This window comes from Glandiceps talaboti, chromosome 7 (assembly GCF_964340395.1).
Source record: "Glandiceps talaboti chromosome 7, keGlaTala1.1, whole genome shotgun sequence".
Classification (NCBI taxonomy): Eukaryota; Metazoa; Hemichordata; class Enteropneusta; family Spengelidae; genus Glandiceps; species Glandiceps talaboti.
Window position 1 is genome coordinate 9,782,801 of NC_135555.1, and position 288,358 is coordinate 10,071,158.

A 288,358-nucleotide genomic window follows, 5' to 3' on the forward strand; every position below is an offset into this window, starting at 1 on the left:
AACAGGCCCTCCTGAGGTATATGCTAGGAGGGATTGCAGCAGGACACCTACATGCATAATGTGTGTATCAATATCTCATGTAAACTTCTAGATGTTACCATGTACATGTATGTAATGAAACAAATGTTCTATACAAATTGTATACAAAAAGCAAACAAGATCAGCCAATTATTTGAATTGTTCACATTACAGTATAGTGCTTACAATTGTTATGACAAAAATTTTCTTGTGAGACCTTTAAAAAAATTCATTTGCCAACTTCCCAAGAGTAAATGATAATTTTCAAGGACTTCAGCACAACGACTGAAATTCAATGATGTATTCATGATCCAGGTAGGATCATAGATACAGGATGCAAAATTCTTATCAGGATCATAAAATAATTACAATCGTAAGTCCTTCAGAGGAGTTGATAAATATATTTTAAGAGTTTGATTTTGTAGTAATATGTATATCTATTTTACTTTTTAGATTGAATATAATGAAATACATATAAAAACTATATCATTTTGGAGTATATGTATATATCTCATGGTTGCTTAAAATTCAAATGTTGATTATAAGGTTTCACTGTACAGTATTTATATACTATTGTAGCTACCAAAAACCAGAAACCTTGGTACCTTGAACTGAGTACGACCCACATTTTTAACACGGTAAGGAATACTATTAGTATTACTTGTGTGTGCATACTTGGCGATTCATGTAAATTATTCCACCCTGTTAGTAATCAGTCATCTTGGAAAAATTATGTCGTGTCTGACATGTCATGAAATCTTATTACCAATAATAGTATTTATACTAATGATGTTATTAACTGCTCCGAGTCTGTGCGTCAACTACATGTACACATCAAATGTCTACTCTGGAAAAATCTCCATCCTATCAAAATATATAATTGTTGCAAATGATGACAATAGCGTCACCATCATTTCAAATCCAAATTTCTTAAATTTAACAGTAAGCCTACGATGCATAGAGGGAACCCATTTTGCATGTATTGATAATTATCACTGGAATAGTGATTGAACATAAAATTGAAATAGCAAAAAAATATCTGACATCGCAGTCCCAACGATGTGTGCATGGGTTCTTTGTTGCATCGTGAGAGCTCGAACTGTGCAAATTCAATACCAGGAAGTAGTATACACTGTTTTACTTACACAATGGATCTATCAACTTCATGGATAGACGAACCAAGGGAAAGAATATTGACAAAATCCCCCACTAGAGAGTGATACAGCTGTCACCCTTTTCGCCACTCTCGAAAATACGGAAGTTGGTGATTACCACCTAGCTCTTTCAAATTTAGATGCAACAATTATCACCTTAGCTTTTTGGGGGGTTGATTGTTATCCATCAGATACAGAGGCTATCAAATTGAATAACCAATGTTTCAGTTTTATTGATTCCCAAGGTACACGCTTGATTTTATGACAAAGCATGTTGATCAACAACGGTGTCCTAAAAAAGAATGACATAAAATGAAAATACTAGGGGATCCCTAGACCAAGATGGCGTCTCGGTGTAAGCCAATCAGAACGTCGTATTCTGAAGCTTTGTAGTATTTTGCGATGTTGAGAAAGTGAATGTGAATGTGGGGTCTTCTGTCTTTCACCGCACACATTTTTCAGTAACATGTGAATACGGTTAATGTATGGAAAGATGAAGAACTAAGAGTAAGCTTTCCAACACAAAAAGGGGAAAATATTCTGGATTACGCGGAAATTGTGGCCGTAGTGCAGTTGTGGACAAGAAGTGTGTACTACGACCTGCTCTCGATCTTTATTTTTATAATAATACTAATTCTGAGTTCATTGTTATTGTGGTGAGTACTGCTCTTTCTTTACCATTCGCTGAGCGTGACTATGAATCGTCAATTCTTGTAGTGTAGTTTATGTAAGTCTACGTTGTTCGTTTTACCCGTAAACGACACGGCCATAGTACGACTATGTTGGTATCCAAAACAACACATGCTGGTTTGCCGACATGCCGGACATGCATTGGGAAAACCTTGATCATTGATGTGCGACATGAAAATCATGCTGATAGCTGTTAACCCCAACCCACGTTTTTTTCCTAGCCGTTTTCATTAAAAAAATATGTATGGAAATTTTGATAATTGGAATTATACTAGTTTTACACAGTCACAAGGATATTGCATGACTGAGGAAACGAAATTGACATAAATTAAGTGAATGGTAGTTTTTGAAGTGAGATGCATAGTAGGGTTCTCCAGATTGGATAGCAACAAACAATGATAAAGCCATATATGTACACATTTAGCGTTGTTTGGTAAAATTGCAACGGTCATGACATCGACAATGGGAAGAGTGTGGAAGCAACTACCAGTTTATCTAAACACACTGAATTGGTGAGAGTTATTGACTGAATGGTGAATATTCTGATACCAAAAGCTGAAATTGAAATAAAGTACAAATGTCTAAAAATTACTTCAATTAAAATTTTGCAGTAGATGAGTAAATTGATATCACTTATGCTCAATTCCTTGATTAGATTTCCTATGATACTCAGTGGGTGACAACCATTGTTGTTACATATATGAGAAGTCTAGACATCATGGATCGAAAGCCTCTTTCTACCAGAAGTTGACAAAAATCTCTACAAGTTGGGCAAAACAATATTTTGAATTTTCTTTCTAACTGGATAATCCTCTGTAACAGAGAAAATACTTGTCAGCATACTTACAATGAATGATATGTAATAGTTTAGTGTTGTTGAGAACCTTAAAATTATGTGATGCTGTTGCCATACCCTATGCTATGTCCGTAATATAGTATTTTACATCCCTCTATTTTTCCTATCATTTCATTTTCCTCCCAATTGTATGACATCCGTATAGTACTGAGGGAGAGAGAGGATAAATGCAAAACATTCTTTTTGTTATTTGTATTTTGTAGATTTGGAAAATATGGCTCTTTGAATTCCTACTGTGGATATACACACATTTTAAAAATATCATAAAAGCTCACACAGACAACAGACATTATGAAGAAGAAAAGGAGGTAGCAGTAATTTATTTCTGATGGGAGCACTCCCTGAGGGACTTTCCTCAATTTGGGATCAGAAACAATGCAACGTATGAAACTCAGAACTGTTTTATTTTTGATACTAAGCCTAGCATTAGTTACAAGCACAAGTGTTGATAGCATTGCAACCCAGAGACTCCTACCTCATTCCAGTAATAGCAATTGCCTGGATTCAGCTTCTAATACAACCAGACCAGCCCAAGTTTTGAAAGTTGATTTCTCAACGGAGGTGGTGAAAAATGGTAGGTACATTTATTACATTTGTACATTCTTTCAGATTTCTCATTGATTTCTAATTTGGATTCTAGTTAATTACAATGGTACTTCAAGGCTAAAAGTCTTCAGAACTAATGAGAATGATTACAAACACTACACTCGTATTTCCAGTGTTGTAAGTGGCAATAAATATATTGTATTGGGGTGGTATTACCAGCTTATAATTCCCCAGTTACGAATCTTAGATGTGGTGGCCATGATTAAACTTTTGACAGATTTTATTCGCAATTTTCTTTTTTTTCTTTGCACTCTTCATTGTTACCCATAGTTTTTTTTTTTTTTTTTTTTTTTTTTTTTTAAAGACTGGTGTAAAGTTTTCCTTAATTAAAATACAGTCCCTCCATCTGATTGAGAGACTGTGTTCATAACAAAGAACACACAACCCTTGATCCCTTCCTATTTTTAGGTGATCTATTACATGTATATTAAGAGTCCCTCCTTCAAACACGGTCACAAGTTCTCCAAATTGGTAAATCACTTTAGACCAGGAATCTATGTGCAACTTGATACATGAGTTATTTTAAGATTATTCTGTTATACGAACATATAACAAAAATGATAATTTGTACTTTGGCTTTGGTTTCATATCATATCACCATGGACACTTAGTTTTGTTGAGATTCTATCTCTTGATATGGAAACAGATTGTTCAATTGTAATATCAGCTACTTATAACAAGCCTCCACTGTCTATGGTTGTACATTATGCATTTTTCATAATTTTACAGCATCAGTTCTCTCCCACCAAACCCCACCCCTCTATACATTGTCTCGACCCCTATCTGTGCGCCCACAATCTAGATTATCCTGTGTTTAGCGTGCATGTGTAGGGCATTGGATTTATCAGGTCAAAGTTCATCAGATTGATGAGGTCACTCCAAAGTTACCACTGTAATAATTATATGTATCATTTGTATCACCTTACATGTGACAGCTTGTCTGGATGTAGATCTTTCACAAAATTTAATATATTTTGTGACAATACAAGCAGTTTTTGAAATGACTATCCAAATCTCTTTCATCAGTACAATCGGATATCCTTTTGAATTGATGCATCAATATTGGATTCGCATATTTTATAAATGAACTGCTTTTTTTAATGAAATGAAACAGACAGTGTACATTTATAGTACAATGAATCGTGACCTCAAACAAAAAAGGGGAGGGGGGGGGGGGAATAATAATCAACTGTGCCTGTATCCGTTAACAGTAAAACTATAAAGATATTTTCACTTTGTAATGCATAGATGTATTAACAGTATGAATGAGCAGAAGGGAAAGGGGATTTTTTTTAAATATTGAAATGAATAATACCCTCAACATTTCCATTATTTGCAAGATTTAGCATTTCTGTCTGTCAAACAATAAGATATATTTGTATATTTAGTATCAGGGTTCATATATACAGTATGGGTACTCATAAACCATAACTCCCTAGAGATGATAGAGCCAACACTCAATGGATGGTCATTATATCACCCACACATTTTTCATTTTGAAAATCATGTTTCAGCCCAGTCCTTATCATCGGTTTGATAAAAATTTAATTCAATTCTGATATAAGGAGTATATATTACGGATATTAATATTTTGGTTATTAAAAAATGTGAGAGAGACATACATGACTTGATGACATTTTATGATTACACTATATATGCTCATCATGGGAAATCTTATGATTAATGCACAAGTTCTCTTCCACTTCGGATTCTGATTCAGAAACTGTCCAAACTGACAGTTTTCAAACAAATCACATGTCCTTCTTCAGTGTCTAAACTGGAGACGACAGAATGATTCAAATTTAGTCATAAAAGAGCTTGATGTGTTGAACAAACTGAAGGTGTAAAAAGGTTTTAATATTTTATAATAGAAATATGGCTATCAAAGTAAAACGATGAATGGTGTCAGAATAAAGATATTCAAAAAGTAGGGCAGATATTGAGTTCATCCAATATTAAAATGTCATCTGATTTATCACACATGAAGATGGAAACTTCAAACAAACTTCATCGGAGTTGTAGTGTACAATGTTACTGGTACCTATCCCATTGCTGTTCTACTCATCAAAATTTATACGTGTAAACTTCCACACTTATTTCATACTCGGTAGTGTACTGATGTGCTGCTTATCAAAATATGCAGGACAGATCATGCATATAATTCCCACACTTATTCTGATACTGTGGTTATGTAAATATTATGTCTAGTTTTTCATTTAGTTTTGTTTTACCAGACCAGTGCTCATCAAATCACTACATGCTGTAGATCATTTCAATCTCCCATACTTGTTTATTATTTTGTGCTGATGTAATATTACATTAAGTTCAATTTTTTGAAATCCCTTCCGATTTCAGTTTTGATACAAAGTGTACTCCTCAAAGTATACATGCACAGATCATGCATATACATGTGTACTTCACACACTTACCATTTCATATTCTATGCTGTTGTAAAATGAAATTTAATTCAAAATTTGTTGATCAATGTCCCACCCCTGGCCTGGTGACTAATTTCAGTTTATGAAATATTATGCAGTATTGAAATTCACTGGCCTTGGCAACCAGTCAGCACGTCTAAGTCAGTGTACTTTTTAGTGCTGTTCCGTTTTAGTTGAATACAATCTTTATTCGTTTTGTAGTAGTTAATCCCAGAGAACCACAAGTATACCATAGTCACCATTATGTACAGTTTTCAAACACGTCAGTTGTGTTTGAAAAAATACCCAGAAGCTGAGAAGCACTATATGCAATCTCCATTTTAAGCTTAAATGTGCCAGCAGTTTTGGTTTTAGTAAACATGTGAATAAAGATATGATTTTTCAAAAAGCAAAACCTTTACCAGATACCATACACAAACAGTGTGCATTATATAGCAGTAAAATATGTACTTCCGATTATCTTACTCTTAGGCATCCTACTGTACAATTTACATACAAACACTTGCCATGTATATTCAGTATTTTTGCTTAGGTTTTTAAACCCAGGTAACAGCAGGGAGAAATCTGGTAAACCTACATTTGTATATAAATTCCATACTGTATACTATAATTTTTGTAGAGAATCCTAGTCAAATACCTAACTATTTAGGTAGATTTTATGTTGTTATCACCCAAGTTGATCATTACATATGACTTTGATTTAAAAATACTTATTAACCCATACAAAATTGAATTTTGCATGCATGGAACTACATATTGGATAAAGCAATACTTTCCAGCACTATCTGATTTTGGTCAGTAACTTGGTGAGCATTGTGTCTGGAACTTTATAATGATTGATATTACTATTTGTAATGTACACATGTTTATGTTGACTCTTGTCTGTATGTGTTTTGTGTGTCTCATGGCTGTCCATGTATGTGTTCACCTTTGGTCTGACAAATGAAATCAAGGGCATCCCTTTGTAAAACATTGAAAGGTTTCACAGAGGATTTTAAACAAATGTTTCAACATGTAAGTGTTCATCATCTTAATCTTTTAAAAGTTTAGGTTGATGTTATCTTTGGTTTTTGACAGTTTGACTTGAAATAACCCTCAAGCTGTTAGCTTGTTCATCAACAATAATACTATATGTATATAGAATTAGAAACCCATTTTGTCAGTTTTGATTTAGGATAGTATTAAATTTTTAATTCAATTTTTAAGAAACATTTATATTTGGGCCATTACCACCATAAATGTCCATCACTCCCAGAGTATATAACCACAACTGGCACGACTTGGAATACATGTAGATCACAGTGATTCTGTTGAGCTTTTGAAGCACTGGTAAATAGGAAGTAAACTGGCATAGTTTTGCAAACAATATTGTATCACATGGGAAAACCTTGGTTAAATGACGTGGTAACTCGGATAGATTTTACCTACTTTACGGTTTAATGCAACCCTTAACAAAAACACTTGACTTGGGAACTCGGATAGATTTTACCTACTTTAAAGTTTTATGCAACCCCTTTATCATTTTATATAAGATCTTAGATGTAACGTGTAAGATATACATTTTAAAAAACATCTAAAGAAAAGAAATTTAAAAAGAAAGATTAATTAAGAAGCAAAACAATATTATATGTTTTCAAAAATGACAGTTCAACTGTTGAACTAAATGTTAGTTACATTGCCACAAATCACAAACTTTAAAATACAAATGTAGTATCAAGTGAAAAACTAAAGCTGTATCAATATGAATAGCACATACATGCAACACAAATATAACGATCATGTTCTGAAACTCTAATGGATACTTAATACCGCATACTTGATAGGCCAGTTGAATTTCTGCAGGGAAAAAAGAGATCATTGTAGTCATTGTGAATACTTGCACAATCTTTGTTCGTTCATATACACATGTACCTCTGAGGCCGGCTTTAGCCTTTATGTTTGCCAGCTTGAACTAAAATCTAGGGTGATGAAAAAATATGTACTATTCAGTGCTTTCCCATATTTCATTTTCACTATATTTTATTGTGTGACCATCTTGTCTGCAATATGTCTGTTGGTATAATGTGTTTAACATACATGTATGTCAGAGATTTCTTCTATTTTCAAATGGCAACTCAAGTATTGTATTATTATTTATTAGGAGACATTGTACATGCAAGCTGATTTTATATGTGCTTGGGGGTAATACATTTGTATTTGCTGCATAAATCATTAAATGGGGCATAAGCCGAGTTTGTCTGTTTGGTGTAGCATTTACTACTAATGTTGTCTTGTAATTGATGGTTTTTAAAATTATGATGAATATATTTATGCATATGAATATTAATGCCTGGCCAGCACTCCCTTGAGGTTGAGGAGGACCTTGCTGTGAAGTCTACCACAGACAGATCATATACAGTAACATTCCTAGCATGTACATTGTACATGTGTATATTATTAGTATTTATTTATCCTACATTAAAGCTTGTCAGTAAGAACTGATACCCAGGGAATGATTTAACCGAAGTAGCTATTAAATATACATGTACATGTATGGTCTGAGGTCTGCCAAACCCCTGTTCACTCAAGTTAATATTTACAACCTGTAACACCCACAATACACACAAGTGATACCAAGACAAAATACAACTATAAAATTTGCTTTATTCATGAAGACCTAACATCATAAACATACTATGCTTAGTATCCAGAGCTACAAATGTACATGCAATCTGATAGAGTTGTCTTTCCATATACATACATGTAAATCATTACATGTAGTTTTTGTACAGTTTGGCTTACAAGTCTACATCACTGATCTGTGCCTATGACAGCTCTTGTCTACTCTGAGTAAGTACTATTCTAGTCACAGATCAGCGATGTATACAGGCTACATCTTCCACCTCAGGGCTTCGAGGTGGTTGTTCTAGTAAAATACACACATTATATTCAACATATATTTCCTGCTGTGGCCAGTGAAGTTTACTGAATCAGCCAGAAAAACATGTATGTACATGAAGGTTTAAAGGTTGAACACCACCTTAGAGAATCTCAGCCAGCATGTCATGTATTGAAAGAACATACATGTACATGTATACAATTTGCCCGACCCAAAATAGGAAAGTACACTTCTATGTACATTTACAATGTACTCTGTAATAGGTTTGGTTCAGACAGACCGGATAGGTGAACGGGGTCAATGTACTGGAAGGAATCATTATTGTATATGTCTGACATGTTTATCGTCAGAGCATTTAGTATACACACACAGTTAGTGAACACCATTTCCTGTTTTAAAGGGTTTACATTGGTACATTTTGTGTGTGGGTACCTAACATCACTGTAGTCTTGAATAGGCATAAAACATGAACTGTGTAGTCGTCACGAATACTATTTCAATTGTCAAGCATATAGTTGTTTCCTGATTTGAATTAAAACACTGATAGCAACAAAACAGATGGTACCATTTACTATTACTCACAAAAGATATTTTCAGAAAGTGTGAATACAGTAGCATATACATATAGAAAGAAGTGTTGAATGCATAAAAAAAAACATCACATGATACATGTATATATGAATTCAACCTGTTTCTATAAACATCAAAAGTCTTTTGAAACTGAAAATATGTTCTCTTTATACAATATACATGTCATCATTTGTAAAAGTATATGTACATGTACATGATGTAATAATTTATGTACTCAAATACTGTGATGTTTCAGAAGTTTGACTGGTGAAGGAGGAGATGAAGGGAACTAAATTTCACTTTTACTATATGTATGTTACATGTAACTTGAACGCCAAGGAGATTTGTATTGTTATTTCAGTCTCCTAAGAGTTGATACATGATGAACACACATGTACATGTAGCTATTTTCTAATGCTGGTAACCCTAATTATTTTGTATTTTTGAAATTGATGATGATCAGATCATTTGCACTTTGGGGGTTGTTTTAATTTAGTGTCAAAAAATTGCCAAAGAGAATCTGTGTGCAAGTTAGGAGGCGAATTACAATGTAACACTGGTAAATACATTTTGTACATGTACATGTGTGCATGTTTGACCAATAGACAGTTTATCTCACTTTATAGATGAACTTTAAACTTGGAAGAGTGCTACAATGTATTTCATATGTTATGAATACTTAAAAGGTCCAAAATACCATAGTGGGATGAGCATACTTTACAAAAAATGTACTATAGTCAGCATTTTTTGTAAATGATTCAGAAGCAAATAAAGAAGGGGAAATCAAGTAAAATGTACTTTGTTATTTAATATTATAATTTATCTCGATGGTAATCATTGAAAGAAAGCTACATGTGTGGAACAGTTTTATATAATAATTATGCACATACAAAATACTAGTCAGAAAAGTGTTTTGTAATCAGCTGGCTGCAACCTTGTCAGTAATTTATTGGTTTTTCCCTCCTTTTAACTGTGGTCTTTAACTACTACATGTACTTTATTTATAATGAGAACTATATCCATTACCTAGATTAAATGCATACATTATGTACAATGACACTCATAAAACCATCAGTGATCATTGCGTTTTTGCAGCAATGGTAGAACATGAAGAGTACATGTACTTTGCCTGATAAGTGGAAAAAATACTCAAGGTTAGATATCATACATGTAATGTATGTGGCTTGTGGCTAGAAACTTGTAGTTGGTTTTCAAATCAATGGAGGATCGCTAGGTTTGAACACCAACAACACTTCTTTTGGCTATGTCCTAAGATTCAAAGTTGAATACATGTACTTCAATAAATAAGATACATCAAAACACAACTTAAGCTGTAGTCCCAGCGATACAGACTACTGAATATCGTAGACATTGACTACCAAATGTATTAGGTGATAGTCAATCAATCAATAAACTTAACAGTTCACCTGACAGTTTAGTCTGGATGCCAACATGGTCTGAAATATATTCAATGAAGGATAGCACTCTGAAAGATTCGATGAAGGATAGCACTCCGAAAGATTCAATGAAGGATAGCACTGAAAGATTTGATGGAGGATAGCACTCTGAAAGATTCAATGAAGGATAGCACTCTGAAAGATTCAATGTAGGATAGCACTCTGAAAGATTCAATGAAGGATAGCACTGTGAAAGATTTGATGGAGGATAGCACTCTGAAAGATTCAATGAAGGATAGCACTCTGAAAGATTCAATGAAGGATAGCACTCTGAAAGATTCAATGAAGGATAGCACTCTGAAAGATTTGATGGAGGATAGCACTCTGAAAGATTTGATGGAGGATAGCACTCTGAAAGATTTAATGGGGAATAGCACTCAGAAAGATTTGATGGAGGATAGCACTCTGAAAGATTCGATGAAGGATAGCACTCTGAAAGATTTAATGAAGGATAGCACTCTGAAAGATTCGATGGAGGATAGCACTCTGAAAGATTCGATGGAGGATAGCACTCTGAAAGATTTGATGGAGGATAGCACTCTGAAAGATTTGATGGAGGATAGCACTCTGAAAGATTTGATGGAGGATAGCACTCTGAAAGATTCAATGAAGGATAGCACTCTGAAAGATTCAATGAAGGATAGCACACCAAAAGATTCAATGAAGGATAGCACTCTGAAAGATTTAATGAAGGATAGCACTCTGAAAGATTTAATGAAGGATAGCACTCTGAAAGATTCAATGAAGGATAGCACTCTGAAAGATTCAATGAAGGATAGCACTGTGAAAGATTTGATGGAGCATAGCACTCCGAAAGATTCAATGGAGGATAGCACTCTGAAAGATTCGATGGAGGATAGCACTCTGAAAGATTCCATGAAGGATAGCACTAGACTGCTGATGGTTTAAATCTGATTACCAAATGTAACTGTTACATTTCGGCCCTGATGTGCATGTCATCCTTTTCCCTCAAAACAAAAATAACATGTAGAAAAACATTTTAAAAATGAAAGTGCTGCTTTGTGTTACCATTTGTTAGTGTTCTGCTCTTCTATTGATTGTTCCACATATCTACACTCTAGATACATTTGTTCTTATAGCCACTTGAGATTAGATACATGTACATGTACACTATACAAATGTATATCTAATGACTTGGATAAAAGACATGTGAGATCATGATGAAATGAAATGTTTAAAGTCTGAAATCTGTCAACACTTTGAAGAAATACTGATAATGTGTGGAAGGATGCTATGTTGTATGAATTGAATAGATGAATAGAAACACCTCTCAAAGCTGCTGAGTTTAATCCAGTTTAACCCCCTCAGTCAGGTACTTAGTAAAGGTCACCAGTCTAGGTAACACCCATAGTAGAGACACACAATGTAACATGCACACGATACAATGTACAGCTTCAATTCATTAGTCTGTTCTTACAGGTGAAATGAATAGTCTGATGTGATACATACTGACGTATCATTTGTACAACATATATGGCACTACTGTGCACACACCCTCTAGAATTATAAGTTAGACCACATATATGGCGGTAATGCTATCCTAGGCAAACAAATGATAGAAAATATCTTCCTTAATACCATAACCTCACTCCCACACCCCACTTCCGTTCTTGCCCATCCTCCTTCCATTACTTCCTGTACTACATTGTATGTGTGGATAAAACAAGTTACAGATAATCAATTCCATTCCTCAATTTATCTCCTAAATCACCCTCTACCACCTTCCACACACACACACCCAACCCCCTTATCTCCATCTCTAAACAAGTTACAGAAAACTAATTCTACAATCTCACCCCAGCGCCTTCACCAGCCCTTCCTCCTCTCCTCATAAAAAAAAATAATAATATGATAAGTTCAAGTCCATAAATTGTAAGACATTGACAATACATGTATATACTATTTGTCATATTCACCATTTTACAATGTACACGTGTATACAGCTACATTGTATGGACAATGGACATTGACTTTTTCAAATATCTCATGCCATCATTTCACATATCGATACATACCGTAAATCTACAGGTACATGTGTAGATTTTGTATGTACTGACAAAGGGTCTATGTGTACATGCAAAAACACAATGGAAACACTGATTATATACTTGTATATATTTTATTTTCATATACATATATTTGTATGTTCTTTGCAAATGTAACTAGGTCTTATATCTGGCACATTAAATTTTCTTTCACTTACCACCTAGATATTTAACTTATTGAGACCTTGATTATTTTACACCAGCAACTACATGAAATGGAAATGTGAATTAAAGTCTAACTTATATCTTCTTTCTTTTTTCATTCTTTTCAGAATATATTGTAGCATTTAATGATTATTACTCAAGTAAAGCCAGAAGCAACTATTTAGAGTCAGCGTTAAAACATTCTGGTGTCATTTCGTGGCATATTCTAGCAAGAAATAACCCAGCTAGTGAATATCCCAGTGATTTTGAACTTGTACAGGTAAGTGTTGGTAGATTCTATAGAAGCCTACCCAGTTGTCTGTACCACTAGTAACTTGATGGTTCTTGGCTGTTACTTTGTTTCTTAATGAAGTCCAACATTAGACTTTTACTGAACTCCCAGCACTATATTTTTTAGCCTTTGTCTGTATTTTACGATACGAGTATGGGACATTCAGAAATTACAACCAATTTTTCACCTCCCAAATTGGAGGTCTACCTTCTGTACATAGTCCATTCATACATTTGTACCAAATGTTCATGTATCCATGTATATGGTATATGTGGACCAACAGAATCATTTGTACATTTATAATATGTACCTGTTGATTAAAATCCCATGTCAGCTATTTGTTGACTATTACCTTTAATTTTGGCTTGCATTGTTCTTTGTGTTGCATATTCACATTTCCGTCTTCGTTGCCACCACTACAGCAATGACCAAAACCAAAATGTAAACACATAGAACAAAGGACAATACAAGCAAAAACAAAAGGTACAAGATTGAGCTGAACAACTAGCCAATCACTGCAACAGATTTTAATTAGATTGGTTTGCAATGTATGTATAAGTTGTAGGGCATTGTCAACCTATCGTTACATCAGGCCAAGAATTTCAAATAAGTGTTGAGTCTTTCAGTGTGCTGTACATACAAGTAGACTTGTTTCTGATTCCAAAATACACCATATATTTCCCCATACAACACCATGTACCGGTACAATGTGTTCTGTACACACCAGAGTTTACATGCACATGGTTGTCACCTGATCATATACTCTGGGTGTACCAGTAAAATCCTTCTCTGTCATTGATGGCGTTTAATCTTTGTTCTATAAAATCCCTCCCAATTAAAGAGGTCAACATGTCTTTCCACTATTTCTTGATGAAAATGTTATTCCAAATGTAAGACAAAACAAATCTAAACATAACAGCATGTGATGTCACTTATATAACGCAATTCACCTTGGAACTGGAAAATTGACTAGTATATTCCCCAATGCTTCTGAGTGGATGTATAATATTACATGATTTATATTTGAATTTGAAATAAGGTGATAATATAGGAGATAATGCTAGTTGGAATTGAAATGTACAGTTGTGCCATGATTAATTACATGGCTAATTAGGTACATGTAGCGTGATGGTATTTATAAACCAAGATAAATTAGCTTGTTCAGATACTATTCTATGAATTTGATATATTAGTCTTTTTAATTTGTTTATATCACCGTACTGATGTCATTTCAAAGACCACCTTATCATTTGATCATCAACAAATGATATGTTTAAAAACGTGTCCCACAAGCCTAAAGAAACACATTCTCTTTGTTAAGGGTGATAAATAGGTATTAAAATCAAGCCAAGGCCTCAGGTATTTTACTGGGCTTTCCAGACGAGGTTATGGCACAAGGACTTAGGTATAGAATTTGAAATGTATGTTGATTTTGCATATAACACAGACACATGTGACATAGACACACACACATGCTCATGCATGCACACGCACGCACGCACGCACACACACACACACACACACACACACACACACACACACACACACACACACACACACACACACACACACACACACACACACACACACAAGTCTTGTTAATACTGGCCCAGTAAGGTTCTGAACCTTAGCAGTAACACTGAAACAAATGAGTCAATAATTGGTGTCTCTCCAGATATTAGCAGTCAGGAATAAGTATCACACAAGCTTTCAAATATGAGAATGCTACATATCAGAAACAAACAAAAAAGTATTGTAAAAGAGAAACTGTTGGCTTCATAAAAAATTAACTGGATGAACACAAGTTTAACTTGAATTTAAGAAATGGTAAAAATACTGAAAATACCAGAACACACCCATTAAACTATTAAAAGTCAAATACCAGTTTTGACAAATTTGTACATTTTCAGCATCTCAAAAAAGGATTTTGAAATTACTCACTCATGAATTTACTCAAGGGAATTGTAGTGCCAGTGTTTTGCTAAGGTTGGGGAACCTCAGTAACAGAGGGAGAAGTCGGGTATTACACATAAGATTTCCATATCTTGTACGTTGTAGTAGTGTCGTAATTTTGATGGAAGCCCCTATACTGTGACTGAGATGCATTTACCTACTTTTCTGCCCTTAGCAAAAACACTGCAATAGAAGCTATGAGTTGAATTATGACATGAACAATAACCATAAAATGGTTGTGAGCTAGGTGAATAAGCCCTACAGTAGGCAATCACTTAAACTTGTTTTAATGTTCATTTTGACATATCCTAAATTGCCATTAAAAACTCAAGTGTTGTACATGTGCTTCGGAGAGATTTTATCAGAAAACAGGTATGTATAACAGTGTTTACTTTGCATTTAAAGTAGATCAAGTTATGAGGTCATCACTTCTGTCAGTAAAAACAGTTCATCCCTTGAAGAGTGTTGATTTTAACCTCTTGATGATAGACATAAATATTAAATGTATATTACTAGACTGACAGATTCATTCGCGTGAACCCCTTGCATTATTCGTTAAATTGAAAAAGGTTATTAAAACAAAATACCAGCAAAAAGTATATTATGTAAAATATGCAATTCAACACAAATAGAAGACGAAAAACACTTTGTTCTACAATGTCCCGTTTATGATTTACACAGGCATGACCTATTTAATGAAGCTGATATATATATATATATTGATAATGTGCTCTACCCAACTACTAGTATGTTTATATAAACATGATGAAGTCGGCGTGTCCCCACATCCTGGTTTGGACATTTGCATATCAGTGCAGTCCGATGATGACAGCCTGTCAGTTTGTGATGGATTACTACTGACATGCACCCTTCACACTTCGTTCACTACAGGGGAGCACCACAATTTAACACCTTTCGTAACTGACGTGACTAGACTGGTAAAGTAATGAAGTTTTTAATACGTAATACTGTGCCAGTTTGGAACTAGACTAGGCCTCCTAGGCATTGGCATGCATTCTGTGTAGTCAACTGATCTTTGTTTATTTACTGGATTGTTTTAGCACCAAACACTTATTGCAGAAAATCCAATGCAATAAAGATTCTATTCTATTCCACAAACTCATACTATATGGATATACTTTATATACAACATGAAAAATCCTGCTTTCAAAACATGTGACCATGTGTTACAATAAATTGTTGAGTGAGAATGATCAATGTATGACTCATTCAATAAACAAACACAGAAATGTTTAAACTGTATATTTTCAAACATTACAATTAATGTATACTATTGAGTAAGTTTAATTATTTTTTGAATAGCTGTAGAATTATGAGTATTATATAATATGCTGACAGAGAGTTTGTAATTGTAATTTTTTGAGACAGTAATTAATCATTGTGATTAATTCAATCACTAAGGACATTTAATTTCATTCTGCTGTGATCGTAAGATTTAATTAACCACAAGGTAATTGTGGTTAATTTGTACTGACAAAATCAGCTCCGTACTGTAAATTACCATTGATCAAGTCCATGTCTTGCCATAGTGCAATTAAGTTTTGTTAATCCTAGTTGATTTATACAGAAATATACTAGTCTAAACACAAGGGGTTCTCTCTCTCTCTCTGTCTCTCTCTGTCTCTCTGTCTCTCGCTGTCTCTCTGTCTCTCGCTGTCTCTCTCTCTCTCTCTCTCTCTCTCTCTCTCTCTCTCTCTCTCTCTCTCTCTCTCTCTCTCTCTCTCTCTCTCTCTCTCTCTCTCTCTCTCTCTCTCTCTCTCTCTCTCTCTCTCTCTCTCTCTCTCTCTCTCTCTCTCTCTCTCTCTCTCTCTCTCTCTCTCTCTCTCTCTCTCTCTCTCTCTCTCTCTCTCTCTCTCTCTCTCTCTCTCTCTCTCCACATATCGTCAAAAGGACAAATTCTAGCTAATTTTCCTGCTGGAAAGAATGAACAGCGCATTATCAGTAGTAATCCATCACACACTGACAGGCAATTGTAATTGGTTATTATGTTCAGTTTACTACAAACTCACTTCCAATCTTAAAGTAAGTCATGTGAGAACGCGATGACGCCATCATGTTTATACCAATGTTCCAATAGCATTAAACTACCACTGTTGATGGTACAAATATAATTTTATGCTAGAGAAATCCATCCGACTATACATGTATTGTGGAGAGAAAGATTGTAGAAAATGAGCCCACACATAGTTCTAGACTAACAGAAATAGTATTCTCTGAAGACCAATATAGATATAGAAAGGTTCTACTCTGTGATATTGAAAGCAGAATAATAATATCATACAATGTATATGTGTATACAGATGGAAATTTCTACCAGATTGCCTTAAATACTGATATAACGGCAGTATGCAGTCCTATTTTAACGAAGCAGGGTGCTGTTTCAATCAGAGCTGTTCAGATTTCAATTTATTCACAGATGTTGGCAATAATATTTGCCTTGCATCACTAATGATATAAGTATACAAAAACAGACAGTGGCTTGTTCTCTATCTAATTTTAAGGGTCCTTAAGTAATTGTAAAATATTCCTGTTTTCAGTGTAATGATGGTATTGTCCCTAGCATTAACCACTTGATTTGTTCCAAGTAAATATTGTTATTGTGAAAATTTACAAATGGCAGAATGTTGTACCCCAAAGGGAATATCAACAAATAAGTGCTATTTTGAATTCATAATGACTTTTGTGCATTCATGTACTTGTACATGTACATGTACAGCTAAAACACCGAGGGATCACCGAACACACAGTTGTTCTGCGATTCCTCGATGTTTTAGTTGTAATTCAATGAAGTGAAAAGATTCATTCTGTTTCCTGTTCATCGAGAACTATATGTTGGGCCTATTTCTACGATTACTATTGATATACGCTGTTCTCCCTTTCCCCAGTAGGAGATTTAGCTAGATTTTCAGTAGAATTTGTCATTTGACTGTACAAGTATGTGGAGAGTGATGATCAGATCACAGAAAATGAGCCCATACATACACACATAGTTCTAGACTAGTTTTCTGTTCGACCATATTCCAAGAAGCTATCTGTTCAACCGTATTCCAAGAAGCTATAATAATAATGTATTAAAATTAGTTATTGTTTTCAAGGACACATTACTAGTAATGCCAATGATATACGTGACAGTGTACATGTGTAGATCACCTTGTTTCAACAATATATATATATATATATATATATATATATATATATATATATATATATATATATATATATATATATATATATATATATATATATATAAATAATATATAATCAAACACTTGAACAAAACCAAAGAATATCAAATGTCCATGTATATATTCTGTATATGAGTGGTTGAATTTATCTTAGCAACTCACAGTATGAAGCTACATGTATGTCATTGAGCTACATCATACATGCACATAGAATTGCCCCCATGTTGTGATCACTTTGTGTGCATTCATGCTGAAAATATTGCAGACTTTATAAATTATGATTTATGAGTTATAAATAAATTCACTAATCAGACTGTCACAACTCAAAAATTCAAAATTGAAATATATTCTTGGCTACGTGACAATGAATGAAACACCTGCGTATTCAGAAAAGAATGTTTTTGATGGCGGACTGAATTATGATTGCATTCTTGTCATTTTTGGAGAAACATGTGTAAATAGTGTCCAGCATTTTACAGCAGTGACTTTTGTCTTATGTCTTATTGACATGTGCGTTTTTCTGCTCGAGCCTTCCGGTTTCTCAATTATTGTATATTTACTTGTAAGATGTACACTATACATGTGGCATGGTATTTAGTCATATTAATATCTTAAGATTCGATTAAGGATAGCACTAGACTATATACATGTATACAATATGTATACTGCTGCAATGCATTATTGATTTATACCCCAATATATTTCTTCATTCAGCCAAAGATAATACAAATGGCATACATGTATTAAAGGGGCCTTGACACTAATAAGTTGATAGACAATAGACAAAACCATTAGGTTATCAGTATTTGCCTGCTGAATGAAGAAGCATTTTGGGGGAATAAATAATACTGTAATTATTCCTTCTTGAGCATAACGAAAAATCAGGAAGGACTATGGCGATTTGGAACAATTTGTTGTGTATTTCGAGCACTACAAAATTAATGATGTAGAAATGAGTTGATCTGACATATAGAACAACCAGGGTATAAAAACCATGTTTTTGTACAAATAGTGAAATACAGTGGTATACAATGTAAGTATATGTGTATGTTTATAATATCCACCTTATATACACTCAGAATTAGCCTCTCCACAGACATTGGCTTAGGTTTGGTATTCACCTTTCCCCGCTATACCTTTCATGCAACATCTGAGCCCAGTAGAGATGCAGATGAAGGATACACATGGCACATGTACAAAGCTGATGATTTTGTGAAGGAATGAACATGTAGCCGAGTCACAGATCAGACTGATCCGTGACTCAGCTACATTCATTCACTATGGTGAGTATGACAGAATCACAGAACCAGCAAATAGACAGGCCGCTACATATGCGAACTTGTGACAGTTGTTCCTTTTGAACACAGTAAAAATTACAAGTTGGTGTGAAATTAGGCTGGAGCTGTAACTAAATTTACACAAGTCAATAGTTCATTTTGTGTACCATCTATAATTGATATCCTGGACATATCAATTTACAAATGTTCCTTTTCATCACATCCTCCCCAATTAATCAGATACTTTACAACCCAGCATCGTTCAGCTTTCAATAAACTTCTTTTGATGAAATTTTCCATTTCATATCAAAAATAGTTCCTTTTGTATCCCAGAAAAGTCCTACAAAGCATGAAGTATGCAAATACTCTTTCATACATTCACCATCACAATGAAATACAGTGTAATCATCATGTAAAATCACCTACAGTTTAGACAGGGAAGTCGATTACTATATTTTACCTTTCGTAATGTGAAAGCTATATTTGGGAAATATGTCAAGTATTGTTGGCTTTAGGCAAAAAAGTCTAGCAATAGCATGTAAAAGTATGTTTAATACAACCCACAAAAAAATACTGGTGGGTTTGTTTCAATGGGCAAAATTATGTAAAAAACAAACAACTGATACAAAAACATCAGGGGTGCCTCTGAATCTGATGCAGGTTCAGACGATGCTTTTATCAATTTGTTGATATCTGTGGAAGTTATAATGTAACACTTAGATATTATGCCCCAACATTTTTCTTCGTTCAGCCCAGGAAAATATGAGTGACCTAAGGGGTCCTTGTCACTACAAATCACTGGACAAGTAGTGACAACCCATAGGTCATGAGTATTTTCTGACTGAATGAAGAAAAATATTGGGGAATAATATAATTATACCAGCGCCAGTAATACTTTATGAAAATCAGGGAAAGTAATAGTAATTTTGAGAGTTTTTTGAACACAACAGAAACAATGACGTAGACACACTTTGTCATGACGTACATGTAGAACGACCAGAGTATATATTCAATATATTTTGTTCAACTTGGCTTGTGCATGGTATAATAACAGTTGTACTGGACTGTTATGACATGTAGCATAGTAAATAGAGATATGGGATGCTGGCTCCTTTGATATTATTGCTTCAATAAGTTATCAAAGCTAATTACATTGTACATCTTCCAATAAAACTTATCTCATTCCTGCTTACCATGAGCAATCAAATTGCTCCAGTATGTGCACAGTTAGTGTCACTGACATGTAGCATTTCCTGTGATCATGTTCAGGTTCTGTCAAAGAATACTGAATGTATTGCTTGAAATTAAAGAATTTAGGTACATGAACTAATATCCTTTATTTTTTGAGTTTCCTGCTATCTTTCATTTTGTCCAGGTTCTGTATGCTTGAAATTGATAATGGAGAGAATACATACATGTACATGTACATACTTGTTCTCAAGGGTTTATGAATAGAGATGATCCTGAATAACAAAATTTGCTTTTAGAACATTGAGTCTGAGTATCTAAGGCCAAGGGTCTTCTCTTATCTCTGTTGAATTCCAAGGAGCATTCATGAATGCTGTGGCTTGTGTGTGATAACCATCAGATGATTCATTTGCCCCAGCAATAATAAAATAATACATGTACACAGTCAGCCATCACAAATGGTTTTTCCTGGTTGCAAAATGGCTGTCTTGAAATTCAACATGTAAAGATTGGGACAGATGGACCTAAAAGACACAACATTGCGGCACATCAAAGGGTTCCCAAGAGAGTGTTTGTTGACAAACAGACAGCCTCTGGGACAAAAATTAAATTATAGTGTGAATGTTTTTATTCACAACAGAAAACTTAGGACACTAAAATTAGAAGAGGAAGTAGAAACATGCTGACAACTTGATATTTTTGTGTTTATAAAACTTGACTTATGTGAATGAATTCATCAAAACAGAGTGTTCTAAAGAAACTAAGCCTCAGAGAGCAAAAGATGACAGCAAAAAAAATTGCATTTATGACAAAAAGCATGACTATGAATTGCCTGACCCAATTTACATGTCGACCTGAAATGCAAGATTCTCAACTAGAAAATATAAGTATAAAGTAATCCGTTGGTGTTTTCATTTATACATCGTAAGTAGGCAGCACATTAGTATTTAAGCATGCATGACTCATTCAGTTCACTTCGCAATAAAAACTGTCATTTGGATGGGGTCTCAGTCTGTCCAAAACAACGGAATTATGTTGTCATGTGTCAGTTTTTAGAATCAACAGTCTGTGCCAAGTGACCCTTGCATCATTGCAAGAGTGATTTCTTGGAACTTGTAGGAAATGAAACCCATGTACATGTACACTGTAACCTCTCTCCTGAATACGAAATTTGCAGTGTACTCTGGTTTACACTATATCAGCCTGTGTGGGAGAGTGTTTATATCCTTGCAAGGATGGTGATAGGTATTTAGCAGTTTGTTTATGAACGGTGTCGATAGTGTAAATAGAGATGTTAGATCTCATAGGAAGAGTTTGAAATGTTCTGATGCAAGCAGAAAAAGTTTGGCACTGATACAAAATGCTAACATGGCAGAAAACATTGAGTTACAAATAACATGTCATTCATTTAATACCACACACAAACCAAGTTGAACACATATAAATGTAGACAAAAAATATGGGATCCATCATGATGATGCACATCATCATCAAGAACATTTGATCTGCAGTACATGAAAGTTGAGTCAAAACATTCAAAGTTACAATCACTTGTCATGCTTTGCACTTGCTTAATTTATCCTCAATATTTTCCTTCATTCAGCTGGAAATTCTCATGACCTAAGGGTTTTCTTGTTTTCTTCGACACAAAATGAGAAGGACTGTTCCATGTAGGTCACTTGTGTATTCCCCAGCTGAACAAAGACAAATATTGGGGAATAATATCTAATTTTATACCCCAGTGAAGCAACTATTTGTGTAAGAGTGATTTCTCATGCAATGCAGGTGGTTGTACACATGTGCCTTGTTTGACCTAACCTTTGAACCCCAACAGTCTTTGCCATTTACTGTCAACATCAATCAGTTGATGTGTTCATTTCACACACTGATAGCACTCTGTCATCTTGTTAGCAACTCAAAACAAACCTGATACTAATACAACACAGTATCATGTAATAGAATATGTATATGTACCAAGTACAGACGTATACACAAGATTCAATAATACAGGTATTATCTCATCCTGCATACAGACGGAGTAAGGGGCTCGATTCTGACATTGTCAGAAGGGAAGGGACAACGCATTCTCGCAAACCAGATTTATTATTTCTACCAAGCTACATTTCCCAGTGGGAGGCTTGTTAAGAACGTTGCCGTAAAACAGGCGGTGGTTTGCGACGATGGGACAGCGGCTTATATCATGTACATGTAATATCTTCACTGGTTGATCTGTGACTACATAGTACATGTATGTCCTCTTACATGTACCGCTTGAGTTGAGAAGACATAATCAAAGATCAAGCAGTGAAGACAATATCCTGCTTGCAGATGGAGTATCAAGTCTGGATTGTATGGAGATTTTGACCCATACTTCTAAATCTGTATACACGACTTGACTGTAAACAGGACTACACACATGTAAACTATCAACCAACTGATAACACTTGATCCATTTTAAAGTGGCCATATGGGTGAGGATTGGATATTTATTTTGGATTTTTAATTTTAATACAATTTTATCATGGCTTCCTAGTTGAAAAATCAATGCGAAACAACATTGACAAAGTCTGTTTTAAATTCAGTACATTGCAAAAAGCTAAAAAATGTGTGAAAAGTTTGTTATTGTATGCACAATAACAAACATTTTAATATTTATTAATGTTTTGTACATTATTGAGTTACAAACCAAGGACTTGGTATATGTTGGCTTCACATTGATTTTTTTTATCTAGGAAATGATGATAAAATTGTTTTATAAATTAAAAATCCAAAATAAATATCCAATCCATTATCCATGTGGCTACTTTAAATAAATTGATGTGATTTTCATAAACTTGATCTTTTTTTTTCAATAAATATCCATGTCTTTTACTTTAAAAGGAACTGATCAAAATTTATGAAATAATTGAAAATGATGCATGTTTTTGTTAGGTGGGGTTCCCCATCAGTATTACAGTATAATGTATGGAAAAGTATGCCTGGTTCAGTTTTACCAGATTTATTCCTTCCTGTTAACCAGGAGGTTCCACCAGCCTGTAGCAAAAACACTGCAAGTCAGAGTCATTGAGGATTTTATTTATTTTTTGCCAACAAATACATTCATTTTGATATGAAAAACAAGTACCGTTAAAGTCGTATTATAAGCCGCATACATATTATAAGTCGCACCCCTACTTGGAGGCGCTGGCTTTGAGGGTACATCAAACAATTTGTGAATAATAGAAAGTATGTATTATAAGTCGCACCCCTACTTCACAGCTAGACATTTTGAACCTATACTTGAAACTACTCACCTTTCGCCGATCATTAAGTTCATATTTAATATTAGATTACATTAATCTTCTTGTGTGTGGGGGGGAGGGGGGGAGTATGTCCAAGAAACTCTAGGTTGAGAAAAAACAGGATTAAATGAGACATAATGTCCTGTATTTTACCAAACATTTACCATACCAGCATGGAAACACTCATGGGTAAAATTAATCATCTGACCCCAGCCTCCACCATGCCCTTCTTGTGTTCCCTAAATCCCATTGCTATCAGATGAAAATTTATTGATGTGTCCCATGAGTAACTCATCTCTTTCACAGACCCATGGAGAGCTTGAGAAAGTAGAAATTCATTTATTAGAAGAAATGTTAATATCCATTTTTGTTGACAGATAATATGCTTTGTTCTACTTTGTCTGTTTTTATCATTCCTTTTACTAATACTAGTACATATAGTACATTTAGACATTGGTAGGACTGTACACATAAAGGAGATTTTGATGATTATCTCATAATATGATAACATGTAGGGAATTGTTATTATCCTGTAGTAGAAGTCAACTGCGGTCATAGTCTGATGCTACAATCCCACATGGTGCATGAGTATCAATATAACTGTGCTTGGGGTACTGTGTTTGCACAAATATTTGTGCTCTATGCGGTCAACATTGAATAGTTTATTATTTTTTTAGCTGTTGGGTGATGTTGACAGGGTCATCTCACAGCAAGGGTAAGACAACTCTGTCAAGATCATCCATCAACTACATGTACTATTACAAAGCTGTTCAAGAAGGAAGTGAGCAAAAGTACAGCAGAAAACACTGCAAGCATGAATGCAAAATACTGTTTATATACCCACACATGTCATGCACTCATTTAATGAGTGTATGCCATGTGCAGGTATAGAGAAGCTGACCAGTCCCTTAGTAGGTTCCGTTATTATTACATGTAATAATAACAGAACCTACTAAGCGACTGGTCAGCTTCTTTATACCTGCACATGCATCACATTTTATAGCATACATGTATCTGTGTATTTCATGATTTTGTATACATGGAACTCTCATTTGCAGAATGAAATGCAATATTTTTTCAGAACAGTATTACATTCGCTCATGCAAATAAGCACTACATGTATAGTGCAAATACTGATTTTGTGTGTGTATTGTGGTGAAGAAAGTTAAGAAAAGTACAAATATACGTACAAGTATATAGTGCCTATATGTAATTGTATAGACTGTACTTCACATATATGAATGATTTATCCTTGTCCTTCAAAGCCCACAATGTGGTTTTCAGTATTTATAGGATATCAGACTACATCTCCTGTTTGGTTTTTACATGTATAGGAAATCACAACTGGGTTATAAATTATGGTAATACTGACCATATGATATGACCCTAGTAGAACTGAAAGCAATATGTCATGGTAAAAGAGGATTAAGACGTAGTCCTTCATTTCTATAATCACCACCTAAAGCTACGTCACGTATAGTTACAGATTATGGGGAGAAATAAATACATGAACTGATCCACCTATTTCATATACAAGTTGTTTTGTACATGTATGTACATGTCTGGTATAAACAGAACATTTGACTACTACTACTAGAAGTTTAATATATAAAATAACTTGATAAGTAATAGTCTTGAAGGAAGACTCAGAGGGTGCTAAATGAAAGCGAATGATGATAGAACCTCAGTCCTCTGGTGCACAGCTCCAGTCAGGGCAAGCCTTTGACGGCACCTGTGGTGCTTTTAAAATTCGCAGAATTGCCCAAGGGTCTAACAGCTAGACTAAAATAAGTAGGAGCTTACATTGGAATGAAACAAAGTGTAAATGTGTAGATTGTACCAATACAATCCTTTCAAATGTTAGTATCCAACTACAATAACATGTACTAGTAGTAGTGATTCCATGGTAATAATCTTGAACCACACAAGTGTTAAATTAGTTATAAGCCTATAATAATTTTGTTACCACTGCCAGTATTATTCTTTAAAAAGGAATTCTTCATCATTGCCGTAAACCACATTATGGCGCTGTCCAAAACTAAGGGAAAGGAGGACATCAAATTTTCAAATTTTGGTGTCACGTAAAATTGCTATTTATCAGTGGCATGTCATATTGGTGTAGAGGGCACACTTTGTAAAATGAAAAATACCACAAGTAGAAATGATTTATGAGGATTATGTAAAATTTGACATTTTCAATATAGAACACCTTGACCTGTGAATTGATGAGGATGACTTCTTCTTGTGTATATTACAGATCCAAGATGGAACAAGCCAGCAGGGATTAGAGGCTTTGAGAAGACATCCGTACGTGAAAGGAATAACACCACAGAGACGTGTTACTAGAACATTATCTGTTGTCTCAGGTGAGAGCCATGTGATTTCAATACAGATGTGAAAAAACAAGTGAATTCATTAATTTGAGTTGACCACTATGCTGTGAAAATAGATAACAAGAAAATGTTGTTGTAGGGAAGGAAAATTAATGATGTCTTGATAATGTTACATGAAATCTGGTTAACCAAATATGTCTTGTATAATCATAAGTGTCATGAAAAAATCAACATAAACTGTTATGAGTACTCTTTGATAAAGTATTATAGATGAGTAATGAACTAATGATGGGTGTACTCAACCTAAACAAGGCAAAACGTGAGCACAAAATTCAAATTTAAATATCCATATTCTTGTATATATTTACTATGTTATTAAACTTTCTAATCAAATGTTTGAAAACTTACAGATATCATTGAAAGCCCATTGAAAGCTCTGCTTGCAGAGATTAGGCACTCTATAAGTCTCCTTATTATTGTTATTGCCATACAGTATCTATTTTCGATTATGTTATATTTTCAAAATGCAAATTTCACATAAAATGGATGTCCACATGTAGGATAAGGAAACATGATACATTTCTTTGTTTGTTTTCTTTGCAGAGGATACATTTGAAGATCCACCTGAGCATTTCAAACCATGTAATAAAAGTAAAGATTGCTGGGAACAAAAATGGCAATCTTCCAGGCCCCTCAAACCACTCAAAAGAGCAAGCCTAGCACTGGTAAGATTTTAACATCTGTGAAGGGTAATATCATTGTGTGTGTGTGTGTGTGTGTGTGTGTGTGTGTGTCTGTGTCTGTGTCTGTGTCTGTGTCTGTGTCTGTGTGTCTGTCTGTGTGTGTGTGTGTGTGTGTGTGTGTGTGTGTGTGTGTGTGTGTGTGTGTGTATGTAAGTTTGTATTTGTAATTGTATTTGTGTATAACAGTGAATGTACATGTGTTGTGTTTTGAGTGTGTGAGCCATCATACTCTGTGGGTGCTGCGTTCAGGCATTCCACTACAATTTTGCTTGAAATATAACATTTTCTATTGTTCTCCAGGGTTCTGCATTTTGGCATTCCACTGGTCGCTATGCAAGCAGACGTTTACTCCGAGCCATTCCAAGACAAATTACCAATGCCCTGCAAGCTGACGTACTGTGGGAAATGGGGTATACAGGTAATTGCATTACATTTCTTTACATTTCTAATAAATGTTCAGAAACTGAAGAATCTGGGACTTGTTCTTCTGTGTGCAAAAATACTAAAAGTGATTTACACAGGTTACAACACACGGGTAGCATAAGCATTGCATTGAGCTTTCGATCTGTTGTGGTTGGCGGTCTTCATCAGGATGACAAATTCCATACTTACAACTGACCACTAGGTGGCAGTATGATCTGTCTTTGTCAATAGTCCGCTTCAGAATGACAAATTCCATAATAACAACTGACCACTAGATGGCAGTATGATCCATCTTTGTCGACAGTCCTCCTGAAAATGACAATTATCTTAGCTACAGCTGACCACTAGGTGGCAGTATGATCTGTCTTTGTCGACAGTGCTCATGAAAATGACAACTTTCTTAGCTACAGCTGACCACTAGAACAGCCAAAAGTTCTTAATAGTGATCCCCATTTGCTGATCAAGATTTTTGATAATTTACTATAATAGTGGTAGCAAAATTACTATAGTGTAGAAGTGGCCACTCCACTCAAAAAAGAAAACACAGATACAATTAAGGTTTTTAAACATTTTAATAAGACAACAATTTCAGTGTTGTTTCCAAACATAGGAGACAGACTTGATTAGCAAGTAGCTATTTTCTGGTCTCCTTTTACCTACCTCAAAAATGTATTATTTATTTTATCTACAAATGTAAATTTAATAAGTAGGTAATAAAGAAGATATATATATAGTTGTATTAGAAATATGCTGGTGACAGTAAGTTCACCACAGAGGGCGCACTACCACTGAAGGTTTGATGTACACTAAATACTTAGTCTCACTTGCCAGACCAGTTGCTATATGTCTTCCTAATATTTCAAGGTATGAAGTGCACTCGACTGATGAAACAGCTCTGGGGCGACATAAGTCATTTTTTTCCATCTGACACAATTCTACATATGGTACTCCTGGTCTGTATGAGCAAAATGTCACCGTCTTGCAGCAAGAATGTAACTAATACTGTAATTTGTAGGTTCTGGTATCAAAGTGGCAGTGTTTGACACTGGTCTCAATGAAAACCATTCACACTTCAAGAAGATCAAAGAGAGGACCAATTGGACAAATGAGAAAACTTTAGACGATGGCTTGGGCCATGGTACCTTTGTAGCTGGTGTTATTTCAAGTACTAAAGAATGTCTTGGCTTTGCTCCCGATGCAGATCTCTACATATTCAGGGTTTTCACCAACAATCAGGTTAGTCTGGACATGACATCAACAAAAGACATTCAAACTTTTTTTGAAACCCTACACACAGTTAATATTTACGGAAAGCAAAAACTGAATCTTTCATCCACACCTGTGAACTTGGCTAAACCATCTACCGATAGTTGCTAACACATTTTAATGACATGAGGTGTCAGTGCCAGTGCACTGATCTACCCCAAAGCTTTCTGATAACACTGGACTGTACTGTAGTACTTTCTAATATAGCCATAACTACAGTGCTACCTTATGCATATACAAGTCATGTACTAATCTGTCATACTTTGTGATAACAATAGTCAATGTGCTTTTATCCTAGGTATCTTATACATCCTGGTTCTTGGATGCCTTTAACTATGCTATTCTCAAGAAAATCAATGTTCTCAACCTCAGTATTGGTGGACCTGACTTCATGGACCATCCATTTGTGGATAAGGTAAAACAGCAATATATCATGTATTAATGATACAAATTGTATCCAATAGACTTAAGTGTGGAAAAAAGGCAGCATAAAGGCAATTACAAAAGTTAGAGTGCAAAGTGCATAAAGAGTGCATGAAGATTGAAAAAAACAAATGCACTAAAGGATCAAGTAACTTAATCACGTGCAGTTGACCACTTTCAGATACTTTGATTTTACGAATGTATACTTCATTGTTGATGAGATCATTACAACAACACCCACCATATCCCAAACATTGTTGAACTAATTCAGTGTATATAAATCCCCAATGATTCAATCCTAGGTTTTCACATTAGTGTTATCCTATCAGTTGAGCTATTACATAGTATTACATAGGATCATAATCAATCTCTCATGACTTAGATCAACCAGGGTATAAATCCCATATTTTCTGTTCAAACATGTACAACTTGGAATGGATGGTGGTATACTTAGATAATATTCCCCAATATTAACCTTCATTCAGCATATCATTGACCTAAGGGTTTTGTCACCACTCGTCGAGTGACTCATAAAGACAAAGTTCCTTAGGTCACACTGTCAAGTATTTTCCGACTGAATGGAGAAAAATATTGGGGATTAATGTATTTACACCTCCTCAAGCATATTTGATGAAAAACCTAGAAAAACAATGGTGAACCAGTTACATAGACACAGGTTGTTGTGATGTACGTAGAACAACCAGGGTGTATAATCCATATTTTCTGTTCACAGACTATAACTTGGCTTGTCCATGATATTATGATCTTCAGTCCTGCTATGTACTTTCTAAGCAAACTCTGTAATAATGTATGTTTCAGGTATGGGAGTTGACTGCAAATAAAGTCATTATGGTATCAGCTATTGGTAACGATGGACCATTGTATGGGTATGTTATAGTTATACACATTTAGCAATAATCTCACTGCAATGTGTTTTAACTGTCTATTGCTAACACACCTGTGTGTACTTTACTTCATCATGTCAGCATGCTGCTGCTAGACTATGTACACATAATTATAAAAATGTAAATACAAGCCTTGAGTAACCAGTTATGTGAATTACAAAGTCTAAAACTCACCAAATTATTTGAAATGTCTTTTGTTTTAGTTGCTTAACAGCATCATTGTAAATAAAAGGAAAAAAACTAATAATACATTTTTTTCACTGTCAAAATTGTTGATGTAAGTCAGATCTCTCTTTCTTTAGTACTCTGAATAATCCAGCAGATCAGATGGATGTAATTGGTGTTGGCGGTATTAACTTTGAAGATAACATTGCCAGGTTTTCCTCTAGAGGAATGACTACATGGGTGAGAATTTGACTATTTTAAAGCCTCTTCCAATGTCCAAATGCTTTCTTTTTTGAATTCTCATTATTTGCAATAAATTACTATACTTTGTTAAAGTGATAACAAAATGTAGCAATGTTTCAGCTTCATTTTTGTACCAGGATAGGGAAATTTGCTAACCATTTAAATCCTGAAATGCCACAAAAACTGTAAAGAAGGGACTACCAAAGTATCAACAAATCCTGAAGTGCTGGAGCTATTGGGGTATCAAAATGCACCAACCACAAAAAAAACTGTAATGCCATAGGTATCAGGGTAAAGAAATTTGTAAATTGCTGAAATCCTGTGGTGCAGGGACAGTCATGCAGAGTTATAGCAAAATTTGCCAACAACAAAAATACTATGATGTTAGTATAAATCACTCAGTGTGGTATCAAAATTTACAAATCACAGAAACCATGTTAAAATGCCTGGCTACCGAAATATTTAAAATTTGCCAGCCACAAAAAAAAACCCTGTAATGTAGAACTTTCAGAGTATCGGAATTTGGTGTCTTTGTTTACCTATTTAGGAATTACCAGGAGGTTATGGTAGAGTCAAACCAGATATTGTAACATATGGATCAGCTGTTAGAGGATCAGGTATAAAGAGTGGTTGTCGTACACTGTCAGGAACATCTGTGGCTTCTCCTGTGGTTGCTGGAGCTGTAACTCTTCTTGCAAGGTAGGATTTTTGTAAGGAAGTAAATGATGACAATGACAACAGCAAAGATGACAACGACGAGAACGGTGGCAGCGGCAACGACAACGACGACGACGACGACGACTAGGAGGAGGATGAAATTACCATTTAACACCAATAATTCAAGTAATATTGCTCAGAGGCACTGTACAATACTGAAAATGGTTGATAAAAACATACAAACATACACTTTATGATAAGAACAGTCAAACAATATATTTCAAAGTAAACTGGATAAAAAACGTACACAAACTAAGGCCTGACTAAAAAAAATTGTGTGGTTTTGATTACGCTCATTTTTAGAATAGGTGAGGTAGGTAGATTTTTTATTTTAATTTTTTTTATAATTTTTTCATATGTGAGTGTCTAATTCAGGTAGTTATGTTTGTCATTGTTGTCCATATGGTCTCTGTGTTATTGGGTTTCTTCTCATCAGATTTACAGCCATTACAGATTGGAAGGACACTTTTATATTCTCTTTTTAAGTTGATATCAGTTTCCGCAGCCACTATTGCTTGCGAGACTTCACAATTTTCGCAATTTTATTATATTTTTCTTGAATGCGTAAAAAAGTATAGGATTGGCGTGAAAAACAAATATTTTTTATTAGGCCTAAGGAATTGTTATACGTGTAAAATTTGCATAACTGTAATTTGATCTCAGTTTCATTCTTTTAATTGTCACAATATCAAATTTCACATAGGATAATGTACAGATTTAGATTTTAAAATGTAACATTAATATGATACTGGCTATAGTTTTTAATTTGAATGGCAATCTTATTAGGTTTTCTCGTGTATTACATGTACAATACCTTGTAGCATGACTGTGACATAGTTTTGTACAGTACAATACTTATTCAGTACCATGGCAGTGTGAGGGCAGTATTACACCATGTACCTTTCTTTAGTACCTGCATCTCCTAATATCAAAGTTTGAGGGCAGTATTCTATATATTGACATCGATGTTCTTCTCTTCACAGTGCCGTGTTACAGCGCCTCCATGTGGTGAACCCAGCTAGCATGAAACAAGCCTTGATGGCTTCAGCTCGCAGATTGCCAACAGTAAATATGTTTGAACAAGGTCATGGCAAGCTGGATCTTGTCAAAGCATATGGGATACTTAGCAGTTACAAACCACAAGCAAGGTAAAATTGTGAAAGAAAATAAAGAAAATCATTTCATAGGTTGCAACAAGCTGAGTGCTTTGTAACAGCTCTTTGCATTTGCTAGCATTTTTTGGAAAAGCTGGTTAATTTCCTTGGTGCAACAAAACTTGCAGAGATGTGATTTTCACCTAAAAGTATACTTTTTCAATTGGTTTATTTACAAGCCTAGCATGTGGCTGTTCTAATGTGGTCAATTAGCAAATGAAACAGTATACTGTACTTTTACATTTGATATGGATGCTATAAACTAGTGTAGTACGTACAGAAAATGCTTTACTTTGGTGTTATGGGTTGTAAATGGTATATCTGCCAGTATTGATTCCTACACTTTGGGAAATAACCAACTGTGTGAATAATGCAGTCAACTATTGTCATAACCGTTTTGATTTGAGGCAAGGAAGGTCACAGATAGTAAGTAATTCTTTCAAACTAGTTAAACCCCAGTTAGGTTTTTTTGTTAGTCCCCTAAGGAAGATACTCAGTAGTACACTATTTCGCTGACAGCCGATATCTTATATCATTCAAACCTTGCTCAAAGGTGACATATCGTCTGGCACATCACTTTGTTTATGAGATATGAAAATTTGACAAAATGACAGAATATATGTAGTTAGAAATCAATATATACTAACTGTAATACATAGAGACTGCATTTGAATGTTTACCCCCATATGATCACATGCATCCTTTCTTGTATCAAAATCAAGCCTTGCCTTGCATATTATAGACACTGTAGTTAAGGGTATATATTTGTTGCTGTAGTACCAATTTCTTTTTTAAATGATCATGTCATTCAGTCAGATAGAAGTGCAGTATTTGAGTGGGACTGTGTGTTGTACAAAGACTTGTGAAGTTATACATGGTTTATGTCGAGTATCAAAATGATGCATTTCTAAAAAAAAAAAAAAATACTTTCAGACCATCGTCGCAACCCACAGCCTGTTTTACGGCAACGTTCTTAACGAGCCTCCGACAAGTAAAACCTGTACTGAACATTATTACACAACTGTATATATTTGTGACTTAAGGGTTTTGTGATGTCAAGTCAAACCTTCTGAAGTCATTTGTACTTTTCATTGCTGGATGAAGGAATCATCAGTTCTGTTATATTATTTAGAGTTCCAAGCTATGATATGAAACTTATCCAAAATCTGTACGTAACAACTTTTCAATAATACTCTTAAAATGCTACTAGATACATAGGAATGACATTGGATACTTGCTATGGTACATCTTCACACAGATCACTGTACTTTCAAATCTACCGTCGATACACAAAATAATCCACTAAGAGTGCAACTGACCTTTTCTCCAAAATTCACCCAAGAAATGATGTGAGACTTCTCCAAAGTTTGCACATGTGTGTAATCACTGTACAATAATGAGTCACATGACTAATCACTGAAAAATTGTTAAAATATCAATAAATAAACACAACATATCAATTACAGGTCTATTTTATCCATAAACAGTATAGTTATAAGTTGAAAATGTGACTCATTGGGGCAGTGATTTTTGGGTGCGGACCCAAAAATCAATGTGATTGGTTATCATTGTACCATACTATGTGTACTGCTATACAAATCTATTTCCCCACATGTTATTCAATACTGTGCAGGGTGTACTATATTATGATGACAAAATAGTTTCAAAAAAATTGTTCCAATTACAGCTAGTACAGCTTTGACTGTGATGTTGGTTACATTCATAAGGACATTCTCAAACAGTACAGGTCACTTTCCTATCAAATGTATCATTGATGCACTAAATAAACTACAAAGCAAACAACCTGGTATCTAATATTGGTCCAAAGATAGTAACATATGGCCTCATTGTCTGTACAGAGTACAGCTGCACCTATTGTGTTTGCTTGTAATGCAGTCAAACAAGCTTTTTAAAACCTGAATTCATCCAATTTAACCATATGGAATTATTTCATAATATGTACTAAATACTGCAAAAGTTCACACAATCAATGAATTTTGTGTTTATACTCTTACCAAATAGTAATAATTGAAAATACGATTTTCATGATATAGTTTCAAGGGGGAATGTACTCTACTCTAGGAAATAGACACATTTTCATAAACTATGGGTTCTGGAGAGTCATTTCATTATTTTACTCAGCTTGTGATTTCAGAGAAACATCAAGTTGATATTGTGCATTTATAAGGTATTGTTGCTGTGAGCCAATGCATGATGGGAGTCAAAAAAAAATAATATAAGTGTTACTGCTCATATCACTTTTGACTGAATGGCAGCCATGTTTGTAATTAACTATCAATATTTACTACATAACTCACAAACTGTAATACATAGAGACTCCATTCAATGGGCTACCCCATATTATCAGGTTTAAACTTTCTGTTGCGACATTGAACTTTGACTTTGACCTTCAGCATCAGTTATCAAAATCCAGCCAGTTTCTGCATTATCAGATATTTTTATATTTGTTGCCACCAAATCTTTTTAAATCATGTCTCCGTTCAGTCACGCAAATTGTGTCTCCATTCAATAATATAGAAGTGTTGTATATGACGGGGAAGTAACATACTAACAGTGTGTTAAAAGTATAAAGACTGAAGACTTGTATAAAAGACAAATGTACAATAGTACATGTCTAGGTCACTGTACTTTTATCATTGAAATATCCTAAAGTAAACATAAACCTTGTATTCTGGATACCAGCAATACATTTTATATTATGATAGCAGGTCAAAATACAACAAGAAGGTCAACTTATTCTCACACGCTTACATATATCGGTAGTAAAGCATGTGTAGAGCGTTGTGTGGAAATCATGGTATCGACCAAGAAATCAGAAATCAAATGGTTGTTTTATATCACGCCTATATGTGATGCATTCTATTTCAGTTTGTGAGAATCAAACAAGATTCATCTAAAATGTAGTTGAATCAATCATATGGTAGCTTATTTGTTGAACATTAATAGTGCAGTTTTCTCTGTGATCAGCACAGTTCTTGTACACACCTTTGCATGCCAAATAGTAAAAGTCACAGTAAAAAACGTATTGTTAGTCAAACCAACTTGCATATCGATCTTGGAGTGTAATTGTCACTCCATATCACCCAGTATGTGTCAGCCAGCATTTATGTGGCAACAGTACATAAGATTAAACTTAAGTTAAATCAAGAAATGTTTTCAAGTTTCATACATTAAAGAAATGTATGTAAAATGTTGTTTTGTTTTTTTTATTTGACAGTTTGAGTCCCAGCTACATAGACCTGACGGAGTGTCCATACATGTGGCCATACTGTACTCAACCAATATACCATGGTGCAATGCCTACAGTGGTTAATGTAAGTACAATACATGTCACCAAATATAGCAAGCTGTCATTATCCAGCAATAAATTGACTGATCATGGAGTTCTTTTTAAACTGTCCATGTCTACTGTTTTTCCCAACATGGCTTCCTCTGACAGTGAAAGTGACTTCAAAATGGTGGAAAGGTGCTTTGACATAGAACCAGAAAGTGCTGACACAGTTTCAGAAGCTAAATTGAGCCAACATGCTTTTAGAACATGACAAAATTGACAAGGTATCAGCTTTGTTATCGTTAAAAGCTCATAGAGTTGTAAGTGTTTGAGGACAGACTGCTATATACAAGTTACAACTCTGGAGACAAACTATTTCAAAGTTTGATAACAAAAGATATTGCAGTAAGAAATCTTGATTATTCAAGATACAGTTGACTGTGATGTGTTTACATTCTCATTGTGTGTTTGTTCTTTTAGGTGACAATATTAAATGGTATGGGAGTAACAGGTCAAGTTGTTGATAAACCAATGTGGCAGCCATATACCCCACATAATGGAAACTACATAGAGGTTAGTGTATTTGAGTTCTTCAGTAAAAAAAAAAGGCCTGTGTGGGATTAGTCATTCACGCCAGTTGATTAGCAAAAATAAGTTGAATATTGATACTATGGAGTACATATATATAGCTAACGTTCCATTTCAGTTTATTGTTACATACAGTGATCATTGAGATATGAGATTGATAGCATTCACTCAATGCTGATCTTGAATATTGTTTTTGATAGGTGGCCATGTCCTTTTCACCAACACTGTGGCCATGGTCTGGCTACCTAGCAGTCTCTATAACAGCGTCTAAAGCTGCTGCTACATGGGAAGGGGTTGCACAGGGACAGGTTACACTGACAGTGGAGTCACCACCAGAGGTAAGTCAAATGGTGATTGATCAATTTAATAATGGTATGTTATGCCAAGGATTTTTCACACAAAGACTAGTCAGTGTTAAAAGCAATGTGGTATAATCTATCTCAGTACCTCAAGTGTTTTACTTGCGTTTGTCACCACAATTACCATGCAAGGTACGGAAATCTATGCAAATTCTTAACTTGATTTCCTCTCTGTTCAATATGGGAATGGTTCTAATCCGGTGGCAGAAACACCGATTCAAATTGAAAATTTTGAAATAGCAAAATTTCGAATTTAAATCGAGTCATTGTGAATCCTTTAAATGTAATTAAAATAATCTACATGTAAACTTGTACCTTGTTGTTCTTAGGAAGGGGAGATACAACCACGGAAGTCCATACTAAAATTACCCATCAAAGTCAAGGTCATTCCAACTCCAGCACGCAGTCGACGAATTCTCTGGGACCAATATCACAACCTACGCTACCCTCCTGGATACTTTCCACGGGACAATTTACGAATGAAAAATGATCCACTAGACTGGTAAGTCAGTATATGAAAGACTCAAAAATGAATTGACACATGATAAATTGGCTCATTTATTTTCATAACTTTGAGAGACAAAAGTAACCGTGAAAATTTGCTGTCTGCAGCTAGCTTATGAGTACTTGTTCAAACCTCTTTAGAATGACATTTTGTAATGAATTTGAGATGAAAGTAGTTGAGGTTGTCCTGTATACTATGAACATATTCATTTTAGCTTTCAAAAATTTTAGTGAAGATATAGTAACACCTTCTCACACTTTGCTGTACTTTTTTTAATATCTGTAGTTACTCAGAATTGACCCATCAAATTTATTCCAAGCTGATTTTGGCACAAACATTGTTTCAGCCAAGTAAGCTAAAATAAGTAAGAGTCAATATACAAACATTGATAGTCCAGTGGGTTTGTCATACATAGCAATTATCTGTGTATCTTGTAGTCTTGTGGTAAGACCTTGGATCTTTGCTTTGGGGTTGCCAAATAATGCTGAAAGGGGATGAGTACCTTCAGGCTAGCATCCTCAGTGGCAACCTTCAGTCTCTAGAGTAAGCAGACTAGCCCAATGAGTCTAGCAACTAGACTTGTTTATTTCAATTGTATTACAATACTTTCAGCAACTTCTCAATAGTTACAAATGATCCAGATTTGTGTAGCCTCAAATCCATGCAGATTGGGGATTTTAAATTCTGTTTTTTCCCAAAATGGGAAAAAGTAAATTTATGTTTAACACCCTATACCTATCAGATATAAACAAACAGCAACATCTTTCACTTAAAAGGGACAAGTGGATTGAAATACTGGTTGTATACAACACCCTCCTTCGGTCATATGACAAGTCTGTGTTATGGAATCATATACAATACCAGCTAAATGAAGACTGCAGTGAGTAATTTGGATGGGAAAACCAAAATTTATAATCCCCACCTTCATGGATTCCAGGCTAGAGTGTTTGTTTGTTCATAGTCCCAATATTTTTAGCTCCGCTGTCAGCGAAAGCTGAAAGCGTAGCTTTAGGTATAGGTGGGTATTGAGGTATAGAGAGTAGAGTGAATCATAGGTGTCCGTCAAACTTTTATATTTTTACTATCTACTCCGGAAGTGACAGTCGGAATTCTTCGATATTTGGTGTGCATGTTCCCTGGGGGGAGGCTATTCAGATTTGTTCATGCCAAGTTGATCTGTGCCATTTTCAATTTTTTATGATTTTTTTTCATAAAATGTCATTTTCATCAACTCCTTGAAAACCTCTTATTAGATTGCTTTGATATCTGGCGTGTTGATGCGCAGGGGGTAGCTTACTCAGATTTGTTAATTTCAAGTCAGCACATCCTCATTTTTATTTTTTATGGTTTTTTTTTTGTAATTTGAAAAAAAAATGAATATGTTAATGAGCATAATGACCGACGCCATATTGGAAATCAGTCGACGAGACTTTAAGTAAACTGCCACTTTTCAAAAGACACTATTGACGTCAAACAAGCAATGTAATATGTGCTATAGTCATAATTCTACGCATTGGGCGCCCAAATGACAAGCGTTTGTTCGAAACAGGGTTGTAAACTTCAAATCCAATTCTGCACCTTTCTACATAATCAGCCAGTCCGCAACATCCTCATTTGCATACTCTATCCTGATTCGACCAGAAGCTGAAGGTGACCGCATTTGACCGAGCGATTTTCCACAGCAAGTATCTTGAGTATCAACACAGGACGTTCTTGGTACTCACTAAAATCACACTTCAGACCCACTATAAAAGTGTGATGTTTTCAGATAACATGTAACTTGTGGTTAATTCTATATTGTCGTGCAATTTGGAATGACAGTGAACCAGAATTCAGACAACTTGCGTAAGGAAGGGCATGCCAGGCATGCGGTTGAAGTTATGGCCGACAGTTCACATGTAAAGTTAAACGACATGAACGTGTCTTGCCTTTCCAAAATGCAAATATTTGGCAAGTAAAAATAATTAAAATAATTACAACTTTAATTTGGCTTCAGACTTTGCATTATGTTTTGCGTATCTTTCCCCGTTTTACATGTAAATCCGAAAAGGTTCTCTCTCATCATGTCATCAGTGTCAGTGATCATACCGCGCGGGGCTGCTTTGAGTACGAGCGAAGTGAGGCATGTTGAGGTATTTTTGTTGAGAATTATAAATATTGCGAAATGTCAAGTACAAGGTTTAAATACAATGGAATGATGAAAAAAATGGCAGAGTCTGCTGACAGGCGCCGGTCACAAGAAACACTGTGAATTAAAATATCAGACGATGTATGTATTAATCGCCGACAATCCACCCGTATGCACGAGGGACTAACCCGGAAGCAAGTCGTTGTCAGCCATACGTTACAGTGGTAACATCGTCCGAGAAATCGCTGCGTTCAGAGTGTCATTATTCACAGAATTGTTGTTTTCGAGTGAAAACCCGTCTTGAATTGTATAACTCTAACAAATGAAGACATGTCAAGTTATATTTTGAAAGTTGTATCGCTAGTTTTGAGACGATTTCTCACGTACTATAGTACTATCGAGGCTTACTTGGAAGTAGTAGGACCTTACTCCAGTTCATCGGGAAGAATAGCCAGTCCGATAATTCTTTCTGGTTTAGTTTACAACACTTTTGATCACGCAGATTTTGTTGTTGTGATGAAAAGAAATAAAAAAAAAAGATCATTTCAACCATTTCGTTGTGTTTTCTTTGTGAAAGGTAACCGAACATGAACGAGTGTTACCACTGTAACGTATGGCTGAGAATGACTCTCTTCCGGGTACTTGAGATTGTCGCCGTACGGAAACTAAGATGGCGATTAATACATTTCTTCCCTATATATATCTACCACAACTAGTACAAGTTGAATGTTGTTGACTTTGTAAATTTGTTAGAAAATTGAAATTCAAATTGCCTCAAAATTATTTTAGATCCCTAGTTTATTTCATTCATCATTAAAATTTTCCAGGGTTACAGCTGTAAGACACTGGAATTATTTATAGCCAACCTCAAAATCCTCTTTTTTTCTTTTTCTTGTGTGCATTTCCCAGTCATTTTTTTCTGAGATTTTGTGCAATTTTTCATAACAGTAGATTTTTGTCATAAAATGGTGACTATGGTATAAAAGTACAATACATTACCAACTTTTGTGTAAAATGTGTTTTATAGTGAGACATCATATGAAACCACTAACCACTTTATTGCATCGCTAAAACAAAACTGCATAGTGAAGAGCTGAAGACCTGAACCACTTCTACATGTCACCAAAATAAAAAATTAAATTAAAAAAAAAAACAGCGGAGCTATTCTGACCGATAGGTCGCTTGTGTTAACTAAACATTTCTTCATCATTTGTATGTCTTTGTTTCTTTTTCTGTATTCCAGGAATGGAGATCACATACATACCAATTTCAAAGACATGTATCAGCATCTAAGAACAGCTGGTTTTTATGTTGAAGTCCTGGGTGCGCCATTGACATGCTTTGATGCTAAGCAGTATGGTAGGTCTCTTTTGGGATCAGATTACACATGTTAAAACACACACGTTAGGTTTTCTTGCAGTGTGCCCTGTAATGAAAGACAAATCTTGCTGTTTGTCATAAATTAGCGTGCATTTGAACTATTTAACCTTTTATCATTCGTGTGTGTGTGTGTGTGTGTGCGTATGTGCGTGTGTGTGTGTGTGTGTGTGTGTGTGTGTGTGTGTGTGTGTGTGTGCGCGCGCGTGTGTGTGTGTGTGTGTGGTATCAAAGTGAACATCTTTCTTGACACCCAGTTTGATCCTGACGTACATTTTACAGTTTTACTGCAGAGTCAGAAAAATGGAGAATTATTATGAACATTAAAAAAAAACCACTATATAAGAATTGATAAAACTCTCTCAAACCTAACAGATGTTTATTCTCTGGATTGCTTGCAGCCAGTGATTTGTGACTTTAATTTAAATAAAAGACTCATGTGGCCAGTAGCATAATCCTTTAAATGCCAAGGTTTTCGTAGAAAATTTGATCATGGTTAAAACTTCTTTTTTTTAAAATTAAAAGTAAGGGTGACTTTTTTCCCCTCTCTAGGCTCTTATCCTAATCTAGATGCTAAGCGTGGTATTGAGTCATCTCGTAAAGACTGATCTTGCAGTTGATGCATGGATAGATTACTCTCATCCAGGCACTGCAATAATGCTATAAGTTTTACTTTAAGGTGTATGTTCACTTTATATCTGGACTTTCATCCCATGATACATGTACTGTGTTACTGTACATTGATTATTCTAACATTATGTGGGAAAGAAAGTTATCTGTTAAGGGGAACGTCCCACACTAAACGCTCCATAATGACTCACTTTGGATTAGGCATACTCTCACTCGGAATAGAAACTGGCAGATTTTGTGGTCGTCCATCGTCGCAAACCATGACTGTTTTACAATACTGTTCTTAACGAACCGGTCCTTATTGGCCGTGGATGCATTCATACAATTTCAGTACTTGTGGCATAGCTAATTTATTCGTTTTGTACGTACGTAAACACTACAACCAATCAGATTGCCTCTTGTATACCACATGATATACAATGCTTTGGCAAGAGACTAGTACGTACACTGAAAACTGACTTGGCCAAGTTGCTGAAATTTTATTTTTGCCATCCTGCAGACAAGATTGGATTGATACATGTATGAACGTAAAATAATGATCTATAAGCCTCGAAGTGTCAAGCAGGGTTTGTGAGAGCATGGATTTGTTGTATCGTCAGACCGGGCGTCCGATACAATTGTGAGTTTGTAGCAAGTAGGTTACAACGTGGATTATCTCAATATTAGATCCATGGTTAAAACAAGCCAAGATTTGACTGATTCATGCGAGTTCACTCAATATAAACTTAATTCCATTCACAACCTGTAGTTATTGAAGTTTTGTTTACCATACTCTTGATTTTACAAGGAACTGAACCTGGGCTGAACGCTAATTAAGTACGACCTTTTAGCACAGTGTCTTCGGGCACACGAGTTAAGAACGCCGGGATGACTGCATTCATCACCCGTACTAGTATTAATACTCTGTACAGTACCCGTTTATCAGCCCTTAATGTAAATGTTTAAACAAATCTTTCCCCGTTCTTACTTTATACTCTTTAACCCCATCAAATATTGGTTATCCTAGTAGATTTAAATGAGACTAGTAACTTTTACTCGGGTCTTTTGAATCACCCATTCACATTCACTCCGTGCATGCATCTGTACAACATTTGCTGTTCACGCTAGCTAGCTGTGTTGGACTCAGTTGATTATCATTGCTAACCACGGCCTCTTTTACTGCAGCATCAAAAATGTGCTGTGTGAAAGTCCATAATTTCTGTTGTACTCCCCAATTATAGTTTTTAGGACTTCTTTTGGGAAAGTTGTATGTGTGAGTACCCTGTAGTTTTCCTGCATTGCGGCAGTTGCCATAATTCGCCATAACATGAGGCCATTGTTGTTATCTGAACGTATTCTTTGAGAGACACACTTTGATTGGTCAGATTATCATGATGTCATTGCTTATGACTATGTATTACGTATACGTGAGGTGCGGCTTTGGCAGCTGTAAGATGCCAGAGTTTTATTTTGAAGAGTTTTATTTTGAAGCGTCGCAGAAGAAATAACAGCTCTGGTTTGCGCGAATGGTGGTCTTCAAGTCGAAAACAGGAAATGTGTCTTTTGCCAAAATTCAACAGAAGATGAAGTACACTTTATATTTTATTTTAGACTATGCATGGACTTTAGGAAATTATAGATGAAATAACAACTTTAACAGCAAACTTTTATACATGATAAATTACAGTATTTAAAGTGCTAATGTTCAATCCTGGGTCAGGTCTCAACACTCAAGTGAACATTTTCATGAATACAATTCCCAAAACAACTATTTTCAAACCTACAATGATAGATTTCATTCCTGTATATTCATACTACTGTATTCCAACATTTGGAGATAAAAAAAATCTACTAATTATCTCTAAAATTGCAGTTTTTGCAGTTTCATTGGCACTCTGTGAGCTTGTTACATGGTCAAAGTCAACTAGCATAATGAGCGTCGTCTTAATCTGACCCCCAATTTATATACAGAATAGGCCTTTAAAATGTCTTTTGTACAATTATTGCAAAGTTTTAATCATTATGATTATGCTCAACTTTAGGTCAACATTCTTGGGCAACAATTCAAAAGTTTTGGATCTTTTGTTTAGTTTTGATAATAAAAAAAGTCAGTTTAGTAGTGTAGTTAAAAACCAATGCTCAAGGCTGTACGCATTATCAAAATGTTTGATTTGAGTATCAAGAAGTGTAATATTAGTAGAGTAGATATTAAGTTAATATAATATAGTGTCAGTGTTTCATTGTATAGGAAGGACATTGCCTTCACAGTGCTTTATTTTTCTCAGAAATGGAATTTCCACTTTTGCTAATGAACTAATAGATAATGTCTTTTGAATCTGACCTTAGCCTGTAGTATTAGTATATCACATAAGATGCTGCCCTCCAGGCTGGATAATTAACTGTCTAGATTGCATACAGTATTTGCATCCTTGTGATTATGTCATGAATGATCTGGCAGACATAGTAAGTAAGTAATTTGTTTATTATAGTGGCATGAGGTATTACATAAATGTACAATCACACAAGACAGTGAATATGAAACCTCTCAGCCCAATGGACTTATATCACTTTACTATTGACCAGCATCTTACGTGGAAAGACCACATAAACAAGGTATCAAGAAAAATAAGTACAAGTACTGCCCTACTGCGTAGAATACATTGTTACTTGCCGATTGAAACCTGTATAATGTTTTACAAAGCTTTCATTCAACCATACATTGACTACTGTAATACTGTCTGGGGTAATTCTTGCAATATTGTACGAATTACGGTTTTGCAAAAAATTGCTCTCAGATTGATTATGGATGCCCCCAGAGCTGCTCCATCTGCCCCACTTTTTAATGGTTGCAGAATTATGACCGCACAAGAAAGAGTTAAGTACAGAACCAGTTGCCGTGTTTACAAAGCAATTTGACACCTCAATATATTTCAGACATGTTTACTATGATCAATAATGCATCATCCCGCAATACCATACTCAGCAGCCAAAACAATGTCCTATATGTCCCCACAATCAAATTAATGACAACGTCCAGAGCATTAAGACATGCAGGTGCAATCACTTATAATAAACTAATACCGAAAAAGTTTGGATTTCACCGCCTTTAAGCACTTTTAAGACAAATTTTATATAGCATATTTTAAATAAGTTTTATTGATTCCTGCATATTGTATATTGTGTTTGTCTTATATTTGTATTTCTGTGTGTGTTTTAACTTATCCTATTTTGTTGTCTTTAGAGGACCCTGGGGAAGACTAGCTTTTAGCTAACCAGGTTATCTGTATGATTTTTAACCCTCTTTAAATAAAGTTTAAATTAAAAAAAATGTAAACTTAAAGAAAAAATACAGAATGTTAAATAAATAAATCCTACAAAACTAGCTAGGCCTGTACAACCTGGTTTTCCTCCTAAGGAAGGCCTTTTCTATACATTTCGTGTTTTTCACAAAATTATCTGTAGAAAGAAATTTCAACTGATCTTGGTCTGACAAAGCACTAAATCCTGACTCTGTTAAAGATGTTAAATACAAAATTCTAAGGTCGTCGTAGAAATCACATTGCATTAGGTAATGTACTTCGTCTTCTACGGGGACCCACTTTGACAATTCACACAGCCTACCCTCAATGGCCTCATGCCGAAATCTACCTGTTTTAATCCTAATAGACCAAACTCCAGAATGAAACTGTGCAAGCAAAGAACATTGACTGCAAGACAGATTCATAAGTACATATTTTTCAGCTTTATACAAATTTTTGAAAAGCACATATGTGGGTAATTTAGCTTTTTGTCTGACATTTTCCTGCCATTCTACTTCAAGGGTTGAGATCAACTGTCGATTTACAACAGTTGTGTCAATATACAATAGGTTCTCAATAACAAGATTCTGGTTATCAATAATTTGACATATCTCATAGGACCAGTTATAACTGTTCAAAGCAAAGTCTCAAAGGAAAGTTTTCTTTGTCAGTCTGTGTTCGTCTAGAGATACTAATCTGTTCCAATATCTGACCATATTAAAAAGTGTACGATTTGTACAAGAATTCCAACCAGTGTCACCAGAAAAAGCATGAGTGGGTGTGAACTTATGAACTCCTAGAAAAAAGCATAGCACACTATATAAATGTTTCAGAGACAACAGAAAAATCCAGAAAACAACACACAAGATATTTGTAGTTACCGATATATTCCAGTACATGTTCCCCAATGTGAAAATCAAAATTGCTTGTGTTACAATCTTTTTATTATATTGAGTACTTGTATACTGTATTTTGCTCAGGATCAGATAACTACATTTGGTATGGAATAAGTGTTTAATTTTTTTAGTTGACAACTATCTTTAAGACCGTTAAATAAGTTCTTCAGGTCAATAAAACATAGTATAGTAATAATTAGTTCTTGTATCAAGTAACTGTCAAGAAACTACAAGTAACTGTCTGTGTTTTTGCCTTACTCTCTTAGCTGTATGCTATTCTTGAAATTGGTGATATTTGGTACAAAATTACAATATTGTCTTTGTCATTGCTGGTTGACAGGTATTCTCATGTTTACCTAGGCTCCAAAAAATGGCATTCCCAAGTTTATTTTCAATGTTGATACCGGGTAGCTATAATCAGACATTTCTTGGTTCTTAGAATCATACTGGTCAAGTAGTTAGTGTGGCCTGCATATAATCTGTAGGTTGCCAATTCAAGCCTCACCACTGCCATTTTTGCCTGAAAAACTTCAGTGCTTGGGTAAGACTTGAGATGCAAAAGTACCCCAGCTGTGTGAATGGGCACCTATTAGGATAGAGGTTATTGTATGGAGGGTTAATTCCAATTCACTTTTAATGGGCAGCATTAAAGATTGTATGCTTCCCCCATGGATTGAAGGTCTGTATTTTGACTATAGTATCATTCTCGCAAACCAGAGCTGTTATTTCTTCCCCTACACTATGAAATGGGACAGCGCGTTCGTAAAACAGACCATGGTTTGCGACAATGCATAGTATTGGATAACACTATATAAGGAATTGCAGTATAACATGCATAGCATTATATTGTTGTGCAGTTTTAACCTTTCTTACCCAACGCATGTTGTTACTTGCAGGAACTCTACTTATGGTTGATGCTGAGGAAGAATATTTTCCTGAAGAGATAACCAAGTTGAAACGAGATGTAGAGAATGGCTTGTCAGTGATGGTCTTCAGCGACTGGTATAATGTACAGGTGATGAGAAAAGTGAAATTCTACGATGAAAACACAAGGTGAGTCAAATTTCAGATGATGAATCAAATGTATCCTACTGAGTAGTGGGTGTGGTCTGAGTCTTCCTCAGTTGTTTTCTATAGTTGTGCAAGATTCCATATGATGGACAGATTTGAAAGTATTTTCTGTATTGTTTTATGATTCACATTTATATACTCTTCTGCAATGTAACATGTTATCATGAAATTGTAGGAAAATATGTAGGCAAACCAAATATACAATATGTAACATTACTATTTTAGGTCAATTTTCCTACCTACCATATTACTAAGTATGTGTTGTCCCATGGAGTCATGATGGTGGAATGGTTAGAGTGGCTGGCTTGGAATCCATTGTCAGTTCAAGCCTTGCTAGCTGCTATTTATTCCTGAATGGCTAAGTCCATGGACAAGATTTGAACTATGGGTATGACTGTGCCCCAGTCAACCCAAATGTATTAATTACTGGGGACCTGATAGAATAGACATTGTAATGTAATGCACCTACAATATTACAGATTATATGCTCCCCTGGGAGTTGATGTATAAAGGCCTGTCATAGGTCAGTGCCTAGGGGTAATAACTGTAAAATGCTTTACTAACACTAAACATTACGTATTATTATCATTACGTCATACACATTGATTGTTTTTCCATTCAACTTACAGACAATGGTGGATGCCAGATACTGGTGGTGCAAATGTTCCTGCACTCAATGACCTTCTTGCTCCATTTAGTATGGCTTTCAGTGATCAAGTCTATGAAGGAGATTTCTCATTAGGAGGCCATGACAGTAAGTCATTTTAGATTGTATCCCAACTGTCTTTTTAGTAACTGTTTCTATATATTTCCTCACTAAGTAATAATTTGGTGGCAATTTTTTCCTAGATCAGAAAAAATCAGCTTTCTAACCGATTGTATGTAATCATGTACTTAGTTTGTAATCAGTGGACAACAGAAGCAAATTTTAGTGAGGACCATTAACAATAAAAGTCAGTTGAGCTTGAAACAAATTAGCTAGAAACAAAACTCTCTCACTCAAAAATCTTATTATTGGTAATACTAATACTTACTAATACTGCTACGTTTCATTGTCTGGTGCAACAACTATCTCATGAACATTGCAATATTTCATCATCTGGCTTGGCAAAACTCTATACTGCTATGTTTCATTGTCTGGTATGTCAAAAAATATCTTTCTGTGAGCTACCATTCATTGTCTTAGCAGATCATGGCCAAGTGATATACAGTGTATCGAATAACAGCATTTACTTGTTTCAGAATTCTATTTTCAATGACCGGCTTTTAGATAACGGTAACTCATGCACCAAATAGTGAGCAGTGTTGGGAAGATTTCAGTTGCACAAGACAATGAAATGTAGCTGTTTTTTATAGTAAGACTTATGTCGCCCCAGGTGATGTTCTGTTTCAAATGAACTGACTTCTGTTGTAGTATGCATTCTGTATATTGAAAAAAAAGTGTGAAGATGGATTCTCACTTGTAAGCAATTGTATGTTGGTAAAATTTATACAGTAATATAACTTATAAGCAAACATGTTTACTCACTCTATACTTCATTATCATTTTTAAGATACAACTGTGTTAATAGTCTAACTAACTATGTAAGTGTGTATAAAATGTAAAAGGAACAAAACTAAAATGCAAAAATATGTGATATGTTACAGACAGTTCACATCGTGTTTTGTGTGTGCAAAGACATGCACTTTCATATTTTTGCTTTTGGGCCAAGTGAATTTGATGAATACTCAAAAGACCTCATCAAGTACTGTGTATCATCATTTATTATAAGGTCTGTGTACCCTCCTGGTCATAACATTTCAGAGTTTAACACCCACACATATTTTGTCAACTGAAGATGTTACTGAAATACAGATTACATCAAAGAATCCTTCAATTATTGATGTTGGTCTATGTTGCAATAAAAGATTACATAATTCAATCATTACATTTGTCTGTTTGTCTACCTCTGTCTGTCCGTCTGTCGGTCTGCCTGCCTGCCTGCCTACCTGCCTGTCTTCTGTCTGTCAGTCTGTCTGTCTATTTGTTTGTAATAAAGTCTAAAATAAGTGAAGAAGTATTATTTCCTAACAGCAAATACAAAATAGCATGTCTTTATGAGAACTCTGTGTGCTCAGATAATCCTGTGTGATTTACCATTGCTTTTTGTTATATTTCAGTGTACTATGCATCTGGTGGTAGCATTGCCAAGTTTCCATTTGATGGTGTATTAGTGAGACAGACACTAAAAGACCAGGGCCATGAAGTTCTCAAAGGAGAAACAGTCAGTACAGAAGAAGTTCCTATATTAGGACTACATCAAGTGTCAACAAGTGGAGGACGTATTGTTCTATATGGAGATTCCAACTGTTTAGACAGCAGTCACTTACAAAAAGGTATTTCAACTTAGTTGTCCAGGTACACACCCAGCCCCCCCCCCCCCCACACACACACACACACACACATACACACACACACCCGTGAGCCCTCTCCCTCATCAAGTGAAAGACACTGTTCTGTAAGGGAGATCCAGCTAATTAAAGAGTAGTCACTTACACTTGTTAAAGACCTAGTATTCAATCCCTCGTTCTCACTCTCTTATCAGCAGAGCCCTAAGGATTATAAAATTAGGATCATTCTTTTGATTATAGCTCAGTCAGACAACTGTTTTTCTCAGCCAAGTTTTAGTCCTGGGTCTTCCTGACACACGTCTTACGCAGCATGTAAATCTAGGCTAATTGAGGATTTAGTATATGCTTTAAAACACACATCATATAAAGCATATTACATCTGCGAGAATTACATCTGGTGCATAAATCTGGGCCTAAGGAGCAAAATATAGTATGCTTGCAATCAAAGCCATTGTCAGGCTGCCCGCAGTGGTCATTTGCTGTCAGGTAGTGACCTAATTTCAAATGCAGTGACATATATGAATATAATAGTACTCTTTGACAAAGATGTTGTTTTTTACTGGTGAATACTAAATTCCTTATCATACATTTTACATAATACATATTATCTAGTGTACATTTTATTATGAAGAGAATAAAGTCAACACTGCCACGATGTATATACACCGTGTCCAAGACCCCAGAGTTGCAACAAAGAAAGTATCTATTGCCATTGCCCTATTCAGAGTTGCAAGCTTTCAGTATAATGTGAGGCTAAAACTAATCACTAAACCATTACTACTCATGTGGCTAAATTCTTACGGTACACACATATTTTTATCGACCGAATATGACTTTTTACAGACCAAGGTTTTACAACCCTAGGGCCCAATTGACTACTGAGGTCTGCAAAACCCATATCTGGACCATCAAGGTATTATCATATACCCTTAGTACCCCATGGAACATTAAAATACACATTAGGAAACAATATTGTGCTTTTTTTTGGAGAAAATATCAGTTACACAATCGCACAACTGACCTTATTTGGGCAGTGTGCATGGGTGCAATATGGCAAGTTATTGCATAAATGTGAGGGCGCTGTCCCCTATTGAATTACAATGGAAGCTATATGGTTATATGATAAAAAGGGCCAAATAGTGTTGAAATAGATGTTGACTATAGGAAATTCATGACCCACAACTTCAGTTACTTTCAACTTATGCTATATTTTTGCTATATTTTTTGGCTTTGTTACAGATTGCTTTTGGTTATTAGAAGCCCTTTTACAGTTTACAGCATATGGAAACATGGCACCAATGTTGACAGAGCAAATTAATATACCATTACCAAAAGATGCAGATTTACCTGAAAGAATGGAAGGTAAGATTCTTTTTTTCAGGTTATTCACCTATACAGGAGAAGTGAAGTTTCCTTGGTGTTTTACTCATGAGACATGATGTTTTTAAGTCATAGAAAACTGAAAATGCAAAGGAAACAGTTTTATAGAGGTGCCATGCACAGTAGGGGTGTAGAAGCAGACAAGTTACCATGTTGACTATCAGTTGGAAAGAAAACAATTGAAGTCATTAAAATTATCAAGTCAGAGTAAAAAAAATTCAGCAGAAGCTTGTTGTTTCTACTACACTGTAAACAAATCACAATGCTTATCACCTTTCAATGTGATTGGGTAAAGGATCCTGCTGTGTGTGGTTGTGTCTCTGTTTGTTATTGTTAGTCTTGAGTTGAAATGTGTCTATCTTTGTCTTCAAAACATCTTGTCCCATAAATGAAACACCAATGTAACTTCTTTTCTCCTGTACCTTTTTTTTGCTTGACAAATAAAGATTGTCAGGACAATTGGTGTATTGGTGATATCATCACAAGGGGTTGCCCCTTAAATCCTTGCAGGAAATGCCCAAAATGTTAGGGTATCTTGACACATTTCAAAGCTGGTTAAGTTACCAAGGTGCTATTTTATCACCCCAAATCATGAGTAAGTTGTTCGCAGTAATCAATACAAGTATAGTAAAGGCAGGAATTAGCCATTCATATCTACGGTGACTACCCTGGGGACAACTCTGATTTTGCCTGACTGGATATTTTTTCTCTTATTTTTTTCACCATTCAGGTAATCATCTATATCGCTATTCCAAAGTTTTAGAGTCTCACCTATCAAGTCCTCAAGCACAGCCACTTCCAGCATGTCCACACCTAGCGTGGGCCAAAGGAGAGCCACTTAATATATCAGCACCAACGTAAGTATATATGTACCCATATGTCAATTCATGTTAACATGTCATAATGATTAAATAATGTAACATAGTAATTTTAATAATAGTGATAATGATAATAACTTTAGTTTTATACAGCGCTTTCCTACACTCTGCTCAAAAGGACAATATTCACTGAAAACTGTTCAAATACCAATAATTAGACTCTGTATATGTTAATTAAAAAGTTGATTTTATCCATAATTAGTACAGTAACAGGTTGATATCATGATTCTGTTGGGACCATTGATTTTAAGATTCAGACCCAAATATCAATATGGTTTGATTTTTTGTACCCTATCATGTGTACAACTACACAACATTACTTTACACAGGTGATTCAATAGTGTTCAGGGTGTACGATATTACAATGAAGTCATTGTATTTTTTACAAAACAAAAGCGTTTTCAAAAAAACAAAGAGTTTAAAAAAACCTTCCAGTTGCAACTAGTGCAGCTTGAATATGACTATGACCCTTTCAGGATTGGATGTAATTTTATTCTTTGAAAATTCAAAGTACATAATAATATATAATACCTCCACCATAATGTTTTCTTTAATATACCTGTCACCAGGTAACAGGTAGGCCTCCGGCTCACCATTATTTCCGGAAAGATGACCTCTCACAGCAAAATATGGAACTGTATTTGGCAAATAACATATTATTATACATATCTTAATCTGCTCTCTACTGAGGGCGGGGAGGGGATATTTTTCATGTACAAATAACTACAAGTTGAACAAAAAGGATTAATTAACCAGTAAAGTACGGGCAATATTTGAAGAAGAAAAATTTACATACTGGTTTTTAATACATTCTGTGCAGAGTTAGTGAAGGTCATTACAACTAGGTAATAAATGGAGGTGAATGTACGAGCAGACCATATTGTTTTTTCCTGGAATTGGGTTCAACTGTGGGTTACAAATAGATTATATGTATCCCACACATGATAGGTTTCAATGCATTCACACAGTTTAATAATAGTTTGTAATTCATGCCAGCTAGCCAGCACGACATGCTGAACAACATGGTGTATCTTACTTACAGTCTAACAGTTTAAATGCCATGTCTGCAGTATGTATGTACCTTTGACGATATACTCATATACTCAACACTGATTATACGTCACTTTACAACAAGGTACTTGCCAAGTTGTAGTCTAGTTCCTATACAGTGTCGTTACCATTTACACCTCCACTCACAGTATAGTAACTGTACGGTATCGTTACCATTTACACCTCCACTCACACTTAGTTAGAAACCACATTGGTAGCCAGACTAGTAATTCTACTTCTTTGAGCATGTGCATTCTTTCATAGTTATAATTTGCAGGTATTTACAAGGACTCATTCAAACACAAAATTGATGAGCATATACCTCTGGAAAAGAAAACAAATTTAGTCAAGGGACAACTACTGTTAAAGTTGTCTATTCAGTCAGCATTGACTGCTTATCAGTATCCAACTGTGATAAGATGGTAAAATCTTCAAGTAGTTTACTGTACACTTCCACCATAGACCTCCATTGGTGGACGGTCTATGCTTCCACAAGTAAAGTAAACTTGGAGACTAACTTTGAAACCAATACTAGTAATCTATCAACATCTATGTAAACATTTTCATTTCTTTATTTTGTCTAATTGTTTCGTTAAAATGGTTGCCTGAGTACAAAACTACAGGAGGTAGTCAGATATTGAATCTTTTTGGTATTAAAATATGAGAGATGTATGTAAATTTTACTGGTCACCTTGTCACCTTTATAGTTGGAACAACTCCAGTGTAAGTTTCATATATTAATTATTCAACATGCCCATGTATTCCAGCATGTGATACAAACATTTGCCTATTAAAATAAAGTCTACTGTCATAATCACTATAAACACAAATTTATATTAAAAAAATTTAAAAAATAACAGATAAATGGTACTGTCACTACACAGTCACACATGGATTGTTACATAACACAGAAAACACCAAAAACATGTTCACACTTTTCAGTGAAGTTGTTAAGTCTACTGCATAGGTGTGTGTGTGTGTGTGTGTGTGTGTACTGTGATAATGATATGTCTAGTAATCTAGCTAGCCAACTATGCTTGAAAATCCTTGAGCAGCCTACATTACAAAGCCATAGAAAAGCTGCTACACTTCCGAATCTATATAAAATCAGAAAAGGTGAACTGTGTGTCACTGCAGCTAACAAACATCTTTTACCAACTAAGAGTACATGACTCTCTCAGCCAGATATAAACACCTTGGTTCAAAAATTGTAATTTTCAAGAACTCATTTTTCAGCAGAACAATCGTTGACTGGAATGCACTACCCTCTTCTGTCATCAAATCACCTTCTACATAGTCATTCAAGACAAGACTTAGAGATCAGTAGTATATCATATCTTAACCCTTGACCCCACCAGTTTTAGCACAGCTTGAGACAGGCTAACTTTGTAACTTGGTCAAATTTAGTTGTAATACCAAAATGATACAAATATTTAATTAGTTTTTGAAGTTTATTATGTTTCATTGTATCTTTACAGAAACTTATACAAGCACCAGAAACTGCTGTCTATTGCTGAACCAGTTATGCCTGTTATCAGCAGACGAGAACCTCAAGTAATACCCCATGCCATACAGGAACGACCTGGTTGGGAGGTTGGACCTGGGGGAATCATTACTCAACAACAAGACAATACTCACACTCTGCCAGTCCTAGCTTTCCTGGGACTGGCTGTAGTTTTAATATTTTTTGCCCTTCAAGTGCACAAAACAAAAACAAAACCCAGGAGGAGATATCGACCCCCTCGCCTGAAGCGTCTACAACAGCTAGTTCACGCCCGAATGCCAAATGTGTAAAAAATAAGATTTTACTTAAAAACAAATCACAACCTTTAACATGCAATATTCAGATTTGGGATAAAAATTCATTTGTATGTCAACCCTAAAATATGGCCAGTCTCGCATCAGAGTTGCGCACACACAAAAAAAAACTATGTTGCAGTTTGGCACTTGTATTTTTTTATAAATGTTTGATGACAAGTTCTTGTCTTTTGCGTTTTCTATAAGTAAGCGATACACAAACAGAAAGGTAGAGTCATGAGGTAAAGACATACCATTTGCTATACAGAATCTATATGCCATTTTAATAGACTGCCCCAATTTTCTAAATTTACATGTATACGGAATATATGGAACAGATATTTGCCCCAGAAATAAAGAGACATTTTTTGTTGAGAATTTTGTTATTTTTTGGTGTACAAGAAGCAGTCATGATAAAGTTATATATACTTTCTGATTTATCTGGAGTGCTACTTTTTTTATAAGTTAGTATTGTTATGTATTTTTATTGTGAAGACAGAGAATGAATGGCGAGTGATTTGCCGAACAGGGCAACACTATTGTCAGCAGACATTGTGATGCTATAAGTATGATTTTAGTTGTCTCTTCAAGTTTTACCTCAACCATAGATGTTGTACTTTCTTTTCAGTGTGTGGACATTTTTTTTACATATGAAATGAAAAAAAAAATAAGAAAAATAAAGTGAATATAAGATACAAATATATGTAATATGTCCTTTGTGAATATTTTAATATCTTAAGTTCCCATATGGGAGGCTAGTGTTATACCGATGTGTTTGTCAGTTTGTCTGTCTGTCTGTCTGTCTGTCTGTGTGTATGTTTGTCTGCCTGTGTACTGATTATCTCAAAAACAAAACTAAATGTGATGATTTGTCAGACTGTTAGATATGTCATTCAGGCTTGTTTTTCAAGTGATGTATCTGACATGAAACACTGCTCTGTACAACATACATACATACATACATACATACATACATACATACATACATACATACATACATACATACATACACTATATGTATCAAAATGTACATTTTTATTGTAACTCTATTCCACTTTGATGTAGCACCAGAACACAAAAAAAAATCTTATTTAAAATCTGATTTAGGAATGGTCCATTTTTCTTTTTTAATATACCTTTACTTCCTTCCCTTATTGTCGTTTGCTTTTGATGTTTTCATTAGTTCATTTCCTCTTTTGTAGAAAGAGGTGATAACTCAAGTTAATAAAAGGAAACTTAGCCGATTACTATATCAGATTTGAATCAGATTGATCGAAAACCATACAAAAAATATATTGGCACACTGTACACAGATGTTTACAAGTGGTTGTTTGCTGTCAAACACATACCATCAGAAAAGTAATCCATGCTATAAATATATATGGACAAAGTGTACCATAGACAGAGACAAAGGCTTTAAGTGGGTTATATTTAGATCAACAAATTGTGTGGGTGGGTATTAACCATCAAACATATGTTACAATCATATTAAATGAATCTTCAACAAAAGGGTTTCATATAGCTGTAGGTTAATGAAAAGTTATCAGTTGTAACACGTTTTTTCAACTTTTGATTAGCTCCGCTGTAAAAGACAGTCAGTGGAGCTTTAGAGGTAGGTTGATGTCTGACCTTTGACTGTCGCCTGTCTGTCAACTTTTTGTATTTCAATCTTCTCCAAAACTAATGGGCCTATTGAGCTGAAATTTAGTGTGAAGGTGTCTTGAAATACCAATATCTGATTTTGTTCAAGAGAATTTGGCTGAGTCATAAATATGCAAATTAGGTCTAAAATAGGACTTTTAGTATAAAAATCTTCTCTGAAACTACTTGGCCAATTGAGCTGAAATTTGGTGTGAAGGTGGCTTAACATGCCCAGATCTAGTTGTGTTCAAGAGAATTTGACCGAGTCATAGATATGCAAATTAGGTCTATAAAAGTACAGGTTTTTGGTGAAAATACTTCAAAAATCTTCTCCTCCAAAACTACTGGGCCTATCAAGGAGTTCTTCCCCTAGAGAATAGTATGTCAAGAACTTTACACAATGTTTCTGAAAGGGCTTTGAAATGTGCGCAAAATTGTCAAAAAACAGGAGCTCTTTCGATTGATAGATCGCTTGTTTTACATACATGTATATAGGTCAGTATCATTTGTGATAGTTGAAATCATGGTAATTCAGTATGCATGTTTAAGAGAGTATCTGTTTGACAGTCTGTCTATGTATGTATATATATGTATGTATGTATGTATGTATGTATGTATATATATGTATGTATGTATGTATGTATGTATGTATGTATATATATGTATGTATGTTTATATATGTATGTATGTATGTATGTATGTGTGTGTGTATGTATGTATGCCTATGTATGTGTGTGTATGTATATATGTATGTATGTATGTATATATGTATGTGTGTATGCCAATGTATGTGTATGTATGTATGTATGTATGTATATATGTATGTGTGTATGCCAATGTATGTGTATGTATGTATGTATGTATGTGTGTGTGCACGTGTGTATATGTGTGTGTGTGTGTGTGTGTGTGTGTGTGTGTGTGTGTGTGTGTAAACGACTTAAACTTAGATCATTGCCTTGGTATTTGGTGGGGACATTAATTAGGGCATGAAGATTATTCAAATGAAAATGATTGCATCAGAGATGTGTATTTTGAGGTCAAAAAAATGTTATTTTTGGTCAAGAAACTTAATCACCGAAACTACTTGGCAGATTGGCCTGAAATTTGTTGGAAATGTTCTTTGAGGTGTTTGGTTTAAGAATTGTTCATAACATGATGATCCCATCAGTGATATGCAAATTAGGGCTAAAAATGTATCTTTTTGGTCAAAAGTCTATAATTCCAAAATTACTGCAGATGCGACTGAGAAATGCGATGAGAACGTTCTAAGGGGTGGTGTTTGGATTAAGATGTATTCTTGATATGATGATCTCAGCAGTGATATGCAAATTAGGGCTAAAAGTGTGTCTTTTTGGTCAAAAATCTATAATTCCAAAACTACAGAGCTGATTTGACTTAAATTTGGTGGGAGCATTCTGTAGGGTGTTTAGTTTAAGAATTCTTCATGGCTTGGTCCCATCAGTGATATGCAAATTTGGGTTAAAACATGTCTTTTTGGTCAAAAATCTGTCATTCAAAACTACTGAGTAGATTGGGATGAAATTTAATGGGGATGCCTATAGGAATGTGTACATAAAGATGTAGTCACAGTGTGATCATCCCATCAATAATATGCAAATTAGGAATTAGGTCTACAAATCTCATTTTTTTAGCACAACGGATTTGGGATGGGTCTCATTTTATGCCACAGACCAGGCTTGATTTTCCCTGGCCCTTCCCCCATTCTAATTACTGAAGGCTCCCTAAATTTGAATATTTCATCGTGCACAATCTTGTTAAACCTGATGACGTCTAATCTCAAATACATGCGCATCTGGAGTCCCCTGTATCGCTATAACATACCGCGTTGCCCTTGACAACTTATGTCAGCTCGCAAGCATAACACCCTGGGTGGTGTAATCTGTACTTCGACGATAACAGTCGTCAGCTAGCGACTAAAATACCCAGTGTATAAAGACCGTCCAATAGCAGCATAATTAATTTTATCAGTACCCATTTTACGTAAATTATTTGCTTTATGTCGCCAATAAAGTCACGATATCGTTTTTTGTACCTTTTATCTCAACTTTCTGTTTCGTCTGTGGGAGGAGAACCTAGCCAAAGCCCGTCACGATACCACTTTAATTCCATTGATAAGGTTACGCCTCAAGACTATACATCATTTTTAAATTGCATTCGTGATTTCCTTTCGATAAAAGACAACCACATTACGTAACTTGTATATTGTTCGTATTACTCGATGGAAAATATTTGCAGGAAAAGGAAAAACGTTTAATGAAACGGGTGGTCACAGTCATGTTTTGTGATGATTGACGTCATATTAACAACTGTGTGCGTATATCATCAAGAGTGGTGGGTACATGGGTGTGGTGTATGATAAAAGTCGTGTACTTATAAGTCTACTAATATTATGACACGTCAAAGTGAAGCGGAACGGAACCGATGATTTCCGGAGATGACAATAAGATATATTTTAATTTATTTTCCAGTTACCTTCACGATCTTCGCGAACACTTTAATTATGTGTATGGTATCTTTTTTTTTTAAATTGTCAAAGTCCATCATTCATCATCTGAAACTTTGCAATATTATCTACCCCACACAGTTAGTACCAGTTGGAATTTCGCCTCTGTGAAGTGAAGGGTTAATAACGAAGCGTCGGCTATTTTCTACATTTTTTTTGGGATTGAGGAAATTTTATCGGGGAGGGGTTCAGCTGGGGGTTGGCTTAATAGCATAACAGTTTTCGCAAACTTTGTGCTCTTTCGGGGTATACATGTATACGACTATTTTCTATCTTCGTCTCTAACTCTCCATCTTTGATAATACCTAGCTAGTTGACACATACACAACTAGAATGTTATGATAATGAAAGTTTTGAATAGAAATCTGCTGTATACGATATAGCCAATTGAACAGTGCTACTAATACGAGTTTTGGCAGGCATATCTTTTCCGTCAATGTAATATACAAAATAGTGGAACCAGAATTGCCGTTGCTATAGCTATAGTGTCATTTAGTGGGATAGTACTTTACGACGATGTTGTATCTGTATGTCATAGACATCGCCATAAATTAGTCTCTTTTACGACAGACCGAAATGTTAGACACTTGGATGCTGTAGGAACAATAACAATATGATTTTCCCTGGTAGTAACACCGTGTACAGCTTAAAGCTATAACATTTAAAAGGTCGTCACACTTTCGATATCTACTTTATCTATTGAACATGTGACAGCCTCTGTCGAGGAACACCATAGTATGGCCTTGTACACAGGGGCGTGTAGTATTTCTTAGATTGTTGGTCTCCTTGTCTACAGGCTAAATATAACAAGGTTTTTACTATAATTTCCTACCTGTGAGGAAATAACGATAATAAAATAGTGATAAATATGTGTCTATAGGTATAGAGATACATTTATTTATGATATTTATGATACATTCGTAACTGCAGGAATCGTATGATAGTTTCCTAATCTAAGTAATAGTGCGTGCCCCTGTGGCCTTGGACTAGGCGTCTCATGCAGATTTAGTTAGTTATGTTTACGAAAAACAAAATTAACAAACAAACACACAAACAAACAAACAATACCAACATATAAACACTGACAAACATGAACAACATGGTAAATACAAATAAATATCAACAATGTTTCTATACAACAAGAATTATAATATGTTTTCCTGTACTTGAAATAGTCACTACTGTCAAATCCCTATAAGAGATGTGATTTATCTCTACCAAATGCGAATATCCTATTTACGAAATAATAAAAAAAAATAGCCAATTTGACTTTGATCAGTAAAAACCCATCTTTGCTAGAGAACAAACATGCTTAGATTGTAAATATAACTAACTAAGCCTGGGTCCTCCGTGGGTGAATTCAGGTGATGGAAAAGCCATAACACACTTGTTGTCATAGTAATAAGAAGTCGTGAGTTTATTTCTTTGTATCCGATGGGAATTCTTTGAAGTCCTTGGTTGAGAAGAAAACGGACTGGGTGACGTCTGTCTCAATCTGCATATGCATGTTCCCAACTTTTACGACAAACTCAAACGACAAACTCGCAAGGTGATTGGTAATATATAGAGAGTAGCTGGTCCGATCGTGACTCGTTGAAATTACTTTCTCGTGTGGACGGTGATTTGTGAAGTGTTTAAAAACCTGAATCGGCAAAACATCAAAGGTGTTTTCTCGGAAGACGGTCCGGGTGTGAACGGTTTTCCCCTTATTAGGATCGACAAAACACAACCGCATCACTATTATGTATATATTGTAACTTATTGCAGCTACGAGCACTAACCATCATGCCCGGTCACTTTGTTTCCCGACAGTGTGCAGTATAGAAAGTGAGAGATAATTCTAAGAAAGAAAGCCGATTAGACTTGTTTATGTATTCATTATATTCGACAATAGTGATATTGAAGATCTTTAATAAACGGCTATTAAAATTAATTTATTTCCAATTGTCGACTTTGTTATCGTCTGAACGACGATCTCTGGGGCCCTCTAGGAGGTTTCAACATTCGCATCATGTCACGGAGCAGGGTGAGACATACGAAATTGATAATAGGTAGGAGGAGGAGGAGGGAGAGAAGGGAGGAAGGAAACATTGTCATATTTATAAATGTATATTATTGACTTTGACAAAATAACGTCATTGATATAAGCATATTGCCTCCCATGTTTTTGAACTTGTCAACATGTTTTGCTCGTAGCGTGAAAAGAACAAATATGCCTCAGGATGTTGACGCGAATGTGTTGGCAATGATACACACTTGGGGAAGACAGACGTCATTTACATCATTAGCAAGTATTTAGTGTTTGGAGTGAGTATTTTTAAACAAAGAAGGGGTGCTTCTCTCCACTTTATGTGGTATCCTTGTAGTGACTCTCTATTACGATGTACGTCAATTGAAGGAAGCTCTGGGTGGCCAACATTCACATATATAGAGACGTGGGTAGTTGGCCGAAATGTACATGTAATCTGAAATGTAGTCTTACTAGTTCCTGAAGGACATATTCCCTACTACATTATTTTCATACTATACACGACGACGTCATCGTGTTTATATGAACGCTCGAGGGGGGGGGGAGCACAGGATTCTGTGCAAGAGTAATGGGATTGACTAGACATTATAGTATGAAGATAACGTAGTGCGGAATACGGTCCGTCAGGAACTAGACTATCCGAAATGTGTCCTTGGTGAATGTCAAGAAATTTTCACCAAAGGGAATATATTACCCCCAAAACTTCCCCGAGATTAGACAGGATGATGGGAATTTTGTTATGTACTGTTTGATGTGTCAAGTCAAGTTCTGGCGTTACTATCACACGAGTAGCCTTACTTTACAGAGCGATACATGCACCGGCATATACCCTACACGTGTGTTGGGTCTATGGTACCAGGTATGCATACACAATTATAGGCTGTACTGACATTATTGATTGTAAAAATTGTGTATGATCGGTAAAGTGAACACGTACTTTGGTAGTTAGCCACTGTCGACGTCATCAACTGATATCGGTTCATGTAAGAGGGGGCCTAAATTAGACTAGACTAGAGTAATGGTGGCCGAAACAACAGTAACAGTTACTTCAAAGTGTCTAAGGGGGAGATCCCATTTGATCTGTTTCAAAAAGTATAGACGAGGAAAGAGATGGCTTTCAAGCCCAAAAGGAGTAGAGTGACCAGTTATTTTCATTGCTGATGTGGGATAAGCTACTTCTTTCATGCGCCAATAACAGATCTTTACCTTGACCAATTCTTTCCTTCAACTTTACCAACTTTACAAAGTAAGGTACCCATTCGTTGACAAAATTCAATCAACATCAATAAATATTTATAACCATTAGCTGTCAAAATGTTAGTACAGTGTTTGACATGTACAGGATTAGTAACCCTCTACCGGAGCTGATCTTGACAATGTTTTAAAGTTTGCGCTGCACATTGGGTGATAACCAACTCCTTGCGACTGAAGTATCACATTTTATGTTGCTGAAGTAATAGTGTATCAATAACGGATAGGGTAAGGCGAACAGGAATTCAAAAGGTCTACATTGGGTTGACCTTAGCTTTGTAGTTCAAATAAAACCATAGACCCGCTCGGCTCCGCCTCAGAAAAATAATAGTGGCGTAGGGGCCTGGGTGTAAAACTCATATTATGTGTTCGAACGTATGGCTTGTGTGCTGTAAAATACGTACTCAGACTATAAATTATTAAAGTTTTGTGCGATTTTGAAAGAGAAGGAGCTGACTGGTGGAGTTCAGATAGTTTTGTGATTATTGAATAAATAATATTGCTGCCACCCCGGCCATAAAAACTGGACTCTCCCTTATCTAGGCCACCATGGTACAAATCTATACATATCATCCATACCTCGCAAACAAGTGAGTGTATATTGAAACTGTGACTAAAGGCTCTTTTTTTTTGACAAACTAAATGTACTTTGTGTACTTTTTTTACAACTCCATGACTTAAAGCTAATCATGAATTAATGCCAGGCTGACTTTTCCATCTATTGCATGGTATTGTATTTCACGTCTTTGTGGATCATGATTCCATTGAATGAGATCAAATCTTACGAGCCATAGAATGAATACAATCGTAAAGCGTTTCTAACAATTGTGTTCTATGAAAAAGAGCGATGCACAATAGTGGTGTCATGAAATCATTATATGCATATACTCAGAACTATAGTTCTATGTCACGAGTGGTAAGGTATTATCTCTGTGGTACAATCTAGTGCCCCCCCCCTCATCAAGTATGTCATCATACAGATAGACAGGCGGGGGGGGGGGGGCAGACAAACAGACAGATAGGTAATTCATATCTGTTTCTACAAGAAATAATTTATATTTGAACCCATGAAAATGGGTATTCAGAAACTTATCAGTGACAACGGTACGATTCGAAAGTGACAACATTTTTTTTTCAGGAAACCTAGGTATGTTGTACACTGGTGAGATTTGTTGGATTTGAAGAAGCTATGTGTGAGAGAACAAATCAGAGGGAGTTATGGGTAAAATACTACACTGTCGGGATAAGTTGCGGACATGTGTTATGGTCTAATGGCTAGATTTATAATACTACTCGTGGCTACAATAAGTTACAATGCTTATAATGACGCGGCTGTGTTTGTTGATCCTAAGGGGAAAACTGTTCACCCGTGTACTCTTTTCTATAAAAGTTTATAATCTTAGGAGGTGATGTTTGGTATGTTTGCCTATGTGTAGTGTGGTGTATTGGGATTTATCTAACCATGGAAATCCCAGGTCTGGAACATCCGTGAAGTATAGCGTAGTTTATTAAATTAAACATACCCAAAATATCACCCAGCTAGCTATCACACTCTGTCAGAGGCTTACTGGTGATCTCTGTGACCTCATGGTCACTCTACTCACCAGTGATCACGATATAAAAGAACAAAATCTACTTACAAAAAAGAATTCTACTGCATTAATAGGAGACAGTTGATGCAAAAATGATTCTACCGACACGTATATAGGGCAATAGATAAACCGAGGGGTCGTGGGAAAATTTGTCTTCAGTATCAGCAAACTTTGTTAGCTTTTGGTATCAGCACACTTCATTCAGCTTTTAGACTTGGTTAACATTCCGTCCGGTTCCCTCATTTTTATCAGTGACGTCGGCAATGAGCAAACATCTCTGTAACGAATTCGTGACAAAACACACGTGTGTGTTAAAAACATGACAACTTGGTACCGGAGCATTGGGCCAATGATTGTCTTTTGTAACTTATGACGTATACACCTCAGACCACCAAACAGATTACACATATACCTGGTGTACAGTACAGTTAGAACCAAGTATTTTGGACACATTTTTGTAATTTTTTAAATTTAGACTAAAATATCATGATAAAAATTTGATCGAAAAGAGTACAAGTGTTTGTTTGTTTTTTCAAGTATATTGTTGTGCCTTACTGGTAATAACATTGGTAGAGTGAACATTTCATGATGTAAGGCAAGTACACGTGTACTTGCCGATGGGTATATCGCAGGTTGATGTCAAGTAGATCACCTCAAACACAGACTGGTATGTTACGGTTTATGTGTCAACATATCTGTGCACTTTATAGGTTTCGACAAGATTACCGAGGGGTGGGGTGGGGGTGGGGGAGAGGGTGGGTAGGGGCTTGCGAAAATGTGGAAATTTTACAATTTTTGTTAGCTCTCAATTATCAATTGATATTATAAAATCTATGATTCAGGTATTTTAAAATCCGCAATCATTGTTTCGTCAATCATCGTCGCAAACCACCGCCCCTTTTACGGCACCGTCGAAACGTACTGGTCTTTATTTCGAAGTGAAGCGGAAGAAATAACAGCTCTGGTTTACGAGAATATGCATCAATACGTTGAACCTAATATATATTGCTTTTTATATCAGGCATTCACATTCCATCTTTATCAGTGTTTCATATCATTGTTTGGCTTACTATTTTGTCTGGGCTGGACCATTCCACACAAAACATTCTTTCAAACCATTCAGTATTTCGATGTTTCTTTTGTACTGTGAGTTTCTTGTAACATTTAACATTTATCTTCTATCTGTTAAGGAGTTAAATAATTTTCTCTGTCCAAAACCTATTAAATTAGACTTGTAATTTTGATATTGAATACCATGGGGTGTCATTTACATACTTTCCTCCATTTACGCTGTTCATTTTGCAAAATTGTAGCCCATTTTTTTCAAATAAATAACAATGAATAAAAATAAACAAAAACAAAACAGAACAAAACAAAGCAAAACAAAACAAAACAAAATAAAACAAAACTAGGCATAAAAGACAACCACAAATCTAAGTTTGACAATGTCCCTGCCCAGTCACGTATATGTGCACACACATCATTGTTTACATTGTCAAGTTCTTTATAAATGTAATGTTTGATACAATTGTAGACATATCAGATTTGTAGATTCAATGTTCACGTTCTGTAATCCGTCCTCCACAATACCGCTGCAATCGACAAACAGTATTCCATTGTTGGTAAAGCCTCACCTCACCGTATGTCCCTTGTCACATGCTTCTTGCACACTTCACGTGAACTTTCCTATGTACTACAGCAAATAACATCTCAACATAAAAGGCGAATTCTAGGGAAACGATATCAGCTTTATGCTACCTAACTCTTTGTATACCACATCATCAAAGGTTTGTAAATGTGAATCAATGTGCTTGTCAGTATAGCGTATTTTAACACTCGAAACTCAGCGTTCATAAGCTATAAACTGTAAGTAATAAATCTGTACTCCACTCGTTCAACCCAAAGTTGTTTTCCCTTTCATACTGGACGTGTATATTTGTGATTTTGTACGACTTTGTGCTGAATTTGTACTTCGCTAAAATTCTTCATATAGATATTTTAGTATCCATTGCAAAGTAGTAGAAAAAACAAAGAAATCGTCATAAATTTAATAAACAAACATGTAACGAGCACGAACAAATAAGCTTAAAAATGATGTCCCACTTTAGGACTATCTTAGGCCTTCACGTACTACTTTTAAATAAATATTTGCTGTCATTGGCATCTATTGTGATGTCACTGTCAACTGGACAAATTTTTGCTCTTGATTTTTTTTCGTTGTGTACTCAGGTTTTTGAGATCACCGTTGACAATTTCTGAATACTATCATATTTCTCCGTCTTTTTCAACTTTTTATTTCCCGGTTCAGACTTCGAGAGAACATTTCCATGTGCATGGCACTCAAAAGTGGTTTCGTATCTAGTCACCAACTAATGATTGTAAACGTTATCTGTCCTGCATTTTCTGTATTTTCATACGGAACATTTTCTTTGGATATCTACTTTACTCTTAGTTCTTCCTTGTCGTACCAGGAGCGAGCACTGTATGTTCCCTTTGTGAAAAAATACAAGTGCTGCTGCCAGAAGAGAGCTGGTATTCTGGTAAAAAATGGCTTATCCTATCATTTTATCTTATTACACCACAGTTCTGTTAAACATAAAAGAATTCGTCTCGGCGTAACCCCGGAAGTAACCATGAGTATTTAGTAACGCCCAAACTTTGAAACGCCCAAGGCGAAAGAAATACAATAGTGTATATACGCATTTGAGTAAGTGGATTTCAACTTTGGATTGTACGTCACTATAGTATATAAAGCGCAGTGCAGGAATAGACCAGTATATAAATAGGGATGGGTCAAGATAAAAGGGTCGACAAAGTGTGTAATTGACTATTGTTTTGTTGTGATACAAAGAAAAACAAAAGAAGGAAAAGTTGACCAAGGACACAGTGTTCAGGAGGTTGATGTGTTGTGTGTTATTTGTTTGGGGCGGGTTAGAATTCATCCACGTCTTGGTACATGTGTTCTATTTGGCTACTGTGGAAAGGTATTTTTCTAAAGGTCGACATATTTAATATTCGACTTTTAAATGGTAACATTTCAATTCCCCAAGATTGTAACTGAGAAGGACTCACATCCACCCACCCCTGTAGGAAGAATCTTGCAGCCTTCGCCGGCCGCTTGACGTCATATATAATCACGTGACTTAAGTGCGACGAGCGTACACAGCAACATTATTTGCAGGTCACGATTGGCATTATTAAGGCGAAAATACTTGGTTAAATTATTGGAGAAAGGCGACAGAAAAAAAGATAGGCAAACAAGGAGAACTCGAGGAAATTTTAACTGTGCCGGGTGAGGTTACAATTCTTTCGTGGAAGAAATTGGATGAACTGTGTGGCGACTGTTCTGGTAAATTGCTGAATGCATTGCTGAGCTGTATACAGTGTTGCGAGAGCAATGGCGGATAGTGGCGAAACGGGAGGCGAACACGAGCATGAAAACGCCAGTGCTTCTCCCTCTCCCACAACAACGACTCCTCCTTCGAGACCATACTCTGGCGGTACTTTAAAATACAAACTGATTCACGAGGGAGATATTCAAGTGTGCCATTTGAACCATGCTAGGACTGTCATTAGCAAAATTCTGAGCTCTAAATTTTTGCGACGTTGGGAGCCGCACCATTTAGTCTTGGCGGATAGTTTGATATACTCCACAACGGTAAGGCATCGCAAAGAAATGGCTGTATTGTTGTTTCTTTGTCAAGTCCAGTTTCTTTATTAGAGAAATTTCGGAGTCGTCAAGTAATGAATTATTTTACAGAGAGGTGAAAATGAACACTTGTAGCCATACGTGTAGAGTAGATGTGCGTTCACGTACCTGTCATCATATATTGTTGTGCTGGTAGTGTACTATGTGTCTGTCTCTGTTAACAGTAGTGCATGTCAGATGCCGATAAATTTTCACACATAAGTTGAAATAATGCATATCTAAGAACAATCTAATGAATAAAATTAGAAAGAAAGATATAATACTCAAAATTTAAACAAAATAAAGTCGTCGGCATAAGATTTTTTTTTACTTTTACTCGATTTACGCGACATAGCTACTACATGCGTGTGAATCGATCTCGTACTTCGCGTGTGATAACGTATGGGAGTGGGGTACAGAAGAGCTGTCATAATGAAATGCTGCAATGCCGACATTTTGTGTATTTTTCTCGAATTTTTCGCCATTTTTTCCTCGGAAATTTCTCTTTACTTTTATACATAATACTGGTTCCTGCGGGTTCAAACATAATGAAATTATTTGAACAACTTTGTTTTTGAAACTAATCGACTTTTTTCTTTTGTGGACATTTAAAATCCATTTGATTTTGGATTAATTTTCCCACGTCTTGTGTTACGTCTGTGTTACCGTCTGTCAAAAGTATGTGTTTGAAGATGATGATTTCAAATCGTGGTCTGTGATTTAAGGTGAATTGTTTATGGTGACTCTTGTTTGTATACAATGGTCATTTGCGAAATTGTTAAAATAAGTTAATTGATTTTATTTCCGCGTAAACGATAATGGGTGAAAATGGAGAAAAGTGACTTTTCTAAGGCAATATTTCTTATATGTGAATGATGGCGGCGAATGAACCGGGATTTCGTCGTGACTGAACATCACAGCACGTTCGTATTACAGGATTTCTGTGACATGACAATTAATTGCTCATCGTGAATTTTTAATAAGTTTTTTTTTTTGGGTTTATGAATGTTGTGTATGTAAGCGTGGGGAGTGTTTTGCATGTCCTGAAATTTTATCGAGGACGACCTTTTTTTGTAAACCTTTTGAATGGAGTCTAGACTCGGCTGGAATTATCAAATATTATAGATAATAATGTCTCGAGTTTGTATCGTCATAGCGATGCACGACCCAATTGCATGGGCCTTGTGTTGGAAATTAACTATGCACAATCAGTATCACTACATTATATTTTCATTTTTTGTTCATAAAATTATTTCAATTGTGGTCCTCAAGTTTAAATTTTGAAATTATTCTAATTTTATTGACCCTATATTTTGTAGACATTTTAAGGATTTTTTTGTTAGACTTTTGAATAACTTATGTCAAGGAAAAATATTTTTCTTCTTTATAATTTGTAGAAACAAAAATGTTGAGATTACACTGAAAGGTGTCTGACAATTACATCACGTTTTATTTTTTATTTTTTTGCTTTTTTTTTTTTCATTTTCGCGATATGAAGTTTTCCATTTTGAGTAAAGTAAAGTGTAACATACATTGTACAATGTACATGTATATGATGAAATAGTAGCTATGTTTTCCAATGGCAACAAGTGTTGCCAGAGACCAGTGCAGCACAACAGAATAATATAAGGGAAATTATTATGAAACTTCATTGTCTGCTCGTCTGTATGCTAGTTATGTAATTAATCCATTGATTTTGTAGTCTAGCTATACAAACATTTGCAAGTATAGGCCACTGCTGTGTATCAAATCATACATCCAGTAACCTCCTTTTTCTGTTAGTTGATATCTTTGTTAAAAGAGGATTTGTGAGCTTTCAATCTGATAATAAAAACTAGATTTATTATTTGCTTGGATTGTCATATGGTATGGGGCAAAAGTGTAGACACAATTTATAAAATATACAATAGACTATAAATAATTTTTTGGGGGTTGTCACACTTTGGATATATTTAAGTATTTCTTTCAATAAAAGTGATCATCATAAATATTGTTTATGACTCAATGTTACTTATGTGTCACTTTCAGTATTTTCCTCCCCTACCTGGTATTTGCATTGATTCCAAAATAGTGATCTGGTAGGTACAAATGGACCACAAGGCACACAAATGACCAGTTTTGACAATCAGCTATTAGCTTAAACTACATAAAACACTAAAGCAAAGGCTGACATAGTTATTTTTTGATAAAAGAGAAAAAAAAATATTCTTTTAGAAAATACCGTGACAATCAACCATACTGTGAAAAAGTAACATTTATAACTTCTAGAGTTACATTCAGTGAAGTGCCTGAAGTAATATGTTCTGTAATTGTCCATGAATTATGTTTGGTGTTACACATATTATTGACTAGGTACATGTATATGTATAACACTTGAACAATATTGGTTTCAGAACTAACATTTTTTAAAGGGTAATAATAGCAGTAATATTTATCATCATTTTCAGTGGTTTTCCAAAGCTTTTGGAAATCTTGAGGAGGAAGACAGATGAAAATATTCAACTGCATCTTCATTTCCCCTTTTTTTTGATGGGGGAAGGGGGTGCTATGTGTAGAGTATTGGCAATTTGCGTAGATTTTTATTTGTTTTATTCATCACGATTAAACAATTTTGAAACTAAAATTTCGCTTTTTTTCATGAAAATAATCACAAGTTATTATGTGGCAATAGGTAATTAAAGCCTACACTTTCTCAAATGAACATTGAATATTTGCTGTTTTTTTTGCATTAGTTCATATTTGAGTATGTCTCAGTATGTAACCGAATTTATTGCTTTACATTTTAAAATGTACAATAATGTGCCTATCAAGTTTCTGTTAGTCAATTCAGTAATACAGTACTTCCCAATTTTCAGTCTGTATATGGTTTCCTGTTTGATATTTGGGGTGTAGTATTGGAAAATGAAGTCAGATTTTTGAAAGACCTGTCAAATGATATGTCTTGTATGTACATATAGTTGATAACTGGGGAGATTCTAAGGAACGTTTCAGGGTGGTGCTGTTGCATGATATCAAAGATGTTCTTTTTTATACATACATGTAACCATAGGTGTGGATCTTTTGGTAAACCTCTGTAGGACAGTATACTAAAAGTTAATCATGATTTTGATATAATTTAAATGAAAAGATAGAGAGAATGTGTGTGTGTGTGTGTATCATATGTAGATCTGCATGTGATAATGTGTACTGGTTTAATTATGTGGAAGTACATGTACAAAAATGTTGTCGCCTCATATTTTTTTTCATTATTTTCTAAGAAGCAGCTACAATTTGAAAAATATTATCTCCAAAGGAAGTTATTGTTGCCTGACATTTGTCAGATGAACACCCACACGAATAGGCTAGAATCTGTTTACTTGTTCTGGATTCATATATACTTGATAACATCTCCCGGTGAAGGTTCTAATTTCATTGGATGATTAGGCTAAAAGCACTCTAAACATGTCGATGGAAGTCAATACCATAACCTTATTTTTTTTACACCAATTTAATCATTGTTTTTTTTTTAGTGGAAGGAAAGAAGGTAAAGTCTACTGAATAATGTCACACAATTTAGCAGGGCCCCACCAAAATTCGGAAAATATATCAGTATCCGCAGTATTAGTGCTTTACCTCAAGCTAGGGTGTTAAAGTAGAACAAGGAGATATGTCTTATTCGCTTTTGCATGTATATAGCATACATATGATATGATATAGGAAGAGAGGGCGTTGACAGAGAAATTGAACTATTTTTATTTTTATTTTTATTATGTGCCAATTTGATAAAATTCTATTTTCGGTAATGAGAATTGTGCCGGGTTTCTTTTCCTGTTTGAACCAGGGTTGGAAAATTTTCTACGAAATTAACAAGGGACCAGATGTGTCTGTTGGCATTATTAATTAACTCAGGTACCACAGTACATGTATTTATGTTTGGCTGGTAGCATATTAAATTTTCAAGCAGGCTTTACTACATGTATGTGTATTTTTGTCAGCTTTTGAATTATACGTCACCAATAGTTAGAAAACATATCATGACTTGTGTCTCTTACATGTAACAAATGTCTCAAAGTATTTACATAAACATGTGGATGTTTTATCCATGTAAATTTGAAAAATGGGAAACAAATGTAAAAAATTTCTCATTTATAATTAGATGATAGTACATGTATACATACCGATATCTGCTGTGACAAGATTCATTACACAGCGTCACTATTATGTCAGGCTTTGCAATCATTTGTCTGTATGCTATAATTCAACTTTGTATGTTCTAACCTGTACTTTATAGAGAACAACAAATTACATAACTGGCGGTTTTGTATTAGAAATTCTTAATATGGTATTCAAGTAATATTTCAAAAAGTTTGAATCATTGCATATGTATTGAATCAGTATTTGTAATGTGTTGAACTGAGTTACTTATATTATGCTTTTGTTTGCATCTGGACTTGTGCTGGATAGGTACTGTATTATTTCAGTATCCCCTTAGTTCTCCTGCTGTAAGTTGATTGAAGGAATGAAAAAAATATTTTTGTGCTAATTATTGTGTAAATTAAATATTGGCCTTACAATTTTTTAAGATTAATTTTTGTGTCTTAGAATACGGACTGCATTTCATTTGTGGGAAATAACACAAACCATTGTCGTAGATTCCTATAGTGATTTCAGTCACTTATTTCAATTCTGCTGTCATGTCTGTCTGTCTGCCTGCCTGTCTGTCTGTCTGTCTGTCTGTCTGTCTTTTTCCAGGCTCTTTCTCATTTAAAAAGAGGAATTGTCTACTGTATAATAAACAAAACAAAAACGTTCAAAGTTTTGTAATAAACAAAACAAAAACGTTCAAAGTTTTGGAAGTGTAATTGTATCAAGAAATTGTTTGAATTGCAGAAGTTGTTTTTGACGTGGAGTAAAATTCCAAAATGTGTGCACATCCTCAATTTCATAGGGTTGTACAGATTGTTAATTATCAATGCACAGAGCTTGTATTACACAAAATAAATGTGATGCCACAAAAAACAGATTTCCAAAGACATGTATGTAGTACAAATGCATAAGTCTAATAATTTCCACTTTATTATAATAGTGTACTTTCAAGAATTTCTAAGTGAAGCAATCAATACTATTTAACATTTCAAAAATATATATCTCTGTCCTGGGCCCTTCCTCTTTTATTCATCAACAATAGAGTCTAAGAAATGCATTCTTTTTTTCAGTAATTATAGCTCTGTATAGTTTTATGTATATACAAAATGTATCTGATAAATATTGGAAGTTTTAAATATGCAGTATAGGGGTTGATGCGTCAAAATATACATGTACAGCTTTTATCCCTAGCATTATACAATGGTTCATTTGTACTAGCTGTAATAGATCTAGGATTATAGGATTGCGAGAATTGTTGAGTTTAACTTGAGTACCAAAAGAAGTCTCGTAGAAAGAATTCTGGCAAGAAAATGGTTGTTTGCATGACAGAGGTAATAAATCAAAAGATAATGTACAAAATATATATCCATTCAAAACTAACAGCTGTGATAGAAAATATGAGTGACGATTACTTTTAGATACATGTGGTATATCCTTCCATCCTTTGTTTTCATTTATCATTAGAAGGAAAACATGACAGGGAAGTTTCGTGTTCCTGTTTCTCAAAGGATGTTGATTACAAAAGAGACTTATCTGATTCAAATAACATATGGTCCAATTTCGTGTTAGATAATTTAAAAATCATTGAACCACACATTTTCCATCATGAAAATATGGTATTTATGAGTAGCAATAGGAAGGTTTTATTCAATCATACCAACTTAAGAATGTGACAATCCAAGCCTCAAATTAAGGTTTGGCTAGTTGCATAGTCATATTAAATTCATCAGCTAGAAACTCATGACGTGGAATCATTGTATTATGCAACATTAGAATGAATGTAACAGATATTTATATTAAATACATTAAATAAGCTTACTAGAGTACGGTAAATATGATACACAGTATAATATTTTATCCACAGCTCTCTTTTTTTAATTCCTGGATTTTTTTTTTTTTGTGTGTGTGTAATTTCTTCTGTTAGTAGTGTTGGACTATTTTTAAACATTTTAACATCACATTTGAATATTATAGAACAAAAGTACACTTGAGAATTTCAAAGAAAATTACAAATTTAATATATGTACCAACTAAATATTACACATGCTTTGGAATATCCTTTGTGGTGTGCTTACAGGTTCAAGCATTTTCCTTTTCAAATAGTCTGTTTGACTCTCAAGAAAGCCAATTCAAAATTTCATACAAATTGCTATTGCCTGCCACCAAAAATCACTGATGGAACTGTTGAAAATGGGGTATTCAGAAACTTATCGGTGTCAATTTTCCTTTTTTTAAAACGTCGATATGTTTTCTCAAAACTCTGCACACTGGTAAAATTTGCATGAATTTGAAGAGCTTATATCAGAGTCTGAGATTAGAAATCAGAGAGAATTGTGTATGGTATACTCCTCAGGTACATGTAGTTGAGGAAGTAAAAGGGCCGTTATGCTGGTATAGGTCTGTGGGAAAGCCCTGTATAAATACATGTACAGTACCGTACTAACACCGTTATAGTCTGCTTACTGTGAGTTACACCTACTTACATGTAAATATCCTAGTTTCTTTCAACCCCAATACTTGACTCCACAATCAAATCTGTAATTATACTTCAAAATGTAAGCAAGACTATTGACCCCCATCTCTTTCAGTGGGGTTTGTGGAATGCAATATTGGAAAAGTTTCTGTTCGTACGTTGTAGGATTATTTGCAGTAAACCATTGGTTGCATTCAAAAACATTTGTGAGAGAGTTCCAAAATCATGGTGCTTTCAAAGTCTTGGACATGGTGAACTGTGACTGTATTACTATTATGTATGAATACTGTAAACGATTGGCGTCCATCTTTTAGGTCATGGCCTCTGTTGCCATCACAAACTGTCATATCTGTGGAGATTATGCAAAGGGGAAGCTTTTGATGATATGAGTTTCATTTCCAAACACGAAACCATATGTATCTGGTTTAATGCAAATGTATAGTATTCCTAGAATCACTTCCTCTTTTAATTTGTATTGTTAGAATCTAGTGAATATTCTTGTTAGTGACCACTCCCAGTCAATCATAACAACAGTGTTATAGTTACTAGTATTTGTTTAAACATGTCTGCAACTGGCTGTGAATAATATACATGTATGCAGTGAGTGAATTGTTGAAATTATTAGTAGTATTCGCTCATTGAAAAGACTTTATGAATTCAGTTTTCAAGGCAAAAAATGTAAAACATTAGTATGAATGTAGTTGAATTTGACTAGGTTTTTATGAGATATTCGTGGAGAGACTAGGCTAGAATCCAGGTGAAGGGGGATTTTGAATTTTGATTTCCCTACTATATTACTGTATTACTAGGGAAATATCGACTTCAAAACCCCATTTGCATGGATTCCAGGCTTTTGAGAGATGTGTACTCTAGCTTCACACATTTGATGACGATAGATTCACCTCCAAATAATGGAGAAAAACTAAGTAACCGACTAAAAATATGCAATGAAAAAATAAAAGTGACGCAGGAAAATATGCAAGTCTGGAAACAATGACTGATACACATGGATCTCAAGAATGTATACTCATAAGGTGGTGCTGTGTAGTAGTGCAAATCTTTCTAGTTTTTTTTACAGCTGCAATAAAACATGAAGATATACATCTATATTGCCACCCTTTCCCTCACTGTTTAAATCATGTCTTTGTAATTCATTGAATGCAAAGTGGTGAAGGGATGTAATTAAAGTATTATGCTACCCCCATGTCACATTTGCACCAAATGCTCTGGCAGCTTACAGTGTTGATTTGTTGATTTATAAGGTCAGATTGGGTCATTCTGTGTGCAGTGAATAGGAAAAGTTGAGCTGTACATGTACTTGCGTTACTTGACTTCAAATTGAGATGCAGATCTTGTGAAAGCCTGTCATTCAGGCTGTCAACGTTTTTTTGTGTGACTCAATGTGATTTTCTTGTAATATAACTTCATTTTCTATAACTTGCAATGAAGCAAATGAACAGATGTACTGCTTATATTGATAAGCTCTCAATGTAATATAGTGACTGTGTTTGTTTATTGATCAAATTTACTTACTCAATCACGCTATAGTATGGGTTTATCTGGTCGTTATTTTATACAGGATAAAGTAATACTAATTTTTTGTTACATTTTATCATCACATGTAGGGTGCGGTCTTAATCACGATGAAGTTTGTTTGACTGAAAGAAAGAATGAATGGCAGCACAAATAAATATATATATATATATGTGGAGGTTTAGATTAGATTAGATTAGGTTAGATTTCACAGTCTAGAATTTGCTGGTCTAAGGAATGAGGGTAACCCAGTTAGAAAATTTCAGACAACATTTTGCTTTTGAACTAGAATGAAAGAGGGTACTAAAATCAGGCAACCACATGCTAGAAATTGAAAATCGTGAGATTTCATGAATTTGAATTTGGTGTTCTAAGGAAAGGGGATACTAAAATCTGAGACTGGTGAAATTTCACGAACTTGAATTTGGTGTTTTAAGGAGAAAATGTACTAAACTTTGAAAATGGTGAAATTTTTATAAACTACATTTTGTACTAGTCTAATATTTGGTGTTCTAAGGATGGAGGGTAGTAAACTCTGAAAATGGTTGCATTTCACATACTAGAATTTGGTATTCTTTATAGAGGACAGAGCCTGAGTGTACTAAAATCTGAAAATAGTTAGATTTCACACACACACTGCTACTAAAATTACAAAAGTATTATCCTACTGATTCAGTGAAGTTAGAGTTCATTTTGTGTTATTTTCTTGAATAAGTGAATTGAAATAAATTAAGTTACATGTTGCCAATTAGTTACATTTGATCCGTCAGTGTGTATATGTGGTAATAAATCTTGTATTGCAGTAGCGTATTCCAGTCAGGTTTTGTGAAGAATTAAATCCAAGACTACTTTGACATTTAGAAAGTGAGTAATGTAGCTTTAAATAGACTTGTAGGTCATCAAGAGAAGTAACAGGGCAATACAAGTGCCGACATTCCACAACACTGTATAAGGCAGAAAACCAAGAATCTAGGCTTTTTATAAATAAAAAACATGATAAAGCTTAAAATAGAAACATGCTGGGCACAAAAATAGCAAACCATGTAATTTTAGTGAACAAATGCAATAAGACGACATGATGTTGTATTACCAACGGAAATAAGCAAGAAAATTGACATACTTAGTGCTGTTATTACCCACAATGCATTGATGTCCATCATGTGCTTGTAGGTTGACATGGATAGAGTGTAGGTTTCAGTTTACCTGGCAGCGATTATATTTATACATGTAGTTACCTATTTATACATGGACATATAGCTACATGTGATGTTGACAAACAGAAACAATGAAATTACCATCTGCTTGCTAGGCTTTTTAACAGAAGTGAAGATTTTGAAAAAAAAGGCATGTGTTTGCATTGGGCCTATTTTGTATGTTGTTATGTTTTAATTCAATATACTAAAACACAATATGTTTTATTTATTGGAAATATAGCAAAGAATTTGGATAGTCAGAAGGTTAAATGATCAGATACTGGATTTCAATATTTTGACAATGTGCCTTTTACTGATAAAATAGTTTCCTACTGTCAACCTGAACTCGTCGAATCTTTGTCGGACTCTATGTAGTCATTGTTGTGCTTGGATGTAAAGTGACAGAATGCACTGTGTTCATAGAATTATAACAAGTAATAGTGTAAATTATTTCTCCATGTACCTTAAAAAATGCGTTGCTCTTCATCTTGGTGCTTTGTATGTGTATACAAATGTATATACGTGGCTGAAATAAGGATAACAATGACAACATTTACATGAACACAACATAAAAGTGTTGATCCACAACTGTACCTTCTCTCTGACATGTGTGCTAGAGTCTTTCAATACGTGCAGTAGATATCTTGGTACCATTTGGTGATTGCTATATACATGTACAATGTATGTTGTACTGGTATTATCAATCATAAAACAATACATTTCTAGTGTGAAATATCTAGCTTAAAGCTTGGGATTTTATGGGATAGTTTATTTATTCATCTGTTTTAGAATTTTAGTGCTAGGGTTAATTTTGGTGGTAATAGAAGCCAGTTGATCTGAAATACAATGTTGTCTGACTTGACAAAAATCATACTTAGATTGTGATATTCTATTAATTAGGTTTTTAAGCATGATTGATGCATTTTAGTCCTTCCAAGGGTGGCAGGGGATCACTTAAAGGGCAGTGGATACAAAGAAAATATAGCAATGACTACTGTTACTAAGAGTGTTGTTGTGGCAAACAATGAAATGTAGCAGTCTTCCTTAAATTTCTGTTGAGCCAGGTGACATTATGGCTTTTATTGTTATGAACTAAAAAATTACAAACTTGAAAAACACAAATGAAAGACCAAAACATGAAAAAAACACAATCAGTATCTTGTTCCCAGTGGTATTTACAAGATAGATACGATAGGTCCATTTGTTGTATTCCAATTCATTTGCCTACAAGAACTGTCTGTGTAACCTGGGTTGAAGCCTACTCATTGATTTGCCATGCCTGTAAGGTACATGGAGTTTGTTATTCAGTTGGACCGTATGTGTAGGTTGAAGCAGGTTTTCAGTGGGTACATCTGTGCACATTAGTTGAATTAATTGAAGAATTGTGTAGTATAAATTAAGGTCACTTTATTATTAAATGTTTCTCAGGATTTTTCCCAGATTCCTAGAAACCTACAGTAAATTCAATTGAAATACTTATACTCAAACTTATAGTACAAAAAGGCCGAGAATAACAGTTCCCCTTCCTGTTTGCATTCCTAAATGTTCTGGAAAAATTATCAATGACATTGATAATAAATAGCATTGATTGTACATACAATGTTTAAAAATTATATATTTTATAAAACAGCATGCAGAGTAAAGTAAGTTCAGGAAACTCATGAAAGTGGAGATGATCCAGTTCATTCAAAATGTCTGACTCACTGAGTACAGGAAACCCCATGAAATCAGCAATGATGGGATCCATGCAAGACCTGTGACATACTGAACCTTGTGACTAAGACTTTGGAATCTATAAGCAATAACTGATACTTAATTCAGTAATTTCTATTTGTCTATAGATGGCAAGCTCTGATGTAGTCTAGTGCTGTCCGTGGCATCAAATCTCAAGATCTTTCTTTACGAAGAGATAATTCTATACCCCTGTGTAGCATCTAGACTAGTTCTGATGCAATGACTTGTTTTCCTATTAGAGATTTAAACACTGATGAAAATAAAAGTGAATTAGTTGAAAAACAAGAAAATGAGAGTGTACTGGAATCCTGATGATTATCCTTTCCCCTAACCCCTCACAGTTCACTTGGCCAAAGTATAAATAGTAAAGTGTTACTTTAGTTACATGTATGATAGAAAGGCATTAGTCAACACGTAGATGTGAGTGATTGTAAATGGACTTATTAAACTAGAAATGATACAAGGTACATATAGTGTCTATATTTATGACTACTAGCACAAAGTGATGGTCATTGTTGTTGTTGCAATTTTTGTGCATATAAATTATGAATTCAGTTTAATACATTTGACCATAGACCTTCCACCCATGGTGGAGGGTCTATGATTTGACCTTGTTTAGTCCCCAGAGGGGACTTATGCATTGGGTTGCATCCGTGTGTCAGTCCGTGCATGCATGCATGCATTCACCCTCATACATGTATCTCTGGCAGGCACCAACTGATTTCAACCAAACCTGGCACAAAGTTAACATGCCACGTTAGACATATGCATGTCACTTTGTTTTATGTCCGAATCAAGTATGGCCTACTGGCAGCCATGTTTGTTGTTAAATTTCGCAATATACATCTTAACTTTGGAGGTACATGTATAATATGTAATAACTCCATTCAAGTGCCTACACCCATTTTAAGATATGAGCTTTCTAATAAGACCCTTGATCTTGAAAGTCTTCTTCAAGGTCAAATAGTCAAATTTTGGGTAGCCTCATAGCTTTTTGACTCAAACATTTCAAGTGATGATGATAGTTTAATGACTTGGATTTATTGACTTAATTTTGTGACCTTGACCTGTATAGCAAAATGGTGGCCATATTTGTGATAAAAAAGTGCATTTTGCCAGTTATCTCCAAATGTTTGATGCATACAATGTATGAACACCACTCAGGTATCTACCCTTGCATTATCAATGATGAGCTTTCTAATGAGACATTGACTTTTGACCTTGACAAACATTTTCATGGTGAAATGACCAAAAATGTTCTGTTAACTCAAGTTGAATAAACAAATATCCATTTAAATGTGTATACCCCAAGGTAAGCCTTCTTTTTATATCTTGACCTTTGACTTTGACCCCCATGTGCAAGGTCAAATGTTAAATTGGTCAATATAAAGTGTTGTATCTAGAGATACCATTCAAATTTGCACTATTGCTTTGCCATATAACAAACCATTTGGGGAACTATGTGTTCATGAAGGCTTATTTTTAACCTGAATGATTCAGTAATTGCGTGAATAATGTTGGTTTTTAATTCCAGTGCTTTAATTGTCTCCCAGGTCGGCCTCCACCCCTATCCCATGGAAGATATATGTATGACATATGATTTCTTCTGTAGCCCAGAAATTTGGCTATTCAGCTTGACACTCTCACTTGCAAGAACAGCTAGTCTTATCTGCTGTCAGGTAGTCGAGTCTTTGTGATAGTTTCTTCTCCGTGTGTAGATGACATGGAAATATAAATCTGTATATCCCATTAGTTAGAACTTTATGTAATGAAAATGTATAATTAATCATTCTTGGTGTTCTTCATGTACATCGTAACAAGGGTGCCAAGCCCTCTTCTAATTTTTTAGTGTGGCTTCTTGAGATAATGAAAATTCATATTCAAAACCAGTATGTTTCATGCACACACGCAGTAAAACCTGCCAGCAGATCCAAATGGACTCTCCCTGATCTCAAACTACAAGGTGTAACAGGTCCTCTGAGCTCTCATTTGAACAAATTGTATAGCGAACACGGCATTCTAAAAATTAATGCAATAATATCATCTGACATCTGTCCATCTTTCTAAACAAAAGATTATCTTTTATTTTCCCAAGTCATGGTACTAAGATAATTTGTCTGTTTTGTCTAGCAATTCATTATCCATTGTCATATATATATATCATTTATGTATATCTCTTGACAGTTAAAAGCATTCCAACAATTTGGCTTATATGAGGCCTAACAAAAAAAAAGTTTGGTTCCAGTTTCCCACACCCACCTAGTTTTTTCACTGTTGATCCTAAACTTTGTTTTACATATTCGAGAAAAAAATAATGAAATCGCGAACATTGTGAAGTCTCGCCAGAAATAGCGGATGCAGAAACTGACATCAACTTAAAAAGACAATATAAAAATGTTCTTCCAATCTGTAATGGCTGTACATCTGATGAGAAGAAACAGACCATTTGAAAAGCAAAGGAAAATACAAGTACCTGAATTTGACACTCACACATGAAAAAAAAAGTATAATAAAATAAAATAAAGAAATCTACCTACTCCCACCTATTCTAAAATTGAAGGTAATCGGAACCACACAATATTTTTCATTAGGCCTGATCGAAACCAGTTTATAGGAATAGCAATTTTTTCTAACAGATAAAAATATGGCTGAATTCAAATTTCACTCCTGACAACTGGATATGGTATGATTAATGGGACATTAAAAAAAATTAATGTCAGAAAATGTTTTATGGCCTGTAATGGAGTTAAAGGAATATTAAGGGATATGTTTCTTAGTATGATTGAAATGTTAAACAGATTGGGTTGTGGATAGGGAGTGGGCGTTTATGTATGTATGCCATGTTAGCACGTTTGTATTCTCTGTATGTAATGATATTATCCAAATAGCGTTCTTTGCAAGCTGTTAGATATTTTACAATTCAGATAGATAGTAGATCAGTAACGCATTTATTTTCTGTGTAGAAAGGTTTTGATCAATGCAATTAATTTTGAACAACGAGGAATTAGTCAGCAATGGCAGTTGTTGATATTCAAGGAAATGAAATTTGATGATCTATGAAAAATTTAAAGAAAGCACTATTTCAGCTTAATAGGGAAAGCATGTATGATATGATTAAGAATTAATTTATCAGCTTAATAAGAAATAAGTATGTATGGAATTTTGGAGTTTTATGTGGTTGTTGATCATGCACATATGTGAAATACATACATTTTTCTTGATAAATATTAATTTATAAATATACTCAAAGCCATTTCGCATTTGGCTTGTTTTTTGAGAAAGGAAACCCTTAAGCATTGAATCATGCCAGATTTAAGGATATGTAACTTGAGTTAGATAGATCTTTAATCCTTCAGAAAAAGACAGGTTTAAATTTCAAAGTCACTGATCCATTTTCAGCAAACAAGAATTCATGACTGTTATTCGGCACACAAGTTGGTATGTCATTTGTATACATTTGAATTGAAAGTTGAGACTGTGTGTGAAAGGATGTCACATTTATACATGTAAACATTTGTCAAAGTTCATTCCTAATAGTATATGTATGAAACTCGGTCAAGAGAACACATATGTTTATGTTCACTTTAATAATCTCATCTGATGTGACAATTTTTATCACGTGCCAGCCAGGTTGTATGTATTCAAACAAAGAATATGAGCTTTATACCCAGGTTGTTCCACATGGTGATGGTGTTATCTACATCTGGCTTTACAGTGTTTGAAATATGTGTCAAAATGTCCAGAATCACCATTATTTAAGCTTGTGCATTCAATAGTTTTCTTCTTTCAGATGGAAAATAGTATAGATCCTTCATGTATACAGGTATAATAGTGTTATCTCTTCTCATCTTTGATTTGTAGTGATAAGGGTCCTTACTTCATTGTAAATGTATCTTGAATGACAGACAGACAGACCAAGACAGAGAGAGACAGAGACAGATGACAGAGATTTAACCAAAATATGATATGTAACAATAACATTTTGTATTGTTTAATTAAAAAGAATAATGTTATTTTTTTATCACAAAAAAGTATGGAAATACGTACATTACACATTAAAGAATGCACTGCAATATTTTTTAGATGATAAATACTGAATGGGCAGTAAGAGTTGATGTGTAAAGTGTGTATGATTGGAAGCTGGAAAATTTGGATACAGTGCTAGTGACAGCTACCACAATAATGTTAAATTGTTACAGAATGTGAAGAGCCAAATATAAACCATAACACTTACCAAAGAGTATTGAAGATATCTAGTTAAAAGGAGACATCATTGTTCAGCTAGTGACAGGTACTATTATGATGTACAAGTTTATAGAGAGTGCTAAGAGTCATATAAACTCAGAAGTTATCAAAAAGTATATTGTAAAGTAGAGATATCTTGTCGAAATATTGACGTCAGTAGTTCAGTTAGTGGCAGGTACCACAAAGATGTACAAGTTTATGGAGAGTGCTAAGGGTCATATAACATCAGAAGTTATCAGAAAGTAGATATGTCCAGTCGAAATATTGACGTCAGTAGTTCAGTTAGTGGCAGGTACCACAATGATGTACTAGTTCATAGAGAGTGCTGAGGGTCAAATAAACTCAGAAGTTATCAGAAAGTATATGTCTCGTCGAAATATTGACGTCAGTAGTTCAGCTAGTGGCAGGTACCACAATGATGTACAAGTTTATGGAGAGTGCTAAGAGCCAAATATAAACTCTGAAGTTATCAAAAAGTATATACTGTAGAGTAGAGTTATCTCAGTTGAAATGTTGACGTCAGTAGTTCAGCTAGTATAGTAGTAACAGCTACAATGATGATTAAAGTTTATGAAGAGTGCAAAGACCGAAATGTAAACTCCGCAGTTGTCAAAAAGTATATTGAAGAGTAGAGATATCTTGTTGAAATATTGACATCAGCAGTTCAGCAAGTGGCAGGTACCGCGATGATGCACAAGTTTATGGAGAGTGCAAAGAGCCAAATATAAACAAAAACAGTCATCAGAAAGTAAGAGTGAAGATATCTAGTTGAAAGGTTCACGTCACGAGTTCAGCTCGTGACTGCTTAGTCCACAACCCTGGATATTACATGCAGTTAGTGCTAAAAGACCAAGGTTGCTGACATAAACTAATATGGGAGCTGTCTTTGTCTTGTGGCACTCAGTGTGTGGCCTATGTACAATAAAATACAATCTTATATCAAATGAGACAAGTAGTGAGTAACAAATCGACTCATTAATGTTGTATGAAATTGCTTTGTGTGGTTTATGACCATCAAAGACCTTGAGTTGAAGGAGACCTAGATCTAGGGGTTAAAATTATTAAATTTGAAGGACGTCAGCTATGCACCATAATGTAGCACTGCTGTTTAAATTGAATTTTTAATTCTGCAGTCATTGCTATTTAGTATTAGCCATGAACCAGTATTTTTCAATGTTTCAGTGTATTATTATCATAGCACAGACCTTGTGCTATTAATGAATAAGTGTAAACAACTGCTAGAACAAGGCATATTTATATACATTTATACGTGTATATACGTGTATATTATTTATTCCATGCAGTCATAGTCAAATTTAAACAAATATTGTACAGAAATGTTACCTTGAAAGTTGAATGTATGCATGTAAGAAGCCTTCCTGTACTCAGTCATAAGCTACTTTCTTTGTATGAAAATGGAAATTCATAAGCTGTTTTCAATGTCAACTGAACTGATAAGCCATCTGCTATATAGAGTTTAGACAACTAACTGGATGTTATGTACAATGAATATGCAGATAGATTTGATGCATACATATATGATAACATGGACTACTAAGAATTGAATAACATTGAAGGTAAGAAAACAACGTTATACATGTGTAAATAAATAAATAACATTACTTCATAGTTACGTTGTGAAAAAACAGTAGCAATAAAAACAATAAATAACAATAAAACAATAGCATTTACAACTGACAGTAAAGGCAAATATTATACTTTATTGTATCAACTACAAAACAAAATGATACCAACAATGACAGCATACATGTACATGTACACAATCCAAACTGTTTTTGTTAATTGGGTATAAACCCTGGTAATAGAGGGTGGGAAATCTTGTAAAACTTATACGATAAATTTGGTTGGACACCTTTGTAAACCTTTTTGATTAACTGGTAGATTTTTCCCACATTAATACCACTGTCAAATAAATGAAATGTTACAGTGGAAGAAGAAGAAGAATGAATCGAATGGGAAGAGTTCCTAGACCTGTCACCATTCTGTTGTAGTATTGATATTCACGACCACCCAGTGTAATCAATATAAGCATAATATAAGCAAGGATATTATATAGAACAAGATAGTGCAGATATGCCCTGGAGATTATGGCAGGCTAGATTTTCAGGTAGAATGCATAAAAAAGGAGCATTACCTAACGTCATGTAATTACAGTGTCAGAAGTTTATTGGAACATTGCTGCAGAGCTATGATGTAGATCTGCATTTTAATTTAAAGAACCCAACCCTTGATAATGAGTAGATTTGACGGATAGTCATATAATGTGTGCACTTCTGAAGTGGATGTTTGAAGTGTAAACATGGTTACACAAGGCAGAAAAAAGTTACTGATAGCATGTGTATAAATCTATCAATAAATGTACTGATTGATTGATCATGATTTCCTATCATTAGATAAAAATATTCTGCAACAAAGAAAAGTAAATGATAAACACTATTAGAAGTTTATGTCTATGCATTGATTATGAGAGAGAAAAATAGTTTGGAAAAGAACTGAAAAAAGTGGAATAAATGAAACAAGCGTAATGAACATAAAGTAGCTAAATACAAGTATATCGCTGAATATGTGGCACAGAAGTATATGTGTAGAAGATTTGAACATTACACCCGGCATATTAGTACGGGATAGTGGCTCTATCATAAACTACAGGACAGAGACAAAAATAAACTTTGAGGTAACATTTCACCAATTCACTGGGTAGCAAAAAAATCAAAAAAATCTATGGTGATGTTCATGACTAGTTATGTGAAGGAAGCAAGCTCTTAGGGGTCATGAATATTTAGTGTGCATCTAATTAATAATCATGTCTGCTAAGACCCATCATGCAATGGTGTTCCACTGAAAGAACAATAGAGGTGAAAAAGAGTTTCAATTTGGTGTTGCTTGGCAACTGAGTGAAAATTATATGATGTCAAATGTACGACTCTCCAGAACTCAAAGTTTATGATAATATGTTTATTTCCTGGAGTGGCTGGCATTCTTCTTTAAAAGAGACATATTTATTCCAGGTAAAGGAGTAGTAGTCATGGTTCATCCTGTTTCATGACGTGTTTATGCCACGTTAATCTAATGGTGTGTGGTTATCGTTCCGTCCTTTAGTTTAAGTTAATCCATGTATGCGTAGAACTTCAGCAACAGCCATTTCAAGGACACTTGCGTTGCTTCTAGTCCAAAGCTAAGCTTGTAATTCTGTGCCATATTATTAGGTGATGAACTTCTAGTATTACATGTATCTATATGCTTCATCTGATTGACAAGCCTGTTTGTTTATTTCAGTTCTTGTTTTTATTGGTCAATATATAACAGAATAGTTACAAACTATTCTGCTAGGATGTACTGGTAGAATGAAAGGGCGCATGACATTTGAAAAATAATATAATGTATATAATTAATTTTTCAGTATTAATTACTATTATCTATGTGTACGTGCAGTGGAAGGGATAATTAGATATTATTCCCCAGTGTTTTTTAGCACAACTGAACTGATAAGGTTCAGTAGTGCTATAGGCATTGCAAAGTGTCTGTCTGTCTATCTGTCTGTCTGTGTAAACAACTTAGTCAAAAACTGCTGAATGGATTACCACGATATTTTTATGGGTATATTACCTTGGGTGTCTAGTTGGGAAATTGTTCAAATCTAAATGATCTTATTACCGGTGTGTGATTGGGTAAAAAATGTGATTTTTGGTCAAAAAAATTTAAATGAGGTTGCTTGGAAACATTCTCTACCTAACTGTAACATTGAACTACAGGTTGGTTCAAGGTAAAATGCCTGTCCGTCTGTCTTGTAGATTATGCAAGTGATTTTGGTAAGAGCTTTACCTCTCAAACCTCTCAAATGAAATTTGGTTATGATTAAGTGTTAATCTACAAATTGCAAATGTGTCATACTTACGTAATTGGTCCTAGCAACCATGACCATACCCTTAACAACAGCCAAATGTCAACAGGCAAAGTTTTTTATCAATGACAATTGTAACAACTGGGATGGGTAGGCAATTTTTATTTCAAAATATGTAAATGCCCTTAGCAACAAGACCACACCCATAGAAACATGTAAACAATGATGTATAATGCCAAAATATCACCGGTGATGGGAAGGTAAATGAATAAACATTGCAAAATTGTATGTAGATATGCCTAGCAACAAGACCATGCCCATAGCAACATAAAATGATGGTGTGTATATAGCAGATATAACACCATGGGTTAGGCATGGGACTAAATCTTCAAAAATGTATGCAAATATGTCTAACAACAAGACCACATAATGATCATTACAGAAAATTAAAGTATGCTGTCAACAGTTGTGCTAAAACGCCGTTGGCGCTTTTATTCTTCTTTCAGTAACAGACCTTTAGATTATGAGTATTTTCTGGTTGAATGAAGAAAAATAATTGGGAATAGTACAATTATATACCTCTTCAAACATAATTTATGAAAAATTTGGAAAAAATAATAGCAATTTTGAAAGTCTTGACTAGCATTGCAGAAGAAATGGTGTTAAGTTGTCGTGACGTAGAATGATGGGGTATCATATCTGATCATCCATATTTTCTGTTCAATGACATGATTTGTACAGCACTGCAGGGTACATTGTATAATCAGTAATGTGTATTATGTAGTATTCAGTAATTGAAGTTTTTCTACTAACTTGTTGGTTGTCTCTCACCCCTCTCCTTTATATTTATATGTAATCCCATGAAATCAATGTTTGATTTATGTCATAATGCTTTGAGTATGATTCTGCGGACTAATACAAATTCGAGCTGGTAGGTGAGAATTTGTCGTCTGAGAAATCATACAAGGAGCATTATGGCGTAAAACTAACATTGATTTCATGGGATTATACATTTATCACATAATTAAGACAATCCAGATATTTTTCTACAATTTTTAATCAAAATTTTACGAATACTGCATCGTTTATTTGCACTTTATTTTCCATCATGTATTAAAAAATGGCGTCCAATGGCTATGCACATTACATAATTGCGTGACCTGTTGCGAGGTCAAGCTTACTTACAGGTCACGCTTATCGGTTGTAACCTTACGATGTACATGTAATATCAAATTTAGTTTTAAAACATAAGTAAACCTTGTTTGAATGTGACTTTTATTGTCATTTTAATTACATTTGTTATATTCGTTCGGGATGTGTAAGTTCGGAACTCTGAGCTCTGAGAGCCACGAAAAGTCAGAAGTAAGCTTAATGGCAGCTACATACAAATTGTCATCGATAATCAACAATATTTTTAGTTCGAATAAAATTGTATTTAATAAAAATAAAAGTACCTCCACGTATCAGACTCATGCCACCCAGCTATGTATGTAAAGTAATGTGTGCATGTACCAGTTTTGAAATTACATAATTATTACGATAACTTGATTGTAGCGTAGGATTAGAAACAGTTGAGAGAAAAAAGTTTGGTAGAACATGGGTGATTTGGGTTTTAGATCTGCCCTGTTTGACATCACACAGGTGAAGATTTGCGAGTGTTTACATGTATGTGATAAAATAAGTAATTACATATGTAAGTGATACATGTAGCATGTTTGATGCAAAATATGTATCTATATTGACTTCTGAATTTGATGAATACCCTTTGAAGTTTGGGGGAGGTAGAGTCATTGATGAATGTATCATAAACCCAAGATAATTAATTAAACAGAGAACACAGTTACGAAACTACTAATTTCAGGGATTTTACATTTTACTCCATATAATATTAAGAGGATATTGTGGAAATTTTTCCTGTACATTTCATAACATGATGATCAAACATTATAATTGTAAATTTCATGGATTTTTGTAATTTTGCTTCATCTCAGGAATATTTTTCCTACACATTTCACTATCATTTTGAGAGGTAACCATTTCCAAGGGAAGATGGGGACACTTTTCCCACTTACCACCTGCATAAAATGTACTGTTTGCTCAAAATTATTTGAACCTATGGGTATATACAGAGACAAGAAATTAGAATGAGTTTCCCATACAGTTAACCATCTCTTGGGTGGTAACTTGGCAAAAAGCCTACAGATGATAGATGTTACACACTTTGTTAAAACATAGCAATTAATAATTATACATTGTTCTCCCCAAGGTTGATTGTAAGGATGGTGGGTAATTTGCATATGATTTATATACCTATGGCATGGTAATTGGCATAATGATAAGGATATAATATGCATGTCTTCACAGTGAAGATTTACTTTGACATGTTTTTAAGTTGACTCCATACACATATCGTCATTTGGATTGACTGTTTCTTCATGTGAAATAATTACTATAGAAGTATAATATTGTTATTTAAAAAATTATTAAAACCCAAGGATAATAGAACACTTTTGAAACACGACAGAAACCTGCTAAGCCTGGCAGCCACAGTGGCAAGGATGATGTTAGCACCATAAATTCTCTATAATGGAAAGAACACGGCAATAAATGAGAACACTGTATCTTCTATATTTAGCTTGTCGATTTCTTTCTGATTGGTGCATTGTAATTGCCTGAAGATTGGGTGTAGCCTTTTGCATATAAAAAAAAAATGTATTTCTAGCCACATCAGTTGATTCCATTGATCTGTACCTGTACTTTTCATTGTAAGTTTCTTTTGCAAAAAGTGTAGATTAAGAAGGTGGAAATGACAAATTATAACTTGAGAAATAAGTAACATGATATGTATATTTAATACATAAGATTGTCTTTTTGTTTCTGATTGGTCCAATAATGCCTTAAGATTGGGTGTACTCTTTCATGTATATTTCAAGTCACATCAGTTGATTCTGTGCATGGTAACTATATATTAACAATTGCCAAGGTTCATTATTTCAACAATGTTAACGACAAAGCTTAATATACACCGTCACATAGGTTTAGAAACTCAGTAATCTTATAATACACATACTCACATTATACATATGTACATACATGATACATACTACATATATGTATATAAGTTATGTACTTACAATACATCCATACTGTCCATACATACATACATACATACATATGTATATACACATATATACACACGCATATGTTAATTTAGTCAGGTGATGACCAACTAATTTGTTCATCAGGATCTTTCTACTCATTGCTTTTACATATGTCCATCGTCTGTCCGTCCGTCCATCCATCCATCCATCCATCCATCCATCCATCCACCCCCCACCCACCCACCCACACACACACACATACATACATACATACACACACATACATACATACATACATACATACATACATACATACATACATACACAATCATTAGTAATGTCATTTCATGCAGATTAATATACCCAATATTTGTTAGTCACCAAAGAGCTGCATACATTGTAGGTATACTGGTACATCGTGTACTTTATCTTGATTAAGGGACAAAGTCCCCAGAACTATACCTGTATATCTGCAATGTCACATAAATCCATAAAAGCCTTTCCATGCATCATTCCTTAATACCAGGGACATAAAACACAAGAAATAGGTGACAGCTAGTGATCCTTCTATTTCTATCTAGCTTACTTTAAAGTGCAGTGGACATTCAGTGACTCCACCAGGGTTCCATGTTTATTTATAGCAATCTATCTTGCAAATCCACAGCCCAGAGAAGTTGTATCTTCTTCTAAGTATGATATAGGAGTACCTTGTACCTTGAACTTGATCAATGCCATGTCATTTGAACTAGCACCATATCTGCAGACATCAGGATGCAGTCGATCGAACTCTGCTCTGTACCCTTGAGCTTGTTCACAGTGAATTCAAAATTGGTGGGAGTGCCTACATTGTACACAGCTTATTAAAGGTAATCGGTCAAAGAGAGAACTATGTTACATGAACATCATAGTCTGAGTGGGTTTACATTTTTTTCATTAAAACTCAATTTCTTGTAATATAGTATATTTATTACACTAACAGTTCAATCTGAGAAGCTAGATGCATTAAACTCAATTTCGACATTTTGAATTATTTATATCACTGGATATGAAAAGTCAAGAAAAGTGTGTACATTTCAAAGAGAGATATTATATTATGGATATAGAGTTATCTTTGTTAGAATAATTACTAGACTTAATAGCGTAATCATCTTCTGTGAAACTGATTGTTTTTCATTTGGTTTTGGTGGTTTGAACCCCTTCTATGCACCCATGGTTTCCTTACAAATTTTCTGTCGCCATCACATAAAGCTTCCCCCTCGCCATGCCATGTATTCTGTACACATATAGATGGTTGTGTGTGCACTACTTAGAGGATAGTTGTCACTTGACCGCACCCTGGATTCATAAGTAAAACTGTTTGACATTGAAGGCATATGGCATACAAGCCGTTAGCTAGCCTGTCCATGGCACTGGATGTGTGACTGCGCTAGCTTTCTTCTAGGATGAATTCGCATAGTCACAGATCTAATGTTGTGGACAGGTTTTAGCTAACCGATCACTGACAGTTTTTAGCTTGAATTTGCCTATGGATTCGCCCATTCACCCATGTTTGTTCTAAAAAACTAATTCACATAACAAGATTAATATGTCTTTCCTTAGTTTAATAATGAAATTGTTATTTGGAATGTAATAAAAAAAAAACCAAGTATTTAAACCACAGACTAAAGTGGTATTGTCTCACACAATGCATCTTGGAACTGGAAAATTGACCATTAGAACTGGACAATAAGATAAAACTATGTTTTCTAGATATTGCTGATAACTGTTCACTGTCAGTGCTACAAATAGGTTATGATGAACAGACGGATAGAGTTGCTGTATTTTTTTAATTGCCTATCATGTACTGTCATGCATATGATGTATAAGTTACCCTAATTGGACATTAGGATGGACAGATGAATGAACGAAATTGTTCAAAATTCACTAAGCTAGTTTTTAAGTGTGTTTGATACTTGTTGTAATGATGATGATGATGACGATGACATTGATGATGATGATGATAACAATAATGATATTGATGATGATATTGACGGTGATGATGATAATGACGATGATGATAATTATGACGATGATGATGAATCGACCCTTGATCTTTACCATTTTTGTATATATCGTAGTATTTTGTGTACATAGGACAAATACACATTAAAGTTCTTTTGAAAGATGATGATGAAGAATAAATCATCATCATCATCTTTAAGAAGATGAAGAAGATGATGATGATGATAATGATAATAGTGAAAATAAGGTAGTAAATGTGTGGTTATTATAAATTTGATAATTAAGCAATCATGATCAGTGTACTCAGGCAACATTAGAACCTTCACCAAATGAATGGTTTGATAACACAATACACTTGTTTTTTCTGGTCAGTTCAACTCCAATGTCTATGGTCAGGTCTTATTTAAGTTAAATTCACATTTTTTGAACGTTTGTCACAGTGCCTACATGTAGTGAACATTTTTGTAATCATGAGGAATTTTTAAAATCATCATGTGAAATGTAATACGCGTAATTGTACAATTACAACATAGACATATGTTCTTTTTTCGGGTTGCCAGGATATGCTCAGCTGGATGTTCAAAGTATTAGTCAGTTCAGTTGTATGTACATTTGTAATGTATTTATGTTGTCCACCTGTTAACTAATATACATGTATATTATTTTCACCCAATGGCCCTGTGTGGGCTATTGATATACAATGTAGGCCTCCCTTACATGACTCAATAGTTCTTCTGATTTCTGATGTACATGTATTGCCCCCTGCCCTCTTCTTCTCCCTCCCACCCTCATTTGGCCATTAATATTATTTTGGAGAACACATTCTTGTATTTGTGTATTGATATATTATTCCGGTATGCATTCAACTTTCCCGGAGAAATCAGATCGTGTGTACCTGTATTGTTTATATTTATATTCATTGTTTTTACTGTTTTTATTTCTTCAGTGTTACAAATTTTCTTTTTATCCATGAACTAAAATGAAATCACTGTGCAATATATTTGTTACAAAATCTAAAATAAATTATTCAAGGAACATCATGTCGTAAATGTGATATGGTAAACATGGCAGGACTTTCTTTTCATCGTCCAAAAATGTGAAATATCCAGTCAAATTTGATAATGTCGTTTTAATATTTTTAATGTTAAGTCTTAGTAAATTGATTTTCATCTCATGCAGATGTATACATCATGCTAATTATACCAGAAGAAAAAATTTTCCAGTACATTACTCTTCAATTCTCATATTTCAATAGGATTTCAAATGCTAAAATTTGTTTACATTGTCACAAGCTGAAAATTCATCTAGACAATTAATCATGCCATGGTGATCATAACTAGTATAATGTTAAATAGCAGTAATAAAATTTAACAGGAGATGAACATATGCATACACATGTACATTATTGTTGACACATATGGACCTTTGTTATGTTTTCCAGGAAATTGGTCGTATGTCAAGACCCTGTAATGCAAAGGTCAGCAATTGCAATATAAAGTTTGAATTGTTTACTTGTGGCAAGGGGTAGGAAATGATGTGTGACCCATTGGTTCTGTTGGGTCACTGAGTATCTTGTCGATGTCTGTGATAAAACGTGATGAGGAATTTGTATCTCTGTGGCTTGATAATAAAATATGATAGATCGTTAAAATCAAGAGTAATATCAACTTTATGTTACGTGTCAAAAGATATGTAATAACTGTGTATAAATGATATGGTTCTTAAAATTTGGTTAATCTGTAAAACGGTAATTTTATAAAGCATGGGTTCAACATCGGTTGAATAATGTAATTGTATTTAATACTGGTAATATTAGATAAATTTGCATGATGTCGCTTTGTATCAAATCATATCTGCAGCTGTGAATTCAACTGTCATTGTGAACCTGAGTGTTATTTCACAGTAATGGATGTTCACAACAAATATTGATCTGTATTCAAAATGTCTTCTGTTTATTGAAACATATATCACAATTATAACTTGGTAGAAGGCTAGTTGCAAACAAATTAAGATATAAAATCATGGACAGAAAGATTTGAAATGTTTACAAAAGTCCTAAAGAAAAGTAAAAATCAGGATCAGGCATATGTGCAGTGCCATCCAATGTTTATGCTAAGGTTTGGTAACCTTGGTAACAGAAAGAGGTAAATCAGTTAACAGTTTCCCATACAATGACAACAATTTGGGGGGGGGGGGAGAGCGCAGGTTAACTTAGTGGGGAACTGTTGTAGATTTTACCTATTTACTGCCCTTAGCACAATTTCTCCCCACTCCCCCCCCCCCCCCAAAAAAAAAAAAAAAAAAAAAAAAAAAAAAAAAAAAAAAATAACAAAAAAAGAAGGAAAAAGAAAACTTTCAAAAACCTGATATTATTTGATGGGTTTGAAATACTAAGTATCCTAAATGTTCAATTTTCATGGATGGATGAATTTGTTTTTCCATAGTCTGGACTAAACTGAATATTTAAAAGTTAGAAATAAATCAAAGATCCCAAAAATGTTGATTAAAAGATTTGATAGAATTGTGAGGACTAATGGTTATGTGAACTGGTCGAAAAATCTCTATTAATATTAAACTAATGGGTTCACTTGGGTCAAATAAAAGTTTCTTCATTCTGGCGTAACAGCTTTTATGTGTGATGTGTAATGTGATGTGATGGGCATTGCATGACACATCAGTTGAGAGATTGGGTGTGTTATATACAGCAACCTTATCCAGCACAAGCAGGCTATGTGTATAGTACTTGTGGATAATTTATTATCACTGCAGACTAGCCTCTGACGTAAATGCACAGGCTGAGTGTGAAACACAACATGAACTCTGGCCTATGAGTTGAACTGAATTGAATAAAAACCTTGGCACATACCACTTTACAAAAACTACTTAACCTCAGCTGTTGTAAATATACCTTGACAGATACAGATTCTGATAGAAATTATCCACTTCTATTTATAGCTACTCGTAACCTTGAGATCATTGCTAAGTCAACGCACTTGGGAATAAATGCACCATATACTTTTAAAAAACAAGAAGTGGCTTAGTTAGAGAATGAAAGCTGGCATGAAAAGAAATGGCAAAATGCTTGGGGAAGTAGATACTACTAGTATTAGGCCATACGTAAACAATTTGGTGAATTCATTTATACTCTACATAGTCGTTAATTGAGATACTAAAATGAATGGAGAAATGTTAACCTTTCATGATGAGAAAATAAAATGAATGTTATTAACCTGGATTCTTGAATCAATATTAAAATGTGAAGTAATACTAAATACATTGTGTTTCATATAATGATATTACAGTGTTAGTGTAGACTTAATTTGATAGCCATTATAAATAACATTTGTCAGTATTCAATAAAGTGGTCATAATTGTTTTTACAAAGTATAGAATAGGTAATCTAATTTAGTATTATTTGATAAGTTTCCTTTCTGACCTTAGTTGTCTAGTATAATCATAAATGGTATGTTTGATTTTGAAATACACACATAAATTAAAATATGTAAATCAATATATGTAATAGTGATATTGAATACATTAAGTGTTTTTGGGTCTCCTGCTGAGCTATTATGATTATAGTGATAAAGAGTGGGGATATGTCTCTCTTTACATTTTCTGTTGTTCGGGCATGGAAAATAAAAAAAAATAATGAGGGAATGGATGAACAAATGAGTGGATTGGTGTTACAAAAAATTGAATATGACAATAGCTAGCCCATAGAATTGTCTTGGTGTTTGATACTATCTCAAACTATCCAAATATCCATGAATGTGGTTTGGATATCGTGCGATAGTAAAACCATGACTTGTCTCAGAACTAGACAATAACAACATGTCCACAAGTTTGTTCCTTTTGAATGGAGACAAAATTTGGGAATAGGCAATTGAATTGTAATTATTAGGCTGCAAACCATGGTTTGTGAAACATGAAGGAATTGAATACATAAGTTATTAGTGTATAGTTAGTTTTAGTAAGTAGATAGGTGGACATGGGTTATTATATTACTATATGATAGTTTTTAGTTTAAAATACATCTTTAAATTTGTATAGTGTTGAACAATAGAGCAAGTATTGTATAAAAGTTACCTTTATTTTGTTTATCATAACAGGATCTCATAAGGAATGAACTGTCACTCAGAAAAAAAAAGAAACTAACATTAGATTTTCACCTGATTACACAAATACTTGAAAAAGTATGATGTAAAGCACACCTTTAAAACAACATTTCATTGACAGCTACGTATTGTGTCGTCTCTTGTTTTGATTTGTAAATTGTTATTGGCACACATGTAAAATTAAATTTTGTTTGAATGTTCCTCAGTAAAGAAATAGATGCATTCAGGGGTAAGTAGCAAATATTAGTTAAGAGCCCGATCGATATAGTAACGAGTAGGAAAATACTAGTTGCAAGGATATTCTACATAATACCAGGTGTCAGGAGGTTAGTTATGTTAAAAATCTACATAGCTATGGACACAAGTCCTGATTTTCCCAGCGTCCATTGTGTATTCAACATGGCAGAAGGTTTGAGTAAGGCTCGCCAAGGTAAGAATTAATCAATTTTTGCTTCCAAAACTCGAAAATACGTATTCATATAGTGTGCGTTCTGGAAAGAATGAGTTGCTAGATCAACATTGAAAATCTCATTGATCAATTCCGCCGTTTGTTGAGAGGAGTTAGTGAAAAACTTTTTCAACCGTGGGTATGTCCTAAACACACGAACAATCCCCATATGAATGCATACATGTACATGTTACCCATGTACATGAAGTAACTCCTTCCATTAGCATATCATAATGTAAGAATCAGATAAAAAATGAGTAGTGTCAGCTGGCTTGCTTTAAATATTGTATGTTGTAGTTTGTACAGAATATGCTAATGTGTAGGCATTCACATTGGGATCATTCGTGTGTTTATTATAGGACATCTCCATGGTAGAAAAAGTTTTTCGCTAACTCCTCTCAAAAACAGTAGAATTGGTCAATGAAATTTTCCACATGGGTCCATCAACTCATTCCTCCTAAAATGTACACTATATGAATACGTATTTTCGAGTTTTGGAAGCAGAAATTGATTAATTCTTAACTTGGTGAGCCTCACTCAAACTTGCCGCCATGTTGAATACACACTGGATGCTGGGAAAATCATGACATGTGTCCATCGCTGTGTCGATTTTTTCCACAGCTAACCTCCTGATACCTGGTACTATGTAGAATTTCCTCACAACTTGTACTTTTGTACTCGTTACTATATCGAACAGGCTCTTAACTAATATTTGTTACCTACCCCTGACATTGTTTGCATGATAATTGATAATCCCTACTCCCCCCAACTGAATGTTAATGTGGTGTTCTTTCCTTTCCTGTATGTAACTTGTTAGCGTTTCTTGGGTCTTTCATCTTAAGGTGCATATTATGCTCATGCAGTGGGAATTTTTCAACCAATGTAAATGATTCTGACCTACTAATATCAAGATTGTTTCTTTGTTGATGTCATAATCAGAATTTATTTCAATACTTGTTCAATCACTTTAAAAGACTAGGTTGAGATCTCATGCTTTTCTTGCAATGTATTTTGCAAAGTTTTACTTGGTTTTTAGAGATTGTTACCCAGGTTGCACAAAACAATCACCTACTGAATATAAATTTCTACTCGCAGGGTCAAGAACTATTTGGGAGCGAATTCCCAATTTTTGCTGACATCTTATCAGCATTGTCATTAATGTATTATAATGTGCTGTCGGCCATTCTAGTACATTTCTTTACCCCTAATAATACTGACGAGATATTTCCAAAGTTTTGGGCTCTGAATTCAAATCATTTATATATAACTATGAACCCAGAGGCCATGAACATTCATTCTTGAACCACCTATCTGCTACAGTGTAGGTATTACATATTCTTTCTAGGTTTCGATAAAAGGGTTTCTTTATCAACAAATGGATTAATGTATGTCATGGACTATAAGCTTTATCAGTCACATGTTTTCTGTTTGCTTACATTACTCATTCCGGTTTCCTTCTTTCTAATCTTTACAGCCAGCAGGTTTTATGGAATGCCCAATTCCGTACAGTAGTATAGAAGATGTCTATATTGTCTCCAGATGGGATGCTGGACAAAAATTCTGTGTTCGTATCTTGTTACCCACAGGATCAGTTTTGCTTCAGGTACGTATTCATCTGAGCACATGCTATGATAAAGGGTGTTTATGAAAAAATATGGCTCAGGTATATTTTGGTTGCAAATATTTTATGTCAAGAAAACAAATAAAATGTTCTTGTAGGTGTGTGATATTCGGAAAAAAATTGAAATGTAGATTGGTATTTGTGTATGTGTACTGAAACTAGAAATGTTTTTGAAAAAAAATGACACATTTATACATTTTGCCGCCAAAGAAGAAAAAGTTTTCTTGCAAATGAATACCCAGTACTGTAAATCTACAAAATATAGAATTTTTCTGCAGTTGTAAAATGAAAAGAAGTAATGTTGCAATCATTTTCAGGTGTAGTATTCTGATTTAAAATGTGAATCTCTTGCTAATCACAATTCAGGGCTCATAATTACTCGTAGTCTAGTTATGTAGATGACATAGACTACTAAACATCATGTCTAGACTACCAAATTTAGCAGTAGTCCAGAACACATAAACTACTAAACATTGTGTCTAGACTACCAAATTTAGCAGTAGTCCAGGGCACATAGACAACTAAACATCAAATCTAGACTACCAAATTTAGCAGTAGTCCAGAATACATAGACTACAAACATCATGTCTAGACTACCAAATTTAGCAGAACACATAAACTACTAAACACTGTGTCTAGACTACCAAATTTAACAGTAGTCCAGAATACATAGACTGCTAAACACTGTGTCTAGACTACCAAATTTAGCAGTAGTCCAGAATACATAGACTACTAATCTAAAGACTGTGTCTAGACTACCAAATTTAGCAGTAGTCCAGAACACATAGACTACTATACATCATGTCTAGACTACCAAATTTATAGGTATAGCAAATAGAAAATAGGACCACGGTAGCTGAAACATCACTTGGCTGTGAATCTAGAAAATACTGAAGCAATTCACTGGACTAAATGTGGCCATCAAGCATAGAACTTAAATTTGAACCCTGGAATTTTAATGACACATAGTGTAATTTTTGTGATATTAGAATATACCACTATTGTCTACTAATGGAAAAGATGAGTTGTATGTGTATGTGTCTATTACTGTTAGCTCTCTCCATGTTACACTTTCATGTGCACTTGATGAGATGAAAACAAAGGCCTGACAGCCACTGTGTGGTTTCTATGGTATGTTCATGTGTGTGAAAGAAGTAAATGCTGTATTTCCTTGCTTTTTCATCACCATGGTAACTTTGATGGCGATGGAGCTTTACTGTATTGAATATGGTTCATGATTGTGAAATAATTTTCTACTGGAGGGAGGTTCTCTTAATAGGTTAAGTTCTTGTAAATGATAATGACTGGCAGGATTAAACTTTAATACAAGGATTGATGAAAAGTGTGTATTTGGAATTTTAAATAAAGTCTTGACAATTTCAATTTGTACATGATTATCGAAATCTCTCAGCAAAGATGTATAACTATCGAGCCTCAAAATTTCATGTCAGATATTGGATGGGATTATATTTTACTAATATATTTAGCACTGATTGACAAAGTTATTGTCAAAAGAAACTGTCATTCAGAGAATACAGTCAGTGATTGCTGTATTTGTAGGGTGTGGTCATTTTGGCATTCAAAGAATACAGACCTAAATCAGTCAAATGACAACAGTGATGGCCACATTTCGGTATTTCTAGGGTGTACAATAGTATTGGCATTCAAAGAATACAGACCTGAATCAGTCACATGACAACAGTGATGGCCACATTTCGGTATTTCTAGGGTGTACGATAGTATTGGCATTCAAAGAATACAGACATGAATCAGTCACATGACAACAGTGATGGCCACATTTCGGTATTTCTAGGGTGTACGATAGTATTGGCATTCAAAGAATACAGACCTGAATCAGTCACATGACAACAGTGATGGCCACATTTCGGTATTTCTAGGGTGTACGATAGTATTGGCATTCAAAGAATACAGACATGAATCAGTCACATGACAACAGTGATGGCCACATTTCGGTATTTCTAGGGTGTACGATAGTATTGGCATTCAAAGAATACAGACCTGAATCGGTCAAATGACAACAGTGATGGCCACATTTCGGTATTTCTAGGGTGTTCGATAGTATTGGCATTCAAAGAATACAGACCTGAATCGGTCAAATGACAACAGTCCACATCTTAGTAATTCTAGGGTGTGGGATAGTCCTAGTATTCAAAGAGCACCACAGACCTGGTTGGTTATGGTACTTCTCCACATTGCATTAACACTAATAACAGGGTGTCTTTGCATGGGGTGTGTTGAAATTCTGAAGAGAATTTTGATTTAGGAAAGATACAATTTATAGAAAATATCACATGTTATGATATTAACTGTGTGAATTTTATACACTGTATTTACTTTATGTCTAGAATTATCATAAACAAGTTGGTGGTTTTCCATCTGATGCAAAATGGTAATTCGGTCATACATGTATTAACTTCCAGTTCATTTAATTAGAAAACATAGAACATTTTTGTAATCTCAAACCCAATTCTTGATATTATAAATCTATAATTATGTAACCTATTGGAAAACTGTAAAGACAACTAACACATGGTTTGCATAGTTCATACTTTGTAAAAAAAAAAAAACCCACAAAACTGTATTTTCCGAAAGGTTGTTTGTTTGTTGAAAGGCTGTTACTTGAATTTGCCATCTGTTGTTTTAACTTGCAGTGAAAGCTATCAGATGCAGAGGTCTAGCACCAAATGTCCAAACAATATTTTGAACTCCAATGTTTTTCAAATCGTATGCTAGACATTTAAATAATGATATTCAGAAAATTATTGCTTTGTGTACTCTTCAACTGTTTCAGTTATTTTGAATTGATGTCATTTTGTCTGAAAATGGTGATAATATTTGATACAAAGAAGCATAAAATTATTTATAATGTCTGCTTTAAAATTGAAGATCTAATAGAACATCTGTATATACTAGGATATGTAGAGATTCCTCCTACCTCAATGATTGAGTTTTTGTAATTTCAACAATGTATCCAGGAAAGAAGGCAAGAAAAAATTTGGAAGCATTTAAATATAAACACTGAGTTGTAATGAACAATTTTGTTTTCAATCAGAAAAAGGATATTAGCATCATTACTGAGGTATATCTGTCTAATACATAATGGCAAAAAACCCCACAGGGAGTGATAGGTGTCGGGGTTACCTAGCAACTGTACTATGTCAGAAGTTACCCTGACAACAGAATTGTGAGCTAATGAACTTGAACAACATGACAGGAAGACTTATAATCTTAAACAGTGTTCAATTCCATATGTGGTGTTTAATTGACATTTTCAGAGGTGTTGAAGAGAACCTTCATTCAGTATAAGGTGTCTTTCTAATAACATTCACAACTGAGCTACAGAATAGATTGTCATCACCTTGACATAATATTACTATCTATAACCCAGGTGATCGTAGTTGTATTCTGAAATGAAGACGTAGGCTGTAGCTGTAAGTCTAAATAAGTGCTATTTGAATACTAGTAACACTTCATAAACTTGTGATGGAAATTAGATGACTTAATTAGTTTGAGTTTGTGATCTTAAGATTTGGTATCTCTAAAATATTGAAGATGGCAGTTAATGAATTTGATATCACCATAGCAATGATTGCTAGGCACAGTTGAAACTCTGACAGAAAGTCACTTTATTGTTAGCTAGCAGTGTGTGTGTGTGTGTGTGTGTGTGTGTGTGTGTGTGTGTGTGTGTGTGTGTGTGTGTGTGTGTGTGTGTGTATGTATGCGTGTGTGTATGTAGGTGGGTAGGTAGATAGGTAGGTATCAGTGTGTCTCCCCCCCCCCCCCCCCCCCCTAATTTGATATCACCTTGATTTGTGTAGCAATGAATGCTAGGCACAGTTGAAACTCTCTGACAGAAAGTCACTTTATTGTTAGCAGTGTGTGTGTGTGTGTGTGTGTGTGTGTGTGTGTGTGTGTGTGTGTGTGTGTGTGTGTGTGTGTGTGTGTGTGTGTGTGTGTGTGTGTGCGTGTGTGTATGTGGGTGTGTATGTATGTATGTATGTATGTATGTATGTATGTATGTATGTATGTATGTATGCATGTGTGTGTGTAGGTGGTTAGGTAGATAGGTAGGTAGGTATCATTGTGCCCCCTAAACCAATTTGACATGCTACTGGCATACGCAGTTTCTATAGTGACGCACCAAAATGTGATGTTCCCCTATTTCTTACCATGTGGTGACTCACAAGAGATCGCAGTTTTTTTCATTTTGACTCGCAACAAAATTTGGCTATTATGGTATTAGAGAGTACACTGGTACATGTAGGTATGTTTGTATGTAGGTAGGTGTGATATGATATGTACATGTATGTAGGTGCGTGGGTGTCTTCTTGCATGTACCATATGGTATGTATGAATTAATTGATTAATTTTGTTTATTTATTGATCATATTTTTTGATGCGTCTTGTATTTGTAGAAAGTGTTGTCTAGACTGATCTACAGATGGCATAGCACTAAGATCCAATATGTATGTTAATTTTCTCAACTCTTTCTAGAAATCAGACAAGAAGGAATGTGATATCAAGGTTAAAAATAGTATTGTACAGGTCAAGGTTAACTACAGTAATAAACTGGTTATTTTTGTCGTTATCCAATGCAAAAACTGATTGCTTGAAAGATGGGCACAATTACAATATAACCTCAGGTTTGATAAAAAATTGGATGCACAAAAATCCAACATTGTACTTTGTATTGAAGCAAAATAAAATGCATTGAAATTAATTACACTTTAATGTACATACACAAGATGGGAAAGTAAAATTATTTTGCAAAGCTTTTCTAAAAGCACTGTTTGAAATGAGATTACTCTATGCAAGATTAGTGTTTTCCATAATGATGAGTATATACTATTGTACATTAGAGAATACATTTGACAGTTTATTGGTATGAAGAGCAGGTATTTACTGATCTCCATCGATTTTGATACCAGTGATTGACAAGTCAAATCAGCCCTTAGTTAATTTCAATGTACATTCAACAGGTTATCTTTAGAAATATGTTATGAGGAAAAAAATGAAACAGCTGTGAAATTGTAAGTATGGGAAAACAAATATGAAAGTAAAACCTTTGCCCACGTATATGATTACTATTGCAAATTCGGGACATGAAAGTAATGGTGGCCTGTCCTGTTTGCCTGTAAATGTTGCAGATTTGAGTATAAATATCAGAGTTAGAATTAAGGTTACATTATGTTAATGTTAATGTTATTACAAGGTTATTTTATGTTAATGTGAAGCATCTCAACGATTTGGATAAAAAATTGAGCTGTCAGCGTAACCTATTGTATTTCATGATTTACGATCATTTTAGTCAACCTAAACACATATAATGAGTAGAGAAACCACATTTCTAAGGGGTTTATCTGAAGTTAATTCAGAAAATGAAAAGAAATTGGACAAATATTTGAACTTCTGAGATGAAAAGCTTGGCTGGCAGGCGACATTGTTGATGACAAGACAATGTAATATATGTATCGGGGTGTAGATACCCGTATGTAAAAAAAAGATGAAGGCCATTTGTATTGGTTTTAAGATTGTCAAGATTAAATGCTTTTAATGGTGTTCTTATTCCAATTAGTACAGTAGGATATCAGCAGTTAGAATTGATTGTAGATATTGATGTGGATGACCATGAACTTTTTGATGTGATATATGTTTTATGGTCAGGGTGGTCATCTGTAAGTGGTGCATTGCTTTCAAGTTTGATGCTGATAATGATATGCAAACATACCTACCCCGCAACTCCAAGGCTATGTTTTTGTACTAAAGGTGCCAAGGTGCACTGAAGTAACAATGGTTCTGAGTTAGGGTAGAATGTGCCTTGGGGACAAATTTTACTGGCTTGCCTAGGTGCTGAAATTCTATTTTGGATACTATGAGAATAACTATTACCTTTGAACTCATAATTATATTTCGATCCAATTATTATTATTAAGATTGTCCAATTAAATCTGTTTATTGCTGCCTGTTCTTCTTATAGTATCACAGTATGCATATTAAGTCTTCATTGCTGTTTATTAGTGTTTGAAGGAAATAGTGTATTTTAGCATCTTGTTGTACAGATGGGTTTCCTTACTAATAGTGAATTAAAAGTTTAAAGCAGCCTGGCTGCAGAAATGCAGTAATATTGAGGATTGTTTGATGGACAAAATAACAACAAAAATGAAATTCCAAAACCACAAACCACCACCACCACCACCACCACCACCACAAGTCACCACTACCACTACCACCACAAACACAAACACCACGAACACCAACATTATCGCCACCACCACCACCACCACCACCAACAACAACAACAACAACAACAACAACAACTGAGTAACAAAACAAACCAAACAAAATCTCAAACATTACAGCCACTTTTCTGTTTTCAAACTTATTGTTTGTTGCCAAGGACAGTGATTTATCTGAATCTTACTGTAAGCTTACAAGTCAATGTTAATATCCAATTGTTCACAGCTTGTCATTTTTTTTGTGTGTAGAGATCAAATACCCCCTGGTAGAAAGCGGATTAAGATGAATAATTATCATTCAAATGAATTATTGAAGCCATTAATAATGACAAGAGCTTGGAACATATGATGGTGATACTGCTGCCTTCTTTTTTGTTTTTCAAACTGACGTTTTGATGAAATAGTGATTTATTTGAATTTTATTGTAAGCTTACACATAGGTATTCAAGGAGACAGTCATGAATGATTAGCATTCAAATGAATATTGTAAAGCCATTAATAAGGACAAGAGCTTGCAACATATGATGATGATGATGATGATGATGACAACCACAGTAAATGCCCAGGTTACTAAATGTACGTGTACATTCTAGAAGTACATATACCATTACTGCACTATCTCAGTATCTGATCCTTCATTTTAATTATGTATGTTATAATGGATCGTGTATTTTATCATGACATGAATTGGAACAGATGGTGATAGCAGTGAATAGATGAACCCCAACCCTTTTATTCTGTCAAGACCATTAAAGATAAAAAGTGTCAAACCATATTTTTAATGCAAACATAGTACCGAAGTTATAGATGTTCAAATAATAATTGATTTTTATTTCCACTAAAAAGCATACACAAAGAGGATACATTATTCAAAGCTCCATCCTGTGCAGTTGCCGAGTACATATTGAATAAATGTTCACTTCTCAGCGGTGTCCATGCTTTTTTAAATGCATAGTTGCCATGGATTTATCTGCTTGTAATGAAACACCTCTACAGTCATGGTAGCGATTTGAAATCACTAATACAGTCATTATCTTTAAATTGACAAATCTCATCATGTTCTGGTTCAGTAGACACTTGGCTAAATCGCAGGTGATGAGTTCATGCAAAAGCCATGACAATATGGTGGTCTTGATTTTGAAAAACACAGTCGGTTTTTTTATGGGAAAATACTGAAGGGATGGTATTTGAGGTGTCTGTTTAGTAACAGGTTGTTCCTTATTACTCTCTATGCCACTGGCATACTTATTTGCCCAAAGAGCTGTGATGTGGGATTCTTACTTTAAGGAAATAAAAATAATAATTATGTAAATCTGTTGGTGTGTATGCAAACCTGAGCAACAATTGAAAGAAATGTCAAACCACTATGTGACTCATACGTAAGACTAGAAGCTTGATATCATTATCACATAAATCTGTTGATTAGTGTTGATGCAAACCCTGAACAATCAAATTTTTTGAGAAAAAAAAAAGGCAGAGACATAAACCAAGAACAATAGAATCATGCAAGAGTCATATTGTTACTCATGACTTTAATAGCCAAAATTGTGGCAAACATGTTAAAGATTTAACTGTAGGGAGCTAACAGTGACACTGACAGAGACCCTTTGTTGGTTTCTAGAAATACTGCACATCTACCATACACAATGTATTATGAATGCATGGATGTGTACATACATGTACATTTGTTCCTTGAGAAGAGTTGTTTCATAATCAAAATCTAGCTGTATGCATACAAAAAGAGATCAGGTATTCATGATGGTTAGTATTCCATTAAATTTACAGAAAATATTAAATTTTTAAATGATCCTTTTGTTTGAACTTTAAATGATGAAAATTCAATTCTAATTGTCTTTTGTTTGTTCTTTTTTCCCTCGTCAGGCAAGCAACATCTATTTACGTGACCAATGGCTGCATTCAATACAGTGGAAAAGGACTATCAATAAATATAAGAAATTGCTTAGAAATACAAAAAAGCCAGAGGTACTTATTCGAGAAATTAAGGTGAGTAATATCAGTTGTCATGGAAACATGAAAATTGCTTCATTTTTGTGACACCGTCATATATACGTTTTCACAACTTGGCAGCACCGCTGTAATTAAATTGCTTCAACATGCACGACACATTTTTTTTGTATATTGCTTCGTGATAGACAATTTTATCATTGTATAGCCAAAGTGACAAACAATCCTAAGTACATATATATATATATGTATATATATAACTTGGTGAGTATCAATCTGCTAAGACAGTGCTCTATACCGCAGTGGCAGAGCGTAATAGTTTTGGTAGTACTGGAACTCTTTCTTGGTTGTAACTCGGAGTTTCACGCATAGTGCGATCATCAGACAATTCAGAATTGTCTGATGATCGCACTATGCGTGAAACTCTGAGTTACAACCAAGAAAGAGTTCCAGTACTACCAAAACTATATATATATATATATATATATATATATATATATATATATATATATATATATATATATATATATATATATATATATATATATATATATATATATATATATATATATATATATATATATATATATATATATATATATATATATATATATATACATACACACATCTCTTCTCATTTTTGTTGAAACTGGCTCAGCTATAGCTATGGAATATTAATAGTTCTAAAATATATGAAAATATACACGTTTCAATACAAAGTGACAACAGCACCATTAAGGGTTCTTCTTGCTGACAGGATGAATGCTACTACCCCATTATCATTATCTTACTGATGAACTGACAGTGGCACTTTCACTTTTATTGGTTCTTTCCTTTATATAGTTTTGACTGGCATGTGAACACAAATAGCTGTGCTGTTCTATACATATCGGTAGATAAGCATTTTGTTCACACCTGAGTCTGGGACAGGTGATTAACTTCGTCTCACAGAACTCTGTTCATTGTTCCTTGACACTTACTTAGATATACATGTATGATTACAGCTTTCTGTAATTATAAACCTGTCCTTAGAATTATGGCAAGGTCACAGACGCTTTTAATATTCAGCATAAGTACATGAAAATGGCAAGGACGCTTTTGATAATCAATAGCCCTGTCCCCATATGAATCGATTTCAAATCGAATCAAATTGAATCGATTCAGTTAAACCGGTTCGAATTCAGTTTATGTCCCGACATGAAATGTTAGAAATGGATTTGAATCGATTCAGTTTGGTGTACTGTCCCGACACGCTAAATTTGATCATAGCCACAGTGCATTACTATGACGACACGCAATCAACATGGAGGATTTCGCGGGTAATAACCTCGTTGAGTTGTTGTCAAAGTTATCCGTCAAAGTGAGGGCTGCCAGAGCTCAACAGTTATTTGACTTGATGAAGGAACATTTGGATGTTGACTGCTATATTATGGGTGAAGCAATGCACGAGCGACGTAATGTTGGCCCTAATTTTACATAAATATAATTGAAGTTTAGGATGATCGAGAATAGCTGACAAGTGTATACGGACTTTGATCGATACTTTACACCTTTGCCAACACCTTCGCCACCTCTTACTGCCCATAAGAAACGTAATTCATTTGTTTTAGTTACTGTTTGTAATAGGAAATGGGAACATGGACTATTTGTCCTATTGCAACGCTTACTATTTCATGCACCCATTTACATCGTCATCGGTATGCAAACTAACTAGCAAAATTCATTCAAAGTTTAAAACATTTTATTATCTCTGCAAAACATTCTTTCAACGGGAAATTGTATTTACCAGTCCTCATGCTTTTTATAGAATCTTCATGCTGTTTCTGTGGTTTTATTCTCCCGTTTCTGCATACCGACCATCGACACTTGGTTATTAAAACAGGCACTGCACAATGACGGCGATGAGCATTGACCTTGATGGCTTTCACGTGTTTCAAATATCACGTGAAAAAATGTACAAATCTCTCCAAAATAACTACTAGTAAAACCATTGCTGAATAGTTGTTTTTGACGATCGGTCTTTTTGTTTTCATCTCAATAAACGGATCTAATAATGCTGAACAACGATGTCTTTGAGACTTGAGAGTTGACCTCAAATGCGTGACATTGCATCAGTAATTTCCGGATTGTCGTTTGTGTAAGTTTCCCGATGTCGGGCCTATCCCAACGTGACATGCAGCACGGCCTAGCTCTGAACCATTTGGACGTCTTTTCCACATAAATTCTGTAAAAATCAATTAGGGTGACAACCATATAAAATGTGGCTGGTACGATCGAATGATCGGCTCTTCTCGTTATCTTTCGTTAACAAGAGTCACATGACATGTCGTACACACAGTGTTGTTTATCTCTCTGTTGTTCGATGTGTCACAAGAGCGAACCCGTCTTGACTTTGGATTCAAATGATCCTTAAAACTGTATCGGATGTTATAAACCCGAGAAATTATAGGTACATATGAGGAATTTTAGTAATGTAACAAGTAGAAAGTCGTGCCCAGGCCGTTGGGTTAACCTTAATCGATGCCAGTTCGTCAAATACTACACTATCATTTCTGGTTGTGACAACTACCGCCAAATTGGAAAGAAATCTCTATCAATTTGAGAAATTTTGCGATCGACAAAAAGATTTCTTTTTAGGTGTTGATGAATCCATAATAAAATAAGGTTTTTATAGCAATCAAGTGGTTGTTTTTGTCACTCATTTATTAACATTCCATGCTCAGGCGATGCCATCTTGTGCTGGATAATACTTCACGTACTCCAGTTGTGTTCCAAAGTGAAGGTGTTGGCGTACATTTGTAAGTTGCAAAATTTAACCTGGAGGTTAAAGTGCGCAGCTGTGGGAAATGGACATTGAACTGATTCAAGTTAAATCGGTCCTTAGCTGGGTTTTCCTGTCCTAACAAGGACAAGTTAAATCTGTTCTGAACAGATTTACTTTGAACCGAATCGAAACCACCCCTTAGGTAGTTTCGAATCGGTTCAACTAAATCGATTTACAACCGCTTTAAGGGCATATGGGGACAGGAGAACTGAATTCGATTCAAATCGAAACAGGTTCAGAATTTAGGTTGTGACAGGGTTAATATACCACACACAAGATAAGTTGACCACCACATCGTTAGAAATACCACACACAAGATAAGTTGACCACCACATCGTTAGAAATACCACACACAAAATAAGTTGACCACCACATCGTTAGAAATACCACACACAAGATTTGTTGACCACCACATCGTTAGAAATACCACACACAAGATAAGTTGACCACCACATCGTTAGAACAAACATTCTGGTTTGTAGTACCCGGGTTGTTCTACATCATAATAACTTGTTCTGTGGGGCTCTAAACAAGGCAGTTGAATAAAAAAAAAATACCAATTACAATACAAAATTAAAAAAAAATAGGAATATTAGATTGCAACAATATTAGATGATTTAAGTATTAAAAGACAAAGTTTTTAATATTTAAGAAAGAAAAGACAGTTTACTTTTGATAGAACAATTTTGCTTATTTTCACAAGGGACATACACACAATCGAATTTATAGTAGAGGTCAAAGGTTAGAGGTAAAGAAAGGTTTAATATGTGTCCTACATTAGGTTTTATTTGTGCAGCAAAAAGGACTAGGATTTATCTGGAAGACTTTAAATTATAGTGATTTATCATTTCTTGGCATGTAACTTGAATAAACATTTGCAGACAGACTCATCAGGGTGGGCCTTTTTATTTTTATGTTTCTCTTGACCTGGTGAACTCTTTATTTCTTTGATTCAACAAAATGATTTTTCGATAAAAAAGACACCCTCTATGGCCAAATCAGAATTCAGTTATAATATCACTGATGGTAAAATGTTGAATTCGAGTACTTATTTGGCCAAAAATCATCATTTATTGCTGAAATTTAGGATCTGTAATATAACAAATAGTTCATAGTTTCCTTCTGACTCTTTATTGTCACTTCTAAAACATCTAGAATTATGAAATGTGAATTAAAAGCATTTCCAACACGGACACGCACACCTATGTGTTCCCTTTATTTATTTTTTTTTAACCAACTGACCACCCATCATTTTCTAGATGTTATGATGAGAAGCATAAATATGAAAAGGTTGCTCATAACATGTTTACAATGAAAAGCAAACACTGCATAGACATTGAAAACAAACCCCAGTTGTCATTCTTCTTATCAGGCGGAAGACATAATTCTTTCTTCTTGAGTGAAACATGGTGGTACTGTTTCGATGTTTGTGACATTTGGTTATCTGTTGTTTTCAAAGTTGTCCCAACTCTACAGCTGTTCAACCTACATGAACATATTCTCATAAACAATAAAGAAAAGACCATGTGTGTCTGTATGTATGTATGTCTGTCTGTCTGTGTTTGTTTGTCTGTCTGTCTGTGGAGTGTATCTGTATCTGTATCTGTATCTGTATCTGTATCTGTATCTGTATCTGTATCTGTATCTGTGTGTGTGCCTGTCCTGTCTGTCTATCTGTCTGTCTGTCTGTCTGTCTGTCTGTCTGTCTGTCTGTCTGTCTGTCTGTGTCTGTCTGTGTCTGTCTGTCTGTATTATGTGACCATGTTTGTGTATGTATATGTGTATATGTATGTGTGTGTGTGTCTATGTATGTATGTATGTATGTATGTATGTATGTATGTATGTATGTATGTATGTATGTATGTGACCATGTTTCTGTCTGTAGTAAGTCTGTCTTTCTATTAGTCTACGTGCCCATTTATCCATAAGCAACAAATCATTATGACCATGTGTTTGTGTGCAGCTGTTTCTCTCAGTCAGAATTCATTCAAGGCAAGTACAGAGACAAGGAATCACTAAGAACCTCAGGGAATATAACTATTTCAACATCAAATCAAGTTTAACTATATTACGGTAATTTAGTGTTAAAAAAAATATGAAATATTTCAAGTCACTTTGAACATGTAAATCAGAAGTTTAGACACATGTTAAGGAAATAACACAATACTTTACAGTGCAGAAAATGGGATTTGACAAAGTGTTTAAAATTTCAGGTTGATCTTATATGTACAACCTTGAATCTGAGCAACAAATGTAGTGGAAATGGAAAAATTACTCATAATACTTGTCACAGCACAAAATGTCCATATCACTTCAACATACTCTGATCTTGTCTCCACAACATTGATTTAACATACAAAATGTACTTATGCCATGGATTGTATATACCCCATTCATTGGATGTCACAACAACCCATCATGTCTATGTCACTGGTTATGCAGTATTTAAAATGCACGTCAAAACATTCCAAATTGCTGTTATTTCTCATGATTGTTCATAAATGATGCTTGAGAAGGTACTATTATATTATTCCCCTATATTTTTCTTCTTTCAGCTGCAAAATACCTAAAGGTTTGTCACTACTCGTCGCTAAGGTCATTCTCATTTTCCTTCGCTAAATGAAGACAAATGTTGGGGAATACTATCAAATATCTTAGTTTTTCAGCAAACAAAAAGCCCTTCATCTGAACATGCGTATCCAATGACCACTGAACTTATTAAACAAAATGTGTATAACTTTCAACTTAAATCGATCTCGTCCCGACAACTTAGGTTGTAACATAGCTAATGGAAAGTTGGCTGTGGGATTTGGAATGATTAGATTTGGTGCCATAAGTTGAATAACCATGTGTGTTCTGTCTACAGAGTCTAATAGAGATGACGATATGTACACATGTTCAAGATGAGGATGTCTATCAAGTGCCTTTGGAGATTGTGTCTGACATACTTTCACAGGTAAAATGCAAATGTGTTTGTAGAATTTTGTACCTGTAGTTATTGAATTCTAAATGCAAGGAGAGGAATCCTTTGAAGAGCTACATGTATGTCTTTGTGTTTTGATTTGAAACAGCTAAGAGTATATGAAAGAGTAAACCAGATACGTGCAGTACCTTGATTGACTATTTGTAAAGCATTTAGAAATCTATAAATGACGTATTGATTATGTTTTAGTTGAGCATGTTTTCCTGATAAAAACTCTGTAGTGAATGCAAAATCAACTGTTGTGGAGAATTCAATGATGCATTTATTTAGTGCATGTATTTTGATTTTCTACTCTGTACAATTTAGGTTCATGTACTTTGAAATTCAAATGAATCTAGTATGATTGGTAGCATCAGTATATTGTTGGTTTTTTTAGAGACATGAATAAAGTTAGGTTTTGGTCAATTAACCAAGATTGCATACATGTACTAGTCACAAAAATGTGTGTTGGATGTATGTTTTATGTTCATTTTTGCTTTGTAAGGAATTCCAAGTCACTGGAATTTGATGTCATTTGGTCATCTTTTCTATTTAAGTTTTTTTACAGATCACAGAGTTACCATGAATTGTCATATTAAGAATTAGAGATGTCAGATATGACTTATTGAAATACAACTGAACAAAAAAGTGTGTGTGTGTGTGTGTGTGTGTGTGTGTGTGTGTGTGTGTGTGTGTGTGTGTGTGTGTGTGCGTGTGTGTGCGTGTGCGTGTGCATGGGTGCCTGCGTGCGTGTGCGAGTGTATAAAACTGTGCATATCTAGTTTGCAAAATGTGTGTTCCTTTTGTAAGTTGCTATTTCTAGAGATGAATTTCTCTAATTGTATTTCTCAACAGAATACAGATGTTTTGAATAGTGTCGCACATGAAAATGTAATTGTGGCATTGGCACCGTTACTAGAAAACAACCAACCCTCACCAGAAATTTGTGCATTTTTTAGTAAACACTGCAAGAACTCTCCAAGGTCAAATGTGGTTATTGAAATGTTCACGCCAGTGGTACAAAGGATCCTTAAGCATAATATGGTAAGATACATATTAATTACATGATAGATGAGAAATTTAAGATAGATTTATTCTTTCTTTCTACAGTGAATTTATCCATATTCTGTCTATGGATACAGCCACTAACCTATGCTAATTGATGTTTACCCCTGTTTGATTTCAAGATACATTTACATTGTAAACTGGTCTGAACTCTTGTCCATTTGTAAACATGAAGGATAGGTAGTAGTGAGACAAAAGTGTTCAATCCTAGAAACATCATATACATGTGATTATGTACATATAAGTTTTAAAGGCCAGAGTTTCAATCCCAGGTTCCCACATTAGTGTTATCTCATTGATGATTCCATAAAAAAAAAGATTACATAGGATGATTCTTCTTTCTGAATCAATTTTTGTATAGCTCTGTCAGATGATTCTTTTTCACATCTTAATTCTAACGCTTCTCCTACTCCAAACCTGGCCTTTAACCCTTTCATGACTAGAGACGAGTTTTAAATAATATGGGGACCCAATTTATATGAATATTTTCATACTTACAATAATATTACTTTCTTAGGAAGTAACATTTCTTTAATTCCAGTCTAAAATGAAGTTAATATATGCCAAAAACTTACACAAAACAAGAATTTTGTCCAAACAATTTTGGCGGGAATGTTTTCAGTATTGAAGGGGTTAAAGGACCATATTTCAATCCTGGGTCATAACATTAGTGTTATCTTATTAAGGATTCTTCTGTTCTGAACCAGCTTTTTCTATAGCGCTGTCAAACAACCTATTTTCACGCCTAGATATTAATACTAATCCAAAGTGGGCCTTCATAAGTAAATTTAGTGGTTGCTTCCAATGTATGTAATACAATAGGGTTAATATAGCTAGTTGTTGTTGCTTTGGCATAGGTACCATTGGATGTTTGATTTCCTGGACACACTGTCACTGGTACCGGTAAATCTATTTGACACTTCTCAATTAGTTAAAGATACAATAAACACATCAACAACTGAACAATATGATCCCTAAATCATTGCATGACACTATGCTGTGTTTAATGTTGCCAAGGTTTGATAGAACCCATGTATATGTATGTATGGTATCACTCGACACATTTGAGCTGATATGAAAAACTTGGCACATTTGTTTTGTTAACAGTCTCAGAGTTACATGTATAGTATCAGAGGGTCAATTTAATTGAAGAAATGTGCAGTAATACGACAGAACCCCATGACATGCGACCATAAATGCTGCATACTTGCACGTGTGTTTGCAATGTGTTCTGCATAGCAAATGAAGGTCCAGCAGAGAATACAACAAACACACATGCAAATACTCAGGACTGTATATCATGGGGTTCTGGTATTATTACACATGTTTATCCAAAACAGCAAATTTCGCAAAAAAAAAATGCTTTTGAGCGTTCACTTGATTTCATTTACGTTGACCGAGCACATGCTGGTATGCATACAGGTATGCAATAATGTTTTCTATATACAGTATACTTCAGCTTGATACTAGTTTGTATGAGCACGAATGCAAGTACTCACCAGTACATATGTAATGATGTGATTTCAATTACTTACAAAACAAAGTAGTGATCTGAGTGTAATACTGGTTGCTGAGGATATATCAAATTGTATTTATGACAGGATACATCTTCATTTAGCAGTGTTCTCCTCTTTAATTCATTCCTAAGCAAATGAATTAAAGGACGAACACTGTCAACTGATACGATGGCAATAATGTGAGAACATGGAATTGAATCCCATGTTGAAGAAGAGTTGCCAGTAGAGGCGAGGAAGGTTGAATCTTAAGTTTGGTAACTTTTTTCATACTTTTCTTACATGAAATAATAAAAGTGAAATGTCTCTTAGTAAGAAATTGACTTTGTGTGACAATTTGCATCATGGAAGAGAGTAGCTTATAAGTTATATAACATGTAGGGTAGCAGTGGTTACATAGGCAAACCAACAACTAGAACTTTCAGACTAGGAAGAGAGCATACAGAAATTACAAGAGGGTGTGACGCCTCTTGCTACTTTGTGAAGGGCAAACACTGTTCGATTTCACTCAACACATTTGAGCTGATATGACAAGATTCGCAATCTACAAAGCTGTCAACGATCTTACAAGATCAAATAGATAAAACTATAATATGATACCCATCATATGGTATATTGATACATAGTCTTTAACTTGTTGCTGTCCTATATCCCAGAACTTGGATTAGATTTTCCATGGATGACGACAGTTGAAACTATTGGCTATATAAGTTACAGACTTCTGTATCTCAAAAAAAAAAACCGACTGATGTAAACTTTGCCAGGAATCAAACTTTTACTGCAGAACATATGTCATCTTATATGTGAAACTGGAACCCATGAATCCAGGCTAGTGGTCAAAGGGCTATGCTTCACTCCTAGGTTATTGCATTATATTAGTGTTTTCTTAATAACGATTAGGTAGCATGCTTTTGTTGTGGACCCAGTTTTTCTATAACTCTACCAAACAAAAATGCGACTATATTTTAAGCCTAATCTGCAGTTGTAAATTTAAAGGCCAGGGTTTCAATCCCATTTTCTCACATTATTGCCATCGTATCAGTGGAGCCGTAAGGATTACATAGGATTATTCTTTTGTTGTGGACCAAGTTTTTTATCTATCGGACTGCCAGGTATAACTGTTTTTTGGTTTCAAGAACAATGTACATGTACAAATTTGCAGTTTATCAAAATGATGCTGGGCAGCCTTGTAATATTTTGTTCAAGGAGAGCAGTGGGATATACTGGCTGGTATCAGTTGAATCACACTCACAGTTCAAATATTGACTATATTGACAGTTTACTTGTTTTAATTCTATTCTAAACCATAATAGTTCCGATTGATAACACAATTCAAAAACATTCATACATCATTTCATATTGTATGAACACATCTGTTTCCTTTATTAAATGCTGTATGCTTGTAGAAAACCCGTGATATAGTCTGATATATTTCAGAAAATAAACTATGCAAACCCAGATTCTTGCACTAGTGTAATCTTATCAGTGGAGCCATAAGGATTACCTAAGAACATTCTTTATAATTCAGCTAGACAACTATTTCCATTCTTATTTATCTGAAGGTAATAAGCACTTAGGGGTCATGAATATTAATTGTACATCTAACACATATGTATGCCTGCTAAGTTCCATCATGTGGCAACAGTGAACCATGGGGCTTTGGTGAAGGTTTATGTGAGAGAGGAAAATTCAATGAAAAAAATGTACAACTTCAGACATTGGACAGTGGACAGATGGAAGCTGTTGCAAACAAGGAATTGGATGAATAACTATTGGCACAGCATGTTCAAAGTACAGAAACTTCTTTTACATTCCAGCTTTTGATAAGAACAGTTTTATGGCCACTTTACATATTAATTCATGTTCACAAAGAAATTTCCAGTTCCCCTGACATTTCACGTAAAACTGTTCTTATCAAACCACGGTGTGTACAAGTCTTTGCTGTTGCAACATGCTGTGCCAAGTGTTATTGATCCAATTCTTTTGATTACTTTTGCCAGTTTGTATTGTAGCAGGTTCCATTCGTCCATGGTCTTGTGTCTGCAGTTGTAGTAGGGAGTAAGTTTAGTGTGGGCTTTGTGTCTATCCAGCACGCGATTGTGAATATTCAAATATTCGCTATATTGCATTGGAACGCATGCATTCGTGAACAAATCCTAGAACAGTGAACTTGAAGGTGAAATAGAGTTTCAAGTTGGTGTTCCTTGGTAACTGCACAAACTTTCTGTAGTGTGAAATCAGGAGATGAATCTTCAGAAGTTTATGAAAATACCTTTATTTCCTGAAGTTGTGTTCCCCTTGAATCGTGTTAGATCTGAATTGAAATGTCACAAAGTGGGCCAGGCCAACATTACTTCCTCTGGTAACCTTGTACTAATTTTGTGTTGAGTCTGTTAAGTTCTAATCTGATATCTATCTAATATCATGCATATCACTGCGTATCAGCTGTGGTATATTATTATAATAAATTAACAGTGTGAACAGGTAGACAGGAGTTTGTTGACATGGAAGTGTTTGGTATCTTATCAGCTACATATATCAATAAACCATAGATAGGAGTGCCAAACTGGATGTTTTTCTTGTCATTTTGAGTGAATGTTTACACAATAGTTATTCATCTATTCTTAATTCATCCTCCCCCCCCCCCCCCAAAAAAAAAAAGAAAAAAAGAAAAAAAAAAAAGAAAAAAAGAAAGAAAAACACTACGTTACAGTTGAGTTGACCTAAATTCTGGTCACTCTTTTTCTGTATGTTATGTATTTCAATAGGTAGTAATGTACAGGTTGTTTGTTATTGTACTCAAAAAAGTGAACTGACAAATTCAGTGTTTGAATAGGTATTATTTCAATGGGCAGGTATATTAAGTTTCTGTAATATACTGGCACCCAGTGTTATTGTTATATTTAGAATGAACTTCATTCCTTTATACATTTATTTTTGTAACTAAGCAGGTGTATGAAGTCTTTGTAAATAATTGTACAACATTACCGTTGCACGCTGCATGAACTATGCAATATTATAGGGCTTTCTCTTTCTCTTCTTCGAATTTTAAATTCAGTGTACATGTAAGCTTTCCCAAAAGGGTAGATTTGTCTGGTTAGATGTACTTTAGTGATTAATATTGCTTTTAGAGGGCACGGAAAACATGTCACATCCTGCTTTTTTTTAAACAACAAAACATGGCAAATTTCCGCATCTAGCAGAGGAAGTCACACCGATAACTTAAAAGAGACAGTAGGGTGTCCATCTGTTAGTTTGTTTTGGCAGAGATGACATAGCATTTAGACTGGTCATTGTCAGCCGACGAATGGATACAAAGGAATTATCATGAATAAAATTTGAAAAGCTAATATGAATGGAATGATACTTGAAATGTTTATGACATCTAAGCTGTTAGAGATATTGACAAAGCGATGAGTTATCGTATAAGCCATAATATGTTGAATAGTACTGATGTTCATGTAAACATGTTTGTTGAATTTCAAATGTGTATTGTTCAATGTGACTTGCTGTTACAGTAGGTAAACTAATAATGTAATTATATAAATAGTCTTTGTACAGCATGTCATCTGTCTGTCTGTCTGTCTGTCTGTCTGTCTGTCTGTCTGTGTCTGCCTGTGTCTGCACTTATGACTACTTGTATTATTTATGCAAAGTAAAATGTAGTGTCCTGCCTGCCTGTCTGTCCATCTCTGTCTCTATGTCTGTCCATCCAATTCATCCATCCGTCCATCTGTCTGCCTGCCTGTCTGTCTGGCTGTCTGTCTGTCTGTCTGTCTGTCTGTCTGTCTGTCTGTCTGTCTGTCTGTCTGTCTGTCTGTCTGTCTGTCTGTCTGTCTGTGCACTTACAACTATATTGTATATGCAAAGCAAAACATAATATCCAGTCTGTCTGTCTGTCCATCCATCTCTGTCTATCCATCTGTCTCTGTCTCTGTCTCTGTCTCTGTCTGTCTCTCTCTCTCTCTCTCTCTCTCTGTCTCTCTCTCTCTCTCTCTCTCTCTCTCTCTGTGTCTCTGTTGAATTTCTACATATGGTATTAAGATGTTGCTGGCATTCTAACTTTGTCAATATGTCTGTCTTTTACTGTAGGAATATATACAGTAGGATGTAGTCTCCTCTTTCTGTCATGTTTATCGGCTTATGATTGTCTAGTATGTACAGTAAGATTCCAAGCTGTTTTAAATGTCAAGGACGCTAAGCAGTAGGAAATTTGACAAGCTTAGTACTCACAATGTGTTCTTTTAATAGATATAAAAGATTAAAACCAAAAGCGTGCGACTAAAAAGTTGTCTATTACCTTCTACATCTGTAAGCAGTGTGTGTAGGCTGTAGTGTAGTCAATCTGATTAAAATCTGATGTATTGTACACTTTGCGATTTCTTTTTGGCTGTTACGTTTACTGTCGTTTGTTCTTTTGTGGCCGCTTGTTACATACATCTGACACAACACCATAGGCATTCCCATACCAAATCTAAGCACTGAGTGAATTCACTGAACGAATAAGAACGCGATATGCGCCAAAACATACGGGTACAGTTCTTCAGAGTGCTCTGTTCGAAAATAGCTTGTGCATAGAGCGTAGGCAACGATGTTATCATTATTGTTTGGTGTTTCTTTTTGAATGTTGAGTGTACATATTGTAAGACGGATTCTGATTGGCTACTCGTAAGTACGAGATTTGGTACTGGAACGACTATGGTGTTGTGTCAGATGTATTGAACAAGCGCTCACACTATGATAGAACCTTTTCATTATTATCTCGATATGGATTTTGAGGACCAAAGTAGAACGGCTTACAAGCCCTTCTAAAGTCAGGTCCTTCCACCATACAACCTCAATGCATGCACTTCATTGGGTAACATTTGAAGTGATACTGTACTTTATGATAAATACACCACAGTGTTACCCTGAATATCACTGAAAGTAACAATAACATTGATGAGTTCACATTGCTTTTTCTTTTTCACTGTATACAGGATTTTGGAAAGTATCCTCGCATGAGAATGTTTGTACAAGACTATATTCTAGCACTGAATTTTAAAAGTGAAGGAATATCTGTGGTCAAAGACTTCGTCCAACGGTAAGTTATAACCAAAGTATGTTTAGGAGATGGTGTTTTTGTTCAGGGTGGTAAGTAGATAAAATGTAGAAGTTCCCAAGGGGGTTTACCAAAGCTCACCATCAATGATGATATGGAAATCTATGCAAATTTCAGAATGGAATGTGATAGATGGAAAAATGATGGAAAAATGATCATTATCTGTCATATTCTCCTGATAAGGAAGAAGCACACTATTACAGTTTCAGATATTTAACTGTAGGGATGTGCACCTGAAACTGATATTAAAAAACAAGTCATTTATCATATGTGAGAAAGTGTGACGTGTGTTATTGGTAGGTTGACTAGTTGTAGGTTCATGGCTGTTGTCACTTTAGATTACATAGAACACAATAGATATGGCTTTTATAGCTACCAGCAACATTTATAGTGTGAAAAAGGTTAACTCATATAATGTATGACCTTGATGGATTGCTAAATAGAATTCATCGATTCATTCAGATGACATGTGGATGTTTCCATTGCTGATGACAGACATAAATTGATGATAAAAGGTTTGGCAACGTAGAGCCGTGTATTGTGTAAATTAGGTTCAAGTTGGACGATGTATTGATATTACATGATTGTATGTATTGGAAATACTTCTGTGATGTGAAATTTGTTTGCAGTCACACACTTGGCATATATTGCTGTGATAATCACTTCTGTTTCTGTTCTCATAATTCATTCATTTATTGACACATGTATGTGGATGCTTGTTCTTTCATTTTACTGTACAATATTCTTTGTTCGCTCGCTCGCTTGCTCACTCACGCACACACGCACGCACACACGCATGCACACATGCACTCACCCACTCACTCACTCACTCACTCACTCGCTCAAACTCACCCACTTGCTCTCTCATTCACCCATCCCTCCTTCTGTCCTCCTGTCTGTCTGTCCGTCCATGTCTGTCCATCCATCAATCCTATCAACCCACCCACCTACCCAACCGTCCAAGTAAGCAAGCAAGCAGCAAGCAACTACACAACCAACTAAACACAAACTCCTCAGCTAGCGACTCCCACATTTGTAAGTCCTTCACAAACTTGTTCATTTGTCCATCAAACCTCCCACTAACCCATTCTCTGGCTTGCCCATTGCCTCACTCCCAGAATCCCTTAGTCCATATTCAATCAGAACTGTGTAGAGAGGAGCCTATTAGTGTACATTGATGTTGATCGTAAAAAGAGTTCACTTTCCTCTTGTTCTGGAAACTGAAGAAAAAAAAAATCATGTGAATGATGTAGACCACCTTGAGTGATAACATTTACAGTTCAGGAAAATGATTCCTCACAAATAATTTTTTTTTGTTAATAATGGAAATTGATACAATGTTAGGACAAACATATGTCCACAAGGATGTTTTGTTTTCATAAACAATACAAATTTTTTATGGTAAATTCATATTAATAACCTGTCCTTATCAATGTCAAAAAGAATTTGTCCGTGGCAAGTCATGTTCACCTTTAGTGAAGCCTTGTCTCTCCTGTTTTGTAATTTCCTGGATAACAGAGAATTGTCTGCAGCAAGTTCCCATTTATAATTTGTTGCAAGCAACATCCCATTTTTAAGTAGAACAATTTGTGTGTAGCAAATATATATATGATATTGTTACAGGCAAGGTCAGTTATATCAGGATGTACATCATACAGAAATAAAACACAGGGTGCCGTTCTTCCGGCCATTAGTACTGCTATTCATAGACCAAAATATGTTTGAGTTGTACGTGTATGTTCTGTTAAAGTGCTCTATAGTTATACCATGCTCAAACTTCTATCTTACTGTGATGGAAATTCTATCATTTTAGTTTGTTGCATATCTTGCTATTTAATGATATTTTCATTCACTTTCTTAAACCCACAATGACATGTACAAATCTAATGTACTCTGTTAAAAAGCTATAGCATATTGCCCCTAACAACAGACCACTGTGATTTAGTTTGAAATGCGAATTCCAGTGTGTGTCACTATATGTAAAAATAAGAGATGAGACTGTAGTGATCAAGACATCACCACAAAGGAGGCATGGTATTATCGTAGGAGACACAACTCGATACTGGCAAGCTTCGTGTGTTTCATTCAATTTTACCATGATTAAAATTCTATCTGATTATTTTATTTTGCTACATATATCTTGCTGTTTGATGTTATTTTCATCCTCTTTCTCAAACACACATGTGTGACTCAATGTATTCTGACAAACAAGTATTCTCCCATAATCACAATTCTATCATCTCCAGTTTTTGTTTATCTCTTGCTGTTTGATGTCATTTTCATCCCCATTCTTAGAGTTTTATTTGGTAAGGGTGTATAGCATGATAATTTCCTACAGTACATGCATGACATAAAATAAACATCCCCCCCCCCCCCCCCCCCAATCTGCTCTACTTTACTTTACATGTAGATGTGTATGTCAGGATAGGAAGTGCTCTTTATTAATTCATTGGTGATGAAGTTAAACGGAAATGTCAATTCCTTATAGTTATTAAAAATGTGGACAAAGCTTGATAAATGGTACTTATTCAAAGACCACCGCACACTATCAATACATAAATAGGGGTTATGCATGTTTGCTCTATAAATTGCATTTTTTCAGTGTCTTTTCCCAGGAATATAACAATAGTAATAATCAGTTTATTTACCTAAATAATGATAAACCTCTAACAATGGGTAATTGGGGAGTCAGGAAATAGCTTACAGCTAGTCTGGGCCTGTCCCCTCACACATTAATATACAGAAATTCACAGCAAGGTACAAACATGAATCAAAATAATATATAATGCATTATGTAGACACAATTAAAAGCACAAATATATAGTTGATAAGTCACACTGCTCCAGTAGGTGCTGCATGAAAGTTTGTTTGAAACGGTGTAAAGATAGATTTTACATTAACCGGGATGTCATTCCAAATTTTTGCACCAGAAAAAGGAATAGAAAATTGACCTGAATATTATATAGTCATGGTACTTACATTACAAATGAGCACTATGTTAATATATCTAGGGGTTTCAGATATTGGGAGGAAACCAAGTGTTAATACCTAATCTGCATATAAATGAGTCGGATTAAGATGACGCTCATTATGGTAGATGACTTTCACCATGTAACACGTTCACAGATCACATACAGCACCTATGTATGAAATTGCCATTTTAGAGTATTACAGATTTGTTGTCTCCTGATGTTGGACTACGGTATTATGAATATACAGGAAAGAATCTGTCATTGTGTTTTTGAAAATAGTTGCATTTTGGGACTATATTCGTGAAAATGTTGGTTTGATACACGTGTCAAAACACTCACCTGGGATTGGAAAGCTCATATTAGAAATTTGAGATTAATTTCTAGGAGGTTCAGTGATACTTTATGATTATAAAGATAGATGTGTTATTTCTGTCATGCAATCAATTTAGAAATGATATGAATATATTATCAAATTTATCGTTAAAAATATTGTGTTGTGAAAGCTTTCACAAAATTTCTTCTCCTGATTGTTTAAATATGATTCACGTTTTACTTGGAAGCAAAGACTTCTTTTTAATATAATTGTTATTAGAAAAAGTAAGAAAATGAACTACTTTATAGGGACCGCAATAACAAATAAGTACAAAGAGAGTGTGTTGACCTTTTAAATTGTCATTTCCTTGCATGAAAGTGTGATGACATCAATCCATGAAAAAGACCTTAATCCAGCAGCTGTGATAATTATTGTAGTAATAATAACTATTTCAAAATTTTCATAACTAAAACATGATAAAGGTGATAATTTTAGGGGACTCTGAGATACAAAAAGGTTGTTCAGTGTTGAAATGTTGTGAAAATACGTCATGCAGAAAAGCCCGTAGATATAGCAGAAAATTGTATGACGATGCTAAGGAGTCTTCTGGGACTACTTAGGATAGGTATAAGAATTAATATGTCCCCTACGCATTGTGGTAATGAGGCATGAGGTGAAAATAGGACATTTTGAAATGATTGGAAAATAAAAGAACATATAGCCTTGAATACCAATAAAGAATTGGCTATTTTCAGAACTAAAAAGGGGGATTTTTTGAAATTTTCCCCTAAGGAAGTGAATGCTGTCTGATTTAAGATGCATGAAAGTAATATTAACATGTTACATCAACATAGAATATCACAGTTTTTATTTTCATTCAGTGTATAGTTTCTAAAATTAATGATATGTTGTGAAGTAAATTTTTACTATTTTTGTTTCTGTGTCTTGCCCCGTCATATTTTTTACTCATTGTTATGAGTACCTTCTATAATCAGTTAGCATTAGTTCTGAGCAAAAGAATCAGTTTCTTTCTTTAGTGACAAGTAAAGTTATTGAAAATATTGTATGCCACAGTAAATATAAAAGTTACTGGTCCAGGTTCTACAAAGAAAAATTGAAAAATAATGTATCATTCCATTTCTTGATTTCAGAAACACACTGAAGCAAACTTCACATGTATTGAACCCAGTGTTCTTCAGACTCGTCACTAATCCTTCACCTTACATAGAGAAGTACTGCAGTCACCATGTAATATGTAAAATGCATTAATATGATGTTTCCAATGTTTTATTTCAGAATGCATGGGCCGGCCAGTACATGCCCTCACCCACGTGTGTTGCCAAACCTAGTTTCTGTCTGTTTGGCATCAGTCTATTCATACTTTGAAGACCGGGATAGGTAAGTTTTATAGAAATGCTTTAGGCAGTGTTTTTGATAAGTTCAAGGGTTCCCCAGTCATTTTTCCACAGGGTTCCAAAACAAAATTATGGTTCAAAGTATGAAATATGTGTAAGGTTCACTTCTGTCACTGGGGTTTCCAAACCTTAGCAGAAACATTGTCATGGTTACAGGTTATGAGTAATGCTAAAATGTAGGACATCTTACTTCAACTGAATTGTGAGTGAATATATTCACAGGACATATTCTTTGGATTGAAGTACATGTAGTATGTGCCTCAGAAATGAAAGTCTCAAAATGTTTCTGTTACTGTGTTCAAGAGATCTCTAACATGTTTCAAGTTAAAATCAAGAAGAAAAAAAGTAGGATCAATATGGAAATTTTTGAAATTGAGGTGTTTTAAAATGAACCCATTTAGAATCCAATATGGCTGATGAATACTGGGTTTATAACTGGATGGGAAAGTAAAAGATAGTCAATTTCCTTGAAAACAAGATGGTAAGCCCCAAATTTCTTTATTAATTCAAAGGGCCAGAGAGAAGATTTCAAATGGCAAAGTGTAGGGAGAGTTTGATAAAACTTTGATTTTCAGCGAATTGTGATTGAGAATAACTTTTGTATTTTCGGTATTCCCAGGGTAAGGTTAAAGAATGTTTGAACATTTAAATAAAAGTCATTGTATTGTAAACAGTAGTAAAGAGCTTTTACAGTATGAATATCACCAAAATAAACACACTGTCAAAATCTCTGACCATATTCCACTGTGTTGTTGCAAACATTCAATATGAATATTTAAAGGCCCATGTGAGATTTAAAAAATGAAACTTATGTGGAAAACACTTGTTCGGCAGAGCTGTGTGGAAAAGTTGGACCTGGATTAAGAATGATCCTATCCGATCTTATGGCTCCACTGATGATAAGATAACACAAATATGAGAATGTGAGATTCAAACAGTGTGTGGAAAAACATTTTCAAAACTAAAGGAGGGAGGAGAGATTTACATAATTGCTATGGCAACACTATATGAAGGTAGTGCATCGCTTAACACACAGCTGATTCAGAAAATGAATGCCTACTGCATTTTAATAGTGGTAAAAATTATGTAATTCATATACAACAATATAGTGTCTACCATTCTGTATAAATCTTTATATGAAGCATAATGGTATATCAATAAATCGTACAATGCACAAAAACAAGTTTTTGTATTCAAATAAAATATATTGGATTCATTATTTGCCACTCTACATAACTGTAAACACGTATTGATATCGTTTTTGTTGGAACATTATAAACTAAATTACTTTAAAAATAGTACCCTGACTGTAAAAATCATTATCCTTTCTGTGAATTTCATAAATTTGATCGTCACATGGTGTAAAGATATTGAGGTATTCACTAATTATGTAGTCTCATCAATCAGAAAATACTCGTGACATTGGGATGTTGTTATGATTTATTTTTAGACTATTTACGGATACAGTAGTGTGTTTTTGATTCTGACACCTGTCAGTGTTTTTCTCTCTTGGCATAAAAAACCTGATTCTGTCGGCTAAAGGCTGGGCAGGAGATTAACCTTGAACCCAAACCTATTTATAGACATTTTCATGACTTGCTGTTCATAAAACAGGAAAGGAATGAATCTAGTTTGATACTAGTATCAATAAAAGAAAAAATTCATCCTGTTTTTCTCAACTTGTATTTCCAAATTTCATTTGGAAATATATTTTTCACTACTTTCAATTCTTTTCCTCCATGTAAATTAAATCCCAGTGTAAATATTTTTCTTTCATCATTACCATGAATGTCTTTCTAACTTAGTGAAAATATTATGTAGGCAAAATTTCTCTTTTCAGTAAAAAATTAAGTCTCTTGAATTATGTAGCATTCTCCCAGTAAGCAATTACTGACAAAGCACCATGTATATGTAACCTTGGCTGAATAAAAAGTGTGCAGAAATAGCATATAATGTGCTACGCAAGTTTAAGCTGCAATCGTATCCAACCGTTGTGGTATAGGTGGGTGTGACAAGTACTGAAATGAGAAATAAACTTATGAATCAAACTCAGGCTGGTATTATAAATTGATACATTATTCATATATCTAATATTTTAAAGATGTTTGGAGAGAAAAAATGTGAATTATTAGCTGAACATGGTTTCTCAATTATTGAAATTGAGTTTATAAATATTAACACCAGTAGCGTTTCACTCAGGTATATGATTCAACAACACATGTATTATTAATATTGTTATCAACCAAAGACACATATTGTTTAGTTTAGTTTAGTTCATGACACCTTGGTGCTTGCAAACAGTTTGAAGCAATACTTGTAGACATTCAAACAATTAAAATAAGACTAAAATCATAATAGAATGATATATTGAATTAAGATTATATCCTTCAATGTGTAAAAAATCCCATAAAACCTTTATGTTTACAAAAACCTTGTAATGCTTATACAAGTGTTTACTTTGATTATTTGATATTGACAATAGGTAGTAACCCTGAACAATTTTAGCAATCTTTATTAGCCTACCTGTAGTTGTGAGAGACAACTGGTATTATTTCAGATATGTTTGCTGTCCTCAGGACTATGAACAGAGTAGTAAGCACTCAGTGTTTGTATGAAATCCCTACTAGGTAGAACCTGATTGGTCAAAAACATAATGAGGACTATGAACAGAGTATTAAGCACTCAGTGTTTGTATGAAATCCCTAGGTAAAACCTGATTGGTCAAATACATAATGAGGACTATGAACAGAGTATTAAGCACTCAGTGTTTGTATGAAATCCCTAGGTAAAACCTGATTGGTCAAATACATAATGAGGACTATGAACAGAGTATTAAGCACTCAGTGTTTGTATGAAATCCCTAGGTAAAACCTGATTGGTCAAATACATAATGAGGACTGTGAACAGAGTATTTAAGCACTCAGTGTTTGTATGAAATCCGTAGGTATAACCTGATTGGTCAAATACATAATGAGGACTGTGAACAGAGTATTAAGCACTCAGTGTTTGTATGAAATCCCTAGGTAAAACCTGATTGGTCAAATACATAATGAGGACTGTGAACAGAGTATTTAAAGTGGCCATATGGATGAGAATTTGGTATTTATTTTGGATTTTTATTTGATAAAACAGCTTCGCTATGTTTTTCTACTTGAAAAAATGATGTGAAATAACATATACCAAGTTCATGTTCACATCTCAATAAACGGCAAAACATTAAACAACGTGTAAAATGTTTGTTATTGTACGTACAATAACAAACATTTTACAATATTTGCATCTTTTTGCAATGTATTGAGTTGCGAACATGGACTTGGTATATGTTCTTTCGCTTTATTTTTTCAAGTAGAAACACATAGTGAAGCTGTTTTATCAAATAAAAATCCAAAATAAATACCAAATTCTCATCCATATGGCCACTTTAAGCACTCAGTGTTTGTATGAAATCCGTAGGTAAAACCTGATTGGTCAAATACATAATGAGGACTATGAACAGAGTATTTAAGCACTCAGTGTTTGTATGAAATCCCTACTAGGTAAAACCTGATTGGTCAAATACATAATGAGGACTGTGAACAGAGTATTAAGCACTCAGTGTTTGTATGAAATCCCTAGGTAAAACCTGATTGGTCAAATACATAATGAGGACTGTGAACAGAGTATTAAGCACTCAGTGTTTGTATGAAATCCCTACTAGGTAGAACCTGATTGGTCAAATACATAATTGGATATTTATAAATCACAATCAGGTCACATGATGAAGCCATAATTTAGATCTTTGTAGTGAAAGGTTTTATGTGCAGGACAAAACCCTTTCGCTGGCTACTTCTTCAGGAATTTGTTTAAAAACCCTTTCTTTCAACCAGCATATTGCCATCGTTGGGCAGATTTATGGATGTCGTTCCTAGATATTACTGCCTATATTTCATGTTTAATAACTTTTTAAAATTAGCTATCCTGCTGTCTAACAATTTATTCTGAGATTTAAAATTTTATAAATGTAAATGTGTAAAAACACTGACCTATCTGCAAGTATATATATATATCTCTTTTATGTCAGTGTGACCTTCAAAGCCAATTTGGTCTGCTATTGATGCACAGTAATTATAGTGACAAGTTAATTAGAAAAACAAAGACTAGGTTATGAAAATAATAATTTCCAAATTAAGGATATTGTTTTTGTGTATTCCATGTATTTTAGTGAAAATTTAGGTTTGCAGGAATGTATAAACCGATGTGACATTATCTAACAATAGAATATGTAGCCTGAATTAGCAGTACCATTATTTATTATTTTTTCAATCATCATTTTACATGGGAACATACCCACCAGCTTATTGAATCCCAAAATAGATATGAGAGTCACGCATACAAATCAACAGTCTTGCTGTATTAACGCCCCTCGTAAATTTCATGCAGGCTGTATTGTTTAAGTATTTGCTATTTCATTATTCAGCCACAATGTATTCTGTACAACATAATTTATTCCGTATGTCAAATTCAAAAGTATATATATTATGTGTATAGTCAAGTGAATAGTAGAATCTGTCATTGAAGTACAATATTCATTTGGACAGAAGCGTACATGTTTTATACCGGGATATTTACTTTTGAGTCATCGCAGTACAGAAAGACTAGAGGACATTTTGATGAGGCTGCCATTATTTCTGGCATTCCTGAAAAATGTTCGGTACTAATATAGTTTATTGTCTACCAGCAAGACTTAATTTTCCTCCAGTTGACAAAAAAAAAGAAGTGAAAATAGGAGAATAATAATTTTATGATGCATTCTCTGTATGCAGGATCACGCATACATACAAGTATCAGATGGCATAGGATTGAGTAGATGCCTTAAAATAGAAATATTATTGTTAGCATCTTTTTATGTCAAGGTACGTGAACAATCTCTCAGGTAAAATACTTCTACCAGGCTCTGAATGCAGAGCATCCAAAAATAGATGCAGCAGTCATGCATACAAATAAACCCCTCACGTAGTATTAATGGGTCCACATGCAAGCTGGGTACATTTTAAATGTTAGCTGCATGGTTCAGGGTAACCTCATTAATCTATTAGTATTAAACAGGTGAATTCTGTCAAGGATGTGATTGATTGTCATATTGATCCCTGCATATTAAAGTAAACTCTGTTTGACATCTAAAGTAAAAGTACTTGTGTAAATACAAGAGAGTCAGTCAGAGTTTAAGTGTGTCACTTTTTAACATGTATGTTATAAATTCAGGTGATGCTTTACACCATGCAAACAAATAGATGTACCATGTGCTGCTGTCAGATCGGAAAGGATTAGTAGAGGTTTTCAAATTTTGACAAAGTAAAAATACTAGTATGCTTCCTATGCAATGTATGGACAGGAAGCAGCGTGTGGACGGTAATTAAAAAAAGTTGTCATTCTCCTTAATCGTAAACACCAGAAAGTTGTTGGTGGTGGTGGTGGTGCCATAACAAATAGTTTCATTCACAGCTGGTCAGAATTCACAAAGTTGATGTAACAGTCCTGTTGGCTGTAAAATGAAGCAAAATCCAACAATGTTTTGAATAAAAAAATATCAATGACTCAATTTTTTCCAGGAAAATTGTTAATTGCCATTTTGGGAACGTAAGGAAAATTGTTTTTAAAAATCAATCCCGTTTGAGTGAGATAGCGTGCACACAACACTACATCAGTATTGATAAAACTGAAATACAAAAAATTATTGCAGGGCATAACAAGGTAGTATATTTAGACGCTTTCTTTGTTGTTATTTATGAAATTTATTGGCCACACAAAGACTACTATTATGTTTTGTGCAAATATGACATTTATTTTTAGACATTTAGTCATGTCATACCTTTGTAAAGACATGTTGTTAAATCTGTTGTTATTGTTCAGTTCTCCTCTCCTGCCCCAACACATACGAAAATAAACAATTGTCTTCATAAACCAGCTAAAGTCCAATCTGATGGGTGTGATGAGTAAAATGGCAAAAGATGTATTTTCATACAGTAGGCGTGTTTGAATGAATGAATGAATGAATGAATGAATGAATGAATGAATGAATGAATGAATGGATGGATGAATGGATGGATAGATGGATGAATAAATAAATGAATGAATGAATGACTGGATGAATGGGTGGATGGATGGATGGAAGGAGGCAGGCTGGGGAAAATGGACAGATGGGTGGACGAATAGACCTGGGAATGGAGTGGATCTATGAGTGAATGAATAATGAATGGAGTTAATGAGAATGAGTGAGTGAGTGAGTGAGTGAGTGAGTGAGTGAGTGAGTGAGTGAGTGAGTGAGTGAGTGAGTGAGTGAGTGAGTGAGTGAGTGGGTGAGTGAGTGAGTGAGTGAGTGAGTGAGTGAGTGAGTGAGTGAGTGAATGAATGCAGTTTATTTTCACCAAACTACAATTGGCTAGCAGAAAAGTAAATAATAAATGTGAAAAACACATTTTTAAGGAGTGGGTGGGAGATGAAGAAGATAAAATATTTATGTTGTAGATATACATGTAGTTTCAGAACAGGCATGCATATACCTGGACCTATAAGACATTTTATACCCAAAAGGATTCAAATTCAAAGCTACTGTTCATATATCTCTATCTTGAAGAGTAATTTCTCTTAGTTTTGTCTGTGTATTAAACGAGGATTTATTTTAGATTTGAGTCCAAAATAACAGTCTGAGCTTTATTTTATGTAACTTATATTATAAGTCAAGCTTCATATCATATTTGGTGATATTTACAGAGCTTATCGTGTACAGTTGTGTTTCATCATCCCTCACTTCTTGTACTATTAATGCTATAACCAAATTTTTCGAATTTCCATTTTACAAAAATGTTGGCATTTTCATAGATCTTGGAGTGGGCCCAGATCTATGGAACCAATAAACTTTTCCCAATTTTAAAAAAATATATTATTCATTCATAAGTTCTCTTGTCAGTTGCCTTTTTAAATTTCCTTTCTATGAAACTATAGGAATCGTCAAATTTTTATGAACAATGTTTTACTTTGCTAAGGAAGTATTCCAATGATGAATACAAAATGTAAAATGTAATCTGATACATGTATTCCTTTAGGCAGTTCTTGTACCATATTGCGATGTTTTTGATGGAAAGTCATGTACAAACATGATTTGCATGTTATTTGTTTTAATAATAACATTTATATGAAATCATCCATATCTATGTGAACAACAAAAAGTATAATCATACTGTGTAGCTAGAACAAAGTCTGTGAAGGTCTAAAAGTTTTGAATGATTTTGGTTTTTAAAAATAAGTTAATTTTTTTAATTTTTATTCTATGCTTTAAAATAGGCCACCAGCCCAAATATACACAATTTTAAAATTTGTTAAATGTATTAAGTCATATAAAGTTACTGAATTCACATATTCCTGCCAGTAATTTTTTAAAATAGATTTTCCTTTATATGTACAATTGGAAATCAGTCATTGAATATTCAATGGACCAAACCAGCAAATACTTACATTGATATTGTTTTCTTTAGTTCTAAAAAAATATTTCTTTTGAAAACTTTAACAGGTGCAATACTAGAGATGGCTCAAGAGGAGTTAGTTTACGTGGAATTAGGATGGAAGGATTATTAGTTGAAGAAGAAACTGAAATCAGAGATGAAGAACTCATGATGTGTTTTGTTACAATCCTCAAATATATGTAAGTAGAAGTGTATGTGTGTGTGTGTGTGTGTGTGTGTGTGTGTGTGTGTGTGTGTGTGTGTGTGTTTGTGCACTATGCATGCACATTTCAGTATATTTGCATCTTTAGTGTGTATCCATGTGAGCACATTTTTTGTGTGTAAACTGACATGAGCAGTGTTGAGTTATAACCTTGTGCATTTAAAAAGCATGCAGGCATGTACAGAAGATATGTTATTGAGGTGATTCAGACACAATGTATACTCAGTACATAAGTTCATCATCGAAAAGTACATGTACCGTACCTTTTAGTTAAATATACAAAATGAAGTCACAGATCTGCAGGCTGAAATGTACACACAAAAGTACAGTGGCTCTATCTATCCCACACAATCTGGCTAGTCTTCTACAGTTCATATATTTTCTTAAACATACACATACACATTGTCCAAAAAAAAGCATTAGCTAAAATATTAAATGCTAGGTGTAATATCATAATTTATAGTAAAACTTGGGTTGGTGAGATTTCAGATTTTCTATTTCATACATGCTGCCACACTGTACTTTAATATTGACATAATTTGAACCCCACTTTGTACTTTTACTTGAATAATGCCACAGATGGCCTGAGCATTACAATGTGTGTTCAAACCACTCATAGAAATTAACATAATACAAAATGATTCAAATTACTACCTGGCTTTCAAAGTACAATTGTAATGAGCAACTACCTGAAAAAGATTGGAAGTAAAATACAGCCATTGATATTTTTATTTATAGTATATACAGTTATCTGAAATCACCAAGGCAACGTATGAGCTATTTAAATGTGATGAATGTGAATTATATATTATTTGAACACTTTCTTGGCATGGTTGATAGCATTGAGTACAAAAGTAGAATAAATGGCCTTAAAGTCTGGTCATATAATCGACATGTCTTTCTGAAAAAAGTGCTATTTTTCTCTCGTTCTTAGTGGATTCCATACACAATGCTGACTAATGCGCGTTTCTTAGAAAATGTCAATTTCTCTTCATTTATGTGTAGCTAAAGGATTTATTGTTTGATTTGCTACCACAGGGCAGAGTACGATGATTGGCTACCCAATCTGGCTAGTCTTCTGCAGCCCATACCTTTCCCTAAAGAGTGAGTAATTCATTACGTTGTTTTATTCATGCCTTTCACAGGAGATCACAAGTTGGGACTATAATTCAGAGATGGCGATTAAAAGGAGCGATTTATGCATTTATAATATGTCTGTCGCTAAGCCTTATGTCAGAAAGACTTTGATGGAATAGCTATGAAGCCAACTATGTCTACATATCAGCCCATTATAGTGGGATTAATTGAACCAAGGCATTTAAAGAAAACAGAGATGTGATTGAAACAGCAGTCATTGCCTACCGTATGACACTGCTTGCATGTTAAATTCTATGCAGGCCATTATGGCTCGTATATTACAAATGTATGCATGAGAACGATCCTATTACGGTAGACTTGAAGTACTATAACTGTAGGGGAAATGCAAATCATGCTGCTGACGTGACTTTCCTTCACAATTGGGTAATTTGCTATTCAGAGGCACCGATAGTCCTAGTGTTTGTATGATACCTAGCAAAGGTGTGAACTTGATCAACTGCCAGCAGGTAGCGGCTAATCAATTTTGTAATCATAACGAGATTTCTATTAAAAACACAACAAGGATAGTGATTATTAAATTATATGTGTGACCTGACCTACTTTAATCAAGTCACGATTCCTTGCCTGAGCTATTAACTTGTATGCATCAAGGAAATGTATCACCTGAAATCTGATCAAATAAAATGGGAGATGACAATTAATCATACTTTGGGTTTCATGTCAAATTCAATGTAGCCATAATATGATGTTAGATTGATCTCTGTGTGTAGCTGAAGATGTATCAAATGACTGTAAATTATGTATGCCAGATTTGTACCCAAATGAGGCAGGATTTTAAAATGGAAAAATCCATCCATCCATCCACACTCCTCCCCTGGCAAAAAAAAATGGATTTAAAATGGAATAATCCATCCATCTACACCCCACCCCTGGCAAGAAATGGATTGAGCTCAATGCCTCAATATCAGTCGCATTGCAGCCATGATAATGTTACAAACATAATTTGTTATATCATTATGGCATATTTCAAGTTAAAGAGTCTGAAAAGGAATATTTTGTAATTCAGGGATTTAAAGAGCTTTCACCAGGAATTTGTATACCATCTAATATGAAAATGTCGTGACAATTTTTTGGTCACCAATAAATTCTATAAACACCACAGTATCAAGTAATGTATAAAATTTGGATAATTTAAGATTAATTGCATTATTACAAACCATTTTTCTTAGCAATTTAGTTTGTGGTTTGATTTCTGTATAGTCAAAAATTTGTTGCTTCTGTATAAAGTAGCTACTCAGGTACCCAAGTAATTACAAAAAGTGGAAAGAATGGCAGATCGTTCAGTCGTACCCTGGTACGGAAATGGTTAAAAAGAGAGACAAAAGTAAAAGAAATATAACTACTATGTAACAGGATATTATGTTGATAAGGGGCAGTGTTCCCTCTAAGTTTTTTGAGACTGAGCAAGTATAAAAAATGGAAAGGGTGACGTGGCAGCCATGCTTGCAGGACCGTTGGGGAATGGTCCGGAGGGGGTGTATCATATGTTTATTTGCAATATGAAGTGAACACTTTTTACCTGCCCTTGGATGCTGAATAGCAAGAAATAAAAGTCTATGACGATATTTCATTTAATCATTAATTATACTTCATTTGTATATATTTTCTGTTTCATTCTTGATGCTTGGATATAAGGTTGCGCTAAACATGAAATTTGACTGCAACAAATAGCTCGCAAATAAACCTTAGTGGGAACACTGATAAGGGGCTTGTGCTCCATCTAGTTATAATGCATGTATAATTGCTTATACAAAACTGTTTTTTGGCTGTAATACACTTTGACAAATATGACAAATATAACTTGTACCTAGCATAAACAAGGAAAACAACAACAAAAACATGTCATAACTTCCATAGGAATCAGGAATAGCTGAGGTCAGACAACGATGTATAATCCTAACTTATACAGCTATACAGAAATCAAACTGATACTAGTATTTTACAACACTTTACAAAAATAACAATAGCAGTATTATTCTAATACTGGCAAGCCTCTATAGAATGGTTAATATCCCAATGGACTATTCAAATGTAGCTATATTTGGGAACTTTCGTGGCCTGTATGCTGGTACATGATTCCTTACTGATACAATTTGAAAATTATTTTGGGAAGATTGACTAGCATCTCTAAATAGGAAAGTTTAGGAAATATACAGGTCTGTAGCAGTCCAGTTACTTCTGTTAGTATTTGACATTCTACTGGCCTGTTTTTTTTCATTCTTTTGTGTTCTAATATTGATATATTTTCTATTTTTGTCTGCATCTAGGGCTTTAGTTCATGAGAGGTTTACTGTGTAAGTATTCATTTCCTTTTCACTGTCTTTGTCAATGATATATCATGTCTGCTGACTGAAGAGGATTCACAAAGTTACTGGAGCATGAAATTATCATCGTGGTAAATTCTAGATAGTATGATTTGTATCTGGATGAACATAGCAACAAGAGATAGATCTAGATTATCCTTGGCTGATGAAAATCATTATGTGTTATAGTGAGAAGTAGTGTTTAGAAAGTAAGGTGTGTCAAGCCATGTCAAAGAATGTAAGTATGTGTGTGTGTGTGTGTGTGTGTGTGTGTGTGTGTGTGTGTGTGTGTGTGTGTGTGTGTGTGTGTGTGTGTGTGTGTATGTGTGTGTGTGTGTATGTCTTTGTATGTGTAATGCTCTGTGTGTATGTGGGGGGGGGGTGTTGTATGTATCCATATTATATATATATACACACATCCAAATGGTAGGATATGTACATGCACACACAAATGCATTTGCAGATATTAGCATATTGATTGTTGCAAAGGGGTATTTTTGGAATGTAGCATACAATTAATAAATATTTAAAAAAAATTAAATTGGGGCCGGAAATCATTAATAATTTATTAACTGTAGTAATTTCAGTGTGGAAATTATTCATTTGATAATCTCCAGTCATTAAAATTGTGAATTTTGATGTATTTAATGAGATACGGTTTCTAATTTATTGCTTGAATAAGCAGTGATAAATGCCAGTAACATAAGGGGTCCAGTTAATACAATGTAGTTGCAACAAGTTAGAGATAAGATGTGACAAGAAATGTATCACATGTAGAAGAAGAAATATTTTTATACGATGAATTAATACCTGCAAGGCTAGATTGTTTGTCAGCCTCAACCCTATAGGGTGCCATTTCCTATGAGTAGAAAAGACGAAAATGATAATATTTGGAATATTTTGGAAGCAGGGGTTGAAGAAAATATTTTTTGCCAAATTGACTGAAATTTACCTCATTTAGTGTGTACAGAAGTCTCAATGTACTGTGATGTAATATCAATATACTGTGATGTATTATGAGTATCAATATACTGTGATGTACAATCAATATACTGTGATGTACTATGAGTATCAATATACTGTGATGTACAATGAGTATCAATATACTGTGATGTAGTCAATATACTGTGATGTACGATCAGTATACTGTGATGTACTATAAGTATCAATATACTGTGATGTAGTCAATATACTGTGATGTCAATATACTGAGATGTACGATCAATATACTGTGATGTACTATGAGTATCAATATACTGTGATGTACCGGGGTAGTCAATATACTGTGATGTACTATGAGTATCAATATACTGTGATGTACTCTCTATTTATTTGTAACTCTGGTATCAGAGTAAAGTGTGATGAAAGTGACATGTCACAATTTTGTTGTAAGAAATGTTAAAACGAGGACCAACTATGCATTGATCTCTCTCCTTTCTTCTTCAATGTAGACATTTGAAGTTTGTGGTTAGAAGATTTGCCGATGATAACAGATGTGAGGTGAGGTGTCAACTCATTGACAAATTATCAAATGCATACATTTATTTAAGGGCTAAAGTTTTAGTCTCAGATCATTGCACCTAGTGTTATCTTATTGGTGACGCCATAAGGATTATATTGGGATCATTCTTTTGTTCTGGATCAACATTTTCTACAGCTCTGTCAGACAACTGTGTTGAGAACTAAATTTTAATCTTAATCTAAAGTGCTTCTTAAATATAATTTCACTTTCTGTATGTGTTGACAGGACAAAATATGTAAGAAAATGTTTTATGTTGGCAATATCTCCTTCTATTCTTGCGATGCAATATGTACTGTAAGTATGACAGGGGGGGAGGTAAATGGGGGGGGGGGATAGGATGGAGATTGGCTTGCATTAAAAGGTCAATGGTTTGGTGTTGTGGGAGGGGTGAGGGGAGGCCACAGGTTGGTAGTCAGTTTACTTTGATGTGTGTATAGGGACAGGCTGCAGAGGTTAGTGGTCAGTAGATGTTGTTTGATACGTGGCGAGAGGCAGAGGTTGGTGGTAATTAGGTTATGTATGTGTGTGTGTGTGTGGGGGGGGGTTAATGGTTGACATGTGAGGTGCTAAATGAAGGAGGTATGTAGAGGGAAAGAGTAGACCACACTTTATAATCTGTGTGTTATAATTAATCCAAATGATGGTTTTGCTATCACCAGGTGCATACAGCTGTGTGTGGCGTCCGTGACGGTAAAGATGGCTGGTTCAATATCTACTGTCCTGGAGGATTGGCCTGTGATGATGATGGAGAGCTCTTCTCACTCATGGTAAGTTTCTATGCCACTAGATTGTAATTATGAATGGTGATTTACAAAATTATGAGTCTTGCTTTTACTGGTATGATGGTGTGAAAACAATGACTAACAATGCATTACACAGGTTATAACACACAAGCAGCTCAAAGTTTTAGCATTGAGACTTTTGATCTGTCTTGGTCAACAATCCACATCAGAATTACAAATGTCACATTTACAGGATGATGACTGTCAACCAAAGCAGATCAAAACCTCAATACTCAATATAAAGAAGTTTGAACTCTTGTGTGTTATAACCTGTGTAAGGGAAGCCATCGAAATCAAGTGCACCGTAATTACGCGTAGTCACGAGTAGCGACGAGTAGCTCCGCGTAGCTCCGATATACTACGTGAAACAGGAGATAATGAGGTGTTTAAGTTCATGAATAACTGACAATAGATAATCAGTTCACCTTTCTTTGTGTCCCTTAACGATGTCGTCTTTGAGCGTAGATACGCGTAGTTGTGGTCGCCACGCAATCCAGCCAGTAATGTGCTGATGAAACTAGTTCTGTACTTTTCTTATGAGTACAAGTGTTCACATGTTCATGGTAGATATTCACCAAACACATTTCAATACGCAAGAAATCCAAGTTTCAACACTAAATAAATCTTTTACAAGCGTACTGGTAGAAATGTCGATTCGAAGTTTGTGATTGATGCATATCACGGACGTAACATTGTAAGATTATCGTAACATTGTAACGAGTATCGCCAACCATGATTTTTACAACTCGACAAAAGAGAATCAAATACGAATTTGTTGTGAAAATAAAATTATGCCATCACAAAGTTAGTTTGCCGCGAACTTGAAGCAGGCTCTGATCAATGGATTAGTATTAAAACACACACTGTTTCGCTTCGTTCACGGACACTATTGTGACACTTTAAATTACGTCATGATAAAACCAGTACGACGAGATGTCACTACAATGAAAAAATGGTTAATTTCCGACTAATGAATTCTATTCGAAATGAAAATAACCAAAAATGTTCGTACCCATCGAACTTCGATTGATCGTGTGATAAAGGGCTTGCGCGTTCTCTCCATGATTTGTGGGCGAGTCCGTTGTTCAGGATGGGTCCGTGACAAAATCTCAAACGTAGAGCGCTCCATCTTTACCTCTACATGTACTCCAAAATCTATGAATTTCAAATTCGCCGTATCTATGATTTGATGCTTTTAAGAAAAGGTACGGAAGTGTGGCTACATCGATATAAAATATTAAGTTGCTCTCCCTCTATCCCTTCCCTTTACTAATTTGACTAATTTGTAACCATTCACTCGATCCGAGACAAAACACGTAACCCCACCTAGTACCTGCACACAGATCCGACGACCGGTGTCGCCGACTAAAGTAAAAGTAGCGAGATCCGTTCACGTCTGAGCAGCAGACCTAATTTGTTTTAGAAATCACGGCAAGGCAAAAATTCGAGCAAATATTTTATATGTTACAGTAGACGATAAAGTCATGGAGGTAAAACAGCCGTGGTCTGCAGTTGAAAAGATCATCGGACAAAAACAATGAAACTGCGTGTTGGAGATTATGAAATAAAAACCCGGGAATTTCTCTGAAAACTGCACGAGAATAATAAGATAAGATGGGAAAAATATCGACAGATTATTTTTATTTTTATTTTGTAAAATAATCGATCTTATTTTATTGTCATTCTTTCAATGCCCTCCAACACATCACCAAGCTATCGTCGGAACTCTGGGCATGTACTTTGTGTGGCGACTATACATCGCAGTTGTTGTTCATGTTCCGGATCGGGGGGAGGAGACATTCACGTAGGATGGTCTCCAAAAACCCCGTTCTAACAAAACTAGGCCGATCGGAATTTAAAACTAAAAACTCATCGATGGATTGCTGAAAACGAGAACTCCAAACAGTCACCGTATCAATCGAAATTGCGCAATTTGCAATGATGCGAAAGTTGAAATCTCCATGCATACTGAGCTGATCAATATTCATGATATGCCATGACATCATGCATGTCCCGCTTCGAATACGTCACTATTTTTCCCATATAAGGGTAGTGCAATGCAAATTTCAGATACATATATAGGTCATGAATGACAGCGCTGACTTCAGCTGGAGATCGACGATTATGAACATGGAAGTGTTCCACGCTCCTACCACGTAATTTTACCGAATAAACGTTGATTTTTATGGTAACCACATATTGAAAAATGATATAAAATAAAATCAGACTGTTGTACAGGTTGGTTGGGGCTCGTGGATTTTAATTTGCGCGAGCGGTAGGCGAGCGGAGCGATCGCTCGCCTCAAAAGGCATGCCCTGGATCGAGACTACGCGTAAATGGTCGTAGTTTGGACTCTTGAATGACGGACAATAGGTGTTTACTTTCTATTGTCTACAACGTAAAGTTCATGAATATGCGTCAAAACTCATGAATATTCACCGTAGTACATCGGAGCTACGCGGAGCTACTCGTCGCTACTCGTGACTACGCGTAATTACGGTGCACTTGGTTTCGATGCCTTCCCTAAGTCATTTAATCTACCAAGCTAATGAACATTTTTGGTCAATGACTAGCAAGTATCTAACTAATTGAATGTGTATGTTGTATTTTACCGTAGTTTTAGCCCGGTAGCCAAATTGATAATACATTTTTATAAAAAGGCGATAAATAACATGTGTAGTAAGTTTGATAGCAAAAGCAGAAATAGGAAAGAATGAAAATCATAAGCAAATTCAACATAGTTATGTTTAGAAACAGCTTTGCAAAAGACTCCAGCATGATTCATAATTATGCTGTTGTTGTTAACCTATGAATGACAGTGGGTTTGCATCCAGAACACAACTACATTCATATTGCATTTGTGTAACCTATTCTCCAACTGGTGACCCTAGCTGTTGATACCAAGTTTGATAGTTGACATACTGCTGTAGGTTAGAATCATGAATTATGACATGATTACTTGCACTGGTGCATATGCATACTAATGCTATTTGCAATGCAGTGCACTACTGAAAACATTAGTATTGTATACCTGATTTCAAATGATAATCAAATGAGTACATGATCATTCCTTCCACATGAAATTGTGGGATCGCTATTCTTATGAAAAGTTGCTGTTTCTGATAAACATTTGTAATAATAACAACCCCATGACATGTGAGTGGTGTGATAATTTGGGGGTGGGGGACTATTTGCACTCGTACTTGAGGTGTTTTCAACTTTGTGAATATATGGTCAAAGAGAGCCCATGCAAATACTCAAAGTATGCCACTCTTGCTGTCTTTCATCTTTGGTTTCTGTCATATCATGAATTATGTAATATCATGAATTATTTGGGTTGTCGGTGGCTTGGCGGTTAGCTCATTCGCCTCTTACCTCTGCAGTCTGGGTTCAAACCCCCCAAGCATCCACTATGTTTAATTAAAATTTAACCAGGTCTGTGTGTATTAAAGTAAGGTGATGCTCAGGTACTCTGGTTTCCACCTGCTTCTTCAACACTAGGGCACTGCTCCTGTAGTGACCACTCAACAAATTTTGAATTTATTTGGACGAATAAAGATATTGTTGTTAATATGTTAATATTATCATTCACATTGAATATTTATTTGTGCTAATCCGGAAGAAATGTTTCTTGGAAAACGTTATCTCATAATATATTTAAGAGAGTGGTAGACAAACTTAACATAATCATGGATAAGTAGTGTTTAGTAGAAGAGTAATATATGGTTCCTAGCCAGAATATATTTCTAAGCCAGGGTATTAACCCAGTAAGAAAGATTTGGCAAACCAAGCAAATGCACTTTCCAACCTACTACTCGAAACTACATGTACAGGAACAAAAAAAAGGACTGGTTTGATCATAAAATACATGCCAGACCAAGAGATTTCTCTTTCCAAAATCTGTCTCCTCCTACATATTAGCAATAATCGTGAGTGATTTTGATATGGATGGTTATGAAATACATGTATGTACATTTTACAGTGTGTCACTGCAGGCTTTATACGTGCTTTGCCAACAAATTCATTAATAAATGTAAATGAAAGTATATTATATATTACAATCCTTTTCTCCTTGCTGTATTAAAAAACATGTAATGATAATACTATTGTAGTGTAAGGTGTGTCTAACCCTACCTAGCTGACTGTAAGTGTGTGCAATAGGGAACTTGCAATCCAAACTGAGCATGCTCAGACGCAAAGGACTATGGGATTATCTGTGGTTATCGTAATACCTAATCTGGAGCTACCAATGAAAAAAACCCTTTCACAATGTTCAGGGTAACTATGAATTGATCATTCGTGGTTGCAAACAATGTAACAGTATTGTTTACAATACCAGTTCATTAGTATTTATTATCACATTTCCCATGATGCAACATTCAACATGTCTGGTTTGCAAGGTCCCTATTGCAATCCCAAAAGGAGGGCTTCATCCTTTAAAGGGTTAGTTGATTGATGTAAATAGAGAGATAGATAGTTGGGGATGGAGGTGTTTGACATGCTACTGCTGTTCACGTCATCTTATGTATCAAGTTGAACATAAGCATATCAGCACCTGTAGGAACCCTCTGGTAGCATCAGGGTGAATTTCACCTTAGTTTCATGCATGTAGAGGATTTGAGTTTCCATAGTAATGGCAGTGTTTTTTTTTTGCTAAGGTTGGGGAACCGCAGTAAAAGAAAGGGAGAAAGGGGTAGAAATGACAGTTTTTTCCCTATTGAATCCATGGTAATTTTGTTTGAGAACCCGGTAAAATGACATAGGAACCTTGTAGATTTTACCTACTAATTACCACCCTTAGCAAAAACTCTGAATGGGTCACATGATTCAAGGAGGTGTGACGTAATTTGGATATTTTGTTTGACCTGTTCAGTCCGGTTTTATATCTCAATGTAACATATGACGTAAGATAAACAGACTAAGTACGTCTGATTCTGTATATACGGTGTAGATAGCCTCATGGCCAACTCATAATTCAAACGGCCTTCAAGATTTAATCCTAACTGCTGTATGCCCCAGTTTGAAGGAGGAGAAATACATATGAGCAATGCTATCAAAGTCTTTAGGTAACTTGCTAGCCTTGTGATGTCTAATCTCTTTTCACTTTACTGTAGGTAATAATATATATAATATATATTCAGAACATAACAGGAAGAAGGCAAGGACACAGTAGAATAAATCTTTTAAAATTCATGAATATTTTGTATTAAATTAGGAATGAAGTTAATAGTATTATCCTGTAATAATGAGATTTAGATTAGTATACTGTCATTTTAATAGATTTATGAATTTCAATAAAGAAGAAGTGAAAATGATCAGTCAGAGAAATAAATCAGCATAGCACATCTTTGAGGGATAGAATTTTTGATGAGTGTAGGCTTATAATAGTCTTTGTGTTTGGTTGTAATGTAACAAAGCCCCATGCTACACGAGTGTGAGTGTAGCATACTTGGGTATATTGCATGAAAATTTAAAGCTTTTACAGCAATGTTCTCTGTGGCCATGCTTTCACAAGCATAGTGAGTGAAAATGAAGCGGAAAACATTTCAAGCATAAGTGCAAATAATGCTTTGAGTATATGCACTGGAAGCTACAAATCATGTGATTCTCTGAATACGATCTATGTTGATCCAAAACAGCAAATTTCGTTTTAAAAATTTGATTTGATTCCATGTACATGGAACGACAGCCTGCTTATTTGTGTCCTGGTATGAAATAATGTCTTCATTTGCATTGCAATGCAAACACCACTAGTATGCATAATTTTGTACATTTCAAGTTCAACTAGCTGTAACTGGACTATTTTTTTTTCCAGGCAAACAAAAATTGTTAAAACAACAATAATTAGACATTGCACATCTTTACTAGAGGTCAGTTGTGTCCATAGGTATCACAGTAATAGATTGAAATTGTGATCTCGTTGAGGGCGCTAATTTTAGGGTGGGGACTTTAAAGACCAGTTTTATTGGATCATATTATGTGTACAGCTACACAAATACATTTACCCATAGGTGATTCATTACCATTCTGGGTGTAGGATTTCATGAGTAAGTCATTATAATTAAGAAAAAAGTTTGAAAATACATTCCGGTTCCAGCTAGTTGTGCTTTAGTGCATATCTTGAAATACATCAATGTAATTACATTGACTTTTACATGTAGACAAATTGCTTCAATGTATATACTTGCAATGATTGCCCCTGACCTCTATATATAAACATACATTTATGTTTACAATTATGAAAATCTGTAAAATGCTATATAATACACCTTATATTTTCTGTCTGTTATCATAGATGCGACGGTTAGTTGGTTGCTGCTGCAAAAGGAAAAGATTCCTGCAAATGGTGGCTCGGAAATTACTGGGTCCCTGTATGCTGATGGCACTGAGGAGAGACAGTGTTATGATGGAGGTGGGTACTATACGCTTAGATTACCAGTGTGCCCTTTAAAGGGGAAGCGTACCTGGTGAATTCATGATATTTGATAAAAAACATGGATGCTGTACGAGATAAAATGCGTTGGTTTCATTCACCTTCACTTAGCTGTACAGAGTTGGCATCAATCAGAATTAGGTGGAAGTGATGTAGTGGCCTTGCCTTGGCATTTCCGGTAAATACTGTAAATATGTTGTTGACTGTTTCTGATGTTACTGTAATAAGCAGTCAACACTGTTTTAACAGAAGTTCCAAAGCAACACCTGTATGTTACTGCAATGATGCCAACTCTGTACTGAAATGAATGATAATGAGACATTTGTGCTGGCGGTCAAATTGATGAAACTAGGGTTCTTGCGAGCCACCACATAATAAGGGATGGGATAAAATCAGAGTCTGATGGGCCAAAAGATATATCTGTCAGTGGCACATTAACTTTTTATAGAAGACACACCCTACTCTGCCATGTGGAAAACAGATTTTGTAAATATGTTAGCATGCTGTTTATATTCACTGTGTTTGCCATCAGTTGGCAGAAGACAACCTATATTTCAACAAAATGAGATCTTTGTTTTCATTTGCTTTGATGTGATGACTTTCTATTTGAATTATGAGGCCCTAAAACAATTTTATCACATAAGGCCATTATAGTTTATATACTTCTTACAATTATAAAAATATGGAAAGTCAATAAACATAATTTATATGACTCTGTTGGTATATTGTCAATTCCGTCATTAGTTCAGTTGTAAGTTGGGGGAAGCCTCAACTTCAACTTCAAGTTTGACCTGTGAGATAGATAATGACAGATTTATATGTTGAGTTTGGAAATAGGATGGCAGCGAGCAAACAAGTGACATGTACTTTCATACGTGGACTCTGTTGTACTACAATGTCCACTTAGCACCAACCTAATCAATTGTCAATGCTTGATTTTCTGTACTCTTTCCATTGATATTTTATATGTACACAGCTGCCAATGGTTGTAGTTTTCATCCTCACACCTAATTTTTGATGACGGAAATACAATATGTCAGTACTAGTGTGAGCTCATTCCCCTAGCTATCGCATCATAAGAGGAATCAGATTTCATTTCTGGTTGACAGCTAATTCTGAAAATGAATGAAGTACTGATTTGTCCATCCATTAAACCTCACCCCCACCCCCACCCCCACCTTCACCCCACCCCACCCCACCCTTGCATTCAGACTATTTGATTTTGTTTCAAATATGAAATATTTCATACTTGAAACATTCCATGAAAATCTCTACAGTAAATTACAAAACACTGTAATATAGAATCAACCCCTTGAAGCTATTTGTCCAATCTTTATACATTATGATGTAAATATGCCATGAAAATGTCCAACACTAAATCTATAGCTAACCAGTATGTAGAAACCTCCATGTGTGTGTTTACATTATAGGGTAATTTATCTATTGTAGAGTATGTGTTGGAAGTATGCATGTACTGAACTTGTGAATTGGAAATATTTGAATGTGTACTGACCATGCAGGGCATATTGTTGACGTTTTTGGGAACTAGTAAAAGGAGCTCTGCTTTATGTTCAGACCATTTTTCAGCTGTATATTTAGATCCCCTTATTACTTTCTCTTAAATTCATAGTTACAGATTCTCTACTTTAACATTATACTGTTTATGAGTATATTGCATCTTGCTTAAAAATGCATATTTATATAATACCATTAATTCTCCTATACTCTACCTCTCCATTCCCTCCCTTTATTTCCTTAAAATCCCCCCCCTGTTTTAGCTCTTCCCTCCTTTCTCCCATTTTCTATCCTTCAGTTTCCTTCCTGCCCATCTCCTTCACTTTTGCATCAAGATGTCGTGACCGAACGCTTTTAAATGACTAAATATAGATCTTGCTGCTCACATTTCCAGGAACTAGTTGAGCATAATGTCACGTGATTGCATACTGATATATGCTTATTTAGTGCTGACAGCAACAAATACAAATAAAGTATTCGTGACTGAGTGTGTTTGATTTTCCATGCATTTCCTAGAACTATATATATAGTTTTGTATCAAATGTCAGTGCAGGCAATTTACATTATATGTTGTGTTGGTAGTGAAGTTTTTGAATACAAACCAAAGTTCTCAAAACTTAGCTTGTGTTTTTTTTTGTGCACTTCCAGGATAGTTCAGTGTCAAATGTGAGTGCAATTACATGTAGACATGTGGTAGATACACCGAGTTCATAATAACGTAATCAGATACAAACTGATGCTAACTGTAGTAACATTCTGGACTTTACTCTGCATCGTATGTCAGTGCAAGCGATTACATATTACACACAGTGTTGACAATGAAGTAATCAGATACAATCCAAAGTAGTCATGACTGAGCCCATACAATATTCAATGCATTTCCAGGAACTAGTTCAGTATCAAATGTCAATGCAGACAATAGGGAACTCGCAAACCCACCATCTTGAATGTTGCATCATGGGAAATGTGATAATATATACTGATGAATTGGTATTGTAAACAATAATGTTACATTGTTTGCAACCACGAATGATCAATTCAGTTACCCTGACAGTTGTGGGAAGTTAATTTTATCGGTAGCTCCAGATTAGGTATTAAAATAACCACAGATAATCCCACAGTCCTTTGTGTCTGAGCATGCTCAGTCTGGATTGCAAGTCCCCTATTGCAGAAATTATATACATATGTGGCAGATACACAGTGCTCACAATAACGTAGTCAGATACAAGCTGATGCAAACTGTTACAGTAGTATTCTTGACTTAGCCTGTAGCAGGTTGATCATTATTGAGTTGACATGAAAGGTGATTTGATTCATGCAAGAGGGATTATGTCATTAGTTGGCAATATTAATCTGATGATGTTCAAAATTTACACCTATCAAAACTCCAGCATAATTTTTCATTTGTTTTAAAGCTGCATGAGCTGAAACTCAAGTATTATTATTTTTGTGATCAGACAACCAACAATATATTCACTGAAAATTGTTAAAAATATACCATTTCTCAGATGTTATACATATAGATTAGAGGTTGATTGTATCTAGTTCAGCAACAGGTTGAAATCATGATTGCATGGGAGTTGTTGATGTTAGGGTGTGGACCCAAACATCAATTTGATTGGATTTATTGTACCATAATATTATGTGTACAGCTCTACAAAAATGTTTACCTGCAGGTGATTCACTACAGTGCAGGGTGTACGATACTACTACTAAGTCACTATATCTAACAAAAAGGGTTTCAACAGCTAGTGTAGCTGTAATCTACACCCTTCCAAACCTTACCCCACATTACATGCTATCAGCTACTCACCATACCCCATCAACCCATACAACAGTTACCACTGTGAGGCCAGTCATCATTTTCCCCATCAAAAAAATCCCAGGAAAGTAATTAGTATTGGTAGTGTCATGTAATGACTATGTATTACTTTTATCGTACCAGGTGCTATGTACATTACTGGAGATGGAACTATTGGATAATCATGATGACAGGTTACAAGTTATAACAACTCTAGAAAGTACTCCCGAAGGACGCAAGATGTATGCTGATCTTTGCGAAAGACAAATTGCACTGAAAGAACTGGTATGTGTCTCTTGATAGACTTGCTTACATTCAAACAACCAGGCTTTCTTGTTAGTCTGCCTGGTATGGCTATTACATAACACACACACACACACACACACACACACACACACACACACACACACACACAAACATACACACACACACACACTACAAAACAAAGTTGCTATCTTGAATGATACACTGTGGGGTAGTCCTAATAAAGTCACCATCTTGAATGGTGTATTGTGGGAAATGTGGTATTATTCTCACCATTTATAAACATGAGTGAATGACTGTCACATTGATTGTAACCACAATGCAATCCAGACTTGATACCAAGACCCTGGGAAGAAGGCAACCTTCCTATCAACCCAGATTTAATAGGTAGAATGGTATCTCAGAATTAGTCTTTGCACCTGAGTATGCTGCACTTTGGATTGCAAATTGGCTGTTTGCCAACAGATTGACTTCACAAATTGTAATGTATTTGTTAACTATGATTAAATTTAACTGGTAATTCAGAATGTTTTGTGCATATACACAACATTTACGAATATTATGATTTCCGAATTTGATCATGTTCTTGGCCTTGAGATGAGTCATTATCTGTTATAGTTAGATCACAGTCCATTGCTATTTTTGCAGACAGTAGTCAGTCTATAAGATACAACATCATCATCATATTATCATCATATTCTACATATGTTGTAGGTCCATGTGTGCCATGCTATCAGCTACCACAAGCCTTATATAGGGCTGAACAACTCAATGTATCTTTTAGTCTAGAAGCCTGATAGGGCTGAACAACATCACATATCTTACAATCCTACAAGACAGGGGAATTTCAGTCAATTCATTTGCTCTTACCAACAGCAGTCAAAGGGCGGTCCTAAGACATTATCGCTACCACCAAAATCTACTGATGCCGATGTCCATCAGCTTCTCAATTCAGGGTCTTTTGGCAACTTAGAATGTCTGAATCTTGCCTTTACGCATGTTACCAGTGCCTGTGCTGATACCATCATCCGACTGCCAAATTTGAAATATCTCAATCTGTGGTCAACTAATGTAAGTACCACATTTATGATTTATGGTTGGATTTGCAGAGTGATTAGCTCTATAATACTGTACTTGCCATGATATAGGCTTTCAAGATATGTGTGTGTGTGTGTGTGTGTGTGTGTGTGTGTGTGTGTGTGTGTGTGTGTGTCTGTGTGTGTGTTTGTGTCTGTCTCTGTGTCTGTGTGTGTCTGTGTCTGTCTGTGTGTCTGTGTGTATGCGTGTGTGTGTCTGTGTGTGTGCACGTGTGTCTGTCTCTGTCTGTCTGTCTCTGTCTGTCTGTCTCTGACTGTCTTAGATTCTTGTCCTCATTTTTTTCAATGCCGTGTTTTAAGCTAGTTTAGTAATAATTGCCTTGACTTCAATTTGAACATTAGAGATTGACAGGTCCAGTGGTACTTATATTACAAACTGTGATATAGTATTTGTATACTCACCAAAGGTTTCGGATTTGGTCTGCTCGAACAGCTAAATTTGGGCAGACTAGACGCCATATCATAAAACCATTGACAGTGACCGGCCGCTGAGGGCAGCCTTCCAAGTTTACTCAAATTAATATAGCGTAATTATATTAATTCATATTGTCTTAACACTTTAAAGTACATCAACAAATTTTATAGGACAAATGTATTTTCTTATGTTTGATGAATATACTAATTTTTATTGAAATTGAAGTATGGAGGCTTAAGATATTGTTTAATTATTTGATTTCATTAATATGCAAATTTCTCTAATTAAACATTAACCTATCTGGCTCAAAACCTAATCAGGTCTAGCTATTACCCTAAAGATTATATATTCCAAATTCCATTACAATTGAGCCAGCCGATTTTTAGAAAATGATGACACAGACACACACACGGACAGACAGACAGACGGACAGATAGACAGACACACAGACAGACATTCCCCTTTTAATACCTCCCGTACCCTTACGGGAGGTAATAACAAAATTATGTTGAGATTAAAACAGTCATAGTTGATGACAGCCAGTGATAATAAGAAATTATATGACCTAAATGTTGGGAAATGAATTACCATTAAACATCCAAAGACCAGCCGTCTCTATTGGGAACAAAGACTCATATTTAGGCAATAATGTATGTATTTGTGAAATCATTGAGTCTTTATGCCACAAGCTGGCTCCATAGGACAAATAAATGTATGAAATTTTCTGTGAATTCTTTTATTTCTGATCAAAAATAGTGGTCTTTATTAACTTCATTTTGCGTAACAGCTATTCGAGACATCATATATTGTACACAATAACCTAAAGTATGTTTCTCAGCACCCGAAATGGAATCTTACCACCAAGGAACATCATAAAAATAATGATCAGTTGATTTCCCGGTCAGCACCATGACTTGTCGCTCTACATATTCATAAGTATAGTCATACCAGGATATTCAACCTTCATGCTCTATTGTGACCCTCAAGCGTGGGGTATAATGGTATTACAGGTTCTGAGAATTGAAAGCCAGTCTGGAGTCAATAGTTCACTGCAGGGCATTACTATTAGCGTTTTAAAAGTATGCCTACTTGTATGGTTTTGCAGATGCTCTGATGTGTGTATGATCAAATAAAAGCATTGACAAGTCTATTGAATTTTACTCCTCACAAACAAAATAAGCATGACATAGTGGATGGAATAAAAGGCAGGCTAATAAAGTTAACTGCATATAGTGTGAGGCTATACATATTGTAGACAGATTGCTTTATATGAATGCATCACAGGCATAGTATGTAATAAAATCATTGTAATGTATGGTGTAGGGCTAGTGAGGAAGGCTGTATTTGCAAATAGATCAGGTAGAAACTAGGCAATATTGACAAAAAGGTGCAGTAAAAAAGTTAAATAGTTACGCGACATAGGGCTTAAAGTTAGTGGTTTAACTTCAGACACAGCTTTGTATATAAAACACATCTGGTGTTGCCTTCATGTCTATTTGTGTCCTGAAGTGTGTACATATCATTGTCCAGCAAGCATTTACACATGTGCTATTTCACTTCTATGCTAATGACAAAGGCAGTGGTAATGCAGTGCTGCACATCTCTCTGGTTACTTTTGGTCAGTAGTAATGATAATCAGATCTGTTTGCGTATTAAAGTAGAATAACAAATTAAAAGTCATACTATATAGGGAAATGGACAAAAATGTGGAGATGTAGATTTTAAACAGGCAAAGTAGGCTATTACAACCCATCAGGTCAGACAGGTTGTATAATATTCTCACAGACAATTCCATGATACAAAACTTGTAAGTCCTCGGTCAAACAAAGGTAACAGTGGTGCAGGGAGAGTAGACTGCACTTTTATGAGTTCAAGCAAGACCAACCTACTAGTACTAATAGTCCATGTAAGTGAGACAAAGTGAGAGCCATGTAAATACAATTGTTTTTAATACTTGAGACATTTTGTCAGTGTACTGATGTTGACAAAAGAACCGCTTCAAGATGGATTTCCTAGTCTGATTAATACTTAGTGTTGTCAAGTAGTTATTCAGTTCAACTCTACACATTTACCTGTACTTTGTTAGTCTCTGTTACCCAGACCCTCTGTCTATGAGACCACCCCAAGTGAGAGTCTGGGGAAATGAGATTCCAACTACCCCCATTACGGAAGTCACAGTACATTTTTTCTAAGAATAAAAAATGGGCTTACGAGGCCTTTTTGTTGTAATTAATATATTTATCAGTCACTTGAGAAGTGATAATCTGTAGCGAAGGTACCCAAATCGTTCAGCCTGCAATGTTGGCTGTGAAGTACACCCATGATGCACTGCTTCAGAGGCTACTTCCTGCGTGGGCGAGTTGAAATCTCGTTTCTCATTTGGTCTCGTAGGCAGAGCCCCCAGTGGTGAGAGGCTGGGTAACTGAGACTTGTCCTTGGTATGGCAACTCCTCACTGCTTGTAATAAATTCTTGAAGTGGGAGTCTTTATATATCATAAAGTCAGTGTGGAAAATGTTTTTTCAAGCAATAACTCAGTCAATCTTGAAGAAATTGTACTCACAAGCCTATAGTTGTAAAGTTTGAAGAGAAGATATGATATTAATTGTTATTGCTACTGGGCATATCGATACCTTTAATTGTGGTGACTCTAAAACATACAGAGAGATACAAAGTCTTCATATTTGACTCGTATTTAGCTCTGTGTGTGTATGTGTGTGGGGTGCGTGCGTGTGTGTGTGTGTGTGTGTGTGTGTGCGTGTATAGGTGCGTGTATGTGTAAATGTGAATGTGTGGATATGCATGTACACTACACATGTGGTTATAGGATGTTTAATGCCATGTGTTCTCCATGAGACTGAACCTTAAGATAGTCTCCAAATAATTTACCATTATATGTTGTAACAACAATTTACCCAGGGATAAGATAACAAGAATGATTTGAGATGGGGATCAAGATGACCGAGATCAAAATGGGGTGGGGGTGGGGGGGTGGGGTGGGGGGGGGGGTGAGATGACTAGAAACCCCCACAGATAATCTTCATTAATATTATGCAACTATTAATAGATAATGAGAATAACAAGACTTGGTGTAAATCCAATTAAGTTCCCTCACCAGATGTATAACCTGATAATTTGAAGTACATATTTTGTCCTTTTACAGTTTGGTGACCCAGGCCTGCAGCTGATCTCAGAACATCTGTTGAAACTGCAAGTATTGAATCTGTGTGAAACACCAGTTACTGATGCAGGCCTTAACTGTTTAACCCAGATAAAAAGTTTAAGACGACTTAATTTAAACAGTACTCAGCTGTCAGCACTGACATTTGTTAAACTCAAGGTAAGTACAACCAAACAGTCTTTTCCTGCTACATCTGACCCATATTGCTGCTTGCAGGGACCAAGTACATGTTTAATTTTAGTGGGGTTTAATATAAAGACTAATCAATATATTTTTTTCTTGAGAACAGACATTATAACTTTAGTACTGTAGTGACGATAGTTAAATGTTCAATCTCCCTACTAGCCACCTGGTCATGCTCATAGCAAATGCACACTTACGTACTTATTGATACTGATCGGCTGTGTCTTAGAAGTCAATGTGCCTGAGTATTGAGTTACTGAAATGTCTCAAAACTTTGCCTTGATATGAAAGAAAACTTGTTTCTGGTTAATATGAAATAAGAAAAAAACTGTTGGGAGAGTTCACCGTCTTGTTTTCAAGGAAATCAACAAATGGTTTATCCTTCTAACTCTTCTAATTCTCTTTTCTTGCAGTCTCATTTGCCATCTCTAGAGGAGTGTGATGTGCGTTACACCGATGCATGGTGAAGTGGTTAACATTCTGTATCACATACCATGGTGTGTTTTTAGATAATTACAGTATTACGATACACACAGAACCAAATGGTGTAATTACCTGTCTTTTAGTCCAATGAGGGGACACGTCTGCTAGCAGACTTTAACCCTGAACTTGATTGTGTGTAGACAGTCTACAGTTATCATGCTGTCAGTAAAAAAAAAAGTAAAACACCAATCTTTAAATGATGTGACCACCATGCAACGGTGCTAGAATCAAAAAAATTATCCATCAACTAGTCTGTATTCATAGAGAGCTAGAGTCAGCTTATGTTGACAACAACTAAAAAAAAAAAAAAAAAGATTTGAAAAAAAGAATGAAAAGATTTTAATCTTATTTTAGACACCCATCAACTGTAAAACTGGTTTTGTTTTATAACTATTTATTATTGCTTTTACCAGTCTGTTGACCCGCGACATAAAGCCAGTGGTTTAAAGACAGACTATAAGAGTTGATTTTTTTTGTGTTACGTGTCATCGCTGGTAATTCATTTTTGTGAGTCATGTAACATGCACATTGCTGGTCAAAGTGCATTTATTTACTTATCATCATCATCTATCTTAATACTTGTATTATTCAGAAAGAGATAGGTTTTTTTTTGTCTAGTTTCATGATCTTTTAGCCATGTCAGGTCTGCACTCGTGCATTTTATTTGAGTGAAAACCAATGGTATGGTACGTACAATTTTTAGTCTACATTGTGTATAGTGTTGTGTGATATTGTGAACAAGTTGATCAAGTGTACATGTAAGACTGTTAGATGTCTTTAGTATATTACATATATATATAAAGTATATATATATATATATATATATATGTCACAGTTATTATATACATGTACCTAGTGGCTGAATTAATACCGTTTAAAATACTTGAATATTCAAAGAAACAGGACAGCTTTCTGTTTACGGACACAGTCATGCTGGAGAAAGTTTTTATTTACATACATGAAGCTCTTGTATTTAATGTATGAACTTCAGACTATTTAAATACAGGAGGTTACACTTATCGGGTTACAGCTTACAAATCAAATCATCAAATTCACGTGGACAGTCTATGTTGCGACAGGTAAAATCCTGAAGGTAAACTCGAAAACCACAGGGTGCAATTTTCTCATCTTCGAGGAGAAAGGTCCATCACTGTGAAGGGTATGAAGTAGACCTAACTGCAGTGAAGGGAGAGAGAGAAGTGAGAAACGGCATCGGGTACACCAAGTCATCAACATATCTCGGACCGTCTTTAAATTTGTTGTTGATAGTGGACATATACCGCCCTCTTGTAAGGATTTGCATAATGTAGCGGAGGGTATAAGTTCAGAAGGTTGGAGAACTCAATCTCAAGGTTAACAATCAAATACAGATCAGTTTTGATTCTTCAGTATTCAGGTACCTCGATGCAGTAATGCAATCATCACAAAGGTAATCATCAGCCAGTCAAGATTTGATGATAACAGTGTATAAAATCACAGAATCTATGATGTAACCAGTCTGTTACATAGACAGACAGACAGACAGACAGACAGACAAACAGAGGGACTATTTTTGAGTTAAATCAGCCAACCCCGTGTCCTTTGTTATATACATGTAATATCAACTCTGAGTAATCCTATTATAAGACTCCTTTATGCTAAAACAATGGGTCTAAAGTTGTGATATTTTTTACAAAAACATACAAATATATCAAACGGTGAAAAAAAAATATATATGTAGAAATCCATTTCCTTACTGTTATACTGGCAGCTTTTGTTCAGTCTGTTAGATCATTTATGGAAAATGAACTTATGAGTCATTCTTTTTGAGAGGTTTTAAAAAAAAGCAGCAAGTATAATCAGCCGTGTATAGTTAGTATCGTCAAAAGGTTAGCAAAAGTTAACATCACAATGCCTGTAGGAGCACACAACTTAAATTATCGCCACACTCTGTCATACATACTAACAAAAGAACTATCATGCTGCTAGATGCTTGGACTCGCTGGGTAAATCCAAGTGATCAAAAGTGGTGACCCAGGGGGCTTACCATTTGATTTTCATTTGATTTTGTAAGATTTTGAAGTTATACAACAATGTATGTGATTCAAGGTCTTGTATAGCAGCACATACATATTGGAACTCACTGCTAATATAGTTATATCTGGAGCCACATGCCTGTGGCCTCCTCACATCGTCTAACATGTGTCCATGCACTCACCGCACAGTGCTAGTCTGGAGTGATTTTTTGTTTTGATGAAGAAACTATTTTTGTGAAGAAAACATGAGAACCCAAATTTTTTATACTGTCTATTTTCAACTGTAGGCCTGTGTATATGTAAAGGCTAAGAGTTTGGTCATTGTGTTCATGAAATACAAATTACAACTTTCAGTTTTTAGTATAGCAGGAACTCCGTACAGGTTTCGTCGATTTTTCCAGAGGGACAGGGATTCCCATTGTTACCATAGAAATACTCCCCATTTCCTGCAAATATGTGGAATAGTCCAGTGATTTGCCATACAGGATCAAACCATTGTATAGGAAATTAGGGGGTAAAAATAGACCATTGTAGTATTTCAGTGAGACTTGTCTGTCATGAATGCAGCAATGTGTAGATCACATATGGCCAAAGGTTCGTTATATGTCCTCTCAGATTAAATCTGGTTTCATAATCTTTCACTTAGTCTGTAATCAATAGTAATGCTATTATTCCCCAATATTTGTCTTGATTTCAGCCCTATGAATTAACAGTGACATAGGGGTCCTTGTTAGTATGAGTTTGATACAAATACCAACATGGACCCCTTATGACACCAGTATTTTTACCACTGAATATAGGAAATATTTGGGGAATAAAAACGTCGTACTTTGTCCAAGCCAAGTGAAATGTTGCAGAATGTAACTTTTGTTATGCAGCATCGGTAGTACAGAAGAGAAATGTTGATGTAAATTGAAAGATAATGGCAAGACTGAAGAACATCGGGCTCAAAGTATGTGTTGTGCACCATTAGGTCGTTTTAGAACGCACTTGCAAAATGAAGGAGACAGTGATATTAGAGATAGGGATGTTTTAGAGTACATGATAAAGTTTTCAAAAATGGTTGTTAGAGGCTTTATCTGGTGTAATATTGTTATCAACATTGAAGGCTGGTCCCAATGTTCTTGAGGTGTGCCAAGAAAACCATACAATCAGTTAATAGTCTAGATTAGATTATGTCATTGAACTTGGCTTGTACATTTTATGATGCACTTCAACTGTATCATGCAATGTCAGTGATTTGAAAAGCTTTGAATCATCTTACAATTATCTTTGAACAAAAATAAAAGTTCTGTAGAAATTTGAAATGTGCATGAAAAAAATATGAACTTTTAACTTGAGTTTAATATGAGCCAGAATTTTGAGGGTCAATTGTGCTTGTCCTGCTAAAAGCTGTGATTTTTTATACAGCATTGGTAGACAACAATGACCGTGTTTAGTCACACGTAGGCATCCCACACACCCCATACAGGCCAGCGATCTTTCATGTCACTTCATCCTATGGTTTCCTAACTGTGCCAAGTGAATTTATGGAACAATGGACAAATTTTATCTTGTGATGAAAAAAAAAAGATGAAGAAAAAAGATGAGGAACGAAAACTTAACCTTTCAAGTGTCTTTCACCAGGAAGCCCACTAGATATCTAGGGTGAGTTGCCGAAAACAAAAAGAGAGAAAAAAAAAAGCTGCAAGTACTTCAAAGTACTGCTGCAGCTTTCAAAGATATAAGAATGGAACTAGAGTATTTTTTTTATTTTTTATGCTTGTATGGTATGTAAACATTGTGTTGCCATTCTTGTCGCTGTCCATTTCATGTATTGAAAAGAATTTTTAAAAAAAGAGAACCATTTAGACTACGTGTATTTAAACAGAATGTATTTGTAACTTTGTGCCCTTTATTACTGTCCAGCTTGTGAAAACTTGAAAAAAAAATGCTATTATTGTTGTACATGTTGTAGGGTTTTGTATTCTAGTTATTAATGAGATGGGTGCAGTATGAAATGAAGGAATTTTAGTCTAGTTTTGAGAAATATAGCTAAAAAAACTACAGTCATAATATGTTCTTGTCGCGTTAAGAGCTGCAAAATATAGATAATATTCATAACTCATTTCTGTATTATGGTTGATTTTACAAAGCTACATCATATAAACACTGATGTTATACTAGCTACAGAGCTGTATCATTTGCATGTTCTGAATTACATCGCAGCAGCTTAATGTAGATCCATAACTCATTTGTATATTCAGACCATAGTCAAATGAATAGCTGTAATCATTTGCATATACTCATTGATACATCAGAGTTGCTACATGTCAATCAAGTTATTTGCATATTTTACTAAAGCTCAGTGTTGTCAAATAACAAGCTGTTGTCATTTGCATATTTGGATGATGTCACAGTTGCTAAATTTAGATCCTTTACTCATTTGCATATTCTGTCTAGGTGCACTGTTAGTACTGGTAAGTGTTACTAAATAAAAAAAATAATTTGCATAATTGGGATAATATCACAGTTTAATACTACATATAGATCAAGTCATTTAAATAAACATTTGCATATTCTGGATAATGTCATAGTTGGTGAATATAGATAATAGTTTTACTACATAATAGATCAAGTCATTTGAATAAGCATTATCATTTGCATCTTCATGATGCCACATAGTTGTTGAATATAGATCATTAATTCCTAAATGATTTCAGATATTAACTGATCAATATTTATGATTGATTTTTTGTGTATGCCTTCAACTCGGTATACGATGGTTGATTTATGTTTCAATTTTTTTTTTGTGACGGACAATTAACAAAACAAATGTTCAAATGAATAACAGTTTCAAATTCTGTTTTGCCATCATTATGTATTTCATGAGATTGCACCAATTATTCTGTGAGCTAAATCCGTTTCTTGCCAAGCAAGTTTTCTCTGAGAATTTTTTGAAAGTTTTATGAAGCCCCGTCTATTTGCTGGATCTGTGATGCCGCTGTCACTATCTCTCGTGAACGAGTATAGCGAGATCAGACATCTGGTGAAGAGACAGTTTAACTTTTGTGTGACTTGGTGAACTACAATATGATAGCTCTGCAGAATAATAATCAAAGTTTGACTCGTTTAAAACAAAAAAGATTATAATAAAGTCAAATTTTGGAGCCAAAATTGTTTTCGTTATTTATCGATATCATACCTGAAATGAAAAATGAATGAAATGCTGCACTCATCTTGTTAAACTCTCAGACTTAGTTCCATTGTAAACATTTATCGTACAGAAAATGAGAATCATATAAAAAATGAATGGTTCACCGCTTCTTTTATCAGCTGTGCATAGTTGTACTTGGTCCACCGTCTGGTCCAGTTTTCACTGTTTTGAATGTACAATGCAATAAACTATTCGTGTAAGCTGTTTGTATTTGGATTATTATTCTAATATCTTTATATTTTAACCTTCTACATGAAGATACAAAATAAATGTAAATATATCTTGGCAATTCCTGATGTCTCGTTTCTTTATTTCGTTTGGAAAAAAATGTAGTGTGATAGGAGCATGGTTCAGAGTTTATTATATTTAGTGGGTTGCAGAGACATAGGCTGACAAGTACATATTTTAGTGGATTCATGGTAATTTTATTGTATATTAAAAGTACCAGATCACTTCCCAGTGACCTTAAACTCAAACCTGGTATTCAGGTATAATACAATACGATGATACAATGACATGTTTTGAGTGTACTAGCAATACCTGAAGACAATTTAAGTATCATCGAAAGAAGATATCCATTAACATTAAAACAATTCTGTATAATGAATGATTATCAAAAATCTTCATGTACAAGTACTTTTAAAAAACGCAAACTTTGTTGTAGCATTGTAAATTGTACACACTCAAGTTACAATGTGCAAATTTGAGAATATTGACAAGATAAAAGATTACTGAAGTGAGCTATTCTACCATACATGCTGCAAGTCATTTTCTATAAGAAATTCCTTAAAATATGCTGTCATTCTTAAATGTTATGATAGCAATCACCAATAAATGCTGCCATTAATACCTCTTCACCCACTTCCTGGTCATCTCCCCCTTCCCTCAAATCCACCCATCTTCCTGTTCACCCCTCCCCTCGTTTCCACCCACCCTCCCTCAGACCTGTTCACCCCTCCCATTCACCTCTCCCCTCATTTCTTCCACAGTACTGATTCTTCATCGATCAATTCAAAATGTTCCTCTACTTGTTTTCTTCCCAGTGTACTCCTTGTAGCTGAACTTTTGAGGTAGTGTAGACCTAAATCTTATAAAAACAACATGCTGTGGAGACAATATTCCCAGTATAAAACGTAAGTTTACACTCCCAACTACCACACCAACCACTGAGATACTCTATTAAGTGTTAGATGACACAGTGTTCTGCCCAGTGTCGGGCAAAGAGCCTTGGAGCCATCCTTGTTTTTTGTCTCACCATGTTTATATAGTCAGATTTGTCGTTCTTCCATGTTTCATATTTGCTGTATTGGTCTTATTAAATAAATATCTGACTAGGTTTACCACTGAACAACTAGTTCATTCGCTTGTTTCCTTTCGCATTGATTCATGGAATTCATTGTTACAATAGGTACTCTGTAAATTGCAACATGTACAAAATGTTGCAGCCAGAATTATTACACGTTCAAAGTGTCATGTTCATATCACTCCACTTCTACAGGAATTACATTGGTTACCTGTACGTCAACATATTATTTTAAATTGTAAGATTTTATTCATCACTTTTAAATGTCTTCAAAGTTCTGGTCCTAGTGAGTTGGTCTGTCTATGTCCCGGGGCGTAGTCGATGTTCCGCTGATCATTTTAAACTTAGTACTGTTACAGCTAGGACAAAAAAAAAACATGATGACAGGGCTTTGTGTTGCTTCCCCAGTTTTATGGAATGCTCTCCCTCTCCAAATCCATTGTTGTGATAATTTCAATGTTTTTAAACATATGCTGAAACTGCATCTTTTTAATCTTGCCTTCTCTTAGATCTGGAAATTAGTTTTTATTTGCACAACTGAACTGATAAGGTTCAGTAGTGCTATAGGCATGGCAAAGTGTCTGTCTGTCTGTCTGTCTGTCTGTCTGTGTGTGTGTGTGTATGTGTGTAAACAACTTAAAGTCAAAAACTGCTGGACAGATTGCTTTGATATTTGGTGGTCATGTTACTTCTGGTGTCTAGTTGGGAAATTGTTCAAATGAAAGTGATTGCATCAGGGATGTGGGTTTTGGGTCAAAAAATGTGATTTTTGGTCAAAAAACTTAAACTCAGAAACTACTGGGCAGATTGGTGCGAAATTTGGTGGGAACATTCTTAAGGGGGTGTAAAGTAAGATTTGTTCATGACGTGATGATTCCATCAGTGATATGCAAATTAGGGCTGAAAATGTGTCTTTTTGGTTAAAAATCTATAATTCCAAAATCACTGAGCAGATTGGGCTGAAATTTAATGGAAATGCATTTAGGGATGTATGGACGAAGATATGTTAAGCATACCATGATTCCATGAGTGATATGGAATTAAGGTGTAAAAATGTGAATTTTGGTCAAAAACTTATATCTCAAAAAATACTAAGTGAATGAGTTTGAAACTTGGTGAGATGTTTCTAGAAGTGTTATTCTTTGTCATTGCTTTTCCTCAAAAATCTTCAACTCTGAAATTACCCAGTAGATTGAGCTTACATGTAACTTTGTTGAGAATGTGTAGATTTGTCCTCATTAGTAGCTGACACAGTGAGAACAGTACATTGTTAATTAACTATAATGTTTACTTTACTATTTCCTCTGGTGGTAAAGCCTGTAGCATGGCCAGTTTGGTTTATGACTGGATTATGTAATATATTGTAAGACAGCTGTTTCATCACCTACCCATATAAACTGAATGTAGCTGGCTTTTACAATATTACAATAAGACAACCAAGAAAGATAAACCTGTTACATTGGTATGACTTGGTTCCAAATTGGTTTTAAAAAATAAAGAAGTACAAAACCTTGTAGACACATCCCTTTAAAGTTTGATTAGGATGTTGCTATACTTGTCTTGTACACTTCCAACATAGGATGGCTGGATTATGATGATGGAAATTAAGTATGAAAATTTTGTTTTGGTTACAACTTTAAATCTTCAGAAAATTATATATCTATCATTGCCCTGAACATGAAGTTGTGCGGCAACGCAATATTTGCGCTATTTTACTTTTTATGCTCGTTTTGTATTTTTTAAGCAGTTCTGATCACTGTCTGTGGATTTTAGTCGCTATATAAATTTATGATGGCTACAAAATCTCCATGTAAACAGGAAGACTGATGTTGGGTTCAGTGTGTCATATTTTTTGAAATCCTAGCCCAGGAAGATACATGTATGACACAGTGTTTTCTCATCCTCGTGTCGACACCTGAGGCTGGATTCACCACCTTCAGTTAACTTTCCATGTTCATAAAACCATACAGCCTGAGGTGTCAACGCAGGATGAAGTAGAACAGTTCAACTTTGATATAAGATACTCCAAGGATATCAAATACCTGAACAAGAACAATAGTACAAATATGGCACATTCTACAACCAGCAACAGACAAGCATTTGCAAGAAGAATTTATTACAAACTAGGCCGAGAAAGTAAACAAATGAATTGGATTAATAACACTTGGCACTGCGTGTTGGAAGTACAGAGACGTGTATGGTCTCTACATTTTCATGAAATGTCGGGGAACTGGAAATTTGTTTCTGAGTGAGTGTGTGTTTGTAAAGAGGCCATACAACTGTTCTTATGTGATGTAATAGTCTCGTTACTTCAACATGCTGTGCCAAGTGATGTTTTAATTTGTTCGCTTTTTTCCTGTTTGTAATAAGTTCCATTTGTAAATGCTTGTCTGTCACTGGTTGTAGATGGTTTTGAAATGTTACTGAACATGCACTGTAAATTCGTAGAAGAAAATTTCACCTGTCAGTATTGTTTTCTGGTAAATTGATCTCCAGCACACACACACACACACTCACTCACTCACTCACACACACACACATACATACATACACACACACACACACAAGATTTTGCAATTTATAAAAACAATTACTTTAATCAGGACTTAATTTTATCATACAATCACAAATGTACAATTTGTAAAGAACCATATGTTATAAATATCATTCTTTAGAAAATAACTCGTAATTTGATGCAAATATGGGTAATACAATCATCAGAAAATAAGTAATAATATAGATAATTATATGGAATGAGATTGGCACAATCATTGTATATTTAAATATTGCCTCTAAATGAAGATTAGTATAGTTCAATACCTTCTTACATTCTTTATTCGCAATAACACAAATTAATAAATAAAAATGAAATGAAAATAATGAAAATGACAAATGTGACTGGGTGCTGGAAGATAGCTAATGAGATTGAGTTAGTGTTGCAGTTATTCTAGTGTGCAAAGGGGCACTATAAAATAAAAAGGACCTTTCTTGCATGTCTTGTATATAAAGAATGCAATCTTACAATTGTTTTTAATATAGGAACTTGTGGGATGGCTGTCTGGCAAGTGAAACTTATACTGCCCACGAGCACTATACAAGAAAAAGTAGTACTTTGTGAAATTGCTTTTTATGTTTTATTCATCAAAATGTGTTCAAGATTGGAGATATTTCCATATATTGGCAACCTAACTGGGTGGAAATCCTAATTATAATATATATTTCCCATCAGTCATCTGGCTTGTAATAAAAAGTATGACACCCCCACCCCCCATATTTGTGCTTTCAGATCATGAAGTTGTCTGCTTCTCATGATGAAATTACAATCTGATCTCCAGATGCAATTGTCCATATTTGGGTAATTAAAACTGTACTTGTAATATGCTTTGATGAGAAATGGAAATAGTCTATTGATGTTCAAGTAGGATAGACCTAGAAGTGCACAGGAAAGAGACTGGGTAAAAAGAACTTTCTCCAGACTAAACCATTCTTGCAAGGAGGTATGGTGATTCCCTCAGTAGTGGTGAACCTACACCCCCCGTCTGGTAAAAACACTGTCCATTGTCAGTGAGACTACCCTATATAAATATGGTGGGTACTGCTAATTAATTCCCATTTGTAGATGACATAACAGAATGTGACAGAAATAGTTTTAATTTAATGTGTACTACTACGAGTTCATTTGTAGTCTTTCAAAAACAGTAAAAGTACATGTCATTCAGTTTTTCCTGAAATACAGTGATATTTCTGTACCATCATTTGTTGTTCTTCTACACACAGACTGCAGCAAGCCGAATGGTGTCATTGTACATTTGTTGTATGGTACTTTCATGAAAATGGATGAATTAATTATTAACAATACACCTGTTGCAAAACTGGATAAAGTCAACAAAATAGATATCACATCACAGTTGACTGTACTTCTTGCTCACGACATTGGTATGGATTTCAAAGTGCATACAGCAAGATTTACTTGAGGACTTGACAACATATATATTTCATTGCATCATTGATATGTAAATCAACCACTCGTCTGTCAGTGTAGTACAGAGGCCATTGTGGCTTTGTATCTGAAGATATCTTTAACCACATCTAGAGGAACGGGTAGCTGAGAAGAAATTTCAAATTCAAACGAAGCCATCCACAGTCATTACTTAACATAATGTCTTTCTTAATCAATCACAGAATTCTGTCCAATAATAAGTCAGTGTATATTGGGGGCATTTACATAATATGCAAATAAGGTACATTTGCCATTATCAGGATGTTACTTATACACTAGTATTTACATCATTCTAACAGTTTGGGGTGGTGGTAGGGGTGGGGGTGGGGGGTGGGGTGTGTTTACTCATTTGCATAAACATGTTTTTGGTTCATGATTTCTCATTACTCTAGACATGGTGAACAGATTCAAAGCCATGGATAACCTCTAGACTACTGTCACTGCAGAGAATTGTGTCATCATTACAAAATGTCCAGTCCTCTAAAATGAAGATAAAACTTGAAAATATATTATTAAAGTAATCATATGGATGATAATTGGGTATTTATTTTGGATTTTCAAATCATGAAACAAATTTACCGATGTTTTCCAACTTGTTGAAAAAACTAAAATGTCTAAAGAATTTTAAGTGTTATTCTGCATAGAACTGGCAAAAACTTTGAAAGTATCAATCTATATGGCAAGTAATGGGCTCGTATCTTGCCATGCCTTTCATTATTCCCCAAATAAGGAGTGACATAAGGGGTTTTGTCACTACGAGAACACATGAAAATCAAGTGACACAAGGGGCCTTGTTACTTAGTACCACATAAAAATCAAGTGACAGGGTCTTGTCACTATGAGTAACATAATTATGAAAATCAAGTGACATAAGGGGCCTTATCACTTAGTATTACATGAAAATCAAGTGACATATAGGGTCCTTATTACTTAGTAACACATGAAAATCAAGTGACACAAGGGGCCTTGTTACTTAGTACCACATAAAAATCAAGTGACAGGGTCTTGTCACTATGAGTAACATAATTATGAAAATCAAGTGACATAAGGGGCCTTATCACTTAGTATTACATGAAAATCAAGTGACATATAGGGTCCTTATTACTTAGTAACACATGAAAATCAAGTGACATACGGGTCCTTGTCATAACAAGTGACATATGAAAATCCTTATCTCACTAATATTTTCCTTAGCTGAATGATAAAGTCTCAGGTATTTAGGATACTGTTATAATTACACCAGTGCAAACTTGATTATAGAAAATGGGGAAAATAAAAACCCTTTTTGAATATTTTGACTTGGATTTTGAGCATTGTAGTCATGATGTAGAAAGACCTCGAAATTTCTCTTTTTTTTATAGAAATATAATTTGGCCTGGGTGTTGTATAATATACATGTATACTACTGTCAATGAAACAAGATGGAAGACAAGACTTGTTTGTTTGTGTGTTTGTTTGTTTGGTTGCACCAAATCATGAGGTCCTTCCTCAAAGAATGGATTTGTATTTACAGGCAAACATGACCCACACAGCACAAGCTGATTCTGGATATGTGAAGACTCGTACACGGACTGCAATACGGACATGGTCACCTCGACAATTTATTATCTCTTCACAAACTGGTGACCTGTAAAACAAAATAAAAGTTGTTCAATGTTGATGTCTGAAACAAAGTACTCGGTCATTGTAATGTACATCAGTTAAGTAGTTGCCAAAACCATAGACCCTCCATCCAGGGTGGAGGGTCTATGCCAAAACATATTAAACCACACATCAACTACATTTCACAAGTTCAACATCAAAGATAAACCTGGACACTACCTTAACACTGACCTGAGACAAGTAGCAAAGGCTCTTCTGGCATTTCTGTGTAGGAACTGTATAGGAAATCCTTTGAATGTGTGTCCATCAGGAACAGCCCGTCGTATAGCTTGTTGAAATTCCTCATTACCAGCTGTCAGTCCAGTGGTACGTTCCAACTCATACGCTGCCAATGCAGGTGATAGTAGATAACACAACTCATCATCCCACACACATGTCAAACCCATGTCCTGATGTGAAAACAAACAATAATATCAGTATCGATTGAGTAATCTAGTGGCAAGAGAAGGCCAGGGAGACCAAATCTAACTTGAATACCAGGCACTGTAAACTGCTTACCTTTTGAACGTGGGATAACTGATGCAGGATAGACATAATCATATTGAGAACAGCTGCTATGGGACCCTAGCCTAGTGTGGGGGATTTTGACTACCTTCTCCCTTCAACCTAACATTTCACTAACGAAATTCAAGTTTATCACTGTAATGAAATGTTAATTATCTTACCCTTCTGTGTTCTGTTGTGAGTGCTCTGAGTTGTAGTTCAAGTTCATTACTGACCAAAGCAGAGTCCAGTGAGGATGGTATAAGTGGTATCACATTAGGCCAACTTGGCTATTGAGAAAAGAGACAGGGAAACATAAATTGTTACAAAGTAATTGTAAGATATCATTTTCACATATTTATTTATGAAACTACAATGCACCAATGGTAGAATATACGTCCACCAATACTGAGTAGTCGGAGCAGTTTTTCTAATACGACAGTTACACTATTCATTTAAATATTACTAGTATCTCATTAGTAATCTTTCCACAAAAGTTTCACTGAAATCCATCCATTTTTGGGGGGAGATATCTTGTTTTTCTTCAGAAGCATACAGTCAACTCCTGTCGGTGGATATATACATTAACATAAACATGGTCCCAAGTTACTACACGCCTACACATATGAATTGTGAGGGTTGAAATTGAGGGAAGAAGTTGAGGGTTGAAATACTGGAGAGGAAACAGTTCAACTTTAATGGATATTTGAAGGGAAGTCAGATGTGTGAATGGTGGCTTGTTGATCCTATTATTACAAACACAAGATATCTGTTGTGAGTTTAGACATAAATGGATTACATACCTGATTCCCTAGAGCACATACTGAATGGATAGCATCTGTACTCATTGCTTTCCATAATGATTCATCGTAGAAGTCAAAACGACACAGTTCAACAGCATCTGATGGCTGAAATAGATAGACACACAACTATTAGTGATAAAATGATTAAATAAACATTATGCTATCAATTTCATAATATAGAGATGACAAATATAGCCATATACACACGTACAAATACAAGACAAACTAAGACATACATTGTACACAGACATACCCGGTATACGGTACATACTTTAATACATACATATATATATACACACACACACACACACACACACACACACACACACACACACACACACACACACACACACACACACACACACACACACACATACATACATACATACATGCATACATACATATATACATACATATATACATACATACATACATACACACATACATACATACATACAACATACATACATACATACATGCATACATACATACATACATACATACATACATACATACATACATACATACATTTATATGCATGCACATGCACACCCACGCACGCATGCATACATACATACATACATACATACATACATACATACATACATACATAGAAGTACATAAGTAATGAGTAAACCAGTCCTGGTCAATAAGAACAATACTGACATTTCGAAAAAATATTCAATTTTTTCAATCATGAGTTAAAATACTACACATTTCTCCCGAATTCATAAATGGTACAATAAAAATAGAATTTCATTTTTTAATCTGATCAAGCAATATTTTCAATTTCTTGCAATTTGTTCACCATTGACTCTTTTCTATAGTGAGACCACTCATTTGGTACAAGTTATGAGAGATGAATTATAAATGTATACACCTAGTCACGATTAGTTTGTTTTTGTTTGAACACCTAGTCACAATTAGTTTCTATTTTGGTTTCAATGCCTAGTCACGATTAATTTCTATTTTGGTTTGTCAAATATAGATTTGGTTATTTCCAACACTACTATTTGAATTCCTTTGTACATCATATTGGTATCACCTTTCCGGAAGTTATTCACAAATATAAGAGTTAGTGTAGGATTTGCATTATAAATGAAGGGAGTATGTGAATAGAGTCAGTATGAGTTTCAACTCATATTTCATTCACTAAATTAATATAATTGTGATAAAATATCAATTTTTTATGCGAATTAAAAAAACTGACAACAGTATATAGTATATCTTTTAATAGTAACATTTAATACTTGAATTACAATTTCTAAGTTGAAACCATGCAGGATGTCTCAAATTGCTGATAAATTATTTCTAAATTTAATTTTTTTGTTACATAATTCGCAATTCTCTTTTTATCACCATGATTATCATTCTTTGTGAAGAGATGTCGCAACTATGAATATTTGATGCAATTATATGGAATTTATTATTAATATTGTGAAGTGATAAACACTTGATAATGACTTTAAAATTACACCATAGAAAGTCATTTAAAAGAGGAACCGCCTCTCCAGGAAATAAAGGTAAAGTTTGGGTACTGCAGAGTTATTTCATGATAATAATATCGCATACATTAAGCACGATTTTAGAGTAATACCACATTGAAATTGTGCCTCATTTGGGGATTTTTGTTGTGGGCCACACTTCCTCATGGGAGTCTGTATAAATGCATAAACAATAGGTGAACGATGAATATTCATGAATATTTTTCATTTAAAAAGCATTTAGGAGTCGTGCATATATTCAATGCATAGGTTTCAGAAAATGTCCTAATTTCCTCGAGTGACATTCCCCTCAAATGTGTGGGTTCTATTAAAGAGAGGTTCACTTTTCTTTTCATACCAAGAAATATGTCTTTCTGTGGAATTTTCAAGCAAAAACTACAATGTACTACAATAGTATATTCATTCATATGTCTAATATTAGACCTACTAGGCAGTAAGATGTGAGATGATGACTCATGGAGTCAGACACTGACAATACTAATCCTGTTGATTCAGATGAAAAAAAATAGCGACAATGGCGTTGTAGCACAACTGTATTTGGTTGTTGCAATGGGCGTGGTCTTGAATTGCTTACATTTTTGGAATCTTTTTTTCATGTTCCTACTCATGCCTGTTATCTTTGAAATATACATCATTTGGCTGTAGCTACATGTATGGGCATGGTCTTGTTGTCAGGTATATTTGCATACATGTTGTGAATGTTCATTCGCTTGCCTATTAATCCCTGTTATTATTTTTATGATATACACCATCATTTGGCCAGTTTCTGACAAAAATTTTTGAACAATAACTGCAGAATAACACCTCCAGAAACATCCCCATCAAGTTTCAGCCCCATTCATCTTTTTTTTTTTTCTCAAGAGATAAGTTTTCAACCAAAATTGAGATTTTTAGACCTAATTTGCATATCACTGATGGAATGATCATGTTGTGAATACACCTTCATGTACACATCTGTATAGCCATCCCCAAGAAATTTCATTCCAATCTGCCCAGTGGTTTTGGAATTATAGATTTTTGACCAAAAAGACATTTTTAGACCTAATCTGCATATCACTGATGGGATCATCATGTCATGAATAATTCTTAATCTAAACACCCCTAAGAATATTCCCACCAAATTTCAGCCCAATCTGCCCAGTCGTTTTTGTGTTTAAGTTTTTTTGACCAAAAAAAAATATTTTTTGACCCAAATCATACATCTGCAGTAAGATCATTTTGATTTGAACAATTTCCCAACTAGACACCCAAGGTAATATACCCATAAAATATAATGGCAATTGGTCTAGCAGTTTTTGACTTTAAGACAGACAGACAGATAGTGGCTTTGACATGCCTAAAGCACTATTGAACCTTATCAGTTCAGTTGTGCTAAAAAAAAACGACAATCGTGCACAATGGAAGCTATATATAGAAGTGCTATTGTCAAGTAGAAGTGTTGTGATATTTAAATAGCACGACACAGCAATTGTGAGTGCAATACTTTGTACGTCATGACTTACAATCCATGCCATTGGATACTATAAATATTACGGACTAGAAATATCACAAATTGTTCAAACAATGCAGTGCACTAAAGTGGGGTTCCTATCCTCTCTTTCTTTCAGTATAAAAATAGCCATTCTCCAGTTCATTTATACAAAAAAGAGCTTAATACATAATGTACTAAGCTATTATTAAAAATACAATTGGTGAACAGATGGAGAGAGAGATTGTTTACATATAAATCATCTATATATAGATCGGAGTTCTTTTCATAGAATGACAATAAAAGACTGGTAGTTTTATCCGATGAAAATAACCATACTTTTTCATTGAATTCCAAAAACATGTGAGTTAACATAACAGTTGCTTTTACAAAATTATATATATAGGTGGGTAGGAAAACCAACATACTGTAATTGAATCTTTTCAACACTCGATTTATTTTTAACTGAATATTCACAAAAGCTTTTTCTGGTTAAATAAGTACCTCCAACATACTTTATGAGTTCCCATATTTCAGATTCAGCTGTCGTGACAAATGTCAACAGCAGTTGCACTGAAACTGAATGCGGCTAGCCCGACAGAATTAGTTATTAATAAGTATTGTCTACTTTCTCCCTTTCACTGTCCACCAAATCCAAAGTGGACCTTTAAAAAAGTAATCCCAATAATGAGTATTATAAATTATATCTATATAAAGCAAAATAACATCAACTATTAAGTTTTTGTATTTAAACATCAGATTATTATTAAAATCTAGGCGTGAATAATAGTTGTCTGGCAGAACTAGAGAGAAATTGGGTTTTGAACAGAAGAATAATCCTATGTAATCCTTGTGGTGCCTGTGATAAGATAACACTAATGTGAGAACCTGAGAATGAAACCCTGGCCTTTATACAGGCCCTTGTCAGATTACGAGTACAGAATCAGTTGGTTAGAACAAAAAAATAAACACTAATGTGAGAATCTGAAATTTAAAACCCTTGCTATTATAATTTCCTTTTTTTTATTCACCAAAATATTGTCTTTCTGTGCGAGTTTCCAAAACTCCTAATCACATCAGGGTCTATCTGTTATTTAGACTTGGAATGGAGTGAGTTTATACAGTCTAGTACTAGAAAAAAACAGCAGTCGTCAAAATACAGAGCAGTTTGACATCGGTACTTACTGTATATCTGATGCTATTTGTGGTTGACAAACTGAGAATGACAACATGATTAACTTGTGGCTAATGCACTGAGTCTATTAGAATAGTGTCGTATTTCTAACAACTGCTATTTTTAGCTAACGTATTTCTATATATAGACAAAAAGACAGACGCGGTCACTTTGTTTTATATCCTCTTCGAAATAAATCTGCAACTTTTACGACAGACGAAACCAACCTATTACTTTTTTAACGACCGTCGATGACGATGTATGCGAGTCTCGTGGTTGGTCATGAATTTTATTCCTAGTTTCACCTTTTGTTCAGATGTACTAGTAGCAGACTACAGGCTCTTCTTTTAATCTTACATCCCCCCTCTATAGTGAGTCATCGAAGTCTGCAGTATTTACAGACAGAAAATCCCAGGTTGATAGGATGCATGAAAGTAAACGTAGAATTTGTTGATCATAATTTGGGTGTGTAAAATAAAAAGCAAACAATTCATTATTTTGCGTTTTGGTTAATTATAAAATACAACTGAATGAAATATTTGTAATTCACCGACTGCATGATGGCCATGAATTTGGTACAATATTATATGAAACAAAACAGCGTAAAAAAAAACCCCACAACTATATATTCACATGCTTCCATGTACATAATATAATTGCAATATTCATTTGCATACAGGTATGGTAATAATGTTGGGGAAATTGCATGAGTGCTTGCAGTGTTCTTTGCATTTGCACTTTCAGGAGCAAACTGAGTGAAATTGCAGTAGAAAACACTGCAAACACAGGTGCAAATACTCCTGTGTACCTACACTGCCACTTATGCAGAATGAGCTTCTGTTATTATCGCAAACAGCAAAATTCTGTAAAAATAACACAATGCGATCGTGCACTTTTGTGTGCAACTAATGGTTATACCCTCATTTGCATATCATATACATACAGGTATGCAATTATGATTTCGGTATTGCACTGCAGTGCAAATACCACTAGTAAAGTAACAGTAGTATGCGCACACACCATCGTAGTAAGTAATCTCTGGTACATATATAATACTCTTCCAGGGGTCACAGTGTTATTAATATGTTGATATACAATGGTGCTTCCAGGTGTTCAGGTTGGAGTAAACAAACTCTCAATTGGTTAAAAATAACATTTTTTTTCTATATTTGGATTATTTTTATGAGTTTTTATTACCATAACAATGTAGAGATAAACGGCAGTAGCTACACACATTGAAACTTTGACAGGATGGTTAATGTGTGTACAGGCACCCCTTTATAGGTATCCATTGCATTGTAGACTAGCATTACTAGTGTTTGGACTGGATCACAGACACAAATTTCATCTGTGAATGATTTGGCGTTTTCTTAAACAAATCAACAGCAAAAATACACAAAAACTACAAGTTGGAGAAAGCAGGAATAACTAACATCTGTATTTTCATTTCTGAGGCATATACTCTGTTAACGGGACAACCTGAATCAAGTGTACCCTTATACTGTTTTACACAGAAAGGATAACGCCATTTGCACAGCTCTATATAGCTGTAGCCTGTAATGTTATTTCAGTTGTCAGTGTAGAGTTCATATTGAATTACAATATCATCAATACATTGAGGTCTATTTTAAGGATGAAAGTAACTACATGGATACACTTGTAATGTGATTATAGAAATGAAAAATTTCAATCTGGTGGTATTATTAGAAAGCCAGATGAAATTCAATCATGGCTTTACAAGCCATCAATAACGTACAAAACCTAGTTTTTGTTAAATACCATATTTTGGTTATGGATTGCAGTCAAATTGACTACAATGAGATTATAGATTGCAAAGGGATGTGACAGATGTTGTAATAAAAATAGCGATTTATGTTCAGTTAAAGTGAGGTGTTTTAATATGTTAATTCTCTTTCTAACATGGGGGGGGGGTATTTGTTTGTACCCCAAAAAAGTATTAAACTAGTCTAAAGGCTATACGTGGCTTTGAATCCTTCACTACGTCTAGTGGAATGTGAAGCTGAGATGAATGTCAAATTCAAACAAAGCCGCCCACAAACACACACACACGCACGCATACACACGTACACACACACACACACACACACACACACACACACACACACACACTGCAATTAACATCATGCTTGTGTTCAATCAAAGAACTCTGCCCAATAATAAGATAATTTTCATCGTGGGTAGTTACAAAATGTCCACATATTGTGCATTTATTAGAAGTGACTTAAGACACTTTTTATGTCACTATTGGGTTTACTCATTTGCATGTTCATGACTTCTGATTCCTCTAGATGTGGAATAGGATTTCAAGGCACAGATAACCTTTATACTAATGGTAAACTGACTAACAGAAGCCTGGAGTTGGTGAAATCTTTCAACAAATGAGTCAATGTGAAAAGTAGGCTGGGAAATAAAATTCAGAAAGATAACCCTTGTACAACAATGTACTTCTGAAGAATTTAAAACCTGCAATGTTGTCAAGGGTACCATTTACAGAACTGTATAATTATGTAGATTACAAAGGAAACAGTAGATATAAGACACCAACCCAAGGTGAATTCACTCAAATACTAACTAACTTCTCTGCTTGCTCACTAACTCTCTCCTGCTTGTCTCTGTGTGTTCCCTCCCTCCCTCCCTCCCTCTCCCCTCCCTCCCTCTTCAGCTCTGTCTGTCTGTCTATCCCTCCCCTTTCCCTGTCCTGTCTGTATGTCTGTCTGTCTGTCTGTCCTAATATGTGGGGAGGATGGTGGGTGTAATTAGGGGTAAGGAGTGGTTGATAGTTAACATCTTTGTAGTATGTTATCATAATATTACTTGTTCTGCAAAGTTACAACTGCAAACTGGGCACAGGAGGATATGAATAATATGAATGTATTGGATGATAAAACATATCTACTATACTTGTAGTTATTAAAACCAAATCCCATATGGCCTGCCCTAGATAATACTACACTACCGAAAATGAAATCACATTCAGAGAAAAAAAATTAATTTTCCATTAAATAGAGATTACAAGAAATATGTTATTATATGCGATGTTAGTTAGATACAGAATGTAGGTCAATCTAGTGATTAATTGTCAATGACATATCTAGATCTGGAATTAATTACTGATGTACAACTGACTGTTAGGATAATTTACAAAACAAACATCAATTTGTAGCCTGGCTATGTTATTAATTTATGAGAAGAAACGTGTCAACTGCATCACAGTACAACACAAACTAGGCTATTATGATGTGGATGACATCATGGAATTAATGTTAACGAACCGTGACGACATACAACACATAGTAATAATACTAAGATATATGTATATATACAGTCATAATGTTGAAATGTTAAACAAGGTAGTTTAGTTTAACATCAGTATTTGACATCCACCACCATATAAAGGATGATTGCACAATGTTACACAAGCTCAATAAACGAACTTCAATCATATAGGGGGAGGGGGTCTGGCATTTAATGCGACTGCTGAACTGCAATTTTGCACTTCTAACCAAATTTTGAAAACTTTCACGCCTTCAACAACAAAAAGTACTGTATTTACTACCAAAATTTTGATAAGGGAAGGGTCTTTAATCAAGTGGCCGTCCCGCCAGGGTCATGACCACAGCCGGACAAAGCGTTCTTTGTCTGACCATAGAATATTCATGAATTAACAATACCTTGATCGAGTCTTTACCATATCCAGTTTGAAGCTGTGGCCGCCACAAACTGTCGCAAACCTCTAACCCAGTGGGGGCAAAGATATTAAGGAGGTGTGAAGTTGATTACAATTGATTGCTAATGTGATATACAGTGCTGGGTTTCCAATTATTATTTTACATTGTATCGATCATAGTGGTTTGACTGCTACAATTTTAACCATATTTGTACACCATATATAAATGTGTTGATGTTGCACTTGTGAACGTTTCTATAGGGGGAGGTGAAGGGTGTTTTTTTTTTTTTGTTGCTTCATTGAGCTTGTGTGACATTGTGCAATTGTCTCTAAGGTGACTTATCTTTTTGTCTAGTTTCTCATCACTTGACGAACCCTTCATCTATTTTTAATAATCTGACAACATCAAAAATAACACCTTTATGGCCTTATTTTTCGTGGTTTCTCATGACCCAATCGATACATTTTGTTTAATCTCAAAATTTCTTTTAAAATACCATCATCTGTGGGTAGCTAAATCTCCGATGGTAAGATGGCAATTATTATAGTGTATTTGGGTGAAACCTATCATTTAATCTTATCAACTCGATATGTCTACACCACCAGGTTCTGAGGTGTTACCAATGACAACCAATTTAATTATCACTTCATATTTAATATATTACTACTCTTTGAATCAAATTACAACATCAACACTGTTCTGTAATGAGTATCAAATAATCATAGGATATAAAATATGTTTTACAAACAGAACACATTTTTCTTTCTTTCTTTTCTTTGTTGAAAAAAACAAACACTGTATTCGAAGTTAATAGGGTGTATTGTGGTAACATATGGTTTAGATATGGTAAAATTCTTTGTTGTGAAAAGTAAAAAAACCGAGTACAATATGTTTGAATCTATTGATAGACTCAATTTGTTAAAGATGTGTATTTAAAGGGACACTGTATGTAACTGACGTCCACTTTTGATTTGTGATTCTTTGTACAAAATAGACTGACAATACACATACTAAAACTCAATTGCAAGTAGATTTATGTCAACACAATGGCATAGAAATGGTGAAATATGTGTACAGAGGCTTAGAAACCAATTCCGTTGTGTTTTTTGAATATATTGGTAACTAAAATATTATGTCAGACTGATATTTTCATTTCATATTATGAATTCCAGGTTAGAGCTATATAAATGACTAGATATGATTAAGCATGCTTAGTAGTTGACATAAACTAAGTATTTTTCACTATGTAACAAACGTTCTATAGGGGTACTGACTGTGATTGGGGTTTGTGTTACATCTGGTGTAATTTAATATCTGACTGTTGCCACAGAAACACTGATGGTTGAAGGCACTGCCTATGGTTCTATGAGGGTACTGTGGTTATAGGGCTGTGCTACAGTTGGCGTACTTACCTGGCTGTTGCCATAGAAACACTGATGGTTGAAAACACAACCTATGGTTCTATAAGGGTACTGTGGTTGGGGTTGTGCTATGGCTGGAGGGTCATCTGGGTTTATTGGCTGGTGAATATATCTGGGGGGAAAAAGAGAGAGAGAGAAATGGACTTTCTTATTTCATGAACTTTATCTTGGGTAAGTGATACGATCAAAGCAGAATACTACGGTTCCCTGTATTGCTCATAGGACAGGTATTAGGAGTCTGAATGTTTGAATGGTTTGAGCGGCGAGCTGAAAATCTACTACAAGTTGATGGTTTGAGCCTTGTCACTGTTTTATATTCTGAACTGCTAAATCAGTGTTCAAGATTTGAATGACCAGCAAGTGATCCACTCAACTCAGCTGTCAATGGGGATCTGGTAGGATAGAGGTTGCTATGTGAATGATATACCCTAATATGCATAATGGTAGCAGGGAAGACATGCTCCTGATTTCAAGGGCATTGAGGGAGACTATGTCGACCTGTCAGAGGTAATAATTGTAATACTGTTTTGAGCACAATGTAGTTAAGTGTTATATACAGTAGTACATTATCATTTTTCTCATTAATGTTATAAAATTCATTTTCTAGACTGCACAAAAGCTGTTGTAAAATAAGTTAACATACCTTTGACCAGTAAGACTTTCCCAAAACATGACTAATCCATCAGTTGATAGCGTCATTACCCAGGCATGCGCTGTTCCTTTAGTTTTAGTACCCACACATACATAGGCATTTAATCCAAAACCCAGTAATAAACTACATAGCAGGACTGCATGGTCTTCACAATCCTGTCAACAAAGAAAAGAGGTTGTCAAAATACCCAGTAGCTGTGATTTTTCACTATTTTTGTCGATAATTTATTTACTGTTACACTAAACTTTCCCTGGAAAGTTAAATATTTCTGATTAGCTAGATTACCTGTCTTTAGTAATCTTTGTTACATAACACATTTGTTTTCATACAACCTTCAGTGATTGGCTTAGGCTGTGTCACGTGGTATGGACAAGTGACCCATAGTGACCTCAATTTGCATAAAGAGGGCAATATTCATTTTTTATATTCCTAGGGCACTACTACAGTAGCACAAGACTAGTCCTACCAGAGATTTTCTTTCACTCTTGAAAGAAAATGTGCCTGGGAATGTCATGTGACATGAAATGCTTATCGCCTGACCTTATTCGGGCACTAGTAGATGTCATATTACCCTTTGTGCTGTGTATAGCAACTATTTCTCTTGGCTTTCAGCTTTGGTTAATAGTTGCTGCATAACAGCCCTTGAGGTAATAGATATCTACTAGCGCCCTCATAGCCAGGCACTAAGTGTATAATGGTACTGTGTACACTGGCTTGATGTCCACGTGTACAGAATCGTCACTCGGTACAGAAAACCATAAATTGTAAAGCTGTGGGATAATGATAGGGGTTGATCACTAGGTGATCATACATACTTCAGTGAGTACAACAACATAGGTCTATACTAAGAACAAAAAAAATAGGACTGCTGGGGCTTTACAATAATTTATAAATGTATATGCATATTTCATATTTCCACTCATTTTTCTGTCACTGTTCTGACAGCTTCTATACAGCCACCCTACAGGCCCACTGTAATGGAAAACATATACATTATCTATTAATATATGTCTACCTTGTTGTGTAGTACATATCTACTTTCTGTGACATATCCACAGTTATATCAATTCTGAAAAATAGTAACTGAAGTCAAATTGAAATACCATGAAAATTGAAGTCGCATACATCAAAGGGTTGAGAAGCTTGGAAAGGAACAATACATATTATCCTAAAAACAAAATTATTTTTTAAGACTGCCACTTGGTGGCGACCTTCTCAACTGGAGTACCATAATTCAAATTTTGCACGCAAAATCAATGTAACCTGACTTTGCACCTCAAACAGGGTCCTGACCTACCCCAGACATATAGAACAGTCCACAAGGAAGTCCAGAAATCAAACACTTGTGCACAGTCTGTGACAGAGGGATTGCATCTTATTCTAGAGAGTGCCCTTAACTAGCTTACCCCTTTATTTTTACACAGGAATGCATGCATAGAAGACCACAATTCAGCCTTAGCACCACCACTACCAACAGTAGATGTCCTTTCATAGCCAATAGCACTGATAAATCTAGCTGACTCTCTTGGTGTGTCTAGCAGTCTCCCTGCACGTAGTGGTCTCACATAACTACATACAGGCCGATTTGTACCATTCTCATCCTGCAAGAAAATTAGGGTTTTTTTTTATTACAATCTAGTGTAATTTGATTTTGTCTATATAAAATAATCAAGCACTTTTTGAAATCATTAGTTGTAGATATTTTCAATCCATTTCATTCTATACAAAGTGAGAGAGGGAGAGAGGGAGGGAGGGGAGGGGGAGGGAGAGAAAGAGAGAACCAGAGATAGAGAGAGACAGAGACAGACAGACAGACAGACAGACAGAGAGAGAGAGACAGAGACAGACAGACAGACAGACAGACAGAGAGAGAGAGAGAGAGAGAGAGAGAGAGAGAGAGAGAGAGAGAGAGAGAGAGAGAGAGAGAGAGAGAGAGAGAGAGAGAGAGAGAGAGAGAGAGAGAGAGAGAGAGAGAGAGAGAGAGAGAGAGAGAGAGAGAGAGTGCACATGGGAGGGAGGGGGGAGAGAGAAAGAGAGCATCATTCTCTTTCTACACATCATGATTCTATCACACCATTTGTGCTTACAATTCAGATTCATAAACCCTTTTGAGATTTAAAGTTCTGTGAAGAAAACTGCTTACAACTTACCTGTGCAAATATTTTAACAAGTCTGTTGTTATGTGAATTTCTTATTTGTAAGTATTCTCTCCACCACTGTTTAGCATACACCAGAAACAGTCTCTCTCTTTCTGCTGTTCTGTTTCTTTCAAGAGCAACCTGGGAAGAGCATATAAACAATTATCAATAATGATATTAGTTTTTATGCTGAAACAACTTTATAATTATTGCCATTTATATTGTGTCAAAAATTATATTGATTTTTTGTAATTAAGAAATTAAAGTGGTTAGATTACAAAATATGAGAATATCTTGTATAAAGTATTTGATGAGGCACTCCTATTTCCTGCATATTGTTGGTGGATGATATGAACCTCGTCTCCTGGCAAGTATTCGAGATGTTCCTATCTGAAATAATGGCAAGATTGTATGTGTGTATTGTGACATGAAATAAAATGATCTTCTCGCTAAAAAATAAGAGTGAAATTTGTGACATGTATGATGTGAAGCACTGGAAGTATGGAGACTAACTCACCTGTGCTGTGATAATGTCTTCTTTTAACATCTGTGTTGGTGTTGGTATCAATTCTAATCTTAGTTCTAGTACTCCAACAGGAACTTTAGACTCTGTGCCTGAAATTCAATCAAGATCTTGTCATTTTCAAGACTTAGTACAATGTGATACAAACTCACAAACAAACAAACAAACAAACAAACAAACAAACACACACACACATACACACACACACACACACACACACACACACACACATAATTAATACACCCCTTCCCTTAATGAACATATCATAAATCAATTCAATTTATTTACATTTTATATTGTTCAAATAAAAGTGTATGCATTGGCAGATTATGTTATTTATTTGTTGCCATTACTGTCAAGTATACACTTTGTAACATATCAGTAAATGAATACAAAAAATAGACTTGAATCTTGATTTTCACTAGTTTGCACCTCAGTGAGCTTTTTAAAGTTATCAACACTTGCTAACATGTTTGGGTGAATATGGGATTTTTTCACTTTCGTTATAATTTACTCATAAATATCACAGTGAACTATTTGAATGTAAAACTAAATGTGACTGGCAGTATGCAGGGCTCCTCTATTCAATGTTAACATGCTTACACCTTACCTACCATTGAAAAATGCATCCATAGTTGAAATTTGAATTGAATTTTTTTTTTCTGGACAGTTCTGACTTGGTGCAGTAGACACTATTAAAGTACACTATTGACTTCATTGAATAGCGCCCTCAGTGGTCGAAACACTCTTCTTGCATCATTGCTTCCCAACATGAGTCTCATTGCACAAGAAGTGTTTCTGACCACTGAGGGTGCTATTCAAAGAAGTCAAACGTCAATTACCATGAAAATGCCAAGCAATGTTAATGAGGTATATATTCTACTATAAACTCATATAACCTGGATAAGACTGGAAAAATGAGGAATGAGTGCACTTACCAACACCCATGAGTTCTATGGGTATATTCATACGACCACTAGCTGATGCTAATACTGATCTCCATTCCAAGGAGTGTGATGATACTAGAGTTGTATCACCTGAGATGTCAGCTTTAATAAGAACCATGTGAACTGGATCACATATAGACAACATAGCAGTACTGTCAGCCATACTTGCTGCATCACCTACATCAAGACACACAAAAATCAAAATCAGAATATATTAAAAAGTTACATTTTGAACACAGAAAACAACATAATAGTACTGTCAGCCATACTTGCTGTACACACAAATCAAAATCAGAATATATTGAAAAGTTACAAAAATGAAAATACATTGTTGAACACAAACGATAAAATGGTAGCATTGTTGCCTTGACAGCCATACTTGTTACATCACCTACATTATGACACATGCAAGTCAAAATCAGAGAATATTGAGAAAAAAATTGCAAAAGTAAAAGCACATTTTTGAAATGGAGAAAACAAAGACATGGACATAATGAAACAAAAAAATAATGAAATTGTAAAATAAAAATAAAATAATTAATATAATGTATTTCAATGAAAAAAATCTTCTGGTAAAACTTAACTTTTATAGATACACCAGGACCCAGAGACTTTTTGTAGTAATGAAATTATAACTCGGGTGATCCTAAATATATGGAAGTATGAAGCCAGGCTGAAATATATCTATTCTATAGTGTTCACCCCTATCTCATCATCATATTGATAAGCCCTTCTGTGTGAAACACATTTGGATCATTCAATAGATGTACAATAATAGGGGTGAGAATTTAAACATACCTGCGCTATCTTTGTGTAATTCTAATAGAAATCCTTCCTGTATGTCAGGTTCACAGGCACAAGCAGTAGGTCTGGATTTAAATCGTTGCCCTCTAAAATTGATGTGTAAAGTGAATGTAGCATTAGCCTGGCCTGGTAACGGTTCTGGTTCCTGCAGATGTTCTAGGAAGGCTTTACCACCCAGTATTTGGAGATACAGGTATCTTCTGGTTGGATCAATGTTTGCTGTACATAAAAACAAAAGTTGTTAGTAAACCTGTCACTATACTGCTAGATTTTTAGACTTTTATTGATATATTAGGGTCTATATCATGGATTGCTAACTATGAAAGTCCTTCCAAATTTGATTAACTACAACAGAATACATTTGTTCAAAATACAATTTACATACAAACAGCAATCATATCATTCAATTTTACTATATCATATCAGATAATACAAGTACAATAGCAGCTAATACTAAGTGTGTACATATACACCCAGGACTGAGGTGTTTATAGCTTATAGTCTTACACTCAGATCACCAGGGTTGTCGGTGGCCAAGTGGCTAAACCACCCGCCTCTTACCACTTCGGTCAGGGTTCAAATTTACCACGTTGTAAGTAAGAAGAGTGTCATTCAGTTTGACTCTACCGAACACTCAGGTTTTCCCTGGGTACTCCGATTTCCTCCTGCATTAACACTGAACCCATGAGGGATGGGCCCTCACTGGACTTCTTGTGAGACAAGTGTTTATATACTTAAAGAACTATCATCGACATCTATACTAGTATGTTTTGGAAACCGAAACAAATAATTAAATAAATAAATAAATGAATGAATGAATGAATGAATGAATGAATGAAAGAATACTTTTTTTAAAAGTCTAAGTATTTTTTGTTTAATAATTATCTAAAGCACTATATTCACTATTTCATTTTCCAGTATAACATGTACCTTTTTGTAATGGTATTTTTTTCACCCTGTCATCTTTATCTCTAAAATGAGCTGCTGGTCTTCCTCTTTCAGCTTTTTCAGGAACACTGTCAAACTGTAGTTGTCTCATCACATCATCAACAAGTCCACGCTGTCTAAGTGCTTCCATCAATTCTTGCTCTGACATAGGTTCTTTAGATCTGTGTAACTGTTCTTCATTTCTAATTGTCTCAAGGAGAACCTCTCTGACTCTGGATTGGATGTCCATCTACAGGGTATGTGTACAAAATGGTTGTTTATTCTTGGATGAATATTCAAGTTGTTCATTTTAGGATACAAATAGAACTCTTGTTGGAAATGATACAAATGCACTTTAATACATTAATATTAGTAAGTAGGATCTGTTAGACTCTCTCACAGTCCTCGGAGCATCGCAATGCTAAAAGGGTTATTTTGTATGTACCGATATCTACTGCATAATTGTACTATGGGCCCTCATCGACTACATAGGGCAAATGATTTGTTGACATGTAACTGCAATGCTTGGGGTGTCAAAATAACATGGAGTCGCAGTAACATGTCAACAAATGATTAGCCCTAATATGTAGTTGAATGATGAGGACCCACAGCAGAAGGATATTCTAGTACAATTATTTGGTAGATATTGGTACATACAAAACAGCTAATAGTGATGCTCCCGAGGACTGGTTAGAGAATTTAGTGTAATAATTGCATATACGGTTGGTATTGACACTGCAGCGTAAACTATCACTGCAAATGCTACTTGATACATGTACCTGTATGCATATGATCATATAAACAGTCCAATCCATATGGGTACAGGTATACAAAATCATATGAATGAGCATTTGTATTTTTACAAAATTTGGCCCACGGTGGCAATGAGTTTGCGATATAACATGGGTTGATGTTCAGGACACCTGACTTGTAAAATAATTTTTTATCACTATTTTAGTATTACAACTGCTGAGATAAAAAAAACTTCAGCGACTATGCTTGGAATGTTGATTTTTTCACAAGTTATAGAAAATATTAATATGACAATTTATTTTCATTTTTTGCTTGTTTGCTAAATCAGGTAAAGGTTAAAAAAGAATACAGGATAATTATTATATTATTTGTTCTAAGTTCTACACTTTTAGAATCAACCAGAAACTACATCAACAACATTGCTACTACGTAAACGGCGGCAGCAATACACCATTCAGGTGAAATCTATTGTGGTCGCTGGTAATTACTTCATCTTACAAACATAAAAAGCAAGCAGGTCCTGTAGTCAACAAATATTTGTTGATGTCATACTCGTTCAAGAATTAACAAAATATATCTGAGTCTCAACACTGGACGTCACGATGATGCCTTCGTAGGCCAAATTGATGGGTTGAAAATAGTACTTAGTACTACAAGTACTTCCGGGATTATACATAGTTACGCGATATTACACGTTTAACACCATAATTTGACAAATTTTGGAATACAAACTGCTAAAAATGGTACAAGTGATTCAAGGATTTAAAAAAACAAAATGGATTTTCAACGATTTAGCTGATTGTCAATTATTTCACCACAGACGGTGTTGTCAAAACATGAACCTCGCGCATAGCGTGGTGGCTTGCAAGTTCGTACCTGTGTCAGTTGAGAGTGAATTATCTGTTTCAACTCCGAAATCTTCTCCGGCGGTAGTGTCATTTTGTCAGCAGGTTACTATAAACTACTTCTGTCTTCGTGTGAAAATAGAAGTCGTAAACTTCTTTAACGACTGAAAAATATCTGAAATGTTCTCCGCGGACAACTTTACGTTCATTCAAAAAATGGCGGAAAGTTTATTTACGAACTTGGAGGTGTGAAGTAACAAATGTTCAACTACTTCCGGGTTTACACTTCCGGTTTCCGAAAAAGTACAAGATGTGTTTTGATGCAGTGAGTTCTTTGCCCACTGTTACTTGCCTTCGCGTATAACTGTGTGTATATATTGTAACTTCATGTTTTAATTGTCACATGGCACAACTGTAAAGTTTGAGTAATAGTGAAGGCCGAGGACGAAGAGTCTACGTACGTAACACTTTGGCAGGTAACGTAACTGACAACGTGGCGATACGACGGCAATGTATGTGTTATCATCATTGACATGTTCATGAATGAGAAGGGACGTAACGGTAAACACACATTGACGGCAGTACGGGAAGCATCGAAGCGAAGCAATCTACCGCCCCGAAGAGTGGAAAACATCTCATCAGAATTACACATGTATTCTTGGAGCGAATGTTTCATTTTGAAGTTGAAGTAGAAGAATTTTCTTGCGTAATGAACTCAACACAAACTTTAAATGTTGCAATGTTCATGTAAAAATCAGAACCATAGCCTAAAACTCAGCTTTAACTACAAACACAAATGTACGCAACAGGGACGTGTTTTCTGACTGCACCTGGACCCAACACCCTGTCAACCAATCGTTGTAGACGGAACATATTAATTTGAATATTCAGAATGAATGCACCTGGTCGAAGTCAACGGATCTTTGAGGCCCGTGTTCGGAAAGTGACACCACAGAGACTTCAGAGATCTGTCTATTATAATTTTTTTGTTTTAGGAGTGAAAACTTTGTCGCTTGTACTCTTTTATTATTGTTTTTCAATTACATTAACTTTCTACAACAAATGGATGTTTTCGGTAAGTTTTACATTTTAATTCATTTACTTGTAGTATGGGGAGCTGGGAGGGAGGGGAGGGGTATTCTAGTACTAGTAGTATGGGGAGCTGGGAGGGAGGGGTATTCTAGTAGTATGGGGAACTGGTCATTTTGGCATCTGAACGTTTTGGTCCTGGTAGATGTTTCAGTCTCACCCCTAGCCTTATCAGCACCACTACCCAAGACATTTTGGCACTGTACCCAAGATGGTTAGTGGTTAGGCGTTAGTAAATGAAAGGATATGAAGTCAAAATTTTAATGTGATTCTCAGTCTGTATGTGCTATATGAACTTGCAGTGTTGTTAATAGCCCTGCTTGCAGACGGTGCACGGGTCTATATTACTGACAGTGACAGGACCCTCAACACCCTCAAGGGAGGGACAATTGTCAGAATTGAGTCCAGAATGACTCCGTATGCAAGCAGGACTATAGTATGTTGTTACTAACTAATCAGTGATTATATTTTGACAAGTTAGGATTATGCTCAGACCATATCATTCAAGATTCAACACTATCGGTCTAGAGTCTGGCACTATGATCAGGGACTGTGATGGCTTGCTTATTTGATTGATCAATTTAATTGATTGATTGGTTGATAGAGGCGTTATCAGATCACTATACCTTGACAGTGAATTCACAATGTGTACCATATTGCTTAGTCTGTAAGTTACGCCATAACAGGGCGGACGGCCTCACACGTTGGTGAGAGTGCAATGACAACGTATCTTGCACCCTACATATTGCTAACTCTGCTTTTTACTCTCTCTTCTAGAATTTCCACTTTCCGTTAACAGTCACTATATATCACTTGGTACTGAAGTTTATCCTAGCATACATAGTAAGACTAATTACATGGTGTATTACAAAGAAGAAACCCCTAACATTAGGCTGGTCTATTTACCTGAAACGGGTAGCACCAACAGGTAAGACACGATTTATCTTCAGTGTATATAAATATCCACAGCATACATGTACGTGTTTGGCTGTAATGTTGAAATCTGTGTTGTCAAGGAGTATTATTAAATTTTACCATGGTAGTGATTTTTTTTCATTTGTTAAAAAACCATATCATGTAATGCTTGACACAGGAGGTGGATGGATGGATGGATGCAATACAAACCATATGTTATTTTATGGAGAGTGACTCTATGAGTAACCTAATTTTCATATTCCTAGCATGTTATAGTCTTGCTACTACATGTAGACACCACAGGCTATAATAATAATAATAATAATCTTCATTGTCCATTTGTTAAAAACATATGGAAAATTTCCTTTTGGCACTATTCTGCTCACTGTGAAGGCAACCGGAGCATAATGCAGCTATCACGAAACAACTGGTTACTGAAAATGACAAGGAATAGATAGATAGGCCACGGACCAAACGTGTTTGTACACGTACATGTATGTGAAAGTATCAAAATCTTAAAATAGTTCAATAAAAAATGACGAAATGGTTCATTTATATTATATGTTACATGAAACTTGCTGATAATGCAATGTAAGCTTTCATATGTTGGCTTACTGAAGTGTCTGTTTTGTCTCTGGGAGTCCTTTTGTCATATGTATGTATACTATACATAGCTTCTAGCCATTTACTTTTGAACAGGCGCATGTTGTAATATGTACTGGTACAGTGGTAGCAATTCACTGATATATACTGGCAGCACAGTCTGTACATCAGTATTTGCATATGATATGCTCCATTTTATGATCAACATAACGTGTATGTACTATGTACTATGTACAGTGTACTATGTGTTGTACACTAATCAGAATCTCTCTACAGCTGTATAATTGCACCCTTAATTAACGATCTTGATGATTCAGAAATAAAGCCCAGCTGTGTGATGAAATGAACACAAGTGAAATCAACATAAATATAGCATAAATATTAAAATGTTATCCACGCACACATATCAGACAAGTCTTTCCATCTGTGTTACAGCAATTGTCTCAAACATCTATTTTGATAACAACATATTTCAGAGACAAGTAGATTTTTGATTCTCTGTAGCTGAAACAAGAATTTTACCGCATAGGTGTATCATGAAAACAATGATCATGATTTGATTTCTTGGTCAACACAGTGACTTCCAGTCTACACACTACACATACATTACTATAGGCACACATGAAAATAAGTCAACCTTGTTCTATTTTGACCTTCTAGCATGAGGTAAAATTTTACTGCTGGTAGTGATAAAATTCATACCTGCTCAGTGCAATAGTGATATCCTGATAGCCGTGGTTTGAACAAATTTAGATTCTGTAACTGTAATACATGTATTTATTAACATTCTGTGTCTTCCACTTTGTTCATCCATCAAGAGTGCATTTTAAAAGACATAATTAGTATATGAATCTAGTTATGAATAGATTTGTGATTACATGTATATCAAAATAAAGACGAGTGAAAAAGAGAGGTGGAGAGGCTATTTCCTTTTCAAAGCAGTAAAGTTTGGCACCCCAGATTATATTTGTGCTTTAGAGTTATGGATACTAATACTATATACTCTACATGCAAGACTTTCGTGTAGGGTCTATGCTATTAATTTGCTGGTTCCTGTGGACATGCAATGCATATCTACAAACATATTATTAATAGCATCTAGCACTCTCATTGGCTGAGACTACCAACTGACTGACCCCCCCCCCCCCCCAAAAAAAATACTGCAAAGAATTGTGGGAATGTATACATTTCCCATCATAGACCATGGACAATGGAGAAGAAACACCCAAGATGGTAATTACTAGTCATCTGTGGTCTCACACAAATTGATGTTGTATGAACATATTCAGTATATATGCTAGTTATAATGCAAACAAGTTTGTCATTTCAAAATTCATTTCTGCCAATCTCATACTATACACTGTTCACATTATCAAACTGTCCACATTATCAATTTGTTTTACTTATATTTTTTTACAGGGTTAGCAACTTCATTAGATATTGGTTTGTCCAACTGGAGTTTTCTCTACATCACAGTGTCTTTATACACGATGTCCAAGTCATCAGCTGTTGTATTCATACTTATATTTGCAATTATATTTAAACTAGAAAAATTTGTAAGTATTTTCTTTTTGTCAATTTATTTTACTAATCTGCCATCACAATTAATGAATGATGGTGTTCACAGCACTTGTAAAATAACATGACTGTTTGTATTATGAGACTAGTATTTGGCCTTTCTAAAATTACAATGTGGTCCATTTGTGAAAAATGTCACAAGCAGCTGACTGAAAGCTGACAGATAATAGTGAATAATAGCATCACAACTATGAATATACTTAGTTGTCTGTGAGATGTAGACAATATTGTATGACATGTTGTATTCTGTGTACTTAGTTGTCTGTGAGATGTAGACAATATTGTATGACATGTTGTATTCTGTGTACTTAGCTGTCTGTGAGATGTAGGTAATTGTATGACATGTTGTATTCTGTGTACTTAGTTGTCTGTGAGATGTAGACAATATTGTATGACATGTTGTATTCTGTGTACTTAGTTGTCTGTGAGATGTAGAGACAATATTGTATGACATGTTGTATTCTGTGTACTTAGTTGTCTGTGAGATGTAGACAATATTGTATGACATGTTGTATTCTGTGTACTTAGTTGTCTGTGAGATGTAGACAATATTGTATGACATGTTGTATTCTGTGTACTTAGCTGTCTGTGAGATGTAGACAATATTGTATGACATGTTGTATTCTGTGTACTTAGCTGTCTGTGAGATGTAGACAATATTGTATGACATGTTGTATTCTGTGTACTTAGCTGTCTGTGAGATGTAGGTAATTGTATGACATGTTGTATTCTGTGTACTTAGTTGTCTGTGAGATGTAGACAATATTAGATGACATGTTGTATTCTGTGTATTTAGCTGTCTGTGAGATGTAGACAATATTGTATGACATGTTGTATTCTGTGTACTTAGCTGTCTGTGACATGTAGACAATATTGTATGACATGTTGTATTCTGTGTACTTAGCTGTCTGTGAGATGTAGACAATATTGTATGACATGTTGTATTCTATGTACTTAGCTGTCTGTGAGATGTAGGCAATATTGTATGACATGTTGTATTCTGTGTACTTAGTTGTCTGTGAGATGTAGACAATATTGTATGACATGTTGTATTCTGTGTACTTAGCTGTCTGTGAGATGTAGGCAATATTGTATGACATGTTGTATTCTGTGTACTTTGCCATGGTAACATATTGTACAGATTAATTATATTGGCACTGTACTGTACGTCACAATTAAAGCAATTGAAACGTACTTCTACACATAATACATTATATAGGAATGCTATACATGAGTGTGGCACACAGTGACACTGCTTTGATTGGGTATGACATGTTAATGATTACAAGAACCCAAATTTTATTTCATGTTCATATTTGATGCTAAGATTACTAGTCTAGCCATAAACATGTGAATATTATCACATTAGACATAATAATTGTAATAATATGGTTTTTTTATTGTCATATTATATATACTGGTACATATATAATAAAATATGTATTGATTTTGCGTGCAATGAAAAATTTACAGAAACAATGTTATGTAGAGGACTCCTACCACAAGATTGGTGCGCTATCAGAGAACTTGATATAATTCATTAAGAATGTGGACTGCAGTTGGGTAAAAGCTAAACAATGTGTGACTAAGCAGAGAAATAAGAGATAGAAAGAAGAGATGAATTTTTGTCGATTAGATTTAGAATGAGAGAGATGAAAGCAGAGCTTATAGATTACAGCAAGAAACAGGTTTTGTTTATCAATTTATAGGGACTTCACACTGGACAGTTTGCTCTTGAACCGCTCTAAGTCTTAGACCGACCCAAAGAGTGCTGTGTCTGAATATGTACTTAGGATTAGTGATTTAGTCCAGCATAGGATTAACACAACAATCTGCAGTGTGAAGCCCACTTATGGTAGATGTACAGTTAGATTAAAAAGTGGACATTATATACATTTTGTAAATAGGCTTACAAGAGACAGCTTTCATTGTTGTGTGTGTAAGGTAGATATAGAAACAGAGCTTACAAAATGAGATAACGGTAACATATGGTTTAGGTCATTCAGTGGACAGTAGATGCGCAGTCGGCCACAGCAGCAAATTTACCTGCAAATCAAACTTATACTCAAATCTGTTAAAAGTTTGCCATATGAAAACTTGTTCCTGGTCCGTTAGAAATAATTAAAAAAAAAAGTGATTTAGGGTTCACAATCTTTTTTATTATATTCAAGGAAATCACAAGCTTTTATTTTAAATTTAATTTAGTAATTGTCAGCCATATTGGATTCTGAATTACATGTAGGTTTATTTTTAAGATCATTTGACCTCTATGTCAACAAATGACTTAGAATGGATTCAAGTTTTCTTGCACAAAGTAACAGAAAAAAGTTAAGACTTCCATTTGTGTAGTACAGATTACTACCGGTACATTAAAGGAAAGGTCCAATCAAGTACATGTGCACTTTTAGATAACTTATCTTTATCAAGTTTGTGTTTTTAATTGATATGTATGTGACAAGCTTAAAAGATATGCCCTGCAACAAAAAGCGTCGACTAAATATCTAGCAGTGATGTAAAATGAAATGACCACAGTCCAAAGAAGCACAATGACCGATGTTTCAATAGCAGTAACTGTGATTGCTAATCCTGTATGTTTTCTTTATTCTGTTTCCTTACAGAGATTTTCTCTCATTGGAGTCATTTTACTGATAGCTGGGGGATTGTTCTTATTTACATACAAGTCAACTCAGTTTAATTTACTAGGCTTCCTACTAGTAATGTCTGCATCGCTACTTAGTGGTGTTAGGTGGTCATTGGCTCAGATGTTGACCCAAAAAGAAGAAATAGGTCAGTTCCTGTCATCTTTATCTCAATAACCAGTACTTTTCTGGTTGTCTCATTATTAAATATGAAATTAAGTGTATGAGAATAGTAGAAAGTGCATCTCTGCTTTGAATGTAAAATTGTGCATAATTTGTGAAGTGCAACAGGAGAAATATAGGTGTACTTCAAACTTGAGTCTTATCAGTGCTTTGGGAAATGTAGTATACATGTTATGCTATATGTTTCAATGCCTAGCTTGAGGAGTTTGACTACATTTGACAGCATAGCCTTCCTTGAACAAAGTAACTGCAGAGGGCGCTGTTTTTGTTGATGTGGGAGGATATGGCAAATAATGATTTTTGATTCAATACCAGTTAATAGGTTTTTGAAAGTATAATTGTCACCACAGAGTGATGGATTTGTCTGATTCTCTGTTCAAATGTGTATCTTCTGAACCAGAATACAATAAGAAGACTTTTTTGTAATGTTTCAAAATTTGAAGTGTGATAATTCCAATGCTAGTACTAGTATATGATTGTTTTCATGGAACAAGAATTCTTGATTTGCCTTATGTTTATTAGACAATTTAGATTAGACTAAACTTATTTTGTAAGTGAAAGAAATAGATGCGAAAAGTAGCACATCAACATTGTCAACTGTTGTAAAAATTTCATCAAATTTGTAAAATATTTCTCAGAATGTGAAATTTAAAATGAATGTATATAGTGTGTTCAGAATTAATTACTATTCATATTTCTTATTTGCATATCTATAGGTCTAACCAATCCAGTGGATACTGTTTATCATTTACAGCCATGCATGATAGCAGGCCTCCTCCCATTGGCTATTGCGTTTGAAGGTAAAGTTTCATTTGATGAATGTATAACTGAAAAAAGAGTGTAGATTTTATGTCAGGCAATAGGTGTTTGATTACTCTGTCTGAAATAAAAGCAGTTGGACATCTTTGCTCAGATGAAGATGTTACTTATCACAATGTTTCATCATTCCAAATGTCTCTAATAGTGTTGTTTCTTCTCACAGTACGTACTGAGGAAATGAATAAAAGTGACATAAACTTTTCAAAATTTTTTTAATTGAAAAAAAAATTGAAACATTAATGTCTTGACTTCGCTACATGGACATGTGTGCCCTCTATTAAAGTAAAAGACAACATTTTTTGTCGTGGGTCAAAATGATAAAAATGATAGGTTTTCTTGGGAGTCTCAACATAGTAAGGACTAGAGGGACATCTGATGTTTGGTGTGTCATAAGATAAAGCTACTCGTCAATGGTATTTCAAATTGGTGCAAAGGGTGCCGTGATGCAGACACCTTCATTATAGTTGCACCTTGATATTTACCCCATTCCTGTATGTTTAGTTAATGAAAGCATAGACCCTCCACCAACGTTGGTGGAGGGTCTATGATGAAAGATATCTTATCCTCTCAGAAATAAATAAACATGAATGTTGTTTGTATGGTTTGACATAAATGTTCAGTATTTTTTTAATTCTTTTTCACAGGTGTTCACATGGCAACTACAGAACAGTTTCTTGGTTTCACCAAAAGTGCAGACTTTGCTGTCACTATGGCCAAATTATCCGTCGGTGCAGTATTGGCTTTTATGCTGGGTGTGTCTGAGTACTGGCTTGTAGCACAGACATCGGGTCTTACACTCTCCATTGCTGGTATCTTTAAGGTCAGTCAACATTCACTCAGGGTGATTGTTCTAATATGCAATCTTTCCAGATGCTAGAGGGACTATGTGAAGTAACGCAGTCTGTAACTTTATTGTTCTTGATGGTTACTTTTGTTTCATATTTGAAAATACTTCGGATAGTCCAACTATTACTATGGTGAATCATGTCTAGCAACTGGTAGAATGTTTCACCAGGAATTTGTGTACGACATAAATGACTTTGAATGACATAATGTTTTGGTTACCAATTGAGGACCACAAGTGTGTCAATTTCCAATTGTCTTTGTGTATATCTCACCACCTACATCACACTTGTTGTGAACCAATATTTCTATACTTCTGCCAAATGATCATTTTTCACGCCTGGATTTTAAAATCCTAATCCAAAGTGGGCCTTTAATCACAAATGCATTTTAGTATGGACCATCTTGGAGTAAGATTTAATATTTGAGACAGAGTGAGACAAGTAGTTGTTCAGCAGAGCTGTAGAGAAATCTGGTTCTGAACAAGACGATAATTCTAGCCAAGCCTTAAGACTTCATTGATAAAATAAATGTCACACTAATACAGAGTGTGGGATTTAAAAATTAGGTTGTAATGAAGATTGAGAAAACTTTTATTTGTGTAAAATTTAATGAGAAATCTCATCGTTTTCAGTTCTATGACAAGTTAAGCGTTGTTTTGTGTCAGTTATTTTAAGTTTGTATTTTTTTACTATTGTACAATTTGTATTATTTTTGACTGTAAATTATTTATATTTGTTTACAGGAAATCTGTATCTTATATTTAGCCACTACTTATGTTGGTGACAAATTGACACCTATCAATGCAATTGGTATGATTATGTGTTTGTGCGGAATAGCTTTACATGTCACACTCAAGGCAATACGCTCCAAAAGTAAGTACCTCAGTTGTAGGAGTCGGTAAAAAAAGTACCATCATGCCTTTGTGTGGAATAGTTTAATAGCAATGTACTCTAGAAAGGTTACCTCAGTAATAGCAGTAGCTGGATTCACAACAGCGCTAAGGTTTAGTTCATCATCTGTGGAGGATATCATTTGTGAAGTCATGATGGTTGAAAAGTTAGTGTGGCTGGCTTGCAATCTGCAGATAGCAAGTTCAATCATAGCTGCTCTCAATTCCTTTGGTATAATTTGAACCATGATCATGCCCCTGTCAACTACCCAGCTGTATGATTGGGGACCTGTTAGGACAGAACTTTGCTATGTGAAGGATTTAAGACTGTGTGATTGCTTCCCATGGAGTTTTTTAACGTGATTTAACGTGATTGCCATAGTTGTAAATTAACCATGGCAAGAAAGGGAAGAAAGCCTCAAAGGCTCATATAATCCCTTGTATTGTTCATGTACTGGTCCAGTCTAATTTTAAAGTCCACAATAGTTTTGGCTTGGATGATGTGTTCTGGTAAATTGTTCCATTGAGATATGACACGCTGAGAGAAGAAATATTTCCTAGTATCCAGTCTAACTGTAGATTTAACAAGTTTTAGTGAGTGTCCTCTTGTCCTGCTGGTTTGGTGAAGTTTAAATAGTAGCTCATAGTCACTTTTATCAAATCCCTTGATTAAACGAAACACTTGAATCAAGTCACCTCTCCGCCTTCGTTCTTCCAAAGTGGTTATATTTAGTGTCCTTAGTCTATCTGCATAACTTAAATTTCTCAGTTCTGGTATCAGCTTTGTAGCTCGCCTTTATATTTTTTCGAGAAGGCCAATGTCTTTTTTGAAGTGTGGGTTCCAAAACTGAACGCCATATTCTATGTGTGGTCTGACTAAGGAGTTGAACAACTTCATGATGACGAATTTTGATTTGTGTGAAATGTTCCGTTTGATGATACCTAGTGTCCTGTTTGCCTTTTTAGCTGCAGCTGCACAATGATGACTGGTTTTCAATGAGTTGTGAATCAATACACCCAAATCCTTTTCTTCAGTTACTGAATTCAATGGTTTATCATTCATGGTGTACTTGTGTGACTGGTTTGATGAACCAATGTGCATAATCTTACATTTATCTACGTTAAAGGACATTTGCCAGTCTTCAGCCCATGTAGACAATCTGTTCAAATCATCTTGAAAACTGTCACAATCTGCCTGTGAGTTAACAGTTGAACAGAGCTTGGTATCATCTGCAAATTTCAGTATGAAAGACTTGAGTTGAGGAAGTATGAAATGGCATCTTGCAATTATAAAATTGAATTTGTTTTACCTCCATTTGTCTAGCAGTGGCCACCGTTGCCTCATATTGGGAACTTAGCAGATGCATATATTTTTCCTTGAGAGCCTACAATTCATAAAATCAAACCATGGTGTGTATTACATGGCTCTGCTGTTTCAACATGCTGAGCCAAGTATTATTAATCCAATTTCATATATTTACTTGTTTCGTTCATCCACAGTATGATATAGCAAGTTGTAGCTTCCTTTTGACTGAATTGAAAACATCACCAACATGTACACACACAGTTTTCACTGACCAACCGACCCATCATTTTGAAAGCTTAACGATTACAGACATAGGTCTAAAATAGGACCTCCCCTATGTAAATGGCATCATTTGTGTTTTGCATTCAACAGCAGAAAAGGAAAACAAAGATTATTCATCAGAAGATGAACTGAATGGTGATGCCATACAGATGTTAATTGCCAATGGAGAAGCTAACAATGATGATGATGGTGATGAGGAAGAAATATTTGATGCAAGAATGCACAAAGGAAGAAGAAACTATGCCAAAACGTCACTTTGATGAAGAAAGAGTGCTACAACAAAAACACAAAGTATATGGCTAACTAATCAGCTAGTACATTCCTTAAAGTTACAGTGCCTCATCATAGTAGCTTTTATAGGAGTTTTCTATCCATATGAAGTTTGCAATGGTGTACGTTGCATTCAGCAGTTTGATATACCCGTTGAAACACAGTGAAAGTGATATTTCCGAACATCTGAACACTCACAGAAATGGCCGATGTCCACTGATTATATGTCAATTTCTGTTTTGCTAGAGAGTGAAATCAATATCGACAGAGAGGATCTAATTTATCAGGCTGATATTTTCATACTCAGTGGTTGAGCGTGTAACTTTGTTGCCATGCCACTTAATTATCTTGAGAAGTACAGTATGTGTCACATCAAAAAAAGGAAAACAGTTTTGGAAAGAGCTAAATAAGTCAAAATTTCACCTGATGAAGCACTATAACTTCAAAAAAAAAAAAATCTTTGAAAGTGTGATTTTGTTGCCGAACATATTTAGTTGTCTTCTTTTTTCTTTTCTTTTTCAAATTACAAGAAGAACACCTCCAAAGATATACCAGGATGTACATATCATAGACATCATATGATTGTAGGGATTTAAGAAAATCATTTTAGACTTTATAGAAGTTTGATATTTTCATCTTATTTTTGGACTGTATCATATGGAAAATAGCAGGGTACTTTGTATGTTGATCCATAATACAATATTGTAGGGTTGGTCAGGGTTATAAAAAGGGGGAAGAATGTACCACATTTAAGACAAATTACTTGTAAATTTACAACATAAAATATCAAGTTAGTTTCATTGCCAAGCTGGCAGGATATAAGAGAATTCTCCATTTTTACTTAAAAACAAAAACATGTAAATAGCACCCTATACAATCAGCCATTTTGAAGTTAAGTTTAAAAAAAATTGATACTGTTATGTGCTATATTTCTCAAACTTTTGCAGTTATAAAAAGATAGATGCATGATTTTTGTGCCATATTTCCAAAACAAATGCAAGCAAAAAGCAACCGGTGCAATGTGAGCTGATGGAAATTTGGTTAGGTGATATATCAGCATTAAGAAGTCCATTTATTTTGTTAGGTTTACAAAAAGTAGTCACAAAGATCTAAAACCAGGACAAGGAAATTATTTCCTTACTTTCCCAAAATTTGGTGTTTTATTTCCTTACTTTCCCAGAATTTGGTGTCTTCCTATAAAGAGAATATATACAAACTCCTTACAACTCATTAATACAAAAAAAAAAGTTTTATTCAAAAATGATTTGTGGTGCATCTATTCTATTGATAATAATTATATAAATATATATAGTTTTGTGTTTGTTTGTTTTTAGTTAAATTTACAAGGCTTCCTGTTTTCATGTGTTGACAAACATGTCATGAATTAAAGCTTCCATGACATCTTGTTTTTCATGACGTAGTATATTTGGATACCTTGTCTCATTTTCGTCCTACAAAGGTCTGTTGATCCATTTACCTATTTCTTCCAGTGTCTTTGTTTTGTTCAGCGTTCATCTCAGTTGATACATCATTTAAGAACAGAATTTTATGTACTATAGTCTCAAACAAGAATATTTCATTATAAAGTGAAACAATTGAGATATTGACATTCATGTTTTATTTTTAAAGTGGCCATATGGATGAGAATTTGGTATTTATTTTGGATTTTTATTTGATAAAACAGCTTCACTATGTTTTTCTAAATGAAAAAATAATGTGAAATAACATATACCAAGTCTATGTTTGCAACTCAATAAACTGCAAAAGATTAAACAATGTGTAAAATGTTTGTTATTGTACGTACAATAACAAACCTTTTGCACTTTTTGCATCTTTTTGCAATGTATTGAGTTATGAACATGGACTTGGTATATGTTATTTCACATTATTAGTCCCCGCCAGACGAAGTCTTATGGATTGGGTTCCGTCTGTCCGTCCGTGCGTCCGTGCGTCTGTCCGTCCGCAGCCGTTTCTTGGAGATGCCTGGGCCGATTTTTTTCAAACTTGGTACAGGGGCAACATACAATGGCATACATATGCACGTCAATTTGTTTCTTGATACGATCCAATATGGCCGCCTGGCAGCCATTTTGTTTGCAAATTTTCCCTGTCTAAAGCCATAACTCAGACATGCTTGAACAGATCTCATTCAAACTTGGCATTAGGACAGTGTTCTATGGCATATATGTGCATATTCATTGTTGTCATGATACGATCCAATATGGCTGCCTGGCAGCCATTTTGTTTGTGAATTTTCATGTCCAAAGCCATAACTCAGACATGCTTGAACAGATCTCATTCAAAGTTGGTATTAGGACAGTGTTCTATGACATACATGTGCATATTCATTTTCATTGTGATACGATCCAATATGGCTGCCTGGCAGCCATTTTGTTTGTGATTTTTCCATGTCCAAAGCCATAACTCAGACATGCTTGAACAGATCTCATTGAAAGTTGGTATTAGGACAGTGTTCTATGACATACATGTGCATATTCATTGTTGTTGTGATACGATCCAATATGGCCGCCTGGCAGCCATTTTGTTTGTGATTTTTCTATGTCCAAAGCCATAACTCAGATATGCTTGAACAGATCACATTCAAAGTTGGTATTAGGACAGTGTTCTATGACATAAATGTGCATATCCATTTTCATCGTGATATGATCCCCCATACCCGACCAATCCTTTATTGTTGTAGGCATGTTCCATGTCCAACAAGCAGACACAACATATCTAAGTCTGTTTGATTTAGGTTCACAAGTGTTGTTGCGTGATCAGAGTAGTGATAATTCCGTAAATAACAATCATAGCGGGGACTATGTCATTCTCAATGACTTGTTTTTTCAAGTAGAAAAACATAGTGAAGCTGTTTTATCAAATAAAAATCCAAAATAAATACCAAATTCTCATCCATATGGCCACTTTAAGTTTCTCTATTTGTTAGGGAAAATTTCATAACATGTCAAAACTTCATGTTTTAGCAACTGTGTGTACATCTCAAACAATTTTTGTTACCTGAAACAGAATTTAATACTTAGGGTGTCCTAGGTACATTTTCATCATAAAAATAACGATCTCTTAATTTCATAGTACCATGACTTCCACTCAACACACTTCACATGTATAACTATAGACATGTGTGAGAATAAGTCGACCTTTTTGTTCTATTTTGAACCTCTAGCTTGAAGTAGAATGCCGTACTGAGAATAAGTCGACCTTTTTGTTCTATTTTGAACCTCTAGCTTGAAGTAGAATGCCGTACCGAGAATATGTTGACCTTTTTGTTCTGTTTTGACTCTCTAGCATGAAGTAAAATGCCGTACTGAGAATAAGTCGACCTTTTTGTTATATTTTGACCCTGTAGCGTGAGGTAAAATGCCGTACTGAGAATAAGTAAACCTTTTTGTTCTATTTTGACCCTCTAACATGAAGTAGAATGCCGTAATGAGAATATGCTGACCTTTTTGTTCTATTTTGACTCTCTAACATGAAGTAAAATGCCGTACTGAGAATAAGTCGACCCTTTTGTTCTATTTTGACCCTGTAGCGTAAGGTAAAATGCCATTGCAGGTACCAAGAATATCTATAAAAGTTACTGCTACCAGCATGTGTTTACAAATAAAGTACTTTTTATCTCAAGAGTCATGTATCTATATTATAATACAGTATTACAGGACTATGGGACCATGTCATACTCCAATCATGAATACCAAATATGTCTTGCTTGGGTGCTGCTGCTTTGTACAATTTCAGAAAACATAACCAAGTGCAATGAATTTTTCATCCTGAGAAATAAAAGAGTAAATTGAATGACAAATTAGTACTTTCAGTTATTAGAGAATGATGTTGATTGTGACTGACAGTTTTTCAGCATTTCACTATTAAGCTGAACTGTAAAGTCTGCCAATACATGAAGTTGTGAGGCATAACCATAGATAGTGGAGGGGTAATTTCCCCTCCACACACTGTCTTTGGCATACCATGTATATATATGACAGAGGCAGGTGAATTATCGACACAGATACAAACTACAACTATTCTTGCAAGATTTTGATATAAGCTATCACTGAATGTTGATGTAATTACACTCACAGGGTGGCATCTTTGATGCAAGGTTTCTTCAAATGATAGTACATTCAACCTCATTCAGTGTTTTCCTTATCTTGATCACAGGGTGATTACATCCACATAACCAAAGCACCTCTATCATCCACTTTTGTAATCTACCACATACAATGATAGATTTTGTCTGGTATTACTGACATCCACAACATCCACAACTCTCTCCTTATAATCTAGCATGTGAAAAGTTTAATGTATGTACATCAATATTTTTGCTGAAGATGACTACACTCAAGAATCGTAATCATGATTGAATATGAAAATCTTTTATAGTAGCATTACATTTGTAAGTTTAGTGAGTACTTTCATTTCATTGCATCATTTTTAGATGACAGCCCTATTATTGTAATTTTTATAATAATCTAAACAAGACCTTGAGAGAGATTGTGGACGATTTTAGTAGACGTTGGCTGGACAACCTGTTGATTCACGTCATACCAGGAACACTATGGAATTAAAGAGCGCCCTCACATGAAAGGAAACAAAATCTTTTGTTTTTAAGCGGAACCGCAACTCCTGGAAAGTCATTTCATGATTTCATATCAAATAATTTAGCTCGTGCCAAGAAACACCAAATTGAATTTGTTTTACCTCCATTTATCTAGCAATGGCCACTGTTACCCGAGGGATCTTATTAGCAGACACACTTAGCCTGCAATCCATTGTAGCCTCTATAAGCTTTCACACTCCAACTTCTATCATATCAGGTCCTTTGTTATATACTAACTAGGTTGACTGGGTCACAATCATGGCTCATCAAGTCTTTCAGAAACAAACGGCTGAGGTGAAGCTCGAACCTGCAGATTCCAAACCGGTCACTTACCTTTGGCCACTTCACATATTTGGATCACTCTTAGGTAGTATTACAAGTATGTTTTATAAGCTTTGAAATTATTTACATGTATGTTGCCGATACTTAAAGGGAATTTGCACTGGTATATGTTTCGTGCGGAAAAAATATTGTACACACACACAAACACGCACGCATGTACACTTATTTGTGTAGTGTGTTACCGCCATGTTCAGCATATCGGGTTTTATAAACATGTATGTAATATCAAATCGATTTTGTTAATGATTTATACTTGTTCACACGCGAGATTACGTCGTTGGTCTCACAGGTCGTTACTTTGACGTGAAGGTCTCCAACTGTCGAAACCTCAATGAGTCATTGTTTACCTTATGACGTCATTATAATGTATCTCATGTACTCCATTAAAATATGTCTACCACTGAATGACATAATTCGATATTAACTGGTTATAATAGTCGATCGTATTTCAGGATTAGTTTGAAAATGGAACCTTCGATGTTACTTGCTAAGTTTCACGAGGAATTATCGGCAGCTTACCGTGTCGGGAACTTTGATGTTATACGTAAGCTATACCTACCAGATGTTGTAATGATGGAACCTGGGCAAGAAACAAAACATGGTATCGAAGGTAGGTTTGACAACATGTAACTCAGACTACTGTATTATCGCTGGTAGTGTGAAGAAGAAATCAATGTCGCAGTTTTTTATGTTTTCTTTCTGCAGGCGTTTTGACAATGCTTCATACATAAATACATTGCGATAATTACAACGGAAGTCAGTAAAGTTTAATCAAATCGAAGTCTGGCAGCCATGGCTCGACGAAAATCTTGCCACATAAACATTGCTACATTTTATTGTCTGCCCTGACAAACGTTGTTCTAATTTTGCTAAATCTCTTATCGTCTGGCTCGGCAAAATAAGCCTTATCAACATTGCTACATCTTATCGTCTGGAAACAAAATTGTTACATTTTAATCCATTGACATGCCTGAAAATGTATACTTTGATTACAATATATATGGTGAAAAGAAAATGTAGCAATATCGGTTAGATTTTTGTCAAGCCAGGTGATAAAATGTAGCAATGTTTCAGTAGTGATTTATTATCATGCCAGACTACGTTTTGTTTCAAGCCAACTGTATTGTCCGTATTATCTGACAACTTTTATCCCCTCACATGTAATTATAGGTACACGTCACAAATTAATGTTGTGAGATATATCAGTCAATGATATATGTTAGATTGTAACATTTTAAGGCGTTTCTGTTGTCTGTACATATTGCGACAGAGACGTGACATTTGGGATGACAACAGTTTTACCGACTCAGGTCACACACGTGCTTGCTTTGTTTGTTTTGTATATCAAAAGCAAATAAATTAATTGGCAGTAGATCCTTATCGAGTGCCTTACCAGTAACGTAGTGTAAACTTACACTATACCTTGTCTTGAAATTCAAATCACCAGTACTGTTCTTTATCAAAAATCGTGAAGCTGTGAGGTAGATCTAAGCGATTGTCTAAGCATGCGCACACAAATTAACAAAAATAATAATGTTACATATAAATGGATTGTACTTTGACCACAGAATAGAGAGCCTATTGTCTGTGCTTTGACCACGACTAACTATCTTTCAAAAATGTTTGCAGCAAGTTTATTGAAACAAGGGACCAATAGATTAAGGGGAATGCACGCAACACCAAAAAATGATTGCATTTTTGTGAAGTTTGGGTTGTGGCGAGTCAGTCCATAGTGTTACATGACAACGATTGTATGGATACTAATATTGAAAATTTGTCATGTTTTCCTTATCCATAAAAAAGATATGCCGTTTTTACAATATCATATTTTGTTAAATTTTAATAGAAATACTAAAGGCTGGTAAAGAGATGTTTGATGACAGGATAACAGGTGTGCAATATTTGTCTGAAGAGACGCTGGGACCGATTGGAAGTGAATTTCTCGTCGATAGAGGGCGATACATATTTGAAACGGAGGACGGGACTGTAGCTGACAGAGGGAAGTACCTGATGGTGTGGAAGCTGATAGACGGGCAATATCGTGTATATATTGATTCATACAGCAGCGACCTGACTGAATCATAGGAATAACACAGTGTGCTTTCTATAGCTATTGAGAACAGAAAGAAAGAGATTTTATTATTTCGCTGCAAGTCTATCATATACATTTTTCTGCTTGTTCGTCAGTTCGAATCTGTTAGCATGTGGGTGTTGTTTTACTTTAATATTAAAACACGGACACCGTATTTGATCTGGATGCCCCACATACGGGACATTTATAGACAATTTTAAAGAGCACCACCTACGGTGAGAGTGTGAATATATGGATTACGCCGACTATTCCAATTTAACATTAATGACCATGTCTGCTAGATTAACTGACCAAACATTGTTTATGTCATATTATGCATGCTCACTGCCTTGCACAGATCTCACCCAAAACCTAATCAGTTCTAGCCATAATACCCAAAAGAAGAGTTTACCAAATTTTAGTTTGTGCCAGCCATTTTTGAGAAAATGAGGACGCAGACAGACAGACAGACAGACAGACAAACAAACAAACAGACAGACAGACAGACAGACAGACACACACACACACATATACACACACACAGACACACACACACACACACACACACACACACACATACAGATTCAGCATAATCCTTCCCTTTCTGGCAAAAGCATGTAATTGTAATTTCTTAGTGACGAACATTTGAAGTTTTCATCAATTGTTGACATTTCGTCATAAAACATACACTGCACGAACTGACGAGCGAGTGTTACATTTACGACAGGCGTCGCCTGGACAACGAGAGAGTATCATCTTTTCAGAATAATTTCAGGTTTCAGACAAATTTGAATCCATTCTTTTTCTGTACTTGAAATGTTTGATGAACGACCATTCTATATATTGTACATACTATCAAATTCACATGTTCCCAATTCCCCGATTGAAAATGCATATTTAACCCAACGACAGATGAAATTAAAAAAACAAAAAAACATAGTAGAATCATGATGAACCACATCAGCATGTCTTCTGAAAAGTGTAATGATTTCCGATTCCGTAGGCTTCCGCAATTAAAAGCTATACTTGGCAATTGTGAAATATCAACTTTATGAAAGTAAAGTATACAAATTATGAATATTATCCTTTCAATGGCTGCTATGTTGTTAGACTGTAAAAGGTACGTCGGATCGCTCCGCTCTCACCAACCTGCTCTAGGGGTTGACCGGTGTGTGGGGGCGCCCTTACAGACTACTAGAGTAAACACATATTCGACTAGAGTGATATTATTGACTTGGTGTTTTATACTCTGGGGCTATATATATATATGCTTAGCTAAGTGGGGTTTTTAATAGTCATGCCTCTTTCCAAATATTTATTCATTGTATACGCTGATCCGACTATATGTGTTAAACTTATATATATATATTTATTTATTTAATTTATTTTTTCACAAACCAACAGCTAGACTTAATAATATGTTCTTAAATGAAAAAAACATAACAAATATATGCAATACATATACTGGACGAAGACATAAAAAAACACTATTGAAATAATTATATAAAACATTCCTAAAAATATTTAAAATGCCGAACACGTCAAAATTCTGAAAATAGCTCACATAGAGGGAGTTCTAGATATGGAAATCAAATGCCATCAACCACACACATGACTAGGGATAGAAAATTATAGGATATTTGTTCGAGCAGAAAGTGATCGAAAGAGTTGAATACAGTGTGTTTGAATACTGCTGAGATGGTGATTTAACTATTGATATTATAAATTATTTGTTCAACAGGTGGTCATTCATCATTTGACACTTATTCACTATTGACACCAAATTTAAGTCATTACGTTAGGAGTTTGATGTGATAATTAAATTTAAGTAGCGTATCCACTAACCATATGCTCACTCAGACCTTCACATATTGTGATTATTATGCTTCTATTTGATATCAATGCCAGGAGTTATGATTAAGTGGTTGTCATTGAAGTGAAAACAGGGTATATAAGTGAGGTTGTAATAATTTGCTGTACACACATTACTGTGAGAGAGCTGCGTTCGCGTAATGATCACCGAGTCTCTGCGTGTGAAAAGGATGAATACTCCGGAGAAGAATGGTGGTGTCAACCTCGCGACTATCTACGACATACCTTCTGAAAAAACAACTTTATCATATGCAAGTGATCACAACGGATATACAACGACAGAAACTGCCATTCTTGCCACGATTTTATCTTTCATCGTCTTTCTGACAGTTGCGGGGAATTTACTCGTCTTGGTCACTTTTGTTATTGACAGAGGAATCCGTATGAATGTGAGCAATCTATACATTCTGAATCTGGCATTTGCAGACTTCATAGTTGGTGTTGTATCGCTGCCGTTGAATACAGCGTGGTTGTTACATGGCCACTGGCCGTACGGTCGGACAGTTTGCAGATTTTGGTTGGTGGTCGATTATACGGTTTGTATTGCGTCTGTCTTTGGTATCATTTTAATCAGCCTCGATCGTTTTCTTTTGGTGACATTAAAAATGAGATATTGGGTGTTTCAAACTCGGAATAGAGCCAATTGTATTATCATCACGTCCTGGATTCTTGCTGTATGCATCTATGCCCCAGTGATCTTGAGTTGGGAACGTATCAGGGGTGAATATGTGATAGACTACAACACAGTCTGTGAAATGGAAGGTATTGATAATTTAACTTACAATATCGTTATGATATTTATTGAATTCTTAATTCCTATGTTTATTATTGTTTATTTGAACACAAGAGTGTATATCAGCATACGTAGAATGTCGCGGCGGAGCGATATTTTAAAGAGGAGAACCTCACTCGCCAAACGTTCTGACAACATCGAAATGTCAATAAGAACGGCAACCTCTGAATCGTCAGACGATGTCGTCGACATCGGATCGGCACCAAACCAATCTCGTAAAAACAGTCAATCGGTTTCGTCAAATTCTAAAAAAGAGGAATCATCGGCTAAGGGAAGTATGAAACATGCGAAGCACAAAAAGGCAGCAAAGACCCTAGCTATTATTGTTGGAGTATTCGCTATGTGTTGGATGCCCTACAATGTCTATCTACTCATTACAACATTATGTAGTGCATGCTGGAATGACGCACTATGGGAAATAACGAACTATTTGCTGTGGTGCAATTCTGCGCTCAACCCATTCTTGTACGCGATGACCAATGTACGCTTTCAAAGGAACTTTATTTTCATTATGACATTCGGCAAAATAAGTAGGAAGGTACGACCAACGGTGTAAGTTGTACAGCATCGCATCGACAGTGCACAGTGCCCTCGCTTCAATCAAGAACTTACATGTATGCATAAATTTGCATTTTGACTAAAACCAGTTGAAGAAATTAATGTACAGTAAGAAAGTTGACAAAAAAAAATCAAAAGAATAACAAATGTATGTATTCTATTGATCCTTATTTCTCTGTTGGACATTGCATGCTGCACCATTTCGCTATCGGATGATGGGTTTTTCACGGAGGCTGAATCGACAAGCCGCTGGACATACACGTAAATGTTATTACATAAAACTTGCTTATAAAAATAACCTGACATTTTTCATTATACGATGTTATGAAACACAACAGATGGTGTTTATAAGCTTGTAGAGTGAATCAATTATTTTATTTCAAGTGAAATATTCAATTTTTAAGCAATGATCGAAACACATTATTTTCTTTCTTTTGTCAAACGTCTAAAACCTGCGAGTTCTTTATCCCGTCCTTATGTAACGAAATCGTCCGAGTATTCCGGGAAATTGGATGGAAATTAAACTGTCACCAAAGTAAATGACATTGTTGATTTGTCTCATTATATCTGTGACACGTATTGTTAACTGAATAACACATCACTTGACATAGCATGGAAACTATTAGCCACAGGAAATTAAGGTCGGTTACTATGGCAGCCATACAGTGCCTATCTATCTATCTATCTATCTATCTATCTATCTATCTATCTATCTATCTATCTATCTATCTATCTATCTATCTATCTATCTATATATATCCCTCCATCCATCCATCCATCCATCCATCCATCCATCCATTCATCCATCTATCTATCTATCTATCTATCTATCTATCTATCTATCTATCTATCTATCTATCTATCTATCTATCTATCTATCTATCTATCTATCCTTCACCCAACCACCCATTCATTCATTCATTCATTCATTCATTCATTCATTCATACGTACTCAGTCGTTCATTATTTCTGTCTGTCTTTTTTTTCTACAACTTCAAGATAGTCGTCGGCAGACGTGTTCATCAGATGGAGAATGTTACCTCAGGATTATTATTATACATTGATCAAAACACTTCCTTGTCTGTGATCAAAACAATGTGAAGGAAATAAGTAAACGAAAAAAAAGTCACAGATAATTATACTCAAATAGCCATATTTATAAACATACTTATTGTAAACGCTCTGTTTCGGGTTCAATGGTTGCAACTGTATATAGATTCCTTCTATACGGTGCAAATCATCCATACCATAATATATCAAAAGGCTCGGGAGATTAATATTTTTTCTGAACAATTGGCCATATTTTTATTGTTGGTATCATAAATATTAACTTAACTTCCATTATCCATCATTATAAATACATATGAACCAATATTACAATTGCTGACATCTTTTGACGTTAATTATGATTGATCATGAAATGTCATACAATTATTGAGGTCAACCCCCCCCCCCCAACTCGGATTTGTTTGTGCATTGAAAGCAAATCACAAAGAAGTGCCCCGTGTATTTATTTTGATATAAATGTGTTTGTTTTGTCATCTTTATCCTGCTAGTTTTTCATGTAGTCCATTTCATCTTTTTCTTCGTTTTGGCTTGAAGAATATCGACGTTAATTTTTCGATCATAATTTCCACGATCTCTTCAACGTCCGATGGTTCGTGATGATGCCTCACATACACCAACGTGTAGACAACCAATGAAATGAACAAATTGACAGTAAAAAATAATGTCAATATGATGAACGAGATAATAAGAAAAGCAGCGAAATAAGGATTCAATGTCACCATTATTTTGTCTATTTTTCCTAACATAAGGCTGAATAGTGAACCATACGCCAACGCCATGTTATAAAAACCTCGAAGTTGAGTTCCTAACATTAGATATGACATGCTGGCGAACGCGGTGAAACACAGTACCACGATGCCAAAGTACGCCAATATGCTCTTACTTGCAGCGGATATAGTTGCAGTCAGCAGATATATTCGTGGATTAATTCGTAATAGATGCAATAATTTTAAAGTTCCTAATAAGACTAGCATAGCAAGTAAGTATTGCATCGCTTGCGAAAGAAACGCAGCTTCGTGAAAACTGACAAATTTTCCAGAATTTCGTCGGTATTTTTGCAACGTCTCGTCAACTAGGAAATGGCGGTGTATATATACTCCCACTGTGACCCATGAAATAAGAATAATAACCAGTTCTAGCCAGTTCCAACAACTTTCAAAATATTTCTTCTTCAGCAACACGATCTTTGTGGTTTCCACAAACATGAAGAAGAAAATGTAAATGACGTAAATAATTTCACACGCCATGACAAAAAGTTGATAGTCGGCTTTGTATCGATACAAACTCGTTGTCATAATCTCGTAACGTTTGAGGAGACCTCCGACTCCAGGTCTCTCTATGAGTAACGTTACTATACAAAACAGATTGGAATTGGCGTTGTAAAGTGTAAATTCTAAAAAGAGCGCTCGAGTTTGAGTATCTAACCACAAAGCCTTGTTCAAGTCGTCCACGATATCCGAGGTCGACGACAAATTTGACCCTAGTTCAGCTACATAACCATCACCACCGTAGATATCTGCTTGACCCCAGTAGGAGTTACTGACAGACCTCTGATACTCCCACGGACTCATGGTGTCGGTCGGACTGGAATCGTTGCCTGGCAATGGTTTCCACGATGTCAAGTATGAATCCGTGTCTTCTGCATCATCTGAGTATTTTCCGTTACATTCGACGATTGTGGAAACCATTTGTGATGGAACTGAACACGAATCTATTCAAAGAAATTGAATAAAGTTATCTAAATACATTTAATATGGATATTCAGATGCTACCGGGAAACTGGGGCAGGGGCCCAGGGAAGCAAAAAAACGAATCGACTAGTGTTATGTGTCGTTATAGCTTCTTGCCATGAGTAATACAAATAATATTATTGAGCACTTTTAGGACGACGTAGCCTTGAAGTGTTAACATTTTAATCACATTAATATAATGATGAATAGATTTTTGGACTCTCTCGTTCTTAACGGGTGATAATTCCATTAAAAATTACCCTTTTAATATGTTGCTTAGTTTGAGCTGTAACTTACGTTCAGTGCTATTTTTCAACGTTTACCTGGTCATGTACACTAATATTAAAGCGTACTCATCACTGTTAGACCCAATGTAAGTTACTATGGTAACGCCGGCCTCTGTATAGTCTACATTTTTCTTGGGTGGCGCGGGGGGGGGGGGGGGGGCTTGTTGAAATTCTTCTACTAAAGTATTTCTTAAAGTTTACAACGTACCTGGCTTCACTCTGATTTGACGGAAACGTGCCGGCCCTACCAGCTTTGTCACGTGATCTGAAATGAACCCTGGGTAGTCACCGTGGAGACCAGGTATCAATCTCTCTGTGGTCCAATTAAAGAAAGTTGAATAATCGTGCATCTAAATAGCAACACAAAGAATGAGATTTCTATAAAAATTGTCAAATACCAACGAACACAAATATTATATTGGCGCATCACCTTGGTTGACGAGTCCCTGATTCAAACACTTAAAAGGGCAATGGGTGGTAAACATCGCGTTCTGGAGGAACTAAATACAGTCATCCGAAACAGGACAGTGGTCACCGTTAGGTAGGGATATTAAATTCTTCTGGAGTTGAAACGAAAGACAAATCCAACAAACAACAAATAATTAATTCATACGTCTAACAATCTTTAGCAATTTAAGCATGTTTGAAGTTGTGAGTAAATAACATTAGGACCGGACATCATGACACGTTCGCCAAAAGTGATGGTGAATAAAATATGAAAATTAAAAACTAAATATATAGAATATAGCCAGTTACATTACTTACCCAAATTTTATAATTCTTGTTATTAAAGAATATGTTTTCCACTGACTTAGACATGAAATATGATTCCTTATTCGCCATTCCGTGGACCAATGACAGTAAGACAAATATGAAGAAGACGTAGCCTAATATCTCTCTTAGTAAAGCATAAATTCGACGTTTATGGTCTTTTCGTTGTCTGCATTCCTCTACTATATCTTGAGCTGGGGGTCTGTATCTCTTTTCCCCACGTCGTATTTTGATGATATTTTCATGGATGGCTTCTAACGTTTGCAAATCGTCTTAGGAAGAAATTTGAGAGAGAGAAAATATGAATGGGTTGAATGCAGACACCGAGACTATAAATCTGAACCATAAAGTCGTCTTTCTCGACAAAAATCTCACTACATTTTGTGATATTGTTAATGTTACATATATAATGTCATGTCATCGTTACAGTGTGTATGCAATGAAGGACTGGCCAATATAAACACATTTTGTATGATAAAAAGTTTCAGATTTCTTTGTAGATCGCAGTCGCCATTTTCAACAAGAGTTCCTTAAAGTACAGTGACAGTGAATGTGTAGTACACAGTGAAGAATTGGCTGATATGAACTTGTGACTTTGTTTTTGTTAGTTTCTACTTCATGAGTAAATATTTAGCGAACCCACCAACGGAAGTTGCAATTTCACCAATGTCGTCACTTCCGTCGTCTTCTTCGTCCATTGATTTTAGAATTAAAGCCACAAATGCTGCCAACAAGAGAACCTACGGTAAGGAAAGAATATTCGCAATTTTGTATATTTTCAACGAGTGTGCAATCTTGTATTTATTACTCACAAGCATTATTGCTGGTCCAAATGGAAAATCTATAAATTTGAACTCTGACCTAATGGCCATACGTCAGACAATCAAGCCTTTCCTTGTATAATATATATATCAAAACCTTTCTTCTATGAGTGTCACTTGTTGATTTCTTACAAATCTTAAAAGCAAACGCGATACATACCGTTGGACACATACTTTTCACATTGTATTTGTGTGAACTTTAGTACAAACGATGGAACTATGTTTTTTCTACAAAAAGACTTGATTTTAACTTTTTTTTGTAACTGTAATACCTTTTGTTTAGAAATATGACTGAAAATTGTGGTGTACTACTTAAGGTCAACATTGTGTGCTTTATGTGAGTATGTTATCATAACAGAAAGGACATTTATTACATGATTACATGCTGTACTTGTTGACTCACTGTGATTGGTTGTTCGACAAGCACACTTTCCAGAACCGTTACAAACATCGACATGAGCCAATCAATAGAACGCTTCTTTCCATACTTGAGACCATATAGCATGACGTAATATGCAGATATCAGAGTAGTGCACGTGACCAATATCCAACCAATGACAACGCGCAAGCATGACAGCGAAAATCTACAGGAACACCTCGGGCCTTTCCCTGTACCTTCGCTAACAGGTGAGTTGTAGAGTCTGGAATGTGGTAAACCTGGTCGCATGATGTCCATGTTGTGTAGCTGAAAGTCGGACTCGAATGTTTTGATAATTTCTGAAGTGTTATCGTTATCAGTACTTTCAGGATACTTTGTTTCTGACACATCATCACTGCTGCCTGTGACTTGTCTCATGTTATTGACAGATATTTGCGAATCAATCTCAGAATTGTTTGGAAAGTTAGCGGATTGTGCAGACTTAGTATCAGTGTATTCTGTATCAAAGAAAAGAGACACAGACTCCGGTTTCCACCCATCAACAGAGACTGTCTCTTCTGCTTCATCGCTTAAAGATGCCAAGTCTGATTCTCCACTCTGTGTTGTAGATATGCTTCGTTCCGGTGATTTAGGTTTGTGTTTTGAAAATCTAAACATCTGAACAATGATAAAGTTTATGGGGAAGACAATCAAACTACTCTCAATACCAATGATTAGCTGATGCCAAGTAATCATGAACATTCCAAAACCCATCTTCTGGCCATGAGGATCTTCAGGTATTCCATAAAACATGATATTAGCAAGCATAGCACACAAAAGCAGCGACAGCGCACAAGACAGACGTTGGACACGAGTGAACATACTCCGTGGTGGCCGGCCTACTATGGAGAACCAGAGATGGCGGTCACGGAGGTCTTTTGCTGCCTTGGTGATGAAAAGATGTTTGAACTTCTTCAAGTCGTTGTCTGAAGCGACGTTGAAAAATCTGTCCACCATTCCACTGCCAAAATCAACGGCTAGCCATGTATTACACAGAAAATACCAATGTTCCCCAGTTTCCAGGTCGTGAACTATGACATGACCTATGAACCTACGAGTGATCAGACAAATGAAGGAATAGATATTAGGATATCACATTACATGTATTTGCCAAGCACATTTAAAGTGTGTTGGTTAGTTGATAAACATACCATTGATGACCATATTATAAAATGGAGAAAGTCCTCATAGAAACTGACATTCTGTTGATGAAGATCAAAATATCATTATAGTGTGATGTATTAAAATGCAAAAGAAGAGCATGGCCACAAAGGATGATGATGATGATGATGATGATGATGATGATGATGATGATGATGATGATGATGATGATGATGATGATGATGGTGGTGGTGATGATGATGATGATGGTGGTGGTGGTGATGATGATGATGGTGATGATGATGATGATGATGATGATGGTGGTGGTGGTGGTGATGGTAGTGGTGGTGATGATAAAGAAGAAGGTGACGATGTGATAATATGATGATAGATGATAATGATTGATGATGGTGATGATGATAAGGGGACCCCAAATCAATGCCAACAACATCACTAGTAAAGCATACAATGAGTCATAGATCTTACCATTCAGGGTAATCGCCATCATTGTCATGCCACAGTCTAATGTTCATTATTCCACCTAGTGAACTCGGTGTTGTCACCAGAAACGAGTCAGTGTTGCCTCTTTGTAAGACTATCTTATCCTGATCTCGTAGTATGTGTGGTTCACTATCACCCTCAGTACCATACAGGGTCAAGGTCACGGTAGCAGAAGTCCCAGCTCCTCGTCGATATCCAGTTTGAACTGTGACATCATAGCGATATAAGGCAAAGGGGTCGTTGTCATCCAAGATGACCACGGCAGCCTGCAATGACGAGATAGTTCAGAGTTGTTGAGGGCATCAGTAAAAGTGTAGAAGTCCCACCTTTTTTGAATTTCAAGATGTCTAACTTAATGCATCCTGTACCTGAACTTTAAGGAATCTGTACCTGCTCTTGAACGCTTACAAGATTACAAACGAGACCCGTGAATCAGTCCAAAGAGAATATGTAGTTTCAAATATGCAACAAACGTTTGTTATAGGTGATTTAAGAAAAATGTCCAGAAAGAGATGCCAAAGTGTTGGATTGTTTTTGCCCGTCTGCATGTTATGATTTACTACGTCCCCGATGTACAGATGTGGACAGGGAAAACTTTGAAAGTCTTAACTCTTCTTCCGAATCATCCCTCCATTTTGACCATGCAGTATCGATTCATAACTTCAGCAAAATCTTTCTAACTTACCCTGACTCTATCCTTTTTATCTTGTCTTATTGCCCAAATCACTAACAGTAAATACACGGCAAACAATGCTCCTACAGTGCTTACAACCACAGGGTTATCCACAAAGGTTAAAAATAACTTGGCGTCGGTGATGAAGTTAACCGTGTTTGGCTTTACAAAGAAAGACGAACCAAACAGAGTCAAATGGTTGCAAAGACAGTGGGTTAAAGATGCTGTAGTTAGGGGACCCGCCTGTAACAAAACCGGAAAAGAAACAACGTTCATAAATTTAAGTAAGTACTTTTGAGCATCCACTTTACAGTCTTGTTTCCATGAGAACATAGTAGTTATCATTTTATCATACCATATTCCATACGCAAGTAAGCTATACACGTTCGAACAGAAAACATGGAATTATACATCCTCGTACGTCATTCCACGACACGACTATTTATGTCAATAGTCCTTTGGTGTTCGCAATCATGTAAGGCAAAACAATTTCAAATACATATCTAGGTAGATATCATATTTGTATAAAGGTTTCATTAAAAAAATAAATGCATAAATTGATGTCATAAAGGTTTGTGATACTAACTCTGCAACCACGACCCGTCCATGTTTCTGTCTGTTCATCCCAGTACACACACTCGGCAGCATACATAAACAAGTCCAGCGTCACATTGCCTGCAGCTTCCACATCACCCGCAACGAGAAGAAGGTAGTAGGTACCAGTTTGCTGTAGGTATTCCGAGGACACGAACCACGTATGTGGGTCTACTTCGGCCCCAAAGTCTGTGTTATTGACAGTATTCTCTTTAAGGATTCTAGTACTACTATTTATGTAATCTCCCATGTCTGAGGGCAGACCATGTCGAAGATAGAGTTCAAATGTCACACCCAGATCTCTAGCTTCTACTCCGACCACTAAAGATGTCCCTGGGTTTGAGATGTTGAAATCCATCAGAGTTCTAGAATCGTTCGTTAGTTCGTGGAAAGTAGTCCGTGTTAACGTTTGTTGTGATCCCTTGGGCAAGAAGAACTCTATTTCTGTGGTTAGGTTTTCAACTGTTGTGAGAAATATAGATAGTTACTGTATTGTTATCGTACACTGTGAGACATGTGTACATGATAAACGACAATGCATGAAACACAAGCTTCTGAACAGAATGTGTTTGTCAAATTAGAAAAAAGTGTCAAAAAACAGAAATAAAAATCCTACACCGAAAAACATCTCTAACCCATAAAACATTTATTATTAAACTAGGCCATAGTTATGAGTTATTCGCTTCTATTATTTGCAACATGGAACACACTGCACGTAGCATCTATAGAGAATTGGATGTGATGGTCAATCTGGTTAAGTTCTCTCCGCATATAGCCTGCTGTGAACTTAGATTCAAATTTAGTATTTTTCACGGATAACAGGCAAAGAAGGGGATTGGTTGAATAAACCACATGATGCCTATATTATATTGATCATAGTTACATCATTGCTACAAGTTACTATAGTATCTGGATGTGACCTCAGACCACTTTAGAAAAATAGTGATCTGAGATATGACTAGGTTGGCAGTTTTGGGAAATGTGACCTTTCAACTATTAAGCTCGAACGTCAACAAGTGAAATGCTAAGTGCATGCTGATTTGAAGAGGCACATCCAAAACTATTTGACTTAATGAGTTTGCACCTCTGTGAAAAGAACACCTGTCTGGTCGGCCATCTTGCCTAGCTCACTACGGAGCCTACACTACATGTGGATTTCTATCCCATCTCCAAACACTCTTTCATTTATTCACCTCCACCGTTCGAACAGCAGTACAAACACATTGGTAGTTGCCATGTTCAGTAACTCAATGCATGGGCTATGCATTATAACTTTTGAACCTCTGCCTTGGTATACTATTACTAATGTCTCAAAATAAGAATGAGTTGGGAATCACGACTAGTACTTACCTTCCAACTTTTGGTCGCCAGAGATTTTAAATTGTAATCCGAAAATAGCATCGTCTAGGTTGTCACTGCTGGTATCCCAGGTGAATGGGTTTTGGTGAATGTGCAGTAACTGTGATAATGAAATGATAATCGTAATAATAATGTAATAACTCTCGTGACACACATTCTTGCAAGCAAGAGTACGTTTTGGGTGTAGTAGGGGTGGGGTATGAAGGTTTTTAAAGGTGTGTGGCAAAAACAATCGAGCACATTTTGATAAATGCATTAGTCATTGAAATTTGAGTAGGTTCTGTCTAAAATTAAAAATACCGTAAAAAACAACATAGGAATATGAAAAAAAAGTGTTTTAAATGTAATAAAAAAATGTGTCGTACCTCCAAGTCAACTATGTCTGTATAATTTTCCGGTAATGATGTAGAAAGAGTGTTATAATCGGGTAGTTTATACCCAACACTTGACATCTCATCTTTGTAGATCTTTTTGTCTAAATCTTGGGCATCCTGTCTGTCTAGTGTGACGGATAATGTAGATGTAGTCAGCACCGTGGGTTCTTCACCGACTACTTTATTAACCAAGATGGCCGACTGTACTGACTGCAATGTGTTGAATGACGATAAAGTGACATTTCGACTCTGAAAGAAAATAAAGTAACAGTAGTTACTTATTTTGAAGCTATGTTAAATGTGGACATAATGCTGTTCGAACCTGAGAAAATACCTAGAGGGGAAAGTACTGTAATGATCTGTGATAAATTATTGTGGTCAGTACAATAGAACAAAGGAAATAATGTTTCAATGCTATAGATCATGCTGGTAGCGTTTTACTTACTGTGACGTCACTTTCGCTATCAACGCTGGTTACATTTGCAGCCCTTTCCTTAGACCCTAGGCTAGAGGCTTCCATGATATTAGAGATACCCGACACGATGCTCTCTGCCAGTGTTTGCACAATTTCACCTCCAGCATCGGCTGACTGCGATTTTAGAAAATTTCCCATTCTGGTGTACTTATTTGCTGCTGACATCTACGTGTAGATATAAATATGATATGTAGTTCACATTACCGCTCATAACTGATATGAAATGTTACGCAGTCCATGGAAAAACTATAAATACAGATATAACTAGTTGGCTGATCTACTTCAACTGGGTTTACATGTATAGTTTAGTCTAACTTGACATCACATTACATTTATTATATCAATCTGATGTAAATGGGAATTATGTATTATAATACCTTAACTAGTATCATCGGGGTATAATATGTCATCACTGGTCTTACCTGTGCTTCTTCCGAAACTTCCGTCGTCTGTTTTGTTGCTGTATCCATGGCAACTGATGTTTGCTGCAACATCTCAATGGTTTCGATGGGTATTTCAGATAGAGATTTCACGATAGTTGTGCGAATCTGTTGATATAAGCATATTGTACGCGGAATTTCACTTGTCGAAAGTGGTCTAAAACGTTAATTTTCTTGGTGTACATTCCTGCTTCTTCTGACAACTTTCAAAGTGACATATGGGAATATGGTGACATGAAAAACGGAAATGTTAGCTGTCATGAGTTCAAAATTCACAATAAAAGTTATTATCACTACTGGTAAACCTGAAAAATCAGTTACACACATGCAGTGGCTTATTCTTTTGTCTATGAGTTATTAAATTCATTCTGATAAAGCCTGAGGAAATGTCCTGTGATAAGATAATGTTTGTTACTTTTTCTCGTACCTCTATATGTTCGTGGACATTGCTTTTTTCCTCCTCTTTTCCTGTCTGTGTTTCATTCCTTTTGTCCGATTGTACGTTCAGCAGAGAGCTTACAGAATTCAGGAGTTGGATCGCCGTCTGTGTGTCCCCAGATTTAAGTAACATTTGTAAGGGGGACTTCTCCCCACTAGTTATATTGTGTAACTTTTCGTGAATACTTGCACCCTCAACCACATGAATATCGTTCACCTGGTGAAAAAACAAACAAGATAATTTAAATCTGCTACTACGCCATCTAGTGGCAGTGAATGAAACAAGGCTAAAGAGGTTCACGTTTGCAGTTGTGTGAAATTAGTTTTAAACAATTTTTCTCAATGTGTGTTTTCATGTGGGCGTTTACATTCATTATATCTGTTATCCATTGTATTGGTTAGAGGGGACATAGAGCACCACTCTGTATTTCTTTTGATAAAATATTTTTCGGTTTCTTCACACAAAGAAGAAACCAGATAATTAACTAATTTTGTCCCCATGAAATCGTATTCTTCTCATATCTTTCCACGTATACGAACACTGCTTTAATGCATGGAAACAGAGAACGCTCTTTCTAGAAACATAATCATAGGCAATGGTGTAACTATTTTGGTGAATGGGTGTGAAGGAATAGATCGAGTCTTGAATGGTGACAATTTTGACCTGTGTGATGTCCAAGCACAGGTAAATGCCCCCTCTACACTGAGACTTTTACTCCAGACTGGCCGTACATGATCTGATGCACGTAAAACTATGCATTGAATTGTGACATGTACTGTTGTGTCCGACTTTGGAAAAAATAAAGACACCAACGTTCCTTCGATTAATTTTCAGCATAAAATACGGATTCCTAACTATTTGTATGACCTACCATATGAATGGTGAACATTGAAAATAATGTAGCAATTGCAGTAGCGTTATTCGAAGCAGTTTCTGCGTGGCCTGACCTGCCTTGTGCGTACAGGCAGTCGATAGATGTCAACAGACTCGAATAACGACCTCCCCTTTACATTCATTTTATAACAGCTTACATGTATGTTATTGTATGTATGTGTGTATGTATGTATGTATGTATGTATGTATGTATGTATGTATGTATGTATGTATGCATGCATGCATGTATGTATGCATGCATGCATGCATGCATGTATGTATGTATGTATGTATGTATGTATGTATGTATGTATGTATGTATGTATGTATGTATGGTCAATTGTGATGGTGTGTGTGCTTCCCCGGTTTCACATTCTGTGAAGCTGGCGTGTGTCGATATTTAACGCGTGTTTTGCTTTCAATATTTTACTTTCAACTTTAAAAAACATTACTAACGACAGTCGAGGTTACAACTTGTACACTTGCTCCATAGACATCAGCTACTTTGACCAAGATGTTAACTTCAAAATCGTTCTCCGCTACACCAACTGGTAGATATATCGAGTCCACACTGGATTTGTGGCCAAAATAGAGAAGATAGCCTGTTGATGAGGACATGGACAAAACGTTAAAGTTACTATCAAAAATCGCACTATATGGACATAGCTAATTTAAGATTACATGTACCCCTAAACTGTGGCATTTTAGATTTTATAAGTTCTGCAGAATACTATTGTGGATTTGGACCCTATTCGCTTCCGTTTCCTGGTGACTAAGTTCGGGTAAATGAACAATGAACAACGGGTAAAAGTTCGGTTGTCCGATGGCATGGTGCCATGTTGGCATTTCTTTCTGTGTTTCTCCATAGTATTGGCTGACATAAGGGTTATTATCTGTCAGATCCTGTCTCCTATAATTCAGTAAATACGTATACACATACAAGACTACAAGCCTATCAAGACAAGTTTTGCAGTCATCCTTACCATTTGTCGACCCTGACGCCAAAGAATTAGTTGCCGCTGGTTCCTGTGAACCAGTCACAGCATAAAACTCATACATCAGTGGTATATCGTCATCCTCGAAGTCAGTACATGATATAGAAAACTCAGTTTCCATAACGTAACCAATAGGTGGCGACACTTCACAACTACCAGGTACTGGTGCCTTGGCCAAGGTAAAGCTATACTCAGCCGAACCAGCACTTCTTCCGTGCATTGAAGCTGAAATGAACGTAGTGTTTTTAATGAAAATTTCTTCACGCCCAACAAATATATGTTAGGTATATGGTAAAATAATAAGACATGTACATTGTATTCTATTGTTGCATTGTGTCTATAGATTGTTGTATTATATTCTTCTCACACACGTCAGTTTAATGTAATATAAATTTCTATGACTGGTGAACCAAGGACTAGTTCAACGAATGTCTCAATGGAGGGACACGGTGACTGTTACGTCTCATAACTGTTCGTACCAGGAATGATGGACGAATGAATGAACATCTGTCTGTCTGTCTGTCTGTCTGTCTGTAATGTATCATGTGTGTATGTGGGGTGTGAACGCGTATATGTATGTATGTATGTATGTATGTATGTATGTATGTATGTATGTATGTATGTATGTATGTATGTATATATGTATGTATGTGTATGTGTGTGTATGTATGTATGTATGTATGTATGTATGTATGTATGTATGTATGTATGTATGTACATGTATGTATGTATGTATGTATGCATGTATGTATGTATGTATGTATGTATGTATGTATGTATGTATGTATGTATGTATGTATGATTGTATGTATGTATGTATGTATGTATGTATGTATGTATGTATGTATGTATGTATGTATGTATGTATGTATGTATGTATGTATGTAAGTTAAGTGGCAAGTCCAGTAAACTAAGAATATCTTCAGTTTAAATTTTGCGGAAAACATACTGACCAATGGTCTGTTGTGTGATTTAACCAACTCCAGCGTCTGCACTCTCCAACCTTCATGATTTAACGGAGCGCATAATAATACTAGTAGTTAAGATCTATAAGACCTCACCTGTTAGCTTCAAAGTGTATTCAATGATGGTCGAGTTCGCCCTTGGAAGAATTCCCGCCATCAACACTATATTTTTTCCCGAGTCACCAGTTTTGGTTATCATGTCCAAAGGAATCTCAGACTCTACGTCACTACTTTCAAACAGTTTCCATTTGTACCTTGGAGTTGAGGATTTTGGGCAGTCGAGGCATGCAGCGGTTAGTGCAAATCGTCTCGATGGGTTCACTTTAACGTCACAGTTTTGAAGACACCTAAAAGTTGAAAATCACATACTATCTATAACAGTAGGTCAGGGTTAAATGGGAGGAGGGGGGTGGTGACGTAAAAAAAAAGATGTCAATCTTGTGATTATCTAGTCGTTCAGCCTTTTCAATCTGTCTTCGTAGTCACATGTATGTTGCTCCATTTCTGGCGTCCGAATTCAATTTCCCAATAACTTAGAATGTCTCAAAGATAATCGATAGAAAGTTTGAAAGCTAGAAAATCGGAAATATTAGCGTTTTGAGATATCAAATCGGATGTTTATGAATGAGATATCTAAAGGAAAATGGACATACCTTATTTCTATCGTTGGTGGCGCACCTGACAGAATTGTAACAATCTGTTGAAATGTGCCACTTGTTCGGTTGGGTGCGTGTACATCCAGACGAAACACATATGACGTATTGGGTGCAAGTAATTGAGCATTTAGCTCGAAATACGCATTGGTGTAATTTGACAAGTAGACCCCGTCTCCGAAACACCCTGTAGGAAGATAAACAATTCAATTCACCTTGAAATCATTGAGGCTTACAGGTCGCTCATAGGGGCGAACATCTCCGCATGAGACGAACTCGACACAATAATATACAAAGTTGACTTCTAGTAGGTTACAAATTAAAAGCGATGCAAGCGATCAGAAGTAACCCTGAACTGTCTCGATTGAATCAATCCTTTAGTCAGTAGTATTCAACGGATATTTTTTTAACAATTTACAAGAGAGCGTTTGCAGAGTAAGTAAAGCGTTTGCTAAACATTTAGTTAAAGGTCGATTTTGTGAATTTACTAGTAACTATAATTTACTTATGGTGTTCTAATTCGGTAAAACGAAGAGTCCTACCACACTCACCTTTATCTTTAGATTCGGACACTGGAATGCCGTTAGGAAAATATTGGTCTTCTTGATTTCTGCAGTACCACTTGTATTGGAAGCTATTAGAGTCGTCCACCCTGTCTGGGTCATACGAATCTCTGCCATCCATAGTGACGGTTCTAGACCAACCTGTGAATTATAAAGAATTCTGTCAGTCATCGAAAATTTCCTTGCTCTTCTGTGGTTTCTTCCGTCACTCTATTACGTTTGATTGGGGTTCTCTTTCTATGCTCGGCAACTTGAGAATGCTTATTCTATCTCTACCAGTGTAATAAAATATATACAAAAAGTGTGTACACAATATACACCAAAACATCTTTAGGAACAAAATGGCGCCCACATAACATGGTAGGAGTGATGAGGAAATTCCATAAAGAGGATTGGTGGCCGTGTTGGAATATTTTGATAACCAAACGATTATGTCATGATATGACTTTATGATACCTGATGATAGTTCTAAGACTTCTATTCTGGTTACTGCACACGATTCACTGTTTTTATAGTACAATGTAGTTGGAATAATATGCAGATGAGAACAAAAAGGTTACAGACTGCGTCCCTTTAACCTACCAACCATTCTTGCCGAACCACCCCTTATTCTTGCAACGAGGGAAGAGGGTACAATCTTTATCAACGCTTGATCGGAACTTTCCCCAATTACTTTCGAAGTTTCTTCGTCCTGCATGGAAACCGTAAACTTGAACACAAACAGACTGTACTTCAACGTGTACGCCGGAATAATCAGTTCGGTATGGGATGTTAGTATCGACGAGGAAAGGGTGTAAACATTCGAAGGTTTCGGAACCTCGATGACGTTTCCCACTTCATGAACCGTCCATTTGAAAATTGGATTCTGTGAGCTGCTGTAGTCGAAGTGAACTTCTGCCGTCAAGACGAATCCGATGTTCAGTGTGTACGTAGTCATATCTGTCGTACTGTCTATGAGAACAGCCAAGTCCAACGACGTAAAGGATTCCGTGCCGGGTCCAATAGTGGTGTACGATGATTCCGTGCTGAGTCCAATAGTGGTGTACGACGATTCCGTGTTGGGTCCAATAGTGGTGTGCGACGATTCCGTGCTGAGTCCAATAGTGGTGTACGATGATTCCGTGCTGAGTCCAATAGTGGTGTACGATGATTCCGTGCTGAGTCCAATAGTGGTGTGATCGGACGTGTATGTCCCGGTGCTGGGCACAACAGTGATACTGACATTAATATTGTCGGTTGCATGGGAAAGGGGGTTAGAAACTGTTACAGTCACAGTATACTCCCCAACCAATTGGAAAGTATGCAGCCATAAAGGTTCAGATGTCTCGACAGATGTGGGATCTGATAAATCGTCAGATTCTATTTTCCATAGATATTTGTGAACGCTTTCGTCTGACACCTCTACAAAAGCCCGAAAAGTGACTTCCTCACCAACTTCAAAACGATCAACTTGGTGCTCTGTAACATATAATCATGATGGTTCCAAAATATTAACAAATTATAGAAATGTATGATTTCAGATAGAGAAATGATCATTATATATAAAATTACATGTATATGTACCTTCAACATCTTTACACAAGAACTTTAATATTCACTTTTATTGCCAATTATTGAGTCAGTATGGGATTAAATAGACTTTAGTTGATGTTACGCCTGAAAAGTCACTTTTACAGTCTCTGCATCGTGTGACTTCTCTGCATGGGTAATTGGGCACCATACCCAGAATTCCCTACCCCAGAGCACAGAGATCGGTCATAGGTAAGTTCAATAACTTTATTTCTCATTTTTCCAAGGAAGTCAGGCGATGTAGAGTCACTGTGGTGAAAATGAATTTTCGTGACTCACTGGAGATAAACTGAAGCGGCCAGGACGAATCAGTCCTGCCTTTGACTTTGTTCCAAGATGGCTTAATACTTGTCGGCTGGACTCGATGATGTCATTAGTAAATGACTCGAAATACCAGCAGATAGAAAAGAAACTGAGGAATACATATAAATCTCAACAACAATTGTTTCAACACACCTCTTAATGTAATGATAGGCTAAATTCTGGTTGAAGGCAGGGATGTTAAAGACTTCATGTGGCTGGAACTACCATAAATTTATTTAGGACATTTTATTTAAAGGTAAAGCATATTTGCGTCTTTACATTTTTTTAGTGGTCGACATTTCTTCAATTTCATGGGGCTCTGAATGTAAGCGATTTGAACCCTGTAAAATAGGTAACTCGCGCCTTATTTGCAGAACTGACAGTGTAACCCTAACACAATATATTTGATGTTCAAGATGGTCTACTCAAACACACAACTCACCTCCTTTAGCAGCAGTGTCTATTTTTAACTCAACAGATTCTATAACCTCCCAAGCACAAACCTCGCCATCGTTTAATATCCACGGTTCTTCGTATGACGCACCGATGACAGTCACCATTACGCTGTAACATCCAGGTGGATACACGTGTGTTATCTCAGACATCTCAGTGTCCAATACTCCGATTTCTATGAAGTGATAGTTATGAACAGAAAGTTATAAATCTCGCGATATTTCTGTCCATATCTCACTGTGTCCCACGTTATTGGAGGGACTTCCTTCCCTGGGATTCCTATACAGACAGACCTTTGTGTCATATCACTAAAAAATTCTACAATAACTACACCACATTGAAACTAGTTGTTTTCACCATGATGCTTATGAGAGATGGTTGACAGTACATACACTATACAAATGAGCGGAGACTATCAGACTGAACCAAAAAAGGCATTACCTGTACGTGCTATATACGCTAGAAATAATGCTACAAAATTCACCCAAAAAGCACCCTTCTCAAAATTAAATGTCATCTCACGTTCATTAGTATCCAGCCCCTCCATGACTAGAAATATCATCGCTGGCGGCTCTTGAATAGTCTAAGCTATAGACAGGGAGAGATATATGTTTTACACCCAGACCACACACCAGCTTGTTTGCACACAAACTCCAAAACCCAGATGACTTGGTTTCTTACCTTTGTCCGATTCATCCCCAAAGTTGACAGTGTAGTCAAAACGCCCTACTGCTGGTTGAATCTTTCGAATTGTGATGGTGGCAATATCCGAAGGAATTGCAACTAGTGGTAGATCTATTGTCATCTGTATCGGGTCTACCCGCTCTGGAGGAATAAAAAGGTAAACTCGTATACGTTATAAGGTAATCAGGGATATGATTACTTTATGAACAGGAACAACAAAGTATAGAAAACTACTTCTCAATATATATAAACACTCCATACTACTGTATATGTCCATATTATGCAAGGATTATCCCCATTTTGGATATAAACATTGGCGTATGAGCCGCTAAATGACTCCGAACATATATAGCGGACAGAAATCTTCTGTACGAGGATAGGACTCAGCATGTCATGTATTAAGGTATACACACAGAGTGTCATTTGACGTGGTCTGTATGTACATAACCCTTTTGGGAGAGGTAATCGCACAAAGAAGCTATATACTAGGTATGTGTCACCCCCCAAACGCCTGCTTTTTCAAAGACAATTTGCGGCTGAAATGTCTTGCTCTTCTGAAGGAAAATCAACTCACCGTACTGGCAAATGAACTTCGCCCTATGGAAACATGGTTTGTCATTCCATGAAAAATCATATGTGGCACTGAGTTGTACACAGTCTTCGTTTAAAAGATAGTCGTTTGGTTGATCCAAAGCCCAGTTGTCATACACCAAGGTATTACCATCCAGCCACCGAAAAGTACCTGTACAGGAAACATGTATGACCCTTGGATATACATCATCGTTTATGAAATTTCAATTTTACGACATATTAGTTATTATGTGTGTGAGCTCTGTCTGTCTGTCTGTCTGTCTGTCTGTCTGTCTGTCTGTCTGTCTGTCTGTCTGTCTGTCTGTCTGTCTGTCTGTCTGTCTGTCTGTCTGTCTGTCTGTCTGTCTGTCTGTCTGTCTGTCTGTCTGTCTGTCTGTCTGTCTCACCCACCCACCCTACTCTCCGAAATAATCACAGGAAACTAATCTTACCTTCATCTTCTTTATCAGTCAAACCAATCCACCGATCGTCATTGTCTGAAATACGTTCGTTGATGAAGTCAGACGTCTCTTGGTCTTTGATAAACACAAGATGACCTCCGCTGTGACTGCAGTACTTTGTAGCTGATCTGAAACTGGCACTATTCGTTGCATATTCGAAGCATGAGGTGTCGTGACCATAGAAGTCGATTGGGCATTGTCTTCCTAATATAGGAGAGTGACACACCTTGAACTTTACATGATTTAATTAGGACTAAGGGAGGGTCATATTTTACCTTGACTCGTCGTATTGTCTAACTTATTGTTAATGTTTTTGTTATCATTATTGTTAGGGTTAGTTCCGGTAATATCAGAACATGTCAACCAAATCGCTGCTGACAACAATGCAGTGAATTAATTGTCAGTTGTGACATGAAGAGTGGGTCACAGGGGTGAAGCGGGAACAGATGGATAAGATATTGGGCATAATTGTGGAGTGGAGATATTCACGTCGGTCCCGACAATGTACATATGCAATGCTATGCCCCTTCAGTAGTTTTACGTATTCGAACACCCCCTCCACACACACACACACACACACACACATACACACACACACACACACACACACACACACACACACACACACATGACTTATAGATTACTACAGTACTTGACCCTTCGTTATTCAGTAAAAGTTGAATATACATTCTTGAAGAAGGCAATGTCTCATGTCAGTGATATAAACAAGAAGGGCTCGGTTCTTCGGTACTAATATACTTCTTATGCATATTGCTTCCTTGTTACGATTTTGTCAGTGGATATGTACAGGTATAATTACCTACCTGCAAACGTTGGTCGATAGACGATAATCGCTAACAATGCAACGATTATGAAGCGACAAGAATATCCAGCAGGCTTCATTCTCCTGTTTATCAAAAATCGGTAGTTCTTTCTGCTGTTCATGATAATTGCCTTTCCTTCATCCTTGACTGCCTGGGTAGTCTTGTCACTTTCATAAGGTAATGAATATCAATACATGCGTCTTCGGAAAGGGACGGAATAATATGCTTGATAAATGATGTGTTCGTAGTTGATACAAATTTACTTGTCCGGCTACATGGAAGATGGACTGATGACGGATAGACAGAGGTACAGTTTCTAGCCGGTTTCTCACTCGAATGTGCCACGCGCAAGTCGGTAGCGTCCAAACGCACGTGTCGTACGATACAGTTAATTCGAATTTCCAAAAACATGAGAAAAGAAGGAAGGGAAAACGCGCGATGGCCGATGCTTAATAAGCATGTACCAGTACCTGGAAAACTCTCCACGCGCACAGTGTCGTACCAAGATATTCTGTTCCCGGAATTACCAACGAAATTACGTTCGTAAATTCGAATATTGCGTTTCGTTGTACATAGCGAACACATTTCGATGAATATTTTGATTGCAGGTGCATTGAAAACACGATGTGCGAAACCAGTCGCTAAAATGTACCGATCGTGCCCAAATTAGGGTGACCATGCAATGGCTTTTTGAGTCGACTTCGTTGATGTTACTGCAGCTGTGTACCAGAGTTTGAATGCGATGCATCAACGCCCCAATTCCCATTACGGGACAGGATGGATTTTACAGAGACCAAATGTTCATGATGTTGATCGTTACTATATTAGCACTTGCTGTGTTAAATATCACTCCTTCTGCCTCCACAGGTACGTTATTAGAGATCATAGAGACACGTAATTTTGCTTGTATTGTGATTATGAAATATTACAATAATATTACGATAACGTTGCTTGTGTATGTGAAATCCTAATGCTTCCATATACCCACACCATAAGCTTAGTGCCTTGCATCGGTATATGGAGAACGACAGAGGGGAATACATAGTACAAGGTTGTCATTTGTTGCAACGTTATTCGTGAAAGTAATCAGGGTTATAACATTATTTCACATCAATCTTTTCGTTCAAGCGAAATATCATGTCTCATGTTGTGGGATTGACGGTGGTTCATTTCAAGTGATTGACTGGATTACATAATATGTACTCTGGGTTTAGCTACTTGTTTATTTTGTTGTTGTTGTTGTTGTTGTTGTTGTTTGTTTGTTTGTTTGTTTGTTTTGTTTGCTTTCTGTTATTTAAAAAATGATTGGCGTATTCAAATGGGTAACATAAACATATATCAGAGTCATTAATTGTTGTCAGGTGTACACATTTTCACAGCGGAAACTGTTGGGGGTTTTGCATGTATTTGGTGCTGTACATCAGTATTCATGATAGTATACATAGGTAGTAATTAATAGTGTATTTTATTCCAATTGTCCAGATCCTGAACTAATAATCACGAAACTGTCTACATCGTTGATGGTTCATCCTAGTTGTCCAAACACAAGGGTCACAGCTATAGAGGTCAACGTAACAGAGAGAATAGTCGGCAACTATATTTATGAATACATGTACGAAGGAGTTCCGTATGATGACAAAGGCAAGTAATATTCTTCATTGCCGTTATATTAATCTTCCCCTCATTATTAGGTTTTGTTTTGGTATTTGGGGGCAGGGATTTAAAAGGATTCGTTCTGTTTTGAAAACAACATGGTTGAGCCTCACGATGTTTGTCAAAATTACCTCATCTGTGTGTTCCAGAGAGAGTAAAAGAGATATACATTAATTAATAAAGAAATCAAGATAGACGAACATCCAGGCAGGCAGTAAGCCGATGAGGGCAGTGCGAAGGATTACATGTACAAATGTATATCACTGTAACTAATCCCCTCGGACCACTATAGTCTGAATATGCACTTACCAGAACGCCTTCTGAAAGGACAGTATAAACAGAAAGAATCCATGACAATTGCATCCACCGATTCGACGTGACTATACTATGCAGATTAACTTTATATAGTTATTGTAAATATTAAAAGGAAGTACTACAAACCACATAGTCATTTGTATTGCATATCCTAATAATAGTTTGCTTTCCTTTGACCAATAGATGCTGGTACATTACATCCGGGGATTAATTTCATAACTTATTCCCGTGAATGTGAAGAAGGATGTTACTCTGCACGTCTTTCTGCGTATGATGATAACACTTCCTACAATGATTCCTGGGTTTTTACTGATGTCTGTTTGATTGAAACACTGCAGAATGTCACTCTGATTTTCACTAATTATTATGCGAAAGGTATGTTAATTTGACAGAACAGTAACTCTAAAAAAAAATGGGAAGATGAGCATATTTCACAAATCCTGCTGTTGTGAGCTATTAGGCTACAGATAGGAGGAGCTGTTCGTCAAAAACGCATTTTGGAGTCAACAATTTGATATGGTGGGGGTACGCTGGCGAAATTGGACTCCAGTTCAGTTGTTCAAGTACAAATGTATCATCATGGTTTCATTTTCTTTCTAGAAACACTGTGGATCAAATATGTTATTTTCACAAAAGGGCAAAGTACATTTTCTTTTAGCTTTGCTATCCATAATTCTCTCTCTCTCTCTCTCTCTCTCTCTCTCTCTCTCTCTCTCGCTCTCTCTCTCTCTCTCCCCCCCCCTCTCTCTCTCTCTCTCTCTCTCTCTCTCTCTTTCTCTCTCTCTCACACAGCGAATTCAACATATTTTTTTGCTCATGAAAAAGTAGCTAGGTTTGAAGCGAAAGTTAATATACCAGCCTCCCGAATAGAAGATTGCGAATGGTCAATCCATGGACTAGAATATGCAATACATTATCCCTGCATCGAAGGATACCTTACTTTTCCATGGCAGTTTCCATCGATAGGTTTATTCACACTATCTGTGACAGTTGAAGATGCCTATGGTAGAGTTGCGGACTCGGTAGAAGTTTCGATCAGTCATGGAGTTAGTGAGAGACTGGAATTAGTCACGTCCAGTGATACAGTGGCACTTGGAAATATGATAGATTTCGACATTTACACAGACCACGTTATAGAGGGCACCAGCTATGTCATAGAGCTTGGGGATGGTACTACACAAACTGTTATGCAGAACCCCGAATTTCATACCTCGGAACCATACCAGGATATGCATACGTCTCAGTTTTCACATGCGTTTGAAAATGTTGGTGTGTACAAAGTAGTCGTAGTGGCATCCAATGAAGTGTCCAGCAGAGAAGTGGAGAAAATTATTTATTGTATTGACATAGAATTGTCAGTTCAAACACCAGAAGGAGGTCAGTTTATCTTGTTGTTATTATTCTCTCTTTACACCTACATCTTCCTTCTCACTAAAATCAAATACTGACATGATCTACTAGTTATAGTAGGATAGGATCGTCGTTGTGGGCGGATTGTGGAAGGATCGTCGTTGTGGGCGCTCCACATCGCTGTCACGCGTTGTTTACGACAGCGATGTGGAGCGCCCCCAACGACAAATCTTTCAATATTTTAGTACGTACAAAAAAAACCCCCCACACTTCAGAAACGTAAAAGTGAATGAAAGGATGAATCTTTGTTCACCCCTTTACTTATTTAGCTTTATAGGTCAAGTAAGAATAGCAATTCATTTGAATGGTACTAACAACCAAACTTCTGTTCATTTTTTTAGATCTACTTTCTAAAGATATAATAGTTAAACGGGAAATACCGACAGCCTTCAATTTGACGAATCCAGTACCAGCACCAGCAATTGGATACTTTTCCTGGAAAATTGATGGCGTATACAATGATTCCTTTATAACTTATAACGACGACGTAAAGTACCTATTCCAGATGGCTGGCACTTACACGGTAACTTTGACTGCTGTGAGTCCCAGTGGAAGTCCCGTTAGTGTTAATAAAGTGATGTTGACAGTTGTAGATACAATCACACAGCTCTACTTGGCCAGTGGTGGTCCCAAAGCAGTAGGGCAGCCAGTGACTCTACTTCTGTGCACCCGTCAGGTTGGTACGAATGCTACGTACTTCACAAATCTTGGAGATGGTACTTATGCAGACTTAGACGTTCCCAGAGTCATTGAGAACGCAACAAGTTACGTCCATCCTTTGATGAACTTGCTGTTTTACCCTAATGAAATGTTCTGTGGCGTGTTCACTCACACCTACGAGACAGTTGGAGCATTCCGTGTCACTGTGTCTGCATCGAACCTGGTTTCTAATCAAACCGTTTCCATTGATGTGTTCATAAATGACAGGCATTGTGAGTTTCCTGGTGTACGGATTCATAAAAACACCTATAATATGACAGCCGTAAATAAATACACGCGGAAATCTACCATCAAACAGACATCAACCGTTCAAATCGACTGTGATGGTCCGAGAACACTGACTTTTAATTGGACAGCACATCTTGTCGAAGATATGACCACTTTCCCCGATGAAGCAACTTTGTACAGGCTCCCTTTCACCGTGGACACGTCGCAGCCTGAGTTGATTGTCCAGCCTTATACCTTTGGATATGGGTTATACGGACTGAAGTTGACGGTTTCTATGGTAGATGGTATGAGCGATGACGTCATTATCTATAACAGTGACGTAGTTTGGATCCAAGTAATGGAGACAGCGTTAGTGTCTAGAATACAAGGTGGTTCTGCGAAAGCGAGAGGTATGAACACAATATTGTATATAAACAGATATTATAAGTTTTTTGTATATGATGGTCGTATAGTTCTAACTTATCAAAGGCTTTGTTCAAGTATTTACAATAATGCGATGTGTTTGATACAAGTGACGAGAGAGAGAGAGAGAGAGAGAGAGAGAGAGAGAGAGAGAGAGAGAGAGAGAGAGAGAGAGAGAGAGAGAGAGAGAGAGAGAGAGAGAGGGTTATCAAGGGTTAATAACGTCTTATGGAGAGAGAGAAACAGAGAGAGAGAGAGGAGGGTAATATTGTTACAGCGCAATATACCCAGATGTTCTTCTCATCTGCATGTCTTAATTTTTCGTTATTATAATGATTAATCTTTTGACCAAAAGTCTAAAATGTTAAAGTTTCTCATAATGTACAGGTTGGTTATCTGTGATTACGCTGGACGGCAGTGACTCTTATGACCCTGACTACCCGGATGACACAGTGCCGTTGGAATACAGGTGGTATTGTAGGGAGGACGATGACCCACCATTCCAAGATCCCATCCAGCAATCTCATAGTCAGCAGTCAGGTGTGTTATAGTTGTTCTAGACTGTCATTCAGCCATAAACAAGCCTTCTCTCTCCCGGAGCTAATAGCATGGCACAACTCCGCGTATCTTACGGACTACTAGTACTGCTGTCGTAAATTCGGGTTAAATGTGTTACCATATCGACGACTCATGAGTAAAACGCCACACCGAGAACAGGGAGGGGGTGGGGTCGGAATGGGGGTAGAATCCTAATGGCTTTTCTTGAGACCTTTTATATTTTCAAGGAAACTCACTACCATTTCTGTATGGATGTGACTAGTTTTGTGATTACAAAATGTCATATATAATAGATTGCTTCACATTGTTTTATCAATATTGTTTACTATACATTCTACACCCATTTGTACAATAATCTCTTTGAAATGCAGTGAAATGTTAGATTAGTGAACTCATTCATTATTCAATATAGTTGTCTGTATTTCTATACAGGTGGATGTTTTGGACAAGGTGTTTACCTTTCAAATATTAACGAGTCCTCCTTTACACTCGATGCTAGCTTACTAACAGCTCTGCAGTCATACATATTTCACCTTGAAGTGATAAAACCAGACAGAATACCTGGACACTACCAACAGACCATTACTATTACACTTAGTGATGTATACAGCCTTGACATAAGGTACAAACTTTAGAGTTATTTTTTTTTTATAATACATAAAATGAAATATATAAGAAATAGAAATATATAAGAAATAGAATAATAACTCAAGTAAAGCGAAAAGTTTTTCAAGAAATAAAAAAAAGGATAAAGCCTACGGCACGTGGTATTCCCAGGCGGTCTCCAATCCAAGTACTAACCACGCCCGACGCAGCTTAACTTCGGTGATCAAACGAGAACCGGTGTTTTCTACGTAGTATGGCCATAGGCAGGTGTTACAGCTAAAATACAAGTTGATATACTAACAACTGGCTTAATTAATACCCACTAGAGGATATAGAAAGACAGTTTTATTATTAGGCCAAATAAAAGAAATGTTTGTTTCCGATAACACGGACCGACCCTAGTTTATGGTGCTGTTCCTAAACGTTTTTTTTTTTGCATTCTCTTTTTTTTTTAAATGGCAAGAAATTATCCGTACAACTGACATGAAAACTGTAATTTCTCAGAACAAGTCGATGACGAATTCATAATTGGTGTAATACCAATTAAATTTATAGAGTATAGTCTGCAAATAAATAAATAAATAAATAAATAAATAAATAAATAAATAAATAAATAAATAAATAAATAAATGAAATCAAAATGAAATAAAATACGACCTACCTACCCTATTTTCTGAAGTCATGTTATCGGAAACAAACACTTATATTCATTTTTGCCTACTGTGGTTCGCGGCTTTTATCTCTTATTCATAATGATATAGAGAACATCATCAGATTTCTGTATCATCAAATTTCAACCAGGTGTCTCCTGAACTGCGGCGCCAATGTCAACCCATCCAGGATATTTATGTTAACCGTGGAGTGTACGGATTGCCCTGAATTAGTGGAGCTTCAGTATATATGGACACTACATGCAAACGATGACTCTAAAACTGGCGTCAACTTAAAACGTGCTACCGTCCCTGGCTACTCCTCCAGATATCTAACTTTCACAGCTGGATCCCTTGACATTCTGGGTTCAAAGGTGAAGACTTACCGTATTAGAGTGACAGATACAGGTGAGTTACCCAGAATTTACCAGACAGTACGTTGTCACAGTGATTTATTTTGGCTCAAGAATTGTTTCTGCTAAGCATACCAAAATAAGTTAAGAGCTAAAATATATAAGTTTACAGTATGTGCGAAATGTAAAGGACTTTGTGAAAAAAATTCATTCCTGCTCAAAATCCGAAATTGAGATAAACAATAAGCTCATATGATATATCATGTGATATATATTTGGAAGTCTAGAGAGACTATATATAGTACGTACCAGAACTATTTCTTTTTGCCCTTTCCTTTGGGGGTTAGGGTAGTCTGTAAGGTACGCCGTGATGGGGCGCACTCAGACATCGATCAACCCCTTTCACTGAGAGGAGGCCGGTGAGCTACACAACGTATTTTATAAAGTCAAGGGTGAGGGTTGTTACTGAAAATCATGATGGCTATTTGAATGTAGCTGATCTTCTCCATTCCTCTGCCAGACTCGTCTTTATCCAAAACGTTCGCCGAGTATACGTTTGGAGTCAACCCTAAACCAGTAGCAGGTAGTTGTAATGTAACCCCTTCCCATGGATTTGTTCTGGAGACGCCATTTTCTATCGCCTGTGATGATTTCAGTGATGACGATAGACCATTGACATACCAATTTTCAGTTGTTACTGGTGCAGAAACAGAGACCACACTAAATTCACAGCCGGGATACGGTGAGGAATGTTTATAATTCTGTGGGGAAAATAAAAGCTGATTGTTGATTTCCTTGAAAATAAAGGATGAGCCATTAAATTTCTTGTATTATTTCAAAGGGGCAAAGCTTGAGAGATTTAAATAATTTGAATTTTCAAGGAAATTGGTCATCGAGTATGTTCTACCTGAATGACCACAACAATTCATTTATTGGTGATTTCTTGTACAAACTCTCCGTGGTGTACGAACAATAGAAAAGTTAACTCTTCTGACTTGCTAGCTAATAAGGCGAGTGCTTAGTTTACGGTTTGATATTAAAGGGGGAAATCACGTCATTATTTTAATGAATATTATAATCACATTGGAGAATAAGCATTTTTGTTTTGTTTTATCTTTACTTGATGACGTGTAGGGATACTACTCTATCGTAGTCAAGCGCCCAGCGTAGAGTCGATCTACTTGCCAGTTGGTGTAGCCGAGAGAGATTACCGGGTAGAAATTATAGTTACGGTCTCTGATGTGTATGGAGCTAGCGAAGACGCCATCTTCCCCGTAACTGTAAGTAGAGAGACAGTTGATAACATTGTGTTGGCAGAACAATACATTAACAACCAGCTGCAGTTCAGCGTAAAAAAAATTACTACCACTGAAAGATTCACCGTCAGGACGGATACAAAGTCTGGGGCAAGGTTTGGGTTGCCGACAAAAGTTCTTTTCATCCAAAGCCTGCAGAAGACCTCTCGCCCCGTGTGGATTGAAATGTTTGGCATAAAGATAGAATACTAGGCAAGAAGTCGTTCCCTTTTTGTTAAGCTTTGTGCCAACTCCATGTCTCAACCACAGCAGTTCATCATTTCTGTAATTGGACTGTGTTAATAATATCAAGTTAGGAACGTGGCCAATAAATTACTTCTGAAGTCCCAAGCTCCACTTATAGTAGGAATAGTACCTTTATTATCCAAGATGGCATTACACAAGTTCATTGTCATTTATTCGTACTTGTAATCCCAGGTAAACGATACACAGACGGGTGTACATGAAGATGAAATCTACGAGAAACTATCACGGATTGTGGCGCCTGATGGATCACAATTACTGGAGCTATTAGAAACAAAAGACCTACAGACGGTTATTCAGCTCCTGAATTCTGTAACTTCAGTATTAAACGCAATGAAGAAGAAGGAAAGAACAGACAGCGGAATCGAATATATAACAGACACCGTTGAACAACGTAACAAGGTAAGTGACACCATAGACGTTGGGGAGAGACTCTTGTCTCTGATTGCGTGCATAGGAGTAAATTTACGCTTCTGAACACACATGGAAATTTACTTAATCAGTATCTGAAATTTTCGACTGAGCACCCCAGTCTTTCGTCAACAGATTGACACACAATTGAGTACATATGACTTTACGAGTACAAGTATTACGTTACCAACTTTCAGACTTTTCAACAATTTTGGTGACATTTGTATGCAAATTGTACGAAAATAAACCAACAAAATTACTTTTTATTTCTAATAGATTAGAACTTCTATTATGGGAATTCTCTCTGATTTGATCGATGATTCGTCGGAAAGATTACAACAAATATCATCTACTATGAACATGATGACGCAAGAGATGACGGAGTCATCAGAAGTAACACGGGTAAGATGACAGTCGCCATGATTACACCAGCCTGAGAGCATCCGCAGGCATTTTAAGACAAGTAGTTGAACACTAGGCAAATATAGATATAAGCGTAATGTCTTGTAAAACATTCATTGGACTAAAACACTTCCTTTCTGGCTAGCCTGCCAAGTATCAATCTGTAGTAGAACAGCTAGCCTTCGTAGCAGGCTGGGGATCGACCTGGTAATCATTCTCTAGTCTTTTTTGTTATGGCAGTTCATTTGCGACTGAATTGCCCACCGAGAATATTTGTAATTGCAATACGAGCAAACTTTCTATGTTTGTACTAATCATCATATTATTCGTTTCATCCCACTAGTTGGCAGGAATGGATGTGTTCGCTATATTGGCAACAGTTCTAAAATCGAAGTCTTCAACTGTGGATGGAGATATAGTAGAAATAGTGGCCCTTGATATCTTCGCAGGTATCTCAAACATCATGGAATTAACTCTGGCTTCACTAGATAATTCAATTAATGTAAATGACACAGTAAGTTCAGAAAATAACACTGGGAAAGAAGCGTCAGAAGATATCGTGAGTATATCCATTATATTTATGTTTTCATTTATTTTAGTTCGTCCCTTGGATATATGGCTTTCCGTTTTCATAGTGCTCCTGTTCTCCACTAGCGAAACTCTATACCAGTATCACGTATATAATAGTCAGGAGACAAAATATAACATAGAATTGCCTACAGTATTCTACTCAGTGACAGCCACCCCCTCCCCATCCCTCTCCCTACCCCACCCACATGCAAACTACACCTATGACAGACCATAATCAACACGAGACATATGTGGGCATTTACGAGCTTATCGAGAAGAAGGCGATGTCGTCTTCCTTCACACTTCAATATATTCACTTGAATGTAATTTCATATACGGGCATGAAGGAACAATAGTCATTAGTTGTGCTTTGTTGTATTTACGGAAGGCATTCGGTTCTTATCTGCGTTTTTATACAACTGTATGATGAAATAACGAGTATATTTTACAAAATACCAGACTGGTTAAAATTGTACAAATCGTCTATTCCAGGCCCACAATGTAACAACCTCATTTTGGAAAGTACTCGATGATGCTAGGGCCGCCATTTTGAGCAACAAGATTGTTGGTGAAGAATTAACAGTGCTGACGACGTCGTTGATGACACTAGGGATGCAAAGACGAGAAGCTAGGGATCTCGACAGGGCAGTTATCCGGGGAGATCAACACAATGTTGGATTTCGACTTCCTGGGTACAACTCGTTGTCAAGCGCGTTACCAGGGAACCGATCAGATGCTATAGATTTAGAAGTGGGTAACCATGTAATATCACACATTACAATGTTTTAATTTGAAATTTGTAAAGAACTATATATCACACGTTAAAATGTTTTGAAATAGAATACACGTCGCACATTACAACATTTTGCAACACTATCTTCGAGATAATGACTTGTTTCCAAGTGTTCCTAGTTATCAGGATACTAAGTATATTATGATTGTTGTATTTTTGGAATATTTAAAGAGTTTTAAAACAACGAGAAGAGATACATATTGTGAGTATAATCGTGTTCGTCATATTTCACAGTTCCTTCACATGGTCAGGGATCCATTTATTGATCGTCATGGTGACAAAGTCTTTGATGCTGTCATTGGGTTAGAAATCATGTTTCCTGGCAACCATGAATTTCAAGGTAGGTTCTTTTTTAGTCCTGCTTTAAAACATGAACAGATATCTGTTTATTTGTCCTAGCAGAATTATAGACAACAAGAAATAAAAACGACCAACGCATGACTCGCTCATAAGTTTACAAGTTTACTGGAAAGCGAGCAATTCTTCACATACAACTGAAACTGCTAACAAACAATCTATAAACATGTCATTTCATTAAATAAACTCGGCATACTGTTTTTGATATGGTTTTGTTGGACTTTATGTCCCCACCTAATTTTGCTATTTTTCATGCAAGATACACTAGTTTCGATATTTCACGCTCATTGCCTGACGAAGTTATTTTTATGTTATTTTTTCTTACCAGCTGATAACTTACTAGAAGAGTTGGAGTTCTTTTTACCGCATACAGCAACACCGACGACGAATGAAATTCTCGAGTTTGAATACAGAAATGGTACAAGTGTGGTTATAAACTTCAACGTCTCATCTCCTTGGCAATCCGTGTTGGTTGCCATAGAAACCGAGGAGATTGATGTATCGTTTCAGTTGTACCTGCTACATGATGCCCCGTTCGTTACTGACACCATTGTAGCAGTGCTTGAAGAAGACAGAGGTCAAGACACAATATTCGATATCGAGGCAGACCCCAATACATGGTTTTTGTCGTCTGAGTATTTGCAAGAACCTGGTACTTATTACATTTCAATCGAAATAAGCGGTTACATGCATGAGAAAGATATCACGCTGGAAATAGCCACCTACGTTGCCGACTGTTTATATTGGGACAAAAAGGCGGAGAAATGGGCCAATGATGGTTGCCGAGTGAGTTTGCTGAAATTATTAAACTTTATAGTCTAGATTCAGTCACATGTCTAACTGTTTTTGTCACTGATAGTTCTTTCGAGTGCATCTATAATTTTCAAATGTTTTTGACATTTCTTCTGTGCAGGAAGGTTATTTTGGAGAACACAGTGAAAGTTGGCGATGATCTTGAGTAGTCTAGATTACATTCTGTCTGGAGAACTATAATCAAAGTTCTAGGATCATTTAGCTGTTGATCGATCCAAAATGAATCTTTTCTAGACGCGCGTGCGTGCGTGCGTGCGTGCGTGCGTGCGTGTGTGTGTGTGTGTGTGTGTGTGTGTGTGTGTATTAAACCAGCAACTATACAACTATATGATGTGAGAAACTCCAACAGCAATTACAAATTCCTTGTCACTCACCACACTCCATGGATTGTTGAGGAATGTTCTCATGGTTGTATTCAAATATAGGATTTCTTTTCAAAGAATTTATCTTGATCAATATCACGACATTCTCCTTTATATTTGGTTTTTAAATACTACCTTTTCTAATTGTTAATTCTTGTTTTCAGGTGGGTGCGTTAACTTCGCCATCTCTAGCTCACTGTCTATGTAATCATCTATCCATCTTTGGTGGTACACTACACCATATGCCAAGCTCCATCCAGCTGTACAGAGAAGATATATCTATAACTTTCTTGGATATTCCAATTATAATTTCAGTAGTGGTGGTTACTTTCGTGCTCTATCTAATATTGGCAATCTGGGCCAACAGAAAGGATAATGAAGATGAGATACAGGTAGGTTCTTGTAGCTCAGGCCAGGCAGCAACCTTTAAGCTCTTGTTGGGAGGGGCTTATCAAGCGCTCAATTTGGTGTCAAGACGATAGAAAATTACGGCGTTTTGAGAAAAGTGTCACGTTGACTGTCAAGTAGTTGAGCTTCTAGACAATGGCTCGGGCAATTTTGTTAACTCAAAATTGACAACAGATCGCATAGCACCGAAGGCGCTGTCGAGAGCTTGCCCGAGAGATACTGTCATCCTTGGATTTTGTTCGGCAACCATTCGATCGCAGTACCGATGCCTTGTTACAAGACTACGTAGTCAGCAAGCAGTCAGTCTGCAAATCATGTGGTGAGGAGGGATAAGTGAAGGTGTCGAATGAACGATCTGACGGAGAGGTTAGAAGACACAGAATAGATGGCCACATAAGTAAACTGAGTGTAGAAATAATGATGAACCAGGGGAAACTATGAGATGTGAGGGAAGATGAATCATAAACAATCATGATATGTTGGGAATAGAAATGGGCAAAGCAGGGAGAGATGACACTCGCGTACGGTCGTTTGCAGTACTTTAAACCACAGACAAGGCAAGAAATCCTTGTCTGTGTAGGAAGTTGACTGTTACGCTATCGTCCGCTGAATACATCTTTTCCAATCTATTATTTCAGGTGTCCAGGTGTTTTTTGGATGACAATGACGTCTTTGCCATGTATCAGTATGACGTCACAGTTCAAACTGGATATCGACGAGGAGCTGGAACGTCTGCTACCGTGACCTTGACCATGTATGGTACTAAAAGAGAGAGTGCCCCCCATTTACTCCGTCAGGGCAAGAGACGAGTACTGCAAGCAGGGTCAACCGATACGTTTGTCATCATGACGGATAAGCCTTTGGGAAGTATTGAATCGATCAGACTGTGGCATGATAATGGTGGAGACAGTCCAGATTGGTAAATACGTGATTACTTTACCATTGTCAGTTTCTTGGTTCCATGGTGCATTACATAACTATGTTGCCAAACATCGGCTGAACTTTTTGTGGATTGAATTCTTTCTCTAACATTTGGGCTTCACATAGTTACAGCTACAGCAATGTATATTGCGAACAGGGGAGTAGAGTAGAACTTGGCAATCATTTTCATCACATGATTTACTTATGAGCAAAGTTGAAACGTCATATATAAGAAAGTTATTCAGATGTTTTAAGGTCTGGTATTATGATATCTCTTCGAATTCTCCATTAATATCGGGATATACCATCAATTTCATATACTGGTAATTGTTTCAATTGGATGACATATACAATAACTCAATTACGATATGATAAGGATGTCTGATGGACATTTTAAAAGGGAAAAACTGCAGACTGTTTTGTGTGTGTGTGTGTGTGTGTGTGTGTGTGTGTGTGTGTGTGTGTGTGTGTGTGTGAGTTTGTATTATGCATACCTTGATTGTCTCTTCTGTCCAATTCTAGGTTCGTCAATCACATTATCATCCAAGAGTTGAAAGGAGGCAAGCGTTGGTATTTCCTGTGTAATTCTTGGATTACCATTGACCTTCACAAGAAGATGACCTGTAGATCATTCCCAGCAATCCCAGAGGATGAGATTGGATTGATGCAACTGTTCGTTGCCGGGGCAACAGAGGCTCTACGCGATCGTCATCTTTGGTTTTCCATCGCTGGTAGACCTGCAAAAAGTAGTTTCACTCGGCTACAGCGTTTGTCCTGTTTACTCTCATTGCTACTGAATTCGATGGTGGCCAACATAATGTTTTACAAAGAGCCTGGCCACTCGGGAACAAACCAAATGATGGATATATTTGTCAACTTCAAGCTTACGTGGCAGCACCTTATTGTTGGTGTTATGAGCAGCAGTATTGCTTTCTCGATAAACTTTTTCCTAGTTCAGATTTTCCTTTATACGAAGCCAAGACTCAAAGGTATACAGGGTGACATTGACTCTCAAGATACAAGAGAGATGTCTAGCTATACTACAACGTCAAATTCATTACAAGAAACTGTCAGCCTACCTGACGATGATCACATGTCACTATTGACTGATTCCCATGGTAACCATTCTTCCAGCTACCCAACAGAATCTGACATTGTGTCGTACACAACCAGCGTCAGTTATAGTTCTGAGGAGATAGGCGAACACACCGAAGTGCTTATTTCTGCATTCAAACGATACCGTGGGGAATTCAAGGAACCACAAACCAGTGGGAAGCTAGCAGAAGAAGGTGACAAACTTACAGAGATTAACATACAAACTTTAATAAACCTGCTTTTGCTGGTGTCTGCTCCTGAACTTGAGGCCCCGCCAAAGAAGACGCGTTCTCGTCGTCTGTATCCCATCCTACCGTGCCAATGTGTTTGGATCAACTGGTTGTTAGTCGTTGGTACAATTACAGCTGCAACGTACTTTTTAATGTTGTATGGTCTGAACTACATGAGAGAGACCAAATACCAAATTGACTGGCTTGTGTCACTGCTCGTATCAATAGTTCAGAGTGTACTCGTAGAACAATTCCTCTCTGTAAGTACATCACATGTTATGCTTTCATATTTCGTATTGTATGATGTATACTTTCAAATTGATACTTTTGTGCATGCATCCTAAATGTTTGGGAGTTTGAGAGTACAACAAATCCATAAGGACTTGTAGTCGCTTGGTCTCGAGACTTGTCGTTGGCTTTCAAGTTCTAATCTAGGGGCACTATTAAATCCGTGGTGTTGGCTCAGAAAACCAAGAACAAGTCTCTAGGCTAACAGACGCCACATCAAAAGTTTAATATGGAGGATGAAAAGAGAGCCTAAAATGCTGTTCGAAAGTTGAATCTAAACGAAACAGAATTGAAATTAATTGTTTTCCGTACCCAAGAACGTAGTAGTAAAATACAGCCAACATATCCATGGTTGTCACTCCAGTTCTATTCTGACTGAACAATATAGTTAAATTCGTCACAGTGCATTTACTAGTTGTAAGACCCTGGAAATAGTAAAAAAAACTTACTTAAATTCATAATGTATGATTTCTTGCAGGTTTTTGTTTCTGCAGTATTCGTCGCTTTTGTGTGCAAAATAATATATGGCGAAGACTATTACGTCGCGGACGTGGCGATTCCATCATATTTCAGTACGTATGGTTAGAACTTGAAAGAGATTCTGGGGTAATGCAGTTTGGTTAGATAAGGATCGGGGTGTTGTCATTATTTGTCTAAATATTTACCAGCTGTAATAATTTCGTTTAATACGAGTCGTGTCGACGTCGCACTTCTATATATTTGACCTCTTTCCATTACTTTTGTACTGTATACTGTTTTACCAAAAGTTGTCATTGAACAAATTTTTTGTATGCCAGGATTTATGTATTTATTAATTTGTAATAACGATGGATAACATACTATATGAGTCACAGATCACGGTTTTAACCAGTTTTTTCTTTTTCTGATATAGGGGATCCAGAAATGTTATACTGGTTACATGAATACATCTCTGAACGCCGATACTCCGATAAGAGATATGAGTCACCTGACCATTCCACGTCAGAGTATGAGGACAGTGACACATCTGAGCATTCATTGAATCAAGGAACCGATGGTTGCGCCTAGACTGTCCGAGTGCAGCTGCCGAGAGAACGACGCTACTGGGCTGTCAACGATAGATGGTCAAGACAGCCTGATACACTTGGGCCCACCGTTTAAGCTTGTTAAAACACATACTATATACAAGAAATTTCCATATTTTGTGTTGAAAAGCGTGACACACGAGTTGTGTTCTTGGAGCTCACTGGAGACTCGAGCTCGTGACACACCTCGGCATTCCACGAGTTTGTCACCAGTACTGTCTGAGGGAGTGGGTACTATGTCAATACATTGTACATATAGGCTTATACCTTGAAGTTCAACGTTTGAAGGTAGCGATACACCTGCGCCACCTCGGTATCCCATAGTCGCATGTTTAGGTTCTCGGACAGAGTATAATCATGTACCTCTCTATTTGTGACGTAGGCTGTATCGATATCACATTTTAAAATCAGACCAGTGGACCGGGCTCCCTGGCCTTGAGATTTTAATACTCAACTCAAGTGTGTGTGACCGGGGGGGGGGGGGTGATTTATTGGGGTAAAAAATCCATGATCGGGTGATAGTGGAATAATTCGTGATGGTAAAGTGAATGGAGAAAGGGAGAAATAAGGCCGGACGAGAGTGGGTCTGGAATGTTTGAACACGAGAGATTTATATTAATTTTGGTTCCAAAGATAAGTTTGTTGTCGGACTTTATCATGGCAATTGGTTTCAAACGTGTTCTACATTATGTAATAATGTCGCAATAGAAGTTAGAATAAATCTTTATAGATATATAAAGTAATATTGTTTGCATTCTTTCAACATTCTCTTGACTTTGACAAGACCATAATTTTGCTGTTTACTTATTAATACGTAAAAGCCCCAAATCTCGCACAATAGAGGATTGAGCCCAAATGAGTGTTTTTGCTGATCGAACTAAGCTGATGGTTTACGATTGTAGGACCAAGGTCTTCATATCCCATGTTCGGGAGTTAATGTTTTTTTCTCTCTCACACATCTTTGATGCGGGACGTGGGTAAAACAATTATTTCCGAATCAGTCCTTTGCTGTTATGAATAATTTATCGAAATATAGGAAGATAGGATTTTGGTTGAAAATAGCGAGTTGAAGATAGAAGCGATATTACCATAACTAGATGTACAGTGCCGAATCACATCATTTCGACACGGAAAATCGCTCTTTGACTATGGTAATATTCTAACTTTTTCCATAACATTTCAAACTGAGGCAGACGTACCTATGCCGAGTGCTCAATTGCAGATATAACAGTAGTCGCGTGTTGCATATGATATATGTCGTGTTTGATTGGGTGATATAGCCAGTCTACTGTCAGAATCCGTGTCCACACTCGGCCAGTAGACGGCTAAGTTGATTGGTTGCCAGTACAGTACAGTGGAAGGATGCACACCGACGTTATCACTCGAATCGTGTGCTCACCCCAACGGCACAGGGACTTACAATTTGAACATGTATAAAAAGATAGATTTAAAATGGGTTTCAATATAGAAATTTCTTTGAAATTTCTTTTCATTTTGGTTGCATTGTTTGCATTTACACGTTTCAAGACCGAGAAGGAGATTTTTTATGCTTATGGTGAGATGATTTCGAACTTCGTCTATTCCAAGTCCAACACTTGTCGGTGACTTCGACTGCAATAACTAATCAATGCATGTGTTCTTACGTCAGTGTTTACCAAAAGCAAAGAAAGCTTGATAGTATATCGCTGTAGAAAAGGTGTGACTTTTGTAGACAAGTGTACTCATGAGGCTTCACGTTTATCCATCGAGTAAATACACTTAGTCTATTGTAATACAGGTGAGACATGACCCAGACTGGTAATCGAAAATAACTTTCAATTTTGTTTTCTGCCCGTGTCGCTGTCCGCTTCCAAAATTGAGGAGAATTCAAAGGATAGTTTGAATGATACTTTAAATTCTCGTTGGTTTTGAGGCAGCCAATCATCCCAAAGGTAATCAGTTGACCGGAGGAAGCATGTAGGATAAGGGATGTGAAACTTTTGTCACTTAATTAGTAAAAACAAGAACAAGCTCAGTAGGGTAGATGCCATATTAAGTGATTGTACCTATTCCATATTAGCCCAGAAGGTCTTCAAAATAAAACAAATGAAAGAAAAAAATCGGATTTATTTATTAAAGTAGTGTTCACCTCCCCAGTATTGGTAGACAATACTTCATCGAACATCTGATAATCTATACGGTGATCTGTTTGTTCAGCGGGTCGCAAGTTTACTATGCAGAGATTTTGTTCAGGATTTTAGTCATGGGACGGTAAACTCGTATACATGTCTAACATTTTGAATGGTCTAAGAAAATTATGCCGTTTGACCTGTACATTAGTACATTCGTAAGTTGTCTTGTGATATACGTAGGATCTTTACTTTATATTTTTTTTTAAAAAGATAGAAGAATTGCATGGCGTACAATATTTTTCCCCCAACAATATTTTCGTTTTTACGTATGTGTAGTAGAAAATGGGTACTTGTAAAGGGAGTACGTTGAAAATATATCATGGGTGATTATGAAGTATGACATCTATCGAATTACAAAAATAACGATTTTACGGTCTTTATTTTGATTCACAAGTTTTACATTTTACGAAAATAAACGGTGATTGTGAGCTAAATTGCCTATCGTGGTAAAAACTTAACAAAGTTTGTATATTTCGGTGATAGTACTATCCCGGTATAGACAGCTATAAGTTGACAGTGTCAGAGGTCACGGTGTCACCTGAATTATCGTCTGTCAGTGGCTAATGAAATTCATTTGTAAAGTTTTGAGTCGATATCCAGACACGAAGTCACGAAGGAGCTTTTAGATGATAGTGGTTCGATGTCCTATTAAAAAGGACACCAATAGCATGATGCTTGCTCGACGTCTGTTTTCGAGTTGATTTGCACGTGTACTGTCGTCGAGTCTACCTGAGTTCGCCCAGTGTTTTTGCAGGCTACGGTCTGTCAGAATCACCGTGGAAAAGGTCACGCGGTAAAGGTTCACATCGAATCTTCTTGTGTCATGGAAGGTACTGGGGTAGCAGACTCCACCGAGTAACCTGTGTGACAGAATAAACACAGCGGAGAACGTCAAAAGATCCCGTCTACAATACGTGTACAGACAAAAGGATTAAGATTAGATGCCATCGATCTTGTTCCTACAAATTTGAAGTAGGCTTTATTTGAAATTGTGTAATTAAAACTTAGTCTACTATACGCTTGACATGTGTGCCAAGTAGACCTTTCTCAATACACATACATTCAAATGGTGTTTTAGTTTACTCCCTAGTTGTTCTCTGATCAATCTCTCTGTCGTTATTTGACAAATATAAAAAAACCCACAGTATATGATTTCAATACTGTTTTTATATGATGAAACTTAATGACGTTAAAGAAAATCACAATACATTATTTTAAAACCAAATATGGTTTAACTTGTTGCTAAGAATAACGTGTGTGCGTGTGTATATTCCGTTTCACACACCGCTTGGTCTGTCGGACATTTGGCTTTATACATTATACTCATCAAAAATTAAAAAGATAAGAAAAAAAAGAAAAGAAAAGAATGGACACATAAAAAAATAAAATGAAAATAAAAATAAATAAAATAAAATAAAAAAGAAAGAAAGAAAAATAAATAAATAAAAAAATGAATAATAAAATAAACATATAAGGGAAATGCCTTCTGTGCAAACCTTTATAACTTTTCCATCCCGTGGATTTAATTGAAGTAGGTTTTGACAGTAGTGCCAAAGTTGAAAATCTGTATCTAAGTATTTTTACTAGATGAAGTTATTTATTTTTCTATCTTGTATCTGTGTGTCAACCTATACTACACCTTAGTAACGACGCTCCTAGTATTTAAAAATATATCTTAAGTTGCTTGGAAACTTAGATTTTTCATTAATAGAAACCTAAAACTCTTTAGTTTTGGTTAATACAAACATTACGTCAATATATCGTCTTGGACTTGACCATCCGTGGAAGAGGGGTGATCCTCACAAATCATGAAATAGTAATATCAAACTTATTTCGTTTTTCTTCCAATTTTCGATTTATCCCTTAAATTGTTGTATTATTTTAAACGCTGATCCGATATGTACATACTATGATTCTGTTGGTCGAGTGCGTTTCACAAGTTTAATTTGAAGGTGATTTTCTCCTCATCACGACAACCCCTCCAGTAAAATGGTTCTGTCAAAAAATCTGCATTTTTTTGTCTATATATTGCCATGATTCTGTTCAATTCGGCACTCATCTCTGCTCTCTCCGACTTGAAGTCTTCTCCTCTCTGTCTTCGTTTTGACACTATACCTTGATCTTAAAGATGGCATTTGCAGGCAAATGGGTTCTGGACCACAGCGAGAACGTAGAGGCTTTCTTGGACGCCGTGGAGGCACCAGCCGCAGCCAGAACAAAGTCAGGCGTTGCAGCAAGTGTCGAGATGATGAAGAGCGGAGACACCTTCACCATCAGAGTGGCTGGCCCAGAGAAGAGTGTTGATCAAACTTTCAAGCTGGGAGAACCATTCGAAGAAGCCTATGGTATTCACGGCCAGTCACGTAAAGCCGTTGCAACAAACGAAGGTGGAAAATTGGTGATCAAAGGTGTTGATGGCAGTAGCAAAATCGACCAGGTTGTCGAGAGCCGTGAAATCGTCGGAGACCAGATGGTTGTGACTTTGACCGTCGGTGGAGTCTCGGCCAAACGTTTCTTCAACCGTGCATAACTCAGTTTCATCGTTGGAACCAGACTAGAGCACTGTTCGAGGTATAGAATGTCTTGGACACCATTTGAACTGAATTTTTCAACGTTGCGAACTTCAACTTGCTGATGAAACTGCTCCAAATGTCATGACATTGTCCAACAACGTCGGACATTTTTGGAACAGTGTCCATAATTTTTCCAGCTGGGTTTTAACTGTTGAACTTGCCAACTCAGTATACGTCGCAAACTTAGTGCAATGTCTAATGTGAACTACCAGGACAACACCGGTACCAATGCTGTGACGAATGTAGAACTTTATTGATCAGACATTTTTGTTCCGGAGAACTTTGTTTTATTCTTGGTTTCGTCGAGATTTTATTCCGTAAACAAAATTTACATGTCATGCCGGTAGCCCACCGGTTATTTGTTCACAATCATCTCTTAGCGCTCTTTTAGTGTCTATTTGATATGATATGTAATCAATTTTGAATACAGATTAAAGTTCTCAAGTGCAGTTTAAATAACATGTGTGTTGTGTTTTCCCTGGATGTGTTGTGTTTTTTCCGCATGTGTTGCGTTTTCTCTGGGTGTGCTGTTTTTTCTTTGTGTGCGTTGTCTTTTCTTCGTATGGTATGGTATGTGCTGTGCATGTTGTCTTCGATTGCGGATTGAGTGCTGTTTGTCTTCGTTTTTCGTCTTACGTTGTATGTGCTCTCCTATGATTGATAATTCCGACACCATTTCACTAATATGACGGAATTATCTTTATTATTTTTTCTCTAAATTTAGAAACGTGTCTTTAGTATATGATTACATGATTTTGTTCCAATGTAAGTGTATTCGTCCGACTTTGATCCTATACATGTTTGCCCTTTTTAAAATAACTTACGTTGCCGAAAATTTGATTATACCGTTCTAGTGTCTAATTAAATGTATTATTTGCTCGATTTCGAGAGATAACAACTTAACTTGTATACGCGTTACTTAAATTTCCATTGGCTAGTGTAAAGCTCATATATGTGCCAGCATGCAATTGGTTCAATGTTAACTCCACCCCTTCCCATTTATCCCCTTCCCATTTATCCCCTTCTCACTTCTATGCGTGAGCTACCATCATCTTAGGAGATCAACGCCAAATTCATATGTCCCTGCCTGGTAAACCTAAGGTTTGGCGCGTTGTTTGATATTTTTGAGACAGTCAATTGACTATTAATGTATCAATTGTAGTTCAGTTCTTGTTGTGCCAGACGATAACATGTGAAAATATTAATTATATTTTTGTCGAGCCAGACCAGAACATTTACAACATCAAAGAGATATTTTGTCTGGCCAGACAAAAACTGTGGCAATGTTAGTGAGATTTTTGTCGAACCAGGCGACGTTTTGTTTTAGGGTTTGTGATTTTCGTCGTATATTGAAGTAGCCATTTATAACCAAAATATTTGAAGTGGACTGAATCCCTTACTCTTCAGTGAGTCACTGGTACTGTCAAACTAAATTCCTAATTTAACTGAAGAATCATACTGAATATACTCAATACTGTACTAGTTTGCCAGTACTTAGCTAATGACCCACTGAAGAAGAGGTGCCAAGTCCTCCTGGAATATTTGGGTTACAGATGGTGATGGCAGTATTAAAAAGTTGTAGTGTAAGATTCGTGTATGAAATTATTATTGTTCCACAACACGCAATAGATAGTAGAAAAAACAGACTCTGAGTATGTGCTGACATTTACATCGCTGCGCCGCAGCTCGTGGTGTGGCGATAACAAGCGCCACCAATGATCACTTATTCGCGATCAATTGTCAGATTCAACCGTTGGTGGCGCTCTGCACTCAGATTAGCTAGGATCTAGGACGCACTTACGTCGAAGTTATGAATGTTTAGATTTAATATGTATGTGGCGGGTTAGTTATGTATGAAATGGAATTGAGGAGAAGATGTGTAAACAAAAAGAGAAAATAAAGGACAGCTGCAGTAGTCGTGAAATACCAAATATCAAGCAAAATGAGCCAACAGATTTGATGTAAAGAAATGTCGCTGAGGAGATCATTTTTGTCACGATTCCTGAAGATAGGTTGTTGATTAATCATAGGCCCTTCACGGATTTATTCACTGGTGAGTGAAGTGATTGATTGATTGGTTGGTCCACTGATTGCTGGATAATAATTGGTCTTTCATTAGAAAGTCTAAAAGATCGATTAACATTGTATAATTCACTGGAGATCATCGACCTTGTCATCTTGACAGCCTGGGAATACATTTTGTAAGAGTTACTACTAGTATTTAGCAAACCTGCATTCAGTACTGTAGGACCTAACCTTCGTATTTTGTTTTGATTACAGAAACAAACAAACAAACAAACAAACAAACAAACAAACAAGCAATTTATTAAGTTAACAACAACTTATTTTCCATGATAATCATAATTTCATTAGCTTATGGGCATTCTCATTTCTATACAGCAACGACTTATAGATGTAAATAGATCGTTAATTGAGATGTACAATGTCTAATTATTTGGTGTTTATTTGGTGAATATACCGTTAGTTGTCTGATCAAAATATCGAATACCCAGTTACAGCTAGTCATAGCCTGGAATCCATGTAGATTGGGATTTTAAATTTTTGATTTTCTAATTTTAATTTTCTAAAATCCCCATCCGCATGGATTCCAGGCTGAGCCACAGGGGAGTGTAATATTTCATAGATTGTTGTTTTCCAGGTCTACAGACTAAATATAACAACCTTTTGATTAATATATATTCCTACATGTAAGGGAAAGAGACTATTTCTTCGTAGTATAGAGATTGATACATTTGTAGCAGCAAGATTCGTACGATATTTTCCTAAGAAAACGACATTCTAAGCAATAAGAAAACAACAATCTATGAAATATTACACGCCCCTGTGGGCTGAGCTAGTGGCCGCTGTGGAGTGAGTGTTTTTACATAGGACGACTTTACAGTAGCTCGAATATATCAGCTGGAGAATCATTGTATTACTTAGTATATTGTATCACGAGTACACTTTTACACCTGTACTGTCATGTGTTCGGCCAGCCCGGGGACGCAGTGTCCAACTTCTAAAATTAGCAAAGTGACGTCATCACACCAATCTGCGCATGTGCCACCGCCATCTTGTCAGATCGTCGTGAGGATCATATGTGATTGAGTCAGAGATAGTCGACGTAGACCTTGAGTACAATAACAGCTTGATATATTTCTGCATATACACGTAGCGTTAAGCCGTTACAACAGGTAAGGAACAAATGTATTTTTATTGAACAACGCTCAAAGATATGGCAACTACGAAACGATGTCCCCAGGCATAGACACATCTTTCCAAATTCAATCCAAATATAAACACTTTGTACTTGACATTTGTTTTACTTCCGCGTTTTAGACAAACATGACAAAATATGATCAAACACACTATGAAAGGTGTTTTTTTTTGCAAAGAAATGAAATTCCTCCATTCCTCCAACCGGGTAAATAAATAGCCCATATACTAGCATAGCTTATTTTGTGAAAAATATAAAGTCGAGGTTTTAATAATGACTTGACAACGATTAATTAAATTTGATCCTTGTAAGTTGTAGTGACCATGGAATTGGTAGTATCACCAACCCAGTGGGTTATACTTCCAATCCATGCTTGGACCATAGACAATAATGAAATCTATGCTTGGACAGAGTAGGAATTAAGACGAATATTTGTGATGAGTAGTGATGTACTTGGCCATTCAGGTAATTAAGAGGCGATGGGCTATGTGCAGTAGAGATCTTCGTAATCCATCTTTGATCTCGGCATGTAAAATTATCAATTCAAACAGTTACCTGTATGTCTTGATAGTTTTTTTTTTTATGTTTCTGACAATGTACAAATATCTGACCATAGGTGGTTGAGTCAGTCTGGTGGCACTGGTCATAATTTCATATTCATGTCATAGTTCTGTTGACAGAAAACAATGAAGTATCCTGCACAGTGTGCCCTCTAATGTAGCCAAATTATGTTGTTTTGTGTCAAAATGAACGAAACCCCACATTAGTGGTTAATACATAGTAAAAGATAGGGGAACAACAAATTTTGGTGCATCACTAGAAATTGTGTGCATCAGTGGCACATCGAATTGGTTTAGAGGGCAGACTGATCTTGAAACATCCTCAGCATATTCATAGAGTTTTGGTTTTACTACTTTGTTCCCCCTGCCACTTTCTGTAGTGCATTTGAAGTTCAAAACTAATACACCTACATTAGAGATTTGGAACTCTCTACGTAGACGGCTAGTATATGTTTATTAAGATTGATGTTTATACACTGTAAAAACACATTACTGCAGAATCGGACACTTTCATACTAGTTCTACTAGTTACTTATACTAGAGATCCATGCATGAGTGATTCAATTGTATGTTAAAACTGATTAATGATGTGTGTGTGTCACTGTACATGCATATGTGTGGGATGTGAGTGTGTGTACATATGCACATATGCACATGTGTATATGTATGTATATATGTATGTATGTATGTACATGTATGTATGTACATGTATGTATGTATGTATGTATGTATGTATGTATGTATGTGTGTGTGTGTATGTATGTATGTATGTATGTATGTATGTATGTATGTATGTATGTATGTATGTGTGTGTGTGTGTGTGTGTATGTATGTATGTATGTATGTATGTATGTATGTATGTATGTATGTATGTATGTATGTATGTGTGTACATACGTAAGTATATTATATACGTGTATGTAGGTTGGTATATGACACTTATCCTTTAATGTATTACATTGAAAAATAAGTTCATCGATGCCAAATCGTTATGACCTGTGTAAGTCATGTCAGATAGTTGATCTCCAATACAAATCTTGGTGGTCTTTCCAATTCTAAACTCTGTGTTTGATGTCTTTTTTTGTTCTACTACAGCCAGCAAGATGTCTTTTGGAAGTGGATATAAAGGCGCCAAGCTGAAAACCAATCTCAGATTGTCCATCAATAGGTTGAAATTATTAGAAAAGAAAAAGAGTAAGGATTTGATATTAAACTCTTCTATTTGAGATTTTCACTGGTTCGTGTGCTTTTCCAGGAAACAGGACTTTTTGATACACATGTAACACCTTTCTAAGCAGTACGTATGGTCACCAACTATTTCATAACATTTTAACATCCGCTTGACAAGATGCAGTTTATAGTTCATACCACTTCTGGTAATAATGGAAGGAGGAGGGAGTTGGGGTGGGGATGGGGGGGGGGGGGGGCTGCCTCATGAAGCAAAGAGAACTACTACCAGGTATGTGTTGATAAGAATACCACCATATAATTATCCGTATATCACAATGGTTTTGATTTACAACTTATGTACAAGGATTTGTACTTTCTGTCTTTTTACAAGAAGGGAACAGCTGGATATATGCTATATTTGTCTTTGGGTACACTACTCAAAGATAAATAGGTGATAAAAACAGGTACCATATCTCTCAAATGTAAATCAATAATTTTGTTATTTTGCAGCTGAAATGGCACAGAAAGCAAGACGAGAGATTGCAGACTATATTGCTACTGGTAAAGATGAAAGAGCCAGGATCAGAGTAGGTGTTCTCATTTATTTGTTAGAAATTGATGGTCTATTGATTCATGGTACAAGTGTAGGTCATTTTTGAGCTCATATTTAACATTAAAGATTTGTCCCATAATGTCTTTCCATGTATGCAATAATCACACCCCATTTATATCAATGTGGCTTCAAGATTTCGTAGACTAGAAGATTTGGAAATTTGTAACCCACAGCATATTTTTCCTCTAACACAGGGTATGTAAGCCTGTAGTGTTGCCATAATAAAAAGAGGACATGGCTTATGATGACCCCCCCCACCCCCCCATCAAGCCTATTTGTCAAACACATAAACTAAACGGACTATTTTGTTATTTTATTTATCCAGGTAGAACACATCATTAGAGAAGACTATTTGGTAGAAGCCATGGAACTTTTAGAGTTGTATTGTGATTTATTACTTGCAAGGTTTGGTTTGATAGAAAGCACTAAAACATTAGATGATGGACTTGCTGAAGCTATATCAACAATCATATGGGCTGCACCAAGGATGCAGTCAGATGTTCATGAGGTTGGAGTGGTAAGTATGATGTCACAAAGGTCATAGGTTAATGAGATGCATATAGGATGCAGTCAGATGTTACTGAGGTTTATGTAGTATGATGTCACAAAGGTCATAGGTTGATTCTGAGTAAAAAGGTCATAGGTTAATGTCTTGTTATTCTTACCATGTAACCTATAGCTATGAACGTGTATGTAAATGTAATATACTGGGAAGTGACAATACATGTTTTGCTACAAATTGGATGATTTGCCATTTCATTTCATTTGTGATTGATCCCCAGTGACTGATAAGACTGCCCTAACATCACTTCATTTTGTATGCAAAGTATATCCATTAGCTAATGTTAGCTAGAGCACCCATCATTTCATGCTATACCTTTCCAGAAAGGTCATTTGGATGACCTCTGTAGATAACATACAAAAGACTTTTGTGATTCATGAACTTCTGAATAATGTTTTATCTTGGTGTTTCAGGTCTCACAACAACTTTGTCTCAAATACGGTAAAGAATATGGAAAGCTTGCAAGAGCTAATGAAACAGGAACTGTTAATGAAAGGGTAAGACACCAATCATAACGAACAAATTTCTTGAGAAAGTAGATGTATTGATTGTAAAATGATTGTGTATGACTAACATTGGGATGGACCTTGGATAAGTTTTTTATTTATAAAGAGTTGGAAGATTTGTCATATAACTTTAATAGCTGCAGCTGTTTTGGAATCAAAATAAGTGAAGAGATAAATATAATATACATAGATAAATAGTGATATTATTTTTGAAATGATAGGAATTTTTTTTGGGAACCATTTTTCTATAAAAATAATGTATTTGATAGCGGAAGAATGACTGAGTTATGAAAGATGCCACGGTTCTTTTGTTGTAGTTAGTATCACATCTCTGTTCATAGTTTGTTACTACATGACTCATCACATCAGTGCAGTAAGGTCGTATCTGCCTGTACAATTGCATAGCAGATACAACCTTACTGCACTGACATGATGATGTATCATTATATGAACTGAGTTGATCAAATTTTCAATGTCTTTTCATAGTCATACATGTTTTCTTATTATATCTTTTCAGTTTATGCTCAAGTTGAGCCCCAAACCACCACCAAAGATCTTAGTAGAAAGATATTTACAGGAAATTGCAAGGAGTCATAATATACCTTATGAACCAGATTTAGAAGTTCTAGTGAGTACATGTATATGAAAATTTAGAATGTTAAGCAATTTGTGAATTCTCAAATCACTTTGTGGTCTCAATATATGTATCCGTCAATTTCAAAAATTGCACATGAAGTTAATTTGGAGGGTCATACTTTTACATCAGTAATGTATATAATACAGTAAAGTGTACAAATGCAAGTAGATATTTAGTATTGCCATAATATATCTTGCAAAGTAAGAAAAGTCCACCTGGCTTTCCCGGACATTGTACGGTGTGTTCCCTACGTTTTATGACATGGCATACACATCTTTAAAAGGTTCACCAGGTTTCCCTACTCTATTACACCAGTTCCCAAACTTTAGAAAAACCACTGATGTATTTGTTGCACAGTATACATGCATTTAAAAGGAGGATTTATCTTTGTCATTTATATCTCTGCAGAATAATAGTTGAATATAAAAATGAATTCATCCTAATTCATGATTTTAATTCCTATTTCTAAACATGTAATGTACTCTTTTATCTTGTTATAGGACTCAGCAGATCTCAATCCTCTAACTGCAGATGATCTCTTACTACTAGATGATACACCTAGTAAGGGTGGTCCTCCTGGTAGTACAGGAGGTAGTAGTGGTATGGGTGGACCACCACCACCACCTGGTGGTGGATTTGGTGGTTCCAGTGGAGGATATGGTGGGCCACCAGGTGGTGGATATGGTGGTGGATATGGCGGTGGTTCTGGTGGTGGTGGCGGCGGTGGTGGGGCAGCACCGATGGTACCTACTAATGCCGTACCCAGTGTTGGACCACCAAATCCAAATATGCCATTTGCATACCCTTCACAACCTTCACATCAGGTAAGTAATGCCAACATGTCCATGTTGTGTGCTCTGAGATAGTGAAAACATAACATATTTACAATGATATGAATTGTACTGTATGAAGCATACACCAATGCAAAACCTTGTTGGATGTTTACAGCCGTTTTTGCATTCACCTTAATATTACAGACCTTATGATTTCTATGAAATTTCTATAAATTGCTGTGTACAAATACATGCCGTACATTACCAGATACTCTTTGAATATTGAGTACAAGAACTTTAAGACTTATTTATCACCAGGGCCAAAGTGTTCAGTCAGTGTTCAGATTGTGAGTTATTGCAGTTTCTAGTTATTTGCCGTATTTAGCCAATCAAAATTGTCTACCTAGGTAAGTTGTCTGATACCATTGTAATTACTATAAATTGATATAGTTTTCATAGTTTAGACAAAGTTGTATCAAGTAGTTACAGAAAAACAAAGGAAGTGTAGTGAAATACTACCTAGAATGTTAGTTAAAGAAGGTATCAGTTGTGTATTGCGTGCAGTTAGTTAGATACAAATATTCCTGAAAATGATAAAAATAAGGGGCTGACAAACAAAATTTGGTGAGAGTGACATTCCTACCCAGCTAATATGATACATGTACTTTCAGGAACACAAATATATCTCTATTCTAATAAAAGAAAATATGTTTGTTATGGTTCAAAATGATGAAAATTGTTACTCTTAGTATCCACATAGTAAGGATAGGGGAACATCAAATTTTGTTGAGTCGCAAGAAATTATTGTGCATCAGTGGCACATCAAATTGTGGACACACACTGGAGTACACCATACTGCCAGGCAGAAAGAAAACAATTGGATACAGTATATGTAGGGGACATAAACTAACAACTCTAATATGTTATTGTTACTGCAAAAGAAAAACCAACTAAAGCTGTTTGTTTGTTTATTTTTTATTTCTCCCCATAAATAATGGTAATTGTAAAACTATCTTGCTGAACTGGTTGGTAAGAATTTGATTATATACATGTAAATTGTAAATTGGACTATGGCAATACGTGCATCATCACTTTAACCTACTCACCCCTTATTAGAAAGTGCTATGCTCCAATAACCTTTTATACATATTGTTCTATAGGCACATTCTAATATGAGGGCGGGGACAAGGTTTTAAAAATACTAACACAGGACTGAGTATTAATATTAGATGCTGGTAGTGTTGTTCTCTCCTAGATAAGATAAAAGGTCAAGGTAACATATGAGAATTTCAAACTACTTCATGAAAAGAATCAAAGTAGTTGCTCAGTGTTTTTGCTGTGAGCATTTTTTTTACTGAAGTCAATAAAGTATGTGAAACCTACCTGAAATCCTTTACATTTTTACCAGAGTTCCTCACCAAAATTACAGTACAAGTTTTGAAAATCTGTGCAAGTTTTACAAATTTTCCTCTCTCAGTTATTGGGGTTCCCAATTTGTAGCAAATACCCTGATGACTGTATGAGATTTAGAAGCTATCAATGTTGGATTAGGGTTAAAATTTAGGTGTGGTCAGAGCTATTGAGAATGTTGCTCAAAAACAAAGAATGGTCCCATTAGTTATCTCCTATGGCTCCACTGATAAGTTAGCACTAATGCGAGAACCTGGCATTGAATTGAATCCCTGGCCACAAAAAGCAACATCTTCAGGTGAACAGATCATCACCATACTGTCATAACATCAAGCCAGCTATGAGGAATTAGTTATCAGTCCTCAAACACCTTTTGGAAGATCCCAAGGAGAATACTAGATCTAATCAAAATAACCCTTCTTATGTATAATTGTCAACGTTGATATCCTTGAATTTCCCCACCCAATATTAATTGTATGTGTATAATTATATATTTTGTTTAATTTGAAATAACCAGATTACCGGTAGATTAATTGCGCACATTTGTTTATTAACCCGTACACCACATGTTTTCTTCATTGTTTAAGTAATGCCCTGCATGATGATGATGTAATGTTTTGTTGCCTGTTATACAGTGACATTAATTTTATCATTACAGAATGATGAAAAGGTATATTTTCAAAATGTAGCTCACTTTTTGAGTGCATTTTTTTTAATCGGCGAATGTTGTTTGTTATTTTTTCTGACCCATTTTGAATTGCAAGTTTCTAAATGCATGTTTTTAAGAGGAACATATAATCATTAGTTTGTTATCATTTTATTTGTTTCCTGCCTGAATTACTTTACTTTGCCATGAATTAGTTTTTCTTGTAGTTCTTACTTCTTTCGTTTTATATTTTTACATTGCTTTTAGCATAGCTTTGAGTTTTGCATTTTTGTTCACAGAATGCACCTGTTGTTCCTCCTCCTCCTGCTGCAACATATTCTCCCCCTCCAACCTCTAAGAAGGGAGGACCACCTCCCCTTCCAAGTCGACCTCCAGCAGCCAGTGCTCCACCTCCTTCATACAATGGGGAAGTGTCTAGAAATATGACACCGGTGAGTTCATGGCAGCAGTCTGGATGTACCTTACAAATATGTGCTATAGTTTCCTTCAAAAGGGACATGGTCTAGAACTTTATTCTTTTCCTAATTTGTCTGGAAAGCCTTTTAAATTTTATATTCTTACTATATCAGCATAAAGAAGAAAAGTAGTGAAAAAAAACAAAGCCTTAATGAATGAGTCTTGCAGTGCGACTTTGTCATTTTCTCATGTCACATGTTTATAGAGAAATATGTAGATGAAAATTTCTCTTGTTATATGTACACAAGGTAGGTAATCATGGCTACAAAAATTGATGTTGTTTCCTTGAATATACATTTTGACCTACATGGCAATGTACTGCCATAGTATAACAAAACAGGAAGTGTGCACTAGATATTTCTTCATAAGTACCTGAGGCTTTATTGAAATAAAATGACTGAGAATAATGATAAAATAACACTGTATGACTCACAGATATTTTAATAAAAAAATCGTTTAATATGTTCTGTAAAACTAGAATAAATTTAAGATAAAAGAGTAAAGTCCTGGACTATGTACCTTTAATAGAAATACTATGCAATCTCATAATTACAATGCAGATTTAAAAAACGCACCTCCTTTCTTCTGATAACTGTATTTCTAATAATTATAAGTTCTGACAACTCAATATTCCTATACCTTTACTTTACTTGATTCCTATTCATCCCTATTTGGGACATGGCCTGCAGCTCTGTAACACTCTACATCCACACTTAAGTAAATTTCTCCATTATAGTTTATGTAGTGACAGTTTTAACTTCAGAGGTTCAGTTTTATTCAAATTTTATATTGCATCCTTCATTTGAATACCAATGCTAACACAGCTGGGATCACTTGTCTGGTTGTCTGAATACACAGTCTTTTTAAATCACAAATGTATATCTTGGTGAAGCACGCTTACATTTGTTCTTCTCACTTGGTGTACATGCATTGATTTTTAGTCCTGACAAGGTATTTCATATAAATCATGAGAGAATGGCTGTTTTTCAACTCTGGGTTCCTGCACTTTTAACATAAATTGTTGTTACTCTGATAGTCCCAGCATTTCACCAACATCTCACGTCATCAGGGGTGTACACCTATTGACATCACCTATCTCAATAGTCTGTAAGGTACGCCGTGACAGGGCGCCCTCACACATCGGCTGGTGAGGGCAAAGCGTCACAACGTATCTTACAGTCTATTATCTCAATAGAGACATGTGAATCAGAGAAGACCCATCTTCAGTTGTAGTATCCAGCTAAGTTTACTCCAACTTCTTGCATGTGCCTCTAGAGAGACACATCATCCCATTGTAGTACAGGTACACCCTGAATGTCTATGAGATGTCATTGAATATTTGGGATTACTGTCAATAGCTTTCTGACAATTTTGTTATTTTTCATAAATCTCATTAATATGGGACATAACAAATCAGTACTACTCTCTGCAAATTCCTTTATTCTATAAACTCACTTATTTTCATGATTTTGTTAAACATGGATGATTGGTTGAAAGGATATGAACATTAGCCTTTCTGTTGTCATAATTTTTACAAAATGTTACCGGTAGTTGGAAAGTAGTCAGATCCAGTAAAGCCATATTTCTATCAACCTTATATGAATTTGCAGAATGAATATGAAATGAATATGACACGGTGATTTTGTGTGTAATCCTCTAAGCTGAAGATGTTTTGTAGATTGTACTAAATGTTTTCATTTCCCCCTGAGAGCTACAGAATGATTTTGTATGCAGGACCATAGCTATGCTATCATGTATGATTTTTGATATGGAAAGAGTGTTTAAAGTATGGTTCAATGTGACAAACCTCAACAAACATCTTATTAAAGTGGCACAAGTTAGCTGAGTTTAAAAGTTCTTTTTACGCAGTTGAAAATACTCACATAAAGCCTTGATTAAACTTCTAGTACCATATAATATTGATATTGCTACATACCTTCAATGATAGTAATTGTCATTGGGCATGGTTAAACTTCTAGTACCATATAATATTGATATTGTTGCATACCTTCAATGATAATAATTGTCATTGGCCATTGTTAAACTTCTAGTACCATATAATATTGATATTGTTGCATACCTTCAATGATAATAATTGTCATTGGCCATTGTTAAACTTCTAGTACCATATAATATTGATATTGCTGCATACCTTCAATGATAATAATTGTCATTTGGGCATTGTTAGCACACTTAATGACTTATAATATATAACCGTACACTAAATTCTGTCATAGAATCACTTATGTATTATGCCAGACTATCAGCATTAAGTTCTGCCATATCAAGTGGTAGTTAGTGTCTCAGTTAGTACAATTACTGCATGCACTTTTCAATGTACAGTAAAAATTACCCCCTGAAAACTTATCAACTCAGCTTGTGTCTCTTGCTTGAATGCTTCAGAAGTGTAAGTTTTGAGTGTCACATTATAGTCAGTTTAGTCAGTTTTCTCATGCTGAGGAAATGATCAACTAACCTACATGCAGCACATATAAAAATCCATTATTCAAACTATCATTGGTGTATATATATATTATAATTATGCTGTCTTGAGATAAATAGCTATGCAATATGGTGTGCCACACAGACTGGCAATAAAACCAAGGATAAAGTTCAATGTTCAAAGTCCTCAACCAATCAAACAGAAGTAATGTTTGGATGATGTAAATTTGAATAAACTCAGTCATTATATATTGCTTGTGTCATGTGACTTGTATCGATCAGATTAAGAATACTTAAAATATTGATATATTTCTGATATTATTTCTCTTACAGGCCCCTCCATATGAAGATGCAATGAGAGATTCAGTATGTAAGTAAAGGTTTATTGTGTGGAAATATTTGATAGGCGAATGTTTCATTTCATTCATTTAATTGTTATGCATTTAATTTACTTAAGCTACTTTTCTCATTATGTGTGTTCCTTCAAAATTTGGAAGTAAGCATCATTTGTAGGAAGTTTCTGACAAAACAGAAAGAAATGATATTGAAGTGATTCTTTTGAATTTTCGAACAAAAAGTTAGATGTGTATGCAGTAACATGAAATAAATGAATAGGAAAACATTTAGATTAGTGAGTTCTCTCGAGATGAGCTAAACAATTTAGCATAATTTGTGAAAATAGGAAGGGCTTAGAGAGAATATTAGGAGGAATTAGTTCACAGTTGTGAAAATATTTGGGATAGTTACTTAGGATTCGTGAACTTCTCATTTTCCAAGAATCATACTCTGTGATATCTAATTGTCATACAAATTTGTGTCGTTTTACATATCACAGATCCTCCTCCACCTGGACCTGGTGGTATGAGGCCCTCAAACTTCACACCACCATCAGCACCGGCACCTACACCGCCACCACCACCAAGCTTTCCAGACGCTGGACCATTACCAGGGAAAGATGCAGCAGCCAGCATACCAGACTTGCCTGCAGTCCCTACAAACAGCCTACCACCACTGGATAACACAGTGGGATCACAATCTACTGCTGGAGATGATGTTGACTTTGATGATCTCACAAGGAGATTTGAAGAACTGAAAAAGAGGAAATGAACTATTATAGGATGACAGAAAATGTTGATTGTTCTATGCCAATGTAAATAGTGATAATTCTTTGTAATGAAATGAAATTAATAGTATAGGGATTTAGTGTAATTAGAAATAGCTATAGCAATAAAAACACTAATTTGGTCATGTAAACATCTAGTTATATTGTCATAACAATTGAATTTTGCACACTTTTGTGATAATGTACACATTTTCTTTTGTAAAGCGTAATGATAAAACTGATGAAATTTAGAATGGGATTTCTTTATGCACATAAAGTTGATTTTGGCAAGACAAATTTCAGATGACAATTTGATGAGCAATGTGCAATAGGAATCTCCCACATAAGACAATACAGTGATTCAGTGTTATTGTTCACAAACGAGGCACAGTGTGCTTAGTGAAAGATTTGAAGCACAAATAAAGGCCTTTGGAATAAATGATACCCCCTAGTGGTAAAACATAGAGATAATAGAAAGGCCCCCACCCCCTGAGTGGCAAAATACATAAATTCAATAACCTGACTTCATTGATATACTAGAATAGATGTTTGTTATGAGAATATGAGTCTCAGTGATTGTCACATAATATATCTTGAGAGTGAAAAATGTGCACTTCATTCATCCATTACACAAAGGAGAGTATTTGTATCGTCTGAAAGGCTGTGTATTGTTAAAAAACATATATCTTTCAGACATAATTCTTACCTTCATAAATTATAAACATGTATAGAGCTTTCTGGAACCAAACCAGGCTTACCATACTGATATCATGATGGTTTTCAGTGCAGGCCTCTATAGAGTCTGATATACTTTTATTTACCACCATACTGATATACTGTACTTTTATTTACCACCATAATGTTCTTAATATTTTAATGGGTATATGCTGTGTAGCAGCTTTACTTCCAGCAAAACCTTGTGTAAATATGTCTTCATAAAAAAAAATTCTGAAAAAAGATTTGACTGTAGAGTTGAGATGATTACTTTGTGCCATATTTATATTACTACAGATGTTAGTAAAAAATCGTTTTAAAGCTTTCCCTGTGGGGAGAGCAAAATGATTCTAATTCTGAAATGTGTACCAAATTGAGAGATTATTATGAAATTATGATTCAGCTGATTTTCACTGTTAGAATTACTTCTGTGTACTTGACTGTACAAAAATGTTACATGTCTGATTTTTGATCATTTTAATATATTCATCAAGTATGAGATAATCTTACTCATAGGAAAGAATGTATTTGTACCAACAAACTAATACTTTGCATATGATTTACATATGTTTATCAGTTCTTACTTTCTTTTGTCCAATAATGCCAAATCTGTATATTTTATTTCCTTGTAGCATCTCATACAAATAAATTGATATGTCACAAACAGCATTCATCTTTTGGTATAATTTGGTATTTATATTTTAAAATGACAAGGACAAATTCTAGACTTGTGGTGACCCAATCTGATTAAAATCCGATGTAGGAATATGGATTAATTCCTTTCTTGGCCTTTGTTTCCTTCCTTCATATGTTGTTGTTTGATTTTTATCTTTGTCATTCTTGCAGTTAACGCTCTAAATTAAAAACAAACAAACAAATATATACAAGGAAATTGATGAAAATAAAGGAATTGACTCCTATTCCTACATTATGTTTTAACCGGATTGGTGATGATGTAAAGTATACAATACATCTGGAGAAGTATCCATGTGTAATGGTATGGAATGATGCGTTCAGCTCTTGTCAGTATTTTTCTGAATCTGTTTTATCCAACCCGGAAAATTTAGGCCAAAAAATTCCCCCATATTCAGTTTTGTTTTAGTGAGGATATTGCCGGAAAGGAATGAACAAATCGCATAGAACTTCAAATTTGGCCACAATATCCAGTCACCTTATGAGTCAACAATTGATTGATTGGTTGGTTGGTTGGTTGGTTGGTTGGTTGGTTGGTTGGTTGGTTGGTTGATTGATTGATTGATTGATTGATTGAATTTTATTTATTTTGCAGCTAATTTCATTTCCGATTTCCTGGAATTATTAAATGATGATTTTGTTATACAAGACCTCAGATAGAAATGCATTCTGATTACTGCATAAAGGATTTGAATATTTGAAATCAAAATAATTAATTTATTCATTCTATATTGACACCGTCTGTGACGTAATGATAAACGTGTTGTGAAAAATGATCTGGTGCCAGCTCATCTTTGCTCAGACAGCGATCCGAATTTGCCTTGAAAGAGTTGTATTGGTTGTTCTAGAAGTCACAACATAATCCGGTAATTCATTCCAATAGTTCACAACACGTTGGCTGAAAAAGTTCTGTCTCAGTTGCAATGTTCAACGTGAATTTACTTGAACTTTTGGTCAAACAACCTCAGGGGAAAAAAACCTTCGCTCGATCGCGAAATGGTGCACGAAATGGTATGCAAGAATCAGTAATACAGCTTAGGTAACGGTACAATACAATAGTGTGGGTGGGGGTAGCCGTCAGAGATATGTAGCCCCACCTAATGACGCAATGTTATATTTGACAGAGTAGTTGGAGACGGTGGGGAAGAGGTGAGAACAGTATATGTAAAATTCCCAGACAACTGGCCTACCTACATAAAAGTACTAACTAAAAGTGTTATCGTACATTTCAAATTCAACGTAATTTGTTATATGCGTTAACCATAACAAAACGCAGATGTAGCTTGTGGTTTTAATAAATAATTTGCATACTTAATGATTTTCAGTAATTAAGCCATATCTTAAGAATGCAAACTTCAAACTCCACAACATTTGGTACATACATCAACCAAAACAAAGCACGCATATCCTATCAAGCTACTTGACAGGTTTTTTTTAGTGTTAATGAGAAATGTGCATAATTAATGATCTTTGGTAATTAGGCTATATCTTTAGAATGCAAGCTTAAAATGTCATATAATTTGGTATATATATTAAACATAACAATGCGCATGTCCTATGAAGTTTGTTGACATACCCTTTACTTTAAATGATTCAATTTGCATAAATTAATTATTTCAGTGATTAAGCTATATCTAGAAGAATGCACACTACAAATTCCATGGCACATACATCAACCATAACAAAGCACATATATCTTATAAAGCCTGTTGTAAAGTTTTTAGTTTTAAGGACTAATTTATACAATTAGTGATTATATCTGACGAAAGAAAGCTTCAAATTTTATATAATTTGGTACATACATCAGCCATAACAAATCACACGTGCTTGATGTATTTTTTTTTTTAGTTTTTAATTGCGATGTGTAATTTGCATAAATAATCATTTTTGATAATTAGGCAATATCTGTAGAATGTAAGCTTTAAATTTCAGATAATTTAGTACATGCATCGATGGTAAAAAAGTGCAAATGTCCTTTAAAACTTGTTCATGTACACCTTATAATCTTAATGGTTTATTCGCTTAATTGATGATTTTTCGATAATTAGGCAATATGTTAACTATGCAAGCTTTGTCATATAGTTTCATATAATCAATTTTCCACTTAAGGGGTACACCATGTATTAAATAGCCACAGTTCAGAATTTTGCATTCCAACAATATGTGTAGGACCAAAAGTCTATGGTGGTTGCCTCCTTACAGGAGGCATTCAGTTAAAATCTGGTTAATGGTGTATTCATAAGTTGTTTACGGCATTTAATTTGTCTGAAGATAAACATATGTTACGCTCACAGCTGTTGACCCTCAAAAACAAACCAAAACGAAGGAGACGTACAATGTCAACACATTTTATTTTGTCAAGATTTGTCAGTGAACACAATAAGGGATGGGTGTATCAATAAATATATCACTTATTTTTGGAAGAATAATAAAAGACCTATTAAATTTGTAATGTTTACTACATTTGTATTTTAACTAGAACCAGTTGCATACAATAAATTATGCATAAATAATCATTTTTGATAATTAGGTAATATCTTTAGAATGCAAGCTTTACATATGAGATAATTTAGAACATGCATTGATGGTAAAAAATATTGTAAAAAAATATTGACCATAGTGTTGATTGTGTGTTAACTGGTTCTAGTCAAAATACAAATGTATGCCTACATTTAAGATCTTGATTGAAGCGAGGGCACTGTCGATGCGATGGTGTAGAACTTACACTGTTGGTTGTACCTTCCTACTTCTTTTGCCGAATGTCAGAAAATAAAGTTCCTTTGAAAGCGTACATTGGTCATCGCGTACAACAACGGATTCAGTGCTGAATTGGACCACAACAAATAGTTTGTTATTTCCCAAGAAACGTCACTCCAACATGAACTACATGATGCTATCAAGAGAAGATAGACATTGTAGGGCATCCAACAAACGACGAATACTCCAACAATGATAGCCAAGGTCTTTGCTGCCTTTTTGTGCTTCACGTGTGTTATGCTTTCGTTCGCAGACGATTGGTCTTTCTTAGAATTCGACGGAACCCGTTGACTGTTTTTGTTAGGTTGGTTTTGCTCCGATCTGATATTGACGTTGTCATCCGACGATTCATGAGAGGTTGTTGTTCTTAATGCCATTTCGGTGTTGTTGGAACGTTTGGCAATTGCTTGTGAAGTCCCTCTCTTTAAAATGTCGACCTGTCGCGACATTCTACGTATGCTGACGTAAACTCTTGTGTTCAAATATACGATAATAGACATAGGAATCAAGAATTCAATAAAAATCGTAACGATGTCGTAGGTTAAATTGCCAATACCTTCCATTTCGCAATCTTTCTTGTAGTCTATCACAGATTCACCCCTTATACGTTCCCAACCCAGGATCACTGGGGCATAGAAGCATACAGCAAGAATCCAGGATGTGATGATAATACAACTGGCTCTATTCCGAGTTTGAAACACCCAATATCTCATTTTTAATGTCACCAAAAGAAAACGATCGAGGCTGATTAATATGATACCAAAGACTGATGCAATACAAACCGTATAATCGACCACCAACCAAAATCTGCAAACTGTCCGACCGTACGGCCAATGGCCGAACAACAGCCATGCCATGTTCAACGGCAACGACACAACCCCAACTATAAAGTCTGCAAATGCCAGATTCAGAATGTATATATTGCTCACATGTGTACGGATTCCTCTGTCTATAGCAAAAGTGACCAAGACGAGTAAATTCCCCGCAACTGCCAGAAAGATGATGAAAGATAAAATCGTGGCAAGAATGGCAGTTTCTGTCATTGTATATCCGTTGTGATCACTTGCATATGATAAAGTTGTATTTTCAGAAAGTTTGTCGTAGATATCAGCGAGGTTGAAGTCATTCTCCTTCGAAGTATTCATTCTTTTCACACGCAGACTCTCAGTGTTCACTACAGAATTTGGTTTACAGTTCTGCGGCCTGAGCAAATTATTATTACCAGCACCTGTCGTACAAGGTTTGACCCTTTTCTCAGCTCAGTGATGATCAGTTTGTTCTCCACCACTCGCCAACTCGTTATAGTTAATCAGGTATACATAGCTCCCAAAATTTATAGCAGACACTTTTGTACAAGCATGATATCCACCCAATTTGAGAGCTCATATTTTATGGTGTAACTTGTAGAGCGTCAATGAGCATGTCTGGTGAATATTAGAAACTGTGTATATCGAACTCATAACATAATGTATTTATTTTTGTATCAATAGTCAACATGTGGTGAATTAATAAGATTAGTGGCCACTTGTTGTTGAACAAGTAATAATTTCAGCAACATTCAACATATGGATGAGAAATTGGTATTTATTTTGGATTTTGGATTATTTCTGTACTTGATAAAACAATGTGAACCAGCATAGACCAAGTCTGTGTTTGTAACTCAATAATAAAAAAAAACTACTTAAAATGCGTAAAAAGGTTTGCTATTGCACGAACAGGAAGTGATTTGTAAACAAACTGGGTAAACGCATGAAATAATTACTGCATCACATTATAGACCGTTGCTGGAGGGTCTATGATCACATTCAGTCTGCACCCATAGACCCTCCACACACATTTTTTGATTCAGGACAGCTGTTTCACACTCAAGTGTGTAGCATTTTGTACTCATGAATATTCAGTGTTCAACCATTGAATAATGTAGTTCTGCTGTCTCCCATGATGCAATAGCAAACATCTCCTATAAACAAGATCAACTTGATGTTTCTCTGAAATCGCTAATAATTGTAGACGATGTAAAATAATGAAATGACTCTCAGAACCCGGCCCATAGTTTATGAAAATGTCTCTGTTTCCTTGAGTGCTAGTGGCGTACCCCTTTAAGAATCATCGTTCTATCTTCCCCAATGAGTTACTAGTATATTGACACAAAGTGTAGGACCTGGAAACAACTTATCATCATGGAGATATATAGGAAGTCCTTCCTACCTCCACGTTATCACTAAGCAAGCAAGCTTGACGTAGTTTATACTTCATTAACAAAAAATAAAAACTCTTTCACCATGATATAACTTTAAAAGGTGTTCTAACATTAGAATTTAACCGTTGTACATAAATAAATTTCTATAATATGTATATAATTTTAAATTATTCATATGAAATTTGGAATTAATGATACGGCTTTTAATTTTCGCACTTTGCAAAATACATGCTAATAATACACAAAACAATTTTTGCCGAAAGCCAACAGCCGGTCCTCACTTCTCCAGTAGCTCAGTCACCTCGTGTATGTGAAATCGCTAATCATGGAGGTATAAAGGGAGAAATTTTACCAGTGACCCTCAGGCCGTAAATAATGACTTCTCCCTAAGTACACGACATTATTACCTGACCGGGTAAGGAATTAGGACACTCGTTGGACTTTGCACGTCTTCGTAACGTTGAAGGTTTCTTTAAAGCCATTCACGATTCTGTACGACAATTATGAATGAGGAACAGCGGGCTGGAATTTTAGCAGGCAGAAAGAAGTTTATGGAGACTCTAAATGCCAAAAAAGACGACAAAATGCCAGACCTCTACACCGAGGACTGCAGGATTATGGGAGCGGGGAAAGCTGTTACATTCGGAAGGCAAGGCATGTAGAACATTTAAAAGTTGAACATGAAAGTGTCGTATATTTGGTAAATACACTTTTATGACAGGATAATACTAAGTGTCGTGTTTGGTAGCGAAGCTGATTACGGGTAGGGAGTACGGTATACACTCAAACCTGAGAGTAATGCAGTGCTAAATGCAAGTCAGTAACAACGTCCCCTTACAAGGTCATGCGCCATTGTTAAATCCAGATACATATATAAAATAACCATAAATGAGGGGGGGGGGGTTGATAAAGATATGCGGTTATGTGATCAGTATGGTTTAAACTTACTTTTACAAGTTAGAGAGGGGGTGGGGTCTGGATTGGCTACTCAAAGTTTAATAATTACGTGATGACGGTGATCCCTTTTCATCAAGTGGCGGCTTCGGCAAGGGTGAGCGGTTAAGTTTGACCCAGTTTTGAACAAATAGTGCCGTAAAGTTTCAAAGTATATGTCGCGTCAGTTCAGTTGTTTCTCCTTGCGTACTAGGTGCTTAGAATACACAATGAGGTTTGGAAATAAAAAATTATGTCATATCTTCTAGTGAGAGCTGTATGTATGAATGAAACAAGAATACATTTCAATATAAAATAAAGTATTCAATGAATACCATACAACTATGGACTGTGCCCCTCTAATCAAAAATGAAAAAAAAGAAGATATACAGACCGCATTCGTCAATCAATCAATCAATCAATCAATCAATCAATCAATCAATCAATCAATCAATCAATCAATCAATCAATCAATCAACCAACCAACCAACCAACCAACCAACCAATCAATCAATCAATCAATCAATCAATCAAGTTCAAAAACACAGTCAGACATGAAAGACACACATTTATTCTTATTGATGGAAATATATACCCATCATTTAATAACTTTGTGCATGTGGAACACTGAATCTGCAATTTCGTCTAACAGATTTTCACAATTTTACATTCAGAGTCATTGAAGAGGTTCGTAACAGACATTACATGGCATAAACCACACAAATTGAAGAATTAGACTGTTTACTAGGATCTTCATGTCTTCACTAATCATCATATCAGTCAATATAGTGTGACAACCATGGGATTTACTAACGCACGGTTACTTTAATGTTAATCTACAGCACTTGCAGATGAGATAATTGGACTACGTAAGGCCGGGGTTGCAAAGATGACCTTAACCGAAGACGAAGTAGGCATCATTGACGAAAACACTGGGTACACGGTTGGCAAATTTACCACATACCATGAGGATGGGTCGGAGATTGGCAAAGGTGTGGATATCAACATCTGGAAAAAAGTTGACGGTGTTTACCTAATGGATGTGGACATTTGGAATGATATATAGGACCGCATTCCCGTTTAATATTTGAATATAGACTACTCTAGCTATTTCTATGTTTCTCATGGCAACGCCTTTAAAATGATCGGTTGATTGGTCGGTTTAAAAGCAGAGAAGGGGAGCACATTCGGTTGATCCAATGATCGTATATTAATTACTACATTCCGATTACACTACACATATTTACTTTTCTTAGAAATAATGCAAAATGATGGCAAATAAAATATTCTTTGATAAACAGAAGTAAAACCCCACTGGAATGTTATCTAATTATCAATATAATATATATATATATATATATATATATATATATATATACATGTATATATATATATATATATATATATATATATATATATATATATATATATATATATATATATATATATATATATATATATATATGTGTGTGTGTGTGTGTGTGTGTGTGTGTGTGTGTGTGCGTGCGTGCGGGCGGGCGCATGTGTGTACGTGATCAGTACCTCAGTATCTAAATCTAAAGATAATTAAGTCTTACTACTGTACATATCTGTACATGGCGCGTTGACAGCTAACAAAAATAAATGTAGGGGGAGGGAGGGGGGCAAACACTGAAATGTGCATTTTATAATGTAAAAACAACAGTTACGTGCAGTAGCATTTAGTGTAGAGAGGAACTCTACAATATTGAGTACCAACAATTATGTCAAGAGTACAATATTAAACTGATTAACTACGCTCGCTCTTAGACCCCCTCCCCCTGACGTTAGTGGAGGTTCTATGGCTAATAATATTACTTTTGATGGACATGGAACGCCCTCTCCTGAGCCCTTCAAAAATGACCACATGTTTACCCTGACCTATATCTCAGACATCCAATCGTGTTGGTTGGTTGTCTGAACTTTGGTAATAGGCCTAGACAGGTCAATGTTTATCGTCTGATGTCTGGTAACCTCTTGTACTCACTAGATTCAAATTTGTTGCAACTTTGGTGTTGGGTTGTCAGTGTTGTTCACGAATCTTACGACAAATATGAGTGAAGAACAACGATCAGGAATATTAGCAGGCAGGAAGCGTTGGTCAGATCATATGGCTGCTAAAGAAGACGACAAAATTCTTGAGCTGTACACTGAGGACTGCAGAATTATGCCAGGAGGGAAAGATGTTGTAATTGGCAAACAAGGTATGTGTATAAGAACAATTCATATACAAATCTTGTACCGTTGTCAAACTTCATTTGTGCACCTGAATTGGTCATAACTTCATGAGTGCAAAGGTTTTGGAAAAGATGTGATCTTGCAGTGAAATTTAAAGTATCCTTCTGTAGGGGAACCGTCGGCGAGTTCAGTTCTTTTGAATTTCACTGTGGACCGACTTCTCTGTTACTATTGGTCATAAGGACAGGCGCAATGATGGAGGTATTACAGTTTGTGATGATTTACATAGGTGACGGTAATGCGAAATCTTGGGCCGAAATATCACTTAAAATAGCCATTAAAGCCAATACATACAGTATGGACCACAGTGATATATCTTCACTAGTTTGGACAGACATGAAACAGATACAAATATTTGTAAATGTTCCTTTTAAATGTGGTTAGTTGATGGTCAGAACTTACAGCTGGGGGAGGGGGGGAACTGAGGAGAGAAAAAAACTCTCAAAATAGTTAATAGCTTCCCGTGAAATGAACCCAAGAATTTCCCCAGCTACACAGAGATTTGTATATGTGCAAGTATATGGTAACCCCACCCACTCCCTAATGCTAGAAATGTGCAATTATATGGCAACTCCACCCACTCCTGGCTGTTGGCGGGGGAGGGTGTGGGAGTGGGTGTACCCTCACCACGATGGCTGCTGGTGGGGAGGGTGTGGTAGTGGGTGTCCTCATTCAAAATCAAGAGCTGTGTAAAAGATAGAAACATCAATTGTATGTCATACAATCATTTTGGTTAAAATTAAGTCCCCTATCTGGGTTAAATTGGGTTCCATATCTGGGCTAAATCGAGTCCCCCATTTGAGTTAAATTGGTACCCCATCTGGGTTAAATTGGATCCCCAATCTGGGTTGAATTGGGTCCCATATCTGAACTAAATTAGGTCCCTCACCTGGTCCAAATTAGGTCCCTATCTGGGTTAAATTTGGCATCAACCTGTTTCAAATTGGGTTCCTATCTGGGCTAAATTGAGTCCCCTATATTGGTTAAATTGGGTTCCAAATCTGGGTAACTTGGGTCCCTATCTCAACTAATGAAACAGCTAACCAGTTGTGCGTGAGCTTGTGATTAAACAAATGAACTGCTTTGATTTTTTTTCCTTTACAGGAATGGCAGATGAGATAGTCAAATTTCGTGAGGCTGGTGTTGTTAAAGTGATCTCGCCAACGGACGAAATTGGCACTATCGACGAAATCACTGCGTATTGTGTTGGAAGATTCACCACATACGGTGAAGATGGGTCGGAGATTAGCAAAGGCGTGGATCTCAATATCTGGAAGAAAATTGACGGTGTTTACTATCTATACACGGATATTTGGAACATGGCGTAGGATTGTATTTGAAATGGAGACAAAGATGAAAGAAATGTAGTTATGGTGGAGTGTTCATCATAGACATAGTAAAATTATAATCAAAGGACACAATCGTATGTTAACATTTTAATAACATTCTATATACCAATCAACAATTACATACTTTTAATCCAGTAATGTATTGTGTGGAAATTGTCAAAATTCTCCAGAAGCAATAGAACATGTCTCTTTTAACTGTATACATACAAAAGCCATCCGGAAAGATACTGTAATGTAATAGGAAGATCTCTTCAGTACCCTTAAAACAATGCTCGATTTTGGGTGATCCAGGGGACCGAGTCGTTTTTCTTTTTTCTTTTGTTTTTAATAGTTTTGAGTATATATGTGTACTTTTTCAAAGATTCTGATCAAATTCCATCTTTTACAAGTTTTGTGTTACGTCTTAAGAAATGATAAGAGACCGAATTGTATCTTGCAAGAATTAAGGTATTAGATCACCCAAAATAAAGGTACATGTATTTCAAACAATGGCAGATCATTGTCTTCTGGAACGTTATGGAAATTTCCATGACTTTAGTCACTACTATTCATGAGATGTGTGAATAAATAGTATATAAACCACCAAAAAGCAAATGGTGTTGTTGTGAAAACTAATGCCTTGTATTGTTTGTAATTTACATAAAACTGTAAGATGTGAAAATGTCTCTTCAGCTATACCATTTAAACAAAGCATAGAATTCATAGAGATTACCTATTCAATACCCAAACAATAGCATGGCTGTTTTTTTTCAATAGGTTAACATCTATTTTACCTAATCAGTATGCAAATTATGTATGCAAACATACATGTGTATTTATATGGGTATTTATATGTATATGTATATGTATATGTATATGTATATGTATATGTATATGTATATCTGTGTATGTATGTATGTATGTATGTATGTATGTATGTATGTATGTATGTATGTATGTATGTATGTATGTAATGCATATATGCATCCATGCATGTATGTATGTATGTATGTATGTATGTATGTATGTATGTATGTATGTACTTCATTATTTGAAGTTTGAAGGTTGCATTCTTAAGGTATTGCCCAATTAATTATGCAAATGATTCAGAATGATTTTGAGCTGTATCAATTAACCGTAGAATATGCAACACATGTGCTGAAGTTTATTAAATTTGATGCTTGAAAATACCGAAAATCTTTAATTATGTTGATTACTACTAAAGTTACGCTATATCAACATGCTTTATATTGCTACAAATGTATCATCGCTGTATATACTAGATCATGTGACATTTGAAGCATGTATTCTAAATGTTAACGATAAATACTGAAATCGAAATTTTATGCAAATGATTAATTAATATTCATGATGGTTGTCAAATCTAATCAGTTCTAGCCATTACCCATATGAGTGTGTACTAAATTTTGTGTGAATTGAGCCAGTCGTTTTGAAAAAATAATGAGACAGAAAGACCGAAAAACAGAGACAGACAGACAGACAGACACACAGACACAGACAGACAGACAGACAGACAGACAGACAGACAGACAGACAGACACAGACACACACACACAGACAGACAGACAGACAGACAGACAGACACACAGACACACAGACATGCACACAGTACGAGCTTTCGGAAATTTATCGCCGGGTAATATGCCCTCATCGTTCAAAAATAGAAAGTTTCAAGGACATGATTAACTTAAATTGATTTGACCCGACCGAGTTCATGAGTTAGACCTCTGGTACAGAGCTCTGGTACTCACTTGATTCAAATTTGACTTGTCTTGTTTTGTTTTGTCTGTTTCTGTACTTGTTGTAATCTTGGAGTTGTATTGTACTATTCACGAATTTTAAATGGCTGATATGAGTGATGAACAGCGATCAGGAATGTTAGCAAGCAGAGACCGATTTGCAGAACTTTTGAACGCTAAACAAGACGCCAAAATGACAGACCTCTACACCGAGGACTGCAGAATTATGGCAGCAGGGAAAGATGTCGTAATTGGCAAACAAGGTATGTACACGAAAACATTTGACATGAGAATCTTGTCAGTATCGTTGTTAAGCTTCAAATTCAATTGTGCACTAGTATGATTAGAGTGGATCCGAGGAAATATTTTCTTGTGAAATATATGTTTTAATTTGACCATTGTCCCAGTGTCGCGCCACGTCGTGTCGCGTAGGCAATTAATGGTAACCCTAGTCCGGGGTCTATCAATCATGCATGCATGCATGCATGCATGCATGCATGCATACATACATACATACATACATACATACATACATACATACATACATACACACACACATACATACATACATACATACATACATACATACATACATACATACATACATACATACATACAAAACAAAACTATTCGTTTTTTTAAATTGATTTCCAAACAAACAGGAGAACATACACGATGGATGTTGTTTTGTTCAAAAGTAGGAAGTAACAACGGATGAAAGTTCAATTGGAAAGTAGGTGGTGAAAATGGAATCGAAGTTTTAGTTTTCCCTCTTTCGCACATGTATTTTTGGAATTAAAGGACTAAATAAAAGAATACTTTCTGGTTTGTTGAGGTTATAACAATGCTAGTAGGTAAGATTTTAATCAAAATACAGGGGAGCAGAATGTGGAGGTGGGTTTGTGAGGTTTGTGAAATTCAAGGACTAAAAGATTGTTATCTGGCGTTTGTTAACATGCCAAGGTGTTGCCGATACCCTCTCCTGATCGTAATTGAAATTTGTATTCAAACTAACATCGAGAAAAATTATCAAAAATTGTTGCATGCCATGAACCTTTTCATTTTTTATGGCAAAATACCGTGGATTCAAGATACTAAGCCACGTCAGTATTCTTAATTGATTTGATGGCAGTGTTTCGTTTTGACAGTTTGACATGAATCTGTAACAGCTTATACAAGATATTTAGGCCAAAGCGTACCATACAACATCAAATCATTGGTGTACTGTGACCTGATTTCAGCCATCTTTTGAACGGCTATGTGGAATTCTTCCCCTAGCGACCTACACGCAGTCAAAATGGCAGTGACATCGGCCTGAGGTAGTAAGATTTACCTTGTGACGGTAATAGGTAATCTCAAGCTCGAAAAAACTCAACACGTAAAATCGCAATGAAATTCAATAGTTTTGGCACACTTGTTGAAAATCTTCAAGTACATTGTTTAAGAACCATGAACAGTGATTAATTCATCATTTTTTTGTCCCAAGAGGCAGAAAGGGTGATGCCCTTAGGCCTAAAAAAATGTGTGGTTCCGATTTCGCTCAATTTTAGAATAGGTGGGGTAGGTGAAGCTCTTGGGAAAGTTAGTGTACTAAAATGTTACCTTAATATCATTTATTACTGAAAGTCAAGAGCTGTGTTAAAGATAGAAATATTAACTGAACGTTATCTAATCATTTTGTGTTCCCTATATGGGTTAAATTGGGTCCCCTATCTTGGTTAAATTGGGGTTGAATAGGGCCCCTATCTGGGTTAATTGTGTCCCCTATCTGGTTAAATTGGGCCCCCTATCTTGGTTAAATTAGGCCCTTATCTCGGTTAAATAGGGCCCCTGTCTGGGTTAAATTGTGCCTCCTATCTGGGTTAAATTGGGTCCCCTAGTTGGGCTAAATAGAGTCCCCTATTTGGTTTAAATAGGGTCCCCTAGGTGGGTTAAATTGGGTGCCCTATCTGAGATATATTGGGCTCCCTTTTGAGGGTTAAATCGGGCCACTGTCGCTATTATTTCCGGGCTCTAATCTCACACATAGAGTGCTGCGAGTACCTTGGATTAAACACCACTGATATGAACTTATCTTTGATTTTGTCTTATACAGGAATCGCAAATGAAATTGCCGTATTACGTAAGATTGGGGTCGCTAAGATTACCACGACATGTGACGAAGTAGGCCACATTGACGAAAATACTGGTTACACGACTGGAAAATTCACCTTATACCGTGAAGATGGGTCGGAGATAGGCAGAGGTGCGGATGTCAGTATCTGGAAGAAAGTTGACGGTGTTTACCTTTTACATGTGGACATTTGGAACCACACGTAGGATTTTATATATCAAGACAACGAAGACAAGAAAGAAATATTGTAGAGGATTCATTGCCCGTAATGAAATAATTGTTAACTTTTGCACACCACAGTCTACTAATTTTTATTAATCTTACCACTTTAGTCTTCTTTGCTGTTGTTGGGTTAATGTACGGACATTAAGTTTTGATATACACAAATGTATTACATGTACATTATCTATGTTGTAATAATAAACCTACTAAACTCCCACAACAATATTGTCTACTTGTTGATTGAATTATTATTAGAATAGTCTGAAAAGGTGGTACCACAAGGATCAGTTTCAGGCCCAGTAGTGTTGTTGTTCTGAATGACATTGATGCAGGTATCTAGGCATAAATAAATAAAAATTGAAAATGACTATTACTAAAGTTTATAGGAAAATATAGGAATTCTAAGGACCATACCTCCCTGCAGTGTGATTTGAATCGTTTTGTTGATTTGTCTGGTCAGGCAAATTGCTGATTGGTAAATGCTAAGTTGTACATATGGGCACACAGAACCCTAAACTACATGAAGGACACCACCCTGAAAGACGTCGAGGGGAAGGATGTAGGCGTAATTATAGTGCACAACAGACTGAAACCACGTAACCAATTCTCCGAAGCATTGAAGAAAGCTAATACAGTATTTGGAATGATCAAAAGAACCTTCGCATCACGCGTCAAAAGACATATTTCTCATATTAGACAAGTCATATCTTGAAAATGCCTCACAAGCATGGTCACCATGGTTAAATATGACATAACCTGAGAAAGTATAAGGGCTGAGTCACCAAAAGTAACCAGTGTATGCCAGGATAAACCACACAAAGACAGGGTATCAATATTACATGCACATCTAACCACACGTCTTGTAATAAGCCGTATATGAGGGGACATACTACATCACAGGTCTACAAAATTATCAACAGCATGTATTGACAACTGCTCTGTTCGCAGACAGTGGAGAAGTTCCACTAGTACTGTCTATGGTTTCACTGGGGAAATGTATATAAACCATAATATGAGACCATATCAGTAAAATCACTGTCTTCACACAGACTCAGTGTAGTGGCGATAGTGGGAAGCAACCATTTCCTTTCAAAATTGCAATCGAGCCCTTGCCAATGATTCTGGGACTTGTGGACCCCCTTTCACGCTCGATACTGTTACTCGGTCAAGCAAGTAATTATCTCTGAGCAATGTTACTCGACGGTCTGTGTCTATTTTTACACTTGACCAATAACACTCGTTCACTCCAATACAGTCAATTCTATTCACAGTTCCATGATCAATCGAACCTTAAGGGGAAACACCTGAGTTCGTACAGAATCAACGCTTGTTAAGCCAATGTTACTTCCCAGCAGTCGGGCTCAGATCTTAGACCAGCAGTAACCATTTCGTTCCACCCTAAATCCAGTTCAAATCTAGTCGTCAATGTCTAGATCCACTCCAGCCTCATTTCTAGTTCTTCCTTAATAGCTTTTATTACGAATGCCATATTATAACAATTTTAAAACCGTCTCTACTGGTTGAATAGAATCCTACAGTGGTTATATGGCAGTGGAAAAATGAATAATTTGAACGCATGCCAAAAGATTACGATCATAGTCGATCACGTTTGCCTTCGACGAAAATTGTAAATAGTTTGTCCGAATAAACATGTTTTTCACTCAACATTTGAAAATATTACGTATTGTTATCACAATAAGGGAACATTACAGTTTGTTGTCATAATAAAAGCATTTGTCAGTCTAAAGTGTCTATCAAACTTAAAAATGAGTAAATTAATTTTACAACTATATTAAAATAAAATGAAATGAGAATTAGCCTTGTAACAATAGCATTTTAACCCCATGTTTTTGAAGCATTTGAACAGGGAGGAGGGCTTAAAGGGTTCACCAACTGTGAGATGAGCTGATCTTTTATTTGTTTATTGCAAATGAAATAACAGAATTAAGAAAGATTGACCTCGACATGATTGACCTTGACATGATTGCTACACGAAAATACTGGATACACGGTTGGAAAATTCACCATATATCGTGAAGATGGATTGGAGGTAGACAAAGGTGTGGATCTTAATGTCTGAAAGAAAGTTGACGGTGTTTACATTCTACATGTAGAACCACACGTATGATTGAAATCAAGTCGACGGAGAAAGAAACACTGTAGAGGATTCGTTGCAGTAAAATTGTAATTGTCAGCGGTTACACACCACAGTGTGCGTACTCCAAAATGACAACCTTTTACACTTTACATATTGATGAATCATTTGGCACTTCGCCGGACTGGTCACATAACTATATATAAACAAACAACTGATTTTGTCTTTCTACAACAATAAGGTAATAAACATTTGAATAAACACGTTATGACTACACCATGACAAGTAGTAAACAAGTGTAAAGTCTAAAATAAAGATGTAGTATTTAGACCACGGACCGAGACTTTGTAATGGGACTCCGGATTGACTAGTATACCACCAGAGTTTAATACCCCCGGTGGATCTAGTGTCCCTGGGGATACCTGGTCCCCTGTTTTGTAGCACCCCACCACTTTCCGTGCTTTGTAGACCACTTTCTTCCCTGGCTTCTTGAATTGGCCATTTGCATGAGGATTTAGGTATTTAATTTTAGACTTTTAATTTATAAAACAATTTTATCATTGCTTCCTACTTGAAAAATCAATGTGAAACAACATCAACTAAGTCTGTGTTTGTAACTCAATACATTGCAAGAAGCTAAAAACAATGTGTAAAAAGTTTATTATTGTACGTACAATATGCAATAACAAACATTTTTACACATGTATTAATCTTTTGCAAAGTATTGAGCTACAAACAAGGACTTGGGATGTGTTTTTTCACATTAATTTTTTCAAGTAGGAAACCATGATATTTTTTTAAATATAAATTCAAAATTCAAAATAAATACTCAATCTATATGGCATGATTTTCTCTCCTCCTTTTACCGTTCACAAGAAAATCATGCCAACATTGACAATCTCCAGATAGCTACAGGCCAATAGGTGTACATGTATATAAATCATAGTTTCAACAATCCTTGTGGAAAATTAATGCCCTCATAAATATTGGTTTGAATGCCCAACCCCCGGCACTGACTGTTTCCTAAAAAAAATAATGATTTTAAAACAGTGACTTTGTTGTTGTGACGTGTTTGAGTCATTTTCTGTCTGTGTTCTCACATTGTAATTTACCAAAGTGTTTCATGGTGGGAAGGATGTGATTCAGTAAACGTACCCAGCCTTAACTTGTAAATCATTACACAGAACACTGACCGCTTCTTGTTTTGTCATTGGTTCCGACTAATTATAAGTGTGTATCCCTGACCCGAATGACCCAATGACGTCATCGAAGTTGACACCATACATGGTCACATGATTTGAAGCTGTAAACAAGTGCAAAAGTACGTGCATATCATGTTTATAAGCAGGCGGTTTGCAGTGAACTCACATTAGGATCACAATTCTCACTACAGGTAAGACTGTCGAGTTCTATTTATCTCTGAACGGCGGCGAAATGCTATAATCATATGCCGACGGCGATAGTTGTACCACTTGCATGTCACCGACCACTGTCCTTTCGTAGTTGACGAGGTGTTTATCATTACCGTTCATGTGTAACGCAGTCCAATTTCTCTTTTCAAAGTACTTGTTGTCGTTCACGCTCGTCACACGGACGCACATACAACCTTACTTGAGGACACGAAGTGACACCATCTTGTGTTTGCGCTTGTCTAGAATAATATTGACATTTTCGGGGTATTTGACCTTGAATGTATACAACAATCAAGTTGCTGGTAAGATAGTGAAGTGTAAAAAAATCCAAATCATGTTATTGGAGTTAAATTAGGCCTTCGCTGCGCTGGCAACTCTGCACCACCCCGACTTGTGTTACGTGTTTGTTTGTTTGTTTGTTTGTTTGTTCGTTCCAATGCGGCATGCCTTATCCTATTTACGTGACCCCTACTTACTGGTCATCCACCTCTTATCTGGCCTCAAACTACTTAAATTGCTATCGTCCTATTTCTGTAGTGGTCTGTATAGTACACTATGGAGGTTTAACTCATGAGTGGACCGAGCTCAAGCATACTTCTGTTCCCACCGCTTCATTTACTGTCACTCATAATAAGTCCCTTTACTGCAGCACCAGTAAAGGTACAACAATGTTTATGTGACGGCGGCCAAAAGTTTGTCCCGTGACTTGTCAAGGACAAGCCCTCCTAACGTATACTAACCGGGACTCGATTCTGGCAATATTCATTTCCTCATTGTGTTAAGGGACGATGACGTCAGAATCGAGTCTCTCAGCTGGACGAGACACCTACATGCGCACATTTCTGTTATTGACCAAGAGTGAGTACTTGATATTACAGGCGTAGCCTTTAAAGCGATCGATACTTTCACAGTGCACAGTCTAAAAAGACCAGGCCACTATAGCGTATTGTGTTAAAAGCCCAACAGTCCAACTAGCGTTCGAAGTTGGACAGATCCGGAGTGTAGTTTTTTTTATCAGTATTTCAGATCAAAGCGTCCATTCTGTAAGTCACGCAACAGATGCTGTTTTGACCGTACTTTTAGTTACACTTGTCCCAGAAAATCAGAATGATCGGCATATGAATTAATCTTTCTGGTCGTAAATAGCGGTTTGTGAGCCTGTTATTTTATTTCAGTCAAAGAATTGCGTAACAAATCACGAAACTTTAATGACTTATAAAACATGTATTGTAAAAGAATGCAGACCCCATCTATGTAGCCTTGCGTAGCTTAGTATTGAAGTGGCGTAAATGAGACAATCACAAACTCCCAGAGATGTAGTTCATCGTTCAGTTTAAAAACACACACACACACACACACACACACACACACACACACACACACACACACACACACACACAAAATTTATTTCGGTACATGAAATTCAAAACACGAAAAAATGTTTAAATGGATCGTATCGCAATAAAACTTGATATTTTTTTTTTGCAAAGACAAAAACAGATCTACATAAAGTAGCTCTTGTCGAATGCATTTATCCAGTGACACACCTAACCACCATCTCTGTCCTATCCAGGGATAGTATGAGACGTGCAGTACCACTTTTGACTGTCTACAGCCCAATGAACCCCGGATCGGTAATAGTTGATGGAAAATCAGCTATAGGGTCTCTTCATCAGTCGCAGTTGTTGTGATAAATTCACCCCCCCCCATATTTGTTTGCCCAGAGTTTACTAGTATTGTTCATCAAGTAGAGTACGTGGATAAATTAAGTATCAAAAGGTGGAACTTCATCTCATACTCACCACATTTACACATCCTTTACTTAAACTTTACCCTGGGTGGAAAGACATGGTGAAATGTGACTTTTTGTATAGTGGCATGCATGCATTGTGTAAAACAACTAGAATTCGTGGTCTAGAAGTAGTCCATAACATGTTTTCATGTGTGTGTTTTTTCCTACAGATAACATCACGTAAATATTTTCCTTCCGTTGCATAGTGAACAAAATATCTAGTTAACCTATCATGGCTAGTGATGATGAACTGAAAGATAAGTGTATTGAAACTCAACGTAAATGGACATCCTTGTATAATGTTGGTAACATAAGAATGTTGGTTGAATTGTATGATTGCAATGCCACAATGATGGCACCTGGTTTGCCGCCAAAAGTAGGCAGAGAGGGTAAGTCAATATTAGTTCTCTCCCATTTGGTTTTTGTCATTCTTGTTCTGTTCAAATGCCGAATTTCATGACGAATTTGATGATAATACTATATCATGTATGCGGGGGTAAATTTGAAAATATTTGGAAAATAAGGATTTAACTGTTAATGATTGAATAAGATTGTAGATGTTGTACACATGATTTAATGGACAACAACTGTCTAACAATCTAGTAGGGTGGGGGTGGGGTGGGCTGATATGACAAGAAATGACACCTCTATTCAAGTAACACATGATGTCAACAAATGTTAATCTATCCTTCACCTAATTGGAATGTTTTTAGAAAGGGGGATGTATAGAATGTATTTGCACAAAAATGAGTATATATTTGCATGTTAAACATTTTCTTAAACGTTCGTACTCGAGCTTAATGGTAATTTATAACATATTCAATAATTATTTGCAGGCATCGGTGTAGGTCTCAGCGAAATGCGTAAAAAGATAGCCTCCTATCACCCACATGCCCCTGACGAAGTTGGACGAATCAACGGCGACGATTTGATCTACTTCACGTCTGGATTCACCTGTTATAACCCGGATGGAGAACCGCTATATCCAGGCAAAGGCGTCTTTATGTTGAAGAAAGTGAAAGGAGAGTATCTCGTGTATACTGATTGTTTTAATTACAATACAAAAGTGTGAGATTCCGGCCGAGAGTTCTGGGACTTTGTCTGCTGTCTAGGTCAAAGGTCGCGAGATTTCATATATGAGACACTGAAAAGAATTTTGTGATTGTTTTTATACGAAGTGTAACGTCAGTTATATGCGACTGTTTAATCATGTTAGAAATTGATACAATGGTTTAATAATCTAACAATGTACTCAGCTTTAGGCCAGGCGGTGGAGTTTTGAGACCTTAAATCGAAAAGGCCACGGAGAAAGTTAGGAGGTGGAGTTAACTGCTGCAGGGTATGCAGCTTTCTGCTTGAACAGTCGATAAATACTTCTTTCTTTTTCGAAGTAAAAAGTCGATTATGCAAAAATGCCATTTCTCTTTTTATTTTTTATTTTTTATTTTTAAAAAGTTGAATATGGCATGTAGAAATAAAGTAACTGCTGTTTTAAATTTTTGATAAAACGTTGAAAGTGCATTTTATGAAGTAATGAAAACACGGACACTAAAAATATGTTTATAAGTTATTTTCAATTGTACACGGTGTATGTCTTTACTTTTTACATTTTTTAAAAATAAGTTACGACCTGTCCAAAATTAAAGGCATATAGTTATCAGCGCCAATGAATGTGGCGATATTACAATAAAGTTGACCTTTTTCACACATGATGGTGGTGCTGTTTCTTTTAATTAAGTCAATAGATGTCCTATGAACTTTTATCACACACTTTGAATACTATATAATACCTATACATCGCCAGAAATGACAATTCGTTTTCTTGTCAGTTTTCTGAGAGAACAAAATAAAGGAATGACTGTATAATAAGGTAAATTAGATTAATTTGGAATCTATATTTTTAGTATTTATGCTTGATTTGAAGGGGAGCCCCACTCCAGGGAACAAGGTTTTTTCATAAACTTTGGGATCTGGAGACTCATTTCCTGCACATTACGCACGATTTCCGATAAATACCAAGTTGAACTTGTGCCTCATTTGGGGAATTTTGCTGTGAGCCACATTGCATCCTGGGAGTTACCAGAAATGCATGTTCAATAGGTGAACGATGAATATTGATTATTCCTAAGTGCTTGTTACCTCCAGCGAAAAACATGAATATTCATTACCATGTGTTCCACTTCACCCCTCCGCGCGCCCCATTTTGGAAGGCGCGGTTTGAGTTTACATGATATTCATTCAGAGATATCTTGACCAAGAAAACAACACATATGGGATTGATTGTGATGGAGTGGTGTTAATCGTTGCTTGGTATGGTTCCAAAGATATACACGAATCACTTGTTGTTAGGGTATACCGGTATGGGTTTCAGAAGTATGCAGCGAGCATGTAATTGATTGATCGATAGATTGATTGATCGATCGATCGATCAATCAATCAATCGATTGATTTATTGATTGATTTATTATTTGGTTGAATGATTGATCGATTGAATAATCAATTTTTGTGGTGCAATATAACTTATTTTTTGTGTGACATTGGTCAATTCACTCATTGAGTTTTGTGGTGATATACAACTTTTTTTTCTCTTTCCCTGTCTACTTTTCTCTCTTTCAGCTGTATGTAATTCTCTCTTTATTGACTGACTAAAGACACCTTGTCAATTCTTCTCCTTATATCTAAATTAAAACACCCCTATTCTTATAATTGGCGAGAGATCAGTTACAGCGTAAATTTGCTTTGTGTCTAATCTTGTGGGAGATTATCACACTGGACAAACAGTCGATCATGCACAAACTAGTAAGGAGGTTCTCTTCCTTACTAGTTTATGCATGATCGACTGTTTGTCCAGTGTGATAATCTCCCACAAGATTAGACACAAAGCAAACTGTTAATGCAGGTGATTTCTCGCCTATTATAAGCTTTGGGTGTTTTGATTTAGATAAGAGGAGAAGAGTGGACAAGGCGTATTTATACTTTCGCGATTTTATTATTTTTTTGTCAAATACATAAAAAAAAGTTTAGGGTCGGTAGTGAAAAATTAGGTGGGGTCAGGTGACCACAAAGAAACACTTTTTTAGGCCTTATAGGCATATTTTGTGTGCATGAAATAATTATACATGATTTCATAAATGACAATAAACTTGACAGTAAAGCATTTCCTTCATCATTTTTCTGTTTAAGTAAGATCCAGTCGAAATACAAGGCTGACGACCTCCGAGGACGACCTAGTAATTTTACTGACAGTAGCTACAGAGCGGGATCCGCATCATATTTGGGTTGCCTGAACAGCTGAAACAGCTGAAAGCAAATGGTTCCTTAGGCCTGTCAATGGACTTGTGATAAATGGGATTTCTTGTCGGGCTTAAGAGGCATTGGAATTGTATGGTTATCTTTCCTGTCAAACAAGTTGTTGATTCTTGTAATTCTACACCGTGTTCATGCATCATTTGGTAGGATCGTGTGCTTGAACACTATAAATGTGAGGTGGTTTCAACCATTTCTTTTTTAAAATGTGAGGCAACAAATGTGTGTTTTAAGCGATATACATGTTGTCCATATCAATTTCTTCTGGAAGTAACGAAAGAGTTATCATGGAAACTTCGAGAAGCACGGAAAACGCCCAGAAGAAGATGAGAGCAAGTTTTCTTAAGGATGTAGAAAGTGGGCGACGACCAGCACACCCCTTTATAAGATTTCGCGGACCCTGACATATTAGTAGAACAGACAGAAAAGGGTACGGTGACACTTGTAGTCTGTTCTCAAATGCTGGCACATTCAATCAGAATTGAGTTTTCCATTGGAAAATAGTGAAAGCCTTGAAAATGTCTGAATCACAGTTTAAAGATGTCGCAGATGAAACAGCTCAACGTTTCATGAAAGCGTATAACGCCGGTGGATCGATTGTCGAGCTTTTCTCTCCCGATTGTAAGACGATGGCGCCGGATATACCACGTCAAACTGGTCCTGAAGGTAAGCAAACACCACGTCATCTTTTATCATTTAAATTCTTAGGCATGTTTGGATCTATTTTTACATAGTGATAGAGTACGTTTTAGCACAATTGAACTGACTTCAGTAATGCTATAGGTATGGTGAAGTGTGTGTGCGTGCGTATGTGCGTGCATGCATGCGCGCGCGCGCGCGTGTGTGTGTGTGTGTGTGTGTGTGTCACTGTGAGTGAATGTGAATGCTTTAAAGCGAAAAAAACCCAGCAGACAGACTGTATTTATATTTAGTGGGGACATTGTTCGCATCACAAGCATGTGATTTGGGTCAACAAATTTGATTTTTGGTAGGAAAAAACATAAACTCAAAAACCACTAATCAGATTGGTCTGTAATGTGGTGGGAATGTTCTGAGACATAGGAAGATTTGTTCATCACATGATGATCCTACCGGTATTGATATGTAAATTAAGTCTTAAAATGAGACTGTTTGGTTTAAAAACATATATAGTTCCAAAACCAGAAGGCAGTTTGGGTTGAAATTTGGTGGTGATGTTTCTTGAGATGTGTAGATAAAGATAACATCAGGGATGGGAAGGCAAATGGATAAACATTTCTAAAAATAATGGACACATAAGCCTAGCAACTAGCCCACCCCATAGCAACAACCAAATGGTGGTGTATATTGCAAAGATAACAGCAGGGAGTGATAATGAACTTGACAAGCATAAATGAACACATATATGCTTAACAACAAAACCGTAGCAACAACCAAATGGTGGTGTATGTTGCAAAGATAACAACAGTAATGGATAGTCAAGTGGATAAACAACCCAAAAATTGGCACATAGATGTCTATCAACAATATCACACCGATAGAAACAGTGAAACGATGGTGTATTTTGCAAAGATTGAAAACAGGGATGGTTAGGTATGAAGTGAGTAAACATTCATATGAACACATGTACACATATGTCTGTCACAGAAAACTGCCCATACCAGCAGTAAAATGATGCTGTCTATGGCAAACAATTACAACAGGGATTGCTAGACAGGTGGATAAGCATTCATAATGTATAGCAATGAAAAACGCCAATGGTAGCAGTAAAATGATGGAGTATATTGCAAAGATAGCAACAAGGATTGCTAGGCAAGTGGATATAGCATTATTCACCCAGCAACTAAGATCTAGCAACAGTGAATGACTGTGTATGTTGTGCAGGTAACAAGAAGGTTAGATTGGCTTGTGGATAAACATAAATTGGCATTTATATTTGTGCCTAGTTAAGGCTGGGGTCAGAAATGACGGCGGGGGGGGGGGGGTGAACTTGAAAGCTGTCTTCAATACCCCAATTTTACTCACATACAACTGTATGGCTATACTTTAACGTACACAGAGATACAGCTGTATTTTGGCAGACATACGCATTCGCTTGGCTATTGACCGAGAGAGAGAGAGAGAGAGAGAGAGAGAGAGAGAGAGAGAGAGAGAGAGAGAGAGAGAGAGAAACAGAGACAGAGACACAGACAGAGACACAGACAGACAGACAGACAGACAGACAGAAGGCATACACAAATACATTCGCATGGCTGTCACCTACCTCATCACTGAATATTTGATAGGTTCTACAGGCTATTGTGGGAACCGCAAGAAAGTTTTAAAATTTACTTGGTAAACGACTGCTGCTGAGGTTTAATTTAGTTCAAATCACGGTCAGAATATTTCGCGCCTCCCCCCCCCCCCCTGGAGTCCTCAATTTTTTTTCATGGGCGCCCAATTTCTCCCAAGCCACCCCCCCCCCCCCCCCACACACACACCGTAAATTCTGACCGTTTCGGTAGCTGGCCGTGAGTTTTGAACATTTTCGACCAAAAAATATACCCCCATTTTAGTTGTGGTATACTTTCTTTTCTTTTCTTAGGGGTTAAGAAGGTACAAGAATTGACGATGGCGATGGGATACGTCAAGGCCAATGTATCGATTGACCAAGCCATAGCGATGGGTAGTGAGGATGATTTTTATACAACCTTCAAGTGTACCGTCTCTAAAGAGGATGGTTCAAAGAGAGATGGCAAAGGAGTGTACATCTGGAAGAAGATCGATGGCAAATACTTGATTGATGTTAACATATGGAATTACGACAATTGAACAGAGGCCTTTTGGAAATTATCAGGAAACATTTTCCAATTTGACATTCAATACTATGTGGGGAGGGGGGGGTCACCAATACTTCAGTACTCAAACATTTCTTTTTTTATTAAGTTCTTGTAGAAGTAAAGCAATTACATTGCTAGGTGTATTTAGATTACAAAGAATCCCACTATTAGACTGAAGCTCTATTTATGATTATGTCTCTTTGGCAACCAGGTCACCATTTATCACGGAAAAAACCTACAGTGTATAAAATGTTTGCAAACACACACCATGCCACAGTTTTGTAGCCGATCAGTTCAATGACCCTAACCTGTCAGCGAAAGGAATTCACATTCAAAGTACACGATTGGGAAAGAACAGCTCGTCAACAAACCTCCATATTTTGCGTCTTTCGTTTTTCATCTATCAGACCTTTCATTGGTATTAAAACATGTCTCTCTGTTTTGAATGGTCATGTTGTACAAACAAGTTCAAATAAAAACCTTTCATCTGTGAATTTAACAATTTGCCTTCATAGTATAGCACTAATCGTTTACAGCTACCCGTGTCCGAGTCTATATGCATGTGTTATACTATTGTTGACTAACAAAGGCGAACTAATGCCTTCGTCTTGGCTCAGACCAGTTGTTTGTTGGCCTGAGGTTTTGGTGTCGAAAAATAAATCGGTCATTACCCAATTTCTCTATCCTTGCAAACGATTAATAGCCATGGTAAGCCGACACCAGGTCTCGTGTGTGTGTATATAAAAAATAGCATTACGTATTATGTTTTACGGTGGCCTGCAAGTGAAACGACAGAACACAAATTTGCAACACAAAGACTTACAAAATTTACATAAAAACTTTAATTTCTGTTGTCTTGTCACCAGCAGGTCATCGAAGTTTGAGTAAAATCCCAGATTTGTACTTTGAATGTTCAAATTTCCATAGTTACACGTAATTGTTGACGAGAATATTTTTATATAATATTTTCATAGCTGTCATAGGTGCCATAGCTGTAGACTGTAGATTACAGTTATCTAGATTGTCTGGCCTCTAATATCTAGGCCAGGTACTGTAGTATGCTCATATATCCAGAGCCTGTCCTATGTAAAGTTGTTTACCAGCTTCATAACGACGTAAATTAAGCTGACAACAAACACTCAGGGTGACTTGTCTTAACAAATTGACTGCCTCTCTTGACCCGTCACATTGTACTTATTGCTTTACGTGGCGTCACAGTAAATACGAGACGAGACAGACCAAATTGGCAAATAGGACAAATCAAATAAGAATGTTGACTTGTGACCTCTAGTGAACTCGTGGGTCTGTCCTTGCATTGGTACTGGTTCATGGTGGTTCATACAGCAGTATCGGGCTGTTAAAATGTTACTAGACCTTACTACACTCTAACACCTTCAAAGGTGTGTATATCACTTAGCTTTGGCAAGTGAATAATCTGGTTCTAGCTGGTTCTACAACCAAATTCAAACTCTATGATAAGAGCTGCCATTGTTTTACCATCCAACATACTGCCACTTTATTGAAATTAAAAGTCTGCGGTTGGGGTTGGGGTAATACAGGCTTACGTGTCCCCCCCCCCTGAGACTTACCTTAGCCCAAGCAGTAACCCCAAACATATCATATGTCTGTCTGTTCAATTAGAAGTCTCGCAAGAAATAGTGGATGCGGAAACTGACATCAACTTAAGACGACAATATAAAACTGTTCTTCCAATCTGTAATGGTTGTACATCTGATGGGAAGAAACATTTAGGACATATTTTGATACGCTCTTATCCAAGGCAGTGGTTGACCCAAATTCGGTTTCACATTATTTTATGATTAACGGGGTTATTATTGCACTTTTACTCATATAACTGCGATCCTTTGCTGTCTGTTTTATTACGATCGTCTATACAACAATAAGAAAGAAAACATCAAATAATTCAAATCTATAATCAAAGAAAGAATACATAATGATAGAGTATGACAATCGAGACTAGCTTTATACTTCAACGTTGAGTGAAAACAATCGATATGAAATGGATGGAACACCTTGAATCTGTATAAAATTCTGCAGCAGGTGTGTCTAAACGAATAAAATGGACATATATGTGAAATGTTAAATTTAGTTAATACCTTTAACGTTAAATTGCTGTTATACCAGTATTTTGTGTTAATGTCCTAACGTATAATATCTCAGCATGTGAAAACGTGCGTACAAAAAATAATGTGGTGCAGAGATGTCACCATAGAGATGTCACCATGCCTGTGGCGTTGCTTTGACGCGGTGTACGTCAGTTTTATTTCGGGGTATATACGTCAGTTTCGGAATTTCAAGGGTCATTGAAAATAAAATATTGTACGTAGCCGTAATAAAAGTTCGTCACGTCACGTCAACCGGGTCGGTCGACTGATTCTATACACTCAGCTACCATAACTAAATAAGATTATTCTTAGTGATATAACAATATCGGATATCTTATTCTTCTTTCTCGCCGTCTTTGATCACCACTGGATTTCTCAACAGGTGAGTATGAACTGTCCTGAGAAATAATGGCCGCCA

The 288,358-nt window shown here is 35.7% G+C and overlaps 13 protein-coding genes and 1 non-coding gene across 21 annotated transcripts; 11 read left to right on the forward strand and 3 right to left on the reverse strand.

The window, feature by feature from the left end:
• The first annotated feature begins 1,583 nt into the window (after positions 1 to 1,583).
• On the forward strand, positions 1,584 to 54,753 carry LOC144437113 (membrane-bound transcription factor site-1 protease-like). Of its 2 annotated transcripts, none has more exons than XM_078125965.1 (23): positions 1,584 to 1,828; positions 2,922 to 3,292; positions 13,006 to 13,157; positions 26,332 to 26,440; positions 27,011 to 27,132; positions 27,451 to 27,568; positions 28,589 to 28,809; positions 29,138 to 29,254; positions 30,082 to 30,149; positions 30,470 to 30,572; positions 31,123 to 31,274; positions 32,276 to 32,440; positions 35,685 to 35,781; positions 36,219 to 36,311; positions 36,527 to 36,676; positions 37,015 to 37,187; positions 40,562 to 40,677; positions 46,396 to 46,552; positions 47,200 to 47,324; positions 48,731 to 48,946; positions 50,201 to 50,323; positions 51,072 to 51,198; positions 53,748 to 54,753. In XM_078125965.1, the coding sequence occupies exons 2-23, from the start codon at positions 3,094 to 3,096 to the stop codon at positions 54,061 to 54,063; spliced, it is 3,219 nt and encodes a 1,072-aa protein (XP_077982091.1). In that variant the 5' UTR covers positions 1,584 to 1,828; positions 2,922 to 3,093; the 3' UTR covers positions 54,064 to 54,753. The 2 variants fall into 2 exon arrangements, with proteins under 2 accessions (XP_077982091.1, XP_077982093.1); XM_078125967.1 differs by having other exon boundaries at positions 36,527 to 36,664.
• Positions 54,754 to 66,262: 11,509 nt separating this feature from the next.
• LOC144437262 (C-Maf-inducing protein-like) lies at positions 66,263 to 153,214 on the forward strand. 2 transcript variants are annotated; one of them, XM_078126165.1, is made up of 17 exons: positions 66,263 to 66,761; positions 97,096 to 97,224; positions 105,381 to 105,503; positions 111,155 to 111,244; positions 112,106 to 112,294; positions 118,809 to 118,912; positions 123,512 to 123,613; positions 131,177 to 131,308; positions 132,370 to 132,435; positions 134,757 to 134,783; positions 136,244 to 136,292; positions 136,974 to 137,081; positions 143,392 to 143,508; positions 146,990 to 147,130; positions 147,986 to 148,180; positions 151,784 to 151,960; positions 152,398 to 153,214. In XM_078126165.1, exons 1-17 carry the CDS (start codon positions 66,501 to 66,503, stop codon positions 152,449 to 152,451), a joined length of 2,064 nt encoding a protein of 687 aa, XP_077982291.1. In that variant the 5' UTR covers positions 66,263 to 66,500; the 3' UTR covers positions 152,452 to 153,214. The 2 variants fall into 2 exon arrangements, with proteins under 2 accessions (XP_077982291.1, XP_077982292.1); XM_078126166.1 differs by having other exon boundaries at positions 147,989 to 148,180.
• An 11,255-nt stretch (positions 153,215 to 164,469) lies between these two features.
• On the reverse strand, positions 164,470 to 182,869 carry LOC144437783 (centrosomal protein of 76 kDa-like). Its single transcript, XM_078126803.1, has 13 exons — positions 182,807 to 182,869; positions 181,181 to 181,427; positions 180,245 to 180,469; positions 179,438 to 179,623; positions 178,494 to 178,591; positions 177,989 to 178,117; positions 177,245 to 177,439; positions 175,830 to 175,993; positions 175,178 to 175,298; positions 165,930 to 166,034; positions 165,309 to 165,416; positions 164,815 to 165,032; positions 164,470 to 164,608 (listed from the first exon to the last, which is right to left on the reverse strand). The coding sequence occupies exons 1-13, from the start codon at positions 182,867 to 182,869 to the stop codon at positions 164,470 to 164,472; spliced, it is 1,998 nt and encodes a 665-aa protein (XP_077982929.1).
• A 209-nt stretch (positions 182,870 to 183,078) lies between these two features.
• Positions 183,079 to 195,754, forward strand: LOC144437560 (solute carrier family 35 member C2-like). 2 transcript variants are annotated; one of them, XM_078126521.1, is made up of 8 exons: positions 183,079 to 183,850; positions 184,642 to 184,792; positions 186,802 to 186,938; positions 189,579 to 189,747; positions 190,499 to 190,582; positions 191,246 to 191,421; positions 192,190 to 192,334; positions 194,015 to 195,754. In XM_078126521.1, the coding sequence occupies exons 1-8, from the start codon at positions 183,668 to 183,670 to the stop codon at positions 194,182 to 194,184; spliced, it is 1,215 nt and encodes a 404-aa protein (XP_077982647.1). In that variant the 5' UTR covers positions 183,079 to 183,667; the 3' UTR covers positions 194,185 to 195,754. The 2 variants fall into 2 exon arrangements, with proteins under 2 accessions (XP_077982647.1, XP_077982646.1); XM_078126520.1 differs by having other exon boundaries at positions 192,190 to 192,319.
• A 3,862-nt stretch (positions 195,755 to 199,616) lies between these two features.
• Positions 199,617 to 201,236, forward strand: LOC144437890 (uncharacterized). The gene is made up of 2 exons (XM_078126922.1): positions 199,617 to 199,761; positions 200,998 to 201,236. Exons 1-2 carry the CDS (start codon positions 199,617 to 199,619, stop codon positions 201,234 to 201,236), a joined length of 384 nt encoding a protein of 127 aa, XP_077983048.1.
• Positions 201,237 to 206,019: 4,783 nt separating this feature from the next.
• On the reverse strand, positions 206,020 to 224,488 carry LOC144437891 (polycystin-1-like protein 2). Its single transcript, XM_078126923.1, has 24 exons — positions 224,410 to 224,488; positions 223,577 to 223,789; positions 223,129 to 223,296; positions 222,552 to 222,695; positions 221,860 to 222,045; positions 220,128 to 221,003; positions 219,534 to 219,686; positions 218,983 to 219,169; positions 218,426 to 218,676; positions 217,353 to 217,589; positions 216,826 to 216,971; positions 215,485 to 215,712; positions 215,040 to 215,165; positions 214,588 to 214,782; positions 214,134 to 214,391; positions 213,760 to 213,868; positions 212,402 to 212,871; positions 211,828 to 212,058; positions 211,128 to 211,408; positions 209,526 to 210,591; positions 208,945 to 209,041; positions 208,296 to 208,573; positions 207,739 to 207,880; positions 206,020 to 207,224 (listed from the first exon to the last, which is right to left on the reverse strand). Exons 1-24 carry the CDS (start codon positions 224,486 to 224,488, stop codon positions 206,020 to 206,022), a joined length of 7,326 nt encoding a protein of 2,441 aa, XP_077983049.1.
• Positions 224,489 to 225,215: 727 nt separating this feature from the next.
• On the forward strand, positions 225,216 to 240,560 carry LOC144437892 (polycystin-1-like protein 2). The gene is made up of 21 exons (XM_078126924.1): positions 225,216 to 225,276; positions 225,892 to 226,050; positions 226,561 to 226,752; positions 227,368 to 227,754; positions 228,129 to 229,124; positions 229,525 to 229,677; positions 230,128 to 230,317; positions 231,103 to 231,359; positions 231,825 to 232,046; positions 232,439 to 232,584; positions 233,038 to 233,265; positions 233,551 to 233,676; positions 234,020 to 234,235; positions 234,739 to 235,008; positions 235,274 to 235,379; positions 235,725 to 236,182; positions 236,736 to 236,963; positions 237,618 to 237,898; positions 238,423 to 239,485; positions 239,992 to 240,094; positions 240,406 to 240,560. Exons 1-21 carry the CDS (start codon positions 225,216 to 225,218, stop codon positions 240,558 to 240,560), a joined length of 5,997 nt encoding a protein of 1,998 aa, XP_077983050.1.
• On the reverse strand, positions 230,448 to 230,566 carry LOC144438352 (5S ribosomal RNA). Its single transcript, XR_013481049.1, has one exon. It is a non-coding gene; the product is annotated as a 5S ribosomal RNA (ribosomal RNA).
• A 4,316-nt stretch (positions 240,561 to 244,876) lies between the features above and the next one.
• LOC144437108 (fatty acid-binding protein 2, liver-like) lies at positions 244,877 to 245,278 on the forward strand. Its single transcript, XM_078125960.1, has one exon. The coding sequence runs from the start codon at positions 244,877 to 244,879 to the stop codon at positions 245,276 to 245,278; it is 402 nt and encodes a 133-aa protein (XP_077982086.1).
• Positions 245,279 to 248,380: 3,102 nt separating this feature from the next.
• Positions 248,381 to 260,812, forward strand: LOC144437157 (IST1 homolog). 4 transcript variants are annotated; one of them, XM_078126021.1, is made up of 10 exons: positions 248,381 to 248,515; positions 250,193 to 250,291; positions 250,778 to 250,854; positions 251,206 to 251,397; positions 251,856 to 251,939; positions 252,466 to 252,576; positions 253,086 to 253,409; positions 255,714 to 255,866; positions 258,667 to 258,703; positions 259,169 to 260,812. In XM_078126021.1, exons 2-10 carry the CDS (start codon positions 250,201 to 250,203, stop codon positions 259,438 to 259,440), a joined length of 1,341 nt encoding a protein of 446 aa, XP_077982147.1. In that variant the 5' UTR covers positions 248,381 to 248,515; positions 250,193 to 250,200; the 3' UTR covers positions 259,441 to 260,812. The 4 variants fall into 4 exon arrangements, with proteins under 4 accessions (XP_077982147.1, XP_077982148.1, XP_077982150.1 ...); XM_078126022.1 differs by having other exon boundaries at positions 255,774 to 255,866; XM_078126024.1 differs by having other exon boundaries at positions 255,777 to 255,866.
• Positions 260,813 to 268,779: 7,967 nt separating this feature from the next.
• On the forward strand, positions 268,780 to 270,316 carry LOC144437893 (uncharacterized). The gene is made up of 2 exons (XM_078126925.1): positions 268,780 to 268,954; positions 270,093 to 270,316. Exons 1-2 carry the CDS (start codon positions 268,804 to 268,806, stop codon positions 270,314 to 270,316), a joined length of 375 nt encoding a protein of 124 aa, XP_077983051.1. The 5' UTR covers positions 268,780 to 268,803.
• Positions 270,317 to 272,053: 1,737 nt separating this feature from the next.
• Positions 272,054 to 274,547, forward strand: LOC144438312 (uncharacterized). The gene is made up of 2 exons (XM_078127374.1): positions 272,054 to 272,339; positions 274,172 to 274,547. The coding sequence occupies exons 1-2, from the start codon at positions 272,180 to 272,182 to the stop codon at positions 274,393 to 274,395; spliced, it is 384 nt and encodes a 127-aa protein (XP_077983500.1). The 5' UTR covers positions 272,054 to 272,179; the 3' UTR covers positions 274,396 to 274,547.
• Positions 274,548 to 277,797: 3,250 nt separating this feature from the next.
• On the forward strand, positions 277,798 to 281,432 carry LOC144437517 (uncharacterized). Of its 2 annotated transcripts, none has more exons than XM_078126458.1 (3): positions 277,798 to 277,899; positions 279,881 to 280,099; positions 280,547 to 281,431. In XM_078126458.1, exons 2-3 carry the CDS (start codon positions 279,943 to 279,945, stop codon positions 280,780 to 280,782), a joined length of 393 nt encoding a protein of 130 aa, XP_077982584.1. In that variant the 5' UTR covers positions 277,798 to 277,899; positions 279,881 to 279,942; the 3' UTR covers positions 280,783 to 281,431. The 2 variants fall into 2 exon arrangements, with proteins under 2 accessions (XP_077982584.1, XP_077982585.1); XM_078126459.1 differs by lacking the exon at positions 277,798 to 277,899 and adding an exon at positions 278,196 to 278,220 and having other exon boundaries at positions 280,547 to 281,432.
• Positions 281,433 to 283,410: 1,978 nt separating this feature from the next.
• LOC144437827 (uncharacterized) lies at positions 283,411 to 286,527 on the forward strand. Its single transcript, XM_078126855.1, has 2 exons — positions 283,411 to 283,682; positions 285,580 to 286,527. Exons 1-2 carry the CDS (start codon positions 283,535 to 283,537, stop codon positions 285,804 to 285,806), a joined length of 375 nt encoding a protein of 124 aa, XP_077982981.1. The 5' UTR covers positions 283,411 to 283,534; the 3' UTR covers positions 285,807 to 286,527.
• The last annotated feature ends 1,831 nt before the right edge of the window (positions 286,528 to 288,358 follow it).

What these genes read in the sequence shown, in the direction of transcription:
- LOC144437113 (XM_078125965.1), top strand. Translation starts at nt 3,094, where the DNA reads ATGCAACGTATGAAACTCAGAACTGTTTTATTTTTGATACTAAGCCTA. An exon ending in AACATTATCTGTTGTCTCAG is followed by an intron (nt 26,441 to 27,010) that starts GTGAGAGCCATG and finishes TTTTCTTTGCAG; the next exon opens with AGGATACATTTGAAGATCCA. An exon ending in GCTGTAACTCTTCTTGCAAG is followed by an intron (nt 31,275 to 32,275) that starts GTAGGATTTTTG and finishes TTCTCTTCACAG; the next exon opens with TGCCGTGTTACAGCGCCTCC.
- LOC144437262 (XM_078126165.1), top strand. Translation starts at nt 66,501, where the DNA reads ATGGCGGATAGTGGCGAAACGGGAGGCGAACACGAGCATGAAAACGCC. An exon ending in GTCAAAGACTTCGTCCAACG is followed by an intron (nt 118,913 to 123,511) that starts GTAAGTTATAAC and finishes GTTTTATTTCAG; the next exon opens with AATGCATGGGCCGGCCAGTA. An exon ending in TACTTTGAAGACCGGGATAG is followed by an intron (nt 123,614 to 131,176) that starts GTAAGTTTTATA and finishes AAACTTTAACAG; the next exon opens with GTGCAATACTAGAGATGGCT.
- LOC144437783 (XM_078126803.1), bottom strand. Translation starts at nt 182,869, where the DNA reads ATGACACTACCGCCGGAGAAGATTTCGGAGTTGAAACAGATAATTCAC. An exon ending in AAAAATACCATTACAAAAAG is followed by an intron (nt 180,470 to 181,180) that starts GTACATGTTATA and finishes TTTTATGTACAG; the next exon opens with CAAACATTGATCCAACCAGA. An exon ending in TATGTGCTCTAGGGAATCAG is followed by an intron (nt 165,417 to 165,929) that starts GTATGTAATCCA and finishes TTTTCTCAATAG; the next exon opens with CCAAGTTGGCCTAATGTGAT.
- LOC144437560 (XM_078126521.1), top strand. Translation starts at nt 183,668, where the DNA reads ATGAATGCACCTGGTCGAAGTCAACGGATCTTTGAGGCCCGTGTTCGG. An exon ending in GAAACGGGTAGCACCAACAG is followed by an intron (nt 184,793 to 186,801) that starts GTAAGACACGAT and finishes ATTTTTTTACAG; the next exon opens with GGTTAGCAACTTCATTAGAT. An exon ending in GACCCAAAAAGAAGAAATAG is followed by an intron (nt 189,748 to 190,498) that starts GTCAGTTCCTGT and finishes GCATATCTATAG; the next exon opens with GTCTAACCAATCCAGTGGAT.
- LOC144437890 (XM_078126922.1), top strand. Translation starts at nt 199,617, where the DNA reads ATGGAACCTTCGATGTTACTTGCTAAGTTTCACGAGGAATTATCGGCA. An exon ending in AACAAAACATGGTATCGAAG is followed by an intron (nt 199,762 to 200,997) that starts GTAGGTTTGACA and finishes AAATTTTAATAG; the next exon opens with AAATACTAAAGGCTGGTAAA.
- LOC144437891 (XM_078126923.1), bottom strand. Translation starts at nt 224,488, where the DNA reads ATGAAGCCTGCTGGATATTCTTGTCGCTTCATAATCGTTGCATTGTTA. An exon ending in TGGTTCGGCAAGAATGGTTG is followed by an intron (nt 219,687 to 220,127) that starts GTAGGTTAAAGG and finishes TATAATTCACAG; the next exon opens with GTTGGTCTAGAACCGTCACT. An exon ending in TGGCGACCAAAAGTTGGAAG is followed by an intron (nt 212,872 to 213,759) that starts GTAAGTACTAGT and finishes TTCTCACAACAG; the next exon opens with TTGAAAACCTAACCACAGAA.
- LOC144437892 (XM_078126924.1), top strand. Translation starts at nt 225,216, where the DNA reads ATGTTGATCGTTACTATATTAGCACTTGCTGTGTTAAATATCACTCCT. An exon ending in AGTTCAAACACCAGAAGGAG is followed by an intron (nt 227,755 to 228,128) that starts GTCAGTTTATCT and finishes TCATTTTTTTAG; the next exon opens with ATCTACTTTCTAAAGATATA. An exon ending in AAATTCACAGCCGGGATACG is followed by an intron (nt 232,047 to 232,438) that starts GTGAGGAATGTT and finishes GATGACGTGTAG; the next exon opens with GGATACTACTCTATCGTAGT.
- LOC144437108 (XM_078125960.1), top strand. Translation starts at nt 244,877, where the DNA reads ATGGCATTTGCAGGCAAATGGGTTCTGGACCACAGCGAGAACGTAGAG.
- LOC144437157 (XM_078126021.1), top strand. Translation starts at nt 250,201, where the DNA reads ATGTCTTTTGGAAGTGGATATAAAGGCGCCAAGCTGAAAACCAATCTC. An exon ending in AACCAGATTTAGAAGTTCTA is followed by an intron (nt 252,577 to 253,085) that starts GTGAGTACATGT and finishes ATCTTGTTATAG; the next exon opens with GACTCAGCAGATCTCAATCC. An exon ending in CTTCACAACCTTCACATCAG is followed by an intron (nt 253,410 to 255,713) that starts GTAAGTAATGCC and finishes TTTTGTTCACAG; the next exon opens with AATGCACCTGTTGTTCCTCC.
- LOC144437893 (XM_078126925.1), top strand. Translation starts at nt 268,804, where the DNA reads ATGAGTGAAGAACAACGATCAGGAATATTAGCAGGCAGGAAGCGTTGG. An exon ending in TGTTGTAATTGGCAAACAAG is followed by an intron (nt 268,955 to 270,092) that starts GTATGTGTATAA and finishes TTTCCTTTACAG; the next exon opens with GAATGGCAGATGAGATAGTC.
- LOC144438312 (XM_078127374.1), top strand. Translation starts at nt 272,180, where the DNA reads ATGGCTGATATGAGTGATGAACAGCGATCAGGAATGTTAGCAAGCAGA. An exon ending in TGTCGTAATTGGCAAACAAG is followed by an intron (nt 272,340 to 274,171) that starts GTATGTACACGA and finishes TGTCTTATACAG; the next exon opens with GAATCGCAAATGAAATTGCC.
- LOC144437517 (XM_078126458.1), top strand. Translation starts at nt 279,943, where the DNA reads ATGGCTAGTGATGATGAACTGAAAGATAAGTGTATTGAAACTCAACGT. An exon ending in GCCAAAAGTAGGCAGAGAGG is followed by an intron (nt 280,100 to 280,546) that starts GTAAGTCAATAT and finishes AATTATTTGCAG; the next exon opens with GCATCGGTGTAGGTCTCAGC.
- LOC144437827 (XM_078126855.1), top strand. Translation starts at nt 283,535, where the DNA reads ATGTCTGAATCACAGTTTAAAGATGTCGCAGATGAAACAGCTCAACGT. An exon ending in ACGTCAAACTGGTCCTGAAG is followed by an intron (nt 283,683 to 285,579) that starts GTAAGCAAACAC and finishes TTCTTTTCTTAG; the next exon opens with GGGTTAAGAAGGTACAAGAA.